The sequence below is a fragment of the Rhinoderma darwinii genome, chromosome 12, assembly GCF_050947455.1.
Source record: "Rhinoderma darwinii isolate aRhiDar2 chromosome 12, aRhiDar2.hap1, whole genome shotgun sequence".
Lineage (NCBI taxonomy): Eukaryota > Metazoa > Chordata > Amphibia > Anura > Rhinodermatidae > Rhinoderma > Rhinoderma darwinii.
Window position 1 is genome coordinate 23,818,146 of NC_134698.1, and position 288,358 is coordinate 24,106,503.

The following is a 288,358-nucleotide window of genomic DNA, read 5'->3' on the forward strand; positions in this document are numbered from 1 at the left end:
CCTCTGCAGCCAATCACAGGCTGCCGCGTCAGAAAAGAAGGTCGGACTGGAGGAAGAAGAGGGACTCGTCACCAAGACAACGACCGGGTACGTATGAAATTCTTTTTATTTTATTTTTAATCAGCAGCCTCTTTTCTCTATCAGTGATTGATAGAGATAAGTGGCTGCCGATTTGTATAATATTTTTGACCGGGTTCGGTCAAAACGGGTTCGGCCAAACCCGGTGAAGTTCGGATTCGCTGCAAACCGAACTTTTCCGGATGATCGGACCGAAACCGGGTTCGGTTGTCCCGGTTCGCTCATCTCTAGTTCCTACACACTACCCAATCATACAAACAAAGTGAAAAATAACCAAACATACAAAAATATTCCCCCACCAACCATGGGTATATGTACATAAAGAGATTCATGCTCAAACAGCATCTCACACTACTCCTCCATAAACACGTGCAAGGTACACATGTAAATGGTGTGACTGCAGGCTGTAAATATATGCCCGCCTCCATGTACATACTCACTCCCCGTGGGACGGGCATGTCCTCACTGAGTATGCCTATGTTGCGGACACATATCAACACCTAGAATGTCTATATGTACACCTTGAAAATTTTGTACGACCCATTGATTAAGATGTACACTTTACAAATATATATACACATACAATAATTAAAATTTCTGGGTCGCAGGACTGTATCACTATGTCCTTAGACCCCGTCTACGAATGTATTCGTGGCTTTCTGCTTGACCTCGTTGTATTTGGTCAACCAGTCCTTTCATTCGTCGGTACATGCAGAACAGTCCAACGTACATAATCGCCACAAGAGTGAGAAGGATTATCACTGGGTGGATGAGCAAGTTGAAGAAGGAAGTGGCCTTGGGACTATATCCGAACAAGCTCTCCCACCAAGACACTTCCGCGTCCATCAAAATGAATAGTGGCTTGGTGTTGGGAATCTTTCAGTTTCTCCACGACATCCTCTTCCTCATTAAAGTCTAGCAGGAGATTTGTTAGTTCGATGCCAAACCCAAGAGGAATCGTCTGGAGTCTCACAGGGGTGTCTGGACGGATGTTGAGCCTTTTTTCAGGTGTCACCGGAGTTCTTCCCTTCTGATCTGACACATCAACGCCTAATACGGGATTAAGGGTACAGTATGCTTCTGGGAGGAGTATGCCTCTTTCAGAGCAGTTAGTTGCGTGGCATTCTGCATTAGATACCAGCACCAATATCCTTGACCCATGTCTTGAGGAGGGCATTGGATTAGTCTTCATATCACAGGACCCCTCGGTATCCCAACACTGGTGTAGGTCAGGATATCCGAGGGGAGCTGTGGATGAAGCACTGTTTTTGTGGTTTTTCAAAATTCTCAGGTTTGTGGAGCTATATCCCTGTCTTACCAAACCCATTATCTTAAAATCAAGATATGGGTGTAATGCCAGGGTTACCTCCCCCTGTCCAAAGTTTCCTAAATCCAGTTAAACACAAAAGAATCAGCCATACTGTTATTCGCTGTATTTAATTGCACTCGCATTAGGCCTCAGATGAAGTTGTGTTACCTGTCTGAACCCCCCCAGGTCTAGGTGCACAGAATAACATAAAACACTACACCGTGAACTTATGTTACCTGTTTGCACCGCCCAACCTGAGTTCACAGTATAATAACAACTTCAACGTTATCCTAATAGAGAGCAATTAACCCTTTCAAGACCGAGCTCATTTTGACCTTCATGACCAGCCCCATTTTCTCAAATCTGACATGTGTCAATTTATGTGTTAATAACTCTGGAATGCTTTTGCCTATCCAAGCGATTCTGAGATTGTTTTCTCGTGACATATTGTACTTTATGTTAGTGGAAAAATTTGGTCAATAAATGCATTGCTTATTTGTGAAAAACACCAAAATTTAGAGAAAATTTGCAAAAATTATGATTTTTCTCATTTTAAATGTATCTGCTTGTAAAACAGATAGTAATACCACACAAAATAGTTACTATTTTATATATTCCATATGTCTACTTTATATTTGCATAGTTTTTTGAACATTATTTTATTTTTCTAGCACGTTACAACGTTTAGAACTTTAGCAGCAATTTCTCACATTTTCAAGAAAATTTCAAAAGGCTATTTTTACAGGGACCAGTTCAGTTCTGAAGTGACTTTGAGGGCCTTATTTACTAGATAGACCCCATACATCAACCCATATTAAAAACTGCACCCCTCAAAGTATTAAAAATAGCATTCAGAAAGTTTCTTAACCCATTAGGCGCTTCACAGGAATTAAAGCAAAGTAGAGGTGAAATTTACAAATTTTATTTTTTTTGCTGAAATTCATTTGTAATAAAAAAAAATCTGTAACACAGAAGGTTTTACCCGAGAAATGCAACTCAATATTTATTGCCCAGATTCTGCAGTTTTTAAAAATATCCCACACGTGGCTCTAGTGTGATAATGGACTGAAACACAGGCCTCAGAAGCAAAGGAGCACCTAGTGGATTTTGGGGCATCCTTTTTTTAGAATATATTTTAGGCACCATGTCAGGTTTGAAGAGGTCTTGTGGTACCAAAACAGTGGAAATCCCCCAAAAAGTGAGACGGTTTTGGAAACTACACACCTCAAGGAATTTATCTAGGGGTATAGTTAGCATCTTGACCCCACAGGTCTTCTGCTATATTTATTGGAGTTTGTCTGTGAAAGTAAAAATCTACTTTTTTTCTGAAAAAATATTTTAAAAAAATAATCTTTGCAAGGAATAAAGATTAAAAAGCACCCCAGAACTTGTAAAGCTACTTCTCCTGATTACGCCAATACCCCATATGTGGTACTAAACTGCTGTTTGGACCCACAGCAGAGCTCAGAAGGGAAGGAGCGCCATTTGGATTTTGAAGTGCAGATTTTGCTGGATTGGTTTTCAGTGCCATGTCGCGTTTGCAACGCCCTGGAGTAAGCAAAACAGTGGAATCCCCCCAAAACGGACCCCATTTTGAAGACTACATCCCTCAAGGAATTGTTCTAGGGGTATAGTTAGCATTTTGACCCCACAGTTTTTTTGCTGAATTTAGTGGAATTAGGCCGTGAAAATGAAAATCTACTTTTTTCTGAAAAAACATAGAGATGTTTAATTTTTACAATGAATAAAGGAGAAAAATTACCCCAAAATTTGTAAAGCAATTTGTCCTGATTACAGCAATACGCCATATGTGGTAATAAACTGCTGTTTGGACCCACGGCAGGACTCAGGAGGGAAGGAACAATATTTGGCTTTTGGAGCTCAAATTTAGCTGGACTGGTTTTCGGGTGTCATGTCGCATATGCAAAGCCCCTGAGGTACCAAAACAGTGGGAACCTCCCAAAAGTCCCTTTAGGGGACTCGAACGAGCGATCATTAGGTCGCTGGTACAATACACTACAGTACTAATGTATTGCAGTATAATATCATTTTACAGGCTCCTGTAACAGCGCGATCGCTGTTCCTGTCCGTTAGTCCCGGGTGTCAGCTGTAATACACAGCTGACAGCTGCAGAATATGGAGCGTGAGCCCGCTCCATATATAACCCCTCGCACCATGACATTCTATTAAGTCGTGGTGCGCCAAGGCGTTAATGCGCAGCGGATGGTGCAAAGTGAAAATTAAAATTTTCCACTGATATGCCATTTCAATGCACAATACGTTGTGCCCAGTTTGTGCCACTGAAGACAAATACCTCATACAATGTTGAGCGGCTTCTCCCGGATATAAAATGTCATATGTGTGGACGTAAGCTGGTGTTTGGGCACGCTGTGGGTCTCAGAAGGAAGGGAACACCATTTGGCTTTTGGAGCGCAGATTTTGCTTGGTAACTGTTCTGTTTGGGGTTTTGCTGGTATTTCAGTTTATGATGTGGTGGCATATGTAACCTGTGCGGGGTACATCAGGGCATAATAAGAGAGTATAATAATGGGGTACATAAATAATAATTCGCAGATATGTGGCCGGTGTCACACTGATAAATGGCGCCTGATCCTATCCGCTTTTGGAACACTCTGCACATTTTGCATCGCCATATTCTGAGAGCCAGAACTTTTTTATTTTTTCTCCAACGGAGCCGTGTGAGGGCTTATTTTTTGCGAGACAATCTGTACTTTTCATTAGTATCATTTTAGGGTACATGTGATTTTTTTTTTATCACTTTTTATTAGATTTTTTTGGAAGCAAAGTGACAAAGAAACATAAATTCTGACAATGTTTTTTGTATTTTTTTTTTTTACACTTTTCACCGTGCGGTATAAATGACATTTTACTTTATTCTGCGGGTCGGTACGATTACGGCGATACCATATGTATATAGGTTTTTTATGTTTTGTGGCGATTGCGCAATAAAATCACTTTGATAAAATTATTTATTTTCTGTGTCACCGTATTCTGAGAGCCATAATTTTATATTTTTCCGTCAAAAAAGCGGTGTAAGGGCTTGTTTTTTGCGGGACGGGTTGTAGTTTTTATTGGTACTATTTTGGGGTACATGCGACTTTTTGATCACTTTTTATTCTATATTTTGGGAGGGTTGATGACCAAAAAAAAGTGATTCTGACATTGTTTTTCAATCTCTTAAAGTTCTGCATGGCCAGGGACGCACTTCTAAATATCGTATGCTTACATCTGCGTAACACTTTCGTAACAATGTTACCTTCAGGATTCCGGATGGGATCACGATTTGTGACATCTGATCCATCACTCTTACTACTCCCCCCTTTTTGTCCTGTAGAGGGCAAACTTACAGCAGAATCAGGCCTTGAAAAAGACAAGGCCGGTAACATTTTTGAGAAATCTTTTATGATGTTTTGCATACTGGCAACCAATTGTGACCTAGTAGCAAGCTCATCATTCAACTTGGCAATGATGGCATCCGTAGATGCTGCCTTAACCTTAAATGCATTGATCACAGCATAAGACCCAGTCAGCTGTGCATCAATATCATCACCATGATTTCTCAAACCTATCACCTGCGATTCCAGCATGCAAATTTGCTGATCTCTACATTGGGCATTCTCTGCCAGTTGTGTCTGCAAATCACAAACCTGCTTCACATTGTTGGCACAACACTGGCAGTGAAGATTTGGGGAATCACACTTAATTTCTGAGTGATCAGGCTTACACATCTCCTCATACACACAGATTAATTTAGTGAGCATGTGGAGACGTTTGGAGGCTTTGTTAAGAACACTCCTCTTGCTAATACACAACTTATCATGTGTATAAGCCTCGTCCAGCAGAGTGGACCACAGCATTCCTGCTGACTTGTATGTCGTGGGTGTTACTGGATTAAATTTACTGTTTTTGGCGAGGTGTTTAAGTGTGGAGAAGTCCATACTCACTGTTCCAGAAGTCATCTCCGTCTGTGTTGTCCTCCTTGTCACCCGCTGTTTTGAAAAAGGTCCTTTTCTTCCGGAACGCCTTTTCCCGATCAGCTGGACTTCACCGGAAGAACACCAACGTTGATACTTCTGCAAACTCTTTTGTATAAGATGCTCGCTCGCCCGACGATTCGTCGCCGTAGAGCAGCATGCCGCAAAGCAAAATAAAAGACGTTAATACCTCAGAAAATAAAACAAAAAACAATAGGTTCGCTGATCAATTGTATCCTGTATCAAGCCTTAAATAAAATTGTGTTACTCATCTGAACTTCAAAAAGGTCTAGGCGCACAGTATAACTCAACACTACACCGTGTATGTACGTTAACTGTCCACGCCTCTCCGCCTATCTTCAGTTCACGTTTTAACACAATTTTATTGTACAAAAATACAGAAATAATACAAACATAGTGTCATAATGATGGCGGCTGCGCGGAAAGCACGCAGCCACGCATCATACGCAGCTGCCACACGGAGCTGTTATGGACCTTTTGCATGCGCAAAACGCCATGTTTTTGCGCTCGCAAAAAGCACACGCTCGTGTAAATCCGGCCTTAGGGTAGGAACACACTAGGCATGAACACTGCGGATTTTATGCAACACATTTTATTGTGGAAAATCCGCAGCGTATTACAGTCGCAGCAGAGTGGATGAGATTTGAACAAATCTCATTCACACGCTGAAAAAAAATGGACCTGCAGTGTGGCTTTTGGCTTTTTAAGCCGCAGAATGTCAATGTATTCTGCAGAATCGCTGCTCCTCTGTTGCGGAAATTCTGCGGTTCTGCTGCAAAAATCACAAATGAGAAAAAAAAAGGTACTTTTTTAAATTGATAAAAAAGTTTAGACTTGCCCCGGCCGTAGTCCTGGTGACGCGATCCTCTATTCTTAGCGCAGCCCTGCCTCCTGTCATGACGTTTCATCCCTTGTTACTGCTGCAGCAGTCACATGGTCTACAGCGTCATCCCAGGAGGCGGGTCTACGTTCAGAAGAGAGAGACGCGTCACCTAAACTACGGCCGGGGCAAGTCTAAACTTTTTTTTCCCTGCAGGATTCCCGCAGCGGACATCCTCACGAAACCTGCGCCACTATTTGGTGCGGTTTTGCTGGCGGAATTCCCTGCGGCTACCGGGGCGGATAAGCTGTGTAGTTTTACTCAGCATATCCGCCTAGTGTGTCCCTTATGATGTCGCTCCTGGAGCTGGAGCTGCTGCCGGTCTCTAAATAGGCAGTTGGTCCAGTAGAATTTGGAATTATTTTTTTTTGTGAACCAGCTTAAAAAAATACAAAACATTTGTGTTAGGGCCTGTTCACATCACCGTTCGCTTCCGTTCCGGGGTTCCGTCTGAGGTTTCCGTCGGGTGAACCCTGCAACGGAAAGTGAAAGTGACAGCACAGCTTCCGTTTACGTTGCGGATTTTCCACAATAAAATGTGTTGTATAAAATCTGCAGTGTTCATGCCTAGTGTGTTCCTACCCTAAGGCCGGATTTACACAAGCGTGTGCTTTTTGTGCGCGCAAAAAACGTGGCGTTTTGCGCATGCAAAAGGTCCATAACAGCTCCGTGTGACAGCTGCGTATGATGCGCGGCTACGTGATTTTCGCGCAGCCGCCATCATTATGACACTCTGTTTGTATGTTTGTAGCACGTGGTGCATTTCTGTTTTCATGACTTGCCTAAGTAGAGTCGTGTGTTATTGAACATTCTACTTATCCCTTCTTTTCCCACCCCTACCTCTGAGAAAAAGACACGTGACAACCAAGGTTGGATGTGAAATGGCCACAGCAGCCGTTTATTAATTCACATAGTTTTATAAAATGCAATTTTGTCTCGAAACATTCGGATAACTAATTAGGAATCCAACCAGAGAATTCCTCCTATAATTCACATGACCCAACATGGGTCAGAATCATAAATAACAATTAACATTAACATTAATCCGAGCAGGGGAAGTCCTTGAAGCCATTTTTAGATATGCTTTACCTCGAGTTAGCCATCTGCAACCACCACCAACAAATTACCTCCAGCCGTAAACCAGCTCGGAGGCACCGCTCACCTCTGCAGATGGCTCCAACCACCAGAAGACCACTTCAAAGGGATAACACCCTATGAAGTCTTCAAACCATGTACCTTTTTTTGGGGACGCATACCCCCGATGCGACCCCCCCACCATTTCGTACTGACCGACCTCAAGGACTCCCCCCGCCACAGCGAAACAGGCCTTGACCACCTTAAGCCTGTGAGTTCCGCCACACCAGCACCGCCCTTTCAATTCCTTCTGCTAGCGCCAGGCTCCACAAATCAATCCCAACCTCGGTCAGATGCACCCCATCACTCCTCCAGTAATTCCCTACTCCTGACTCCAAATCCCTGTGCCGCACACAAATGCAACCATTCTTGGCCACAAAACAGGACACCGCCCGATTTACTTTAATGCGAGCCTTATTGACCCTCTCCACCGACCTAGCCAGACGCCAATGCATCCTTGGAACAATGTCAGTCCAAACAATCACTAATCCGGGATAAGAAACCCACAAACACAACATATCATGTTTGATATCCCGCACCAACTCCTGAAAGGGGCGAACCCCCAAATCATTTCCCCCCACGTGCAATACCAGGACTTCCGGAACCCTATCCAGCCGAGAGTATGTCTGAAACTCTGCTAACACCCGGCTCCTCAACATACCTCTAAATCCCAGCCAATGCAAAACCGCGTCCTGCCGCGGAATGCGCAGCTGGCGGCAGTCAGGGCGGACGTCCACCCTCAAAGCCCCCCAATGCACGTAAGAGTGGCCCAACAACCACACAAGACACGGGAGCTGATCTGAAACGGAAAAGAAAATGAAATACAAGCACACACACTTTTAACACCCAATTACAACATGACTCATAACAAATGAGGGCGCACGTAGGACCTAAACCTGTTGGACTCCCAATGGCCAATGCGCCGCACCCCCTCGTCGTCCAACCCCCAGCGCCCCACCTCAGTTGCAGCGCCAATCCTAAAGGAGTGAGATGAGTAAGGGCCCGCAGCGACACCGACCGCCGCCAAGCATTTTTTAAATACTGCGCCAAATTGATATCTGGACAAAAATTACCCATCCTCGTGACGTAGCAACGGCAACTCGGACGACCCCACCTGTGGTTTAAAAGCACGCATACAAGCGACCGGACACATCGCCGATCCCGGGAGGGCAAACAAAACTATGCGCTTTCCTTTGCCCATTTGATCAGTTTTTGACCGCCGCAACCATACCTCGAGTCTATCCCCATATAGACCCACCTCCTCCAGTCTCAACCCCCCTGCCCGCTTGGTACTAGGTGAAACCAGCTCGCCAATTCTAAGCGCACCAAAAAACGCTAAGGAAAATGCTAACTGAAATAACTCAACCTCGGACGAAGAACGACAGACAGACACTAGCGATACGACCAAAGAAAGGAGGAGAGCAAAAGACACGGGCAGTCTACAATCTGCGTCGACCCTGCCTCGACGCAGACCCTTTAAAGCTTGTCCTACTAAAAATTCCTTAGACACATCCCGAAAGCCCCGCAACTTAAAACCAAAAGCCAACGCAGAAACGAAACGATTGACCTTCGCCAATGAAAACCCCGCCTCCCAGGTGTCCCCCAACCAATACAAAAGTGCCACCAACCTGTCTTGATCCGTACTGACGTTACCCAACTCTCTTACCCACTCCTCCCACTGCTTCCAACAAGCAGAATAAGCACTCCATGTCGTACGTGCCAAAGACCTTTCCACCAATCACTCTACGGGACCGAAACCAGATCCCAGAGATGTTCCAGACAAGCCAAACCGAGAAGCTCCGCTCCTGGTGCCAATTGACGAAATCGATCCCACTGCGAGCGAGAAAGAGCATCAGCGATACTATTCCATACCCCCTGCACATGCACCGCCACCACCCACGCGTTCATAGACAAACACACCAAAACTAAATGTCGCAACAACTGAACTACCAGAGCAGAGGATGCAGTGATGTTATTAATGGCCAGCACCACCCCCATGTTGTCGCAGTAAAAACGGACCTTCTTATCCCTGAGCCTGTCCCCCCAAATGTTTGCCGCAACCACGATAGGGAACAGCTCAAGCAGGGCCAGATTCTGCGTGAGTCCACTGGACACCCAGCTAGCCGGCCAGTTACCTGCACACCAAGGACCACCCCCATACGCACCAAACCCACCTGCCCCAGCCGCATCCGTAAAAAATGTTAAGTCACTCGTATCATGCGCTGGAGCCATCCATAGAGAGCGACCATTATACTGACCAAGAAAATCATCCCAAACCTACAGATCAGCCCGATGCTCTTCCCTGAGCCGCACAAAGTGATGTGGCGCACGAACCCTCGCCGTCGCTGCCGCTAAACATCTACTAAAAACCCTCCCCATCGGCATAATCCGGCAAGCGAAATTCAACTTCCCCAGCAGTTGGGCCAAGAAAGAGCGGCACAGGTTATTGAACGTGCTCATCACGCGTTGTGACCTAAACCGGCACGGAATGGGCCTCCCAGGGATGTCATATGTGACCTGCTTAATTACTTTGATTTGGCCGCCATCTTAACAGCCGCGAGAGCGATTCCAGACCTGAAGTTTGAGGACAGCAGGATTATGGTTTTCAAGATCTGGCGGCTAGCACTCTAGCCAAACGACGGATGCTGAAGCCCCCTGACTGAGGCCCTGCGAGCAAGGAAAATACCCATACGTTGGTTGTTTCCATTTTGCTTGGCCATGCTAAAAGAGGGTCGGCAGATAACCATCAGAACACCGGAGGATCTTTCTAAGGCCTGGTCGAAACTGGGTTTTGAGAAAATTGACTTGCCGGACTGGATGCCGATACTAAAGGATACTCTTCCGCCGGGGATTTCTGATCCTCATGCTTGGCAAGGATCCCAGGGATTCAAAGCGCTGCGCAGCAGGAAAAGACCGGACCACCAGTCGGATGCTTAAATGAGTTTTTTCTGTGTTCCCTAGATTGGGATTATTACAATGTTTATTCTTCTAGGTGGTGATAGCGTGTGCTTGCTGTAATTGTCATTTGTAGTTGTTACCCTTACTTTAGAGGTTTCATGTGCTTTCTTGGATGTAATTACTAGTGCTCCTAGACTGGTGGGTGCCAGTTGTTACATGCTAGCCACTAAGGCCCTTATTCACTATTTATTTGTTTAGTGTAGGGTACTACCAGGACCATATTCTCTCTACCCTCCTGCATATTCTTAATAACATAAGCACTATAAGAAGTGTGTGTTCTCTAGATTTGTTTCATGAGGCTGGTTTCCTCATCTCATCGTCCCCTCCTCCCCCAATCATACATTCTGGCTACTGCATACTTGTCTGTGGGGCTCTCTCTGTGGGATAGGAGACGCCTTCTTAATATTACATCTTTCACGGTATGTCGATGCATTTCTTTTTCTTATTTCCTATTTGGTTTCAACTGTATTTTTATTGAACATTTTTTCAAAATATACACATGACATTAGGACGCATGGGTAGGCCATACAATCCATTTGACATAGCAGTAAATTCCAAAAGACAAAACAAGACACCGGGGAAAAGACAAAAAGGGGGAAGGGGGGAGGGATAGTCAGAGATCAATCTACGGCCTAATCCCGAGATATCTGTAGCCAATACTTATCCCACGGATCCCACACCACTTTGAACCTGTCCAGCTCATTGTCAATAGAGGCCATCATATGCTCCATAGTGCGAATTTCCCTAATTCTAGTCAGTAAGTCGATGTGTTATTGAATGATACTTCCACATCTGGTTGAATACCCCCATACTGTTACTGAATAATACCCCCACACTGTTACTGAGGCCCCGCTGCACAACTGAGCAACAAGACAAGTACATTAGAGTCTCTAGTTTGAGAAATAGACTCCTCACAGGTCCTCAACTGGCAGCTTCATTAAATAGTACCCGCAAAACGCCAGTGTCAACGTCTACAGTGAAGAGGCGACTCCGGGATGCTGGCCTTCAGGACAGAGTGGCAAAGAAAAAGCCATATCTGAGACTGGCTAATAAAAGGAAAAGATTAATATGGGCAAAAGCACACAGACATTGGACAGAGGAAGATTGGAAAAAAGTGTTATGGACAGACGAATCAACGTTTGAGGTGTTTGGATCACACAGAAGAACATTTGTGAGATGCAGAACAACTGAAAATATGCTGGAAGAGTGCCTGACGCCCTCTGTCAAGCATGGTGGAGGTAATGTGATGGTCTGGGGTTGCTTTGGTGCTGGTAAAGTGGGAGATTTGTACAAGGTAAAAGGGGTTTTGAATATGGAAGGCTATCACTCCATTTTGCAACGCCATGCCATACCCCGTGGACAGCGCTTGATTGGAGCCAATTTCATCCTACAACAGGACAATGACCCAAAGCACACCTCCAAATTATACAAGAACTATTTAGGGAAGAAGCAGGCAGCTGGTATTCTATCTGAATGGAGTGACCAGCGCAGTCACCAGATCTCAACCCGATAGAGCTGTTGTGGGAGCAGCTTGACCGTATTGTATGCAAGAAGTGCCCATCAAGCCAATCCAACTTGTGGGAGGGGCTTCTGCAAGCATAGGGTGAAATTTCTCCCGATTACCTCAGCAAATTAACAGCTAGAATGCCAAAGGTCTGCAATGCTGTAATTGCTGCAAATGGAGAATTCTTTGACGAAAGCAAAGTTTGAAGGAGAAAATTATTATTTCAAATAAAAATCATTATTTCTAACCTTGTCAATGTCTTGACTATATTTTCTAGTCATTTTGCAACTCATTTGATAAATATAAGTGTGAGTTTTCATGGAAAACACAAAATTGTCTGGGTGACCCCAAACTTTTGAACGGTAGTGTATTACCACCACACAGCTACTGAATAATACCACCATACTGTTACTGAATAAAAACCACTATAGAGATACTAATCTAACGACCATATAGTGGTAGATACCAGTACTACACAGGCTCTGCAGACCATATAAGTGAGTCCAGTACAGTGATATGCATGGACTTCTCTGCTTGGATTCGTTCACTTTGCCTTTTCTTCTTTGCCTGGCCAAGCACACCATGTCGACTTCTTCTGGCCACAACTTGTCTGCAAAATTTGACCCACAGACATCTTTGACTTCTTGTTTGTCCTGCACACTACCATCTTCTTCCCGAACGCTACACAAACTCCCCACCCATAGTGCCACCACACTAATTGAATCCCTTTGTGCCATTTATAGGCCCAATAAAGTTCCACATTTAGTTCCCTCACACAGTAAGGCCGGATTCCCACGGGTCGGATACGTAGCATAAAACTATGCAGTGTATCCCACCAAGAAGCCGCAGCACATTGTGTCCGAAAAACCGCCGTTTTCGGGCAGAAAAAGCACTTGAAAAAATACAAATGTTATACTTACCCCGGGCCGTAGTCTGTGCAGTCCGGCCTCCTGGGATGACACTGAAGCCCGTGTGACTGCTGCAGCCTGTGATTGGCTGCAGCAGTCACATGGGATGAAACTTCATCCCAGAAGGCCGCCCTAGAAGAACAGAATAATTTTTCACTATGGCCATGCCTGGGTGGGTAGTATAAGCTTCTTTTCTTAATTTCAAAGCAAAAAAAGTTGCAATCTTTGTGGCGGAATCGCAGCATTTCTGCAGCAAAATTCGCAACACTTGGCTATTTTTTGCAGGTTGTACATGCCTAATTTACATTGAATTCAACGGGGAAACCCCGCAACAAAAAAGCAATGAAAATTGACATGCTGCGGATTGAAAATTTCAAAAGCTTTTACGCTACGTGGAAACTTTGCCAAATAGTGTCCCCTTTAGATCCCACCTAGTGATGGTACTGCTTTTAGTGTCCCCACACAGTAATAGTTGGCCATTATAATATTCCACTCTGTAATAATGCCCCCTCTTATGCCCCTACTAAGAAATAATGCTCCCTTTGATGACCCACTCAGTAATAATGCTCCATTTTATGATCCCACTCAGTACTTTTATGCCCCCCATCCTAACCCCATTTGGCCATACCCATAATTTTTTGGGGCTTTTTCTCTGTGTGTTCAGCGTCTAAGCGCAGGCGGTAGGATGCAATTATATCACTGCACTGGGCCGATGACGTCATCTGTTTGTTTCCGGTGTCTCGTATACCGTAGGCCACAACCAGCCTGTGGGCTTCGAGAGTAAATCGTGGGGTAAGGAGCCAATTGCTCTCTGCTTTGCCATAGTCTTCTTTTCAAAGGAGACTCCCTATCCCGCTACACCCGGCCGTATTAGCAAGTAAAAAAAACCCCACCATCCGAGCCCTGTGCCCTGGATGGTCGCCATAGTACAGGTGCAAAAATGTGCCCGTTCCACGCTCATTTAGAGCTGGGTAAATATGACCTAAATAAAATCACAATTAATTGAACATGTAACCTCGCTTACGATTAATGATGATTATTTAGGTCATGCCTCCTTTTGCATACTACACCCATAATTACATGCAATGCCCCCTATTAGTATGCCACACCATTGAATTAATATATATCCCCCTGAGCCTGCTGTATAATACTGCATATAATATACCACTTGACACTGCCCCCTCACACCGTATAATGCCCCATAGCTGCCTCCCCACCGTATAATGCCACCATAGCTGCCTCGCCACAGTATGATGCACCATTAGTGTCCCCCCCACAGTATAATGCTCGTATAGTGTCTCCCCACAGTGTAAGTCCCCCATAGCTGCCCCTCCCACAATATAATGCCCCCATAGCTACCTCCATACAATATAATGCCCCCATAGTGCCTTATAAAAATAATCAAATAAATACTCCCCTAACCACGTTCCCACAATGAGTGTAGGAGATCCCTCTGCTCTTCCGGTCTGTGCTCTGTGTGGCTCGGCACAGCCAGGTGTGAAGACTTCACTACAACCCGCCTGTCGGCGCGAGGCTGCTCTTGGTCTGCGTTACATAGTTAATACTGAATTCAACTGTATCTGCATCCTGAGGATGCAGATAAAGTTGAACCTGGGACATAACCGAACTATGAAAACTAGATGAGCAAGATTATCTTGGTTATCGGTGCTAAATTTTTAGGTTGTTTTTTCTTCAGTTTATTGCCCAGCCCTACGCTCATTTGAAACTGGCCTAAATCTTAGATTTCTGCAGCCAGGGAACCATTGGAATATGCCAAATTTGCCCCCCAGCTGCATCCTGCTAACCACAGGTGGGTGTCTCATGGTTTGAAAAGCAATGTATAAGGGGGGGGGGTACACAGTTTTTATCAGGTTTTTTAAGCATAGTCCAAACCAGGCTTGGATCACAAAGGGAGAGAAAGTATAAGCGACAGACACTTCTTCTCTTTTCTCTACGCCTTTCTCCCACACATCTACCCGGGCACATTTATAGGTTACACTTACCCAGAGTTCCCCATGCACAGAATAGAGGTAGGTAGTGAGTATGAACGTTTTCTTTTTTCAGTGTGGCATTCCGCAATAGAAAATCCGCCCAAAAAAACGCACTTCAATGTGGTGCGTTTTTTTTTGTATAAACTCTTTTTATTGAAGTAGCTGAGAAGACAATCGCAAACATATACAATCATAATAGAGGCATCAATTATGCATGGTATATTAACACTGTAATCCAGAGAGCACTGACATCTCATCACAACATGAAAATTCTTATTTACAAGACTAGGAAGAATTGAAAGCTGTGTCAATAATGAAAAAGTATTAGTATGTAGGTGTAATGCCGATGAGGTTTGGTAGACTCTGATCAATCCCCTAGTCATATTACTCATCACTAAGGATCTAGAAGGTGTTTGCTCCCCCACCCATAAATAAGAAGCAAGACTACTTCCCAGTAAATAATGTTCTATATCAACACGAGGAAGAGAAATATTGCCATTAGCTAATTGTGTCCACCTCCTCAATTGTGTTGTTTTATAATAAGTGTGAAGATCAGGCAACGACAACCCTCCAGCACCTTTTTTCCGTATGAGTTGCGCATATGTGATTCCAGGACGGTTTTAATTCCATTAAAAAGTCCACTAATAAGCGTCGAAACCGTGAAAAATAATATGTGGGTATGTCAATGGGCAATGACTGTAACATATATAAAACCTGGGGGAGAACAAATTTGGTGAGATTCTTGCGGCCTATCCATGACATATGCGGAACTTTAAGCTTTAACAAGAAATCCTTAATTTTATAGTACAATGGGTTAATTCCAATCGAAAAGCATTTTAGGTTCTGATGTAATTTTCAAACCCAAATATTGCAATTCAGACTTCGGCCGCTTAAAAGATGACTGTGAACTAATGGTCAAACGTATTTTGAGAGTTATGTTCAGCGCTTTCGACTTTTCATAATTAATCTTGAAATTAGAGACCCAACCAAAGTCCTCAAAAATATGTAGAAGTCGTGGGAGAGAAACCAAGGGGTTAGTTATATATACCAACAGATAATCCGCTTATGCTGCAGTTTTATGTTCAAAATCTCCCACTTGTAAGGCCTTTAATAGTGGGAGTTTGTCTTCTCTTTAGCAGCAATGTTTCCATTGCAAGTATAAACAAAGTGGGAGATAAAGGGCATCCCTGACGCGTGCCATTCAGGATGGGGATGGATTCTAAAAAGGTGCCGTTCACTTGAATTCTTGCTGTGGGAGTCTTATATAATGAAAAAATCACATCTATGAATTGTTGTGGGAAACCAAATTTAGTAAGGGCTGCTTTTAAGAATTTCCAATCAATGCGATCAAAAGCTTTTTCTGCGTCTGTACCAAGTAGTATCAAGGGTATTTTGTTTTGCTTAGCATAATATATTGCATGTATGGTTCTTGTAGTATTAAACTTTCCCTCCATCCCTGGGACAAATCCTACTTGTTCCACTCCAACCAACTTGGAGAGATAATCATTAATGCGTGTAGGTAATATTTTAGCCCACCATTTTATATCTGAATTTAAGAGGGAAATAGGCCTGTAACTGCTACACCTGTTAGGGAGCCCATCAGGACCGGGGCTTTTCCCATTCGGTATCGACATCCAAAATTTTTCCAGTTCAGATAAAGTGAACGGTACCACCAAAGAGGATTGCTCTTCTTCTGTCAAGGAAGGGGCTTCAATGGAACATAAATATTTTTGTATGGCTTCAACATGCGATATATTATTAATCTGAGTAGAATCTTTTTTTTTTAATATCGTATAAATCATAGTAGTATTTCCGAAATTCTTAAGCTATTTGATCAGTATCAGTAATTTTTATACCCAACGTACCCTTTATGGAGGAAATGAATGTTTTTCCTCGTCGTTTAATGAGTCGACATTATTTTATTTCCCTTGTCCCCGTGTGTGTATGCTTTATATTTTAGTAGGTTGAAGGGATTTAGCAGAGCGTACATTAAGGATGTTTTTAAGTTTCTGTCTCAGGTTTTGTACTTCTGTTTGAACGGAGTCCAGCTGCGAACGCTTGTGTATGTTTTCTAAGGAAGATATTTGGCTCAACAGTGTTTATAAGCTGTGACCTCTCTCTACCCGTGACCCCAAAGCAATAAGTTCCCCCCTCACGAAGGCTTTGTGCGTCTCCCAAAGGATAGGTTGTGAAATAAGAGGGTCATCGTTAAGTGTAAAAAATTCCATCAATTTATTCTCTAAGGTGTGTACATATTTTTGAATTTTCAAGTAGAGTATCATTAAGTCTCCAATTCCAACCGCGAACAGGTAGCTCTTTTAATGTAAACATAAGAGATTGGAGCATGGTCAGAAATGGTTGTTTGCTATCGAAGAGGAGTGAACATGGGGCAGATACCTCTGACAGAAATATATAGATCTAAATACGATCTGAGATCCAAAGATAAACATTAGAACTTCAAGGCTAGAAATGATGTTTCCTTTCTAGAAAAAATATAAAGAGAGGGGGGGGGGGTGAATATAGCGCCATAGAAAAAGGATTCAACCCCCACAAACTATATCATCTAATTGAACGTATAAGGCAATAGTAATAAGTATCGCCAATATCATTGCCATTGTGTGTGTAAGCAAACCAAGATCACATTCACCTCTAGAAACCTTATAACATGTTACATAAGAGAGAGAAACGTAAATGTTAATTAAGCTAGAGATAGTACATAATAGTAACATTTTATACAGATTATCAAACCTCAAGGTGATAGTGGAATGAAATCAAATAAAACAGGACAAATGGAAGAAAAACAAGATAAAGAAAATGCAAAAGGAGTTGCATAGAGACAAAGTTACATCGGATATTCACTCACGCATTCCTCCTAACCCACAGCAAGCTGCAAAAAATTAAGAACAAGTCCTATCATCCAGGACGGACACCTCGGTTAGCCAAGTTGGTCTCGTGATCGTTCTTGTATCGTGGAGATTTCAGCCTTGAAGCCATCTGCCATTCCTTTGGTGAAGGTAATTGCGGAAAGTCGTGATCTGTTTGCGCACGCAGCCAAGATAGGACGTCTATAGGTGATATACCAGTCTTTTCCCAAAATTTAGGGAGGTCATCTGGAGAGCGGATGGTAAGTTGACGTCCATCTTAACGGTCGCTAAACCAAACGGGAATAACAATCTCACCTGTAATTTTTCACCTCTGAGAGTGTCCGTTATGGGCTTCAAAATTCTCGGTACTTGGAGCTAAATCTTGAAAGAATAATCGATTCGTACCTTCATATTGAAAGTCCACTTGTTCTCTCGTCGCTTTCAGCAGACTTGATGTGTCCACGAAGCTCATTAAGCCGCAAATAACATCTCTCAGTGGCACGCTCAAAAGCAGGTTTCGGCCTGAGTGCCCTGTGAACTCAACTCTATCACCATTTTGTCAGCTCTCTCTTGGCCTACCAGATCAGCAAAATTTTGAGTAATCACTTGCGGTAAAGTGTCTCCTGTTATCGATTCAGGAAGACCCCGAAGTCTGATGTTCCGTCTGTGACTACGGTTCTCCTGATCTTCAATCATCTGGTGGGTGTTGATATGGTTCTGGTGTGCAGTAAGTGTGGTACAAACCGCTTCGCTGTGCCTCAAAATGGGAGTCTGTGCTTCCTCAGAGTCCACCCTATGTCCGATCTGTCTGATCTCTCCTTTGATATATGCCAGCTCCTGCATTATCCGAGAAATAGCTTGTGTCGGGACCTTCTTAAAATATGAACGAGACAACGTCTCTCTGCCCCTTGCGGTTTCTGAGTATGCAGTTGAGCTGTCTCATTCAGAATCCTCTTCTCTGACGTCGTCTGCTTGTCGCTCCAGCGCCATTTTGGAAGTAGAGGAACGTTTTCTTTCTGAGAAATTTGTCCATTTCGGACTGATTCTTCCTCATTTTTGCAGGGCAGGTAGAATCCTTGCATTTATCTTTAGAGGTTTTCACCATTTTATCTCGAAGTTCTGCCTTAGAAGCTGTAGTTTCTGGAAGTGAAGTGAAGAGCTCCGAAGTTAAGCTTCCATCACAATGTGGTGCAGTTTGATGGACGGCATTTCCTCCATTGTTCTGGGCTGATACACTGTGCAGCTTTATGCAGCGTATCCACCCTGAACACGCTGTGTGTACCCTTAAAATAAAAAAATTGCATAAATTTAGTAATGACCTATAAATATCCCAAATTTGTGGCGAAAAACTGCAAATCATTCTGCTGAAAACAAGTTCTCATCCAAGTACATCAAAGTACAGATAAAAAGATTATAACTTCGGGATTGTGGGGCGGAAAATCCTCTGCTGATTTAGGGGTTAGAGAAAATTCTGTTTTTGCTTCTTAATGTAATAAAGAATTTTCATCTTGCAGGGATCTTCCTATCTTCATGTGCTCAAGAATGAGTATTATATCTCCCAGTGATGGTAAGAATTCCTCCTCATCTTCTCCCTTCTTCCAACAATCTTATTCCTGTATGTGGTAAATAATCCTACAACATTTGTACAATTCACAATCATACCAATGTCCTGATACGGAATAGATGGAATGGGAAATGGCGCTGTAATGAAAGAAGTAAATACATCTGTACGTGACCGGAAACAAGATGCTTAATTTCTTCCACAAAGTGAATAAACTCAGAATTAGCCAAAGCAGCCAGGAATTATTATTCTAGTTCTGGATGCACTAGATCATGAATTACAGCAGTGACCAGAGAGCAGGGTAACGGAAAAACATAGTGTCCCCTCTGGAAGGAATGGATCACCTAAACTACATACTTAAACAGATTATAAAAATATATATATATTTAATTCCTTATTGTATTTTATTTATTTTTTTACATTTTCCAGTCCTCTGAAAAACCTTTAGGGTAGGAACACACTAGGCGGATACACTGCGTAAAACTACAGTGTATCTGCCCTGGAATCCGCAGGGGATTCCGTCTGAAAAACTTTTCCCGGCGAGTTGTCTGGTGTGGAAATCTTGCAGGAAAAAAAAAGTTTATACTTACCCTGGCTGTAGCCATGGTGACACGTCCCTCTGTTCTGCGCATAGCCCAGCCTCCTGAGATGACACTAGTCTATGTGACCGCTGCAGCAGTCTCATGGGATAAAACGTCATCCCAGGAGGCTGGGCTGCGCTCAGAACAGAGGATCGCGTCGCTAGGACGACTGCTGGGTATAAACTTTTTTTTTTATTATCCATTTTAACTAAAAATAAAAGCTTGATTTAATATTTCTTTTTTTAAATCTTTGATTTTTGCAGGAGAGTTGCAGCATTTGCATTGCAAAAGTCATCACACATAGCTCTTTGTTGCAGGATTTTTATCCCCATTGAATTTAGTGGGGAAAATTCACAACAAAAGAGCAGCGATTCCGCAGCATAAATTGACATGCTGCGGCTTAAAAAAAAAGCATCGTAGGTCAATTTATGAACGTTTTTTTTCAGTGGATTTATTCCACAGCGTGTGGATGAGATTTGTTCAAATCGTATCCACTCTACTGCTAATGTATTACGTTGCGTATTTACCACAATTAAATCTATTGCGGAAATCCACAGTGTTTACACCTAGTGTGTTCCTACCCTTATGGCTGCCAGAGCCAAAACTCATACCTGGGGTCTGCTGTACTCTCTTCTTTAGGGTATGTTCACACGCTGTGTTTTCAGGCGTAATGTGAGCATAAATGCCCCAAAATACGCCTGAAAAAATTGTCGCTAAATGCCTAAAAAAATCTGCCCATTGAATTCAATGGGAAAAACGGCGTTTCATTCAGACAGGGCGTTTTTTTATGCCACTGTTTTTTAAAAAAAAATATCGCTTCTGGAGCTGTTTTTCATTATTTCAATGGAATTACAGCTCCAAAAACCTCTAGAAAAAACAGATCTATAAACTTGTTCTATAAACTTTCTTAATTTCCTAGATGATGGGACCCGGCTGTTTTACCAGCAGCTTTGTCAGTATGAAGATCATGCACTGAGGATGATACATGAATATTTCCAAGATGATCTGCTCCACATTGTGGAGAACTTGAACACTAATTCTCTCTTGGATCAACTGAACTCCAGAAATATCCCTGATATTGAGGTGAGAGAACTTACTCTACTGGTGAAATGTCAGCGTTGTATACTAGTGTGACATTGTGTTATTATGTGTCATGTTGTGTATGGATAAAATACAACACATATTCTAATCGATTTGGCTGAAGATTATGTGGAGCTGCTCCACCCAGAAGATAAGGATGGTACTGTGGCTGGATCTATCACTTCTGCGTTAACATAAAAACACCCCACTCCTTTCCTTCCATTATAACCTCCAACACATTGGAAACCAAGAGAGAATTTATTGGGCACACAGAAATTAGGGGTAACTCCATTCTATGTTATAGAAAATGAAATAATTATCACTTGAGGATTTCACAATATATTCAGTCACCCAATGTAAATCCCAAATCTACCTCTGATCACCATGTTATACTTTACATAAAGACATAATCTACATAAACCGTTGAGTTACTCCATATGAACGGAGCGGTAGTGCATATTCTCGGCCACCACTCCGTTAATTTCTATGGGGCTGCTGAAGATAGTGCTTGGCAGACCCATAGAAGTGAATGGAGTGGTTGTCGAGCATGGGCACTACCACTGCATTACTATGGGGCTCCCAGGAACAGGCAAAGTAAGTTCTTGTGATCGGTATCGGTCCCAGTGCTCAGACCCCCATCAAACAGATATTTATCACCTATCCTGTGTATAGGTGATAAATAATGATTAGGAGAGAACCCCTTTAATTACCAGGGAACCTAATTAGGGGAAGTTCTGTCTAGTTTAAGCTGTATTGAAGGCTCTACTATGGGCCTCTCTTACAGATTCTGATGAAAATACCAGAAACAATAGCACAACATGCTAGCTATTGTTTCCGTTAAAACCACGGACAACCGGACTGAAAACCGACAAACCCATTAAAGTCAATGGGTTCTGTCGGCCGCTTGTGGTGTAATGGAACTGGCACTTCCGTTGATTACCTTGTTCTGCTCCTGTGACGGAGCAGAACAACTGAATACTGAAGGCAGATTTCGAATATAGGCCTATCTGAAAAATCCAATGGTAAAGGGGATATCCGGTAAAATAAACGGAAAAAATAAATATATCTAAATAATCTAATATATAAAAAAAAATATTCATAAACACCATAATTTTATCCATAGATGCTCATTTAGTCAAGGGGTAAACATTGTTCATTACTAAAATGGCCCCTGTCACATAATTGTGTTTGAGACCCGTCTTAGAATGCATTGGGTCAGGTTGCGTTAAGGTAAGTGCTCTAGCCCAGCGTAACTGCTTCTTCCTGCTCAGGCTGACTGGCAGCTTCGACGTGATAGCCCATACCTGACCATGTGCGTTCTGCTCAGTCAGCCTGACCATTACGTGATGGCGGCCATTTTAATGATAAAATATGTTTACCCCTGGACTAAACAAGCTACTTTGGATAAAAATAAGGAATTTCGGAATATTGTCATTATGAAATATTATTTTTTTTTTTAGTTTCTTTTCCCGGAGATCCCCTTTAACCCCTTCCCACTCAGAACAGTACTATTAAGTCGCGCTGAGCACATAGTTTGCGCTCAGCTCAGTAAATGTACTGACCTGAGTAAACATGGCACCATTTAATCCCGGTGCGTGTTTGAGCTGTGATACCTGCTGTTTCCGACAGCAGGCTATCACAGCTCAATACTCCGGGACCAATTGCAGTGGTCCCACCCTGGCGATCGCTTCTATTGGTTAGTCAGTGACTACTAACCAATAGCAGCGATCATATACATAATTTACTGCCCCAGACCCCACATCCGGCCGCACCCGCCCTGAACTTCTCTGTTGGCGTTGGAGAGTTGTTCAGAGCGGTTTTGTTGGAGAATTGTGCTGAAAAAACTTGAAAAAAAACTTACTAAAAGTTACTTTTTTGTACTTCTCACTTGCTCCATCCACTTCCCACTCCTGTCTTCCTCCTCCTCCTTGTGTTCCCCTTGTCACCCCCATTTTTGGTCAGTGATCTCCCATCACTGACCACTTCTTAGTCTTCAGGGCCACATTTTCTTGGTCCCTGTGGATTATTTATTTATTTTTCTTTCTTTATAAAATACAAAAAATATAAAAATGTATTAAAATTAGAAAAAAAGTTAGTTTAGCAAATGATCATCTAGCTAGTTTTGTATTGGGGTTCGTTAGTGTCAGGGACCATCAAAAAGCGTAGTGAGGTTTAATGTCAGGGAATTTAGCGTCAGGAATCCGTCACCGTAGTTAGTTTTAGCGTTAGGGATCTATCACTAGTTAGCTTTAGTGTCAGGGAAGCTCGGAATAATCTAGTTAGGTTTAGTGTCAGGCACCTGTCACCGTAGTTAGGCTTAGCGTTAGGGATGCTAAAAAAAATCTAGTTAGGTTTAGTGTTAGGAACCCTCGCCCTAGTTAGCTTTAGTGTCAGTGAAGTCCACTTCTCTAAAAAAAAAAAAAACAACAAAATAAATAACGTTTTGGGTAGCATCCTACTGCTTTTAGTTAGGTTTTTTTTATTTTAATTTGTCAACCTCCTCTAGTGATGAAGAGGAGGGACCATCTAGAAGACGTCCCAGGACCACCACCACAGTTGAAACCCCCGAGAGAAGTGACCCCGTCACAGTTGAAGCCCCCGAGCGAAGTGACCCCATATGGACCCCCACAACCGACAATTATGAGCCTCAAATCCCCGAGTATATGGGCAGTCTGGGGATCAAATTTAATACGGCAGGGCTCAGTGAGAAGGACTTTTTTTCAAGTTCTTTTTCACTGATGACTTTATAGAGCTTAATGGTCTCCCAGACAAATTTATATGCCCAACAATATATTACTAAGAACTCCACATCATTTTATGCCCAATCCCACAGGTGGACCCCTCTAGACGCAGCAGAGTTGGGCAAGTTCTGGGGACTTCACTTGAACATGAGGCTTCTGAAAAAGCCATCCATTAGGACCTACTGGAGCATAGAAATCTTATACCACACCCCGATGTACCGTATGGCCATGTCCAGGATGCGTTATGATGCAATACTTCGCTTCTTACATTATGCGGATACTGAGGAGTGCCCACCCTGCAATCACCCCAGTTTTGACCGTTTGTATAAACTGAGACCCCTATTAGACCATTTCAGTGCCTGGTTTTCCCAAGCATACACCCCCGAGAAGTGTATTTCTATTGATGAGTCCTTGGTACATTTTAAAGGGAGGCTTCAATTCCACCAGTACCTGCCGGGTAAGAGGGCAAGGTATGGCGTTAAGATGTATAAGCTGTGAGAGTGCATCACGGTATACCTACAAATTTAGGATATATGAAGGAAAGGACACCAGTATTCAGCTCCCAGAATGCCCCCCCTTACTGGGAGTTAATGCAAAAATTGTGTGGGATTTGGTGCACCCACTGCTGGACCAGGGTTACCACCTCTACCTGGATAATTTTTATACCAGCGTCCCACTATTCAAATGCCTCGCTTCCAGAAGTACTGCGGCATGCGGCACTGCTAGAAGAAATCTGAGAGGCCTCCCTAAGACTCTGCTTTGGCAAACACTCAGAAGGGGTGAGAGCAGGACACATTCTAGCACCAACATATTGTGTGTCAAGTACAAGAACAAGAGAGATGTCCTTGTATTGACAACAATACATGCCCACACCAGTACCCATGTACCACTACAGAGACTCCCAAACCAGATTGCATCCTGGACTACAATAGGTACATGGGAGGGGTGGACTTGTCAGATCAAGTCCTGAAACCCTATAGCGCCGTGCGGAAAATGAGGGTGTGGTGTAAGAAGCTGGCCGTGCACATCATGGCATTGTACAATGTGTACGTGGCACCCAGTACTTCTGGAAACGAGGCCACACGCATCGTACCAGGGCAACACTTTCCAGGAGAAGTTCCCCAAACTGGCAAGAAGGGAAAGAATCAAAAGAGGTGCAGAGTCTGCTCAAAGAGGGGGATAAGGAAGGACACAATATACCAATGTGACCCGTGTCCCGAAAAGCCAGGGCTCTGTATGAAAGGGTTTTAAAATTTATCATACATCCCTTGGTTTTTTAATTTACTCCAGGTTTATTTACCCTGATGCACTCCGCACAGCTTATCCCCCTCATCTCTCCCTTCTGAGCCCTGTCATGTGCCCAGGCAGCTGATAACAGCCACATGTAGGGTATTGGCGTTCCCAGGAGAACCCACATTAAAGTTTATGGGGTGTATGTCTCCGGTGGCGCATGCTGGGCACAATATATTGGACACTGAAATGGCATCTATGTATAGAAAATTTAAAATCTCACTCTGCACCAACTGCTGTGCAATACCTTTTACACAATACCTGTGGGGTCAAAATGCTCACTACACCTCTAGATGAATGCCTTAAGGGGTGTAGTTTCCAAAATGGGGTCAGTTCTGGTGGGTTTCCAGTGCTTTGATACCTCTGGGGCTCTGCAAATGTGACATGGCACCCGAAAACCAATCCAGAAAAATCGGGATTCCAAAGAACACATAGCGCCCCTTTCCTTCTGAGCCCTCCCATTGGCCCAAACGGCAGTTTATCACCACAAATGGGGTATTGTCGCACTCAGGACAAATTGGGCAACAAAATGGGGTGTTTTATTCCTTGTGAAAATAAGGAATTTTGAGCCCAAACTATATATTATTGGAAAAAATTACATTTTTTTTAAAATTCACAGCCAAATTCAAATAAATTATTTTAAAAAATTGTGGGGTCAAAATGGTAACAACAACCATAAATTAATTCCTTGAGGGGTGCAGTTTCCAAAATGGGGTCACTATTGGGGGATTCCTACGGTTTTGGCACCTCAACACCTCTTCAAACCTGGCATGCTACCTAAAATATATTCTAATAAACAAAGAGGCCTCAAAATGCACTAGGTGCTTCTTTGCTTCTAGGGCTTGTGTTTTATTCCAGGAGCGCACTAGAGACACATGTGGGACATTTCTAAAAACTGCAGAATTTGGACAATATATATTTAGTAGTGTTTTTCTGGTAAAATCTTCTGTGTTACAGATTTTTTTTTTATAAAATTGAAATTCAGCAAGAAAAATTTAATTTGCAAATTTCACCTCCACTTTGCTTTAATTCCTGTGAATTGCCTGAAGGGTTAAAAAAAACTTTCTAAATTCTGTTTTGAATACTTTGAGGGGTCTAGTTTATAAAATGGCGTGTTTTATGCGGGTTTAGGCCCAATTTAGAACTGAACTGGTGCCTTAAAAAAAAGGCTTTTGAAATTTTCTTAAATATGAGAAATTGCTGTTTGTTCTAAGCCTTGTAACATCCAAGAAAAATAAGAGTGTTCAAAAAACGATGCCAATCTAAAGTAGACATATGGGAAATGTGAACTAGTAACTATTTTGGGTGGTATAACCGTCTGTTTTACAAGCCGATGCATTTAAATTCAGAAAAATGCTATTTTTTAAAAAAAAAATGTCTACATTTTGCAATTTTTCACAAATAAACACTGAATATATCGACCAAATTTGACCCCTAACATGAAGCCCAATGTCTCACGAGAAAACATTCTCCGAATCGCTTGGATAGGTTTAAGTATTCCGACGTTATTACCACATAAAGTGAAATATGTCAGATTTCAAAAATGGGCTCTGAGCTTTAAGACCAAAACTAGGCTTCGTCCTTAACCCCTTCAGGACTGAGCCTGTTTTGGCCTTCAGGACAAAGCCGATTTTTCAAATCTGACATGTAAGACAGATAGTAATACCACACAAAATACTTACTAGTTTATATTAACCATAGGTCTACTTTATGTTTGCATTGTTTTTTGAACATTCTTTTATTTTTCTAGGACGTTACGAGGCTTAGAACTTTAGTAGCAATTGCTCATATTTTCAAGAAAATTTCAAAAGCCTATTTTTTCAGGGACCAGTTCAGTTCTGCAGTCGCTTTGAGGGCCTTATATATTAAAAAGTCACCATAAATTCCCCCATTTTGAAAACTGCACCCCTCAAAGTATTCAAAACAGCATTCTGGACTGAAACACCGAACTCAGAAGCAAAGGAGCACCTTGTGGATTTTGGGGCCTCCTTTTTTTAGAATATATTTTAGGCACCATGTCAGGTTTGAATAGGTCTTGTGGTAGCAAAACAGTAAAGACTCCCCAAAAGTGACCCCATTTTGAAGACTATACCCCTCAAGGAATTTATCTATGGGTATAGTTAGCATTTTGAACGCAACAGTTTTTTTGCTAAATTTATTTGAATTAGTATGTGAAGAAAATCTACTTTTTTTTTGTGAAAAAATGTAGAAATGTTACATTTTTACAAGGAATAAAGTAGAAAAAACACCCCAACATATGTAAAGCAATTTCTCCCGATTATAGCAATACCCCATATGTGGTAATAAACTGCTGTTTGGACCCACAGCAGGCCTCAGAAGAGAAGGAGCACCATTTGGATTTCTGATTTTGCTGGAAAAGTTTTCAGTGCCGTGTCGCGTTTGCAATGCACTGGAGGGATGAAAACCGTGGAAACCCCCTAATAGTGACCCCATTTTGGAAACTACACCCCTCAAGGAATTTTTCTAGGGGTAAAGTTAGCATTTTGACCCCACAGTTGTTTTGCTGAATACATTGGAATTAGTCTGTAAAGGTAAAAATCTACTTTTTTTCTGTAAGAACTTAACCATTTGTAATTTTTACAAGGAAAAAAAGAAGAATAAGCACCCCAACATTTGTAAAAAATTTCTCCTGATTACGTAATAAACTGCTGTTTGGACCCACACCGGGGCTTACAATGGAAGGAGCGCTATTTGGCTTTTGGAGCTCAAATTTAGCTGGAATAGATTTTGGGTGTCATGTCGAATTTGCAAAGCCACTGAGAGACCGAAACAGTGGAAGCCCCCCAAAAGTAACCCCATTTGGAAAACTACACCACTTAAGGAATCTATCTAGGGGTATAGTGAGCATTTAGGCCCCACACGTCTTTTGCAGAATTTATTAGAATTAGGCCGTGAAAATTAATATCAACATTACTTCCACTAAAATGTTGATTTTTTCAATTTCACATAGGATAAAGGAGAAAATGCACCCCAACATTTGTAAAGCAATTTCTCCCGAGTACGGCTATACCCCACATGTGGTCATAAATGTTTTTTCATTAGAAAGTAATTAACCCTTTCCGAACTGATCCATGTTTTGCTTTTTCTTTTTCCTCCCCGCTTTCCGAGAGCCACAACTTTTTCATTTTTCACTCAATAGAGTGGTGTGAGGGCTTATTTTTTGCGGGATGAGCTGTAGTTTTTATTGGTACCATTTTTTGGTACATAAGACTTTTTGAGCACTTTTTTTATTACATTTTTTTGGTAGAGCGAAGGTGAACAAAAAATTGCAATTTTGAAGTTTAAAATTCTTTATTTTTCACAGCGTTCACCGTGCGAGTTCAAAAATGGTATATTGCAATAGCTTGGACTTTTACAGATGCAGCGATACCAATTTTGTGTATTTTCTTATTTTTTTTACATTACTTTAGAGAAAATATGTGAAAAGGGTTTCTTTTTGGACTTTAAATATTTATTTAATTTTTTCCACTAATAATAATTATTTACTTTTGTTTTTACATATTTTATTAGTCCCCCTAGGAGACTTGAACCAGCAATCGTTAGATCACTGGTAAAATACACTGCAATACTAATGTATTGCAGTATATTGTGATTTTTACAGGCTCCTGTAACAGCGATCGCTGTTTCTGTCCGTTAGTCCCGGGTATCAGCTGTAATACACAGCGGACACCCACAGTGTATGGCGCGGGCTCAGCGTGTGAGACGCACCATATATCACCCCCCACACCACGACATGCTATTAAGTCATGGTGCGCGAAGGGTTTAATGCGCAGCGGATGGTGCAGAGTGAAAATTAAAATTTTCCACTGATGTGCCATTTTAGTGCACTATATGTTGTGCCTAGTTTGTGCCACAAATACCTCACAAAATATTAACCGGGTTCTCCCGGGTATGGCGATGCCATATCGGTGGACGTAAACGGTTGTTTGGGCACGCTGTAGGGCTCAGAATGGAGGGAGCGCCATTTGGCTTTTGAAGCGCAGATTTTGCTTGGTAGTAGCTCTGGCGTTTTGCTGGTATTTCAGTTTATAATGTGGGGGCTTATGTAGGCTGGGCAGAGTACATCAGGGCATAATAAGAGGGTATAATAATGGGGTAAATAAAAAATAATCCGCAGATATGTGGCCAGTGTCACACTTATAAATGGCACCCGATCCTATCCACTTTTGGACCGCTCTGAACATTTTGCATCGCCATAATCTGGGAGCCGGAACTTTTTTTATTTTTCCATTACCGGAGCTGCGTGAGGGCTTATTTGTTGCGGGGCAATCTGTAATTTTCATTGGTACCATTTTGGGGTACATGCGATTTTGTTGATCACTTTTTATTCCATTTTTCGGCAAGCCAGGTGACCAAAAACCATAAATTCTGACAATGATTTTTATTTATTTTTTATGGCGTTTACCCTGGGCTATAAATGACCATTATATTGTATTCTGTGGGTCGGTACGATTACGGCGATACCATATGTATATAGGTTTTTTATGTTTTGCAGCGTTTGCGCAACAAAATAACTTATTTCGAAAATAAATTATTCTTTGTGTCACCGTATTCTGGGAGCCATAAGTTTTTTATTTTTCAGTGAGAAAAGCTGTGTAAGGGCTTGTTTTTTGCGGGACGGGTTGTAGTTTGTATCGGTACTATTTTGGCGTACAGGCGACTTTTTGATCACTTTTTATTGTATATTTTGGGAGGGGTGGTGACCAAAAAAAGTGATTCTGGCATTGTTTTTCGTTTATTTTTTTTGCGGTGTTTACCGTGCGGGAAAAATAATATTATAGTTTTATAGTTGGGGTCGTTACAAACGCGGTGATACCAAATATGTGTACTTTTTTTTTACGTGTTCATTTTTTTCCTGTAATAAAACTTATTAAAGGAAAAAAAAAGCAGGTCTTGTTTATGTCACTTATAACTTTTATTTTTACACTTTTTTTAAAACATTTTTATTCTTTTTTTTACTTTTTTCACTTGTCCCACTAGGGGACACTTAGACTTGCAGCTCTTATCGCTGCTGGAATACACTACCTATGTAGTGTAATGCATTCCAACTGTCATTGTAACATGAACGAGGGAAGGGTAGATCCAGCGCTGATGAAAATATAAAAGGAAACTTTTTCCAAGTTTTAATTCGGTTGATTAAAATAAGGATCCATAGAAAAAATATAGAAGAAATGGTGTCCTGTGTTACCAAGATGATAGGAAAAATGGATGGCCTACGCGTTTCGAACGCTGCTTGCGTTCTTAATCATGGCTTGTGGATACTGACTGCGAAAGTGGAATTTATATATCCGGGGTGACATCTGTTTATATTGATTGCGTTTCAGAAGGATTCCCCCATTGGAACGCAAGCATTAGTTCGTTGGTGCCCGCCTTCATTTAATCAAGGAGTCAAGATTCAAATAGTTGGTAAATATTATGATCCTTTATTTTCAATAATGTTGTTGGTCAACATTGTATTTGTCTGAAGTTTCTTGATTTGAATAACAGCTCGTTCTTGTGTGTGCATAACATGTATAGAAACTGATGGTGAATTGTGAATGAGAGTGACATCTGTTTACTTGATTGCGTTTCAGGGGATTTCCTCTATTGAAACGCACACGTCAGTACATTGCTGCCTATCTTCATTCAATCCTGGGCTCGGGATTCATCTGGTTGGTAAGTATTATGGTCTTTTATTTACCATGTTGCTGATAATCGTTATTGTATTTGTAAATATTTCTAGATTTGAATACCGGCTACTTCGTATGTTTGCAAATACACATATAGCTGATAATGGGAGCCATTCGCGGGGAAAAAAGCGGAATGTGCTTTCTTGCCACGGTTCCGCCTCTGACTTCCCATTGAAATCAATGGGAGGAAAAAATAGCGCTTTTCACAGCATTTTTTGCCCGCGGCCCTCAAAGGCCACGGGCGAAAAACTCGGCAAGAAAGTGTAGGCAGGTCAAAATCTGCCTTAAAATTCCTGAAGGTATTTTGAGGCAGATTTTTTTTCTGCCTGCAAAATAATCTGTGTGAATGTACTTAATTAGCACTTTCAGACACTTTACTTACTGTGTCAGAAGAGCTGCTGGCTCCCACTCCAGTCCTTGTTCTCCCAGGTCTTCCAGGTCCAGTCCTCCACCTCCAGAATATAGCGGGTATTGGAAAACGCCCGCCGCTGCGCTATAACTTGACTCCTCCTCCTCCTCTCCTTACGCAGTTACGCACTTACGTTGAGGAGGAGGTTAGTAAAAAAAATGAGGGGGGACCTACTCTCAGCTAGGTTTGTTCTGATCCCCGTACAGCAGTACCTCTAGTACTGCCCTGATGGCGGCCATGAAAGGAACACCAGGTGTAAGGAAATGAAAATCATAATCTAGATGGTCAGTGAGAGGGGCAGCATCGTGATTCTGAAATAAGGAGTTTTCTCCCTTCACCTGACTGAGATGTGTTGGGGATCACCATAAACTGCTTATCTTGTCGTCATGTATACAGGAGGGGGCAAAAACATTTGTTTTCTTTAATCTTTTACTCCTAGCGCAGTATCGATCTTATTTGTTGAGACAGTTTTATCAGACACAAGATCTGCAAGAAATAAAACCCTGTATGAACCTGGTATTCTTACCCTGTGGTTTCTGAAAGAGTCCACGTTTTAATTTGATTTCATGAAATTATAAAAAATACCCTAATATATAGGATAAAGTTTCCTGTAACAATGAAAATAATGCAGTTGATGTTTCCAGCTGATATCATAGCAGTGTGTTGACGCAATCATGGCCCAAAAATTTGTAATGCGTATTTCAACTGAGACCCGCCCAATGAATTTATCCAGATCCCAGTCATAGGTTATATCGATATATCGGAGAGAAGGAAGACACAGAGACCGTGCTTGTATACTCAAATATCCTTCTCTGACGTTTATTCATCAAACAATTACAATAATATCTTTCGAAAAAGGAGCAGCTTAATTCCAGCCAATCATTTACAATGAGACGTTAATTTGAATTTGATTTAGCTAATTGCAAATAATGACTATGTTTTTGTCCTGAACCAATCATAGGCTTAGAAGACATTTTAAATGTAAAATCATAAGTTCCCAAAATATACCACGTCATAGATGCTAAGAGTTGGAATGACCCCTCCCTTATAGTTAACAAAACCATTCTTTAGACACTCAAGGATGAGAGGCTCCTTTTCACACAAACTGGTAAATATTTATATTCTCCATAGCAAGAAAGACTGAATATAAGGCCTCATGCACACGACCATAAAAACTCCCGTTATTACGGGTCGTAATTACGACCCGTAATAACGGGCTCATAGACTTCTATTGGCGACGGGTGCCTTCCCGTTTTCTCACGGGAAGGTGCCCGTGCCGTTGAAAAAAATAGAACATGTCCTATTTCAGGCCGTAATAACGGCACGGACAGTCCATAGAAGTCTATGGAGCTCTCGTAATGACGGGTGGCTACATGTGTGCACCCGTCATTACGGCAGCGTTGCTAAGCGACGTCAGTAAATAGTCACTGTCCAGGGAGCTGAAAGAGTTAACTGATCGGCAGTAACTCTTTCAGCACCCTGGACAGTGACTACCGATCAGTATAAACCTGTAAAAAATAAAAATAAAAGACGTTCATACTTACCGAGAACTTCCTGCTTCCTCCAGTCCGGTCTCCCGCCCGTTGCCTTGGTGACTCGTCCCTCTCGACATCCGGCCCGACGTCCTGGATGACGTTTCAGGCCATGTGACCGCTGCAGCCAATCACAGGTCAATCACAGGCTGCAGCGGTCACATGGACTGCCGCGTCATCCAGGGATGTCGGGCTGGATGTGAAGAGAGGGACGCGTCACCAAGACAACGGCCGGGTAAGTATGAATTTCTTTAACTTTTATTACAGAAAGGGCTGTCCCTTCTCTCTATCCTGCACTGATAGAAAGAAGGGGCTGCCGATTAGTGCAGTGCTATTTTGCCGCCAAAAACGTGCCCATAAATACGGGTGGAATACGGGTGACACCGGACCCATATTTTCGGGCACGGGTTCGTAAATACTGGTGCAAAACGGGTCGAATACGTGTGACACACGTATTTTCGCCAGTATTTACGGGTGGGAAAAAATACGGTCGTGTGCATGAGGCCTAAACCTGCAGCTCAAGAACAAATAACAGAATTGTTTCAGACAATGCAGACACAGATGTATTCGCTTTAAAGCAACATGATTTATTAATCTCAAAATGGATTCTTCAAGACCAAATGGATTCCACATATTCAAGATGGAGTAAACCTCTTTAATCACTTTCACACAGTGAGATCAGGCAGAGAAGAGGCGGTGGTTATGGTATATGGTTGTACATACTATACATGGCTAAGATTTACCTACGGCTGCTCATGAAGTACCAATTTCTCAGCGCTAGAATAGTGACATCATCAGTGTAGTGACATCATCATCATCATCGTAGTAGTGGACTGTAGACACTTCCCTCCCATACAGCAGCCAGGAGGAGGAGATGTGTTCCTATTAGAGGTGGAGGAAGGTGAGTGATAAAGTGTAACTTCTACCCACCATAAATTCTCTTTCCTTTAGTCCAAGCAGCAGCACCAATGGGGATTGTATCCTCCTGGAAAATAGGACAGACAGTATCAATTAACTAATTATTTAATTAGATAAAAAGATAGATATCAGCAGCACATCCAGCTATCAAACCGTACGGAGTACAAATGAATCCCAGCTTCAGGGGGGTGCACGCAGCGAGGTGTGGACTGCATCGGCCGTCCTGTGTCACCAGGTGCGGAATCAGGGCTAGTTTCCAGAAGTCTCCCGTGCTCATGGTCATCAATTGAGCTACCAGGCGCTCTTCGGCTAGTAGGGGCATATGGCAATTACGGAGACTTGTACCCGTCTGATCTTTTGAAAGAACTTTAGGATCATAGGAACTGGTGGAAATACATAAGCAAGGTGAAACTCCCAAGGTATGGAGAGGGCATCCAGAACCCATGATTTGTCATTCCTGAATAGGGAACAAAACAGAGTCAGCTTTGCATTGTGCGGTGTGGCCATTAGGTCCACTTGAGGCTGACGCCAGCGTGCTGTGATCCCCTCGAAGGTCATTGGATCCAGAGATCACTCTTTTGGTAAAGGAAGATCGCAACTCAATCTGTCCGCTGTGGTGGTGTTGGTCCATTTGATATGGACAGCTGAGATTTGCCGCTCATGGGTCTCCACACAAATCCTGATCGGTTCCACTTCTACGAGAAGGGCTATGTATCGTGTTCCTCCCTGGTCGTTTATATAGAAGACTGTCGTGACATTGTCAGACTTTATCCTGATTGCTCTCCCCTGGATGATATGGTGAAAGTGTATCAGGGCTGTCTGAACTGCTGTCAACTCCTTGAGATTTGAGGACAAGCGTCTCTCTGTTGGAGACCAGAACCCTTTCACCATCTGACCTTGTATGTAAGCCCCCCATCCTGTGAGGGACGCGTCTGTCGAGATATCGACTCATACTGGGGGAACAAAGGACCCTCCATTGTTCAGGCGGTGCCACCACCTCAGGGAATCTCTCTTATCTCTGGTGACGATGACCAGTTTGTCTAGAGATATGTCTCGATCCCATACGCGCAGGATTTCCTGTTGCAAGGGATGCATGTGCCACTTTGCCCATTCTATTGCGTCGCTGGCCGCTGTCATAAAGCCCAAGACCTTCATCATGACATGGATAGATCCCCGTTAGGGCTGACTGAGATTTTTGGCAGCATCCTGGATCTTTCTCAGTCTGTCTGGAGGAAGAGATATCACCATCGAGTCTGTGTCCAAGATAAAACCGAGAAACTGTTTTTTCTGCAAGGGAAGAATATGCGATTTCTCCCCACTTACGAGCCACACTAGAGACTGGATGAAGGTAAATATGGTGTGCAGATGTGTTTTCAAAATCTCTGCAGATCTGGCCTTCACTAGCCAGTCGTCTAGGTAGGGAACAATCGTGATCCCTTTTTCTCTCAGACAAGCTACTATTGCGACAACAATGTTTGTGAAGGTGTGCGGAGCTGATGAAATTTCTGAACGGAAGCGAGATGAACTGGAGAGGACGTAGCACCCCTTTTATCCACACAGCAAGAAAACTTATGTGGTCTAGATGCATAGGAACGTGCAGATATGCATCCTTCAAGTCTGTGATGGCAAGGAATCTCTCTCGTCCAGAAGTACTTGGGCAGACCAAATTGTCCCCAACGGTTGTCTGTCGTGGGCACAAGAAACACCCGCGAGTAAACACCCCTTCCTATGTCTGGAGATGATGCTTCTTCTAAGACCCTCATCTCTATGAAGTATTGAATTGACCTTTCTAGGAGGACTTGTTTTTTGGGGAAGAATTTGGGAGTGGAGAGAGAACCTGTCTGGAGGAAAATTCTATCCAATAGCCCCATCTTTGGTGTTCAGCACCCAAAGATCCTTTATTGATGACAACCATTGGGGGTAGAAGGATACTCTCCCTCCCACAGGACTCTTCTTGGCGTCAGAAGTCCATATTCCTAGAAGACGGGTAGCCCTTTCCCCGACCTCCAGAACGTCTGTAGCCTGATCTTTTGACACCAGAAGATGAACTACCTCCGCCTACCTTGTTTACTGGATATAAAATTCCTAGATGAGCCACGAAAACTAGATCTCCCCTTACGTTTGCCTGTCTGTGGAAGGGATTTCCCCTTTTTGTCCGACAGGTTCTCCATCAAGGAGTCTAACTCTGGCCAAAAAAGCCTATTAGGCTTATACTCCATGGCGCAGAGTGAATTCTTTGAGTGAGCATCTGCCCCCGCACGGTTTAATCCAAAGAGTTCTTCTCCGAGTGGCGGAGAGAGCCATTGTAATGTCGGGGTAGGGAGACAGACAAGTGAGCCCTAATCTACCCGCCACTCAGTCCCTGCCTACTTGCAACGACCCGCTCTAGGCGACGGGGTACAACTGGGCGACGGTCCCTACACTCAATAGGTGCACGACAGACAAACAGACAAGGGTACAAAGAAGCCAAGCAAATGGGGACGTTGCCCACGGGAACCGTGAGCAACAAGCGAAGTGAACGAGCCGAGTCAAACCAGGAGATGAGCGAGGTACAAAAACGCAGAGCAGAAGAGTGGTCAGTAAAGCCAAGGTCAAACACAAGCAGAGGATCAGTAGTTCAAGAAGCTGCAGCAGGACCAGGAAACCAGCAGAGAAGAATCACAAGCAAAGGAGGAACAGGAAAGGCAGGTATAAATAGACAGAGGGCGGGAGCTAGCTCCGTCTGGCCAGGCTGTGATAGGCTATCCCACTCCTAAGCCTGCCATCCTGGGTGGTGGAAGATGGAGTCAGTCTCACAGACATAGAAGCAGGTGCAGACTGATTACCTATGGGCGTCGACACAGAAGTTGTGTCTGGCAGATCCTTTACAGCCATAGCACGAAATGCAAATCTCACCTGCTGGATTTCTGCATCACATGAGAAATCAGATGCTAAAGAGACCTGCCTAAAAGATTTAAGAATGTAATCTCTGGACACCCTATTGTCGATGACTTCCTCCATCTGTAGTCATGACCGCAGGTTTTTAGCAACGATTGATGAGGATAGGGCTACCCCGGCTTAGGCAGAAGCCGAAAGGTACCCTCGTCTGAATGCATTATCAATGTGCCGATCCATGGGGTAATGGAAGTTTGACCCAGTCTCACTCGGAAACCACTGTGCGCTTCAGGAGTATTGTAGTGGCTACGTCCACTTTGGGGGGCTCATCACACTCTTGCACCTCATCAATGACAAACCTGGTCTTAAATCTCTTATTTAAAATAGGACCCTTGTAAGATGATTTCCATTCATTGGACATTAGGTTCTTTACTACGGAGTCCACCTTGAAAGTTCTGACTTCTCTCGGGAAGAACATCATCCCCCACAGTCTCCAGTCTGAACCCACTCATCCGATCTAATCGCCTTAGACAGACGAGACATCTTCTCCAAAGGAAAGCGACTAATCTCCAGGTCATCATCCGACTCTGAGGTAGAGGTATTAACCTCGTCAATTTTGTATTCTTCCCAAAACAATAATTCCTGAGAAGTGGATCTCGTATCGAAAGGATAAGACTGCTATGAGAGCAATGTCAGAATAAATAAACATTAAAGTACTCATAACATCCCCTTTATTAATACTTCTATTAGTAACTGGCACTAACCAGTAGGCTACAGAAAAAACATGCTTTTAAAGCGGTTCTGTCACCAGATTAGAAGTGCCCTAGCTCTAACGTAATCTGATTGGCGCTGTAATGTAGATAACAGTGGTTGTTATTTTTAAAAACGATCATTGTAGACGGAGTTATGAACAATTTTAATTTATGCAAATTAGTTTCTTAATAGACAACTGGGCGTGTTTTTACTTTTTACCAACTGGGCGTTGTGAAGAGACGTGTATGACATTGATCAATCAGCGTCATACACTTCTCATCGTTCCAGCCCAGCTTCTTTCATTGCGAGATCACGCTGTGTTGTCACATACTCCCACAGAATAGTTACCGAAGTGCCTTGAGAGTGAATAGACATGGTCTCCAACCAGGACGCGATGTCTATTCACACTCCAGACACTTCTGTAATGTTTCTGTGGGACTTACAGCACAGCGTGATCTCGCGAGATCATGCTGTGCTGTCATTCGTGTTCAGCTGTACTCAGCACAGCGTGATCTCGCGAGATCATGCTGTGCAGTGAAAGAAACTGCGCTGGAACGATGAAGTGTATGATGCTGATTGGTGAGCGTCATACACTTCTCTTCACAATGCCCAGTTGGTAAAAGTAAAAACACGCCCAGTTGTCTATTAAGAAATGAATTAGCATAAATTTAAAATTTTCATAACTCCGTCAAAAATGATAGTTTTTAAAAATAAAAACCACTGTGATCTACATTACAGCACCGATCAGATTATGTTAGCGATAGGGCACTTATAATCTCAATTATATCCCTATTAGTAAAATGATATGATATCTCTGTACTCATAAGCTAACTGCTATCACTATATATGTCCATTTGTCTCTTGTCTAATGACTCCCAATCCTAGTGTCAAACAGGCTGTCTGGTGGAATACAATGAATCTAATACATCATTCTACAGCAGCATCTGTGCACCATCGGAGCGTCTATGGGGATACTATTAACCCCAAGAGTCGCGCTGTCTACCGAAACTCCAGGGTCCTTTTTTTGCACCTGCCGGGATGGCACTTTGACCTCCACCAGGCATTTGTCTCTCTCGGCATCCATATATATATATATGCACATGGCCGGCCTTAGCTATGTGCGACACGTGCGGTCGCACAGGGTGCCGGCCGCCATGCTGCTAGGGGGGCGCCAGTGGGTACGAGCAGAAGAGAGGAGAAATGTTCCTCCCTCTGCACTGCTGCGTGAAGTGAGCGCTGATTGGAGGAGCAGCAGCAGGTGCTTCTGTCTGCTCCTCCAATCGGCATAGCCTGTACTGCAGTGTCACAGACACTCAGCACCTGCAGCTCCTTCCTGCTGTGCTGCTGCCCCAGTGAAGACTCCTCCACGGAGCTCCAGAGTCAGGTAAGAAGAGCAGCAGCTTTAGATTAATCTATGTCTATTTATGTGCAGTGTGAGGGAGGGGGAGAGAGGGGGCTTTATGTGATGTGTAACAGGATGTTTTTTTTTTTTTTTTAAAGATCGATTTTGTGGGGGAGGGGAGGCTAGGTTAGAGGTACTTTGTCTGTGTGTGTCTGTGTGTGTGTGTGTGTGTGTGTGTGTGTGTTTTTTTACAGATGGATTTTGTGGGGGAGGGGAGAAAGGATTCTTTAGGGTACGGCCACACGGAGCGGCCCTCACACTGTCGCAACGCGGCCAACACCCGCGCTTGGCACTATGTAGGAGCGGCTGTCCAATACCTCGTTAAGGGGTATTCCGGTTACATTCGCATGCGCACTGCCGCTCCATTCATTCTCTATGGGAGCGCCGGAGATAGCGGAGTGCAGTGTTCTGCTTTTTCCGGCGCTCCCATAGAGAATGGATAGGAGGTAAGTTGTTATAATTTGCAAAATCGTGCGTCCATAAATGGTGTATTAATTCATGGCCGCACGTTAACGCGGGTAAACCGTCCCTTTATCTGCAAAATCGTGCGGCCATGAATTAATACACCCTTTATGGACGCACGATTTTGCAAATTACAACAACTTACCCCCTATTCATTCTCTATGGGAGCGCCGGAAAAAGCAGAACACTGCACTCCGCTATCTCCGGCGCTCACATAGAGAATGAATGGAGCGGCAGTGCGCGTGTAACCGGAATACGTGCGGCCATTAACAGGCTGTTTGACAGCCAAACTGAACATGGTGGCGGCGTGGTTGTTAGCTGCGTTGCGACCTTGTCAGGGCCGCTCCGTGTGGCCTTACCCTTAGGCTGGATTCACACGAGCGCGTGCCTTTTGCGCACGCAAAAAACACGGCGTTTTGCCTGCGCAAAATGCATTTGACAGCTCCGTGCAGCAGCAGCATATGATGCGCGGCTGTGTGCTTTTCGCGCAGCCGCCATCATTATGACACTCCATTTGGATGTTTGTAAACAAAAAAGCACGTGGTGCTTTTCTGTTTTCATTCATCCTTTTGACAGCTGTTGCGCGAATCACGCTGGTCGCACGGAAGTGCTTCCGTGTGACATGCGTGGTTTTCATGCACCCATTGACTTCAATGGGTGCGTGATGCGCAAAAAACGCTCAAAGAACGGACATGTCATAACTTTTACGCAGCGGACTCACACAGCATAAAAATCACACACATGTCTGCACGGCCCCATAGACTAATATAGGTCCGTGCCACGCGTGTGAAAATCACTTGCGTTGCACGGACGTATATCCCGTTCGTCTGAATAAGCCATTAGAGATAATATTTGTGGGGAGAGCAACTTGATTATAAGGGGAGGAACACACAGGGCGGATACGTAAAACCACGCAGTGTATACATCCTGAGAACCGCAGGGAATTTCACATGAAAAACAGCACCAAATTTTGGTGCAGTTTTTTTGGCAGAAAGACTTCAGAAATAAATTTTAAAAAAACTTCTTTCACTTATTAATGTGAGGCACGAGGTGTGATGCTGAATTTAACCTCCATGTGCCTCACATTAATAGTAATTAACCCCATCATGTACCTTACACATTAACCCATTATGACTGAGAAACATGATGGGGTTAATTACTATTAATGTGAGGCACATGGAGGTTAAATTCAGCATCACACCTCGCGCCTCACATCAGAAAATGGAAGAACTGTTTTTTATTACTGTTGGCAAAGTATCGTTTTGGTATCGAAATTGCAATACTACACGAAGTATCGGTATCGAAGTCCAAATTCAGGTGTCGTGACATCCCTACTACCTACAAAGGGGCTATGTGGCATGACCTACAAGGGGGCTGTGTGGCATGACCTACAAGGGGGCTGTGTGGCATGACCTACAAGGGGGCTGTGTGGCATGACCTACAAGGGGGCTGTGTGGCATGACCTACAAGGGGGCTGTGTGGCATGACCTACAAGGGGGCTGTGTGGCATGACCTACAAGGGGGCTGTGTGGCATGACCTACAAGGGGGCTGTGTGGCATGACCTACAAGGGGGCTGTGTGGCACGAAACTACAAGGGGGCTGTGTGGCACGAAACTACAAGGGGGCTGTGTGGCACGAAACTACAAGGGGGCTGTGTGGCACGAACCACAAGGGGGCTGTGTGGCACTACCTACAAGGGGGCTGTGTGGCACTACCTACAAGGGGGCTGTGTGGCACTACCTACAAGAGGGCTGTGTGGCACTACCTACAAGAGGGCTGTGTGGCACTACCTACAAGGGGGCTGTGTGGCACGACCTACAAGGGGGCTGTGTGGCACTACCTACAAGAGGGCTGTGTGGCACTACCTACAAGAGGGCTGTGTGGCACGAACTACAAGAGGGCTGTGTGGCACTACCTACAAGAGGGCTGTGTGGCACTACCTACAAGGGGGCTGTGTGGCACGACCTACAAGGGGCTGTGTGGTACTATCTACAGGGGGCATCTGTGAGTGGTGGGCTGATGGTCATTTTACTGTGAGTGGGAGGGCTGATGGTCGTTTTACTGTGAGTGGGGGCTGATGGTCATTACTGTGAGTGGGGGCTGATGGTAGTTTTACTGTGAGTGGGGGGCTGATGGTCGTTTTACTGTGAGTGGGGGGCTGATGGTCGTTTTACTGTGAGTGGGGGGCTGATGGTCGTTTTACTGTGAGTGGGGGGCTTATGGTCGTTTTACTGTGAGTGGGGGGCTGATGGTCGTTTTACTGTGAGTGGGGGCTGATGGTCATTACTGTGAGTGGGGGGCTGATGGTCGTTTTACTGTGAGTGGGGGCTGATGGTCATTACTGTGAGTGGGGGGCTTATGGTCGTTTTACTGTGAGTGGGGGGCTGATGGTCGTTTTACTGTGAGTGGGGGCTGATGGTCATTACTGTGAGTGGGGGGCTGATGGTCGTTTTACTGTGAGTGGGGGCTGATGGTCATTACTGTGAGTGGGGGGCTGATGGTCATTTTACTGTGAGTGGGGGCTGATGGTAGTTTTACTGTGAGTGGGGGGCTGATGGTCGTTTTACTGTGAGTGGGGGGCTTATGGTCATTACTGTGAGTGGGGGGCTGATGGTCGTTTTACTGTGAGTGGGGGCTGATGGTCATTACTGTGAGTGGGGGGCTGATGGTCGTTTTACTGTGAGTGGGGGCTGATGGTCATTACTGTGAGTGGGGGCTGATGGTCATTACTGTGAGTGGGGGGCTGATGGTCGTTTTACTGTGAGTGGGGGCTGATGGTCATTACTGTGAGTGGGGGGCTTATGGTCGTTTTACTGTGAGTGGCGGGCTGATGGTAGTTTTACTGTGAGTGGGGGGCTGATGGTCATTTTACTGTGAGTGGGGGGCTGATGGTAGTTTTACTGTGAGTGGGGGGCTGATGGTCGTTTTACTGTGAGTGGGGGCTGATGGTCATTACTGTGAGTGGGGGGCTGATGGTCATTTTACTGTGAGTGGGGGCTGATGGTAGTTTTACTGTGAGTGGGGGGCTGATGGTCATTTTACTGTGAGTGGGGGGCTGATGGTAGTTTTACTGTGAGTGGGGGGCTGATGGTCGTTTTACTGTGAGTGGGGGGCTGATGGTCGTTTTACTGTGAGTGGGGGCTGATGGTAGTTTTACTGTGAGTGGGGGGCTGATGGTCATTTTAGGGTATGTTCACACGGCAGCGTCCATTACGGCTGAAATTACGGAGCTGTTTTTCTATGGAGTCAAGGGAAAATTACGTCTCAAGAAGTGACAGGCTTTTCTTTGACGCGGGTGTCTCTTTTACGTGCCGTCTTTTGACAGCGGCGCGTAAAAAAAATGACCGTCGGCACAGAATATCGTAAGACCCATTCAAATGAATGGGCAGATCTTTGCCGACGCTTTTGAGCCGCATTTTCGGACGTAATTTGGGGCTAAAACACCCGAATTACGTCCGTAAATAGTGTGTGTGAACCCAGCCTTACTGTGAGTGGGGGGCTGATGGTCATTTTACTGTGAGTGGGGGGGGGGGGGGGGGGCTGATGGTCTTCAAGTGGTTTCCACCTCTGACCTCCAATTGAAATTAATAGTAGGAAGAAAATAGCTTTGGCGCTCTTTTGGAGCTTTTTTTGCTGCGTCTTTTGCATTCGCTTCAACGGCTTAAAAAAAAAACGCTAAAAAAACCCCATCAAATAACGCTGTCAATTCAAAAGCAGATTTTTTCTGCCTTACAAAAAAACGCTGTGTGAACATACCCTAAGAATGTCGTGCTTATTTTTAGCTATTTTCTGTCTTTCTCTAAACAATTTTTGGTAGGGGGGCCCTGAGGATTTATTTATTTTCCAGGGGTGGCTCAAGTCCGAAAAGGTTGGGAAACTCTGTAACAGGCTACAGAGGCGCCTGCAGCCTATGAGGCGCAGGGACATGATCCCTGCGCAGTCGGCGTGATGACATCTCTGGATCAAGCCGGCCTACGCAAGGATCCTGTCAGGTGGAGGTGGGGGGCAGTATGGCACTGTCTACAAGGGGGAGGTGGGGGCTGTATGTCACTTTCTACAATGGGGAGGTAGGTGCTGTATGACACTGTTTACAAGGGGGCGGTGGGGGGCACTGTGTACAAGAGGGAGGTGGGGCTGTATGACACTACAAGGGGCAGATGGGGGCTGTATGACACTACAAGGGGCAGATGGGGGCTGTATGGCACTGTCTACAAGGAGGAGGTGGGGGATTATGGCACTGTCTACAGGGAGGCTGTACGGCACAATCTACAGGGGGCACTTTCTACTAGGGGGGCTGTGGGGGCATTATACTCTGTGGAGGACATCATACTGTGTAGGGGCACTACAGGGGACAATATAATGTGTGTGGCACTTAGGGGGCATAACACTGTGTGGGCACAATTAGAGGACAAAATACTGTGTCCTTGAAGGCGTTATAATATATTTTAACCCTTTGTGTTCATCGTGTGTCCCTTCATGGACATCTTAATAGCAAAACAATAAAAGTTATATTTTATTATCATTATTTAGTTAGTAGTTGGGAAACTGGGTTTCAGTGTGCCTCAGGCACATTTGTCTTTTTCTGTATTAACCATATACCTGCCAACTACTAGGGTCTCCCCAGCATTCAATGAATGGAGAGGAGTGCATGACTCTGATTGGTCAGCGTCATACACTCCTCTGTACAACGCCCACTTGGTCGAAAGTAAAAACACGCCCACTTGGGCATTAAGAAACTCATTAGCATAAACCAAAATCGCTAATAAAGTGGTGAAAATAGATCGTTTTTTAAAATAAAAAGCATTACTGTCACCTACATTATAGCGCCGATCTCCTTATATAGGAGATAGGGCACTTATAATGTGGTGACAGCCTCTTTAAGTACTTATACACATGCACTAAAGGGTTGAAACACAGTGATACTCCTATTAAGAAACCCTCGTCCCCCTCCTCCTCCTTCTCCCCGATAGTCCACAGAGCAGGAGAATAAAAGACAGCAACCATACCATACTGCTGCAACTATAAGGCTGGGTTCACACGACCTATTTTCAGACGTAAATGAGGCATATTATGCCTCGTCTTACGTCTGAAAATAAGGCTACAATACGTCGGCAAACATCTGCCCATTCATTTGAATGGGTTTGCCGACGTACTGTGCAGACGACATGTAATTTACGCGTCGTCGTTTGACAGCTGTCAAACAACGACGCATAAAATGACTGCCTCGTCAAAAGAAGTGCAGGACACTTCTTTGGACGTTTTTGGAGCCGTTTTCTCATAGACTCCAATGAAAACCGCTACAAAAACGGACGTAAAATACTCCGCGAAAAACGCGAGTTGCTCAAGAAACGTCTGAAAATCAGGGGCTGTTTTCCCTTGAAATCAGCTCCGTATTTTCAGACGTTTTTGGTCACTACGTGTGCACATACCCTTATAGTAGAAACAGCCTGGCCAGTGGGGAAGGTGGGTACCACAGAGGGCTTTTAAATACTGGCACCTACTCGTAGGATGCCAGAGACTCCAGGGAGTGTCAGGAGGGGCAGAAAAGACTCCTAGAGCCATGACAGATTCTGGCAACCAGAATGTAGAGATAGGCGCAATAAGAATGAAAGACAACAACCTGTTAGAGTTGAAAATTGTATAAATTTATTGGTATACAAAATCACTATAAAAAATAGTGCAAAAGTGTAAAAAAGAAGTCACCCCATGTGGAGAAGTCCTTTCAATCAGATAGGCTGGTGAGATGTCTTATACACGCCCAGTGAAGCATCTCAGTGGCACATAACACCCCTATGTATCATAAGGTCTATTCATTTGTATACAGATTCTGGTAACCAAAATGTCAAGGAGACCCGGATTTCCTACATATGTGTGCCTAAAATAAACACCATTGCAGCTACTGTGGGGTTGTCACCCAGCTTTCCCAGACTCCTGCACAATTCTGCAGTTATGCTTCCATATTGCTCTCTAACTAGGCCAGGGAGGTGGATACTGTAGGAAGGAGGGGGGGGGGGGGATGAGAACTCAAATTATAAAAAACACAAGAAAAGTAATGACACTGTCACACAAAATAATCAGGAAGTAAGAGATCTTTGTATTGCACTTTTAGGTAACAAACTGGTGGAGCAAATCCTGCTGGATGAACATGGACACCAACTACCCCCAGAACTGAAAGACGCGTGTTTAAGTGGTATGTATGTGTGTGTATTTAGGTGTATGCATGTATGTATACTCACATATATTGTGAACAAATGTAATTAATAAAAAAACAATGGTTAACCCCTTCCTGCTGCAGCCACTTTTGACCTTCCTGACAGAGCCTTATTTTTCAAATTTGACATGTCCGTTTATGTGGTAATAATTTTGGAATGATTTTACTTATCCAAGCGATTCTGAGATTGTTTTCTGGTGATACATTGTACTTTATGTTAGTGGTAAAGTTTGGTCGATTACATTCACTATTTAATTCTGAAAAATACCAACATTAAGTGTAAAATTGCAAACATTTTCATTTTTATAAATTTAAATGTATCTGGTTGTAAGACGGATAGTAATACCACACAAATTAGTTGCTAAATAATATTTTTCATGTCTACTTTAGATTGGTATAGTTTTTTACATTTTTTTAGGACGTTACAAGACTTAACTTTAGCAGCAATTTCCCACATTTCCAATAAAATTTCAATTGACTGTTTTTTTAGGGACCAGTTCAGTTGAGAAGTGGTTTTGAGGGGCCCATACATTACAAACCCTCATAAATCACCCCATTTTAAAAACTTCACCCCTCACAGTATTAAAAACAGCATTTAGAAAGTTTCTTAACCCTTTAGGCGTTTCACAGAAATTAATGCAATGTCGATGTGAAACGTACAAATTGAATTTTTTTTTTTTATTTTTTTAAGAAATTCATTTTTAATTCATCTTTTTGTAACACAAAGTTTTACCAGAGAAACACAACTCAATATTTATTGCCCAGATTCTGCAGTTTTTAGAAATATCCCACATGTGGCATTAGTCCGGTAATGTACAGAAAAACCGGCCTCAAAAGCAAAGGAGCACATAGAGGATTTTGGGGCCTAATTCTTTTTATTAGATGTTATTATAGGCACCATGTCAGTTTTGAAGAAGTCTTGTGGTACCAAAACAGTGGAAACCCCCAAAAAATACCCCATTATCGAAACTACACCCACAAGGTGTTATCTAGGGATGTAGTGAGCATTTTGACCCCACAGGTGTTTCATTGATTTTATTGGAATTGGGCCGTGAAAATGAAAAATATTTTTTTTTCTAATTAAACAAAAAATGTTTTCATTTCTTCAAGCACTAAAGGAGAAAAACCACCCCAATATTTGTAAACCATTTTCTCCCGAGTACAGCAATACCCCATATGTGGTCATAAAGTGCTGTTTGGACCCACAGCAGGGCTCCGAAAGGAAAGAGCGCCATTTGGCTTTTGGAGCTCAAATTTTGCTGGAATGGTTTATGGAGGCCATGTCGCATTTGCAAAGCCCCTGAGGGGCCAAAACAGTGGAATCCCTCAAGAGCGACCCCATTTGGGAGACTACACCCTCAAGCAATTTATCTAGGGGTATAGTGAAAGTTTTTTGCATACATTTTTGGAATTTGGCCGTGAAAATAAAAACCTATTTTTTTTTTCCAATAAAGTCTTGGTTTAGCTTAATTTTTTTTTTCCCACAAGGACTAAAGGAGAAACCACACCCCAACATTTGATCAGCAACTGTTTAGTGCCTTGCTCTCTCCCTTTCATAGCGGTTGCTCAATCAGTTTTACAGAGGCCTCTCTGGGTTTTGTGCACGGTGCCACATGCTGCATTACTTCTGGTGGAAAGGCAGTTAAATAGTGTGATGCTGGCATAGAAGTTATCCATGTAATGGTGATAATCCTGGTCCAGCAGTGGGTGCATTAAATCCCACGCCATTTTCCCACTAACTCCCTGGATGGGGGGGGGGGCATTCTGGGGGTTATATCCTTGTCTCCTTCCCTTTCTAAACCTTAAACCTGTAGGTGTACCCTGAGCTACTCTCGCACAGCTTGTACATTTTAATACCATACCTCGATCTCTTACTGGCGGAATTTTAGTGTCCCCTTAAAATGTACAAGGAACTAGTCTATTGCAATGTTCTTTTCAGGGGTGCATGATTGTTAAAATCTGGTGCAAAAATGATCAATGACTGGCCTGATTTTGAATAGGCGGTCGTATGTGGGGTCATCACGGAGCGAGCGCTGTGCATTATCATTATAATGCAAAAATTTCAGAATTATTTCAAAATGTTTCTGTGGCATTGCCATGTGGTAAAATGGGGTGCTGTATGAAAGAACCGTACTCCAGTCTTGCCTAATCTCTGGATTTTTACTAGCCCCATATGTAGCACAAGGCCCCAAAATATCATCTCCGCTGAATTTGTGGGCGTCCACCTACCAAATGGTGATGTGGGGTTTTGGGCTAAAAATTGCTGTGCGTATAAATTTGTCTGGGCCACCATTAAATTGACAAAATCCTTAGAGAAAGAGACCTTGAAAAAGTTGATTTCTGTGAGGCCTGCAGCCTCAAACCGAACTCCTGAGCTGCCTATAAATTCTGGAATGTGAGGCTCATAATTCAATTCTCAGGGTGCCTGTTACACATGGTATCACTCATTTGGGGGCTTTCCTCAGCTGGTGTCCTAGGGCGACTTTGCAGGGTGTCCTCATCACTTAATGAGGAGGAAGACCAGAAGAATTCCTCTTCTCCCTCGCTGGCCATATCCATGTTAGAGGCAAGGATGGCATATGCCTCTTCGGCTGAATAGACCCTTTGGGATGATTTATTAGGGGGGTGTGTAGTGCAGGTGTAATACTAAATTAATTTTTACACAGGTGGTTGTGTGTGTTGTGCTTTATACACGTATATATGAAGTTTCAAAGGAAAAAGGAAGAGAAGAAAAATTAGAAAATTATTTTCAGGAGTGAAATTTTTTACTGAACAAATGTCCAACATAAAACTGTAAAAACTTCCTGACTACTAACTAATTAACCCTAAGGCTGGGTTCGCACGACCTATTTTCAGCTGTAAACGAGGCGTATTATGCCTTGATTTACGCCTGAAAATACGGCTCCAATACGTCGGCAAACATCTGCCCATTCATTTGAATGGGTTCGTGGACGTACTGTGCCGACGACCTGTAATTTACGCGTCGTCGTTTGACAGCAGGACACTTCTTTGGACGTAATTTGAGCCATTTTTCATTGATTCCAATGAAGAACAGCTCACAATTACAGCCGTCAAAGACGCCTCGCAAAATGCGAGTACGAGCAATTACGTCTCAAATGACGGAGCTGTTTTCTCCTGAAAACCGCTCCGTAATTTCAGACGTAAATGCAGTTAGGGTATGTGCACACGCTAACACTGGAAAAACCTGTAGTATAAAAAAAAATGACAACACTAAATTTGAGGTACAACTGTAGAAAAAAAAATGTCAAACATTAGCGAACGAACTTCAGTTAAAAAAAACTGAACGTCAGTCACTAACGGAAACGCAGTAAATTTACACTAAAACTGTAGAAAAAATGTATAGCTAAAACTACTGCTATATAAATTTTTTAACAAGATGGACGTCCGTAAGCATCCACTACCCGAACGCCCTACCTGATCAGCTACTAGCTACACCTAATCAGCTCCCGTAAATCTTCGCTACTCTAAAGCTCTACCTATACAAGTACTAGCTACACCTAACTATATTTAGTTTTTTAATTTTTAATTTTTTTTTGCAGTTTTATATAAAAAAAAATTAACCCAAATAAACCTGCTGTAATGGCAGGGGGTAGGGAGACGGACAAGTGAGCCCTAATCTACCCGCCACTCTGTCCCTGCCTACTTACAACGACCCGCCCTAGGCGACGGGGTACAACTGGGCGGTGGTCCCTGCGCTCAGTAAGTGCACGACAAACACGACAAACATACAAAGGAACACAAGCAAGGAAAAGGGGCCATTGCCCACGGCAACACCGTGAGCAACCAGAGTGGTGAACGAGCCGAGTCAAGCCAGGAGTGTGCGAGGTACAAAACGAAAAGCAGAAGAGTAGTCGGTAAGCCAGGGTCTGTATGGAGCAGGATCAAAAATAGCAGGAGCTGTAGCTGGGCCAGGAAACCACAAGGAAAAAAATCACAAGCACCGAGGGACAGGAAGTGCAGGCTTAAATAGACCGAGGGTGGGAGCTAGCTGAGTCTGGCCAGGTTACGATAGGCTCTCCCACTCCTAAGCCTGCCAGCCTGAATGGTGGAAGCAGGAGTCAGTCTCAGGGATGTATTCTCAGGTGCTGACTGATTAGTTCTGGGAGTTAACCCCGAAGCTGTGCCTGGCAGATCCTTTACAGTACCCCCCCTTTTATGAGGGGCCACCGGACCCTTTCTAAGTGGACCTGGCTTACTGGGGAAACGCAGGTGGAACCTCCTGACCAATACCCCAGCGTGAACATCCCGGGCGGGTACCCAAGTCCTCTCCTCGGGCCCGTATCCTCTTCAATGGACCAGGTACTGGAGGGAGCCTTGGACCATCTTGCTGTCCACAATCCTGGCCACCTCGAATTCCACCCCCTCAGGGGTGAGGATGGGAACAGGAGGTCTCCTCGAGGGAGCCAAGGACGGGGAGCAGCGTTTGAGGAGGGAGGCATGAAACATGTCGTGTATCCGAAAAGACCGGGGTAACTCCAGCCGGAAGGAGACAGGATTGAGGACCTCAATGACCTTATACGGCCCAATAAACCAGGGAGCAAACTTCTTGGACGGAACCTTGAGACGCAAGTTCCTAGACGACAACCACACCAGATCCCCGACCATAAACAGGGGGTTATCAGAACGTTTTTTTTTATCAGCCTGAGTTTTTTGTACGCTCTGGGACACCTCTAGGTTTTTCTGAATCTGGGACCAGACTGTGCACAGTTCCCGATGGCAGAAGAGTAGTCGGTAAGCCAGGGTCTGTATGGAGCAGGATCAAAAATAGCAGGAGCTGTAGCTGAGCCAGGAAACCACAAGGAAAGAATCACAAGCACCGAGGGACAGGAAGTGCAGGCTTAAATAGACCGAGGGCGGGAGCTAGCTGAGTCTGGCCAGGTTACGATAGGCTCTCCCACTCCTAAGCCTGCCAGCCTGAATGGTGGAAGCAGGAGTCAGTCTCAGGGATGTATTCTCAGGTGCTGACTGATTAGTTCTGGGAGTTAACCCCGAAGCTGTGCCTGGCAGATCCTTTACACCTGCCTCAACAAATTGCCACGAAGGCTGATTATAGACCCAGTGTGCAAAAATTAGGCACAGATGCCGATCAGTGATGGCAGTCACTGATAAGTGCTCATCAGCACACAGGGAGATGGTGCAGAAAAGAAAACAAAAATGTCCTGTGCCAAAAATTGAGTACAGACGTAGATAAAGTGATGGCAGTCACTGATCAGCACTCAGCGGCTGCAGGACGTACACAAGGGGGTGGGGGAGTACAGACAGAAAAATGGGGGACTGGGACAGGAAAATGTAAGAACATATCTAGTGCTGCTGCTGAAAAAAAAATAGTAATAAATCAGCAGCACAGTTGATTATCGCAATGAGTGATCGAACAGCAGGATGCAGAAGAGGATCGCAAGACCAGAAGGCCCCATTAAGGGTCAGTATGGCACTGAGAGTGTCACACACAAGCTCTGCTCACCGTTCCTAACCGGAATGAGACAAGCAAAGCTGGTGCAGGGTGTTTGAAACACCCGTCATTGCTGCTATTGGTCGGTCTATGTAGACAGACCAATCGTAGCAATCGGGGAGGTGGCACCACCGTCCCATTAATACATGGAAGGGAATGGTGCTGTCCTATGCAGCACCAATCGCCACCATATCACTGTGGCATTAAAACCGCAAAAAGCCACAATTAGCCAGTGTTGTGTGGCACTATCTATAGGGCGGGACTGTGTGGCACTATAGGGAGGGCTGTGTGGCACTGTGGCAATATCTACAGTGTGTGGCACCATCTACTAGGGGGAAGTATGGGGCACCATCTAAAAGTTTAACCCCTTAATGACCGCCGATACGTCTTTTTACGGCGGTCATTAGTGGGCTTTATTCTAGAGCGCCGCCAAACTACGTCGCTGCATTAGAATAAAGTAAACAGAGCAGGGAGCCGTGAAATCTCCCTGCTCTCAGCTGCCAGAAGCAGCTGAGGGCTGGGGGCGTCCCTGCTCTGCCGGGTGAGATCGATATTAGTATCGATCTCACCTGTTTAACCCTTCAGATGCGGTGCACAATAGCGAGCACCGCATCTGAATGGTTTTGGAGAGAGGGAGGGAGCTCCCTCTCATCTCACTGACACCCGGCGATAAAATCGCCGAGTGTCTGTGTCTTCTATGGCAGCCGGGGGTCTAATAAAGACCCCCAGGTCTGCCTGCAGCGAATGCCTGCTAGATCATGCCGCAGGCATGACCTAGCAGATGCCTGTCCGTTTTAAACGGACAGGCAGTAATACACTGCAATACAAAAGTATTGCAGTGTATTATAATAGCGATCGGAGGATAGGGAAGTCCCCTAGTGGGACTAGTAAAAAAGTAAAAGAAGTTTAATAAAGTTAATTTAAAAAAAAAGTGAAAAAAAAAATGAAAAACCCAGCTTTTCCCTTACAAAATGCTTTACTATTAAAAAAAACTACAAGAAAGCAAAAAAGTTACACATATTTGGTATCGCCGCGTCCGTAACGACCCCGACTATAAAGCTGTTACATTATTTAACCCGCACTGTGAACGCCGTAAAAAATAAAATAAAAAACAATGGAAAAATTGCTGTTTTCTGTTAATCCTGACTTTAAAAAAATGTGATAGAAAGTGATCAAAAAGTCGCATCTACTCTCAAATGGTACCAATAAAAACTGCAAGTCTTCCCGCAAAAAACAAGACCTTATACAGCTATGCCGACGCAAAAATAAAAAAGTTACAGCTCTTCGAATGTGACAATGGAAAAATCTAAAAAATGGCTTGGACATTAGGGCCCAGAATGCCAGCAGGGGGAAGGGGTTAAAACTGGTTTTACGCTACTAGTAAACAACCGGATAACCAGAGAGAGAGATACCGTCCACCATAGTAGTTGTCAGCCAAACTAGTACAGAAATGTTTGTTTATATGTATGCAGAAATTCTTTGAAGAAACTCACGCCCCACCCACCAGATAAGCCACGCCTCCATAAGACATTTACCGAAAACCCACACCCTAAGTGTCCCTGGAAAAAAAATTCAAATGTTGGCAACTATGCTATACCTTGTCAAGATCATTGATGTTTTGGGTAAAATGTACACCAAACGAAATGTCTATGGGACCGAAATCATATCCGCCACCAGAGAACGTCCTTGTAAAGGGAGAAAAATCCTGAGGAAGATTTTCTAGTTCAATGGAGACTCCTCTAGAGCCTTAAAGAGGTTCTGTCACCACATTATAAGTGGCCTATCTTCTACATAATGTGATCGGCGCTGTAATGTAGATTACAGCAGTGTTTTTTTATTTAGAAAAACTATCTATTTCCACCAAGTTATGACCTATTTTAGCTTTATTCTAAGGACTTTCTTAATAGACAACTGGGCGTGTTACTTTTTGAACAAGTCTGTGTTGTGGAGAGAAGTGTATGACACTGTCCAATCAGTGACCAATCAGCGTCATACACTTCTCTCCATTCATTTACTCTGCACATAGCGATCCTTCGTTGCTCACTATGTGCAGCCACATACAGCCACATTAACGTTACTGAAGTGTCTTGACAGTAAATAGACATCGCGTCCAACCAGGATGGGATGTCTATTCATAATCCCGACACTTCGGTAACGTTTGTGTGTGACTTACTCACACAGCAAGCGTAATCTCGCTGTAAATGACAGTTTACAGCGTGATCTCGCGAGATTACGCTCGCTGTGCTGTAAATCACACACAAACGTTACCGAAGTGTCGGGATTGTGAATGGACATCCCGTCCTGGTTGGATAGGCCACCTGTAAAATAAGCAACTTATAATGTGGTGAGAGAGTCTCTTTAAGCCTCTGTTTAATCTGTTGGCTGGATATTGAGGGCTCATTGACTGTACACAGCTAAAAGATGCCCAAAATGTTTCTCTGACAATTAATCAGTTTGCCTCCTAAAATAGTGACATCAACCCTGTACCAGCTTGATGGTTTATGCAAGAGGCTCTGGTCATGTAGTTGGTACACACATTTATCATGTCTGTCCCTTCAATTATTGGAAGAATAGGAAAGAGACTGCCCTTGTATTTTGAGGTTAGAAGATATCTCTGGTTCTTGGAATGATCAGGAACCTAGAACTGTAATGGATAATATAAGCTCTCCAGCCTAACTACGAGTTATCTGTTATACATCTATTGTATAAGGGAGAAGGATCATCTGTTCTGTGCATTTCCCCACCAGGTTAAGGACCTTCTCATTTAGGACCTTAGTGATCTTGTCCCATTTGGATAGGATTCTGATTGAACGTTCGATGCGCCCAAAAAAATCACCTCTATGGCAAGACTCATGATACCTAGCATCCTGTATACTGACCTTAAGGCCTTGTTCACATGGAGTATTTTGCAGGTGACCAAATCTGCCTCAAAATTCCTTAAGGGATTTTGAGGCAGATTTTGACCTGCCTGCACTTTCTTGCTGCGGTTTTCGCTAAGTTTTTTGCCTTCGGCCTTTGAGCTCGGTGGGCAAAAAACGCAGCGAAAAACACTTTTTCTGCCTCCCATTGATTTCAATGGGAGGTCAGACGTGAAGCACGGCAAGAAAAAAAATGCCTCTGATTTCAATGGGAGGCGGTTTCTGCAGTTTTTTGGCGCTGATTCCGCGAAAAACTAAGTGTGAACTTGGCCTAAGGGTGCTTTACTGACGGGCTGCAGGAATGTGGCCCTTGAAAAATTTGGATGGTTGTGGAAATAGTTTGATTTCTCCCAGTTTGAGTCAGCCTGGTTCTCTGAGGAGGCTCAGGGTCTGATGTAGAAGAATCTGGATGATATTTTCTGACTTTCCAGAGCTTTCAGAAGACCACAGTAATAATGTTCCTTACTTTATGGAGGCTACCACAGGAGGATATCACCTTTATTAATACGAAGTGGAGGGCAAGATGCCAAATTCTGGATGGCCGAAGTGAAGGTGTGTTACAGCTGAATGAAAAAAATGGCTGCCCGCAGGTACCTTTTAGTATATGCAGAAGTCCTATAAAGACCATCATGTCTCCCACATAAAGGAAATGGACAGAAAGAAAACCTTGGATTCCCTCCTAAAACTTGAATGATATACACTATACGGACAAAAGTTTTGGGACACTTTTTCTTTTATCATCTCCTTCAGGTGTTTCATTCTGTCCCATTGCAACAGGTGTATAAAATACAGCAGTCAGCCATGCAGTCGCCTTAACAAACATTTGCGAAATAAAGGGTCGTTGTAAAGAAAAAAAATCTTCCCTTCTAGATATTCCACGATCAACTATTATTGCAAAGGGGAAGGAATCACAGCAACTCAGCCACTAAGTGGCAGGCCATGCAAATTTGCAGAGCGGGGTTGCAAAGTGCATAAAAGTCCCCAACGCTCTGCTGACTCAATTACTGCAGAGTTGCAAACCTCCGCTGGCACTAACATCCGCACGAAAACTGTGCCCCGGGAGCTTCATGACAGGGGTTTCCATGGCTAACCAGCTATATGCCAGCCTTACATCACCAAGCACAATGCCAAATGTCGGATGGAGCGGCGTAAATTACACCGCCACTGGACAACGAAGCAGTGGGAACGTGTTCTGTGGAGTGTTTCTTCTCTATCTCGTTGTGTCTGATGGACAAGTCTGGGTTTGGCGAATGCCATGAGAACATTACCTGCCTGACTGCATTGTGTCAACTCTAAAGTTTGGTGGAGGGGGTATAATGCTATGGGGTTGTTTATCATGTGTCGGCCTAGGCCCTTTAGTCCCAGTGAAGGAAAACTTTAATGCCTCAGCAATTATGGACAATTGTGGCTTCCAACTTTGTAGGAACAGTTTGGGGTTCAGCCATGTTCTGCTCCAGCATGACTGTGCCCCAGTGCACAAAGCAAGGTCCATAAAGGCATGGTTGTGTGTGTTTCGTGTGGAAGAACATGACTGGCCGCACAGTCCTTACCTCAACCCCATCCAACACCTTTGGAATGAACTAGAACGGAGAGCCAGGGCCTTTTGGCCAGCATAAATGTCTGACCTCACAAACGCTCTTCTGGATGAATGGGCTAAAATTCCCACAGACACCCCAAAATCTTGTAGGAAGCCCCCAGTAGAGTGGATTCTGTTTTACTGCAAGGGGGGGGGGGGAACTCCATATTAATGCCTATGGATGTAGAATGGTATGTTATAAAAGCTCCTGTAGGTGTAACGTGTAAGTGTCCAAATACTTTTGTCCATATAGAGTATCGGTTGAAGTAACGGAGCCCTCATTTACCAGATGCTTGGAGCTCCAGGAAGACCCTTGAGTATGTGTCTTGGCTTTTTTCCTAGGCAGCAGCTTTTATGAACACCTTCATTTCTATGAATTTCAGAAGGGAAGATGCTAGAACTGACGGCCTTTCTGAGAGTTTCATGGTGATCAGATCTTGCTGTACTGGTGTTTTTTTGTTTTACATTATGAAACCACCTGACTTCTAGCTCCTCTCTGGGAGTATTGTAGATGTATAGTGTCATGAAAGTCCATATTATGCCCCAAATTTATTACACAATCTATGCCAACATGTTATTAAAAAATCGACCTTGTGATCTTAATACAAAATAAATGTGCCCGGCAGTTTACACGTATGACTAACTTCATCTAAGGCTGGGTTCACACACCCTATTTACGTCCGAAATTACGGCTCCAAAGCGTCGGCAAACATCTGCACATTCATTTGAATGGGTTTTACGTTGTACTGTGCCACTGTCAAAAGACTGCGCGTAAAAGACGCCCGCGTCAAAGAAGTGCATGTCACTTCTTGAGACGTAAATGGAGCCGTTTTCCATTGACTCCATGGAAAAACAGCTCCAATTACGTCCGTAATGGACGCAGCGAAAAACGCCTGCACATGCCATTACGTCTGAAATTCCGGAGCTGTTTTCTCCTGAAGACAGCTCAGTAATTTGAGCCATAACGGACGTGCAAGTGTGAACCCAGCCTAACAGTGAATATCAGAAAAAAAATGCACGAAAAAAACTTTGCAACTTAAATGTTTAGTCTGTGGTGAACCCTCATAAAATGCTCCAGACTATATGCAAATATATTCATAGCCTTAAATGGACCCGACGTATGGCAAAAAAGTGTCCTTTAGGTATATGTCTGGGCTTTATGCATCTGTATTATCTTTTTTATTTTTTTATTGTACACAACCGTGTAGTCGAATGTCTTTAAGTAAAGTTGTCATCGTGCTAAAAACTATCCACGTGGTATATATTTATTCACAATTAGATTCAATGGTCGTTATATTCAGTTGTACATCATAAAGTTCCATATGTCAGGGCTAAACATTCAATGTATAATTTGGGAGTAGTATAATAACAAGTGTGAACAGAGCCGTATTCAGGCAGATCCCTTATGCAAATAAACCATCTTGTAAGATGTGAGGAGTTCCAGATATTTTTACATTCACCTGTGCAGGAAAAATAGCAAATCAGCAGATAAGCAAGAAATTATTTTTGCATACAAACTCAATGAAGGGATAATATGGATTATAAATATTTCTCATTCCTTATACGATCTATAGATTATTATTGTTTATGGGGCAGTGAGTATATATTTAAGGTGCACTGTGGGTTGCACATTCTTAATAGGGGCACAGTGTGTGGCACTATGATCAGCCACACACTGTGGCATGAATATATTCAGAGGGCACAGTGCTTGGCACTATTATCAGGGGCACAGTGTGCCGTTATTGTATTTAGGGGCACAGTGTATGGCACTATTATATATTTAGAGTCACTGTGTGAGGCACTATGAGGAGTTTGTGTTAGTAGAGAGGCTGTAGCGGTGTAACTAAGGGAAAGAGAATGACTCCAATCAGGGCGTCCGTGCATTTTGTAGTTGCTAATTCTGCTTGCGACTGTATTGGATCAGTACTATATTCACTGTATGGCTTGCAGCGTCATGTATGTACTATTTTTGTGAAACAACTCCCGGCATACCCTTACTATTGTTTAGGTCATGCTGGGAGCTGGCGTTTCACATGGTACACACTACATATAACAGGGGTTAACCGTTTCACTCTTTGGCCACTTTTGACCTTCCTGACAGAGCCTCATTTTTCAAATCTGACATGTTTCACTTTATGTGGTAATAACTTCGGAATGCTTTCACCTATTCATTATGAGACTGTTTTCTCGTGACACATTGGACTTTATGTGACTGGCAAAATTTGCTCAATATGTTCAGTATAGTTATACCACACAAAATTGTTGCTAACGAACATCCCCCATATGTCTACTTTAGATTGGCATCGTTTTTTGAACATCCTTTTATTTTTCTAGGACGTCACAAGGCTTTGAACTTAGCAGCAATTTCTCACATTTTCAAGAAAATTTCAAAAGGCTATTTTTACAGGGGCCAGTTCAGTTGTGAAGTGGCTTTGAGGGCCTTATATATTAGAAACCCCCAAAAAGTCACCCCATTTTAAAAACTTCACCCCTCAAAGTATTCAAAACAGCATTTAGAAAATTTCTAAACTCTTTAGACGTTTCACAGGAATTAAAGCAATGTGGAGGTGAAATTTACAAATTTCATATTTTTTTGCAGAAATAAATTTTGAATCCAATTTTTTTTATAACACAAAGTTTTACCAGAGAAATGCAACTCAATATTTATTGCCCAGGTTCTGCAGTTTTAGGAAATATCCCACATGTGGCCCTAGTGCGCTACTGGACTGAAGCACCAGCCTCAGAAGCAAAGGCGCACCTATTGGATTTTGAGGCCTTATTTTTATTAGAATATATTTTAGGCACCATGTCGGGTTTGAAGGGCTCTTGCGGTGCCAAAACAGTGGAAATCCCCCAAAAGTGACACCATTTGGGAAACTACACACGTCAAGGAAATTATCTAGGGGTAAAGTGAGCATTTTGACCGCACAGGTTTTTTACAGAAATTATTGGAAGTAGGCCGTGAAAACTAAAATCTACATTTTTTCAAAGAAAATGTAGGTTTAGCTATTTTTTTCTCATTTCCACAAGGACTGAAGGAGAAAAAGCACCACAAAATTTGTAAAGCAATTTCTCCCGAGTAAAACAATACCCCACTTGTGGTCATAGACGGCTGTTTGGACACACGGCAGAGCTCAGAAGGGAAAGCGCACCATTTGGCTTTTGGAGATTACATTTAGCAGGAATGATTTGCGGAGGCCGTGACACATTTGCAGAGCCCCTGAGGGGACAAAACAATGAAAACGCCCAAAAAGTGACTCTATTTAGGAAACTACACCCCTTGAGGAATTCATCTAGGGTTGTAGTGAGTATTTTGACCCCTACAGATGTTTCATAGAATTTATTAGAATTGGGCAGTGAAAATAAAAACAATCCTTTTTCTTCAATAAGAAGTAGCTTTAGCGCAAAATTTTTCATTTTCTCAACAAATAAAGGAAAAAAAAGTACCCAACATTTGTAAAGCAATTTTCTCCCGAGTACGGTAATACCCCATGTGTGGTCATAAACTGCTGTTTGGGCACACGGCAGGGCTCAGAAGGGAAGGAGCGCTATTTGAGTGCAGATTTTGCTGGATTGGTTTCTGGGCGCCTGTGGGACCAAAACAGTGGAAACCCCCCAGAAGTGACCACATTTTGGAAACTACACCCCTCAATACATTCACCTAGGGGTGTAGTGAGCATGTTAACCCCGCAGGTGTTTTGTACAAATTAGTGTGCACTCGATGTTGCAGAGTGAAAATGGGATTTTTTCGATATATATGCCAATATGTGGTGCCCAGCTTGTGCCTCCATAACAAGACAGCTCTGTAATTATTATTCTGTGTTTCCCGGTTTTAGAAACAACCTACATGTGGCCCTAATCTTTTGCCTGGACATTCGAGCAGGCTCAGGAGTGAGACCGTACCATGTAAAATTGAGACCTAATTTGGCGATTTACAAAGTATTGGTTCACAATTGCAGAGGTTCAGATGTGAAATAATAAAAAGAAACCCCTGAGAAGTGACCCCATTTGGAAACTGCACCCCTCAAGGCTTTTATTAAGGGGTGTAGTGAGCATTTTCACCCCACAGGTCTTTTCCATAAATGAATGTGCTGCGGATGGTGCAAATTAAAAATTTATATTTTTCCCTAGATGTGCCATTTCAGTGTTAAATATGTCATGCCCAGCTTATGCCACTGGAGACACACACCCCAAAAATTGTTAAAAGGGTTCTCCCGGGTATGACGATGCCATATATGTGGAAGGAAACTGCTGTTTGGGCACACTATAGGGTTCAGAGCGGAGGGAGCGCCATTTGGCGAGTGGATTTTGCTTGGTAGTAGATTTGTTTGAGTATTGCTGGTGTTTCCATTTATAATGTGGGGGTACGTGTAAGCTGGGCAGAGTATATCAGGGGCATAGTCCGGTGGTATAATAATGGGTTAAAAAAAACAATAAAATGATCCATAGATGTGTGTTACGCTGTGACACAATCCTTTCTGCACAGGCCGGTGTCTCACTGATATATGGCGTCCTTTCTTATCCCCCTTTTGGGCCACACTCCGCACCTTTGCAGTTTGAGAAATTTTGCTGGGAAAGTGTTGTCCTGGTATAATATGGGCACCCTCGCTTCCAGCAGATATGTTTGGGCCCCCCCTTCCTGGCTCCCTAATTTTAGGTCCTTGATAAATCGCCTCTTGAAACAGAAGAAATGTTTCCCTCGGGCTGCACGACTCTATATTTTTTATTTCCTGACTTATTAGAGCCATAAATATTTTTATTTTTTCATAGATGTAGTGGTATGAGGGCTTTTATTTTGTGGGACGAGCTGTAGTTTTTATTGGTACCATTTTGGGGTACTTGCGACTTTTTGATCACCTTCTATCCTATTTTTTGGGAGGCCAGGTAACCAAAAATAACGCAATTTTGGCATAGTTTTTTTAGTTTTTTTTATACAGCGTTCACCATGCGTTATAAACTACATGTTAACTTTATTCTGCGGGTCAGTCCGATTCCGTCGATACATATTTTATAGCACTTTTTTATGTTTTACAACTTTTTGCACAATAAAATTATTTTGTAAAAAAAGTGTGAGAACCATAACTTTTTAACTTCTTTGTCGACGGAGTTGTATGAGGGCTTGTTTTTTGCGAGACGAGCTATAGTTTTTATAGGTACCATTTTTGGATACGTGCGACTTTTTGATCACTTTTTATTCCAAAGTTTGTAGGGCAAAGTGACCAAAAAACAAACTCTGGTATAGTTTTTTTACGTTTTTTTTTTATGCTGTTCACTGCATGTAATAAATAATATAATATTTTGATACCTCAGGTCGTTACGGTTGCGGCAATACCAAATACGTATGGTTTATTATTATTTTTTTAATAATAAAGGACTTGATAAGGGAACAGGGCGATTGTGTTTTATTTTATTACTTGAACTTTTATTATGTTTTCAAACTTTTCTTTTATACTTATTTTACACTTTTTCTCAAGTCCCCTAGGGGACTTGAAGGTCCAACTATCAGTTTTTTTTTTTCTAATACATTGTACTACCTACGTAGTGCAATGTATTAGATCTGTCAGTTATCTACTGACAGCAAGCCGATTAGGCTTCGCCTCCCGGCGGGGCCTAATCAGCTTCCGTAATGGCAGAGCAGGAGGCCATTGTGTCTCCTGTTGCCATAGCAGCAGTCACCAGTCCTGATTGTCTGTCAGGGCTGGCGATCTGCTAGCAACCGCTAAGATGCAGCAATCGCTTTAGACTGCATCGAAGGGGTTATTGGCAGGGATCGGAGCTAGCTCCGTTTCCTGCCGTTACCGGTGGATGTCAGCTGTAAAGTACGGTTGCCGTTGCAGCCACCGGAACCCCGGCAATTTCATTGCTAGGGTTCCGATGAGCTACAAACACCTTAAATGTAGCGATCGCGTTTGAACGCTGCATTGAAGGGGTTAATGGCGGGGATCGAAGCTAATTTCAGTCCCCGCCATTACAGCCGGATGCCAGCTGTAAGATACCGCTGAGATCCGGCGATGATGGCACCGGCTCAGCTTCTGAGCTGGTGCCAAACATTTGGCGTATGGATACGGCAAATTGCGGGAAGCACTAGCTTTCCATGGCGTACCCATACGGCAAATGTCAGGAAGGGGTTAAAGATGCTTGGCAATTGATTTCTTTATTAAGCTTGTTCTGGTGCTGTATATATGTACTCAGCTTGGTTTTGGTGCTGTATATATGAATGAGCTTAGTTCTGGTGCTGTATTAATGTACTGAGCTTGTTTCTGGTGCAGTATATATGTACTGCGCTTGGTTCTAGTGCTGTATATATGTACTGAGGTTGGTTCTGGTGCTGTATATATGTACTGAGCTTTGTTCTGGTCCTGTATATATGTATTGAGCTTGGTTATGGCGCTGTATATATGTATTGAGCTTGGTTCCGGTGCTGTATTTATATATTGAGCTTGGTTATGTTGCTGTATATATGTACTGAGCTTTGTAATGGTGCTGTATATATGTACTTAGCTTGGTAATGGCGCTGTATATATGTACTGAGCTTGGTAATGGTGCTTTATATATATGTACTGAGCTTCGTAATGGTGCTGTGTGTGTGTATATATATATATATATATATATGTACTGAGCTTGGTAATGGTGCTGTATATATGTACTGAGCATGGTAATGGTGCTGTATATATGTACCGAGCTTGGTTCTGCTGCTGTGTATGTACTGAGCTTGGCTCTGGAACTGTATATATGTTCTGAGGCTTGGTTCTAGTGCAGTATCTGTACGTACAGTGTGAATGTAATACTGTATCCGTACACTAAACTTCTGTATTTAGGAGATGTGATAAATAAGTGGGACATTTACCAGAGTGCAGGACTTTACCCCCTTTTCTCTCCCAACACTACACGTAAGATGTATATCACCATTTTCCAGCATCTATGAAGCGCCAGTCTGAATAAGTTTCCCCCATAGTTTGTGTACAGTTATATCCATGTAGGGATGATGGGGATAATATACAGAAATTCGATATAGGGATGATGGCGGGCTGGTATATACAGGGATGCGGGTTACATACAGGGATGATGGTATTATACAGAGATGATCGGGGTTAAATATAGGGATAATGGCTGTCTGGTATATACAGGAAGGATGGGGTTATATACAGTGATGATGGGGTAATGTACAGGGATGATGAGGGTTATATACAGGGATGTTGGGGATATTATACAAGGATAAAGGGGGCAGGAATTATTAGGTTTATATACAGGGATGATGGGGTAACATACAGGGATAATGGGCAGGGACAATGTGAGTTTTATACAAGAATTATGCGGTTTATATACAGTGATGATCGCTGGCTGGTATATACAGGGATGATCAGGGTTATATACAGGGATGATGGCTTGTGTATACAGGGATGATGACTGGTATATACGGGGATGATCAGGGTTATATACAGGGATGATCGGAGTTATATACAGGGATGAAGGGGGTTATATATAGGGATGGTGGCTGTCTGGTAAATACAGGGCTGATTGGGGTAATATACAGGGATGATGGGGATAATATACAGGGAATATATTTAGGGATGATGGTGGGCTGGTATATACCGGGTTGATGAGGGTTATATACAGGGATGATGGGGTTATTATACAGGGATGATCAGGATTATTTATAGGGATGATGGCTGTCTGGTATATACAGGGATGGTGAGGGTATTATACAGGAATGATTGGGGTTATATACAGGAATTATGGTGGTTTCTATACAGGGAAGATGGGGATTATAGGGTTATATACACGGATGCTGGGTGGTATATACAGGGATGATGGGGGCAGGAATTATGAGGTTTATATACAGGGATTGATTAGTTAACATACATGGATGATGGGCAGGGATAATGTTGGTTTTATACAGGGATTATATACAGGGATGATCGGCGTTATATACAGGGAAGATCGGCGTAATATACAGGGATAATCGAGGTTATATACAGGGATAATCGGGGTTATTTACAGGGATAATCGTGGTTATATACAGGGATAATCGGGGTTATTTACAGAGATGATGGGGGTTATATACAGGTATGATGAGGGTTATATACAGGGATAATGGAGGTTATATACAGGGATCAGAGTTATATACAGAGATGATGGCCATATTCCACTTAATGAAATTAATAATTTTTATAACTATAAATAGGTTATAAATGTATTTGTTATGGAGATTGGAGAAGTTGCTTGTTTTGTTTCATCTTCTCATCTTTACATTTATTGTCTTATTTTTTCCACAGACGTCCAGAACTGTCACAAGAAACATTTATATGAAAAAACTGAGAATCTTCTAGAGAACAAACCTCCAGGATGTAACCAGGGAGAGGAACGTTTTCCATTTTCTACACGTTATGTGAACCTCATCATTGTCTCCACTGATCACTTTAGAGAACGCTCTGAGAATGAGCTCATAAGGACCGGGGTAAAACATGAGGAATATTTAATGAAAAAACAAAATGAATTACAACGCATTTACCCCAACAAGATGTTCCGTTGGTGCCACCGCTCTAGACTCGTGCCACATATGGTAATGGTGAGCGGAGTGCCAGGTGTAGGGAAGACCACACTGATGCAGAAGTTTGTCTGTGACTGGGTGAAGGGGGATCTCTATCAAAGATTCTCTTTTGTCTTTTTCTTCAAATTCCGGGAGCTGAACAGACTGGATAAGGTTAGTCTGGAGACCATGATCCTTCATCAATACTCACATCTGCAGGAGCAGCTCGGGATCATCTTACAAGATCCAGAGAAACTTCTCTTTATATTCGATGGTTTAGATGAAACCATTCATAAAGTGGATTTTTCATCACGTCCCTTGTGCTTTAATCCTAAACAGCCGGAGCATTGCGGTCAGATTGTCGTTAGTTTGGTGAGAAAGTCTCTTCTTAATGGTTGTTCTGTCCTAATGACCAGTCGCCCGACCAAACTGGCATCAATTAATTGTGAAGTTTTCCAGCAAATAGTAGAAATCACTGGATTTTTTCCAGAAGAACGACGGATGTACTTTGAAATTTTTTTTCCCAACCAAGAACTGTCAGAAAAGGCTTTTAATTATGTGAAGCAGCACGACACATTGTACACGTTCTGTTACCTCCCGTCCTACTGCTGGATCATCTGTACAGTCTTATCCAAGAGCTTCCAACTAACAAGTAGTGATCAGCAGGTGTCATTATTACCCAAAACGGTAACTCAGCTTTTTGCGATATTTGTCGCCAACATTTTGTCCAATCACAGCCTGCACAAAAGTGACGCTCAGAAGCTCCTGCAGTCCATCGGATGGATGGCAGAACATGGAGTAATGAATCACATGATTATTTTTGATGAACGAGATCTGGATTCTTTCGATGTGGACAATAAGTCAAAGCTCCTATCAAGTTTTCTTATGGAATCGGGGGGACCTGTGACCTATTCCTTCTTACATCTTACTGTTCAGGAGTTCTTCTCTGCCTTGGTGCATTATACTGATTATTCTCCTGAGAAGTTACAGAAATCACTGAAAGAAGCCAAATCCTATTCTGATGGACGTGGTGAAATATTCCTCCGCTTCCTGTGTGGTCTATCAGACGGCTCCACCAGATCAATACTAGCTGGATACCTGGAGAAACAAGCAGCTCAGGCTTCCAGAGATGTTATCACTTGGCTGAAGAACTTCATTCTAGAAGAACAGAGTCTGGTGGAAAGTGAAGACAAGAAGCGACGTCTTCTCAGGACATTCTTCTATCTGTATGAAACCCGGAATAAGGCTCTAGTGCAGGAATCATTGAAATCACACACAAGTTTGGACCTTTCTGGTGTTCACATGTCGGCGCTAGACTGCGCAGTGTTAGCATTTATTCTGGAAACCTGCACAAATATAGAAGAACTCAATCTACATGGATGTTCCTTACAGACTGAAGGATTAGGAAGACTTGCACCAGTGTTACATAACCTGCAGAATCTGAGGTAAAATATGCAAATTTAATATCATTTTATTTTTATTTTAAGTTACTTATTTATATTAATTTTTGTGGTGTTTTTTTTTTTTCCTTTCACAAGTTGGGGCAGTATTAAAAATTAAATAATTGACTTGTTTTCGTATGTTGGCCACCAGAGAGAGCACCTCCCATAATTACAGAAAAGTGAATCAGGCAAAGCAACCGGACTCTCAGCTGCTGTACATGCGAGAGGAACGCGCTCTATTAGCGACCACATCATCCCTCTCTATTTTTGGCTACAAAACTCAGGAGGGGGTGTCATAGGTTTCATAGATTTTATTAGAATTGCGCAGTGAATATAAAAATAATTTTTTTTTCCAATATGCCGTAGCTTCAGCTCAAAGTTTTGCATTTTCTCAACAAACAAAGGAGAAAAAGCACCTCGACATTTGTAAAGCAATTTCTCCCGAGTACGGCAATACCCCATGTGTGGTCATAAACTGCTGTTTGGGCACACGGCACGGCTCAGAAGGGAAGGAGCGCTATTTGGCTTTTGGAGTGTAGATTTTGCTGGATTGGTTTCTGGGCGCTAAGTCACATTTGCAAAGCTCCTGTGGGACCAAAACAGTGGAAACTCCCCAGAAGTGACCCCATTTTGGAAACTACAACCTTCAAGGTGTTCACCTAGGGGTGTAGTGCGCATGTTAACCCCGAAGGTGTTTTCCAGAAATTAGTGTGCAATTGATGTTGCAGAGTGAAAATGGCAATTTTGCCAATATGTGGTGCCCAGCTTGTACCTCCATGAAAAGACTCATCTGTAATTTATTATGCTGTGTTTCCAGATTTTTGAAACATCCTACATGTGGCACTAATCTTTTGCCTGGACATTCGACCACTCTCAGAAAGGAAAGCGTACCTTGCGAAATTGAGGTCTAATTATGCGACTTACAATGTATTAGTTCACAATTGCAGATGTGAAATAATAAAAAAAAAACCTGAGAAGTGACCCTATTTTGGCAATTATATCCGTCAAGGCATTTATTAAGGGGTGTAGTGAGCATTTTCACCCCACAAGTCTTTTCTATAAATGATTGCGCTGCGGATGGTGCAAAGTAAAAATTGCCATTTTTCCCTAGATATGTCAATTCAGCTTTAAATATGTGGTGCCCAGCTTATGACATTTGAGACACACGCCCACAAAATTGTTAAAAGGATTTTCCCGGGTATGGCCGATGCCATATATGTGGAAGTAAACTGCTGTTTCGGCACAGTGTAGGGTTTAGAGGGGAGGGAGCGCCTTTTGGTTTTTGGAGCGTGGATTTAGCTTTGTAGTAGTTTTGTTTGAGTATTGCTGGTATTTTCCATTATGTGGGGGTACATGTAAGCTGGGCAGAGTGCATCAGGGGCATAGTCAGGTGGTATAATAATGGGGTAAAAAAAACAATAAAATAATCCACAGATGTGTGTTACGCTGTGTTTTTGCACAGGCCGGTGTCGCACTGATAAATGTCCTTTCTTATCCCCCTTTTGGTCCACACTCCACACCTTTGCAGATTGGGGAATTTTGCTAGGAAGTGTTGTGCTGGTATAATACGGGCGCCCTCGCTTCCAGCAGACATGTTTGGGTCCTCCCCTTCCTGGTATAATACGGGCGCCCTCGCTTCCAGCAGATATGTTTGGGACCTCCACTTCCTGGTATAATACGGGCACCCTCGCTTCCAGCAGATATGTTTGGGTCCTCCCCTTACTGGTACAATTCGGGCACCCTCGCTTCCAGCAGATATGTTTGTGTCCTGCCCTTCCTGGTTCCCTAATTTTAGGGCCTTGATAAATCCCCTTTTGAAACAGAAGAAATGTTCCCCTCAGACCTGCACAGCTGCATATTTTTTTTTATTTCCTGACTTATTGGAGCCTTAACAAATTTTATTTTTTCATAGACGTAGTGGTATGCGGGCTGTTTTTTGCGGGAAGAGCTGCCATTATTATTGGTACCATTTTGGGGCACATGCGACTTTCTGATCACTTTTAATCCTAGTTTTTGAGATGCAAGGTGACCAAAAATACAGCAATTCTGGCAAAGTTTTTTTTTTTTTTATATATACAGCGTTCATTAGCATAAATTTAAAATCGCTAATAAAGTGGTGAAAATAGATCGTTTTCTTAAATAAAAAGCATTACTGTCACCTACATTATAGCGCCGATCTCCTTATGTTAGCGATAGGGCACTTATAATGTGGTGACAGAGCCTCTTTAACAACTTTTTGCACAATAAAATTACTTTTGTAAAAAGAATGTCTTTTTTTCTGTCACAATGTTGTGAAAACCATAACTTTTTTAATTTTTTCGTCGGAGCTGTTTGAGGGCTTGTTGTTTGCGAGACGAACTATAGGTTTTATAGGTACCATTTTGGTCACTTGTTGTTCCAATTTTTGTAGGGCAAAGTGACCATAAAACTGAAATTCTGGCTTTGTTCTTTTATTTTTATTTTTATTTTTTTACGACGTTCACCGTGTGGAATAAATAACATAGTATTTTTTTAGTTCAGGCCGTTACGGTCGTGACGATACCAAATATGTATGGTTTATTTATTTTTTTCAACAATAAAGTACTTGATAAGTGAAAAAGGGCAATTGTTTTATTTTATTACTTGAAACTTTTTTTTTTTTAGTCCCACTAGGGGACTTCGCGGTACAACAGTCTGACAGATCTAATATATTGCACTACATAGGTAGTGCAATATATTAGAAAATAAATCAGCTTCCGTAATGGCAGACCAGGCGGCCATTGTTAGGCTTCCTGTTGCCATCGTGGAGGTCGGCAGCCCTTCGATCGCATGCAGGGCTGCTGATTTGCTACCAACCGCTATGATGCAGCAATCACTTTCATTCGCTGCATCTAAGGGGTTAATGGCCGGGATCAGAGCTAGCTCTAATCCCTGCTGTTACAGGAGGGTGTCAGCTGTAACATACAGCTGACACCCGTCGCTGATGACACGGGCTCAGTATCGGAAGCCTTTTTTTGGCCCCTCCTCCAGGCAGGTTCTGGAAGGCTTCCATACTAGGCCTCCTGTTCCCATTGCAGCCACCGGCACCCCAGCGATTTTGACCGCTGCATTTAAGGGGTTAATGGCTGGGATCAAAGCTAACTTTGGTTCCCACCATTACAGCAGGGTGTCAACTGTAACCTACAACTGACATCCGGGGATGAAGGCACTGATCCAGCTTCTGAGACGCTGTTCACCATTTGTTGTATGGAGACGGGAAATTGCAGGAAGCACTGGCATTCCATGACGTATCTATACGACAAATTTCAAGGAGGGGTTAAAACTACGTGTGGTTCCCCCCCATTTTTATAACCAGCCAGATACAATAAAGCAACCACAGACTAGCATTACCAGCGGGTGGGCCTCAGAGGCGTAGCTAGGTTCTCCAGCACCCGGGGCAAAGATTCAGTTTGGCGCCCCCCCCCAACCTCTTTCCCGACATCTCCTTCCCCCTCGCCGTGTTTGTTTTCTCTACCAATCGACGTGTCATTTCTTTTTATGTAACGCGAGCATAAAATTATTTGTACATTTCTCAAGCAATATGGTTCTATACACAACACCAGAACCAAGCTCGGTACATATATACAGCCCCAGAACAAATACAGCTCAATTTAGTGCAACCCCTGCCGTATAGGTGTGTACGGCGTAAAACTACAGCTCCCAGCATGGCCCGAACAATGGTGAGGATATGCTGGGAGATGCCGTTTCACAAAAAATAAATAAATCCTATCATAGTCATACCACCCATCATCTCGCTGCAGATCATACAGTGACTACAGTGCTGATTAGATGCAGAGTGAACATTTACATTAAGTGACTCACCGGTGACGTCTCAGATTCCAGTTCTTTCTCTCCATCCGGTCCAGACCTCTATGATGAATTCTCCCGGTCACAGCCCATTTCTGCAGTTTGCCGCTCACATGTCTTCAGCTTCACACTTTTCCAACATTTCTGCACCTATAAATAAATATAAAGTTATCATTATACCACACACTACACCCCTAAATATAATAGCGCCAAACACTGCACCTCTAATTATAATAACACCATACACCGTGTCCCACACACACACACACACACACACACACACACACACACACACACACACACACACACACACACACACACTGTGCCCCATGTAGATAGTGCCTGCCATAGAGCCCCTGTAGATAGTGCCCCCATATAGACCACCCCTGTATATAGTGTCCCACAAATAACTCCCCCTATAGTGCTCTACAGATAGCCCACCCCTGTATATAGCCCCCTGTAGATATAGCCCACCCCTGTATATAGAGCTCTACAGATAGCCCAACCATGTATGTAGCCCCCATGTAGATATAGCCCACCCCTGTATATAGTGCTCAACATATAGTCCACCCCTGTATATAGTGCTCCACAGATAGCCCACCCCTGTATATACTATATACAAGGGTGGGCTATCTGTGGAGCACTATATACAGGGGTGGACTATATGTACAAGGGGGCTATATACAGGGGTGGGCTTTCTGTGGAGAACTATAGGGGGAGCTATTTGTGGGATACTATATACAGGGGTGGGCTATATCTACAGAGGGACTATATCTACAGGGGGACTATACCTACAGGGGGACTATACCTACAGGGGTGGGCTATCTACAGGGGTGGGCTATCTACAGGGGTGGGCTATCTACAGGGGGACCATATCTACAGGGGGACCATATCTACAGTGGGACCATATCTACAGGGCTGGGCTATATCTACAGGGCTGGGATATACACAGGGGGCTATATCTACAGGGGTGGGCTATACACAGGGGGGCTATATCTACAGGGGTGGGCTATATACAGGGGGAATATATCTACAGGGCTGGGCTATATCTACAGGGCTGGGCTATATCTACAGGGCTGGGCTATCTATGGAGCACCATATACAGGGGTGGGCTATATCTACAGGGGGCTATATACTATATAGCCCACCCCTGTATATGGTGCTCTATAGACAGCCCACTCCAGTATATAGCCCCCCTGTAGATATAGTCCCCCTGTATATAGCCCCCTGTAGATATAGTCCCCCTGTAGATATAGTCCCCCTGTATATAGCCCAGAAGATATAGTCCCCCTGTATATAGCCCAGCCCTGTAGATATAGTCCCCCTGTATATAGCCCCCTGTAGATTTAGTACCCCTGTATATAGCCCAGCCCTGTAGATATAGTCCCCCTGTATATAGCCCAGTCCTGTAGATATAGTCCCCCTGTAGATAGACACCCCCCGTAGATAAAGTCCCCCCTGCAGATACAGCCACACTTCTATTACAATTAAAAAAAAAAAATAAAAAAAAAATGTCAAACTCACCTTAATCCCGCTCCCACGCAGTCCGGCAGCCATGGAGACCTGCTCTCTTCTGCGCAGGTCTCCAGGGGGTTGAACACAGCATCTATGAAAGGCGCTGATTGGCTGGGCAGGATGACTTTCCCTGTCAGTCAGTCAGCGCCTTTCATCGACGGAAGCGTCGCTGGTACAAAAGGTACCAGTCGCTTCATTCATGGAAAGGCACTGAATGGCCGGGCACGGAACGTGCCCGGTCATTCATTGCTTCTAATTGTACCTGTGTCCTTGCGACACAGGTACAATTATAGTGCAGGAGGAGGTGGCGCTGGCGCCCCCCTCTGAACTGCGCCCGGGGCACATGCCCCGCTTGCCCCCCCTAGCTACGCCCCTGCCAGCCTGCAGCTGCCCCAGTGCCCAACCATCACTCCAGATGGTCGGTTATTGGATTTTACCCAGCACCTCTGATGGCGGTGGGTACCAAGGTAATGATGCAGGGTTGGTGCTAGCCTTTTTACTGAGTAATGGACGCTATCAAACAACCAGCTGCCATTACTAAGGCTCTAATAAAGTATTAAAACAATTATTTAAAAAATTAAACAAAACGTAGATCATCGAAATAGTCCAACAAATCTACAACGTAGTGCAAACGGTCCAGAGGAACCTGCAAAACCAAAAAACAAAGTTAGTTGTATGAAAAATAAATGTATACTCCCCTATAGCAGTCTTCTCCCCTGCGTCACAATAAAAGCTGGAGGTCAATGAACTGTTTCTATTGTGGCTCTTGGGACCAAGACATGCGCCAGAATTATTAACTGGTATTAATATTTCTGGCACATCTTGGAGGTCCCATGCACCAAACAAGCAAATGCAGTGACTCCTAGAGTGACAGTCCCTGTTTTGGCTTTGTGACTAGGGATACATATATTGAGCTGTCGATTCATAAGAAATTGATCACCTATCGTCAGGATAAGCCATTAATACCTGATCGATGGAGGTCCGATTCTCGGCACCCCCACCAATCAGCTGTTTGAAAGGGACCGCAGCGCTCGTATGAGGGCTGATGCCTCTTCATGCTCTGCTCGTACTGTGAATTGCTGACATGCTTGTAGCGGTGGTTCAATTCAAGTGACTAGGACAAGGCTGTAATACTGTGAACTGCCACTACAAGCGTGTCGGCAAATCACAGTACAAGGAGATCGGCCCCTTCAAGACAGCTGATTGGTGGGTGGGCCGAGAATTGGACCTCCACCGATCAGATATTGATGGCCTATCCTGAGGAGACACATACATAAATGCTAATAAAGATGGCTGCCACCACAAAAGTAAAAAAACACATAAATGAAGTTACATTAGGGAACACATTAAAATAACTAAAAAAAAAATAGGCCCTAATTTAAAACACTTGCGAATTGATAAAAATAAATAATTTCGGACACCTTTCCCTCAAAGTTCTGACAATATCTGACTTATTGGGAATATATCAATGGGTATATGCTAGTTTTGAAGCGTAAAAACATGCTAATTTTGGCACACACCATTGGTGCACTAGAATTTGGGACTTTTTACTTTTCTTTACACTTTTTTAAAAGTGGTGAGAAAAGGGTGCGAGGAATAGCTGAAGGTGGCAGGGCCTCCACCAGAACGAAAAATGTAACATTTTTGCCAGAACTTGGCGCAAGTTATGATGCAATCTACGCCTGCTCGTAGCATTTGTAGATTTGCATATCTGTCGCACAGACAGCCGAAGATGCGCACCTCTTAATATATTGGGTGCATTTTCCACCTAAGTAAATCATTTTCAGAATAGCCTTTGACACACCAGTCTTAACCCCTTAAGGACGCAGCCACTTTTGGACCATATGACACAGCCTCATTATTTAAATCTGACGTGTCACTTTATGTGGTAATAACTCCGGAATGCTTTTACCTATCCGAGCGATTCTGAGAATGTTTTCTTGTGACATATTGTACTTTATGTTAGTGAAAAATTTTGGTCGATAAATTCAATATTTATTTGTGAAAAAATAAAATTTAGAGAAAATTTCCAAAAATTAGCATTTTTCTAATTCAAATGTATCTGATTGTAAAACAGATAGCAATACCACACAAAATAGTTACTAGTTTATATTTCCCATATGTCTACTTTATGTTTGCATCATTTTTTGAACATCCTTTTATTTTTATAGGTCGTTACAAGCAGGGGCGTTTCTAGGAAAGACTGGGCCCCATAGCAAACTTTTGACTGGGGCCCCCCCTCCCCTGGGTGTCACACAACCCCCCCCCCCCTTGTAGATAGTGCCTTTTTTACAAACCCCCCCCCTTTGATAACGCCATACAGCCCCCCAGTAGATAACGCCATACAGCCCCCTTTGTAGATATCTACAGAGGGGGCTGTATGGCGTTATCTACGGGGGGACGGTATGGCGTTCCCTACAGGGGGGTGTATGGCATTCCCTACAGGGGGGACTGTATGGCAATCCCTACAGGGGGGGACTGTATGGCGTTCCCTACAGGGGGGACTGTATGGCACTATCTACAGGGGGGGCTGTATGGCGCTATCTACAGTGGGACTGTATGGCGCTATGTACAGAGGGCTGTATGGCGCAATCTACAGGGGGGCTGTATGGCGTTGTCTACAGGGGGACTGTATGGCGTTATCTACAGGGGGACTGTATGGCGCTATCTACAGGGGGGACTGTATGGCGCTATCTACAGAGGCGGCTGTATGGCGTTATCTAGAGGGGGGACTGTATGGCGTTATCTACGGGGGGGCTGTATGGCGTTCCCTACAGGGGGGGTCTGTATGGCGTTATCTACAGGGGGGACTGTATGGTGCTATCTAAAGAGGGGGCTGTATGGCGTTACCTACAGGGAGTCTGTATGGCGTTCCCTACAGGGGAGTCTAAAGGGAACGCCATACAGCCCCCCCCTGTAGGGAACACCATACAGCCCCCCCCTGTAGGGAACGCCATACAGCCCCCCTGTAGGGAACGCTATACAGCCCCCCCCTGTAGGGAACGCCATACATCCCCCCCTTGTAGGGAACGCCATACAGCGTCCCTCCCTGTAGGGAACGCCATACAGCGTCCCCCCTGTAGGGAACGCCATACAGCGTCGTCCCCCCTGTAGGGAACGCCATACAGTGCCCCCCCTGTAGGGAACGCCATACAGCGTCATCGTCCCTGTAGGGAACGCCATACAGCATCCCCCCCCCTGTAGGGAACGCCATACAGCGTCCCCCCTGTAGGGAACGCCATACAGCGTCGTCGTCCCTGTAGGGAACGCCTTACAGCGTCCACCCCCTGTAGGGAACACCATACAGCCCCCCCCCTGTGGGGAACGTCATACAGCGTCCCCCCTCCCAAAAAAATGCGACCTACAGTGTGTCCTAATAAAAGACATGTATCCCCTTTCCACAGGATACATGTGTGATCGCTGGCAGCGATAGGGAGAACGGGGGACCGAAAGTCCCCTGAAGTTCTCCATGACTAACCTCTGACTTCCGGCGTCTGCGCAGCTCACTAAAAATAAAAGGAGCGCTGGTCACGCATGCGCACAAGCACGACCGGCGCTCCATTCATTTCTCCAGAGCTGACCGGACCCCGGAAGTCCGAGGTTTGTGATGGAGAACTTCAGGGGACTTTTCCGTTCTCCTTATCGCTGCCAGCGATCACACATGTATCCCCTATCCTGTGGATAGGGGATACATGTCTTTTGTTTAATGGCAGAGCGGGGAGATACCTCACTGCTCTGCCGTAGTGTTCAGTGGCGTCGCGCTGTAGCAGCCATAGCGGCTGCTAGTGGAGCCTCCGGCCATGGTGGGGGCCCGTGCCGGCGGGCGACACGGGCCCCCTCATGCCGCGGGCCCCGTAGCAGCCGCTATGGCTGCTACGGTGGTAGTTACGCCACTGGTTACAAGGCTTAGACCTTTAGCAGCAATTTCTCACATTTTCTGAAGAGGCTTTGAGGGCCTTATATATTAGGAACCCCGACAAATCACCCCTTTTTAAAAACTGCACCCCTTAAAGTATTCAAAACAGCATTTAGAAAGTTTCTTAACCCTTAATACGTGTCACAGGAATTAAAGCAAAGTGGAAGGGAAATTTGCACATTTCATTTTTTTTGCAGAAATTCCATTTTAATCCATTATTCCTGTAATACTGAAGGTTTTTACAAATGAAACACAACGGAATATTTATTGCCCTGATTCTGCAGTTTTTAGAAATATACCACATGTGGCCCTAGTGCGCTATGGGCCTGAAACAAAGTCCCCAGAATCAAAGGAGCACCTAGTGGATTTTTGGGCCTTCCTTTTCTTAAATTATATTTCAGGCACCATGTCAGGTTAGAAGAGGTCTTGTGGTGCAAAAACAAAGGAAACCCCCCAAAAGTGACTCCATTTGGGAAATTGAGGAATTCATCTAGGGGTGTAGTGATTATTTTGACCACACAGGTATTTAATAGATTTCATTAGAATTGGGCAGTGAAAATGAAAAATTACATTATTTTTCAATAAGATGTAGCATTACCTCAGAATTTTTTAATTTTTTCTACAAATAAATGAGGAAAAGCACCCCAACATTTGTAAAGCCACTTCTCCAGAGTACGGAAATACTCCATATGTGGTCATAAACCACTGTATTAATACACATCAGGGCTCAGAAGGGAAGGCACGCTATTTAGCCTTTGGAGTACAGATTTTGCTGGATAAATTTCTCGGCACCATGTCTCATTTGTAAAGCTCCTAAGGTACCAGTACAGTGGTAACCCCCCAAAAGTGACTCCATTTAGGAAACTACACCCCTAGAGGAATTCAACTAGGGTGTAGTGAGTATGAGTGTAGTGAGTGTAGTGAGTATTTTGACCCCCCAGGTGTTTCATAGATTTCATTAGAATTATGTAGTAAAAATTAAAAATTTAATTTTTTTCCACTAAGATGTAGGTCAAAATGTTTCATTTTCTCATCAAATAAAAGAGAAATAGCACCGTAACATTTGCAAAGCAACTTTTCCAGAGTACGGAAATACCCCACATGAGGTCATAAACCACTATGAATACACATCAGGGTTCAGAAGGGAAGGAGCGCCATTTGGCTTTTGGAGAGCAGATTTTGCTGGATTGGTTTTTCTGCACCATGTCGCTTTTGCAAAGCCCCTTAGGTACCAGTACAGTGGAAACTCCCAAAAAGTGACTCCATTTGGCAAACTACTCCCCTTGAGGTATTAATCTAGGGGGGTAGTGAGCATTTTGACCTCACAGGTTTTATTATAAATGGGCAGTGAAAATGAAAAATTACATTATTTTCCAATAACCCGTAGCATTAGTTCTAAATGTTTCATTTTCTTAACAAATAAAAGAGAAAAAACACCATAACATTTATAAAGCATTCTCTCCAGAGTAGGGAAATACCCCACATGTGGTCATAAACTGTGATTTGGACACACAGCAACGCTCTAAATGGAAGGAGCGCCATTTAGTATTTGGAGTGGAGATTTTACAAGATTCGTTTTTTGACACCATGTTGCATTGAGCTATAGTATCAGTACAGTGGTACCCCCGAAAAATTACCCCATTTTGGAAACTAGATCCCTCATAGAATTTAGCTAGGGGTGTAGTGAGCATTTTGACAGCACAAGTGTTTTGCAAAAATGAGTAAACAATAGATGTTGCAGATTGAAAATTGCTGTTTTCCACAGATATGCCATTTCAGTGCCCAATGTGCTGTGCCCAGCTTGTATCACCGTAGACACACATCCCATAAATTGTTAAGCGGATTCTCCAGAATACAGTAATACCCCATATGTGGTCATAAATTGCGGTTTTGGCACACTGCCAGGCTCAGTTGGACCACCATTTGGCTTTTGAAGCACAGATTTTGCTTGGTGTATTAGTGGTACTTCAGTTTATAATGTGGGGGAATATGTAAGCTGGGCGGAGTACATCATGGTATATGTAAGCTCTGCGTAGTACATCAGGGCATATATAAACTGTGCGTAGTACATCAGGGCATATGTAAGCTGGGCGGAGTACATCAGGGTATATGTAAACTGTGCGTAGTACATCAGGGCATATGTAAACTGTGCGTAGTACATCAGGGTATATGTAAGCTGGGCGGAGTACATCAGGGTATATGTAAACTGTGCGTAGTACATCAGGGTATATGTAAGCTGGGCGTAGTACATCAGGGTATATGTAATCTGTGCGGAGTACATCAGGGTATATGTAATCTGTGCGGAGAACATCAGGGTATATGTAATCTGTGCAGAGTATATCAGGGTATATGTAAACTGGGCGGAGTACATCAGGGTATATGTAAACTGGGTGGAGTACATCAGGGTATATGTAAACTGGGTGGAGTACATCAGGGTATATGTAAACTGGGCGGAGTACATCAGGGTATATGTAAACTGGGTGGAGTACATCAGGGTATATGTAAGCTGGGCGTAGTACATCAGGGTATATGTAATCTGTGCGGAGTACATCAGGGTATATGTAATCTGTGCGGAGTACATCAGGGTATATGTAATCTGTGCGGAGTACATCAGGGTATATGTAATCTGTGCGGAGTATATCAGGGTATATGTAATCTGTGCGGAGTACATCAGGGTATATGTAATCTGTGAGGAGTACATCAGGGTATATGTAATATGTGAGGAGTACATCAGGGTATATGTAAACTGGGTGGAGTACATCAGGGTATATGTAAACTGGGTGGAGTGCAACAGGTCATAATAGGATGATGTAATAATGAGGTGAATGAATAATCCATGGATTGGTGTGGTCGCTTTGAACCAATCCTTTATACACAGGCCGGGATTATTGGGTATTATACAAAATATCTGCGCTCCAGTATTGCCTAATCTTTGACTTCTTCACTAGCCCTATAAGCCGCACAAGGCCCTAAAGTTTCCTCATCTCCGCTGCATCTACAGGGTCCACCTGTGGGGTCCAGCAAATGACGATGTGGGGTATTTAGTGAAATTCTACTGGACCTAAAAAATGAGTCTGGGCCATCATTTAGCATCATTGCGTTTTGAGAGTCATAACGTGTTATTTTTCCGGTGACGGAGCTGTGTGAGGGCGTGTTTTTTGTGGAACAAGCTGTAATTTTTATTGATTCCATTTTGGGGTACATGCGATTTTTATTTTTATCACTATTTATTCCATTTTTTTTTTTATATATTTTTTTCAAATATATTTTTATTCAAAGTCAGAACACATACAGGTGCAAAATGTGTGCAACACATACATTACAATGAATATTAAATAACAGTGTGTTCCAACTCCAAAATTATTTTACATTTTACTTGTAATCAGCAAGTCATAAGACAATGAATAAATCAGAACAAAGCCCAAACTCCTCCATCTCGGTGGTCAGTCTCCTAACTAGCCTGTAACATGCCTAGAGTGCCCCGGACACTCTGCAGATTATACCATGAAGTATATTGAAATGTACACATGAAAACACTAATCTCATCTGTAGAATAATGCTTTTCAATAAATGTACGCCAAGTTTTAAAGAATTGTTCCGTAGACTTTTCTTTGTGTCGTTCTAGGTCCAATTTATCACATACTAATAAAGTTTTGAGAGTAGTCAATACCTCCGCAATTTCCGGAACCGAAGCCTGTAACCAGTGTCGCAGGATGCACTTCTTAATAGCCAACTAAGCACCATGAATCACCTTCTTAGCCAATAAAGGTGGTCCCCCCCATCAAGATCTAAAGGTATATAATGAAACAGCACCGCCTGTGGACTTGCGGGCACCTCCTCATCCCAAGTGTCTTTAATAAATTGTAGAGCAATGTCCCAAAAGGTCCTTATTTGTGGGCAAAGCCACATTCCATGATACAGATCAGCTTTGTAGAGGTCACATTTAGGACAATTACGCAAATAGTGTGCTGGAGCGTCCCTATAAGATAGATTAAAGGCGTATGTTGCTCTATGCATAAGTCGAAAGTGCATCTCCCGCCACTGCTCATTTACCATGACCTTCCTCACTTTCTCCCACCCTTCCAGAATTTTACTGGAGAGTTCTGGGTCATCGAGTTCCACCTCCCAAGTCCTAAAACAAGAAGTACTAAAGGAATTGAGATGAGCATTTCTGAGCTTGCCATATAGACTTGCTAGATTTCTTCTCATAGCGCCCTGGGGCACCGTCCCATCAAATGCTCCCCGTATCTCCACCGCATCAATGTTGCAGACTTTGGTTTTGCAGAACTCTGTAACTTGAGCATACTGCAAATACTGGTTATCACCTAAATTATATTTACTTGAGAACTCCTGCCATGTAAGCCATCTCCCCTCCTCAACATTCATGAGTTGACCCAGAGCAGTGATCCCCTCAGATCTCCATTGAGAAAATAATTTATTCTGACTTCCCTGTGGAAACATAGTATTATCCCACAGCGGCCAAAATTTAGAAAGACCATAAGGAAGACCATATAGCTTCCGTATCGCCTTCCACGCACTTATTGTATCTCTAAGCAGTAAACTGGACTTAACAGTACTAGGAAGCTGAGCATAGGACAGGTGCAATAAGGCTGACAAAGGAACCGATCCTGCCAGATTCTGTTCCAACTGAACATTAGAGTGCAAATTAGTATTATGCAGCCAATAACTTATGTGTCTACAGGGTGCTGCTAGGTTATAATACCGGATAAGTGGTAACTGTATACCACCGTCACACTTGGGCAGTGCCAATTTTTTATATGCAATCCTTAGTCTTTTCTTCTGCCACAAGAATTGTAAAAAAGCAGACTGTAACTTTTGGCTATCTAAATGTTTGATCAATATGGGTATAGTTTGCATGGGATACAGAAGGCGAGCAAAACTTATCATTTTTAAAAGGGCTTCCCTCCCAAACAATGACAACGGTAGTGACGACCATCTCTGCAACTCCTTATTAATTTTTTCAAACAAGGGTAAATAATCGCGTTTATACAATGAAGAGGGAACTTTGCCTATTTTAATCCCCAAGTATGTTATATAGGACCTGGCTATGTCCACTGTCACGTGTAAGGGTGGTCTCGCTCTTGATTCCGTCAAGTAAAGTAGTTGACTCTTTTGCGCATTGACTTTATAGCCTGAGAACGATCCAAAATAATGTAGCTTCTCCAGCACCCCCCCCCCCCCCAAATGATCCCCAGGTGACCCCAAAAATAACAAAAGATCATCAGCAAAGCATGTCAATTTTATCTCCTGACTACCAACCATTATCCCCTCAAAATCATCGGAGGACAGAAAATGTCTTGCCAATGGTTCCAAGGCCAAGTCGAACAACAATGGAGAAAGGGGACAACCCTGCCTCATGCCCTTCTGCAAGTGAATCGGTGCCGAAAGAAAACCTGTGGTAAACACCCTGGCTTGCGTGTCTAAATATAGCGCTTCTAGATAATTCCGAAACAATCCCTGAATCCCAAAACGATCTAAAACTAGACCCAGACAATCCCAGTGCACATTATCAAAGGCCTTTTCGGCATCTAACGTCAAAAGTGCTGGCAAATCATATCCCGCAATGTTAGTAGACTTTAATGCATCTTGTACCGCCAGCACCGTGCGTATGTTTTTGACCGCTGATCTGCCTTTAATAAAACCCACTTGGTGTGGTCCAATCAGATCTGGAAGAAACTGAGCCAAGCTATCGGCCAATATTTTCGACAATATTTTAACATCCTGATTTATCAAAGATATTGGGCGATACGATCCCGGGTCAGTCGGATCTTTTCCTTCCTTATACAAAACCTTAATATATGCTACATTGCGCGATTTCAGGAATTCCTTATTTAGGAGCATATGATTAAAAACCGGCAACAAAATGGGCGTGACTTCCTCCCTCATAATCTTGTAAAAGTCGCTGGATAATCCATCTGGCCCTGGCGCTTTGTTATTCGACAATGATTTAATGGTTGATAATATCTCTTGTTCCGTGATCAAAGCATTTAACGACCCCCTATCGGAGTCCGAGAGTGAAGGCAATGTTAAAGAGTCCAAAAACGTCCTACCCTCCTCCCATATTTGAAGTTTCTCGTGCATATAAAGCAGTGTAATAATCACTCAGGATATCATTGACTAGCTTTGGAGCCTTCTGCAAATCACCTTTCCCATCTCTCAAACCCCCTATATGAGTCGGTCGAAATTGTCCTTTCGCCAATCTGGCCAACAGTGAACCCGTTTTATTGCCATATCTAAAAAAATGTGCAGTTGTTTGTTCTCTCTGAAATCTTTCCTTTCTATCTAGCCACATTTCAAAGTCCGCTTTGGCTGTAAGCCATTCCGCTCTAAGAGCTAAAGTGGGGTTTGCCATGCATGCTGTATATTTCATACGAAGAGTATTACTAGAGTCGTTATAAAACTTATTGGTCTTGCGTTTAAGCGACGCCACAAAGGAGATAATCCTCCCCCTCAACACTGCCTTAGCAGCATCCCAAAACAAATGACTGTCATCTTTATGAGCCTGATTCTCCTGGATATATTCCAAAAACCATCCCTTCAAACGCGATTGAAAGGATTCATCATTTGCCAAGAAAAAAGGAAATCTCCACAAAATGTCCGATCCCCGTTTAAATGTGTCAGCCAAGATCAGAGAGACCGGCGCATGATCTGAAATCGCCAAATCCTCTATCCGAGCACTAAGGATCCTAGGGAGAAGCCACAAAATAGTCAATACGAGACCATGCAGAATGGTCTTTTCATGTGAAAAATTTGTTTATTCTCTACCCAAAGGAAATTGTGTTCTCCATACATCCACCATACCCGTAGAAGACAGTAATGGAGCCAGAACCTTATCATGCGATCTTTCAGCTAGTACCCTACAATCTCCCATTCGTCTGTCCTCCGTTGTGCATAAAACTGAGATAAGGTCCCCCCCCAAAAGCATCTGAGGCTCCTTGTCCGCTAAAAGTTTACCTTCCATAAATTGAAAAAAGGCCTGGTTATTGTCATTCGGTGCATATATACCGTACAAGCTCAATCTGCCCATTGTGCCGTCCACAATTACATGTAAAGATCTGCCCCCTGCATCCTGCTCAGAGAAAATCACAGAACAATCCAGTTTTTTGTGTATTAGAAGTAAGACGCCTGCCTGGCCATTAACTGCTGGAGAACCCAATACCGTACCCACTCATAATTTTCGCATTCTCTTGACTGGCCTAAGTAGAGTCCTGTGCTGATTGACCCTGTTAACCTTTTATTCCCCTTTCCCTTCCCATAAAGACACGTGACAACCGAGGTTGGATGTGAAATGTCCACAGCAGCCGTTTATTAATTGACATTATTTTTAATGCAATTTAATCCGAAACATTCGGATAACTCCCTTAGGAATTCGACCAGAGAATTCCTCCTATAATTCCATGACCCAACATGGGTCAGAATCATAAATAACAATCAACATTATTAACACTTAACAGAGCAGGGGAAGTCCTTGAAGCCCTTTTAACACCGGATTTCCTTTAAGTTAGCCATCTGCAAACCACCACCAACTCTTTACCTCCAGCCGTAAACCAGCTCGGAGGCACCGCTCACCTCTGCAGATGGCTCCAACCACCAGAAGACCACTTCAAAGGGAAAACACCCGATGAAGTCTTCAAATGATATACCTTCCACGAGAAGACCACTTCAAAGGGATAACACCCGATGAAGCCTTCAAGTGATATACCTTCCACCAGAAGACCACTTCAAAGGGATAACACCCTATGAAGTCTTCAAATGATCTACCATTTTGGGGGACGCATAGCCCCGATGCGACCCCCCCACCATTTTGTACTGACCAACCTCAAGGCCCCCCCCCCGCCACAGCGAAACAGGCCTTGACCACCTTAAGCCTGTGAGTCCCTCCAAACCACCACCGCCCACTCAATTCCGTCTGCTAAGGCCAGGATCAATTCCAACCTCGGTCAAATGTACCCCCTCAACCCTCCAATAATTCCCGACTCCTGGTCCATGTGACAAACACAAATGTCCCCGTTCTTGGCAACAAAACGTGACACCGCCCGGTTCACCTTACTGCGGGCTTTGTTCACCTTCTTGGCTGATCTCGCTAAACGCCAAATCTTCCTTGGAACTATGTCCGACCACACAATCACTAGGTGAGGATAAGATGCCCATAAACACAATAAATTGCGCTTAATCTCCCGCACCCACTCCCGAAACGGGCGCACCCCTCATATGAAAACAATCAAACACCATTACCCACACCCAACAAATGAGGGCGCACGTAAGACCGAAACCTATCGGACTCCCATCGGCTACTGCGACGAACACCCTCATCCTCCAACCCCCAACGCCCCGCTTCAGTAGCAGCGCAGATCCTGAATGAGTGGGACGGGTAATACCCCTGCCCCACGCCAACCTCAGCCAAGCATTTTTAACATCTAGCACCAACTTGATACTCGGACAAAACCGAGCCATTCTCATGACGGAGTAATGGCGACTCCGGCACCCCACCGCATGGCTGAAAGCAACCGTAAAAGCAACCGGACACATCGCCGACCCCGGAAGGGCAAAACACTACCGACCCACTTGATCAGTCTTGGACCGCCGCAAAACAACTCCAGTCTATCCCCCCACAGACCCACATCTGGGTCACATCTTGGACACCTCCTGGAAACATCCTGGAAACCCCGTGATTTAAATCAAAACGCCCCCCCAGCAACAAACTACTCACTTTGGCCAGGGAACGACTTTTTAGATATGCTTTACCTCGAGTTAGCCATCTGCAACCACCACCAACACCTTACCTCCAGCCGTGAACCAGCTCGGAGGCCCCACTCACCTCTGCAGATGGCTCCAACCACCAGAAGACCACTTCAAAGGGATAACACCCTATGAAGTCTTCAAACCATGTACCTTTTTTGGGGGACGCATACCCCCGATGCGACCCCCCCACCACCTCCCCAACATCCCCCAGTACAACCATGCTACCAACCGGTCCTTTTCCGTACTGATGTTACCCCAAACTCTCACCCGCTCCTCCCACTGCTGCCAACAAGCCGAACAAGTGCTACAAGTCACCCTAGCCAGCGACCGCCCCATCAACCGTTCCCCGGTACCGAAAACCCGATCCCAGAGATGCTCCGGGCAAACCAAACCGAACAGCTCCACTGCCGGTGCCAATTAGCGAAATCGATCCCCCTGCGAGCGAGAAAGAGCATCAGCAACACAATTGGAAACCCCTGGTACATGCAGCGCAACAACCCGCGTGTTTAAGACATGCCACCAAAACTAGATGACACAAAACTGAAACCACAGGTGGAGAAGAATCTGATAAGTTGTTAATTGCTAACCCACCCCCATATCATTGCAGTGGAACCGAACCTTTTATCCCTGGGCCTATCCCCCCCCAAATGGTCACCACAACCACCCTGGGGAGAGCTCAAGACGGGCCAGATTCCGCGTAAGACCCTGGTCACCCAGCTATCCGGCCCGTTCCCCGCACACCATTGACCTCCTGCCTATGCGCCAAAGCCACCGGCCCCGCCGCATCAGTCAACAGCTCCAACTTGCCTATATCATGTACCGGTGACATCCACAGCGATCTATCGTTATATTGCCCTAGGAACGCATCCCCGACCTGCAGATTAGCCTTGTGATCCAAACCAATCCTCCCAAAAAATAGCGGGATGCCCGGATACCCGCCGTTGCTGCCGCCAATCGCCTACTAAAATTCTACCCCTTGGCATAATCCGACAGGCAAATTTAAACTTCCCCAGCAGCTACTGGAGATCGCGCAAAATGATCTTCTTCAATCGTCAAGCCCGCCTCACCTCCTGCCGCAATGGAAGTAATTTTTTCCTTCAGGAAGCCTACACTAAATTGCGACTGAATGCATTTCGATCCCTTAAAACAAATGGTAGAAACCGGGCCCCCGGTTGTACCAGGCGCCAGAGGGATTCCAAAATCCGTCGCAACCTTCTGCGATGAATACAATACGTTACCGCAAACAGGGGAACCGCTAGAGCCGACGCACGAACTCATCAAGCTAATGTATTAATAAATCCACCCCAGCTACGCCCTTAGTTACCCATTCCACGAAACTACTAACTGCTTCAAAGCATGCGCCAGACCGAGAGCATCCCATCGGAAGCCACCTATCGACATGAAACCCCCCGTTCCAGAAGCAACCCAACAGCCGTTGGCTTTCTGGATGTACAGGCAGCAACCGGAAAGCTGCCTATAGGTCAGTTTTTTCCACCACCGACCCGGGCCCCGCCTACCGCACTAATGCACCGCCGTGTCGAATAACCCGTAAACAATCCGAGCATAAGTCGTTATCTATCCCCTCATTCACGTACGATCCCCTGGGAAAGCAAATGCTGAATCAGCCGGAATTTATGAGGCCCCGCTTTGGCCCAAAACCCTAAGGGGAATACCACTAGATTCTCTATCGGCGGATCGGCAACCGGCCCGCGACCCAACGACACTTCCTTCCAAAGTTCACCCGAGCCGACCGCCGAGTGCAAATAAGCCGATTCAAGGATGCGACGGGTAACCGGAACCTCGTGTGGAGGAGGAGGGATAACAAAAATCACACAAAAACCCTTCGTAAATTATCCTAGCTGCACCTCTATCCGGACCCTCACTTAGATACCGGGCCATCCTTTTCACCCTCACCGGCGACCGCCCCTGGACCAAAGGCAGGAGACTGAGGGCCCGGCCGCCTACCTTTCCGCATGCCTTTTCCGGCCCAATGCCAGTACCCATTGCGCTCCCCACAGACACGCTCACATCTACACGTGGCACCAAACTTACATCGGCCATCGCGGAATTGCCATCAGAACCCCAACTTTTGACCCAGAGACCTGTCCGGACTGACTAGACTGACCACCTTTCCCACGCTCCCGGGAAAGGACTGCTTAACCGGGCCGTAGCTCGTAACCACCGCGCAATATCCTTTTTGATCCCCTGATCGCCGGCCGGGCCGCAACCAAGCCTGACAAAAGAGGATAGAGGCCAGTCAACTTCTAGAACAAAAAGACAACACCGAGAAGTGGAGACTGCCATGTTTTGGTAGCTACGTACACCGTACAATGCCCCTGAACAATCTCCCTTCCCCCCGTACGCCCGATAGGCCAATCCGATGGCATACCCATAAAAAACAACGCCGAGAAATTTTTCGGCACCTTTTCTCCGCTCACGCTTGCCAAATAGCAAAACTTGGGACCAATTGACGAACGTCTGCGGGATAAGCCTACACCGCCGACGTTCCTCTTCCCCCTTCTTACTCTCATCCCGCCTGCCATTCCAACTTGACTTAAGCAAGCGGCAGAAAAGAAAATTACTACGTACATTGTCCTCCAAATCCGGTCACGGACCTCCCCCCGAGGACCCCGCTGGAACTACAGGCGCCGCTGCCCTATCCAATCGCCCGACCAACTCGCGCAAACAACCCACTAAAACTGGTATGCATCGCGCCACCGACCGCCGATACTTCCGCGCTCGCTGCCCCCACCCCCAACACCCGACATGAAAATTGCTGAATACGGTAGAGTTATACACTCACCAGGCTGCCCAGGCGCTGTATTCCCGCCAGCCGGAAAATTCTGACCGCGTTGCGACTCATCCAGCTCCCCCATCTTCCAGATCCTCTCTTGCTGCCGATTGGTACTCGCACCGACATCTCCGACACAGGGATCCAGGCACGCTGGCAGAGGGGCCGACAACCTGCCGCCCGACCTCATGGACCCAGATTCCCGACCGAACCTGTAGCCGCGTCGTCGTCGCCGATCTTGACGTCCTCACCGATGCTCTTGAGGAAGCCTGCCCCCTGGCCGGAACATCACCATGCGGGGCGGCCGTGGACTGCATGCCGAAAACTGCCTCTGATTGTGGAAGTGTGACAGGGAGCCCGGCCTGCGACTCCCTGTTAACCGCCGAGCTCCGTCGCGGCCGGCGATTCCTGCCAGGACGCAGGCCCTGGGAGGAGGCGCCCGTTCATGCAGCCTGGCCTACAGCGTCCCTAAGGGTGTCCGTTGCGACGCGGGCCCGCGGGGGGCCACATCCGGACTCACCCGATCAGGTGGCGGGACCTCCGGGAGCGGCGGGGTGACCTAGCCTAAGCTACCGCCGCTCCCCTGACACCCCCTGCTTTATTGGAGCAGGGGCAGTGATCCTCACCTCTCCCCCCACAGCCCTGTGACCAGCGTCTGAGACAGGGGCGGGGGAGGGGAGCGCATCCCTGCGGGCCGCCGACACAGAGCGCCGGGCTCGGCGCGAAGACGGGCCCGCCTGAAGGATCCGGGCCAGCGTCGCCCCTGATTCCTCCAGCCAGCCCGGATCGTGATCCACTGCTGCTGCTCGCCTATCAGGTAAGCCGGAGCAGGGGAGCTGATTATTTTACTTGCTGCTCCTCCCGCTGCTTCCGGCTCAATGCCGAAAACAGCGGGAAGAACAGAAACACCCCCAGCTCCTCCCCGCTCCATCTCCTCCCTCTCCCTGCCTCAACTAACCCTCTCTTCCCCTATTGGCTGTCCCTCCTATGGCAGTCATGGAGGCTTCCCGTTAAGCCCTCCGTGCTGCCGTCCAGCCTCTTCTGGAAATCACCCCCTAGTAGATGAGTTTCCTGTAAAATCGCTATATCAGCTTTCAGTTTTTTCAGATGATGAAGAACTATAATGCGTTTATGCGGGGACTGCAACCCCTTCACATTCCACGTTATTACTTTCATGTAATGTCAGTTAAATCCCAAAAAGGACCTAATTGGCATCCCACAGAAATGGCAAAGCAGACCTCAACCACAGAGACAATTCCCCCACCCCTCCCCCCTCAATGAACATAAAACAAGACTGAAACCCTAACAGCAGATCATTACTAGTTACAGACTTCACTTTTTTCGCACATATAAGCGTGGAATCTCTGCACATTCCATCACTATAACTGTAAAGGATCTGCCAGGCACTACGTCTGTGGATACTCCCAGGATTAATCAGTCGACACCTGAGGCCAGACCTCTTAGACTGACACCGGCTCCCACCAATCAGGGTGGCAGGCTCAGGAGTGGGAGAGCCTATCGCGGCCTGGTCAGTCGGAGTTAGCTCCGCCCCCTGTCCATTTATACCTGCCGTTTTCTCTTCCTCATTGCTTGTGATTATTCTTGGATTCCTGGCGCCACTGCTGCCTTGCTCCAGCCTGCTTCTGCCGTGCTTCTGCCTTGCTTCAGTTCCCGCTTATCCTGCTTCGCTCTGCCCCTGGCTTGCTTCCTGCTCCGTGCTCTACGTTTGTATACTCCACTACATCCTGATCCTGACTGGCTCTTTCACCACTCCGTTTCCTCACGGTGTTCCGTGGGCTACTGCCCCTTCCCTTGCTTGTTCCCTGTTTGTATCCCCTTGCACTTAGTCAGCGTAGGGACCGCCGCCAAGTTGTACCCCGTTGCCTAGGGTGGGTCGTTGCAAGTAGGCAGGGACAGGGCGGTGGGTAGATTAGGGCTCACCTGTTCCCTTCACCTCCTTCCTGCCACAACAATAACACCTTCGGTAGAACATGAACTTCCTGTATACCTTAGAAGTAACGACAATTCAGTATACAGCCACCCGACTCTATGCCGAAATTCCCTCATAGCCCTCAATAAATGTTGAATCTCCTACACATATATCCAGTAAACATTATCAACAAAAACACAGGTAAGTAGGACAATTTTGAAGCAAACATTGTGAAACTGGAAATAGTCCCCCTCCGTCACCGTCTGGACATCTCCCTTCAGTCCGGGGAAGAAGAAGTAAGGCCCCTCCTGGAACTCCTGTGTCTGGAACGACCCCTGAGAGGCAGTCCATCTCTGTGTGACTGAAGATCGCCATTATTGGCTGGGGGCAAACTGTCCACAAATTTAGCCGCCTCCCCCGGAGAAGAAAACTAATCCACCCCACCACCTGGTTCAAAAACCTTGAGAATGGCAGGGAACATTAAAGAAAAACAAATGCATTTCTGGACCAAGAGAGAATAGACCGTGCTAAAAGCACGCCGCTTGCATGTAACATCAGCAGAGTAATCCCCAAATATTAAGATTCTATGGCCTCGTATTCTCACTTGTGCCGAGGATCGTCGATAGGCCTGTAACACATTTGTTTTATCCACATAGTCCAGGTACTTTACAATAACAGGCCGCGGTCTTGCAGGGGCGCCATCTTGTGTAGAACCCCTCATCGGTCCCACTCTATGAGCTCTCTCCGGTCTCAGCGGGGAAGGCAATCCCAGCGCCTGAGGTAATTCCACCGCACACAACTTTAGAAACTGGCCTGCAGGTATAGATTCTGGGAGACCAATAATGCGTAGATTGCTCCTTCTCGAGCGATTCTTCAGGTCATCCACAAGCTGGAGATTAGAGGCAAGCACCCTCTGCACCTCCGCCTGCGTTCCCGCCAACTCATCTTCCATTAAACTGAGACGTTGTTCCAAATCTGTAATACGTTCCGTATGAACTGAGACATGAGACTGCAATTCATGTAATAACTTCGACACTGTCGCTTCCAAAGAAGCTGTAATATCTGGGGCTATGAGTTTAGCCACTTCCATGGCCAAGGTTTTGCATGAAATGTCCATGTTATGAAGGCGAGTGTCAGGCTCACCTTCTTCCCCGGCTGGTTGCACCAGAGGAGGTTGCGATGCTGAGCGCGAGCTCGTGCTCCTCGTGTTCCTGGCTGGCTCAGGCGCCATTTTTCCCAACGGCAGCGTGTCTTCAGTCTGCAGGGCCTGCGAAGTGATGCCTGGGGTCCCGGTTTTCACCAGGAATCTATCCATACGCCGGAGAGAAGCCGGTAAGTAAGATTATCGGTCCGTAGCCTGTGAACTGAAGTCAGATCCTTGAGACCCCGGTTTGTTGAGTCGGGTAAGCGGAGCTCTCTCTACCCGCGTCTGGTCATGCGTGCGCCGGAACCGAAAGTCCTCTTTATTCCATTTTTTGGGAGATGAGGAAACCAAAAAACAGCCATTCTAGTAAATTTTTTTTGTTTTTGTTTTTTTTTTACAGTGTACACCGTGCAGTATAAACAACATGTTAACTTTTATTCTGCGGGGCGATACGATTACAGCGACACCAAATTTATATTGTTTTTTTACGTTTCACTACGTTCCCACAATAAAAATACTCTTTTCTAAAAAAAATCATGTTTTAGTGTCGACATGTCGGCTTGTTTTATGCGTGACGAGCTGTAGTTTCTATTGGTACCATTTTGCGTTACTTGCAACTTTTTGATCACTTTTTATTACATTTTTGTGAGACAAGATGACCAAAAAATAAAATACTGTCATTGTTTTTTATTAAAAAAATTTACGGTGTTCACCGTGCGGTAAAAATAATGAGATATTTTTATAGATCAGGCCGTTCTGAACGTGGCGATATCTATTATGTATAGTTTTTTTTCATGTTTTCATTTTTTTTCTAATAATAATAGAGTTGATCAGGGAAACAGGGCAATTATTGTTTTTATTAGTCAAAACTTTTATTTATTTATTTTTCTTTCACATTTTTTGTTACTTTTTTTTCACTTTTTTTCTTTTACACTGACCTGGGGACTTGAAGATCTGGTCTTCTGATCCCCGGTACAATACACTGCACTACTTACACTACCGTTCAAAAGTTTGGGGTCACCCAGACAATTTTGTGTTTTCCATGAAAACTCACACTTCTATTTATCAAATGAGTTGCAAAATGACTAGAAAATATAGTCAAGACATTGACAAGGTTAGAAATAATGATTTTTATTTGAAATAATAATTTTCTCCTTCAAACTTTGGTTTCGTCAAAGAATGCTACATTTGCAGCAATTCCAGCATTGCAGACCTTTGGCATTCTAGCTGTTAATTTGCTGAGGTAATCGGGAGAAATTTCACCCCATGCTTCCAGAAGCCCCTCCCACAAGTTGGATTGGCTTGATGGGCACTTCTTGCGTACCATACGGTCAAGCTGCTCCCACAACAGCTCTATGGGGTTGAGATCTGGTGACTGCGCTGGCCACTCCATTACAGATAGAATACCAGTACCAATACCGCCTGCTTCTTCCCTAACTAGTTCTTGCATAATTTGGAGGTGTGCTTTGGGTCATTGTCCTGTTGTAGGATGAAATTGGCTCCAATTAAGCGCTGTCCACAGGGTATGGCATGGCGTTGCAAAATGGAGTGATAGCCTTCCTTATTCAAAATCCCTTTTACCTTGTACAAATCTCCCACTTTACCAGCACCAAAGCAACCCCAGACCATCACATTACCTCCACCATGCTTGACAGATGGCGTCAGGCACTCTTCCAGCATCTTTTCAGTTGTTCTGCGTCTCACAAATGTCCTTCTGTGTGATCCAAACACCTCAAACTTCAATTCGTCTGTCCATAACACTTTTTTCCAATCTTCCTCTGTCCAATGTCTGTGTGCGTTTGCCCATATTAATCTTTTCCTTTTATTAGCCAGTCTCAGATATGGCTTTTTCTTTGCCACTCTGCCCTGAAGGCCAGCATCCCGGAGTCGCCTCTTCACTGTAGACATTGACACTGGCGTTTTGCGGGTACTATTTAATGAAGCTGCCAGTTGAGGACCTGTGAGGCATCTATTTCTCAAACTAGAGACTCTAATGTACTTGTCTTGTTGCTCAGTTGTGCAGCGGGGCCTCCCACTTCTCTTTCTACTCTGGTTAGAGCCTGTTTGTGCTGTCCTCTGAAGGGAGTAGTACACACCGTTGTAGGAAATGTTCAGTTTCTTGGCAATTTCTCGCATGGAATAGCCTTCATTTCTAAGAACAAGAATAGACTGTCGAGTTTCCCATGAAAGCTCTCTTTTTCTAGCCATTTGGAGAGTTTAATCGAACCCACAAATGTAATGTTCCATATTCTCAACTAGCTCAAAGGAAGGTCAGTTTTATAGCTCCTCTAAACAGCAAAACTGTTTACAGCGGTGCTAACATAATTGCGCAAGGGTTTTCAAGTGTTTTCTAATCATCCATTAGCCTTCTAACACAGTTAGCAAACACAATGTACCATTAGAACACTGGAGTGATGGTTGCTGGAAATGGGCCTCTATACACCTATGTAGATATTGCATTAAAAACCAGACGTTTGCAGCTAGAATAGTCATTTAGCACATTAACAATGTATAGATTGTATTTCTGATTAATGTAATGTTATCTTCATTGAAAAAAACGGTGCTTTTCTTTCAAAAATAAGGAAATTTCTAAGTGACCCTAAACTTTTGAATGGTAGTGCATGTATGTACTTATGTAGTGCAGTGTATTGTAACTTTCATTCATCATCTGACAGTTAGCCTATTAGGTCCTGCCTCGGGCAGGACCTAATAGGCTTCCGTACCTGGTCAAACAGGAAGCCTAGCAACGGCTTCCTGGTTGCCATAGCAACCATCGCCACCCGCGATCCATTGCGGGGGGGCCCGGGGGGTACAGAGGGAGCTCCCTCCCTCTGACAACCACTTCAATGCGGCGGACGCCATTGACAGCCGCATTGAAGGGGTTAAATGGCTGCGATCGGCGGTAACAGCCATCGCAGACATTGCAGCGGGATGTCAGCTGTGTATGACAGCTGACAGCCGCTGAAGATAAAGTGCGCACAGCTCCTGTGCTCGCTTTATCTACAGGGCGTGACTGTACGCCCGTGTGCGGGAACACACTTTGTATCTGGACGTACAGTCACGCCCAAAAGTGGGAAGGGGTTAATATATTTCTCTCTTTGCGTTTATGCTTTGTCTGTTAGTATGGATCCTATTATGAAGATGAAGGGGGGTCCAGTACCACATTACCAATTCAATAATGGAAATAATCCCAGCAGCAGCAGCAGGAGAAGAGTGTGCGGAGCTTGTCACCCATATGGTTAGGTTAGTGAGCAGGGGGCCGAGGAATAGACGGTGGGTCTTGTCTTATAAATGCAGATAAGCAGCAATGGTGGATGTCTCTTTATATGAATACCTGGTTACTTTTCTTTTTTTATATAATGTTAGAGGATACCTACAAGAAGAAATGTAGAAAAGGCCACCTTCCCTTACATCCTACAGCAGCACAATAATGGGGTATTTCTGCCCCTGTGTACCAGTAGATAACCTACAAAATACCTCTTAACAAAAACCAATAAATAGCAAGTAGACAACCTATACGCAAACACAAAAAAACACACAAAAGCCCAAAAATAGCAAAAGCAGTAAATCTTTAATAATAGTCAAAATACAGTACATAATAATAAAGCTGTTAAAAAAAGGACCATAATTAGATCGATACAGCAAGGGCAAGATGAAAAACATGCTATGTGATATACAACACAACCACCCACAGACACAGCAAAGGCATTATAATCAAAAACAAAAACCCAAATATATAATGCAAATATAGAATATTACATAAACACCCTCATATTCAAGAATAATAAATAAATGTGTGGGCTATGGATGGAAAAATGATGTACACGGCAGGTAACATACAGGGCATAAATACAAAAGTCATATGAGTGCTGACCAGTGAATGTAAAATCCCTAGCACAAGATTGAGATGGGACAAAGATAGCAAATGAAGCAAAAAGACTTAGGGTATGTTCACACGAGGTCATTACGTCCGTAATTGACGGACGTATTTCGGCCGCAAGTACCGGACCGAACACAGTGCAGGGCTCCTAGCATCATAGTTATGTATGACGCTAGGAATCCCTGCCTCGCTGCAGGACAACTGTCCCGTACTGTAATCATATTTTCAGTACGGGACAGTTGTCCTGCAGCGAGGCAGGGACTCCTAGCGTCGTACATAACTATGATGCTAGGAGCCCGGCTCCCTGCACTGTGTTCGGTCCGGTACTTGCGGCCGAAATACGTCCGTCAATTACGGACGTAATGACCTCGTGTGAACATACCCTTAGGGCCTGTTCACATCACCGTTCGCTTTCCGTTCCGGGGTTCCGTCTGAGGTTACCATCGGGTGAACCCCGCAACAGAAAGTGAAAGTGAAACCACAGCTTCCGTTTCAGTCACCATTGATATCAATGGTGACGGAGACATCACTAATGGTTTCCGTTCGTCACCATTCCGGCAGGTTTACGGTTTTCCAACGGAATCAATAGCGCAGTCTACTCCGCTATTGATTCCGTCATTAAGGAGGCTAAATTCTATTAAAACCCAAGGGGTTTTATAGAGAAAATAATAACTAAAGAAGTTTTCTTCACTTGTGCATAATGACATATCGGACCGAAACCAGTATGATGCACGAGCCACATCCATGGAGCGCCGCACGGCCACGTACTGATGTCATAAAGAGTGACGTCGATGCAGACGCAAGGCGGCACCCGAGGATCAAGCGCATACAGCGCATGCAAAGGATCACGTTTGTGTCTGATTCACGGGACAGGCGCCTTATACTAGGGAATTAGAGGGAAATTATGCCTAAATAACAGATAATGAGGAATATATGAGCCTCTAGAAGTACATATATGACGGAGATGTATATGACAATTACCATGATAGTACAAAACAGAATAAAAAAATTGTATAAAAATATATACATTATAATGCACACCTGTATACAGAAAATCTAATATTATAGTGCACAGACATATAAAAGTCACATAACATACAATATATTGACTATACGCCCAACAATATATGGCCAAACTAACTGTAATGCCTATATTGACATACATACTATTCCTAAAGGAGAAAAGGGGCCAAATGTAAGCAGCGAAAAAAGACTAGACTAGTATAAGAGGAGACATAAGGAAAAATATATACATAGATGAAATATGGCACGGTATACATAAGCAGATAACAAATATACAAAGTGGTCATAAAATAACATATAATAATATTATAATCTATATAAGTCACATAAATGTGATAAATGAAAATGGGAATAAATATAAAGAACAATGAATGAAAATAAAAGTCAAGAACAAAGTGGCTTGTCGATATACATATAAAGGGTGACAATAGTCACAATAAGGTAGGACAGATGGAAATTTTAATTTATTCAAATTAAACACTTACCAGAGTCTCCTTCCTACATAAGGATATCCAGCTCCTCCCATCATGTGTTTTTATTTTCTGTCCTGTGGACTTGGACAAGATGGGTTGCACCGCTTGCTTGCTTTTCATTGTGTTACTGTTTTAATTTTTTATGCACACATGCTGAGCACACACATGTACAGACGTTCTCATCATGTAATATATGTACACGTGCTGAGCACACACATGTACAGACGTTCTCATCATGTAATATATGTACACGTGCTGAGCACACACATGTACAGACGTTCTCATCATGTAATATATGTACAGGTGCTGAGCACACACATGTACAGACGTTCTCATCATGTAATATATGTACAGGTGCTCAGCACACACATGTACAGACGTTCTCATCATGTAATATATGTACACGTGCTGAGCACACACATGTACAGACGTTCTCATCATGTAATATATGTACACGTGCTGAGCACACACATGTACGGACGTTCTCATCATGTAATATATGTACAGGTGCTGAGCACACACATGTACAGACGTTCTCATCATGTAATATATGTACAGGTGCTCAGCACACACATGTACAGACGTTCTCATCATGTAATATATGTACACGTGCTGAGCACACACATGTACAGACGTTCTCATCATGTAATATATGTACACGTGCTGAGCACACACATGTACGGACGTTCTCATCATGTAATATATGTACAGGTGCTGAGCACACACATGTACAGACGTTCTCATCATGTAATATATGTACACGTGCTGAGCACACACATGTACAGACGTTCTCATCATGTAATATATGTACACGTGCTGAGCACACACATGTACAGACGTTCTCATCATGTAATATATGTACACGTGCTGAGCACACACATGTACAGACGTTCTCATCATGTAATATATGTACACGTGCTGAGCACACACATGTACAGACGTTCTCATCATGTAATATATGTACAGGTGCTGAGCACACACATGTACGGACGTTCTCATCATGTAATATATGTACAGGTGCTGAGCACACACATGTACAGACGTTCTCATCATGTAATATATGTACAGGTGCTCAGCACACACATGTACGGACGTTCTCATCATGTAATATATGTACAGGTGCTGAGCACACACATGTACAGACGTTCTCATCATGTAATATATGTACACGTGCTGAGCACACACATGTACGGACGTTCTCATCATGTAATATATGTACAGGTGCTGAGCACACACATGTACAGACGTTCTCATCATGTAATATATGTACAGGTGCTCAGCACACACATGTACGGACGTTCTCATCATGTAATATATGTACACGGGTGCTCAGCACACACATGTACAGACGTTCTCATCATGTAATATATGTACAGGTGCTGAGCACACACATGTACGGACGTTCTCATCATGTAATATATGTACAGGTGCTGAGCACACACATGTACGGACGTTCTCATCATGTAATATATGTACAGGTGCTGAGCACACACATGTACAGACGTTCTCATCATGTAATATATGTACAGGTGCTGAGCACACACATGTACAGACGTTCTCATCATGTAATATATGTACACGTGCTGAGCACACACATGTACAGACGTTCTCATCATGTAATATATGTACACGTGCTGAGCACACACATGTACAGACGTTCTCATCATGTAATATATGTACACGTGCTGAGCACACACATGTACAGACGTTCTCATCATGTAATATATGTACACGTGCTGAGCACACACATGTACAGACGTTCTCATCATGTAATATATGTACACGTGCTGAGCACACACATGTACAGACGTTCTCATCATGTAATATATGTACACGTGCTGAGCACACACAAGTACAGACGTTCTCATCATGTAATATATGTATACCTGCTGAGCACACACATGTACGGACGTTCTCATCATGTAATATATGTACACGTGCTGAGCACACACATGTACAGACGTTCTCATCATGTAATATATGTACACGTGCTGAGCACACACATGTACAGACGTTCTCATCATGTAATATATGTACACGTGCTGAGCACACACATGTACAGACGTTCTCATCATGTAATATATGTACACGGGTGCTCAGCACACACATGTACAGACGTTCTCATCATGTAATATATGTACACGTGCTGAGCACACACATGTACAGACGTTCTCATCATGTAATATATGTACAGGTGCTGAGCACACACATGTACGGACGTTCTCATCATGTAATATATGTACACGTGCTGAGCACACACATGTACGGACGTTCTCATCATGTAATATATGTACACGTGCTGAGCGCACACATGTACGGACGTTCTTATCATGTAATATATGTACACGTGCTGAGCACACACATGTACGGATGTTATCATCATGTAATATATGTACACGTGCTGAGCACACACACATGTACGGACGTTCTCATCATGTAATATATGTACACGTGCTGAGCACACATGTACAGACGTTATCATCATGTAATATATGTACACGTGCTGAGCGCACACATGTACAGATGTTCTCATCATGTAATATTTGTACACGTGCTGAGCGCACACATGTACGGACGTTCCCATCATGTAATATATGTATACGTGCTGAGCGCACACATGTACGGACGTTCTCATCATGTAATATATGTACAGGTGCTGAGCACACACATGTACGGACGTTCTCATCATGTAATATATGTACACGTGCTGAGCGCACACATGTACGGACGTTATCATCATGTAATATATGTACACGTGCTGAGCACACACATGTACAGATGTTCTCATCATGTAATATATGTACACGTGCTGAGCGCACACATGTACAGACGTTCTCATCATGTAATATATGTACACGTGCTGAGCACACACATGTACAGACGTTCTCATCATGTAATATATGTACACGTGCTGAGCACACACATGTACAGACGTTCTCATCATGTAATATATGTACACGTGCTGAGCGCACACATGTACGGACGTTCCCATCATGTAATATATGTACACGTGCTGAGCGCACACATGTACGGACGTTCTAATCATGTAATATATGTACACGTGCTGAGCACACATGTACGGACGTTATCATCATGTAATATATGTACACGTGCTGAGCACACACATATACAGACGTTCTCATCATGGAATATATGTACACGTGCTGAGCACACACATGTACAGACGTTCTCATCATGTAATATATGTACACGTGCTGAGCACACACATGTACAGACGTTCTCATCATGTAATATATGTACACGTGCTGAGCACACACATGTACGGACGTTCTCATCATGTAATATATGTACAGGTGCTGAGCACACACATGTACAGACGTTCTCATCATGTAATATATGTACAGGTGCTCAGCACACACATGTACAGACGTTCTCATCATGTAATATATGTACACGTGCTGAGCACACACATGTACAGACGTTCTCATCATGTAATATATGTACACGTGCTGAGCACACACATGTACGGACGTTCTCATCATGTAATATATGTACAGGTGCTGAGCACACACATGTACAGACGTTCTCATCATGTAATATATGTACACGTGCTGAGCACACACATGTACAGACGTTCTCATCATGTAATATATGTACACGTGCTGAGCACACACATGTACAGACGTTCTCATCATGTAATATATGTACACGTGCTGAGCACACACATGTACAGACGTTCTCATCATGTAATATATGTACACGTGCTGAGCACACACATGTACAGACGTTCTCATCATGTAATATATGTACAGGTGCTGAGCACACACATGTACGGACGTTCTCATCATGTAATATATGTACAGGTGCTGAGCACACACATGTACAGACGTTCTCATCATGTAATATATGTACAGGTGCTCAGCACACACATGTACGGACGTTCTCATCATGTAATATATGTACAGGTGCTGAGCACACACATGTACAGACGTTCTCATCATGTAATATATGTACACGTGCTGAGCACACACATGTACGGACGTTCTCATCATGTAATATATGTACAGGTGCTGAGCACACACATGTACAGACGTTCTCATCATGTAATATATGTACAGGTGCTCAGCACACACATGTACGGACGTTCTCATCATGTAATATATGTACACGGGTGCTCAGCACACACATGTACAGACGTTCTCATCATGTAATATATGTACAGGTGCTGAGCACACACATGTACGGACGTTCTCATCATGTAATATATGTACAGGTGCTGAGCACACACATGTACGGACGTTCTCATCATGTAATATATGTACAGGTGCTGAGCACACACATGTACAGACGTTCTCATCATGTAATATATGTACAGGTGCTGAGCACACACATGTACAGACGTTCTCATCATGTAATATATGTACACGTGCTGAGCACACACATGTACAGACGTTCTCATCATGTAATATATGTACACGTGCTGAGCACACACATGTACAGACGTTCTCATCATGTAATATATGTACACGTGCTGAGCACACACATGTACAGACGTTCTCATCATGTAATATATGTACACGTGCTGAGCACACACATGTACAGACGTTCTCATCATGTAATATATGTACACGTGCTGAGCACACACATGTACAGACGTTCTCATCATGTAATATATGTACACGTGCTGAGCACACACAAGTACAGACGTTCTCATCATGTAATATATGTATACCTGCTGAGCACACACATGTACGGACGTTCTCATCATGTAATATATGTACACGTGCTGAGCACACACATGTACAGACGTTCTCATCATGTAATATATGTACACGTGCTGAGCACACACATGTACAGACGTTCTCATCATGTAATATATGTACACGTGCTGAGCACACACATGTACAGACGTTCTCATCATGTAATATATGTACACGGGTGCTCAGCACACACATGTACAGACGTTCTCATCATGTAATATATGTACACGTGCTGAGCACACACATGTACAGACGTTCTCATCATGTAATATATGTACAGGTGCTGAGCACACACATGTACGGACGTTCTCATCATGTAATATATGTACACGTGCTGAGCACACACATGTACGGACGTTCTCATCATGTAATATATGTACACGTGCTGAGCGCACACATGTACGGACGTTCTTATCATGTAATATATGTACACGTGCTGAGCACACACATGTACGGATGTTATCATCATGTAATATATGTACACGTGCTGAGCACACACACATGTACGGACGTTCTCATCATGTAATATATGTACACGTGCTGAGCACACATGTACAGACGTTATCATCATGTAATATATGTACACGTGCTGAGCGCACACATGTACAGATGTTCTCATCATGTAATATTTGTACACGTGCTGAGCGCACACATGTACGGACGTTCCCATCATGTAATATATGTATACGTGCTGAGCGCACACATGTACGGACGTTCTCATCATGTAATATATGTACAGGTGCTGAGCACACACATGTACGGACGTTCTCATCATGTAATATATGTACACGTGCTGAGCGCACACATGTACGGACGTTATCATCATGTAATATATGTACACGTGCTGAGCACACACATGTACAGATGTTCTCATCATGTAATATATGTACACGTGCTGAGCGCACACATGTACAGACGTTCTCATCATGTAATATATGTACACGTGCTGAGCACACACATGTACAGACGTTCTCATCATGTAATATATGTACACGTGCTGAGCACACACATGTACAGACGTTCTCATCATGTAATATATGTACACGTGCTGAGCGCACACATGTACGGACGTTCCCATCATGTAATATATGTACACGTGCTGAGCGCACACATGTACGGACGTTCTAATCATGTAATATATGTACACGTGCTGAGCACACATGTACGGACGTTATCATCATGTAATATATGTACACGTGCTGAGCACACACATATACAGACGTTCTCATCATGGAATATATGTACACGGGTGCTCAGCACACACATGTACAGACGTTCTCATCATGTAATATATGTACACGTGCTGAGCACACACATATACAGACGTTCTCATCATGGAATATATGTACACGGGTGCTGAGCACACACATGTACGGACGTTATCATCATGTAATATATGTACACGTGCTGAGCGCACACATGTACGGACGTTCCCATTATGTAATATATGTACACGTGCTGAGCACACACATGTACGGACGTTCTCATCATGTAATATTTGTACACGTGCTGAGCACACACATGTATGGACGTTCTCATCATGTAATATATGTACACGTGCTGAGCACACATGTACGGACGTCTCATCATGTAATATATGTACACGTGCTGAGCACACACATGTACGGACGTTCTCATCATGTATGGGAATATCAGTAAAAGTCAAACATCCACTCCCAACTATCATAACTCCAACATCTGCTGCCACTTGTGGGCATCATGTGTCAGATACCACAGTCCATCCACAAGTGCAGATCCTACATGTTTTATATTATCACTATCTCAAGGTCATCATAGTGCTTACAGCAGCACAGAATGTTTAACCCCTTAGTGACCATTCTAGTCTAGGCCTTAATGACCAAGCTATATTTTTACGTTTTTCCATCGTCACATTCATAGAGCTATAACTTTTTTATTTTTCTGTCATTGTAGCTGTATAAGGTCTTGTTTTTTGCAGGACAAGTATTTTTTATTAGCACCATTTTGACGTACACATAATTTATTGATTAACTTTTCTGAACTTTTTTTTTAGGGAGAAATAGTAATCAGTAATTTCGCCATTGGTTTTTGTCTTAAATTTCTGCCGTTTTCCGTGGTATAAATAACAATTGTATTCAGCGTTGCGTTAGAATTGTGGCGATACCAAATTTATATGGTTTTTCTGTTTTATGACTTTTACACAGTAAAAATATTTTTCTAACTTATCTGTTTTTGTGTTGCCAAATTTTAAGAGCCATAACTAGTTTATTTTTCCGCCGATGCAGCTGTATGAGGGCTTTTTTTTGCCGGACAACTTTTAGTTTTTATTGGTACCATTTTTGAGTACATGCAACTTTTTATCACCGTTATTTTGAAGGCAGGATAAACAGAAAACAGCAATTCTGGCATTTTTTTTACATTTTATTTTTTATGGCATGCACGGTGCGGGTTAACCCCTTAAGGATCTGGTTTATTTCGGCCTTAAGGACCAAGCATTCTTTTTAGGTTTTTTTTCCTCCCTGCCTCCCAAGAGTTATAACTTTTTTACTCTATCGCCTCATTCACACGACAGGGTCCGAGTGTCGGCCGATAAAATCGGCCCTTTTGGGCCGTTTTGCATCCGTTTTGCATCCGTTCCGATTCTGTGCCGGGCCGTGTTGCCGTTTTTAACGGCCGATTTTGACCCGTTTTGCATCCGTTTTTTTCCCTGTCCGTTTTAAAATCGGATGAATTTCATTTAAATTTTATTGCCACACACAGCCCCCTGTAAGAAATGCCACCCAGCCCCCTGTAGGTAATGCCACCCAGCCCCTGCAGGTAATGCCACCCAGCCCCCTGCAGGTAATGCCACCCAGCCCCCTGCAGGTAATGCCACCCAGCCCCCTATAGGTAATGCCACCCTGCCCCCTATAGGTAATGCCACCATGCCCCTTGTAGGTAATGCCACCCTGCCCCTTGTAGGTAATGCCACCCAGCTCCCTGTTTGTAATGCCACCCAGCTCCCTGTTGGTAATGCCACCCAGCTCCCTGTTGGTAATACCACCCAGCCCCCTGCAGGTAATGCCACCCAGCACCATGCAGGTAATGCCACCCTGCCCCTTGTAGGTAATGCCACCCAGCTCCCTGTTGGTAATGCCACCCTGCCCCCTGCAGGTAATGCCACCCTGCCCCTTGTAGGTAATGCCACCCTGCCCCTTGTAGGTGATGCCACCCTGCCCCTTGTAGGTGATGCCACCCTGCCTCTTGTAGGTGATGCCACCCTGCCCCTTGTAGGTGATGCCACCCAGCCCCCTGTAGGTGATGCCACCCTGCCCCTTGTAGGTGATGCCACCCAGCCCCCTGTAGGTGATGCCACCCAGCCCCTTGTAGGTGATGCCACCAAGTCCCCTGTAGGTGATGCCACCAAGTCCCCTGTAGGTGATGCCACACAGCCCCCTGTAGGTTGCACCCATCCTCCCCCCCACATTCCAGGAGAAGTCACTGACTTCAATGTCCATATATGGACAGTGTAGTCACTAACTTCTCCTGGAGAGGAATTCCCTGCCACAGGTCGGGAATTCCGCTTCAGAAGTGAGTGATGTCACTGTGTCCATATATGGACAGTGTAGTCACTCACTTCTCCTGTAGCAGAATCCCCGGCCATAGAGTCGGGGATTCCGCTGCAGAAGTGAGTGACATCGCTGTGTCCATATATGGACAGTGTAGTCACTCACTTCTCCTGTAGCGGAATCCCCGGCCATAGAGTCGGGGATTCTGCTGCAGAAGTGAGTGACATCGCTGTGTCCATATATGGACAGTGTAGTCACTCACTTCTCCTGTAGCGGAATCCCCGGCCATAGAGTCGGGGTTTCCGCTGCAGAAGTGAGTGACATCGCTGTGTCCATATATGGACAGTGTAGTCACTCACTTTTCCTGTAGCGGAATCCCCGGCCATAAAGTCGGGGATTCCGCTGCAGAAGTAAGTGACATCGCTGTGTCCATATATGGACAGTGTAGTCACTCACTTCTCCTGTAGCGGAATCCCCGGCCATAGAGTCGGGGATTCTGCTGCAGAAGTGAGTGACATCGCTGTGTCCATATATGGACAGTGTAGTCACTCACTTCTCCTGTAGCGGAATCCCCAATCCCCGGCCGGGGATTGGGGATTCAGACTCCTACAGGGAGCAAAAAAAGACCCTCCTCCTCCTCACATGCACTCTGCACTGTGAGGAGGAAGAGAGAGAGCGCGAGCGACGGAATACATGGACGTCACTCGGGACACATTCTGGTGATGGCCGTGTATTACCCGGCCCCATAGACTTCTATGGGAGCCGGGCGGCCAGGTAAACGGCCAAAAATAGGGCAGGTCCCATTTTTTGACGGCCAGGTTTCCCGGGCCGTCAAAAAATCGGTCGTGTGAATAGCCCCATTATGGGTCTATTGTTCCTAATGCAGCCGGGTGACGGCCGATTTATGAACGGCCGTCACCCGGCCGGGAAAGCCTGTCGTGTGAATAAGGGCTTAGGGTACGGCCACACGGAGCGGCCCTGACACGCTCGTTAAGAGGTATTCCTGTTACATGCGTATCCGCACTGCCGCTCCATTCTCTATGGGAGCGCCACAGATAGCCGAGTGCAGTATTCAGCTTTTTCCGGCGCTGCCATAGGAATGAATAGGTGGTAAGTTGCTGTAATTTGCAAAATCGTGCGGCCATAGAGGGTGTATTAATTCATGGCCGCACGATCTTGCAAATAAAGTGACGGTTTACAAGCGTTAACATGTGGCCACTAACAGGCTGCTTGACATGGTGCCGGTGCAGTTGTTGGCCGCGTTTCGACAGTGTCAGGGCCCCTCCGTGTGGCCCTACCCTTATGTCAAGATAGCCATATGAGGGCTTGTTTTTTTGCGGGACAAGTTGTATTTTTCAATTGCACAATGTTCGGATGTAGATATTATATTGCTTATCTTTTATTCGTTTTTTTAGGGAAGGAATTAAAAAAAAACAGCTATTCCAGCATTGTTTATCACGTTTTAATTTTACGCATGTTAACTTTATTCTATGGGTCAGTACAATTACAGACATACCACATATGTTAAAACATATTAAAACACTTTTAAACAAAAATTGTTTGTTTTGCATCGCCGCTTTTCAAGATCTGTAAAAAAAATTGTCAATCGATGTCACTATATGAGGACTTATTTTTCGCGGGACGTGATGTGGTTTTCATTTGTATCATTTTGGGGTACATGCGACTTATTGATTACATTTTATTACATTTTTTGTTGGCTGGAATGGAAATGGCAGTTTAATTAGTTAACTTTATTACTTGGGTCGTTACGATTGCGGTGATACCATATACGTGTTTGTTTTGTGTTTTATTACACTTCTAGTAAATAAGTTCTTACTGTAATATTTTTTTTTTTTAATATACTTTATTTAAATGTTTTAATTTTTTTTTTCTTAGTCCCAATAGGGGACTTTACCATGCGATCTTCTGATCGCTCATATAATGCTTTGGTATACTCAGTATACCAAAGCATTATTGCCTGTCTGTGTAAAGGTATGTTTCTGCGAAAAAGACGTGCAGGTCACTTCGTAGGAAGTTTTTGGAGCCGTTTTCCATTGACTGTATCGAAAAAAGCTCCAAAAACGGCTCCTTGAAAACAGCTCCGTATTTTGAGAAGTTTTTGAGTTTGTGTGAACATACCCTTAAAATGACAAGCATCTAATAGGCCATGCCTCTGGCACGGCCTGATAGGCATACAGCCAGGGCAGGCCTGGGAGCCTTTGTTAGGCCCCCGGCAGCCATGGCAACCCGTCAGTGGTAGGCGACTGCATTCGTGGGCTGCCGATCGGTGACAGAGGAAGCTCCCCCCCTCTGTCAAACAACTTAAATGTTGCGGCATTTAAGGTGTTAAACGGCCAGGAGTTGAGGTTTCTCCAATCCTAGCTGTTGCAGCGGGAGCCCGGCTGTCAGTCACATCCGGGCTCCCTCAGCGATTGTGCGGTCATAGCCTCTGTGCCCGCATGGGCTCCTATACTTACATGTACGGTGGAATGTGTTAACGGCTGGATTCTATGCCGTGCATGTATGTGATTCTGTGGAAAGTGGTTAAATAATGTAATAGCTTCATAGTTGGGTTGTTACGGATGCGGCGATTCTAAATATGTGTCATTTTATTTTTTTCATAATTAAGAATTTTGTAAGGGGGAAAAAGTGGGTTTTTCATTTTTTTTTACTTGAGATTTTTATTTATTATAAACTTTATTAAACATTTTTTAAACTATATTATTAGTCCCACTAGGGGACTTTACTATGCGATCATCAGTATTGCATTGTATTAAGCCTGTCAGTGTAAAACTGACAGCCACCCGTTAGGCCATGCCACTAAAGGCAGAGCTGGGGGCCTTTGTTAGGCCCCCGGCTGCCATCCAAGCCATCAGCACCCCGCAATCGCATCGCGTGGGGTGAGAGAGGGAGTCCCCTCCAAAACCACTTACATGCAGCCAGGGGCGTAACTAGGAAAGACTGGGCCCCATAGCAAACTTTTGACTGGGGCCCCCCTCCCCTGGGAGTCACACAACCCCCCCCCCCCCTTGTAGATAGTGCCTTTTTTACAGCCCCCCCTGTAGATAACGCCATACAGCCCCCTGTAGATAACGCCATACAGCCCCCCCCTGTAGATAACGCCATACAGCCCCCTTTGTAGATACCTACAGAGGGGGACTGTATGGCGTTATCTACAGGGGGGACTGTGTGGCGTTATCTACAAGGGGGACTGTGTGGCGTTATCTACAGGGGGACTGTGTGGCGTTATCTACAGGGGGGACTGTGTGGCGTTATCTACAGGGGGGACTGTGTGACATTATCTACAGGGGGACTGTATGGCGTTATCTACAGGGGGGACTGTGTGGCGTTATCTACAGGGGGGACTGTGTGGCGTTATCTACAGGGGGGAATGTGTGTCGTTATCTACAGGGGGGACTGTATGGCGTTATCTACAGGTGGGACTGTATGGCATTATCTACAAGGGGGACTGTGCGGCGTTATCTACAGGGGGGACTGTGTGGCGTTATCTACAGGGGGACTGTATGGCGTTATCTACAGGGGGGACTGTGTGGCGTTATCTACAGGGGGACTATATGGCGTTATCTACAGGGGGGACTGTGTGGCGTTATCTACAGGGGGGACTGTGTGGCGTTATCTACAGGGGGGACTGTGTGGCGTTATCTACAGGGGGACTGTATGGCGTTATCTACAGGGGGGACTGTATGGCGTTATCTACAGGGGGACTGTGCGGCGTTATCTACAGGGGGGACTGTGCGGCGTTATCTACAGGGGGGACTGTGTGGCGTTATCTACAGGGGGGACTGTGTGGCGTTATCTACAGGGGGACTTTATGGCGTTATCTACAGGGGGACTGTGTGGCGTTATCTACAAGGGGGACTGTATGGCGTTATCTACAGGGGGGACTGTATGGCGTTATCTACAAGGGGGACTGTGTGGCGTTATCTACAGGGGGGACTGTGTGGCGTTCTCTACAGAGGGGGCTGTATGGCGCTAACGCCATACAGCCCCCACTGTAGAGAACGCCATACAGCCCCCACTGTAGAGAACGCCATACAGTGCCCCCCCCCCTGCAGGGAACGCCATACAGCGCCCCCCCCCTCAAGGGAACGCCATACAGCGCCCCTCCTGCAGGGAACACCATACAGCGACCCCAACCCCCCAAAAAAATGCGACCTACAGTGTTGTTGTGTCCTACAAATAACATGCATCCCATATCCACAGGATAGGGGATACATGTGCGATCGCTGGCATTGATAGGGAGAACGGGGGACTGAAAGTCCCCCCAAGTTCTCCATGACTAACCTCTGACTTCCGGCGTCTGTGTCGGCAGTTCAATAAAAATGAAAGGAGCGCTGGTCACGCATGCGCACAAGCGCGACCGGCGCTCCATTCATTTCAACGGAGCTGCCGACACAGACCCCGGAAGTCCGAGGTTTGTGATGGAGAACTTCAGGGGACTTTCAGTCCCCCGTTCTCCCTATCAATGCCAGCGATCACACATGTATCCCCTATCCTGTGGATATGGGATACATGCCTTTTGTGTAATGGCAGAGCGGGGAGATACCTCCCTGCTCTGCCGTAGTGATCAGTGGCGTCCCGCTGTAGCAGCCATAGCGGCTGCTAGCGGAGCCTCCGGCCATGGTGGGGGCCCGTGCCGGCGGGCCACACGGGCCCCCTCATGCCGCGGGCCCCGCGGTAGTTACGCCACTGCATGCAGCGCTCGCTATTGAGTGCCACATCTAAGGGGTTAAACGGGCGGATTTCGATCTGCCCGCTCGAGCAGCGCTGCTCCAAGCACTCAGCTACCTCCGGTAACTGAGAGCAGGGTTCTTTTACTGCTCCCGGCGGCGCGGTTTTATTATGATGCAGCGCCGTGAAAAGGTGTATGCATCAAAATAAAGCCTGTTAGTGGCCGCCGTGAAAAGATGTATTGGCAGGCATTAACAGGCTAAGATGTCCTGATCTTGTAAACGGCTGTGACCTGTACAACTCCGTGAAGCAGAACCACATGTGACCTGTAATAATGTGAAGACAGGAGGGGAATGGAGGACACAGGGGCCACAGACTGAGATCTACAATAGATGGTGGAGGAAGGAGAGTTCTCAGCGACTGGTGACACAAGTTCCTCCATCCAGCTTTATGACTATTCTATATTCCACGTGCTGCAATAATCACCGATTTATGACATGCCATAAAGTGAGGACAATAGTCAGGAATTCTGTATTTCTAGAACATGGGTTTGGTGTCAGTGGACATATCATCATATAGCTGCCGGCATTCCTGACACCCACCACACACTAGAGGTGTATGACATTGTCTAGAGATGACACTTATGGATTTTACTAACAGCCGGGGACATTTTCTCTCCACATTCATAATCTACAGATTTTATAGTAACGCTCTGTGGACAAGTCACTCACATCTCATCTTCTTATTCTTGCAGATTGGGTAATAATCATTTACCAGACACTTCCTGCATCCAGTTGGCATCTGTAATAAGGAATAACCGGTCCCTGAAGAAACTTTTCCTGCCTGGTAACAGTCTGTCTGGTCCTCACCTCAGGGACTTAATGGAAGATCTGTCCAGTCCAGACTGCGGGATAGAGGAATTACAGTGAGTATAAGAGATGTGTACAGGACCGAGACATGGGGGGGCACAAGTTATACATGGATTTTATTATATTTTATACTCCGCGCTATTGTTATGTCTATGAGATAATCTGCTGACTGCTCCTTTATATGTGACATCTCTACCAATTTCTGACTGTCTCGTCTCCTCTCTATGTCATGAATTGTCATCTAACACTATTATTATTACTATTCCACTATTTAGGGCTGGCAAATATAGCCTAAAATTTAATTCTCTATTTATTTTTAGCCATATGGTCGGTATTTGATTTTAGTCTCAATTTTTAATGTTTTGTGATAAACAAACGTAAAAAAAAATACCAAGACTGTACAATTAAGTATTTTCTTATATACGGTTTTACCTTGGCGCTTTTAGCTCCTAAGTGTAAAAAGTATACTACCGTTCAAAAGTTTGGGGTCACCCAGCCAATTTTGTGTTTTCCATGAAAACTCACACTTATATTTATCAAATGAGTTGCAAAATGACTAGAAAATATAGTCAAGACATTGACAAGGTTATAAATAATGATTTTTATTTGAAATAATAATTTTCTCCTTCAAACTTTGCTTTGGTCTTGGAATGCTCCATTTGCAGCAATTACAGCATTGCAGACCTTTGGCATTCTAGCTGTTAATTTGCTGAGGTAATCGGGAGAAATTTCACCCCATGCTTCCAGAAGCCCCTCCCACAAGTTGGATTGGCTTGATGGGCACTTCTTGCGTACCATACGGTCAAGCTGCTCCCACAACAGCTCTATGGGGTTGAGATCTGGTGACTGCGCTGGCCACTCCATTACAGATAGAATACCAGCTGCCTGCTTCTTCCCTAAATAGTTCTTGCATAATTTGGAGGTGTGCTTTGGGTCATTGTCCTGTTGTAGGATGAAATTGGCTCCAATCAAGCGCTGTCCACAGGGCATGGCATGGCGTTGCAAAACGGAGTGATAGCCTTCCTTATTCAAAATCCCTTTTACCTTGTACAAATCTCCCACTTTACCAGCACCAAAGCAACCCCAGACCATCACATTACCTCCACCATGCTTGACAGATGGCGTCAGGCACTCTTCCAGCATCTTTTCAGTTGTTCTGCGTCTCACAAATGTTCTTCTGTGTGATCCAAACACCTCAAACTTCGATTCGTCTGTCCATAACACTTTTTTCCAATCTTCATCTGTCCAATGTCTGTGTGTTTTTGACCGTATTAATCGTTTCCTTTTATTAGCCAGTCTCAGATATGGCTTTTTCTTTGCCACTCTGCCCTGAAGGCCAGCATCCCGGAGTCGCCAGTTCACTGTAGACGTTGACACTGGCGTTTTGCGGGTACTATTTAATGAAGCTGCCAGTTTAGGACCTGTGAGGCGTCTATTTCTCAAACTAGAGACTCTAATGTACTTGTCTTGTTGCTCAGTTGTGCAGCGGGCCTCCCTCTTCTCTTTCTACTCTGGTTAGAGCCTGTTTGTGCTGTCCTCTGAAGGGAGTAGTACACACCGTTGTAGGAAATCTTCAGTTTCTTGGCAATTTCTCGCATGGAATAGCCTTAATTTCTAAGAACAAGAATAGACTGTCGAGTTTCACATGAAAGCTCTCTTTTCTAGCCATTTTGAGAGTTTAATCGAACCCACAAATGTAATGCTCCATATTCTCAACTAGCCCAAAGGAAGGTCAGTTTTATAGCTCCTCTAAACAGCAAAATAGTTTACAGCGGTGCTAACATAATTGTACAAGGGTTTTCAAGTGTTTTCTAATCATCCATTAGCCTTCTAACATAGTTAGCAAACACAATGTACCATTAGAACACTGGAGTGATGGTTGCTGGAAATGGGCCTCTATACACCTATGTAGATATTGCATTAAAAAACAGACATTTGCAGCTAGAATAGTCATTTAGCACATTAACAATGTATAGAGTGTATTCCTGATTAATTTAATGTTATCTTCATTGAAAAAAACTGCTTTTCTTTCAAAAATAAGGAAATTTCTAAGTGACCCTAAACTTTTGAACGGTAGTGTATATACATAGACTAATGGCTGGGCCATTCCAAAACTTTGATCTTATTCTGGTGAAGCCATTCTTATGTTGATTTGGAGTCGTTGCTTTGGGTCGTTTTCGTGCTGAAAGAAGACATTTCTCCATCTTTTTAACAGAGGCCTGCAGGTTCTGTGCCAATATTGACTGATATTTGGACTTGTTCATAATTCCCTCCACCTTGACTAAACCCCAGTTCCAGCTGCAGAAAAACAGCCCCAAAGCATAATGCTGCCTCCATCGTGCTCTGTAATGCTGCCTCCGCCGTGCTCCGTAATGCTGCCTCCGCCGTGCTCCGTAACGCTGCCTCCACCGTGCTCCGTAACACTGCCTCCATCCTGCTCCGTAACGCTGCCTCCGCCCTGCTCCGTAACGCTGCCTCCGCCCTGCTCTGTAACGCTGCCTCCGCCCTGCTCCGTAACGCTGCCTCCGCCGTGCTCCATTACGCTGCTTCCGCCGTGCTCCATAACGCTGCCTCCGCCGTGCTCCATAAAGCTGCCTCCGCCGTGCTCCATAACGCTGCCTCCGCCGTGCTCCACAACGCTGCCTCCGCCGTGCTCCATAACGCTGCCTCCGCCGTGCTCCATAACGCTGCCTCCGCCGTGCTCCATAACGCCGCCCCCACCATGCTTCACTGTGGGGATGGTGTTCTTTTGGTGATGTGCAGTGTTGGCTTTGTGCCAAAAATACCTTTTGGAATTATGGCCAAAAAGTTCAACCTTGGTCTCATCAGACCAGAACACATTTGCCCTCATGCTTTTGGCAGACTTGTTGTAGGTCTTTGCAAAACATAGCCAGGCTTGGATGTTTTTCTTTGTTAGAAAAGGTATCCGTCTTGCCACCCTACCCCAAAGCCCAGACTTATGAGGAATACGGGAGGTGCATGGGGGAGGATCCATTGAGTGAACAAGACTATCGAGGTGGTCCCACAGATGCTCAATTGGGTTCAAGTCAGGGGAATTAGGGGGCAAGGGAAGTACTTGCAAGTCTTGGTCGTGCTCTTCCAACCTCTGTCAGACATTTCTAGCTGTGTGACATGTCACATTGTCTTTCTGGAAGACTCAATCTGCCCCAGAGAAGACAATCAGCATGTGTGGGGGGACGTGATCTGTAACGATGGATTAATCACGGTTCAGAGCGCCTTCCACATGGATGAGTGGGCCCAGAGAATGCCATTAAAAAAAATTCCCAAGACCATAACGCTGCCACCAGGTTGTGTACTTCCAGCAATGGTTGCTGGGTGTTTGTTCTCTGATGGTTCTCGCCTGACACGCCAACATCCATCCATGACTCATGCTGAAAACGTGACTCATCAGAGAAGACAACCCTTTGCCATTCATCGGTGGTCCAAATCCGATACTACCATGCAAATGGTAGCCTTTTTTGCTAATGTACCATTGTTAGCATAGGAGCAGTGACCATATGTCTGCTTTGGAGCCTCATACGCAGTAGGATTTGCTGAACTGTTTTAGACACACGTCCTGTAGCCCCCTAGTTGATTTTCACGGTGAGGTGCTCCAGTGTCGTTCGGCCCTCGCGGACCTTGGTAGCAGACGTTCACCTCTCACACCTTCAGAGTCGACGTTCACCACTCACATCAATGGCACGTGGTGCTCTGCAGTTTCCACGTCTGTTATTCAGTGTAATGTCCGTGGCTGCGGGCTGTCAGCTCCAACCTTCCCCTGACAGCCGCAGCCACGAGTCGGCAAGCGCTGGCCCCAGCCTCCTCCTCAGGAGACGCCAGCGCTCCCATCCACTCACCTCAGCCGGATCCCATAGGGTGTGTGCGCACGCTCGTGCCATCTCTTAAAGGGACAGCGCGCGCACCGGACCTCGTGGATGAACTTTGACCCGTGAGTACCCTGCACTATAGGAGGGGTCCAGCCCCCTAGTTCTATGCATGAGCATTGTTGTGTTCCCTAGTTTGTCTATATGATGGCCTCCTAGTGTGTTCCAGTCCCTGTCCCTGTACCTATACCTGTTTCCAGTTCCTGTTCCTAGCAATCCATTAAATCCTGGTCTAGCAATGAGATGTGCCAAAGTCGTGTCGTTCTGTATCCACGTCTGACCTGCTTCACCTCGCCTGACGTCCGCCTGCTACATAGTCCCAGACGAGCCTGCCCTGCTGCTGTCTGAGCTGCCACAGGTACCTATAGAACTATAGACAGTCACCTGCTCCCCGTTGGCCAGCTGCCTTACCGCCAAGGCGGTACGGCCCAGTGGGTCCACAGACCCTTTGTGACATTGATTGGTGCCATTTGTCCACACACGATACACTTTCACCACAGCAGCACGAGAACAGTTCACAAGCTGCGCTGTTTGAGAAATACTGTGACCCTTGGCCCGAAAGCCAATAATCATACCTTTTTTCACTTCTGATCGCCTCTTTTATTCTTGGCAACACAGAGTAATATATGATCAGACCGCTTATCGCACACCTTTATATACCCACCAAGTTCTCCCTGTGGACTGTCTCAAATACCAGTCAAGTGTGAACTATCAAGTATAAATACCAGTCAAAAATCAAAAAAGGCCAAATAGAACATTAAAGAGGCTTCATCTGAACTTCAATAACCTGGATCAATGCTTCGTTAGAATAGATCGAGTTAATCGGCTATTCGTACCCACAAAAATTTTACTTTGCCCAGATATCAGTAGGCCACGGTTCTTAAATTTAATTTGTCAAATCTCAGGGGGATACTAAAGAGTAAAGTTCTTGAATTGAGGACAGTCACTGCATAAATTTCATATTAAATCTGGTCACGGAAGAACTTGAGTTTCTTGCATTCTGTCATCCGAGTGGCAGCTCAGAGCCTGGACCTAAGGATTAAGCAAATTTCTTATCCAGTTGCACTTTGCTGGATATAGCCTATAGACTGCTCTAGCTAATTCATTCCATGACATTTCAAGGCTTGGCAGCGATAACAACATGAGAAAACGGCACCTTCATCTGAGCTGGTGAGTTATATTCCTATAAAGCCACATAAACAGCTGGAAGATCAACTAAGTGTTCTCATATTCAACTGAACCGCTTCTCAATCCTCTGCAAAGAAGAGGTAGAATAGAGCTAATATCATATAGGCAGTCAGCTCAAAGATATTTCAAGCGGATATTACTCTCTTCCCCACAAACAATCTTTGCATTAATAAGTATGGTTTTAGACAAATCGTTGTAATACAGCTTAGATCTCACCCATTCCTGTGTCTGAGTGGCAGCTCCGCTACTGGGACTCTGACCAACTTGCTGCTTGATGCGTTCCTGCAGTATTCATGCTTTCCTTTCAGCTATTGCAAGGTCTCATAGAAGCTTATTGGCTGTTATTCATTGCGCTGTGTGCAATCAAAAACGCGGCCCCGTCTTGGCGACTTCCTTCTCCTCCACCTTTCCAGCCTTGGGGTGTTGTCTGCCGGAAGTAAGGGTGACTATTGCTGTGACGGTCCGTGTTAGCTGGGGCCGTGCAGACTGTCAGTGATTTTCACGCGCCTCGCACGGACCTAAGTTACTCTACGGGGCCGTGCGGACTGTCAGTGATTTTCACGCGCCTCGCATGGACCTATGTTACTCTACGGGGCCGTGCAGACTTTCAGTGATTTTCACGCAGCGTGTGTCCGCTGCGTAAAACTCACGACATGTCCGATATTTGTGCATTGTTCGCGCATCACGCACCCATTGAAGTCAATGGGTGCGTGAAAATCACTCCCAGCACTTCCGCAGCAGTATAAACTATGAATGAAAACAGAAAAACACCACGAGCTACAAACATACAAACAGAGTGTCATAATGATGGCGGCTGCGCGAAAATCACGCAGCCACGCATCATACGCTGCTGCCACACGGAGCTGTTATGGACCTTTTGCATGCGCAAAACGCCACGTTTTTGCGCACGCAAACAGCACACGCTCGTGTAAATCCGGCCTTAGGGTAGGAACACACTAGGCATGAACGCTGCGGATTTTATGCAACACATTTTATTGTGGAAAATCCGCAGCGTATCACAGTCGCAGCAGAGTGGATGAGGTTTAAACAAATCTCATTCGCACGCTGCAAAAATAATGGACCTGCAGTGTGGCTTTTGGCTTTTTAGCCGCAGCATGTCAATGTATTCTGTGGAATCGCTGCTCCTCTGTTGCGGAAATGCTGCGGTTCTGCCGCAAAAATCACACATGAGAAAAAAAAAGGCACTTTTTTAAATTTATAAAAAAGTTTAGACTTACCTCGGCCGTAGACCTGGTGACGCGATCCTCTATTCTTAGCGCAGCCCGGCCTTCTGTCATGACGTTTCATCCCATGTGACTGCTGCAGCGGTCACATGGTCTACAGCGTCATCCCGGGAGGCGGGTCTACGTTCAGAAGAGAGAGATTCATCACCTAAACTACGGCCGGGGCAAGTCTAAACTTTTTTTTCCCTGCAGGATTCCCGCAGCGGACATGCCTCACGAAACCTGCGCCACTATTTGGTGCAGTTTTGCTGTCGGAATTCCCTGCGGCTACCGGGGCAGATAAGCTGTGTAGTTTTACTCAGCATATCCGCCTAGTGTGTTCCTTATGATGTCGCTCCAGAAGAGGCTGGACGCAGCCTGCAGGGCTTAAGGGGAAGCCTCCATGACCTCCCTGGTAGGGAAAGGGTTAATAGGTAAGGGAGAGTTGGAGGGAGAGTGAGGAGGAGGGATAAGGAGGAGTCAGGGGGCCGTTGCTGGGCTTCCCGCTGTTTTTCGGCATTGAGCCGGAAGCAGCGGGAGAAGTAACACAGGGAGAGACAAGCTCCCCGTTGCCGCGCTCACTCAGTATGGCAGAGGCAGGGTTGTTAGAGCAGCTGCGTGCTGCTGCTGTGCACCACGGTCCCGGATGGCTGGAGGAGACCGTGGCTGCATTAGCAAGGATCCCGGACGCCGTGTTGCCACGTCAGGCACGGCGTTCGGGGTCTGTTGCAGGAGACAGGCTCCCCTCCCCCGGCCCCCTTCCTAGCATGGCGGCGGGGGGGGAGTCGACAACAACTGCTCCTGTCCGGAGCAGGCAGAGAGCGTTGCCGGGGGTGACGGCGATGCAGGCCGGGTCGACTCGTCCCTCCCGGCGGTCTCGACCTCCAGAGCGCCTCAGTCCTGAGGCGGTCCCGCGGACACGGCGTCGCAGAGGGAGCCCGATCACGGACGCTGCAGGCCAGGCAGCTGGGAGGACCGCCTCTTCCCAGGCCCTGCGTCCTGGCAGGAATCCCAAGCCGCGACGGGGTCCGGCGGTATGCAGGGAGTCGCAGGCCGGGCTCCCTGTCACCCCTCCCCCATCGGATGGAAGATTCGGAGGACAAGGTACGGCCGCCCCGCCTGGTGATGTTCCGGCCAGGGGGCAGGCTTCTTCAGGATCATTGAGACGGACGCCTAGATCTACAGCGACGTCGAGGCAGCAGGTCCGGTCGGAAGTCTGGGTTCCAGCGGTCGGGCGGCAGGTTGCCGGCCCATCGGTCAGCGCTTCATCATCTCCGTTCCGAAGATGTCGGTGGGATGGCCAGTCGTCTGCGAGAGAGGAGCTGGAGGAAGGTGAACTGGACGCGTATCGTCGAGGTCAGGATGGTCCGGCTGACGGGAACACAGCGCCTGTGCAGCCCGGTGAGTGTATAACTCCATCATTGTCATATCCAGCGATTTTTATGTCGGGTGTCGGCGGGGGGGTTGCTAGCGTCGCATCGGTGGCCGGTAGTGGCGCGGGCGGGCGTGATGGCGCGGGTCTGGGAGATTTAGTGGGTTGCTTGAGAGAGCTGGTCGGGCGCCTAGATAGGGCGGTGGCGCCGGTAGTCACGGAAGTGTCCCCGGCGGTAGTTTGGGAGGGTCCCAGGGACGTGGGATTGTTACAAGCGCGGCCCGTGACGGCGGTTTGAGAGGCGGTCGCAGTGTCGGTACAGACCGAGGCGCAAAAAGATGGCGATCGGGTGCGTATTGATGATCGTGCTCGTGGGGAGGTGTATGTTTGTTTCGAAGGTCCGTTGGGGGCGCATTTAAAGCAGGAGGTGCGGGAGCGGATCTGGAAGGACGAATATGTTGAGATTTTTTCTCTCTTGCCGCTCGCTAAATTTAATTTAGATAAGAGCAAGCGGGACGAGAGTAAAAAGGACGAGGAGGAACGGCGGCGGTATAGGCTTATCCCGCAGACGTTCGTCAATTGGTCGCAGGCGTTCGCCATATTAGCCAGTGTGATAGGGGAAAAGGCGCCGGAAAATTGTTCGGCGTTGTTTTGTTATTTTGATGCCATTGGGGAGGCTCATAGGGCGTATGGGGGTCAGGCGTGGCTGCGATATGATGAGCAATTCCGTCAGCGGAAAGCGGTTCGGCCGGCGATTCGGTGGGACCAGAAGGATATTGCTCTCTGGTTACGGGTTACGGCTCCGGTTAGGCAGTCCTTTCCCGTGGGCGCCGGCCAAGGAGGCCAGTCTAGTCAGGTTGGACAAGGCGGCGGGGGAAAGGCGGGGTTTTGCTGGCAATTTAATGAAGGCCAGTGTAAGTTCGGGGCCACGTGCAAGTTCAAGCACGTGTGTTCCGAGTGTAATGGTGCATCACACGGGGCGGCAAAATGTATGCGTAAAAAGAGGTCAGGGAACCAGTCCTCCGCGGCTGGTCAAGGGGGTGTCACCGGTGAGGGTGGAAAAGATGCCCCTTATCTAAATGAGTATCCGGATAGGGCGGCAGCTAAATTGCTTTACGAGGGGTTTTTGTGTGGGTTTTGTTATTCCTCCGCCTCCTTATGAGGTACCGGTTACGCGGAGGAATTTAAAATCGGCTTACTTGCATGCCAAGGTCGTGTCGGACAAATTGTTAAAAGAAGTTTCGTTGGGTCGCATGTCGGGGCCTTTTGTTGATCCGCCAGTAAAAGATTTAGTTGTGTCCCCGTTGGGTATTGTTCCTAAGCGCGAGCCCGGAAAATTTCGTTTAATTCAACACTTATCGTATCCCAAGGGTTCGTCGGTAAGGACGGGATAGATCACGAGTTGTGCTCCGTAGTTTATACCTCTTTCGATAAGGCGGTGGGTTTAGTGCGGGCTGCGGGTCCGGGCGCGCTGCTAGCAAAACCGACATCGAGGCGGCGTTCAGGTTGTTGCCAGTTCATTCAGAAAGCCAACGGCTGTTGGGCTGTTTTTGGGAATGGGGCTTTTTACGTGGATCGGTGCCTTCCGATGGGGTGTTCCCTTTCTTGTGCATACTTCGAGGCGTTTAGTAGCTTCGTGGAGTGGGTAACGAGGGGAGTATCCGGGGTCGACTCGTTGATCCATTACTTAGATGATTTCTTGTGCGTGGGGCCGGGGGGTTCGCCGGTTTGCGGTAATTTGCTTTATGCACTACAGAAGGTGGCAAGGGATTTTGGGATCCCTTTGGCGCCAGAAAAAACGGAGGGCCCAGTAGCGACGATTTGTTTTTTGGGAATTGAAATAGATTCGGTGGCAATGGAGTGTCGTCTCCCTGCGGAGAAGCTGGGTGCGTTGAGGCTGGAGGTACGGCGGGCTTGTAGACCGAAGAAATTGACGCTGCGGGAGCTTCAGTCGCTGCTGGGGAAGTTGAATTTCGCCTGCCGGATTATGCCAATGGGGAGGGTGTTTGGTAGACGGTTGGCGGCGGCAACGGCGGGAGTGCGTGCGCCGCATCATTTTGTGCGGCTCAAGGAGGAGCACCGATCTGATCTTCAGGTTTGGGATGACTTCTTGGGCCAGTACAATGGTCGCTCGCTGTGGATGGCCCCAGCGCAGGATACGAGTGATTTGTATAATTTTACGGATGCGGCTGGGGCGGGCGGTTTTGGGGGCTTACGGCGGAGGTCCGTGGTGCGCAGGTCAATGGCCGGCTAGTTGGGTGTCCAGTGGACTCACGCAGAATCTGGCCCTGCTCGAGCTGTTCCCCATCGTGGTGGCGGCGACCATTTGGGGGGACAGGCTCAGGGATAAGAAGGTTCGTTTTTACTGCGACAACATGGGGGTGGTGCTGGCCATTAATAACATCACGGCGTCCTCTCCTCCGGTAGTTCAATTGTTGCGACATTTAGTGTTGGTGTATTTGTCGTTGAACGCGTGGGTGGTGGCGGTGCATGTGCCGGGAGTACGGAATTGTATCGCTGATGCTCTTTCTAGCTCGCGGTGGAACCGGTTTTGGCAATTGGCACCGGGAGCGGAACGGCTCGGTTTGGCTTGTCCGGAACATCTTTGGGATCTGGTCTCGGTCCCGTAGAACAACTGGTAAAAAGGTCTTTGGCGCGCACGACGTGGAGTGCTTATTCTGCTTGTTGGAGGCAGTGGGAGGAGTGGGTAAGAGAGTTGGGTGACGTCAATACGGATAGAGACAGGTTGGTGGCACTTTTGTACTGGTTAGGGGACGCCTGGGAGGCGGGGTTTTTTCTCAAAAACTGACCAATTGGGGAAGGGTAAGCTGATAGTTTTGTTCGCCCTTCCGGGGTCGGTTATGTGCCCAGTAGAGTGCATGCAGGGTTTTTAAGCCGCGAGCGGGGCCTCCAGATTTGCCTTTGTTACGTCATGTGGACGGGTCGTTTTTGTCCAGGTTTCAGTTTGGAGCTGTATTTAAAAAATGTTTGACGGCGGTTGGTGTCGCGGCGGGCTCATATTCATCTCATTCCTTCAGGATTGGCGCAGCAACTGAAGCGGGGCGCTGGGGGTTGGATGATGAAGGGGTTCGGCGCATTGGTCGTTGGGAGTCCAACAGATTTAAGTCCTATGTCCGCCCTCATTTGTTATGAGGTTTGTTGTTAACGCTTAAAGAAATGTTTTATATGGTGGTGTCTAATTGTTTTCTGTTTCAGATTCGCCTCCGTGTTTGGTGTGGTTGCTGGGTCATTCTTACGTGCACTGGGGGGCTTTGAGGGCGGACGTCCGCCCGGACGGTCGCCAATTGCGCATTCCGCGACAGGATGCGGTTGTGCATTGGCTGGGATTTAGAGGTATGTCATGGAGCAGGGTGTTGGCGGAATTCCAGATATATGCCCGGCTTGATAGGGTTCCGGAGGTCTTAGTGTTGCACGTGGGTGGGAATGACTTAGGAGTCCGCCCCTTTCGTGAGTTGGTGCGGGACATCAAACACGATATGTTGTGTTTGTGGGTTTCTTATCCCAAGTTGGTGATAGTGTGGTCGGACATAGTCCCGAGGAAACATTGGCGGTTGGCTAGGTCAGTGGAGAGAGTCAATAAGGCTTGCATTAAAGTTAATCGGGCGGTGTCCCGTTTTGTAGCAAAAAACGGGGGCATTTGCGTGCGGCACAGGGATTTGGAGTCAGGAGTGGGGAACTTCTGGAGGAGTGATGGGGTTCATCTGACCGAGGTTGGCATTGATCTTTGGAGCTTGGCGATAGCAGAAGGAATAGAAAGGGCGGTGGTGGTGTGGCGGAACTCACAGGCTTAAGGTGGTCAAGGCCTGTTTCGCTGTGGCGGGGGGAGTCCTTGAGGCCAGTCAGTACAAAATGGTGGGGGGGTCGCATCGGGGGTATGCGTCCCCCAAAAAAGGTACATGGTTGAAGACTTCATCGGGTGTTATCCCTTTGAAGTGGTCTTCTGGTGGAAGGTATATCACTTGAAGGCTTCATCGGGTGTTATCCCTTTGAAGTGGACTTCTAGTGGTCGGTATATCACTTGAGGGCTTCATCGGGTGTTATCCCTTTGAAGTGGACTTCTAGTGGTTGGAGCCATCTGCAGAGGTGAACGGTGCTTCCGAGCTGGTTTACGGCTGGAGGTAATTACTGGTTTGCAGATGGCTAACTCGGTGTGTTCTTAAAAAAGGAATATCTGAAAGGGCTTCAAGGACTTCCTCTGCTCGGGTTAATGTTAACGTTAAAATTGTTATTTACGATTCTGACCCATGTTGGGTCATGTGAATTATTAGGAGGAATTCTCTGGTGGATTCCTAACTAGTTATCCGAATGTTTCGGATTTAAATTGTTTTTATAAAACTGTGAAATTAATAAACGGCTGCTGTGGCCATTTCACATCCAACCTCGGTGTCACGTGTCTTTCCTAAAGGTGGGGGTGGAGGGATAGGATGGGTAAGGGAAGGTTCATTAACACACGACTCTACTTAGGCAGGTCAAGAAGAGGCTGGACGCAGCCTGCAGGGCTTAAGGGGAAGCCTCCATGACCTCCCTGGTAGGGAAAGGGTTAATAGGTAAGGGAGAGTTGGAGGGAGAGTGAGGAGGAGGGATAAGGAGGAGTCAGGGGGCCGTTGCTGGGCTTCCCGCTGTTTTTCGGCATTGAGCCGGAAGCAGCGGGAGAAGTAACACAGGGAGAGACAAGCTCCCACCCTCCCGCCCTTGATTTGTTACCCCTGTGGGTCTTTATGTACGTCTGTCTATGAGTGTTGTGTTTGACTTGTGTGCTTATTTAACATGTTTTTTCCTTTTTCCGGAGTAGGTTCTGTTGTCATGGCAGCTGGCGGGGGGAGTCCTTGAGGCCAGTCAGTACAAAATGGTGGGGGGGTCGCATCGGGGGTATGCGTCCCCCAAAAAAGGTACATGGTTGAAGACTTCATCGGGTGTTATCCCTTTGAAGTGGTCTTCTGGTGCAAGGTATATCACTTGAAGGCTTCATCGGGTGTTATCCCTTTGAAGTGGACTTCTAGTGGTCGGTATATCACTTGAGGGCTTCATCGGGTGTTATCCCTTTGAAGTGGACTTCTAGTGGTTGGAGCCATCTGCAGAGGTGAACGGTGCTTCCGAGCTGGTTTACGGCTGGAGGTAATTACTGGTTTGCAGATGGCTAACTCGGTGTGTTCTTAAAAAAGGAATATCTGAAAGGGCTTCAAGGACTTCCTCTGCTCGGGTTAATGTTAACGTTAAAATTGTTATTTACGATTCTGACCCATGTTGGGTCATGTGAATTATTAGGAGGAATTCTCTGGTGGATTCCTAACTAGTTATCCGAATGTTTCGGATTTAAATTGTTTTTATAAAACTGTGAAATTAATAAACGGCTGCTGTGGCCATTTCACATCCAACCTCGGTGTCACGTGTCTTTCCTAAAGGTGGGGGTGGAGGGATAGGATGGGTAAGGGAAGGTTCATTAACACACGACTCTACTTAGGCAGGTCATGGAGCTGCTGCCTGTCTCTAAATAGGCAGTTGGTCCAGTAGAATTTGGAATTATTTTTTTTTGTGAACCAGCTTAAAAAAATACAAAACTTTTGTGTTAGGGCCTGTTCACATCACCGTTCGCTTCCGTTCCGGGGTTCCGTCTGAGGTTTCCGTCGGGTGAACCCCGAAACGGAAAGTGAAAGTGACAGCACGGCTTCCGTTTCCGTCACCATTAGCGCAGTCGACTACGCTATTGATTCCGTCCGAAAACCTGCCAGAACGGTGACGAACGGAAACCATTAACGATGTTTCCGTCACCATTGAGATCAATGGTGACTGAAACGGAAGCTGTGCTGTAACTTTCACTTTCCGTTGCGGGGTTCACCCGACAGAAACCTCCGACGGAACCCCGGAGCGGAAGCGAACGGTGATGTGAACAGGCCCTAACACAAAAGTTTTGTATTTTTTTAAGCTGGTTCACAAAAAAAAATAATTTCAAATTCTACTGGACCAACTGACTATTTAGAGACCGGCAGCAGCTCCAGGAGCGACATCATAAGGGACACACTAGGCGGATATGCTGAGTAAAACTACACAGCTACACAGCTACACAGCTTATCCGTAGCCGCAGGGAATTCTGCCAGCAAAACCGCACCAAATAGTGGCGCAGGTTTCGTGAGGCGTGTCCGCTGCGGGAATCCTGTAGGGAAAAAAAAGTTTAGACTTAGGGCAGATTCAGATGAACGTCGCGTTTTTGCGCGCGCAAACAACTCGGCGTTTTGCCCACGCAAAAAACACTTGACAGCTGCGTGTGTCATCCGTGTATGATGCGCGGCTGCGTGATTTTCGCGCAGCCACCATCATAGAGATCAGGCTAGTCGACACCCGTCACTGTCCAAGGTGCTGAAAGAGCTAACTGATCGGCAGTAACTCTTTCAGCACCCTCGACAGTGAATGCCGAACACAATATCGAGAAACCTGTTAAAAAAAAAAAAAAAGTTCGTACTTACCGAGAACTTCCCTCCCGGCAGTTGCCTTGGTGACGCGTCCTTGGTGACGCGCCTCTCTTGACATCGGGCCCCACCTCCCTGGATGACGCGGCAGTCCATGTGACCGCTGCAGCCTGTGCTGGCCTGTGATTGGCTGGAGCTGTCACTTGGACTGAATTGTCATCCCGGGAGGTCAGACTGGAGGAAGAAGCAGGGAGTTATCGGTAAGTCAGAACTTCGTTTTTTTTTACAGGTTCATGTATATTGGGATCGGAAGTCACTGTCCATGGTTCTGAAACAGTTTAACTCTTTCAGCACCCTGGACAGTGACTATCTCCTGACGTCGCGTACCGGAAATTTTTTTGCCGGGTTCGGCCAAAACGAGTTCGGCCGAACCCGGTGAAGTTCGGTTCGGTTGTCCGGGTTCGCTCATCTCAAAGACACTCCGTTTGGATGTTTGGAAACAGAAAAGCACGTGGTGCTTTTCTGTTTACATTCATCCTTTTGACAGCTGGTGTGCTGTTTCAGTCGGTTCGCACGGAAGTGCTTCCGTGCGACCTGCGTGGTTTTAACGCACCCATTGACTTCAATGGGTGCGTGATGCGCGAACAATGCACAAATATCGGACATGTCGTGAGTTTTACGCAGCGGACCCACGGACACACGCTGCATGAAAATCACTGACAGTCTGCACGGCCCCATAGAGTAACATAGGTCCGTGCGAGGCGCGTGAAAATCACGCGCGTTGCACGGACGTATTACACGTTCGTCTGAAAAAGCCCTAACAATAAGGCCCAGTTCACAGAGTTTTTGGGCCTTGATATTGACTCGGACACTGCGTCAGAATCAGCACCAAACAACTTCCAAAACCGCCTCCCATTGATTTAATCTGAAATCAATGGGAGCCAGTCGCGGAAAAAAGAAAAAGCAGCACGTCCTTTCTTGCCGCGGTTCCGCCTCTGACCTCCCATCTAAATCAATGGGAGGCAGAAAATGCATTTTTCGCTGCGTTTTTTGTCTGCTGTCCTCAATCGCAGCGGGCAAAAAACGCAGCAAAAAACGCGGCAAGATAGTGTGGGCAGGTCAAAATCTGCCTCAAAATTCTTTAAGGAATTTTGAGGCTGATTTTTTCGGCCTGCAAAAAACTCTGTATGAACAGGGCCATACATAAACAGCACTTTGAGACACTTTACTCACCGTGCCAGAAGAGCTGCTCCCACTCCAGTCCTCTTCAGGCGATGTCTTCGGTCCAGACGTCCAGTCCTTCACCTCCAGGCTCCAGAAAATGGCGGGGATCGTAGAACTCCTGCCGCCGCGCAACAACTAGACTCCTCCCCCTCTCCTTACGCAGCTACGCTCTGGAGAAAAAGGAGGAGGCAGAGTCGGAGGCGGAGTCGGACGAGGAGGTGGAGTCGGAGGCGGGCCAGCAGGTAAGTAAACTGTGTGGCTGTCCTTCCTCGTAGATCGGACTTGTGTTGCGGGCGCACCGCCTCCCTCTCGGCGGCGCGCCTGGTCGTTCGCGCGTGGGCGCGCGCTTGCGGTCATGCGCGCGCGGGTGCGCGCTTGCGGTCGTTCGCGCGAGCAAGCAGTGTTTCGCGGCGGTGATGAGAGGGGGGCCCGCAGCTCACGGTGGTGTTTGACGAGAGGGGGGCCCGCAGCTCACGACATTGTTTTGGTGAAAAGAACAGGCCCCATTGCAGGGGCCTGTTTTTTTCTACCAAAGGCAAATCGCGGCAGTTGCGGGGCCCCCCTTTCAATTAAGTTTGGCCGGGCCCCCTACAGTAGTACCCCTAATACCCCCCTGATGGCGGCCCTGTTCCCAAGCCACTTGCTGTCTTCAAGCCGGTGTTCTCTCCGTGGGGCCACTGCTGCTGCCTGTTAAGGCAAACGCCGTAGCACAGACCAGTTTGACTCCCAGGCATCACATGTCCAGGCTCGTAGGTAACGGGGCAGGGTGGAGCTACGTCACGTTCCTACATGCTCCACCTCCCAAGTTTGATTTGATCAAACTTCAGGTTAGATCAGCGTTCAGGAGATCACAGGAGCCGCTGGAGACCGAGCCCGTCTGTCAGATTTCATAGTGAACAGCATTCGACGGCCTGATCTGTATTGGAAAAATATGCAGGCTACAGAACGAAAACGTCTCAGAATTTTTAATAAAAACCGATTCGAAATTTTTATATCTGAAAATCAATTTTGTATCACTAAGTGCATAAAAAAAATAAAAAAAATAAAAGGTTTTGCCCCATAGCCCTTAAGTATACGTCAAATGTCGGCAAAGGGTTATGTCGCAGCCGGCAAGGGAAAGCATGGAGCAGGCTAACGGGCTGAGCCCGCTCCATACTAAGCGGGTGTCAGTTGTATGAAACAGCCGACACTTCACTGCAACGAGTGGAATCCCGCTAGTTCAACCGCTTAGATGCCACAGTCAATAGCAACCTTGGCATCTAAACCGATAGAAAGAGGGGGTGGCCCCCCCTCACATCCCATCGCCCACCCCTAATGAAGGCCCTCAGGCCTGCCATCTTTGTGCTCCTGTTTAAACCCTGCCAGGGTCCGTCAAAAACACGATATACCTCTATACATTACTATTGCATTAGTATTGCAATATGTCGAGCAAGCAATCCAACAATCCCTGGTTCATATTGCGGTGTATCGTGCATAGGTGAATGCAGTAAACTATAATTTAAACCCCCAGAATCTGTTTTTTTTGTCACCTAATGTCCCACAAAAAGTGGAATAAAAAGTGATTTGTCTTATGTACCCCAAAATGGTACCAATAGAAACTACAGCTCACCCCACAATTAATAATCCCTTATACTGCTCAATTATCCGAACAATAAAAAAGTTCTGGCTCTGAGAATATGGCGACACAAAAGTAATTTTTATTTTTCCGTTTTTCCCTTGTAAAAGTAGTTAAACATAATATAAACTTTATACATTTGGTATCGCTGTAATCGTGTTCATTGGCAAAATAACATTAACATGTCTTTTATTTTCACTGTGAATACTGCAAAAACTAAACCCAAAAAAGACCATGAACAAATCAGTTTTTTCCCCAGTACATTATAAGGTACAATAAATGGTGCCATGAAAAACTACAACACGTCCCGCAAAAAACAAGCCCTCATACGCCAATATCTATGGAAAACGAATAGTTATGGCTTTTGGAAGGTGAGGTGGAAAAAGCAAAAATAAAAATCTGAAAAATAGCTACAGCGGGAAGGGGTTAATTTCTATTTGTGAATAGTTTTCCACATTCTTGTCTATAGAGATTAACCACAGCAAATCCATGACAGACAGGGGGCGCTACATGTACAAAAACCAGGAGGAGATTATCCAGTGTGCAACCGGAGGTTTTATAATCACATTCACTACAATTACACATCTGTCTGCAGTGGCGGACACAGACTGCAAAAGGCCCCTGTGTAGATAATGTGCCAGGGCCCCCCCGCCCCCCCCCCCAATACCGACAAAGTTACCTAAACATATATATGCATATAAAAATAAACCTTACTAATAAAAATTATGAAGGAAGATTTATATTGTACATTTTATTACCAGTTTAGAACACAAGTAACACATTTTTTTCCGGGTTAAATTCTTATCTAAACTAAGTCCCTAAATGTGGGCAAAGAAAATGAAAAACCTATACTCACCTCCTCCGGCGCCTCCGTTCCCCCTCCGCAGCCCCTATCCCTTTCTGTGTTTACAAAGCTGCTGTGGTGACGCGCGGTCGATGGCACATGACCGCTGCAGCCAATCAATGCCCTCAACAGCGATTTGCTGTGGAACTACTGTCCTCAGCAGCACACCAATGAGGAGTTATTGGCAGCAGCGGTCACGTGCCATCGGCAGCGCGTCACCAGTGCAGCCTTGTACACTTGTAACACAGACCGAGACAGGAGGATGGGGGCTGCGGCGAGAGGGGGCTGTATGGCGTTATCTACAGGGGGGACTGTATGGCGCTATCAACAGAGGGGGCTGTATGGCGTTATCTACAGGGGGGACTGTATGGCGCTATCTACAGAGGGGTCTGTATGGCGCTATCTACAGGGGGGTCTGTATGGCGCTATCTACAGGGGGGACTGTATGGCGCTATCTACAGGGGGGACTGTATGGCGCTATCTACAGGGGGGACTGTATGGCGCTATCTACAGGGGGGACTGTATGGCGCTATCTACAGGGGGGACTGTATGGCGCTATCTACAGGGGGGACTGTATGGCGCTATCTACAGGGGGGACTGTATGGCGCTATCTACAGAGGGGGCTGTATGGCGTTATCTACAGGGGGGCTGTATGGCGTTATCTACAGGGGGCTGTATGGTGTTATCTACAGGGGGGACTTTATGGCGTTATCTACAGTGGGGTCTGTATGGCGTTATCTACAGGGGTTCTGTATGGCGTTCCCTACAGGGGGGGTCTGTAGGGAAAGTCATACAGCCCCCCCCCTGTAGGGAACGCCATACAGACCCCCCTTTAGGGAACGCCATACAGACCCCCCTGTAGGGAACGCTATACAGCCCCCCCTGTAGGGAACGCTATACAGCCCCCCCTGTAGGGAACGCCTTACAGCCCCCCCCTGTAGGGAACGCTATACAGCCCCCCCCCTGTAGGGAACGCCATACACCCCCAATCACTCAAAAAAATGCGACCTACAGTGTGAAAAGACAAAAGACATGTATCCCCTATCCACAGGATAGGGGATACATGTGTGATCGCTGGCATTGATAGGGAGAGCGGGGGACCGAAAATCCCCCGAAGTTCTCCATCACTCACCTCTGACTTCCGGTGTCTGCGCAGCTCAAGTGTGACCGGCGCTCCATTCATTTCTACGGAGCTGCCGACACAGACCCCGGAAGTCCGAGGTTTGTGATGGAGAACTTCAGGGGACTTTCGGTCCCCCGTTCTCCCTATCAATGCCAGCGATCACACACGTATCCCCTATCCTGTGGATAGGGGATACATGTCTTATGTTTAATGGCAGAGCGGGGAGATACTCCCTGCTCTGCCGTAGTGTTCCGTGGCATCGCGCTGTAGCAGCCATAGCGGCAGCTAGCGGAGATTCCGGCCAAGGTGGGGGCCCGTGCCGGCAGGTGACGCGGGCCCCCTCATGCCGCGGCCCCGTAGCAGCCGCTACGGCTGCTATAGCAGTAGTTACGCCCCTGTGTTAGGGGGAGTTCACACTGAGGTTTTTTTCGCGAAAAACGTCAGAAAGTGCCTCCCATTGAAATCCATGAAATTTTTCCTGCGAGCAGTAAAAACCGCATGCGGGAAAAAGAAGCGCAATGCCCTTTCTTCGGGCGTTTCTGTCTCTGACTTCCCATTGACAACAATGGCAGGCAGAAAATGCGTTTTTTGCTGCGTTTCCCTGCCCACGGCCCGATGGCCGAAAAACGCCACAAAAAAACGCAATGAAAAACGCGGGAAGTGTTCTACCGGCAGGTCAAAATATGCCTCAAAATTCCGGAAGGAATTATGAGGCAGATTTTTCTACATAAAAACTTCTCCCTTCTGACATGAACTTTTTAACTTCATCTACCTGTCCTCTGCAGTCTGCACGTCCTCCACTCGTCCTGTGTCTGTCCTCCGCTCATCCTATGAGTTCTCCGGCAGTCCTGACTGTACTGTCCAGCCGCCCGAAGTCTTACGTCGCACCGCCCCCTGTCCTCTCCCCTGCCTGAGCGCTCCTCCTACCACCAGCATCGCCGTCCTGTCCTATTCATCTGTGCCAGATTGGCAGTGCAGTGTAGCGGCTATCACCGGGCCCGGGCACCCGCCCCCTCCCTCCCGATTGGTAGTGCAGTGTGGCGGCTATCACCGGGCCCCCGCCCCCTCCCTCCCCTCATGCCTAGTGTTGTGATGCTACTAGGCATGAGGGGGCCCGTGCCGCCAGGCCTGGTACATAAAATGTAATGTGCCTGTCAGGGCGACACGGGCCCCCCCATGCCGCGGGCCCCGTAGCAGCTGCTACGGCTGCTACTGTGGTAGTTACGCCACTGAACGGGCCCCCTTCCCACGCGGGGCCCTTGTGCAGCTGCACCGGCTGCACATGCGGTATGTCCGCCCCTGTCTGTCTGCTGAGATCAACTATAAGAACAGCAAAACTGCTCCAGAATGTTCAATGTGAATGTCCCCTAATCTGCCGCCTGATATAATAATGGAGCTGACAGGCGCCGGCATTATTAACCGGACCCCCGCGGTTCTTTGATAATCTAAGTTCGGGCCACAATAATAGCGTTGGGACTGGGTTTTGTGGCCGTAATAATGTGGATCTTAAAATGCGGTTATGTAGTGATGACATTTATGGATTTTACTAACTGCCGGGGACATTTTCTCTCCACATTCACAATCTACAGATTTTATAGTAACGCTCTGTGGACGCGTCACTCATATCTCATCTTCTTCTTCTTGCAGTTTGGGTGCTAATGAACTACTAGACACTTCCTGCATCCAGTTGGCATCTGTAATAAGGAATAACCGGTCCCTGAAGATACTTGACCTGTCTCGTAACAGTCTGTCTGGTCCTCACCTCAGGGACTTGATGGAAGCTCTGTCCAGTCCAGACTGCGGGATAGAGGAATTACAGTGAGTATAAGAGATGTGTACAGGACCGAGACATGGGGTGGGGGGGGCACACGTTATACATGGATTTTATTCTATTTTATGCTCCGCACCATTATTATGTCTGAGATAAACTGCTGACTGCTCAGGGGCGTGTCCTACCAGAAGCCGTGGCCTACCATGTGGGCGTGTCTTTCTCACTGAGATTTTACATACAAATAAACAATGTTGGTAAATCTCCGTCACAGGTCCATCAAGTCCAACCTTTCTCAATCATTTACACTTTTTCATTGCTTCATTAGTTATAACCCTCAATGCCATTCATCAATAAATATTAACCCCTTCAGGACTGAGCCTGTTTTGGCCTTCAGGACACAGGCAATTTTTTTCAAATCTGACGTGTCACTTTACGTGGTAATAACTTGGGAATGCTTTTACCTATCCAAGCGATTCTGAGACTGTTTTCTCGTGACATGTTGTACTTTATGTTAGTGAAAAAATTTGGTCGATAATTTCGGAATTTATTTCTGAAAAACACCAAAATTTAGAAAAAATTTGCAAAAATTAGCATTTTTCTAAATTTAAATGTATCTGCTTGTAAAACAGATAGTAATACCACGCAAAATAGTTACTATTTAACATACCCCATATGTCTACTTTATATTTTGCATCGTTTTTTGAACATGCTTTTATTTTTCTAGGACGTTACAAGGCTTAAAACATTTGCAGCAATTTCTCATGTTTTCATGAAAATTTGTGGATTTGAGAGCCTTATATATTAGAAATGCCCACAAGTCACCCTATTTTGAAAACTGCACCCCTCAAGGTATTCAAACCAGCATTCACAAAGTGTTTTAACCCTTTAGGCGTTTCACAGGAATTGAAGCAAAGTAGAGGTGAAATTTACAAATTTTATTTTTTTTGCCGAAATTCATTTCTAATACATTTTTTTTTTTGTAACACAGAAGGTTTTACTTGAGAAATGCAACTCAATATTTTATTGCCCAGATTCTGCAGTTTTTAGAAATATCCCACATGTGGCCCTAGTGCGGTAATGGACTGAAGCACCGGCCTCCGAAGCAAAGGAGTACCTAGTGGATTTTGGGCCTCCTTTTTTTTAGCATATATTTTAGGCACCTTGTGAGGTTTGAAGAGGTCTTGTGGTACCAGAACAGTGGAAACACCCCAAAGGTGACCCCATTTTGGAAACTAGACCCCTCAAGGAATTTATCTAGATGTATAGTTAGCATTTGACCACACAGATTTTTCGCTAAATATATTGGAATTAGTCTGTAAAAATGAAAATCTACTGTTCTTCTGAAACAACATAGACATTTTTAATATTTACAAGGAATAATGAAGAAAATGCACCCCAACATATGTAAAGTAATATCTCCTGATTACGGCAATACCCCATATGTGGTAATAAACTGCTGATTGGATCCACAGCAGGGCTCAGAAGGGAAGGAGCGCCATTTGGATTTTGGAGCACAGATTTTGCTGGAATGGTTTTCGGTGCCATGTCGCGTTTGCAACGCCCTGGAGGGACGAAAACAATGGAAACCCCCAAAGTTACCCCATTTTGGAAACACCCCTCAAGGAATTTTTCTAGGGGTATAGTGAACATTTAGACGCCACGGGTCTTTTGCAGAATTTTTTACAATTAGGCCGCGAAAATAAATATCAAATTTTTTTTTTCACTAAAATGTTGAATTTTCACAAGGGATAAAGGAGAAAAAAACAACCAATTTTTGTAAAACAATTTCTCCCGAGTACGGAAATACCCCACATGTGGTCATACATTTTTTTCATTAGAAATGAATTAACCCTTTCAGGACTGATCCATGTTTTGCTTTCTTATTTTACTTTTTCACTCCCCACGTTCTTAGAGCCATAACTTTTTTATTTCTCACTACTAATAACTTTAATTCTTCTACACATTTTATTAGTCCCCTTAGGGGACTTGAACCAGCGATCATTGGATCGCTGGTACAATATACTGCAATACTAATGTATTGCAGTATATTGTTCGTTTTTACAGGCTTCTGTAATCGCACGATCGCTGTTCCTGTCCGTTAGTCCTGGGTGTCCGCTGTAATACACAGCTGACACCTGCAGCGTAAGGCACAGGCTCAGCACGTGAGCCCGCTCCATACATCAACCCCCGCACCATGACGTGCTATTAAGTCATAGTGCGCAAAGGGGTTAATGCACAGCGGATGGTTCAAAGTGAATATTGCAATTTTCCACTGATATGCCATTTTAGTGCATAATATGTCGTGCCCAGTTTGTGCCACTGAAGACAAATACCTCATAAACTGTTAAGCGGGTTCTCCCGGGTATGTTGATGCCATATCTGTGGGCGTAAACTGCTGTTTGGGCACGCTGCAGGGCTCAGAAGGGATTGACGCCATTTTGCTTGGTAGTTTTTCTGTTTGGGGTTTTACTGGTATTTAAGTTTATAATGTGGGGGCATGTGTAATCTGGCACCCGATCTTATCCGCTTTTGGAACACTCTGCACATTTTGCATCGCTATATTCGGAGAGACAGAACTTTTTTATTTTTTCACCACCGGAGCTGTGTGAGGGCTTATTTGTTGCGGGACAATCTGCAGTTTTTATTGGTACCATTTTGGGGTACATGCGATTTTTTTTTGATCACTTTTTATTCAATTTTTTTGCAGATTACGTCGATACCATATGTATATAGGTTTCATTATGTTTTGCAGCGTTTGCGCAATAAAATCACTTTTTTATAAAATAATTTATTTTCTGTGTCACCATATTCTGATAGCCGTAACTTTTTTATTTTTTAGTCAAAAAAGGTGTGTAAGGTCTTGTTTTTTGCGGGACGGGTTGTAGTTTTTATCGGTACTATTTTCGGATACATGCAACTTTTTGATCACTTTTTATTCTCTATTTGGGGATGGGTGGTGACCAAAAAATAGCGATTCTGGAGGAAAAAATAACTTTATGGTTTTATAGTTTGGGTCGTTACGAACGCGGTGATACCAAGTATGTGTACTTTTTTTATTGTGTTCATTTTTTTCCTATAATGAAGGTCTTATTATAGGAAAAAAAACATATTTTTTGTTTACATAACTTCTAACTTTTGTTTTTACACTTTTTTAAAAACATTTTTATTACTTTTTTTACTTGTCCCACTAGGGGACATTTAGACTTGCAGCTTTACCTACGTAGTGTAATGCATTCCAGCTGTCATTGTGACGTGACAGTTAGGGTATGTTCACACGCAATCATAAAATACATCTGAAATTACGGCACAGTTTTCAGGCGAAAACAGCTCCTGAATTTCAGAAGTTTTTGCATGTGCAGGTGTTTTTCGCTGCGTCCATTACGGACGTAATTGGAGCTGTTTTTCAATTTAGTCAATGAAAAACGGCTCCACCTACGTCCCAAGAAATGACATGCACTTCTTTGACACGACCGTCTTTTTACGTGCCGTCTTTTGACAGTGGCGCGTAAAAAAAAAGCCCGTCTGCACAGAACACCGTAAGACCCATTGAATTCAATGGGCCGATGTTTGCCGACGCTTTGGAAAAGTTTTTTCGGCCGTAATGCCGGGCAAAAAATGCCTGAATTACGTCCGTAAATAAGGAGTGTGAACATACCCTTACACTGACAGGAAGCTTCGGAGGACCGACCGGAGGCAGGACGTACAGTTGCGGCGCAGCGCGTGAAGAGGTTAATCTAGTCCTATTTTAAATTTTGACATGGTCCCTGCCAACGTCTTCCACACGCAATGAATGTTCCCTGGTCCATTGTAGAGTCCTTGGAAGGAACAGATTATGTGCTAATTCTTTGTATTGGCCACACATATATTTATACATGTTAATAAGAACCTCTAAAGGGTCTTTGTCCAAGCTGAACCTGTCACCCGCCTTTGAGTCCTCTCCAGTTCTCCTGTATCCTTTTTACAATGTGGAGCCCAACATTTAACTCCATATTCAAGATGTGGCCTTACAAGGGAATTATAGAGGAGTCAAATTACATTTGTATCACAGGTTTATATCTCTTTTTATACACCCTAAAATCCTCGTTGCAGCTGCTGCCTGACATTGAGTGCTGCTGCTTATCTTATTTGTAACCAAAATACCCAGGTCCCTCTCTAGAAGAGGCTGGACGCAGCTGCAGGCTTAAGGGAAGCCGACATGACCGTCCTGGTAGGGAAAGGGTTAATGTTATGAGGTGAGGGAAAGTTGAAGGAGCTGAAGGAGGGACGGGGAGGAGTTAAGGGGGACGGGGGGGCCGTTACTGCGCTTCCCGCTGTTTCTCGGCATTGAGCCGGAAGCAGCGGGAGGAGTAACACACACTAAGCAAAGCTCCCCGTTGCCCGGTTTTTTAGTAATGGCAGAGGCCCTGATTTTAGAGCGGCTGCGTGCCGCTGCTGTGCACCACGGTCCCGGATGGCTGGAGGAGACCGTGGCTGCATTAACGCGGATCCCGGACGCCGTTTCGCCACGCCGGGCACGGCGTTCGGGGTCTGTTGTAAGGGACAGGCTCCCCTCCCCCGGCCCCCTTACGAGCATGGCTATGGCGGCGGGGGGGGAGTCGGCAACAACCGCTCCTGCGCTGGGCAGGCAGAGAGCGGTGCCAGGGGTGACGGCGATGCAGGCTGTGTCGACCCGTCCCTCTCGGCGGTCCCGACCTCCAGAGCGCCTTAGTCCGGAGGTAGTCCCGCGGACACGGCGTCGCAGAGGGAGCCCGATCCCGGACGCTGCAGGCCAGGCAGCTGGGAGGACCGCCCCTTCCCAGGCCCTGCGTCCTGGCAGGAATCCCAGGCCGCGACGGGGTCCGGCGGTAAGCAGGGAGTCGCAGGCTGGGCTCCCTGTCACCCCTCCCCCATCAGATGGAAGATGTCGAGAGCAAGGTACGGCCGCCCCGCATGGTGATGTTCCGGCCAGGGGGCAGGCTTCGTCAGGATCGTCTAGACGGGCGACTAGATCTGCAGCGACGTCGAGGCAACAGGTCCGGTCGGAAGTCTGGGTCCCGGCGGTCGGGCGGCAGGTTGCCGGCCCATCGGTCAGCGCGTCCTCATCCCCTTTCCGAAGATGTCGTTGGGAGGGACAGTCGTCGGCGAGAGAAGAATTGGAGGAAGGTGAACTGGACGTGTATCGTCGAGGTCAGGATGGTCCGGCTGACGGGAACACAGCGCCTGTGCAGCCCGGTGAGTGTATAACTCCATTATTGTCTTATCCAGCGATTTTTATGTCGGGTGTCGGCGGGGGGGCTGCTAGCATAGCATCGGGGGCCGGTAGTGGCGCGGGCGGACGCGACGGAGCGGGTTTGGCAGATTTAGTGGGTTGCTTACGGGAGCTGGTGGGGCGCCTGGATAGGGCCGCGGCGCCGGTAGTAACGGAAGTGTCCCCTGCGGTAGTTTGGGAAGGCCCCAGGGACGTGGGATCGTTGCAGGCGCGTCCTGTGGTGGCGGTTAGAGAGGCGGTCGCGGTGTCGGTACAGACTGAGGCACAGAAGGACGGCGATCGAGTGCGCATGGATGATCGTGCTCGGGGGGAGGTGTATGTTTGTTTTGAGGGTCCGTTGGGGGCGCATTTAAAGCAGGAGGTGCGTGATCGGATCTGGAAAGATGAATATGTTGAAATTTTTTCTCTCTTGCCGCTGGCTAAATTTAATTTGGATAAGAGCAAGCGGGATGAGAGTAAAAAGGACGAGGAGGAACGGCGGCGGTATAGGCTTATCCCGCAGACGTTCGTTAATTGGTCGCAGGCGTTCGCCATATTGGCTAGTGTGATAGGGGAAAAGGCGCCGGAAAATTGTTCGGCGTTATTTTGTTATTTTGATGCCATTGGGGAGGCTCATAGGGCGTATGGGGGTCAGGCGTGGCTGCGATATGATGAGCAATTCCGTCAGCGGAAGGCGGTTCGGCCGGCGATTCGGTGGGACCAGAAGGATATTGCTCTCTGGTTACGGGTTACGGCTCCGGTTAGGCAGCCCTTTCCCGGGAGCGGTGGCCAGGGAGGCCAGTCTAGTCAGAGTGGACAAAGCGGCGGGGGAAAGGCGGGGTTTTGCTGGCAATTCAATGAAGGCCAGTGCAAGTTCGGGGCCACGTGCAAGTTCAAGCACGTGTGCTCCGAGTGTAATGGTGCATCACACGGGGCGGCAAAATGTCTGCGAAAAAAGAGGTCAGGGAACCAGCACGGGGCTGGTCAAGGGGGTGTCGCCGGTGAGGGTGGAAAGGATGGCCCCTTATCTAAGTGAGTATCCGGATAGGGCGGCAGCTAAGTTGCTTTATGAAGGGTTTAGTGTTGGTTTTGTTATTCCTCCGCCTCCTTATGAGGTTCCGGTTACGCGGAGAAATTTAAAATCGGCTTACTTGCAGGCGGAAGTCGTGTCGGAAAAGTTGTTAAAAGAAGTTTCGTTGGGGCGCATGTCGGGGCCATTTGGGGAGGCGCCGGTGAAAGATTTAGTTGTGTCCCCTTTGGGTATTGTCCCTAAACGCGAGCCCGGAAAGTTTCGTTTGATTCAACATTTATCGTATCCCAAAGGTTCGTCGGTAAATGACGGGATTGATCACGAGTTGTGTTCCGTAGTTTATACCTCATTCGATAAGGCGGTGGGGTTAGTGCGGGCTGCGGGTCCGGGGGCGCTGCTAGCAAAAACCGACATCGAGGCGGCGTTCAGGTTGTTGCCGGTCCATCCAGAAAGCCAACGGCTGTTGGGTTGTTTTTGGAATGGGGCCTTTTACGTGGATCGGTGCCTTCCGATGGGGTGTTCTCTTTCTTGTGCATACTTCGAGGCGTTTAGTAGCTTCGTGGAGTGGGTTACGAGGGGAGTATCCGGGGTCGATTCGTTGATCCATTACTTAGATGATTTTTTGTGCGTTGGCCCGGGGGGTTCGCCGGTTTGCGGTAACTTGCTTCATGCCCTGCAGAAGGTGGCGAGGGATTTTGGGATCCCTTTGGCGCCGGAAAAAACGGAGGGCCCGGTAGCGACGATTTGTTTCTTGGGAATCGAAATTGACTCGGTGGCAATGGAGTGTCGGCTCCCGGCGGATAAGTTGGGTGCTTTGAGGCTGGAGGTGCGACGGGCTTGTAGAAGGAAGAAAATGTCGCTGCGGGAGCTTCAGTCGCTGCTGGGGAAGTTGAATTTCGCATGCCGGATTATGCCGATGGGGAGGGTGTTTGGTAGAAGGTTGGCGGCGGCAACGGCGGGAGTGCGGGCGCCGCATCATTTTGTGCGGCTCAAGGAGGAGCACCGAGCTGATCTTCAGGTTTGGGATGACTTCTTGGGCCAGTACAATGGTCGCTCGCTATGGATGGCCCCAGCGCAGGATACGAGTGATCTGAATATTTTCACGGATGCGGCTGGGGCGGGTGGCTTTGGAGCTTACGGGGGAGGTCCGTGGTGCGCAGGTCAATGGCCGGCTAGCTGGGTGTCCAGTGGATTGACGCGGAATCTGGCCCTGCTCGAGCTGTTTCCCATCGTGGTGGCGGCTACCATTTGGGGGGACAGGCTCAGGGATAAGAAGGTCCGTTTTTACTGCGACAACATGGGGGTGGTGCTTGCCATTAATAACATCACGGCGTCCTCTCCTCCGGTAGTTCAATTGTTGCGACATTTAGTGTTGGTGTGTTTGTCGTTGAACGCGTGGGTGGTGGCGGTGCATGTCCCGGGTGTACGGAATTGTGTTGCTGATGCTCTTTCTCGCTCGCAGTGGGACCGGTTTCGGCAATTGGCCCCGGGAGCGGAACGTCTCGGTTTGGCTTGTCCGGATCATCTATGGGATCTGGTATCGGTCCCGTAGAGCAGCTGTTACAAAGGTCTTTGGCGCGCACGACGTGGAGTGCTTATGCTGCTTGTTGGAGGCAGTGGGAGGAGTGGGTAAGAGAGTTGGGTGATGTCAATACGGATAGAGACAGGTTGGTGGCACTTTTGTATTGGTTAGGGGATGCCTGGGAGGTGGGGTTTTCAGTAGCGAAGGTGAACCGGTTCATATCCGCGGTGGCGTTTGGGCTTAAGTTGCGGGGCTTGCGGGATGTATCGAAGGAATTTCTGGTATCGCAGGCTTTGAAGGGGTTGCGCAGAGGTAGGTTGGAGGCGGATAGTAGAAGGCCGGTGTCGTTTGCTTTGCTTGGCTTGTTGGGCGGTTCATTAGCATCGGTATGTCGTTCTTCAGATGAAAGGGATTTGTTTCGGTTGGCTTTTTCGTTGGCGTTCTTCGGAGCATTTAGAATAGGTGAGTTGGTGTCGCCAAGTACTAAACAGGCAGGGGGGCTGAGATCTGGGGAGGTGAGCCTTTTTGCAGATCGGCTGGAGGTATGGTTGCGTAGATCAAAAACTGACCAATTAGGGAAGGGAAAACTGATAGTTTTGTTCGCTCTCCCGGGGTCGGTCATGTGCCCAGTAGAGTGCATGCGGGGTTTTACAAAAAACAGGGGGTCTCCAGATTTGCCTTTGTTACGTCATGTGGACGGGTCGTTCTTGTCCAGGTTTCAGTTTGGAGCTGTTTTTAAAAAATGTTTGACGGCGGTGGGGGTTGCGGCAGGCTCATATTCATCTCATTCCTTCCGGATTGGCGCAGCAACGGAAGCAGGGCGCTGGGGGTTGGATGATGAGGGGGTGAGGCGTATTGGTCGTTGGGAGTCTAAAAGGTTTAAGTCCTATGTCCGCCCCCATATGTTGTAATTTTGTTGTTTATGCTTGCGAATGTTATATGGTGGTGCCTAACTGTGTTTTCCGTTTCAGATTCGCCTCCTTGTCTGGTGTGGTTGATGGGTCATTCGTACGTGCACTGGGGGGCTTTGAGGGCGGACGTCCGCCCGGATGGTCGCCAGTTGCGCATTCCGCGACAGGATGCGGTTGTGCATTGGCTGGGGTTTAGAGGTATGTCGTGGAACAGGGTGTTGGCGGAATTCCAGACATATGTGCGGCTTGATAGGGTTCCGGAGGTTTTAGTGTTGCACGTGGGTGGGAATGACTTAGGAGTCCGCCCTTTTCGTGAGTTGGTGCGGGATATCAAACATGATTTGTTGTGTTTGTGGGTATCTTATCCCAAGTTGGTGGTAGTGTGGTCGGACATAGTCCCAAGGAAGCATTGGCGGTTAGCTAGATCGGTGGAGAGAGTCAATAAGGCTCGGATAAAAGTTAACCGGGCGGTGTCCCGTTTTGTGGCGAAGAACGGGGGCATTTGCGTGAGGCATAGGGATTTGGAGTCAGGATTGGGGAATTTCTGGAGAAGTGACGGGGTTCATCTGACCGAGGTTGGCATTGATATTTGGAGCTTGGCTATAGCAGAAGGCATAGAAAGGGCGGTGGTGGTGTGGAGGAACTCACAGGCTTAAGGTGGTCAAGGCCTGTTTCGCGGTGGCGGGGGGAGTCCTTGAGGCCAGTCAGTACAAAATGGTGGGGGGGTCGCATCGGGGGTATGCGTCCCCCAAAAAAGGTACATGGTTGAAGACTTCATCGGGTGTTATCCCTTTGAAGTGGTCTTCTGGTAGAAGGTATGTCACTTGAAGGCTTCATCGGGTGTTATCCCTTTGAAGTGGACTTCTAGTGGTCGGTATATCACTTGAGGGCTTCATCGGGTGTTATCCCCTTGAAGTGGACTTCTAGTGGTTGGAGCCATCTGCAGAGGTGAACGGTGCTTCCGAGCTGGTTTACGGCTGGAGGTAATTAGTGGTTTGCAGATGGCTAATTCGGTGTGTTCTTGAAAGGAACATCTGAAGGGGCTTCAAGGACTTCCTCTGCTCGGGTTAATGTTAACGTTTAATTGTTATTTATGATTCTGACCCATGTTGGGTCATGTGAATTATTAGGAGGAATTCTCGGGTGGATTCCTAACTAGTTATCCGAATGTTTCGGATTTAAATTGTTTTTATAAAACTGTGAAATTAATAAACGGCTGCTGTGGCCATTTCACATCCAACCTCGGTGTCATGTGTCGTTACTAAATGGGGGTGGGGGATAGTATGGTCTAAGGTTAACACACGACTCTACCTAGGCAGGTCAAGAAGAGGCTGGACGCAGCTGCAGGCTTAAGGGAAGCCGACATGACCGTCCTGGTAGGGAAAGGGTTAATGTTATGAGGTGAGGGAAAGTTGAAGGAGCTGAAGGAGGGACGGGGAGGAGTTAAGGGGGACGGGGGGGCCGTTACTGCGCTTCCCGCTGTTTCTCGGCATTGAGCCGGAAGCAGCGGGAGGAGTAACACACACTAAGCAAAGCTCCCACCCTCCCACCCTTGTTTTGTTACTCCTTAGGTCTTATGTACGTCCGTCTATGAGCGTTGTGTGTTATTTTGTGTGCTTATTTAACATGTTTTTCTTTTTTCCGGAGTAGGTTCTGTTGTCATGGCAGCTGGCGGGGGGAGTCCTTGAGGCCAGTCAGTACAAAATGGTGGGGGGGTCGCATCGGGGGTATGCGTCCCCCAAAAAAGGTACATGGTTGAAGACTTCATCGGGTGTTATCCCTTTGAAGTGGTCTTCTGGTAGAAGGTATGTCACTTGAAGGCTTCATCGGGTGTTATCCCTTTGAAGTGGACTTCTAGTGGTCGGTATATCACTTGAGGGCTTCATCGGGTGTTATCCCCTTGAAGTGGACTTCTAGTGGTTGGAGCCATCTGCAGAGGTGAACGGTGCTTCCGAGCTGGTTTACGGCTGGAGGTAATTAGTGGTTTGCAGATGGCTAATTCGGTGTGTTCTTGAAAGGAACATCTGAAGGGGCTTCAAGGACTTCCTCTGCTCGGGTTAATGTTAACGTTTAATTGTTATTTATGATTCTGACCCATGTTGGGTCATGTGAATTATTAGGAGGAATTCTCGGGTGGATTCCTAACTAGTTATCCGAATGTTTCGGATTTAAATTGTTTTTATAAAACTGTGAAATTAATAAACGGCTGCTGTGGCCATTTCACATCCAACCTCGGTGTCATGTGTCGTTACTAAATGGGGGTGGGGGATAGTATGGTCTAAGGTTAACACACGACTCTACCTAGGCAGGTCATGTTCCATTATCCCCAGTTTTATTGCATTTAATGTATATGAATGAATACTATTATTGCGGCCCAGGTATATTACTTTACATTTACCAACATTACATTTCACACCACATCTCATCTTCTTCTTCTTACAGTTTGGGTGGTAATGATCTACCAGACACTTCCTGCATCCAGTTGGCATATGGAATAAGGAATAACCTGTCCCTGAAGAAACTTGTCCTGTCTGGTAACCGTCTGTCTGGTCCTAACCTCAGTGACTTGATGGAAGCTCTGTCCAGTCCAGACTGCGGGATAGAGGAATTACAGTGAGTATAAGAGAAGTGTACAAGACTGAGACATGGGGTGGGGGGGGCACACGTTATACATGGATTTTATTCTATTTTATGCTCCGCACCATTGTTATGTCTATGAGATAAACTGCTGACTGCGGGACACTTTGATGATCCAGACGAATTGTGCCGTGTCCTACTGAGGGGTGTGTCCAACCAAAACCCATGTCCTACTAAGGGGCGTATCCTGAAATGTGGGCGTAGCTCTCTTTAAATTTATGCATACAAATACACAATGTTGGTAAATATCAGTCACTATTTAGTGTATACTGATCAGTTAGATCTAAGGGATTGATATAAAATAACAGGTCAGGCCAGGGGCGTAGCTAAAGGCTCATGGACCCCGATGCAAAAGTTCTTATTGGGTCCCCCCCCCCGCAAACTCCTCATGGCCGACAGTCCGCAGCTTTCAGCTGCATCGCTGGGTCTCCTAAGTGACCCAACAATGCAGCACTAGCACCGGGGCGTCACTAAGGCTGGGTTCACACACCCTATTTACGGACGTAATTCGGGCGGTTTAGCATTGAATCACCGCCTTAGTAATGGCTGCCGGCTAATTCACAACCTCCATTACTAAGGCGGGGCTTAATGTTAGCCGGTGCAGAGGCTAACACTAACCCCCATTATTACCCCGGTACCCACCGCCACCACGGATGCTGAGAAGAGCCGGGTACGAACCAGTACCCGTCCATCTGTAGTGACGGGCAGGCACCCTGGTAATGCTGCCTGCTGCTGCTGTGTTGTATCTGGCTGGTTATGAAAATTGGGGAGGACCCCACATCGTTCTTTCCAATTATTTTTTATTTTTTTAAATGACGTGGGGTCCCCCCCATTTTTCATAACCAGCCAGATACAATAAAGCAGCAGCAGCCTAGCATTACCAGGGTGGAAAGGGCCACTGTATCTGGCCTTTCCCCTCCTGATAATACCAGCCTGCGGCCACCCCAGTGGCCGACCATCACTACAGATGGTCAGGTACTGGATCGTACCCGGCTCTTCCCAGCACCCCTGGTGGCGGTGGGTACCGGGGTAATAAAGGGGGTTAGTGTTAGCCTCTGCACCGGCTAACACTAAGCCCCGCCTTAGCAATGGATACTGTCAATCAGCCGGCGGCCATTACTAAGGCGGTAGTAATATAGTTTAAAAAAAAAAACAAAGACATAGAAAAAATATTTTATTGAAATAAAAAAACACACAACCCTCATTAACCATTTTATTGATAATAAAAAAAAATCCGTCATCGAAGTAGTCCTGGAATCCGACGTAGTCCAACGACCGAACCTGTAAGAAAACACACAAGAAAAACGATTAGTAACACATGTGTTAGGCTTAGATAAAGGGCCCATGTGTGATACTGTCTGTGGGACCCTGTATCTAAGCCTACCACAACGTAGGCTTAGATACAGGGTCCAGCAGAAAGTAATCTTATACAGTATAAGATTACTGTGTGCTGGGGCCCTGTATCTAAACCTTCAGTGTGGTAGGCTTAGATACAGGGCCCAGCAGACAGGATCATGAATGGGCCATGTATCTAAGCCTACCATGTGATTGGCTTAGATACAGGGCCCAGCAGACAGGATCACACATAGGCCATGTATCTAAGCCTACCATGTGATTGGCTTAGATACAGGGCCCAGCAGACAAGATCACACAATCTGTGATCCTGTCTCATGGGCCCCCTAAGCCTGCTATATCGTAGGCTTAGGGGTTGTGCAGTCCCTAAACATTGATGGCCTATACTCAGGATAGGCCATCAATAGCTGATGTGTCTCCAGGGACCCGCCAATCAGCTGTTTTGAAGGGGCCGCAGCACTCGTACGAGAGCTGCTTCCCCTTCATTTCACTACTCGCTCACACTGTGAATCGCCGACACCGATTCACAGTGTGACCGGAATGAAGTGACCGGAATGAAGGGGAGCAGCTCTCGTACGAGTGCTGCGGCCCCTTCAAAACAGCTGATTGGCGGGTCCCGGGAGTCGGACCCCGCCAGTCAGGGCTAATCATACCTTCCTCTTCAGCCGTGGCGGAGGTTCTGTCCTCTCGATGCTGTGCGCGGCGCATAGCGCTGTGACGTCATGCGCTGCGCACAGCGCTTGACGTCAGGACCTCCGCTGCGATCCGGAACCAGGAAGGTAAGTACAGTCTGTTACTATAGTAACAGGGGCCCGCGGCCCGAGTTACTATAGTAACTTTTTATTGTTGTGGTGAGGGGGGCTGTGGGCCCCCCTGGCTTCGGGGCCCGGTCGCAATTGCGACCACTGCGACCCATATAGCTACGCCAGTGGGTCAGGCTAAATAAAGACCCACCACACCTGAGAGTGATGAGACCACAGCCCTGTATAAGCACTGCGGCCCCCCAGCTACATGCAGCACAGACATATTCACTTGTTTGGACCCCCACCAATGAGAAATTTAAAAAAACTGTTCTCTGTGAAGTTTTACAATTTCTATAACACATTGGGGAGGGGAATAAGGAAAACCTTTCCAAATGGGTGATATGAAAATGATGTATAAGATTAGAAAAACATAGCTGCTTTCTTCCTAAAACAGCGCCACACCTGTCAACAGGTTATGTGTTGTATTGCAGCACAGCTCCATTAACCCCTTCCCTCTTTGGCCACTTTTGACCTTCCTGACGGAGCCACATTTTTCAAATCTGACATGTTTCACTTTATGTGGTAATAACTTCGGAATGCTTTCACCTATCCAAGCGATTCTGAGATTATTTTCTCGTGACACATTGGACTTTATGTTACTGGCAAAATTTGCTCAGTACATTTAGTATTTAATTGTGAAAAACGGCAACATTTAAAAAAAAATTAGCATCTTTCTAAATTTAAATGTATTTGCTTGTAAAACAAATAGTAATAGCACACAAAATAGTCACTAGTTCACATTTTCCATATGTCTACTTTATGTTTGCATCGTTTTTTTGAACATTCTTTTATTTTTCTAGGACGTTACAAGGCTTAGAACTTTAGCAGCAATTTCTCACATTTTCAAATTTACAAAGAAATTTTCAAAAGGCTATTTTTACAGGAGCCAGTTCAGTTGTGAAGTGGCTTTTAGGGCTGTATTTATTAGAAACCCCAAAAAAGGCACCCCACTTTAAAAACATCACCCCTCAAAGTATTCAAAACAGCATTTAGAAAGTTTCAAAGTAGAGGTAAAATTTACACATTTCTGTGTATTTTTTTGCAGAAATTAATTTTTAATCCATTGGTTTTTTTTGTAACACAAAGTTTTACCAGAGAAATGCAACTCAATATTTATTGCCCAGATTCTGCAGTTTCAGGAAATATCCCATATGTGGCCTCAGAAACAAAGAAGCACATAGAGGATTTTGGGGCCTTATTTTTATTAGAATATATTTTAGGCACCATGTCAGGTTTGAAGGGCTCTTCAGGGGACAAAACAGTGGAACTCCCCCAAAAGTGACCCCATTTGTAAAACTACACACTGTAACGTCTATGGCCGGGGGTCGTCATTTAGACTTACGCCTTGACGATCCCGGCCATGGACATCTCTCTTCACGGCGTCAGCTCCCTCCTGGGAGACGCCGGCACTGTCTTCAGGGTCCTCGGACTGATTCCCGCAGGGCACGCGCGCCCGCACGGCCTTATCGGGCCAGTACGCGTCCAGCTGTCACCCATCAGTTATCCGCCCAAATGGCTGCTGGACTATAATAAGGGGCTCTGCCCACTGGTTCCTTGCTTGAGCGTTTTTGTATACCCAAGTTTGTCTTGCAAATGGTCTCCCAGTGTTTTCCAGTTCCCAGTGTTACCCGTTCCTGCTGCCTGTACCCTGTATCCCGTGCTATCGTATCTACAAGAGAAAGTCAAGTCGTGTCTTCCCGCTGCATCTGCGGTGTTACCTGCTGTGAAAGTCAAGTCGTGCTCCCGCTACTGTCTACATTGCCTCAGGTACCCGTTCTGAACTATAGACATTGTTTTGTACCTTGTTGGCCAGCTGCTACTCCGCTACGCGGTACGGCCCAGTGGGTCCACACCCCGCTCCGTGACAGTACGCTCAGGCAATGGACCCCGCTGGCCAAGTCAAGAGCCTGTCATCCTCCCAAGCCATTCAGGCAGACCTGCAGAATCTGAAAGCACGACAGGATCAACTCTTTGTGGCAGTAGACTCCATGGCACAGCATCTAGGTGCGCTAGTTACTTCCGTCACCACTCCTATTCAAGCGCCTCCAATCGACCCTCCTGCTGCACCTCCTGGCAGCCACTGTTCGGACTCTCGGTTCTCACTGCCATTGCCACCTCGGTTTCATGGAGACGCAAGTTCGTGCAGGGAGTTTCTGAATCAATGCCAAATCCACTTCACTCTGCACGCCCGAGCATTTCCTTCAGACGGAGCCAGGATCGCCTTCATTATATCCCTACTCGCCAGCAAGGCCCTGGCGTGGGCGAATCCAATCTGGGAACGACAGGGACCCGAGACTTCCAGGTGTTTGTGCGGTTTTTCCGTTCCATATTTGACGAGCCTCATCAGCAGCCGCTGCTGTCTTTAACCTGCGTCAGGAGGACGCCTCTGTGGGCGATAACACCATCCAGTTCCGGACTCTGGCAGGAGAATTGTCCTGGAACAATGAGGCCTTGGTAGCATACTTCTGTCATGGCCCATTGCCTGTGATCAAAGACGAACTGGCTGCTCGAGATCTCCCAGCTGCCCTGGATGACTTGATTCTACTGGCTACCCGTGTGGACATAAGGCTCAGAGAGAGATCCCTGGCGCCCCCAACTTCCAGCAACCCCTCTTGCCTTGTTCTTCTGCTGCACCCGAGGTTCCGATGCAGGTGGATCGGCTTAAACTGTCCGATCAAGAAAAAACGCGCAGGCGCACCTTTGGACTCTGCCTGTATTGCGGCCTCGCTGGCCATGTCGTGCGTTTGTGTTCCCAGAGGCCAAAGAAACCCCAATACCTGGGATTGGTTGAAGAGACCACCCTGGGCGCTACTGCACTTAAAAGAGAACTCTCTTCCAAGCTGTTTATGCCTGCCTGTGACCATCGTCGCTGGCGAGAGACCTCATCCAGTCTCTGCCTACCTGGACTCTGGCTTCGCAGCCAATTTCATCTGTCAAGACCTTGTGGATGTTCTTCAATTGCCTACTGTTTTGCTGGAGAGACCATTGATCGTTGCCTCGGTAGATGGACTGCCTTTGCCTGACCCAGTATTGTCTGTGACCAAACCTTTGAGACTCCAAGTGGGAGCTCTTCATTCTGGGCTCATCTCCCTGTATGTCCTGTTCAAGACCGTCAACCCTGTGCTGCTGGGTTTGCCTTGGCTCCGTCTTCACGCCCCAGTCCTGGATTGGAACTCCGGAGAGGTTCTCCAGTGGGGCCCCAAGCGTCTAGACCGCTGCCTGGGTCATGTCCATCCATCCCAGCCTTCTCCGCATCAGTCATTGACAGGGTTGCCTCCTTGTTATTCTCAGTTCGCTGATGTCTTCGACAAAAAAGAGGCGGAGATATTGCCACCGCATCGAGAATACGATTGTCCTATGGACTCGGTTCCTGATTCGTCCCCTCCTCGCGGTAGAGTATACCCGCTCTCCTTACCAGAGACCCAGTCTATGTCGGCCTACATTAAAGAGAATCTGGAGAGGGGCTTCATACGAAAGTCTTCATCCCCGGCCGGAGCCGGGTTTTTCTTTGTCAAAATTAAGGATGGATCCCTTCGACCCTGCATTGACTACCGAGGCCTCAATCAGATCACGGTGAAGAACAGGTACCATTTGCCGTTTATTTCAGAGCTCTTTGATTGTATACGGGGGCGAAAAAAAATTCCAAGCTTGACCTGCGGGGGGCTTACAATCTAATCCGGATCCGTCAGGGAGACGAGTGGAAGACTGCATTTAACACACGTGATGGACACTACGAATATTTGGTCATGCCCTTCGGCCTGTGTAACGCTCCCGCAGTATTTCAAGAATTTGTGAATGACATTTTGTGATCTCCTCTATGTCTGTGTTGTGGTGTATCTCGATGATATCTTGAATTTTTTCCCCAGATCTTGTGACTCATCAGGGCCATGTCCGCCACAGGTGTTGCTTAGATTAAGGGAGAATCATCTTAACGCCAAGTTGGAGAAGTGCGTTTTCCAAGAGAAGTCTCTACCCTTCCTGGGCTATATCATCTCTGATCAGGGTCTCAAGATGGACCCTGTAAAGGTCAAGGATGTCCTGGAGTGGCCACAAGGCTTAAGGGCCATACAACGCTTCCTGGGATTCGCCAACTTCTACAGACTGTTAATTTTCAACTTCTCTTCTTTGACAGCCCCCCATCTCCACCCTCACTAAGAAGGGTATGAATGCCAAGGTATGGACTCCAGAGGCGAAAATCGCATTTGAAACCTTAAAAAAGGCCGTCACTTCAGCCTCTATACTTCACCACCCTTATTTATCCAATAAAAACTACGTCGCGCAAAAAAAAAATCCCTCATACAACTGCATCGGCGGAAAAATAAACAAACTTCTGGCTCTTCAAATATGGAGACAAAAAAACAAAGAATTTAAAAAAAAAAAAAAAGTGTTTTCACTGTGTAAAAGTAGTAAAACACAGACTGCATGTATACCATATCCCTTAGATAACATAGCTAGGGATAGCCTAATAGTAAATTGACACAGGACAACATGAACGTTCCTTTAACGTGGGTTGACTCGGGGTCGGCCACAGCTTTTATTATAAATATAACAAATATAATTTAATTTTTTTTAAGGTAAACACCCGTATGCCGGCCTACCGACATAGGTGGGCATGTAGGTATTCACCTTACCAAACCGCCAGCTGCGACAAAACAACATTTCACCCATGAACAGAACATAAATGAATAAACACAAGAAAAGTGCAAAATACCACCCAATACAATTGTAGAAAACCCCCCGCTCTGAAGGCAGTGCCATCTGCCACTTTGAAGTATTGCTAACCGCAAGGCAAACCAGCTATCCTGCACCTACGAATGCCTGTGCTGGTACAAATTATTTTTAATTTTTTTAATTTATTAATTTATTTATTATTTTATTCTTTTTTTTCAATTTTTTTTTTTTTTTATATAACACCGAACATTAATTTTCAAAAGGGGCGGGAGGGAGGGAGATTGCAATGTAACGGCCAAAAGAGGCAGAGACCCAGGAGACAGCTCCTTAAATCCACTAGGAAGGAGGGAGAAAGGAGAAGGACCATAACCCCTCCCCCCGGATGGAGGGGGCAAAGAGCAGCAGCCAGAGGTAATAAACTTATTAACCCCTACCCTTGCTGGGCATACAACAAATACCCGAATCCCTAGCTGGGGCCCTATTAGTTTTTCACCCACATTACCTGCAGTCAAAGACCCAGACACCTATGGGTCTACTAAGAAATCAATATATATTTGGCATCGTTGCAATCGTAACTACCCGCTGAATAAAGTTATTGTTATTTATACCATACAGTAAACGGCGTAGATTTGGGACGCAAAAAAGTGTGGCAAAATTGCTGTTTTTTTCTATTGCCCCCCCAAAAAAGGTAATAAGTTAATTAATAAATTATATGTACCCTAACATGGTTCTATTAAAAAATACAACTTTTCCCGCAAAAAAACAAGTTTCTTATACAGCTATGTCAATGCAAAAATAAAAAAGTTATAGCTCTTTGAATGAGACGATGGAAAAACGTAACCCCTTCACGACATTTGACGTAAATGTACGTCATGGAAAGCATTGACTTCCCGCAAAATCCCATACATTTACGTCAAATGTTTGGCACCGGCTCAGAAGCTGAGTCGGTGCCATCATCGTCGGATCTCAGCTGTATCTTACAGCTGACATCCGACTGTAACAGCGGGGACCGAAATTAGCTTCAATCCCCGCCATTAACCCCTTAAGTGCAGCGCTCAAACGCGATCGCTGCACTTAAGGTGTTTGCAGCTCATCGGAGCCCCAGCAATGAAATTGCCGGGGTTCCGGTGGCTGCAATGGCAACCGGAGGCCTGATACTGGCCTCCCGGTCTGCCTAGCACCGAAGCCGGTCAAGATCCGCCCGGCGGCGGAGCCTGATCGGCTTCCGTAGCTGCCGGCAAGATGGTGCCGGGTCAGGAGCTGATCCGGCGTCATCAGCGGTGGAAGTCAGCTGTACTGTACAGCTGACATCAACCTGTAACGGCAGGAACCGGAGCTAGCAATCGAAAGCGATTGCTGCATCGTAGCGGTTACTAGCAGATCGCCAGCCCTGAGAGGCAATCGGGACTGGCGACTGCTGTTAAAAAAAAAAAAATCTGACCGTAGGACCTTCAAGTCCCCTAGTATAAAGTATAAAAAAGTGTAAAAAAAAGTGCAAAAAATAAAAGTTTGAAAACAATAAAAGTTTCAAGTAATCAAATAAAACACAATCCCCCTTTTACTCTTATCAAGTCCTTTATTATTGAAAAATAATAATAAACCATATGTATTTGGTATCGCCACGACCGTAACGACCTGAGGTATCAAAATATTATATTATTTATTGCACGCGGTGAACAGCGTAAAAAAAAAGCTTAAAAAACTTTACCAGAGTTTCTGTTTTTTGGTCACTTTGCCCTACAAATATTAGAATAAAGTGATCAAAAAGTCGCACGTATCCAAAAATGGTACCTATAAAAACTATAGCTCGTCCCGCAAAAAACAAGCCCTCATACACCTCCGTCGACAAAAAAATTAAAAAGTTATGGTTCTCACAACTTGGCGACAGAAAAAATACATTCTTTTTACAAAAGTAATTTTATTGTGCAAAAAGTTGTAAAACATAAAAAAGTGCTATAAATTAGGTATCGCCAGAATCGTACTGACCCACAGAATAAAGTTAACATGTAATTTATAACGCATGGTGAACGCTGTATAAAAAAAATGAAAAAAGCTGTGCCAGAATTGCGTTTTTTTGCTTACCTGGCATCCCAAAAAATAGGATAAAAGGTGATCAAAAAGTCACATGTACCCCAAAATGGTACCAATAATAACTACAGCTCGTCCCGCAACAAACCAGCCCTCATACCGCTACGTCTATGAAAAATAAAATTAGTTATGGCTCCAATAAGTCAGGAAATAAAAAAATATGCAGTTGTGCCCGAGGGGAATATTTCTTCTGTTTCAAGAGGCGATTTATCAAGGACCTAAAATTAGGGAACCAGGAAGGGGAGAGCCCAAACATATCCGCTGGAGGCGACGGTGCCCGTATTATACCAGGACAACACTTCCCAGCAAAATTCCCCAAACTACAAAAGGTGCGGAGTGTGGACCAAAAGGGGGATAAGAAATGACACCATTTATCAGTGCGACACCGGCCTGTGCAGAAAGGATTGCTTCACAGCGTAACACACATCTATGGATTATTTTTTATACCACCTGACTATGCCCCTTATATACTCCGCCCCGCTTACATGTACCCCCACATTATAAAACACCAGCAATACTCAAACAAATATAGTACCAAGCAAAATCCGCTCTCCAAAAGCCAAATGGTGCTCCCTCGGCTCTGAACCCTACAGCGTCCCCAAACAGCAGTTTCCTTCAACATATATGGCATCGTCATACCCGGGAGAACCCTTTTAACAATTTTTAGGGTGTGTGTCTCCAGCGTCATAAGCTGGGCATGACATATTTGCCACTGAATGGCATGTCTAGGGAAAAATATAAATTTTTAATTTGCACCATCCGCAGCGCATTCATTTATGGAAAAGACCTGTGGGGTGAAAATGCTCACTACACCCCTTAATAAATGCCTTGAGGGGTGCAGTTTCCATAGTGGGGGTCACTTATTAGGGGTTTCTTTTTATTATTTCACATCTGAGCCTCTGCAGTTGTGAACCAATACTTTGTAAATCGCCAAATTAGGCCTCCACTCCGCATGGTACTCTTCACTTCTGAGCCCTGTCATATGTCCAGACAAAAGATTAGGGCCACATGTAGGGTGTTTCTAAAACCGGGAAACACTGCATAATAATTAGAGAGCTGTCCTTTTATGGTGGCACAAGCCGGGCACCACATATTGGCATATCTATGGAAAAAAATCCCATTTTCACTCTGCAACATCGAGTGAACACTAATTTCTACAAAACACCTGCAGGGTTAAAATGCTTACTACACCCCTTGGTAAATGCATTGAGGGGTGTAGTTTCCAAAATGGGGTCACTTCTCGAGGGGTTTCCACTGTTTTGGGCCCACAGGCGCCCATAAACCAATCCAGCAACATCTGCACTCCAAATGGCGGTCCTTCCCTTCTGAGCCCTGCCGTTTGCCCAAACAGCAGTTTATGACCACATATGGGGTATTGCCGTACTCGGGAGAAATTGCTTTACAAATGTTGGGTTCTTTTTTTCCTTTATTTGTTGAGAAAATGAAAAAATTTGCGCTAAAGCTACGTCTTATTGAAGAAAAAGGACTGTTTTTATTTTCACTGCCTAATCCTAATAAATTCTATGAAACATCTGTGGGGTCAAAATGCTCACTACACCCCTAGATGAATTCCTCAAGAGGTGTAGTTTCCTAAATGGAGTCCCTTTTTGGGCGTTTTCATTGTTTTGTCCCCTCAGGGGCTTTGCAAATGTGACCTGGCCTCCGCAAATCATTCCTGCTAAATGTGATCTCAAAAAGCCAAATAGTGCTCTTTCCCTTCTAAGCCCTGCCGTGTGTCCAAACAGCCGTTTATTACCACATGTGGGGTGTTGTTTTACTCGGGAGAAATTGCTTTACAAATTTTGTCGTGCTTTTTCTCCTTCAGTCCTTCTGGAAATGAGAAAAAATTAGCTAAACCTAGATTTTTTTTAAAAAAATGTAGATTATTATTTTCAGGGCCTACTTCCAATAATTTCTGCAAATAAATTGTGGGGTCAAATCGCTCACTATACCCCTAGATAATTTCCTCAATGGGTGTAGTCTCCAAAATGGGATCACTTTTGGGGGGTTTCCACTGTTTTGTCCCCTCAGGGGCTTTGTAAATGTGACATGGCCTCCGCAAACCATTCCTGCTAAATGTGAACTCCAAAAGCCAAATAGCGCTCTTTTCCTTCTCAGCCACGCCGTGTCTCCAAACAACCGTTTATTAACACATGTGGGGTATTGTTTTACTCGGGAGAAATTGCTTTACAAATTTTGTGGCGCTTTTTCTCCTTCAGTCCTTGTGGAAATTATAAAAAATTAGCTAAACCTACATTTTCTTTGAAAAAATTTAGATTGTAATTTTCAGGGCCTACTTCCAATAATTTATGCAAAAAACCTGTTGTGTCAAAACGCTCACTATACCCCTAGATAATTTCCTCAATGGGTGTAGTTTCCAAAATGGGGTCACTTGTGGGGGGTTTCCACTGTTTTATCCCCTCAGGGGCTTTGTAAATGTGACATGGCCTCCGCAAACCATTCCTGCTAAATTTGAGTTCCAAAAGCCAAATGGCGCTCTTTCCCTTCTCAGCCTCGCCGTGTGTCCAAACAGCCGTTTATTACCACATGTGGGGTATTGTTTTACTCGGGAGAAATTTCTTTACAAATTTTATGGTGCTTTTTCTCCTTTAGTCCTTGTGGAAATGAAAAAAAAATTAGCTAAACCTACATTTTATTTGAAAAAATGTAGATTTTTATTTTCACAGCCTACTTGCAAAAAAAACCTGTGGGGTCAAAATGCTCACTATACCCCTAGATAATTTCCTCAAGGGGTATAGTTTCCAAAATGGGGTCACTTGTTGGGGGTTTCCACTGTTTTGTCACCTCAGGGGCTTTGTAAATGTGACATGGCCTCCGCAAACCATTCCTGCTAAATGTGAACTCCAAAAGCCAAATAGCGCTCTTTCCCTTCTCAGCCACGCCGTGTCTCCAAACAACCGTTTATTATTACATGTGAGGTATTGTTTTACTCGGGAGAAATTGCTTTACAAATTTTGCGGTGCTTTTTCTCCTTTAGTCCTTGTGGAAATGAGAAAAAAAATCGCTAAACCTACATTTTCTTTGAAGAAATGTTGATTTTAATTTTCACGGCCTACTTACAATAATTTCTGTAAAAAACCTGTGCGGTCAAAATGCTCACTACACCCCTAGATAATTTCCTTGATGTGTCTAGTTTCCCAGATGGGGTCACTTTTGGGGGATTTTTACTGTTTTGTCACTGCAAGAGCCCTTCAAACCTGACATGGTGCCTAAAATATATTCTAACAAAAATAAGGCCCCAAAATCCCCTAGGTGTTCCTTTGCTTCTGAGACCGGTGCTTCATTCCAGTAGCACGCTACGGCCACATGTGGGATATTTCCTAAAACTGCAGAAAATGGGCAACAAATATTGAGTTGCATTTCTCTGGTAAAACCTTCTGTGTTATAAAAAAAATTGTATAAAAAATTTATTTCTGCAAAAAAATATGAAATTTGTAAATTTCACCTCTACTTTGTTTTAATTCCTGTGAAATGTGTAAAGGGTTAAGACATTTTCTAAATGCTGTTTTGAATACTTTGAGGGGTGAAGTTTTTTAAATGGGGTGACTTTTTGGTCGTTTCTAATATATAAGGCCCTCAAAACCACTTCACAACTGAACTGGCCCCTGTAAAAATAGCCTTTTGAAATTTTCTTGAAAATGTGAGAAATTGCTGCTAAAGTTCTAAGCCTTGTGAGGTCATAGAAAAATAAAAGGATGTTCAAAAAACGATGCCAATCTAAAGTAGACATATGGGTGATGTTAATTAGCAACAATTTTGTGTGGTATAACTGCCTGTCTTACAAGCAGATACATTTAAATTGAGAAAAATGCTAATTTTTGCAATTTTTCGCTAATTTTTGGTGTTTTTCACAATTAAATACTGAACATATCGAGCAAATTTTGCCAGTAACATAAAGTCCAATGTGTTACGAGAAAACAATCTCAGAATCGCTTGGATAGGTGAAAGCATTCCGGAGTTATTACCACACAAAGTGAAACATGTCAGATTTGAAAAATGAGGCTCTGTCAGGAAGGTCAAAAGTGGCTAAAGAGGGAAGGGGTTAAAGAATAGCTCGGTCATTAACCCCTAGGCGAACCATGACGCAACTGTACGTCCATGTGGCCAGTGTCTTAGCGCACGGGGACGTACAGTTACTGCGCAGTTCCCGGTGCACACTGTCGGTGATAGTTTGCACCGGGAACCTGACAGCTGACACTCCACTGTATGCCGATCAGCGGCTTATTTCCGCTGATTTCGGCAATTAACCCCTTAATTGCGGTGATCAATAGCAATTGCCGCAACTTAGGGGTTTCTAGCAAATTGGCAGACCTCACAATGAGATCGTGAGGTTTGCAGATGGCTAGCATGGTGACCGGAGGCCAAGTAATGGCCTCCGTGTCTGCCATGTACGGAAGCCTATCAGGACCAGCCTCCTGATAGACTTCTTGTCAGAGTCACAGGACGTCACTGCCGTTCGCGATGCACACTGTCGGTGACAGTGGGCATCGGGAACCGGGACGTAAGCTGTCCCTGACAGCTGACACTCCACTGTTGCCGATCAGCGGCTCATTGCCGCTGATTTCGGCAATTAACCCGTTAAATGCGGAGCTCGATTGCGATCTCCGCATGTAAGGGGTTTGTAGCACATCAGCTGCCCCCATACAATGGTGGGGGCTGCTGATGCTTGTGATGGCACCCGGGGGCCAGACAACAGCCTCCGGGTCTGCCATGTACGGAAGCCTTAGGACCAGCTTCTAGCAGAGGCCGCACTGCCGCCTAAAAGACAGTAAGGGGAGGCCTCCATGACAGGCTTAGGAGAGTGTAGGTCAGAAGTTCAGCGTGGGGTTCATAGAGAGTTTAAATGGAGGGGGTCAGTATTATGGTTAGAGGAAGGGTGGAGCATGGGGGTGCTACGTTAGGTCTGTTGCCTTCTTCCTGCTTTTCTCATTCTGAGGGAAGCAGGGAAAAGAGCAACATCAAAAAACAAGTAAAAGTTAACAAGAAAGACAAGTGACAGTTAACTTACCTGGACTAATGGAGTCGGACGATTGCGTGTTGGAGCAGCTGCGTGCTTATGCTGCGGTACGGGATCCTGGCTGGCTGGAGGAGACGGTAAGAGCTCTCACAAGTATGTCATCAAGGTACACTACAAGAAATACCCCCAGGTAATCTCTTAAAATCTCATTTATGAAATTATGGAAGACCACGGGAGCATTACACAACCCAAAGGGCATGACTAGGTATTCGAAATTACCTTCGGGCGTGTTAAACGCAGTCTTCCACTCATCCCCCTCTTTGATGCGGATAAGGTTATATGCCCCCCGTAGATCAAATTTAGAGAACCATTGGGCCCCCTGAACCTGATTAAAGAGATCAGGAATCAAAGGAAGTCAATGTATGGCCTAAGACCACCATCCTTCTTCCCTACGAAGAAGAAGCCAGCACCTACCGGAGAAGTAGAGGGGCGAATGTAACCCTTGGCCAGGCATTCCTGGATATACTCTCTCATGGCTTCACGTTCGGGACAAGAGAGATTAAATATCCTACCCTTAGGGAGCTCAGCTCCTGGTACCAAATCGATAGCGCAATCGTATTCTCTATGAGGGGGTAACACTTTGGAGGCCTCCTTAGAGAAAACATCAGCGAAGTCCTGAACAAACTCAGGTAGCGTGTTCACCTCCTCAGGGGGAGAAATAGAATTAACAGAAAAACATGACGTCAAGCATTCATTACCCCATTTGGTAAGCTCCCCAGCATTCCAGTTAAACGTGGGATTATGCAACTGCAACCAGGGAAGGCCTAAAACCAAATCGGGCGATAATCCCTGCATCACCAGTACAGAGCACTGCTCCAAATGCATGGAGCTAACAAGGAGTTCAAAAACAGGGGTATGCTGTGTAAAATAACCATTAGTAAGAGGGGTGGAGTCGATACCCACTACCGGGACAAGTTTAGGCAAATCAATCAGAGGCATAGCTAGAGACATAGCAAATTCCACAGACATGATATTAGCAGAAGACCCTGTATCCACGAAGGCGCTGCCGGTAGCAGACCTACCACCAAAAGAGACCTGAAAGGGAAGCAAGATCTTATTACGTTTCATATTTACGGGAAATACCTGTGCGCCCAAGTGGCCTCCCCGATGATCACTTAGGTGCAGAAGTTTTCCGGCTGCTTATTCTTACGCCTAGGACAGGTGTTCACTTGATGCTTGTCATCCCCACAATAGAAGCAGAGACCATTCTTCCTGCGGAACTCTCTACGTTGTCGGGGGGACACGGAGGCCCCGAGTTGCATAGGTACCTCCGAGTCTTCCGTGGAAGAGCGAAGCAACGGGACCTCGGGAGGCATCATGGGGGAGTCAGAGGGGAAAACACAAAAACATTCAAGTTGTCGTTCCCTGAGACATCGGTCAAGTCGTACCGCTAAAGCCATAACCTGGTCTAGGGAGTCAGAAGCAAAGGTGACCCAGGATATCAGCTAAGGTAACCCCCCAGATAAGTGATCTTGTGTGGAGCCTCAGATCCCTGAATTCATAGGCAGCTCAGGAACTCATTTTGAGACTGAAGGCCTCCCAGAATTAGATTTTGTAAAGGGAAGTGTTTTATATATTTATATCTATGTACATGTGAGTGTAGATATATATATTTGTCCCTCCAGAAAGGTGTATCTCTAGCTTCCGGGGGAGGGGGTAGAAGACAGTCAGATTTCACAGTGAACGGCATCCTTCAGGCTGATTTGTATTGGAATATATGCAGGCTGCAGAAAGAATTGACAAGTTTTTATAGAGACCAATTACAAAGATTACAAAAAATAAAAATATTTGGGACCCAATGGTGTCCAAAGCCTTTAACCCCTTAAGGACACGGCCAATTTTAGCCTTGAGGAACAGAGCAATTTTTTTTACATTTCCCTCTTTGCATCCCGACGCTCATAACACTTTTATTTTTTGTACGACGTAGTTGTATGAGACTTTGTTTTTTGCGGGACGAGTTGTACTTTATGTAGGTACCATTTTTCGTACAAATACATTATCGTTTAATTTCTATACATTTTTAATTAGATTAAAATGCAGAAAAAAAGCAGTTGTGCAGCAGTTTTAATATTATTTTTTTTACACCATACACCGATCATAATAAATAATGTTATACATTTGTAGTACAGGTTGTTACGGTCATGGCGATACCAAATATGTCTATATTATTTCATGTTTTGGGACTTATATTTTAAAAAGTTGATTTATTATAAAAAAAGGTGTATTTCTGTGTATTTTATTTACTTTTTATTTGTTTATCATTATTTTTTTTTTTTTACATTCATTTAACTTTTTATTTTAATCCCATAAAGGGATTTATCATTTTGATTTTGATTTTGTAACTGTAATGTACTGGCATAGATCTATATGCCAGTACATTAGCCTGTTACAGATCGTGCACAGGCAGTATGCCCTAACAACAGGAAATATGTTCAGACAGCCCTGGGGTCCTTCACTGGACCCTGGGCTGTCTGGCCATACGAGTTGTTGGCTTTGATCGCGTCACAGTTATTTTCTGTGACGCGATCAATGTGCAGTCCCCTCTCCTTGAACGCCGCGATCAGCTGTCATCGTGGCGTTCAAAGGGTTAACAGCGGAGAGAAGATGTTTCTCTCCTCTCCGCTGTCAGAGCGGGGCCGTGGCTGTGTATTACAGCCGTTGCCCCGCTCTCGATCGCGCGCACAGACGCGCGCAGGGACGGCTGTCACACAGGACGAGTATGCTCGTCCTAATGCGCGAAGTGCTCGCCGCTCAGGACGAGCATACTCGTCCTGTGTCGGCAACAAGTTAATACAGTTTCCCCCATTAATATAAATAGAGAATAACCACAGCAAATCCGTGGCAGACAGACAGGGGGCGCTACATGTACAGAAAACAGGAGGAGATGATCCACATTCTGTGACCGGAGGTTTTATAATCACATTCTCTACAATTACACATCTGTCTGCTGAGATCAACTATAAGAACAGCAAAACTGCTCCAGAATGTTCAATGTGAATGTCCCCTAATCTGCCGCCTGATATAATAATGGAGCTGACAGGCGCCGGCATTATTAACCGGACCCCTCGGTTCTATGGTGATGTAAGTTCGGGTCACAAGAACAGCGTTGGGACTGGGTCATGTGACCGTAAAAATGTGGATGCTAAAATGCGGCCACATTATGTCTGTCTGAATGAGGCCTAAAGGAAATGTCCCAATTATCTCCGATTTTACTAACAGCCGGGGACATTTTCTCTCCACAGTCACAATCCACTATTTTATAGTAACGCTCTGTGGACACGTCACTCACATCTCATCTTCTTCTTCTTGCAGATTGGGTGATAATGATCTACCAGACACTTCCTGCATCCAGTTGGCATCTGTAATAAGGAATAACCGGTCCCTGAAGATACTTGACCTGTATAGTAACCGTCTGTCTGGTCCTCACCTCAGGGACTTGATGGAAGCTCTGTCCAGTCCAGACTGCGGGATAGAGGAATTATAGTGAGTATAAGAGATGTGTACAGGACCGAGACATGGGGTGGGGGGGGCACACGTTATACATGGATTTTATTATATTTTATACTCCCCACCATTGTTATGTCTATGAGATAAACGGCGGACTGCTCCTTCATAGTTGCCGTGGGGAAAATTTGATGATCCAGACAAATTGTGCGGTGTCCTACTGAGGGGTGTGTCCAACCAAAAGCCATGTCCTACTAAGGGGCGTATCCTACCATGTGGGCGTGTCTCTCCCTGAGATTTTACATACAAATAAACAATGTTGGTAAATCTCAGTCACTATTTAGCGATTACTGATCAGTCAGATCTAAGGGATTGATATAAAATAACAGGTCGGGCTAAATAAAGGGTCCTACGACCCACCACACATAAGAATGAAGCAACCACAGCCCTGTATGAGCACTGCGGCCCCCCAGCTACCTGCTGCACAGACCTATTCACTTGTCAGGACCCCCACCAATGAGAAACTAAAACAAACTGTTTTGTGCAAAGTTTTACAATTTCTCGAACACGTTGGGGAGCGGAATAAGGAAAACATTTCCAAATAGGTGATATTAAAATGATGTAAAGGACTAGAAAAACATAGCTGCTTTCTTCCTAAAACAGCGCCACACCTGTCAACAGGTTATGTGTTGTATTGCAGCGCAGTTCCATTAAAGTAATGGACATTACCACACCCAACCTGTTGAATAATGTGGCGCGGTTGGTGGAAGAAAGCTGCAAATATCTGTTCTGGTTGATGAATGGAAGCAGATATCAACTAACCTGTAATAGAGAAAATCCGACCTGGTAAATGACACAACATCACAATGTGCACAGAGGACAGCGCTGCACTTACCGCTGGTGCTTGGGGTGGCATGTGATCAGGACTGGTCAGAATTAGAGGATGGCGCTAATGTTACCAACCTAGAGGAAAGACCAAAGCAACGTTCTATGTAAAAGGCATCACAGTTACCCCTCTGCCTTCAGGCTCTACAGCAAGGCACTAGTTGAAGATTTGTGAGGGTGACCCCATGCTATACATTGTATTTATTAATTTCATGAACATATTTCATGATATGCTTAGATACAGGGCCCATCAGACCGTATACCACATGCTAGGCTTAGATACAGGGCCCCATCAGAACGTATCCAACATGATATGCTTAGATACAGGGCCCATCAGACCGTATACCATATGCTAGGCTTAGATACAGGGCCCCATCAGAACATATCCCACATGCTAGGCTTAGATACAGGGCCCATCAGAACGTATCCCACATGCTAGGCTTAGATACAGGGCCCCATCATACAGTATCCCACATGCTAGGTTTAGATACAGGGCCCTATCAGACAGTATCCCACAAGCTGGGCTTAGATACAGGGCCCCAGCAGACAGTATCCCACATGCTAGGCTTAGATACAGGCTCCAGTAGACAGTATCACACATGATAGGATTAGATACAGGCTCCAGTAGACAGTATCACACATGATAGGATTAGATACACAGCTCAGCAGACAGTATCACACATGATAGGATTAGATACAGGCTCCAGTAGACAGTATCACACATGATAGGATTAGATACACAGCTCAGCAGACAGTTTCACACATGATAGGATTAGATACAGGCTCCAGTAGACAGTATCACACATGATAGGATTAGATACACAGCTCAGCAGACAGTATCACGCATGATAGGATTAGATACAGGCTCCAGTAGACAGTATCACACATGATAGGATTAGATACAGGCTCCAGTAGACAGTATCACACATGATAGGATTAGATACAGGCTCCAGTAGACAGTATCACACATGATAGGATTAGATACACAGCTCAGCAGACAGTTTCACACATGATAGGATTAGATACAGGCTCCAGTAGACAGTATCACACATGATAGGATTAGATACACAGCTCAGCAGACAGTATCACGCATGATAGGATTAGATACAGGCTCCAGTAGACAGTATCACACATGATAGGATTAGATACAGGCTCCAGTAGACAGTATCACACATGATAGGATTATATACACAGCTCAGCAGACAGTATCACACATGATAGGATTAGATACACAGCTCAGCAGACAGTATCACACATGATAGGATTAGATACATCGCTCAGCATACAGTATCACACATGATAGGATTAGATACACAGCTCAGCAGACAGTATCACACATGACAGGACTAGATACGCAGCTCAGCAGGCAGTATCACATATGATAGGATTAGATACACAGCTCAGCAGACAGTATCACATATGATAGGATTATATACACAGCTCAGCAGACAGTATCACACATGATAGGATTAGATACAGGCTCCTGTAGACAGTATCACACATGATAGGATTAGATACAGGCTCCAGTAGACAGTATCACACATGATAGGATTAGATACACAGCTCAGCAGACAGTATCACACATGATAGGATTAGATACACAGCTCAGCAGACAGTATCACACTTGATAGGATTAGATACACAGCTCAGCAGACAGTATCACACATGATAGGATTAGATACAGGCTCCAGTAGACAGTATCACACATGATAGGATTAGATACACAGCTCAGCAGACAGTATCACACATGATAGGATTAGATACACAGCTCAGCAGACAGTATCACACTTGATAGGATTAGATACACAGCTCAGCAGACAGTATCACACTTGATAGGATTAGATACACAGCTCAGCAGACAGTATAACACATGATAGGATTATATACATCGCTCAGCATACAGTATCACACATGATAGGATTAGATACACAGCTCAGCAGGCAGTATCACACGTGATAGAATTAGATACAGGGTCCAGTAGACAGTATTCCAGAAAGTAATAATTACCGTCCTTGTTCCTTTTCCGGTCCTCTTCAGTGAAGCGTTCTGGTGCTATTCAGTGTCAGGATGTTACACATTCCGCACATATGACGTCCTGATGCTGAATGGTATCAGGACCCAGTGCTGCGCCCAAGGTGAAGTCGACCGGACTCCGGAACGGGGGGGGAGGGGAGTATATGAACATGTTACTTCAGCGAGCGGTGGCGTTAGAGGGCGTAGTTACCAGGACATGCCCGGGAAAATATTTGCCGGGATTGTCTCTGAATATTCTCCTCAATTGACAAGTATGGCTTGCTATGTGACGTCACTACTAATGTCTGACCATCTGGTTTCCTCATATCACGTCTCCTCTATGTCATGAGCTCAGGAACACGTCTTCACACAGTTATGGCTGACCGCACTCCTGTCATATTCAGCATTGTTTTTATAACATATTAATTTGTGTTGTGATACTGAAAAATTAAATATTTTAACCCCTTCCCGTCATTTGTCGTATGGATACGTCATGGAAAGCTAGTGCTTCCCGCATTTTGCCGTATCCATAGGACAAATGGTGGACACGGGCTCAGAAGCTGAGCCGGTGCAGTCATCGCCGGATGTCAGCGGTATATTACAGGTGATGTCCGGCTGTAATAGCGGTGACCGAAATTATCTTAGATCCCCGCCATTAACCCCTTAAATGCAGCGCTCAAAAGCAATCGCTGCATTTAAGTTATCTGCAGCTCATCGGCACCCCAGCAATCAAATTGCAGGGGTTTCCGGTAGCTGCAATGGCAACCGGAGGCCTAATACTGGCCTCCCGGTCTGCCTAGCACGGAAGCAGTTCAGGCCCCGCCCGTAGTCTACCGTAGCCGACGGCAAGATGGCGCTGGCTCAGGAGCTGAGGTCATCAGCGGTGGATGTCAGCTGTATGTCACCTGTAACGGCAGGAACCGGAGCTAGCTCCGATTCCTGCCATTAACCCCTTAGATAAAGCGATCACTGCATCTTACAGGTTGCTAGCAGATCGACTATAATATAATAAAAGTTTCAAGTAATAAAAAAAAACACAATTGCTTTTTTCCCTTATCCAGTCCTTTATTATTAAAAAAATAAATAATAATATTACATATTTGTTATCGCCGCGACCGTAACGGCCTGAGCTATAAAAATATGATGTTATTTATTCCAGGCGGTGAACAGCGTAAACAAGAACGTAAAAAACAATACGAGAATTTCTGTTTTATGGTCACTTTGCCATACAAATATTGGAATCAAAAGTGATCAAAAAGTCACATGTATACAAAAATGGTACCGATAATAACTACAGCTCGTCTCGCAAAAAAACAAGCCGTCATTCAGCTCTGTTGACGAAAAAATTAAAACGTTATGGTTCTCACAACTTGGCGACAGAAAAAATACATTCTTTTTACAAAAGTAATTTTATTGTACAAAAAGTTGTAAAAGATAAAAAAGTGTTATAAGTTAGGTATCGCCGGAATCGTACTGGCCCGCAGAATAAAGGTAACATGTAATGTATAAAAAAGAACGAAAGAAAAAACTATACCAGCATTGCAGTTTTTTTGGTCACCTGGCCTCCCAAACAATAGGATAAAAGGTGATCAAAAAGTCGCATGTACCCCAAAATGGTACCAATAAAAACTAAAACTCGTCCCGCAAAAAAACAGCCCTCATACCACTAAGTCTATGAAAAAATAAAATTGGCTAAGGCTCCAATAAGTCAGGAAACAAAAAAATATGCAGTTGTGCCCGAGGGGAACATTTCTTCTGTTTCAAGAGGGGAATTATCAAGGCCCTAAAATTAGGGAACCAGGAAGGGGGGGGCAAACATATCCGCTGGAAGCGAGGGTGCCCGTATTATACCAGGAAGGGGAGGACCCAAACATATCCGCTGGAAGCGAGGGCACCCGTATTATACCAGGATAACACTTTCCCAGCAAAATTCCCCAAACTGCAAAGGTGCCAAGTGTGGACCACAAGGGGGATAAGTAAAGACGTTTATCAGTGCGACACCGGCCTGTGCAGAAAGGATTGTCACAGCGTAACACACATCTATGGATTATTTTACCCCATTATTATACCACCTGACTATGCCCCGGAACGCTACAGCGTGCCGAAACAGCAGTTTCCTTCCAAATATATGACATCGCCATACCCAGGAGAACCTTTTTAACAATTTTTGGGGTGTGTGTCTCGAGTGGCATAAGCTGGGCACCACATATTGGCATATCTATGGAAAAAAATATAATTTTCACTCTGCAACATCGAGTGCACACTAATTTCTGCAAAACACCTGCGGGATTAACATAATAATAATAATAATAATCATTATTTATATAGCGCCAACATCTTACGCAACATTTTACAATTTAGAGGGAAACAAACAATATCAGACATTACATAGTGACAAAGTTAATTTACAATTCAAACCTGAGGAGTGAGGACCCTGCTCGCAAGAGCTTACAATCTATGAGGAAATAAAGGAGACACAACGTTTAACAGTTTGTTCTGTACAATAGTCCGGCCATTTTTATACACATGGGGTGGTAACATAAAGCTGCATGAGCCGGTCACCAGCCAGTCTCCGTGTATGACGGACATGAAGAGAAGGAGTGTGAGGGAATCTTATTCTGATGACTAATCTAAAAGGAGGGCCATGGAAAGGAGTCAGATTAGGGAATGTTATCGGCCTGTCTAAATAGATGTGTTTTCAGGTCACGTTTAAAACTGTGGATATTGAGAATTAATCTGATTGTCTGGGGTAGCGCATTCCAGAGGACGGGTGCAGCACGAGAAAAATCCTGGAGACGGGAGTGGGAGGTTCGGATTATGGAGGACTTTAATCATAGGTCGTTGGCAGAACGTAGAGCCCGAGTAGGGTGGTAGACAGAGATGAGGGAGGAGATGTATGGAGGTGCAGCACTGTGGAGAGCTTTATGGATGAGAGTAATAAGTTTGAATTTTATTCGGAAGGGGATGGGCAACCAGTGCAGTGACTGGCACAGATTAGAGGGGTTGGTGTAGCGGTTGGTCATAAAGATGAGCCTGGCTGCTGTATTGAGGATAGATTGGAGAGGGGAGAGTTTAGTGAGGGGAAGACCGACTAGTAATGAGTTACAGTAGTCAAGACGAGAGTGAATCAGAGCGACAATGAGAGTTTTGGCGGTTTCCTCCATAAGAAAAGAGCGGATTCTGGAGATATTTTTGAGGTGAAAATGACAGGAGCGTGAAAGTGATTGAATGTGTGGAGTAAAGGAAAGATCTGAGTCAAAAATAACCCTGAGACAGCGGGCGTGCTGCTTAGGAGTTATGATAGTGCCACACACAGAGATGGAGACATCAGGTTTAGGGAGGTTAGTAGATGGTGGGAACACAAGGAGCTCAGTTTTAGAAAGATTCCGTTTTAGATAGAGAGAGGACATGATGTTAGAGACAGCGGACAGACAATCACTGGTGTTCTGTATTAGAGCAGGGGTGATGTCACGGGAAGAGGTATATAATTGGGTGTCATCAGCGTAGAGATTGTATTGGAAGCCAAATCTGCTGATGGTTTGTCCAATAGGTGCGGTGTAGAGAGAAAAGAGAAGCGGACCTAGGACTGATCCCTGAGGAACACCGACAGCAAGGGGAAGAGGAGAAGAAGTGGAACCAGCAAATGACACACTGAACGAGCGTTCAGAGAGACAGGAGGAAAACCAAGAGAGAGCCGCGTCCTTGCGGCCAATAGAGTGGAGCATGTTAAGTAGGAGTTTGTGGTCTACAGTGTCAAAGGCAGCAGAGAGATCCAGAAGAATCAGTAGAGAGTATTTGCCGTTAGATTTAGCCGCCAAGAGATCATTTGAGACTTTAGTAAGGGCAGTTTCTGTGGAGTGTAGAGTGCGGAAACCAGATTGTAAGGGGTCTAGAATGGAGTTAACAGAGAGATAGCGGATAAGGCGAGAGTAGACCAAGCGTTCCAGGAGTTTGGAGATGAAGGGCAGATTAGAGACTGGTCGGTAGTTAGCAGCGCTGGATGGGTTAAGAGTTGTTTTTTTCAGTAATGGGTTTATAATGGCATGTTTAAAAGCGGAGGGAAAGATACCAGAGGAAAGAGAGAGGTTAAATATTTTAGTTAGGTGACCAGTGACAGCTGGGGAGAGGGACTGGAGGAGGTGTGAGGGAATAGGGTCACTAGGGCAGGTAGTAGGACGAGAAGAAGAGAGGAGCCTAGAGACTTCTTCTTCTGTTATTGGGTCAAATGATGAGAGTGAAGAAGAGGGAGTGCGGGAGGGAAGGGGATCGATGTTACTGGGGACTGGGAGATAATATCATGGCGGATGTTGTCAATTTTAACTTTAAAATAAATGGCCAGGTCTTCAGCACTGAGAACTAAGGAGGGAGTGAAAAGTATCAAAGAGGCGTTTTGGATTATTAGATAGTTGGGAGATGAGAGAGGTGAAATAGACTTGTTTGGCTCGGTGAAGGGCAGAGTTGTAAGTTCTCAGCATAAATTTGTAATGGAGGAAATCTGCATCCAAATGCGATTTTCTCCACAGTCGCTCAGCACATCTCAAGCACCGCTGAAGAAAGCAGGATTGAGGCGTGTGCCAGGGTTGTCGTCGTCTTTTTTGTCGGGTGGTTCGGAGTGTAGGGGGGGCTGCTTCGTCCAATGTATTCTTGAGAGTGTTATTGTAAAGTTTGGCAGCCAGATTGGGACAGGAGAGGGAAGAGATAAGGGACAATGAGGACTGTAGACTGTCTATGAGTTTCTGAGGGTTAATGGCATGTAGATTTCTGTATGTCTGATACGTAGGGATGACCTGAGAAGGCAGAAAATATTTGATAGTAAAGGAGAGAAGGTTGAGGTCAGAAAGCGAGAGAGGAGAGTTAATAAAGTCAGAAACTGAGCAGAGCCGGAAGAAGACCAGGTCAAGCGAATGCCCGTCTTCATGTGTAGGAGAGTTAGTAAGTTGTGACAGACCGAGGGACGAGGTTAAAGACAGAAACTGGGAGGCAGATGGGGAGATTGGGTTATCAATGGGGATGTTGAAGTCACCCATGATGAGAGTGGGTGTTTCAGAGGATAGAAATTGTGGAAGCCAGGCAGCAAAATGATCCAGGAATTGGCGGGGTGAGCCCGGGGGCGGTAGACAACTGCCACTCGGAGGGAGAATGGGTGAAAGAGTCTTAGGGTGTGGACTTCAAAAAAGGGAAATGTGAGTGAGGGGACCGGGGGAATGACCTGGAAAGTGCAGTGTGAGGAAATAAGTATACCTACTCCTCCACCCTGCCTGTTCTCAGGTCTGGGGCCATGAGAAAACTGGAGACGACCATAAGATAGAGCAGCAGGGGAAGCAGTGTCAGCCAGGTGTAGCCATGTTTCCATAAGAGCCAGTAGGTTGAGAGAGTTAGAAAGGAATAAGTCATGAATAAAGGTGAGTTTGTTGCACACGGACCGAGAATTCCAGAGAGCACAGTTGACATACAAGGAATGGAAGATTTGCAAGGTTTCTATGTGTGGCAGGTAAGTGGTTGAGCTTGGCAGAAGAGAAGGGCGGACCAGGGTTGGGAGAGATGTCCCCTGCAGCTAATAGCAGGAGAATGGAGAGAGACAGCAGATGGTTCTGTGATTTATGAGAGGTTTTTTTATGTTGGGCAGTGGGATGAGATGGGTTAAGTTGACTGAGGAAAGTGAATAGTGCATGGGAGCTGTACATGGGCGAGGCAAGGAGAGAGGGACTGATGTGGACTGTTTTATGCCAAGGCCTAAATGGGCGATAGGATTGTAAACAAAGAGCAGCTATAATGGTGAGCGCGGTAGTGAACATGTTTGTTTGTAATCAGATAGAATATGGAATCTAATAATTAGAGTGTGTGCTTGTTTGTTAGGCTTTCAGCTTACCTGTCACTTTTCCTGTCTATCTGCCATGTATAACTGCCAGGACACTTTGACAGTATGACACTTAGACAGAGATGACTTCTGCCTTTGTGCACGAGTGCCTTCCCCATATACTGCATCTAAATTTATAGGGGAGTAGATGCTCAGATCTAGGCCTAATTAAGCTCGTTCAGCTATTAATCAAATCAACTAGACACATGAGGTGAACAGCTATGCAGAGATAAACAAACAGACTATCTGGTCTGGATGATCATAAAACTTAACGATGATCAAATACTTTGACAAAAGTTAGAGATAACATTAGACTATATAGGAAGACAGGAAAGCAGAGTACCATAAAATAAAAGTTTCAGCTTTTTGAAGCAGGTACAGCAGGGATGAGGTTCATGCAGGAATGAAATGGATTATATACCTGTATGAAGAGAAGAGAGATGGATGTTAGATCTGTGCCATGTATAACTGCCAGGACACTTTGACAGTATGACACTTAGACAGAGATGACTTCTGCCTTCGTGCCGCCCTGCACACTACACCACTAGGTGAATACCTTGATGGATGTAGTTTCCAAAATGGGGTCACTTCTGGGGAGTTTCCACTGTTTTGGTCCCTCAATGGCTTTGCAAATGTGACTTGGCGCCCAGAAACCAATCCAGCAAAATCTGCACTCCAAAAGCCAAATGGCGCTCCTTCCCTTCTGATTCTTGCCGTGTGCCCAAACAGCAGTTTATGACCACATATGGGGTATTGCCGTACTCAGGAGAAGTTGCTTTACCATGTTGGGTTCTTTTTTTTCTTTCTTTGTTGAGAAAATGAAACATTTTAAGCTAAAGCTACGTCTTATTGAAGAAAAAGATTTTTTTTATTTTCACTATCCAATTCTAATAAAATCTATGAAACATTTGTGGGGTCAAAATGCTCACTACACCCCTAGATGAATTCCTCAAGGGGCGTAGTTTCCCAAACGAGGTCCCTTTTGGGGGGATTTCCACTGTTTTGGTACCACAAGACCTCTGCAAACCGGACATGGTGCCTAAAATATATTCTAATAAAAAGGAGGCCCCAAAATCCACTAGGCGCTCCTTTGCTTCGGAGGCCGGTGCTCCAGCCCATTACCGCACTAGAGCCACATGTGGGATATTTCTTAAAACTGCAGAATCTGGGCAATGAATATGGAGTTGTATTTCTCTGGTAAAATCTTCTGTGTTACCAAAAAAATGGATTAAAAAATGAATTTCTGCAAAAATAATAATACATTTAGTAAAATTCCTGTGAAACGTCTAAAGGGTTAAGAAACGTTCTGAATGCTGTTTTGAATACTTTGAGGGGTGATGTTTTTAAAGTGGGGTGACATATTGGGGGTTTCTAATATATAAGGCCCTCAAAAACACTTCACAACTGAACTGGTCCCTGTAAAAAATGGCCTTTTGAAATTTTATTGAAAATGTGAGAAATTGCTGCTAAAGTTTAAAGCCTTGTAGCGTCCTAGAAAAATAAAAGGATGTTCAAAAAATGATGCAAACATAAAGCAGACATATAAGGGATGTTAATTAGCAAAAATGTTGTGTGGTATGCCTGGTGTGGTATGCATGTTTTACAAGCAGATACATTTAAATTTAGACAATTTGCAAATTTTGGTGTTTTTCCCACAAATAAATACTGAATGTATCGAGCAAATTTTGCCATTAACATAAAATCCAATGTGTCACGAGAAAACAATCTCAGAATCTCTTGGATAGGTGAAAGCTTTCCGAAGTTCTTACCACATAAAGTGAAACATGTCCGATTTGAAAAATGAGGCTCCGTCAGGAAGGTCAAAAGTGGCCAAAGAGGGAAGGGGTTAAAGTTGGTTCAAATAAATGTTACTCTTTGTGTCATCTCTCCAAAACATGTGGTTGGAGGATAAATCCCCATATGTATGATCTGCTGTGTTTCACGTTCAGGGAAGTGTTGTTTGTGCCAAAAAAACACAAAAAATTATACGCAACATATACGTTAAGTATCGAAAGTAAACGGGTCGTGTCATGTCGGCCTCTATGCGCAGCAGTTTTACTTCTGTAATTTAATATCGATTCTGGAAATATAACAGACATTAAAACATAAGAAAGCATCACAGCTATGAAATAAAATATTACTTACCGCAGCTGTACCTCACATAATGGGAAGAGGGAAAGACAAGAATGCTCGTCTTCTGGCCTGAACCTGGATCATAGGTATTACCAGGGTCTGAGACTTACCGTACCCCTTCCAAGATGTTAGCCACTGAGTGGGAGATCTCTGAATTTCATGGATATGTGGTGGCAAGTCCTGTCTCCCCCCCAGGATAAACTTCCCCTCACTGCACTGGACTCTGCTGCACCTGAAGATGGCAGCACCTAAACCTCCACATGTCCCCATAACTACATATATAAATGTGATTCAATACTATAACACTATTATGTAAGCAGCGTTGTCATGTGACCAATAATATTATGTGGACAATACATAACATTGTGTGAACTCATTCAGTTTTTCGTAGCAAAGCTATAAAGCAATCTGGTCCTGGTCATGTGTTATTGCTGGATGTACTGACCTCTAGTGGCCAATGTAAAAGCTGCAATTATGATTATAAGTTTACAATCGATTTTTAGATGTATTCTTGTGACAGACTCCAGAGGGAAAAATAAGAGCTTATTACAAACTATGGTAAAATAAAGATCAGATTCTGATAATTCCCTTTTAAGATCCAGAGCTACACCCAGATTTTTTTGTTGCGCTATTGATTGATTTTAACTCTTGAGTGACAGCTGCAGCCTTGGCCTAATACATCAATTAGACACCATGAAAACACAATCAATAATCCCATTAACCCCTTAATGACCGGGCCTGAAAAGACCTGAATGACCAGCTCAATTTTTCTGTTTTTGCCTCTCTGCGTTTCAGCAGCCATAACTTTTTTATTTTTTCACTGACGTGGCTGTATGAGGCCTTGTTTTATGCAAGAGAAATAGTTTTTCTTTTTCTCCCACAGTTTGGGGGTAAAAAATATTTTTTTACAGCGTGAATATAGGAAAAAGCGATCCTCGGAATAGTTTTTTTTGTTTATTTTTTATCCCGTTCACGTTTCACGCTAAATAACCCATTAGATTAATTCTTCAGGTTATTACAGTTGTGTAGATACCTATTATGCGTAGGTTTTTTGTTTTTATTTAGTGTAGGGGCAATAAAATGTATTTAATGCAAAATAAAGACTCTTTTTGGGACTTTTTTCATTTATTTATTTGTTTTATTTATTTATTTATTTTAATCCCATCAAGGGATAACTTTATTTGTAACTTTATTTTTTACTTGTAATGTATTAGCATACTTCTGTACGCTAATACATTACACTGTGTCACTATGACACAGGCTGCTGATCGGGCAGCACATAGTGTGCCCGAACAGCAGGCACACGGAACAGACAGCCCTGGGGTCCTTTGTAGGTCCCCAGGGCTGACTGCAGAGGGATTCCCCAGTGTTTGATCGCATCACTGGAATCCCGGTGATGCAATCAAAGAGGGGAATTCCCTTTGATCATGCCGCGGTCACAGACCGCGGTAATCAAAGGGTTAAACAGCTGGGGTCCGAATGTTTTCCGACCCCAGCTGTGTACAGGAGGCTGCTCTAAGATCAGGAGCTGTTAGTTACAGCTCCTGCATAGAGGACGAGCGCTCATCAGCCTGATCTGCAGCGACGCCAAAAGACGTCTCTGTAGATTAAGCACCCGCACCGCCTGACGTCAAAAGACAGTGGGCGGTCGGGAAGGTGTTAATTTCAGAACATCAGTGCTATCAGTAAAATCTGTAACACAAAGCTGTGTAACAAATTAGACCAGTGACGTGTATCTCCTTCCCCGGATAAAAAAACGCAGATAAATGTTCTAGGATTGATTCTGATCAAAAACTGCAATGTGATTCCTGGGAAATCTGTGATCTTGGTTCTTATAGGGATGCACGATGCATCGAAACTTCGATACTGTTTCGATACGAGCATCCTCAAACGGTTAGATACAGTTATTTCATGTATTTCGATACTAAGCTGTGCGGCCGTAACACATGAATGTATGACAGCGGGGCTTTGGCTGTGTGATACATGTATAATATACAGCCAGTGCCCCGCTCCTGAGTCCTGAGGAGAGTGCGCGCGGTCAGCATGAGATGATGCGACCAGCGCTGCACTAATGAGCGCCGGGACTGAAGACAGAACATGGTGGGCGCACTGCAAAACACCCCCATGTTCTGTCTTCAGTGCCTGCGCCGCCGCTCATTAGAGCAGCGCCAGCCGCATCAACTCATGCTGACCGGGCACTCACTTATTGTTAGGAGCGGGGAAATGGCTTAAATAGCCTCAGCCCCGCTCTAACGGCGGAGATCAGACAAACCTAATCTCCGCCGCTATTTCCCTGAATGCTGCAGTCAAAGCTGAGTGCAGCATTCATGGGAAAATGAGAAGGGGGGATGCCCTTTGGTTCGCATCACAGGGAATTCCTGTGACTCGATCGAGGGCCATACCATATATGGGTAGACAGCCCAGGGTCAATTGAAGGACCCCAGGGCTGTCTGACCAGATTTCCTGCTGTTAGGGCCTACTGAAGTATGTCCTAACTACTGCCTGTGTACTATGAGTATATAGATATATGCCTGTACATTGAAGTTTACAAATAAAATAAAAAATAAAGTAATGTTACATTTTTTTTTAAAAACAACACACACACACACACACTAAAATAAGTCTCAATACATAAAATATACACATTCTGTATCGCCGAAACCGTAATAACACATTTATTGGAAAACTTTTAATACAATACAGTGAAATCCAGTGACTCACAGGTGACGTCTTCTCAGATTGGAGTCACTCACTTTTCCTTTTCTTCTTCATTCGGCCCAGATTGCCCTGACACCTTGTCTTGACTATGAATCGCCTCTGCAGAATTTGCAACACAAACATCTTTAGCTTCTCGCTTTTCTAGCACCTCCCCACTCTCTACAAAAACCACCATTCATAGTGCCCCAAATGGAAATAATGTCCCCTTGGTGCCACACACTATAATAGTACCCCATACAGTAGTGCCACCCACACAGCCCCCCAGTAGATAGTGCCACTCAGCCCCCCCAGTAGATAGTGCCACACAGCCCCCCCTCCCTAGTAGATAGCGCCTCACAGCCAGCCCCCAAATTTTTTTTGACTCACCTAGCCGCATTCCCACAACAGACGGAGTGCTCCACTGTCTCAGATGGGACCCTTGCGTAGGCCAGCGTGCTGCAATGACATGATCATTCCGGGCTGTTCAGGGACTCAGTATCTTACAGGCTGCACGCCTAATGTGGCCTGCAGCCTATATTATTCAATTATATCAGCGTCCTGAGGACGCAGACACAATTGAATGTGGCAGTCGCTAACGCCGGCCCTGCCTACAAGAGTAAGCAGCGGGGCAGGGAGACAGCATCTCCCTGCTCCTCTGCTGGATAAAAGCAGCTTGCTGCCTGGGCCCACCAGAGAATGCTCCAGTTCTCCGGTGGGCCATTCCAACGGTGATCACAATCATGTTTAGTGTAGAGGTCCGTATGCTTTAATTATTACTGATGACCCCCCCCCCCCCCCAGTTGTAAATTACCCAGAATGGTGGCGATGACTGCTTATTATCAATAAGTACTAATCAATAACAGCAGAATCGAACGAAAACCCTGAATGTAGATTAATTTCTATTAATAATCCATTACCCCAAATAACTGCACCTGTAGAAATCATTGACTGAACGAGGACAGAGCAACATGTGACCTGTAATAATGTGAAGACAGGAGGGGAATGGAGGACACAGGGGCCACAGACTGAGATCTACAATAGATGGTGGAGGAAGGAGAGTTCTCAGCTACTGGTGACACAAGTTCCTCCATCCAGCTTTATGACTATTCTATATTCCACGTGCTGCAATAATCACCAATTTATGACATTCCATAAAGTGAGGACAATAGTCAGGAATTCTGTATTTCTAGAACATGGGTTTGGTGTCAGTGGACATGTAAAGGGAAGTGTCCCTATGTGTGTGTGTCCCTATGTGTGTGTGTGTGTGTGTGTATATATATATATATATATATATATATATAATACATATAATGTCTCATGAGCCAGGGCTGTAGAAACACACCCCTGGTCATGAATACGGTTGTAAACAAAGCAGGACAATTAGCATTGCCCTGCTTTTGGAAACCATGGAGACGAGATGATTTAATCTCCAGTCTCCATTTCAAATCCACTATCACCACGCCGACACATGCTAGCCGGGGGCAAGCACCACTTGTCCCCCGCTGCGAGCGTACCAGCAGGGTTAAATAGCCCTGCCTCAGTACACTCAGCAGCTGAAGACCACCTCACCAACGAGGAGCAGCTGGTTCCTGCCTGCCTCCCACACCACCACGGACCGGCTCACCTCTCCTGTCCTGCCTCTCTCCACCAACGACCTGCTCCTGTCGCCTGCTTCTGCTCCACCAAGGAGACACGCTAAGTATCAAGTGTAGCAACAGCTACACTTAACCCTCTCTCTCCCTGTCTCCTCCTGCTGTACTGTCGTCTAAGTTAACCCTTGCTTCCCTGAGTAACCCCTTGGTGCCCCTGAGTCCCTGTTAACCCTTGCTGCCCTCAGTCCCTGTTGACCCTTGCTGCCCTGAGTTAACCGTTGCTGTCCCTGTTTACCCTTGCTGTCCCTGTTTACCCTTGCTGCCCTGAAGTTAACCCTTGCTGTCGCTGAAGTTAACCCTTGCTGTCGCTGAAGTTAACCCTTGCTGTCCCTGAAGTTAACCCTTGCTGTCCCTGAAGTTAACCCTTGCTGTCCCTGAAGTTAACTCATTGCTGCCCTGAGTTAACCCTTACTACCCCTTGCAGTCCCTGAGTTACCTGTTTAACCTTTAGTGTACAGGGACAGTTATATTAGGAGGGAGTGGGACAGAGATAGTGAGCGTGTGAGAATTACAAGTAACTTCTGTGTATGTTTAGGTAAGTGGGTGGCGGTATAATTAGGATTGTTATACCGTGTTTATACTGTACTGTGATTAGTTACTGTATTTTATATATGAGCGTGATTACTGTATGTAAATAAATATCACCTTTATTTACTATACGGTCTTATTCTCTTGAGTAGCAGCAAAAGCAATTCGATCGACGTTAGTATAAGGCAAAGGTAGGGGAACTAGGCATAACCCTAGTGACCCTAGTAATAAAGGAGGTAGTAATAGTGGGTGACACTATCCAGTGAACCCCAATGTTACCCCACCCCCTTTAACAGGACATATCCTCATATAGCTGTCGGCATTCCTGACACCCACCACACGTAAGAGGCGTATGACATTGTCTAGTGATGACATTTATGGATTTTACTAACAGCCGGGGACATTTTCTCTCCACATTCACAACCTACAGATTTTATAATAACGGTCTGTGGATGCGTCACTCACATCTCATCTTCTTCTTCTTACAGTTTGGGTGGTAATGACCTACCAGACACTTCCTGCATCCAGTTGGCATCTGGAATAAGGAATAATCGGTCCCTGAAGAGACTTGACCTGTATAATAACCGTCTGTCTGGTCCTCACCTCAGTGACTTGATGGAAGCTCTGTCCAGTCCTGACTGCGGGATGGAGGAATTACAGTGAGTATAAGAGATGTGTACAGGACCGAGACATGGGGGGGGGCACAAGTTATATATGGATATTATACTATTTTATGCTCCGCACCATTGTTATGTCTACGAGATAAACTTCTGATTGCACCTTTATATGTGACGTCTCTAGTAACGTCTGACTGTCTTGCCTCCTCATATCCCTACTCCGCTCTGACATGCAATGCAGGTTGTAAGAAATGTCGTCTACCACTATTATCATTACTATTCGCCTATTGTATATGATGTTTTATCAGAGACGGGGGAGAGGCTGCATCACATGGAACCACATTGGGGACAAGTGACATGAGACATATTGATGGAGGACGTGCATCATTTATAATCCTGCTATGTGACATGTATAACAGATCAGGGGTGTGGCTAAACCGCTCACAATGGTGACATCACATGTATTATGGACTGGCACAATAATTTCCTGTATGTGTATGATAGCCATGAGCTTGTGTAAGAAAGAGAAGTGTCTCCTGTGCCATGAGTTGTGCCAAATACATTATACAACATGCGCCATCCAGATGAATTTGTCTCAATCCGCAGTAAATTTATCATCTCGCTCTCCCTTTGTGAAGTGACGTCTTATGACATTAGTGATAAATCTTCTCCATTCTATTGGCCAGTAAAGTCTATGGACTCGTGTCTGTGTATATGTTGGGAGAGTTTCCTGGGGTACAGAACATAACATACAGGGTGCGAATCAAGTAAGGCCCATAGGCAGAGCCTGAAAGGCTTCCGTAGCCGACGGCAAGATGGCGCTGGCTCAGGAGCTGAGGTCCTCAGCGGTGTATGTAAGCTGTATGTTATGTTGAGCTAGCTCCGATTGTTGCCATTAACCCCTTAGATGCAGCGATCGATGCGTCTGAGGTTGCTAGCAGATTGGCTGCTGTGGCAACAGGAAGCCGAACAATGGCCTCCTGCTCTGCCATTACTAAAGCCGATTAGGCCCCATCGGGAGGCAAAGCATAATCGGCCTGCTGTCAGTGAATGACTGACAGATCTAATACATTGCACTACATAGGTAGTGCAATGTATTAGAAAAAAAACAATCTGACAGTTGGACCTACAATATAATAAAAGTTTCAAGTAATAAAAAAAAAACACAATCGCTTTTTTTCCCTTATCCAGTCCTTTATTATTAAAAAAATAATAATAATATTACATTACATTATATTTGGTATCGACGCGACCGTAACGGCCTGAGCAATAAAAATATTATGTTATTTATTCCACGTGGTGAACAGCGTAAACCAGAACGTAAAAACAATGCCAGAATTTCTGTTTTATGGTCACTTTGCCCTATAAATATTGGAATAAAAAGTGATGAAAAAGTCGCACGTATCCAAAAATGGTACCGATGAAACTATAGTTCGTCTCGCAAAAAACAAGTCCTCATACAGCTCCGCTGATGAAAAAATTAAAACTTTATGGTTCTCGCAACATGGCGACAGAAAAAATACATTATTTTACAAAAGTAATTTTATTGTGCAAAAAGTTGTAAAACAAAGTGCTATAAATTAGGTATCGCCGGAATCGTACCGACCTGCAGAATAAGGGCTTATTCAGATGAACGGGATATACGTCCGTGCAACGCGCGCGATTTTCACGCGCCTCGCACGGACCTATATTAGTCTATGGGGCCGTGCAGACATGTGCGTGGTTTTTACGCAGCGTTAGCTCGCTGCGTCAAAGTCACGACATGTCCGTTCTTTGAGCGTTTTTCGCGCATCACGTACCCATTGGAGTCAATGGGTGAGTGAAAACCACGCATGCCACACGGAAGCACTTTCGTGCGAACTGTGTGATTCGGGCAACAGCTGTGAAAAGGATGAATGAAAACAGAAAAGCACCACGTGCTTTTCTGTTTACAAACATCCAAACGGAGTGTCATAATGATGGCGGCCGCGTAAAAAGCACGCAGCCGCGCATCATACGGGCTGACTCACGGAGCTGTCAAGTGCCTGATGCGCGTGCAAAAGCCGCGTTTTTTGCGCACGCAAAACGCATACGCTTGTGTGAATCCGGCCTAAAGGTAACATGTCATGCATAACGCATGGTGAAGGCTGTATAAAAAAAACTATGCCAGAATTGCGTTTTTTTGGGTTACCTGGCTTCCCAAAAAATAAGATAAAAAGTCGCATGTGCCCCAAAATGGTTCCAATAATAACTACAGCTCGTCCCGCAAAATAACACCCCTCATACCACTACGTCTATGAAAAAAATAAAATTGGTTAAGGCTCCAATAAGTCAGGAAATAAAACATATGCAGTTGTGCCGGCAAAACAAAACACCTGCGGGGTTAACATGCGCACTACACCCCTAGGTGAATACCTTGAGGGGTGTAGTTTCCAAAATGGAGTCACTTCTAGGGAGTTTCCACTGTTTTGGTCCCACAGGCACCCAGAAACCATTCCAGCAAAATCTGCACTCCAAAAGCCAAATGGCGCTCCTTCCCTTCTGAGCCCTGCCGTGTGCCCAAACAGCAGTTTATGACCACATATAGGGTATTGCCGTACTCGGGAGAAGTTGCTTTACAAATGTTTGGGTTCTTTTTTTCCTTTATTTGTTGAGAAAATGAAATTTTTTTAGCTAAAGCTGCGTCTCATTGAAGAAAAAGGATTTTATTTATTTTTTTCAATACCCAACTCTAATAAAATCTATGAAACATTTGTGGGGTCAAAATGCTCACTACACCCCTAGATGAATTCCTCAAGGGGTGTAGTTTCCACATGGGGTCACTTGTGGGGGTTTCCACTGTAAATGTGATATGGCCTCCCCAAACCATTCCTGCTAAATTTGAGCTCCAAAAGCCAAATAGCGCTCCTTCCCTTCTAAGCCCTGCCGTGTGTCCAAACAGCCGTTTATGACCACACGTGAGGTATTGTTTTACTCGGGAGAAATTGCTTTGCAAATGTTGTGGTGCTTTTTCTCCTTTAGTCTTTGTGGAAATGAGAAAAAAAAATAGCTAAATCTACATTTTCTTTGAAAGAATGTAGATTTTCATAGCCTACTTCCAATAATTTCAACAAAAAACCTGTGGGGTCAAAAGGCTCACTATACCCCTAGAAAATTTCCTTAAGGGGTGTAGTTTCCAAAATGGTGTCACTTTTGAGGGATTTCCACTGTTTTGGTACTACAAGACCTCTTCAAACCGGACATCGTGCCTAAAATATATTCAAACAAATATAAGGTCCCAAAATCCACTCTGTGCTCCTTTGCTTCTGAGGCTGGTGCTCCAGCCCATTACCGCACTAGGGCCACATGTGGGATATTTCTAAAAACTGCAGAACCTGGGCAATAAATACTGAGTTGTATTTCTCTGGTAAAACCTTCTGTGTTACCCCAAAAAATTGATTAAAAATGAATTTCTGCAAAAAAAAATTACATTTGTAAAATTAATTCCTGAAACTTTCTGAATGCTGTTTTGAATACTTTGAGGGGTGAAGTTTTTAAAGTGGGGTGACATATTGGGGGTTTCTAATATATACGGCCCTCAAAGCCACTGCACAACTGAACTGGAGAAATTGCTCTTAAGTTTAAAGCCTTGTAACGTCCTAGAAAAATAGAAGAATGTTCAAAAAACGATGCAAATATAAAGTGGACATATATATATGGTTGTGACAGACTCCAGAGGGAAAAATAAAAGCTTATTACAAAATATTCAGCTCAGAATTGTAACACATGAATGTATGACAGCGGGGGTTTGGCTGTGTAATACAGCCATTGCCCCGCTCCTGAGTCCTGAGGAGAGTACGCGCGGTCAGCATGAGATGATGCGACTGGCGCTGCACTAATGAGTGCCGGCACTGGAGACAGAACATGGCGGACGCACTGCAAAGCACCCCCTTGTTTTGTCTTCAGCATCCGTGCCGCCACTCATTAGAGCAGAGCCAGCCGCATCGCCTCATGCTGACCGGGCACTCACTTATTGTTAGGAGCGGGGCAATGGCTTACACAGCCACAGCCCCGCTCTAATGGCGGAGATCAGAGAAACCTCTCATCTCTGCCGCTATTTCCCTGAATGCTGCGATCAAAGCTGACTGCAGCATTCAGTTGAGAATGAGAAGGGGGGATGCCCTTTGGATCGCGCCACAGGGAATTCCTGTGACGCGATCGAGGGCCATACCATATATGGGCAGACAGCCCAGGGTCAATTGAAGGACCCCAGGGCTGTATGACCATATTTCCTGTTGTTAGGGCCTACTGAAGTATGTCAGATAGATATATGCCTGTGTACTTTGAGTATATAAATATATGCCAGTACATTGAAGTTTAAAAATAAAAGAAAAAATAAAGTAATGTTAAATTTAAAAAACACACACACACACACACACACACACACACACACACACACACACACACACACACACACACACTAAAATAAGTCTCAATACATAAAATATACACATTCTGTATTGCCGCAACCGTAATAAAACATTTATAGCGTTATTCATGTTGCTGGGCTCTGTGCAGCGCCAATGTGAATTCACGGTGGGTGTTAAAAGCGCGATCCGGGTGTCTAAGAGTAGCGCTGACACCCGGATCGCGCTGTTATCCCCCGCCTCTGGTCCCGGAGACATGATCGGGACCTAATTGGTTCAGATCCCGATCATGTGATCGCAGGGAAAGTTTGTTGTAGCAACGAACTGGAAAGTTTGTTTCTACAACAAACTGGAAAGTTTGTTGCTACACCAAACTTTCCCGGGGACCGATTGCGGGTGCTGCAGTCGGTTATAAGGCAAAACCGGAGGCTATACAACAGCCCCCGGGTCTGCCATGCACGGCAGCCAATGAGAACCAGCTGGAGGCCGGTCCCCATAAGCTTCCTGTCAGTGTAACTCTCAGCTTCACACTGACAGTTTATAATACATTACACTACCTAGGTAGTGTAATGTATTATAGCAGAGATCAGTGCTGCAGGTCTTCAAGTAAAAAAAAAAAAATTTAATAAAAATGTTTTATAAAAGTGTAAAAACAAGTTATAAGTTACAAAAACAAAAAATGCTTTTTTTCCTATAATAAGTTCTTTATTGTAGGGAAAAAATGAAAACGTTAAAAAAAGTACACATATTTGGTAGCACCGCGTTCATAATGACCCAAACTATAAAACTATAATATTATTTTTCCCCCACGGTGAGCACTGCAAAAAAAATAATTAAAAAACAATGTCAGAATCACTATTTTTGTGGTCCTCAACCCTCACAAAATATAGAATAAAAAGTGATCAAAAAGTCGCATGTACCCCAAATAGTACCAATAGAAACGACAACCCGTCCCGCAAAAAACAAGCCCTTACACAGCTTTTTGGACTGAAAAAGAAAAAAGTTATGGCTCTCAGAATATGGTAACACAGAAAATAAATAATTTTATCGAAAAGTGATTGTATCGCCGTAATCGTATCGAGCCGCAGAATAAAGTAAAATGTCATTTATAGCACATGGTGAACACTGTAAAGAAAAAAACAGACAAAAAACATTGTCAGAATTTGTTTTTTTGTCACTTTGCTTGCGAAAAAAATCGAATGAAAAGTGATTTAAACAAATCACATGTACCCTAAAATGGTACCAATGAAAACTACAAATTGTTCCGCAACAAATAAGCCCTCAAACAGCTCCGGTGAAGAAAAAATAAAAAAAGTTCTGGCTCTCAGAATATAGCGACAGAAATTGTGCAGTGTCCAAAAGCGGATAAGATCGGGCGCCATTTATCAGTGCGACATCGGCTACATATCTACGGATTATTATTTATTTACCGAATTATTATACCCTCTTATTATGTCCTGATGTACTCTGCCCAGCCTACATATACCCCCACGTCATAAACTGAAATACCAGCAAAACTCCAGACAGAACAGTTCCAAGCAAAATCTGCGCTCCAAAAGCCAAATGGCGCTCCCTCCCTTCTGAGCCGCACAGCGTGCCCAAACACCAGCTTACGTTCACATATATGATATTTTATATCCCAGAGAACCCGCTCAACATTGTATGAGGTATTTGTCTTCAGTGGCACAAACTGGGCACAACATATTGTGCATTAAAATGGCATATCAGTGGAAAATTTAAATTTTCACTTTGCACCATCCGCTGCGCATTAACGCCTTCGCGCACCGGGGACTAACACACAGGAACAGCGATCGCGCTGTTACAGGAACCTGTAAAAATGACATTATACTGCAATACATTAGTATTGCAGTGTATTTTACCTAATGATCGCTCGTTCTAGTCCCCTTAAGGGACTTTTGGGCGGTTTCCACTGTTTTGGTTCCTCAGGGGCTTTGCAAATGCAACATGATACCCGAAAACCATTCTAGCTAAATTTGAGCTCCAAAAGCCAAATATTGTTCCTTCCCTTCTGAGTCCTGCCGTGGGTCCAAACAGCAGTTTATTACCACATATGGCATATTGCTGTAATCAGGACAAATTGCTTTACAAATTTTGGTGTGCTTTTTCTCCTTTATTCATTGTAAAAATTAAACATTTCTGTGTTTTTTCAGAAAAAGTAGATTTTCATTTCCACTAATTTCAGCAAAAAAACTGTGGGGTCAAAATGCTAACTATACCCCTAGAAAAATTCCTTGAGGGGTGTAGTCTTCAAAATGGGGTCACTTTTGGGGAGTTTCCACTGTTTTGCTCCCTCCAAGGCGTTGCAAACGCGACATGGCACTGAAAACCAATCCAGCAAAATCTGCGCTTCAAAATCCAAATGGCGCTCCTTCCCTTCTGAGCTCTGCCGTGGGTCCAAACAGCAGTTTAGTACCATATATGGGGTATTGCCGTAATCGGGAGAAGTAGCTTTACAAGTTTTGGGGTGCTTTTTATTCTTTATTCCTTGCAAATATTTTTTTTAAAATATTTTTTCAGAAAAAAAATAGATTTTCACTTTCACAGGCAAACTCCAATAAATATAGCAAAAGACCTGTGGGGTCAAGATGCTAGCTGTACCCCTAGATAAATTGCTTGAGGGGTGTAGTTTCCAAAACCGTGTCACTTTTGGGGGATTTCCACTGTTTTGGCACTACAAGACCTCTTCAAACCTGACAAGGGGCCTAAAATATATTCTAAAAAAAGGAGGCCCCAAAATCCACTAGGTGATCCTTTGCTTCTGAGGCCAGTATTTCAGTCCATTATCACACTAGAGCCACATGTGGGATATTTCTAAAAATTGCAGAATCTTAGCAATAAATATTGAGATGCATTTCTCTGGTAAAACCTTCTGTGTTACAGAATTTTTTTTATTACAAATGAAATTAAAAAATAAAATTTGTCAATTTCCCCTCTACTTCGCCTTAATTCCTGTGAAGCGCTTAAAGGGTTAAGAAACTTTCTGTATGCTGTTTTGAATACTTTGAAGGGTGCAGTTTTTAATATGGGGTGATTTATGTAATCTATCTAGTACATAAGGCCCTCAAAGCCGCTTTAGAACTGAACTGGTCCCTGTAAAAATAGCCTTTTGAAATTGTATTGAAAATGTGAGAAATTGCTGCTAAAGTTCTAAGCCTTGTAACGTCCTAGAAAAATTAAATAATTTTCAAAAAACAATGCAAATATAAAGTAGACATATGGAATATGTGAAATAGTAACTATTTTGTGTGGTATTACTATCTGTTTTACAAGCAGATACATTTAAAATTCGAAAAATCATAATTTTTGCAAATTTTCTCTAAATTTTGGTGTTTTTCACAAATAAGCAATGAATTTATTGACCAAATTTTTCCACTAACATAAAGTACAATATGTCACGAGAAAACAATCTCAGAATCGCTTGGATAGGCAAAAGCATTCCGGAGTTATTACCACATTAAGTAACACATGTCAGATTTGAAAAAATGGGGCTGGTCCTGAAGGCCAAAATGAGCTCGATCCTGAAAGGGTTAATATGAGGCACTTGGAGGTTCAAAATGTATTATTATTGTTGGCAAAAGTATCGTTTTGGTATCGAGTATCTCAATACTACACGAAGTATCGGTATCGAAGTCCAAATTCTGGTATCGTGACATCCCTAGTTCTTATAATATTCCAGTTACATCCATTACACTCAATGAGGAAAAACCAGGGAAAGACCACAGGAAATGCCATAAACGTCTGATAGATGCGGGTCCCATCACTTATATCTAGAACTGACCGCAGGATCCAGGCGGAGACCGGTGGTGAGAGGGTCGCTGGTGAACGCAGTTCTCTCCATTCTGTTCAATGGGAGTTACAGAAACAGTCGAGCAAGAGCTGCTGGGCTGATTCCATTACAACCATACAACAGAATAGAGATATCTACACGAGACCCTCTCTCCACCTGGATTCTGCAATCAGTTCTAGATACAGGTGCGGGTCCCAGAGTTGGGACCCGCATCGAGCAGACATTTTTTAAATTTCCTGGGGATACGTAATAAATGTCTAAGATGGGAAAACTCCTTTAATACAATACAGTGAAATCCAGTGACTCACAGGTGACGTCTTCTCAGATTGGAGTCGCTCACTTTTCCTTTTCTTCTTCATACGGCCCAGATTGCCCTGACGCCTTCTCTGGACTAAGAATCGCCTCTGCAGAATTTGCAACACAAACATCTTTAGCTTCTCGCTTTTCTAGCACCTCTCCACCCTCTGCAAAAAACACTATTCATCACTCCGTCCCAGCGTCTTATAGGCTGCAGGCCTAACGTGGCCTGCAGCCTATACTATTCAATTATATATGCGTCCTGAGGATGCAGATACAAGTGAATGTCGCAGTCGCTAGCACCAGGGCCCCCTCCCCAGGGGCGTAGCTAGAGGCTCATGGGCCCCGATGCAATAATTCTTACTGGGCCCCCCCCCCCCGCAAACTTCTCATGGCCGACGGTCCGCTTTCAGCTGCATCGCTGAGTCTCCTAAGTGACCCAACAATGCAGCACTAGCAGCCGCGGCGTCACTAAGGCTGGGTTCACACACACTATTTACGGACGTAATTCAGGCGTTTTAGCATTGAATTACGTCCGAAAATGCGGCTCAAAAGCGTCGGCACACATCTGCCCATTCATTTGAATGGGTCTTACGATGTTCTGTGCCGACGGTCATTTTTTTTTACGCGCCGCTGTCAAAAGGCGGCACGTAAAAAAGTGCCTGTCACTTCTTCAGACGTAAATGGAGCCGTTTTCCATGGACTCCATGGAAAACCAGCTTCAATTACTTCCGTAATGGACGCAGCAAAAGACGCCTGCACATGCCATTACGGCTGAAATTACGGTGCTGTTTTCTCCTGAAAACAGCACAGTAATTTCAGCCGTAACGGACGCTGCCGTGTGAACATACCCTCCGGGCTTAAAATGTCCGGGAAATAGCCCCAATACATATGTGTCCGCCCAAAAAAAAGTGTGTATAGGAGACAGCATAGCATATCTATAGCACTACGACCCTATAAACTATGGATAGGATTAGATACAGTGGCTCAGCATACAGTATCACACATGATAGGATTAGATACAGTGGCTCAGAAGGCAGTATCACACATGATAGGATTAGATACACAGCTCAGCATTCAGTATCACACATGATAGGATTAGATACAGTGGCCCAGCAGACAGTATCACACATGATAGGATTAGATACAGTGGCTCAGCAGACAGTACCACACATGATAGGATTAGATACAGTGGCTCAGCAGACAGTACCACACATGATAGGATTAGATACAGTGGCTCAGCAGACAGTATCACACATGATAGGATTAGATACAGTGGCTCAGCAGACAGTACCACACATGATAGGATTAGATACAGTGGCTCAGCAGACAGTATCACACATGATAGGATTAGATACAGTGGCTCAGCAGACAGTATCACACATGATCGGATTAGATATAGGGCCCAGCAGGCAGTATCATACATGATTGGATTAGATACACAGCTCAGCAGACTGTATCACACCTGATAGGATTAGATACAGCGCCCAGCTCGCTGACATTGCGGCTCCAGCGCTGGACCCAGGATAGGTAAGAATAATAATTTTGCTTCTTTATGTGTTACTGATTATTTTTGTGTGTTTGTGTTTTTTTTACAGGTTCGGTTGTTGGACTTCGGATACGAGGACTTCAATGACGGCGTTTTTTTTATTCTCAATAAAATGGTTAATGAGGGTTGTGTTTTTTTATTTCAATAAAATATTTTTTCTATGTGCTTGTATCTTTTTAAACTTTATTATCACCGCCTTAGTAATGGCCGCTGGCTGATTGACAACCTCCATTACTAAAGCGGGGCTTAATGTTAGCCGTGCAGAGGCTACACTAACCCCCATTATTACCCCGGTACCCACCGCCACCAGGGGTACTGGGAAGAGCCGGGTACAAACCAGTACCCGACCATCTGTAGTGACGGGCAGGCACCGGGGTGGCCGCAGGCTGGTAGTATTAGGCTGTGGAAGGCCAAAAACAGTGGCCCTTCCCACCCTTGTAATGCTGCCTGCTGCTGCTGTGTTGTATCTGGCTGGTTATGAAAATTGGGAGGGACCCGACATCGTTCTTTCCAATAATTTATTTTATTTTTTTTAAATGACGTGGGGTCCCCCCCATTTTCATAACCAGCCAGATACAATAAAGCAGCAGCAGGCAGCATTACCAGGATGGGAAGGGCCACTGTTTTTGGCCTTTCCCCTCCTGATAATACCAGCCTGCGGCCACCCCAGTGGCCGACCATCACTACAGATGGTCAGGTACTGGATCGTACCCGGCTCTTCCCAGCACCCCTGGTGGTGGTGGGTACCGGGGTAATAAAGGGGGTTAGTGTTAGCCTCTGCACCGGCTAACACTAAGCCCCGCCTTAGCAATGGATGCTGTCAATCAGCCGGCGGCCATTACTAAGGCGGTAGTAATATAGTTTAACAAAAAAACACAAAGACATAGAAAAAATATTTTATTGAAATAAAAAAAAAAACACACAGCCCTCATTAACCATTTTATTAATAAAAAAAAAGCTGTCATCGAAGTAGTCCTGGAATCCGCCGTAGTCCAACGACCGAACCTGTAAGAAAACACACAAAAAATGATTAGTAACACATGTGTTAGGGTATGTGCACACACACTAATTACGTCCGTAATTGACGTATGTATTTCGGCCGCAAGTACCGGACCGAACACAGTGCAGGGAGCCGGGCTCCTAGCATCATACTTATGTACGACGCTAGGAGTCCCTGCCTCGCTGCCGGACAACTGTCCCGTACTGAAAACATGTTTACAGTATGGGACAGCTGTCCTGCAGCGAGCCAGGGACTCCTAGCATCGTACATAACTATAATGCTAGGAGCCCGGCTCCCTGCACTGTGTTCGGTCCGGTACTTGCGGCCGAAATACGTCCGTCAATTACGGACGTAATTAGTGTCTGTGCACATACCCTAAGGCTTAGATACAGGGCCCATGTGTGATACTGTCTGTGGGACCCTGTATATCTAAGCCTACCACAAGGTAGGCTTAGATACAGATTCCAGCAGACAGTAATCTTATACAGTATAAGATTACTGTGTGCTGGGGCCCTGTATCTAAACCTACAGTGTGGTAGGCTTAGATACAGGGCCCAGCAGACAGGATCACGCATGGGCCATGTATCTAAGCCTACCACGTAATTGGCTTAGATACAGGGCCCAACAGACAGGATCACGCATGGGCCATGTATCTAAGCCTACCATGTGATTGGCTTAGATACAGGGCCCAGCAGACAGGATCACGCATGGGCCATGTATCTAAGCCTACCATGTGATTGGCTTAGATACAGGGCCCAGCAGACAGGATCACACAATCTGTGATCCTGTCTCATGGGCCCCCTAAGCCTGCTACATCGTAGGCTTAGGGGTTGCACAGTCCCTAAACATTGATGGCCTATCCACAGGATAGGCCATCAATAGCTGATGTGTCGCCCGGGACCCGCAAATCAGCTGTTTTGAAGGGGCCGCAGCACTCGTACGAGAGCTGCTTCCCCTTAATTTCACTACTCGCCCACACTGTGAATCGCCGACACCGATTCACAGTGTGACCGGAATGAAGTGACAGGAATGAAGGGGAGCAGCTCTCGTACGAGTGCTGCGGCCCCTTCAAAACAGCTGATTGGCGGGTCCCGGGAGTCAGACCCCGCCAGTCAGGGCTAACCTTACCTTCCTCTTCGGCCGCGGCGGGAGTTCTGTAGTCTCGATGCTGTGCGCGGCGGCATAGCGCCGTGACGTCATGCGCTGCGCACAGCGCTTGACGTCAGGACCTCCGCTGCGATCCGGAACCAGGAAGGTAAGTAAAGTATGTTACTATAGTAACAGGGGCCCGCGGCCCGAGTTACTATAGTAACTTTTTATTGATGTGGTGCGGGGGGCCGTGGGCCCCCCTGGCTTCGGGGCCCGGTCGCAATTGCGACCGCTGCGACCCCTATAGCTACGCCAGTGCCCCTCCCCCTCTAACATTTATGTGCCGGGCGGCATGCGCCTTCTCATGCCGTGGGCCCGTAGCAGCCACTATGGCTGCTATAGTCAGCAGGGGGTCCTGAAAGGATGGGGCCCTGGGCAATTTCCCAGTTTCCCAGTTTCCCCCCCCCCCCCGTAACGCCGGCCTGGCCTACAAGAGTAAGCAACGGGGCAGGGAGACAGCAGCTCTCTCCTCCTCTGCTGGATAAAAGCAGCTTGCTGCCTGGGCCCACCAGAGAATGCTCCAGTTCTCCGGTGGGCCAGTCTAACGGTGATCACAATCATGTGTAGCGTAGAGGTCCGTATGCTTTAATTATTACTGATGACCCCCCCCAGCTGTAAATTACTCAGAATGGTGGCGATGACTGCTCATTATCAATAAGTACTAATCAATAACCGCAGAATCCAAAAGAAAACCCTGAATGTAGATTAATTTTTATTAATAATCCATTACACCAAATAACTGCACCTGTAGAAGTCATTGACTGTACGAGGACAGAGCAAAATGTGACCTGTAATAATGTGAAGACAGGAGGGGAATGGAGGACACAGGGGCCACAGACTCAGATCTACAATAGATGGTGGAGGAAGGAGAGTTCTCAGCGACTGGTGACACAAGTTCCTCCATCCAGCTTTATGACTATTCTATATTCCAGTGCTGCAACAATCACCGACTTATGACATGCCATAAAGTGAGGACAATAGTCAGGAATTCTGTATTTCTAGAACATGGGTTTAGTGTCAGTGGACATATCATCATATAGCTGCCGGCATTCCTGACACCCACCACACACTAGAGGTGTATGACATTGTCTAGAGATAACTCTTATGTATTTTACTAACAGCCGGGGACAATTTCTCTCCACATTCACAATCTACTATTTTATAGTAACGCTCTGTGAACACGTCACTCACATCTCATCTTCTTATTCTTCCAGTTTGGGTGGTAATGAACTACTAGACACTTCCTGCATCCAGTTGGCATCTGGAATAAGGAATAACCGGTCCCTGAAGATACTTGACCTGACTGGTAACAGTCTTTCTGGTCCTCACCTCAGTGACTTGATGGAAGCTCTGTCCAGTCCAGACTGCGGGATAGAGGAATTACAGTGAGTATAAGAGATGTGTACAGGACCGAGACATGGGGGGGCACAAGTTATACATGGATTTTATTATATTTTATACTCCCCACCATTGTTATGTCTATGAGATAAACTTCTGATTGCACCTTCATATGTGACGTCTCTACTAGCGCCCAACTGTCTCGCCTCCTCATATCCCTTCTCTGACATAAAATGCATGTTGTAATGTCATCTACCACTATTATCATTACTATTCCCCTATTTTATATGACGTTTTATCAGATGGGGGAGGGGCTGAATCACATGGAACCACATTGGGGACAAGTGACATGAGACATATTGATGGAGGACGTTCATAATTTATAATCCTGCTCTGTGACATGTATAACAGATCATGGGGCGTGGCTAAAACACTCACAATGGTGACATCACATGTATTATGGACTGGCACAATAATTTCCTGTATGTGTATGATAGCCATGAGCTTGTGTAAGGTAGAGAAGTGTCTCCTGTGCCATGAGTTGCGCCAAATACATTATACAACATGCGCCATCCAGATGAATTTGTCTATGGACACGTGTCTGTGTATATGTTGGGAAAGTTTCCTGGCGTACAGAACATCACATACAGGGTGGGAATCGAGTCTAATGGCCTTTTTACACTGGCCAATTATCGGGCAAACAAGTGTTCAAAGAACGCTCGTTCCCGATAATTGCCCTGTGTAAACAGGGCAGCGATCAGCAGATAAAGCAACTCGTTCATCTGCTGATCGTATTAAAAGTGGAAAATATTATCGTTGTCGGCAGCACATCTCCGTGTGTAAACAGGGAATTGTGCTGCCGACATGATGATAATGTATGAGGACGAGTAATCGGAGTAACGAGCGCTCATCCCCATACTAGCTCCTTGTGAAAGGAGCAAACGAGCGCCGATCAGCCAGCGGTCTCGTTGATCAGGACAAGCCGTGTAAGAGGAGCTTTAGTCTGTGTTTTGTGAACACAATTGTTATACAGAATTGCTGTAATAAACTGACAGATCTGCCTAATAAAGTGGATGTGTCTGCAGCAATACAGTGGACTCATACGGATTATTCCTTGTCCTCCTCAGTCCTGAGTGCCGGCTGTCTCACAATACACACTAGTACAGAGCCCGGTAGGCGGGGGTATGATTTACAAGACTCCTGATTAAAGGGGTTTTCCCACGAGAGACATTTGACATATCCACAGGATATGTCATAAACATCAGATAGATGCGGGTCCCACCTCTGAATGGAAGTTATGGAAACAGGGAAGCTCGCATGCTACGCTGCTTCCGTAACTACCATTCACTACTATGGGGCTTGCGGAAACAGCGTAGCTCAGAGACCATATAACCTTTTTCATGGACGGAATTCACCTCATTCAGCCGCAACACAGAGCGGCTGGACGGGGTTTAGGGGGCCCCGTTCTGGAGATAGGTGCGGGTCCCACCTCCGGCACCTGCCGTTTGACATATCCTGTGGATACGTCATAAATGTCTCTCGTGGGAAAACCCCTTTAACTGCTCCAATTCTCTGTTCACCACCTGGAACCCCCATAAACTTCTATTTTGACCAAATCTCCTGAACGGCTCAATTTAATCTTAATATCCGACTTCTGTCTAGTCTGCAGCAGTGTTTATACACATCGTCACTCTGGTCAGGGAGATCGCTGGTTCCCATCAAGTAAAGAAATGTGTTTGTCGGTGACTGCAGCTGTGTGTGTGTGTGTGTGTGTGTGTGTGTGTGTGTCTGATGGCCGAGCACTGCGATAGATGAAAGAAAATCTATGATCAGACAATCTCCTATTGTAGAAATAATGATTGTACATGATATATATGGCAGCACATTAGCCTGTGTAGTAGTAAGGAATTGTTCATACCACATATGTTCAGGCTGAAAAATACCAGGCGGACTTCAGGAAAAAACAGCTTCTAAAATTCCGGCGTTTATTGGGCTGATTTTTAAACTGTTTTTATTTTTGCAAAAGTTTTGAACGCGTCAATGACAAATGGGGAAAAACAGCTTGTAAAATGCTTCAAGAAGGGACATGTCACTTCTTTAAGTCCTTGAATTCCAAGCCATTTTTTATTTTCGTTTTACACCTTCTATAAGCCACAACTTTTTTTTATTTTTCCTTAAATGAAGTGGTGTGAAGGCTTGTTTTTTGTAAATTCTTTATTTTGAGACGTTTTTAAGGTTTGGTGACAACAACAAACAATAAACAAGCAGTTCATTATACATACAATCACTTCCGTAATACAGAATTGCAATATGGCAAATCAAGCATAATAGAAGTCCATTAGTATGAGTCCGCTCGAAAGTGACCACTGCCAAAGAACTAGTCATATAAACATACAATCAGACATTAAATCATAAATTAAAACATAAAATAAGAAAAACATAATAGGTCGTATCTCTATCTCAGGAACATTGAGATATATTGTATGACAGCCAAGGCAAAAAAATAACACAAATAAGATACATATACCTCGAAGACAAATGCAATCTCTCAGATGTGGTCAATAATTAGGTGAAATCAGTAAAGTCAATTATAAGTGCTGTTTAAAGGGACTAAGTAGAGGAAACATAAGTACATGAACACCACCCAAATGGACATCTCAGAATGAGACCTCCCCAGAGCCCGTTAATCAGATAAGTATACCAGGTGCAAAGATCCAAGTCACATCCCAGTTCTCGCCCTACTATGAAAATCTCTCCATAGCTTCCAAACTTTCAGGAACAAGTCCCTTGAGAAGGTGTGCCAACCCAACAGTTCTTCCAATGATTGGAGCTGGTGAACCTTAGACCACATGTCCATCGAAGGAGGGTCCTTACTGCGCCACTTCAATAGTATCAACAGTTTAGCCGCCGAGATCATTAAGGTGGACAAGTCCCTTCGTACAGGGGTAAAGTCTCCCCAAGGAAGCCATAAAAATATCAGTTCAGGTGTTAATGTTAAAGAGCGACCCACAATATCATTAATAACTCTTTCCACCTGAACCCAAAAAGGTCTGATTTTGGGACAAAACCACCAGATATGCGACAGGGATCCAGGAGGTAACCCGCATCTCCAACAAACATTTGAAGAGATGAGACGTATCTTATATAGATATGCAGGAGTATGATACCAGCGAGTTCGCAGTTTGTAAGAATTCTCCTGATGTCTTACACAACACGAGAACCCATGAGATCGAGACAAAATAAAGGAGACTTCCTTTTGCGAAAGAACAATATTGAATTATTTTTCCCACACCATTAAGAAACAGGGTTTGGATGGGGCCAAATCTAAAAGAAGGTTGGTATAAATTTTGGACAAGGATCTAGCTGGAGACTGTGGCATAAGGGTATAATTCTCCATCCAAGTAGGATCTGGATATGGAGAAGGAGCTATAGCCAAAAACTTGCAGCACGCTGATTCAAAGTCATACCGATGAAGAAATGTCACATTAGCAGCAGAGGTAGATCCACCTGTCCCATATGATTGAGCCAACAGTGCATTCAGGTCAGGAGTAACCCTACCTATAATCACCTCACTGACCCTAAAAGAACCCAGTAGAGGCCATAATGACGACCCAAGAGAGGTTATCCTATGCGTAAAATAAGGAAGGACCCCCAGTGGAGCTATTGGAGAGAGGCAACACCTAGCCATATTCAACACCTTAGACCTCTGACAGACTTTAAGAATACCACGCGTCATATCACTAACTAAAATTGTTTTTGGTGGCAATGGTAATTTAACCCAAAGCAAGGGTAGGCATTCCTCCGAGAGAACCAGTCTCTACAGATCCAAGTAGCTATGGGTTAGGGAGGTGTTAGCAAATTGCAACCAATGAAGCAATTGAATTGCTTCATAATATAACCCTATATCTGGTAAAGATGAACCCCCGTGTTTCTTTTTTTAAATAAGTAGTCTATGGGCCAATCTGGGACATTTCCCCCTCCATAAAATATTAATAAAAAGACTTCTGAATCTATTAAAGTAACTAGCTGGAAGGTCTATGGGGATGCTTTGCAGTGGGTACAGGATCTGAGGAAGCACATAGGTGGACAATAAGTTTTTTCTACCAGTCCACGAAAGAAAGGGTATATTTATTTTAGACAGAAATTTTTGGATTTTCGGGACAAGAGGAGCAAAGTTCAAGGAAAATAGTTGTCTGGGATCTGCTGGAATTTTAATGCCCAAGTATTGGATAACCAAAGGCTGCCATTTAAACGAAGATATGGACTTTAAATGTACTAACTGATCATGCGGTATAGAGATACCCAAGGCCTCAGACTTCCCATAATTCATTTTAAAATTAGAGATGTCTCCGAATTGAGCGAAGACATTTCGTAACTAACAGCAGCAGATCACCTGCAAAAGCCGCCGTCTTATGAATGCATCCCCCAACCCGGAGACCTTGAATGCCATCAGTTTGTCGAAATTTCACAAGAAGGGGCTATAACATAATAACAAAAAGGGATGGTGACAAGGGACACCCCTGCCGTGTTCCATTCAAAATTGAAAAGGAATCAGACAAGGACCCATTAATTTGAATCCTAGCAGAGGGTTCTCGATAAAGGGAAAATATAGCATCTATAAATGTGGATGGAAAATGAAATATAGAGCTCTCCTCATGTACTCCCAAAAAGACCCTGTCGAAAGCCTTTTCGGCGTCAGTACCTAGCAAAACCATAGAGCCTTTTAATTGACGAACATGTAGAATAGCATGCAGAACTCTACTCACATTATGTTTACCCTCCCGTCCCTTCACAAACCCCACCTGCTCATTGTTAGGGATCTGCCAGGTACTACGTCTAGGTATACTCCTGGGATTAATCAATCCACACCTGAGGCCAGACCTGTTCGACTGACACCATCTCCCACCAACCAGGGTGGCAGGCTCAGGAGTGGGAGAGCCTATCGCGGCCTGGTCAGTCGGAGTTAGCTCCGCCCCCTGTCCTTTATTACCTGCCGTGCGCTCTTCCTCAGTGCTTGTAATTCTTCTGGATTCCTGGCCCCACTGCTGCTTGCTCCAGCCTGCTTCTGCCGTGCTTCTGCCTTGCTGCAGTTCCGCTTAACCTGCTTTGCTTTGCCCCTGGCTTGCTTCCTTCTCCGTGCTCACTTTGGTATACTCCACTTCATCCTGGTCCTGACTACTCATTCACCGCTCCGTTTCCTCGCTGCGTTCCGTGGCTACTGCCCCTTCGCTTGCGTGTTCCCTGTTTGTTCTCCCGTGCACTTAGACAGCGTAGGGACCGCCGCCCAGTTGTACCCCGTCGCCTAGGGCGGGTTGTTGCAAGTAGGCAGGGACAGGGCGGTGGGTAGATTAGGGCTCACTTTCCCTTCACCTCCTTCCTGCCATTACATAATTACAAGCCCTTACCTAGTCTACCATTTCTCCTACGCTGACGCTATCATGGACCCCCTTGAGACCCTGACCCAGCAGATGCAGGGCCTCTCCCTACAGGTCCAGGCCCTGGCCCAGAGGGTCAACCAGGGTGACGCTGCCTTAGTAGTACCCCTCACCTCACCTCTAGAACCCGACCTCAAGTTACCTGACCGGTTCTCAGGGGACCGTAAGACGTTTCTCTCCTTCCGGGAGAGTTGCAGACTGTATTTCCGCCTAAAACCCCACTCCTCAGGTTCCGAGAACCAGCGGGTGGGTATCATCATATCCCGACTCCAGGAAGGGCCCCAAGAGTGGGCCTTCTCCTTGGCTCCTGACGCCCCTGAACTTTCCTCTGTTGATCGTTTTTTCTCTGCCCTCGGACTCATTTACGACGAGACTGACAGGACTGCTTTAGCCGAGAGTCAGCTGGTGACTTTACGTCAGGGTAGGAGACCTGTTGAGGAATACTGTTCTGATTTTAGAAAGTGGTGCGTAGCTTCTCGGTGGAACGACCCGGCCCTAAGGTGCCAGTTTAGGTTAGGATTATCTGACGCCCTGAAGGATCTGCTGGTTAGCTACCCCTCTTCTGACTCCCTTGACCAGGTTATGGCCCTAGCAGTACGACTTGACCAACGTCTCAGGGAACGTCAGCTTGAACGCTTCAATGTGCTCCCCTCTGACTTTTCTGCGATCCCCCCCGAGGTCCCGTCTCCTCGCCCCTCCACGGAGGACTCGGAGGTACCTATGCAACTCGGGGCCTCCATGTCCCCTCGACAACGTAGGGAGTTTCGCAGAATGAATGGTCTCTGCTTCTACTGTGGGGACGACAAGCATCTACTGAACACCTGTCCCAGGCGCAAGAATAAGAAGCCGGAAAACTTCCGCGCCTAAGTGATCATCGGGGAGGTCACTTGGGCGCACAGGTATTTCCCGTTAATGTGAAACACAATAAAATTTTGCTTCCCTTTCAGGTCTCGTTTGCTGGCCGGTCTGCCACGGGCAGTGCTTTCGTGGATTCTGGCTCATCTGCTAATATCATGTCTGTGGAATTTGCTATGTCTCTAAAGATGCCTTTTATTGATTTACCTTATCCTATCCCTGTAGTAGGTATCGACTCAACCCCCTTGCTAATGGTTATTTTACTCAGCATACTCCTGTTTTTGAACTCCTTGTTGGCTCCATGCATTTGGAGCAGTGCTCTGTACTGGTGATGCAGGGATTATCGTCTGATCTGGTATTAGGTCTTCCCTGGTTGCAGTTGCATAATCCCACGTTTGATCGGAATACTGGGGATCTCACCAAATGGGGTAGTGAATGTCTTATGTCATGTCTTTCTGTTAACTCTATTTCTCCCCGGGAGGAGGTAAACACGCTTCCTGAGTTTGTTCAGGACTTCGCCGATGTGTTTTCTAAGGAGGCCTCCGAGGTGTTGCCCCTCCATAGAGATTACGATTGCGCCATCGATTTGGTGCCTGGTGCCAAGCTTCCTAAGGGTAGGCTATTTAATCTTTCATGTCCTGAACGTGAAGCTATGAGGGTGTATATCCAAGAATGCCTGGCCAAGGGTTTCATTCGCCCCTCGACTTCTCCTGTAGGTGCTGGCTTCTTCTTCGTGGGGAAGAAGGATGGTGGTCTTAGGCCGTGCATTGATTATCGTAACCTGAATAAGGTCACCGTAAGGAACCAGTATCCCCTTCCTTTGATTCCGGATCTTTTTAATCAGGTTCAGGGAGCCCAATGGTTCTCTAAGTTCGATCTACGGGGTGCATATAACCTTATCCGCATCAAAGAGGGGGATGAGTGGAAAACTGCGTTCAACACACCCGAGGGTCATTTCGAATACCTGGTCATGCCCTTTGGGTTGTGTAATGCCCCTGCTGTCTTCCAGAATTTTATTAATGAAATCCTGAGAGATTACCTGGGTAATTTTCTTGTTGTGTACCTTGATGACATACTGGTGTTTTCCAAGGACTGGTCCTCCCACGTGGAGCATGTCAGGAAGGTGCTCCAGGTCCTTCGGGAGAATAATCTGTTTGCTAAGACTGAAAAATGTGTCTTTGGGGTACAGGAGATACCATTTTTAGGGCAAATCCTCACTCCTCATGAATTCCGCATGGACCCTGCCAAGGTTCAGGCTGTGGCGGAATGGGTCCAACCTGCCTCCCTTAAGGCGTTACAGTGTTTTTTAGGGTTCGCCAACTATTACAGGAGATTTATTGCCAACTTCTCGGTCGTCGCTAAGCCTCTTACGGACCTTACTCGCAAGGGTGCTGATGTCCTCCATTGGCCCCTTGAGGCCGTCCAGGCCTTTGAGACCCTCAAGAAGTGCTTTATCTCGGCCCCCGTGCTGATTCAGCCCAACCAAGAGGAGCCATTTATTGTGGAGGTTGACGCATCCGAGGTGGGAGTGGGGGCCGTCTTGTCCCAGGGTACCAGCTCCCTCACCCATCTCCGCCCCTGTGCTTACTTCTCTAGGAAGTTTTCGCCCACGGAGAGTAACTATGATATTGGCAACCGCGAACTTCTAGCCATTAAATGGGCTTTTGAAGAGTGGCGGCACTTCCTGGAGGGGGCCAGACACCAGGTAACGGTCCTTACGGATCACAAGAATCTGGTTTTCCTAGAATCGGCCCGGAGGCTTAATCCTAGACAAGCTCGGTGGGCACTATTCTTTACCAGATTTAATTTCTTGGTTACCTATAGGGCTGGGTCCAAGAATATTAAGGCTGATGCTCTGTCACGTAGTTTCATGGCCAATCCTCCTTCCGAGAAGGATCCTGCTTGTATTTTACCCCCTGGTATAATCGTTTCTGCCACGGATTCTGATTTAGCTTCTGATATCGCGGCTGATCAGGGTGCAGCTCCCGGAAACGTCCCTGGGGACAAACTGTTTGTTCCCCTGCAATACCGGCTAAGGGCACTCAGGGAAAACCATGACTCCGCTCTATCTGGTCATCCTGGCATCTTGGGCACCAAACACCTCATTACCAGAAACTATTGGTGGCCTGGGTTGCCTAAAGACGTTAGGGCTTACGTCGCCGCTTGTGAGGTTTGCGCTAGGTCCAAAACCCCTAGGTCCCGACCTGCGGGCCTACTACGTTCCTTGCCCATTCCCCAGAGACCTTGGACCCATATCTCCATGGATTTTATCACCGATTTGCCTCCATCTCAGGGCAAGTCGGTGGTGTGGGTGGTAGTAGACCGCTTCAGCAAGATGTGCCACTTTGTGCCCCTTAAGAAGCTACCTAACGCCAAGATGTTAGCTTCTTTGTTTGTGAAACACATCCTGCTTCTCCATGGGGCCCCTGTCAATATCGTTTCTGACAGAGGGGTACAATTTGTTTCCTTATTTTGGAGAGCTTTTTGTAAAAAGTTGGAGATTGATCTGTCCTTCTCCTCCGCCTTCCATCCCGAAACTAATGGCCAAACGGAAAGGACTAACCAATCCCTGGAACAATATTTAAGGTGTTTCATCTCTGACTGTCAATTCGATTGGGTCTCATTCCTTCCCCTTGCTGAATTTTCCCTGAATAACCGGGTCAGTAACTCGTCAGGGGTCTCCCCGTTTTTCTGTAATTTCGGGTTTAACCCAAGGTTCTCCTCCGTTTCCCCTGGTTGTTCCAATAATCCTGAGGTAGAGGATGTTCATCGGGAACTGTGCACTGTCTGGGCCCAGGTTCAGAAGAACCTAGAGGCGTCCCAGAGCGCACAAAAGATTCAGGCGGATAGTAGACGTTCTGCTAACCCCCGGTTTGTCGTCTGGGATTTGGTCTGGTTGTCGTCCAGGAACTTGCGCCTTAAGGTCCCGTCCAGGAAGTTTGCTCCCCGATTTATTGGACCTTATAAGATCATTGAAGTCCTCAACCCTGTATCCTTCCGTCTGGAGCTGCCCCCATCCTTTCGCATACATGACGTCTTCCATGCCTCCCTCCTTAAACGCTGCTCCCCGTCCTGGTCCCCCTCGAGGAAACCTCCTGTTCCCGTTCTCACCCCTGAGGGGGTGGAATTTGAGGTGGCCAAGATTATGGACAGTAGGATGGTCCAGGGCTCCCTCCAGTACCTGGTCCATTGGAGAGGATACGGGCCGGAGGAGAGGACTTGGGTACCTGCCCGTGATGTTCACGCTGGGGTATTGATCAGGAGGTTCCACCTTCTCTTCCCTACTAAACCGGGTCCTCTTAGTAAGGGTCCGGTGGCCCCTCATAAAAGGGGGAGTACTGTTAGGGATCTGCCAGGTACTACGTCTAGGTATACTCCTGGGATTAATCAATCCACACCTGAGGCCAGACCTGTTCGACTGACACCATCTCCCACCAACCAGGGTGGCAGGCTCAGGAGTGGGAGAGCCTATCGCGGCCTGGTCAGTCGGAGTTAGCTCCGCCCCCTGTCCTTTATTACCTGCCGTGCTCTCTTCCTCAGTGCTTGTAATTCTTCTGGATTCCTGGCCCCACTGCTGCTTGCTCCAGCCTGCTTCTGCCGTGCTTCTGCCTTGCTGCAGTTCCGCTTAACCTGCTTTGCTTTGCCCCTGGCTTGCTTCCTTCTCCGTGCTCACTTTGGTATACTCCACTTCATCCTGGTCCTGACTACTCATTCACCGCTCCGTTTCCTCGCGGCGTTCCGTGGCTACTGCCCCTTCCCTTGCGTGTTCCCTGTTTGTTCTCCCGTGCACTTAGACAGCGTAGGGACCGCCGCCCAGTTGTACCCCGTCGCCTAGGGCGGGTCGTTGCAAGTAGGCAGGGACAGGGCGGTGGGTAGATTAGGGCTCACTTTCCCTTCATCTCCTTCCTGCCATTACACTCATCTCCAACAATTAAGGGCAAGAGTGGCTGCATACGCCGTGCCAAAATTTTCGCCCACCATTTGACGTCGCAGTTTAAGAGCGAGATGGGTCTATAGCTTCCACACTGCTCGGGATCCTTCCCCTCCTTAGGAAGAATAGTAACAAACGCTTCCAAAGACTGTTTAGGAAGAGAGGAGCCCTGCAGTAAAGAATTGCAGACCTCCGTTAATTTAGGAATTAGCTGTGTCCGAAATTTTTTATAAAAGGAAATAGGCAAGCCATCCGGGCCTGGACTTTTTCCTGACGGAATGGAGTCCAAAGTCTTTCCCACCTCCTCCTCCGTAATTGGCGCTAAAAGCACTTCACATTGTACATCGGAAAGGTGGGGAGCTGATAAAGCTGACAAAAATGCAGTTATGCATTCTTTCCGGTCTGACATAGGAAGAGGAGTCCCCACGGAGGAATCATTCAAATTATACTTGGAATAAAAAGTCTGAAGGCCTTGGCTATATGTGGTGTTGATGTCACTCTCTCTCCCTGATCATTTTTAACAGCATCTATAAACACCTTGGATTGCCTTTGCTTAATTAACCTAGTCATCAATTTAGAGCCCTTATCCCCATGCATATATGTCTGACTACAAGCTGCCCGATACGCCTTGGTGGCTTTTTAATTAAGAAGGTCTCGAGGGTTCTTGGCGTAATGAACAAAGCGATCTATAGTCTAGAAGGGAACTCGTCCGTTTATGCACCCCTTCAGTATTGGAAATCTGTGACTATAATCTTACAATGTGTTTTGATCTTTGTTTCTTAAGGTAAGAAGCTAAGGCAATAAGCTCCCCCCTCATATAGGCTTTATGTGTCTCCCATAGTATGGTCCTGGAGACTTGTGGGAAGTCATTAAATTGAAAAAATTCCTTTAACTTGGAGGCAAGAGACTCACTATTCTCAGCGTGTTCTATGATTGTGTCATTCAGGGCCGCCATCAGGGGGGTATTAGGAGTAGTGGTGTGAGGGGCCCGGCCAAACCTAATTGAAAGGGGGGCCCGGCCACTGCTGCGACTTGTCTTTGGTAGAAAAAAACGGGCCCCTGCAAAGGGGCCCGTTTTTTTCACCAAATGAATGTCGTGAGCTGCGGGCCCCCCCTCTCATGGGGGCCGTCAAACACCGCCGACCGATCACGCGCACCCGCAAACTCGCGACCGTCCGAGCACGCACCCGGCAAAAGCGCGCAACCGCGACAGCACGGGCGCTCGCAGAAGCAACAGCACGCACGCAGCCTCGACAGCACGCGCGCACCCGCGATCGCGAACGAAGCGCGCGCAACCGCGGACACACATGGACCCAACTTACCTGGAGCCTGGCTGGAGGTGAAGGACTGGACGTCTGGACCGAAGACCTCGCCTGGAAGACCTCGCCTGAAGGACCTCGCCTGAAGAGGACTGGAGTGGGAGCAGCAGCTCTTCTGACACGGTGAGTAAAGTGTGTCAAAGTGCTGTTTATGTATGGCCCTGTTCACACAAAGTATTTTGCAGGCAGAAAAAAAATCTGCCTCAAAATTCCTTAAAGAATTTTGAGGCAGATTTTGACCTGCCCACACTATCTTGCCGCGTTTTTTTGCTGCGTTTTTTGCCCGCGGCGATTGAGGACAGCAGGCAAAAAAACGCTGCGAAAAATGCATTTTCTGCCTCCCATTGATTTCGATGGGAGGTCAGAGGCGGAACCGCGGCAAGAAAGGACGTGCTGCTTTTTCTTTTTTCCGCGACTGGCTCCCATTGATTTCAGATTAAATCAATGGGAGGCGGTTTTGGAAGTTGTTTGGTGCTGATTCTGACGCAGTGTCCGAGTCAATATCAAGGCCCAAATACTCTGTGAACTGGGCCTTATTGTTAGGGCTTATTCAGACGAACGTGTAATACATCCGTGCAACGTTCGTGATTTTCACGCGCCTCGCACGGACCTATGTTACTCTATGGGGTCGTGCAGACGGTCAGTGATTTTCATGCAGCGTGTGTCCGTGTGTCCGCTGCGTAAAACTCACGACATGTCCGATATTTGTGCATTTTTCGCGCATCACGCACCCATTGAAGTCAATGGGTGCGTGAAAATCCCGCCCAGCACTTCCGCAGCAGTATAAACTATGAATGAAAACAGAAAAGCACCACGTGCTACAAACATACAAACAGTGTCATAATGATGGCGGCTGCGCGAAAATCACGCAACCGCGCATCATACACTGCTGACACACGGAGCTGTTATGGATCTTTTGCATGCGAAAAAATGCCACGTTTTTTGCGCGCGCAAAAAGCACACGCTTTTGTAAATCCGGCCTTAGGGTAGGAACACACTAGGCATGAACACTGCGGATTTTATGCAACACATTTTATTGTGGATAATCCGCAGCGTATCACAGTCGCAGCAGAGGGGATGAGATGTGAACAAATCTCATCCACACGCTGCATAAAAAAATGGACCTGCAGTGTGGCTTTTGGCTTTTTAAGCCGCAGCGTGTCAATGTACTCTGTGGGATCGCTGCTCCTCTGTTGCGGAAATGCTGCGGTTCTGCCGCAAAAATCACAAATGAGAAAAAAAAAAGAAGGTACTTTTTTAAATTGATAAAGTTTAGACTTACCCCGGCCGTAGTCCTGGTGACGCGATCCTCTATTCTTAGCGCAGCCCCGCCTCCTGTCATGACGTTTCATCCCATGTGACTGCTGCAGCGGTCACATGGTCTACAGCGTCATCCCAGGAGGCGGTGCTACGTTCAGAAGAGAGAGATGCGTCACCTAAACTACGGCCGGGGCAAGTCTAAACTTTTTTTTCCCTGCAGGATTCCCGCAGCGGACATGCCTCACGAAACCTGCGCCACTATTTGGTGCGGTTTTGCTGGCAGAATTCCCTGCGGCTACCGGGGCGGATAAGCTGTGTCGTTTTACTCAGCATATCCGCCTAGTGTGTCCCTTATGATGTCGCTCCTGGAGCTGCTGCCGGTCTATATGTAATATGACTTTAAGGACAATAATTACTGACACCGGGATTATATTCGTTTTGTCTTTACTGAACATGCAGAAAATATGACAACAGTCAAAAACTTGAGCTCTAGGCAAAATATAACTGGTGCTCGGTAAACAATACAGTCTCTGCTTTTATCCGGCACTTCAATATAACACAGTCTCTTATAATCCGTAATGATTAAAATATGTTCTCTTTATCCGGTGCCTTAGGATAATAAAGTCTCTTAGCTTCCAGGTTTAGTGTAATGTGATCTTTGAGGTCCGGCAATGTAATACAATGCACTCTCTGATGATCCGGCAGTTAATGGCTCTATGTTACCTTATGCTCAAAATGGCGTCTTCAGCTTCTTGCTCTAAACACTCTCTTCTTAACTTCAGCCGGATCTCCTTAACTTGGAACTCCAGTAAATGCGTGTCTGATACTTCACATTACTTATGCTCTGCTGCTGGCCAGAATGCTCTTTATCTTTTACAGTTATCTGAGTCACAATGTCTTCCTTACTTGCTACAGCTCTCTCAGTCCAGTCTCTGTCTCTTCCTGTCCAGCGCTTCTCAGACCTCTCTCCAGACACTTCCTCACTAGACCTCTCTTGTATATCACTCCACACACTAAACACTGTCGATGTACTAACCTCACAGCGCCCTCTAGTGGCCGGCCACAACCTCCCATTTCTCAATGCCATACAATCCTTTTGCTGGGTTACATATAAATAGGCGGTTGGTCCAGTAGAATTTGGAATTATTTTTTTTTGTGAACCAGCTTAAAAAAATACAAAACTTTTGTGTTAGGGCCTGTTCACATCACCGTTCGCTTCCGTTCCGGGGTTCCGTCTGAGGTTTCCGTCGGTGAAGCCCGCAACGGAAAGTGACAGCACAGCTTCCGTTTCAGTCACCATTGATCTCAATGGTGACGGAAACATCGCTAATGGTTTCCGTTCGTCACCATTCTGGCTGGTTTTCGGACGGAATCAATAGCGTAGTCGACTGCGCTAATGGTGACGGAAGCTGTGCTGTCACTTTCACTTTCCGTTGCAGGGGTTCACCCGACGGAAACCTCAGACGGAAACCCGGAGCGGAAGTGAACGGTGATGTGAACAGGCCCTAACACAAAAGTTTTGTATTTTTTTAAGCTGGTTCACAAAAAAAAATAATTCCAAATTCTACTGGACCAACTGCCTATTTAGAGACCGGCAGCAGCTCCAGGAGCGGCATCATAAGGGACACACTAGGCGGATATGCTGAGTAAAACTACACAGCTTATCCACCCCGGTAGCCGCAGGGAATTCTGCCAGCAAAACCGCACCAAATAGTGGCGCAGGTTTGGTGAGGCGTGTCCGCTGCGGGAATCCTGCAGGGAAAAAAAAGTTTAGACTTGCCCCGGCCATAGTCCTGGTGACGCATCTCCCTCTTCTGAACGTAGCCCCGCCTCCTGGGATGACGCTGTAGACCATGTGACCGCTGCAGCAGTCACATGGGATGAAACGTCATGACAGGAGGCCGGGCTGCGCTAAGAATAGAGGATCGCGTCACCAGGACTACGGCCGGGGCAAGTCTAAACTTTATCAATTTAAAAAAGTACATTTTTTTTTTCTCATGTGTGATTTTTGCGGCAGAACCGCGGCATTTCCGCAACAGAGGAGCAGCGATTCCACAGAATACATTGACACGCTGCTGCTTAAAAAGCCAAAAGCCACACTGCAGGTCCATTATTTTTGCAGCGTGTGGATGACATTTGTTCATATCTGACCCACTCTGCTGCGACTGTAATACGCTGCGGATTATCCACAATAAAATGTGCTGCATAAAATCTGCAGTGTTCATGCCTGGTGTGTTCCTACCCTAAGGCCGGATTTACACGAGCGTGTGCTATTTGCGCGCGCAAAAACGTGGCGTTTTGCGCATGCAAAAGATCCATAACAGCTCCGTGTGTCAGCAGCGTATGATGCGTGGCTGCGTGATTTTCGTGCAGCCGCCATCATTATGACACTCTGTTTGTATGTTTGTAGCACGTGGTGCTTTTCTGTTTTCATTCATAGTTTATACTGCTGCGGAAGTGCTGGCCGTGATTTTCACGCACCCATTGACTTCAATGGGTGCGTGATGCTCGAACAATGCACAAATATAGGACATGTCGTGAGTTTTACGCAGCGGACACACGGACACACGCTGCGTGAAAATCACTGACAGTCTGAACGGCCCCTTAGAGTAACATAGGTCCGTGCGAGGCGCGTGAAAATCACGCACGTTGCACGGATGTATTACACGTTCGTCTGAATAAGCCCTAACAATAAGGCCCAGTTCACAGAGTTTTTGGGCCTTGATATTGACTCGGACACTGCGTCAGAATCAGCACCAAACAACTTCCAAAACTGCCTCCCATTGATTTAATCTGAAATCAATGGGAGCCAGTCGCGGAAAAAAGAAAAAGAAAAAGCAGCACGTCCTTTCTTGCCGCGATTCTGCCTCTGACCTCCCATCGAAATCAATGGGAGGCAGAAAATGCATTTTTCCCTGCGTTTTTTGTCTGCTGTCCTCAATCGCCGCGGGCAAAAAACGCGGCAAGATAGTGTGGGCAGGTCAAAATCTGCCTCAAAATTCGGTGCGCGGTTCCAGGCGGTCGTGGGTGCGCATGCGCGGGAGTTTGCGGGTGCGCGCGATCGGTCGCACGGGCGGCGGTCTTTGACGGCCCCCATGACGACCCCCATGCTACCCAGGGCCGCCATCAGGGGGGGTATTAGGGGTACTGATGTGAGAGGCCCGGCCAAACCTAATTGAAAGGGGGGCACGCAGCTCACGACATTCTTTTGGTGAAAAAAATGGGCCCCATTGCAGGGGCCTGTTTTTTTTCTACCAAAGGCAAGTCGCGGCAGTTTGCCGGGCCCCCCTTTCAATTAGGTTTGGCCGGGCCTCTCACATCAGTACCCCTAATACCCCCCCTGATGGCGGCCCTGGGTACCATGATATAGTTCTGGACGGAGTACCGTTAACAGGCGGTGCCACGGTAGGGGGGCCCAGAAAATTTAGCTGTAGGGGGCCCTGAAATTCCTGATGGCGGCCCTGGTGTCATTCAGTCTCCAGACCCAATCCCGTTGAGGAACACACCCCAATTGCAAAGTAATACACACCGGTGCATGATCCGAAACCATAAGACTCCCTATATCAGCGCGCTGCAAGTTTGGCAACAAAGATAAAGGAAGGAAAAAATAGTCTATTCTATGATAAGTACCATGGGGAGCAGAATAGAATGTATAATCTTTAACCGATGGGTTACCAACCCGCCAAGCATCAACCCTTTCCCAATCTAGACATAAGAAATTTGAGCTTACGAAGTATCGAGGGGGATAGAGTCTGAACCAAGGAGGTTGAGTCGATTGGTAAATCAAAAGAGACATTAAAGTCTCCCCCCCAAAATAAGTTGACCCTCCGAAAAGGACTTAAGGGACAAGAGGGTAGACCGCAGCCATCTATATTGACCAACATTAGGAGCGTATAGGTTAGCTAACGTAATCTTCATACCAAATACTTGTCCTTCCAAAAAAATATATCGTCCCCCCTCATCCATCATGGATGCCTCTACTTGAAAAGGGACATTCTTGTGAATAGCGATAGAAACCCCCCTTGACTTAGATGAGTAAGTACTGTGAAACCATTGCGAGTAAGTACTAACGGGTAGCGTAGGAATGTGATCAGGCCTAAAATGTGTTTCCTGCAGAAATAAAATTTCAGGAACATGAAGCCATAAAGAACTAAAGAACCTGGACCTCTTCTGAGGGGAATTCAAGCCCTTCACGTTAAAAGAGCAAAATTTTAACTTCTCCTTCTATGTCTCTGACCAATAAGCATTATAGCAAGCGACCAAAGAGTAGACCATCATCCGAGAGATACAATGCCACAAACATACATAAGAGATCAAATAAAAATAATAATGAGCATAATAAAGAAAATAAAAAATAAAATACATTAAATCAAATGAAATCCTCGGAATTAGGAGGTGCAGTAACCCAAGACAGAGGCATCATAAACAGCCCCTGCCTGAGGGGTGGAGAGAAAAAGCCCACCATGAGATGAACAACACTACATCAAAACTAAGATGCATAAGACTTATCAGTTACACATAAACACCAAAGTGCATATAAAAAGAATGTATTATTTCAGAATATATGAAACCTATTGTCCAGTTAGAACTTAGTACCTAAGGAGCATAAGGATTAAAACAGATTCAATTTGTCTGAAGCTAGCCGTCAGAATAAAAAGAAGAAGGGGAGTACAAGAAAGGTGGAAGAGAAAAAGAGGAGGGGAAAGGGAGGAAGGGGGAAAAGAAAAGATAAGTTGGGTTGGAGATGGATGCGAGAGGAAAGAAAAGAAGGGGGGGTAAGGAGGGGAAGAAGGGGAGGGGAGGGGTGGAAGAAAAAAGGGGGCGGGAGGAAAAGTGAATAAAAGGATAGGGAAACAAAAAAAGGGGGGAGAGGGTAGGGGAAGGAAGGAAAAATAGAAGAAAGGCTAAAGTAAGTGGACACACAATCACATAGGTAGAACCATCTTAACCTAAAATAACTCCACCGAATGCCCAATCAAATCATCACATAAGAAATGTTAAATTCCCACGGCAACTCCGAGACCACAATGAGCAGTAGCCAACACAAAGTTCCATCACGAAATCAGGTGTTAGCTACAGAGGCGAGACGCTTCTTCGTCTTGGGCGACTTAGGATTCACCATGGGTTGCCATGGCTGGCATGATTTAGGTAGCGAGAGATCCATTGCCACCGGAATCCAGGAAGGGACAGCTATAGGACTCAAGTCCAACGTTTGCCACGCTCGCTCTTGGTCTTCAGGCGTGCGAATCGTTCTCTGTCTCCCCGCTTTTATAGTCGCCAGCCCAAACGGAAAAAGCCATCTTATCGGCAAATTATGAGCCCGTAGAGCATCCGTGACGGGCTTTAAGATGCGGCGCATCGCCAACGTACTAGCTGCAAGATCCTGAAATAGCGCAAGTTTAGTTCATACAAACATTATCTCCGGAGCATCCCTAGCAGCCTTCAAAATTGCCTCCGTGTGCACAAAGCTGAGAATTCCACATATAACATCCCGTGGAGGCTCCGTGGCAGCGGGTTTAGGCCTGAGCGCCCTATGAATCTTCTCAATGATCGACGATGCCACCCGATCCACTCCTATCAAGGAGGTAAAAATCTATAAGACAGTACCTGGTAATGAATCCATAGCGACCGACTCTGGGATACCTTGTAGCCTGACATTCTTCCTCCTACTACGATTCTCCTGATCCTCCAGGTGCAAATATAAGCCATTCAAGTGTGCAGTATGATCCGTCACAGTTCTGTGATTCATAACAGAAGCCTGCGCCTCCTCCAAAGCCTGCGTCTCCTCCAAAGCCAGGACCCGATGTCCAATTTGATGCATGTCTGTTTTTTCTCCATGAGATTGTTCATCACCGGAGTAAGGGCCTGCAGCAGGGTCTCTTTAAGGTAAGCCCTGGAAATAGGTTCGGCATCCGCGTTCCCCACACAGTCAGAAGGGGCATAAGAGTTGTCCGAGTCATCTGCACGTTGTTCCTCTTGCGAGAGGACCGGCACCACTTTGGATTTCCCCGCCGGCGAGGCGCCTTTCTTCCGAAATAATTTATTCATCTCAGGTAAGGATTTAGGGTGCCAAGGGGTACCTTGGGTATCCTTGTTCCTGTCTTTCCCCTTTTTTCACCATCTCTGAAAGGTAGCAGTCGGTGTGATTAGCTAGTTTTGACGAGTGTGAGGTAGAGCTCCGGGATCACTCTACCATCACTCAGCACAGCAAGCTCCGCCCCCCGTGAAGGCTTGTTTTTTGAGGGATGACTTGTAGTTTCTATTGGAACTATTTAAATTACCATATAATGTACTGGGAATCTGAAGAAAAAAAATCTATTTGGGGTGGAATTGGAAAAAAACTGCCATTCCTCCGTATGTTTTTTTTTGGGGGTTTCATTTTTTTACATCTTTCACCGTGTGGTAAAAACGACGAATTGACTTTATTCTGCTAGTCAATACCATTACGACGATACCAAATTTATATAGTTTTTTAACTCCTTTTACAAAGAAAAAACTATTCTGAAAGCCATAACTTTTTCATTTTTTCGTCGATTGAGCGGTGTAAGGGGTTATTTTTTGCGGCACGAACTGTGGTTTATATTGGTAGTTTTTTGGTACATACGTCTTTTTGATCACTTTTTATTACATTCTTTTTTATCGCTAAATTGACCAAAAAACAGCAATTCTGGCGTTTAAATTTTTCTTTTTACAGCATTCACCGTGCGCGTTAAATAACGGTATATTGTAATAGTTCGGACTTTTATGGACACAGCGTTACCAATTTTGTTTATTTTTTACTTTAGAGGAAATTGGAAAGATTTTTTTTTACTTTTTAATTATTTTTTTTTTTTCACTACTGAAAACTTTGTTCAACTTTTTTTTTACACTTTTTATTAATCCCCCTAGGGGACTTGAAATCTCAGTCACTATTTAGCGTATACTGATCAGTTAGATCTAAGGGATTGATATAAAATAACAGGTCGGGCTAAATAAAGGGTTATACGACCCACCACACCTAAGAATGAAGAGACCACAGCCCTGTATAAGCACTGATGCCCTCCCAGCTATGTGCAGCACAGACCTATTCACTTGTCAGGACCCCCACCAATTAGAACGTAATAAAAACTGTTCTGTGTGAAGTTTTACAACTTCTATAACACATTGGGGAGGGGAATAAGGAAAACCTTTCCAAATGGGTGATATTAAGAGGATGTAGAAGGTTAGAAAAACATCTCCGCTTTTCTTCTAAAACAGCGCCACATCTGTCAATGGGTTATATGTTGTATTGCAACTCCGCTCCATTGAAGGGAATGGACAATATCACAGCCGACCCGTGGACAGATGTGGCGCTGTTTGTGGAAGAAAGCTGCAAATATCTGTTCTGGTTAAACAAGGGAACCAGATATCAACTAACCGGTTATGGAGAAAATCCAGCCTGGTAAATGACACAACATCACAATGGATGGCGCTGTACTTACCACTGGTGGTTGGGGTGGCATGTGATCAGGACTGGTCAGAATTAGAGGATGGCACTAATGTTACCAACCTAGAGGAAAGACAAAAGCAATGGACAAGGCATCGCAGTTACCCCTCTCCAGCCAGACCTGTCCCCAGCACAATTTATCCCTCTCCTGCCAGACCTGTCCCCAGCACAATTAACCCCTCTCCTGCCATACCTGTCCCCAGCACAATTATCCCCTCTCCTGCCAGACTTGTTCCCAGCACAATTATCCCCTCTCCAGCCAGACCTGTCCCCATCACAATTAACCCCTCTTCGGCCAAACCTGTACCTATCATAGTTAACCCCTCTGCCCCAGGTTGCCTGGCAAAGATTTGCGGGGGGGTGACATACAGAATATATAGTATTAAACATGATATGGCTTAGATACAGTAACCAGCATGTTAGGGTTGGGCCTCATGCACACAACCGTATTTTTGATCTGCATTTATGGACTGTAATTGCCAATCAAAGTAGCGACCCATTCATTTCTATTGGCCACGGACACCTTCCTGTATATTTAGGGGAAGGTGTCCGAAACGCTTCCGTAAAAAATAGGACATGTCCTATTTTTTGATTTTACGGACCATGCTCCCATACTTAATAATGGGAGCACGGCCCGTAAATGTGGAGATCAACTGTAAGAACAGCAAAACTGCTCCAGAATGTTCAATGTGAATGTCCCCTAATCCTACTTCTTTATAGATTTTTTCTTCTTCATAATTAGTTTATTCTGAATGCCCTTGTATATTTTAAAAGATTACTACTCCTATGACTATTTATATCGTCATATGCCACCTCCAATATGGCTGACGTAGTATAAAACCCGGGCTTGGACGTAGTCTCCTCTCAATATGGTAATTATCTCTCTTTGATCTTCTCCCTAGCTTCCGCGGGATGATTGGCGTCGCAGTTGGCAGGCTCTTTTTCCTTTCTTCTGTGACCTATGTTGCTGCACACACCGGCTCCTATTACTTCCGGAGCAGCTGTGCATCTACAGGGGTCCACCTGTGGTATTGGGCTTAAAATGATGTGGGGTTCTTCGTTATATACTGTTGGGCATATAAATTTGTCTATAAATAAGCTCTATCAAGTCATCATCTCACCGAGTACTGCCGTATTAAATTTGATCCCAGGACTACCCGTATACTCGGGAATTTGGGGTTCATAATTGTCTGGTGTGGGGGTCCATATGGGGGTCACTTTGCTCGGGGGTTTCAACTGCGACGGGGGTCACTTTTCTCTCGGGGGTTTCAACTGTGGTGGTGGTCCCTCCTCTTCATCACTAGATGAGTTTGTTGACACATAAAAAAAAGTCTCATCACCAGTCTGTGTCGGAGGCAAGAAATGCATAGGCCTCTTCAGCAGAAAATTACCTTTGGGACATCTTTATTATTTGTGTGACACGTGTAAATTGTGTGCTTAGACACGTGTAAATTGTGTGCTTAGACACGTGTATTGTGAATACAGCAAAAAAAAAAAGAAAAAAAACTTTAGAAAAACAGAAAATAAAAATATAATTCCCTAACTAAAAGCAATAGGATGCTACACAAAACTTTTTTTTTTTTTATAGAATGAGTGGACTTCCCTACACTAAAACTAACATGGGCAAGGTTTCCGAACACTAAACCGAACTAGGTTTTTCCCAACTTCCCTGACACTAAGCCTAACTACGGTGACGAATCCCTGACCTAAATCTAACTAGAGTATTCTGAGCTTCCCTGGCGCTAAACCTAACTAGATTATTCCGAGCTTCCCTGGCGCTAAATCTAACACGATTATTCCGAGCTTCCCTGACACAACCTAACTACAGTGATGGATCCCTAACGCTAAGGCCTGGTTTAGACGAGCGTGTGCGTTTTGCGCACGCAAAAAATGTGGCGTTTTGCGTGCGCAAAAGGCACTTAACAGCTCCATGTGTCATCAGCGTATGATGCGCGGCTACGTGATTTTCGTGCAGCCGCCATCATTATGACACTCCGTTTGGATGTTTGTAAACAGAAAAGCACGTGGTGCTTTTCTGTTTACAATCAGAGTTTGACAGCTGTTGCGCGAATCACGCTCGTCCCACGGAAGTGCTTCCGTGTGACATGCATGGTTTTCACACACCCATTGACTTATAGGACACGAACGAATATAGGACATGTCGTGAGTTTTACGCAACGCACTCACGCTGCGCAAAAATCACGGACTGTCTGCACTGCCCCATAGACTTACATAGGTGCGTACGACACACGTGAAAAGCACGCGCGTCGCAGGCACGTAAATCACGATCGTGTAAATGAGGCCTTAAACTAACTACGGTGACCGATTCTGGACGCTAAATTCCCTGACACTAAACCTAACTACACTTTTTGACGCTCCCCTGACACTATCTAATACTAAACTAGCTAGATGATAACTTTCTAAACTAACTTTTTTTTCATTTTAATAATTTTTATATATTTTTTTGTATTTTATAAAGAAAAAAAATAATCCACAGAGAAAAAGAAATGTGGCCCTGGAGACTAAGAAGTGGTCAGTGATCGGAGATTACTGACCAAAACCGGGGATGACAAGGGGAACACGAGGAGGAGGACAGGAGTGGGAAGTGGATGGAGCAGATGGGAAGTGCAAAAAAGTAACTTTTTCAAGTTTTTCTGCACAATTCTCTTGACACAACCGCTCTGAACTACTCTCTAACGCCAACAGAAGTTCAGGTCGGGTGCGGGAAGATGTGAGGTCTAGGGCAGGAAATTATGTATGCGATCGCTGCTATTGGTTAGTAGTCACTGACTAACCAATAGCCTCGATCGCCAGGGCGGGACCACCGCAATTGGTCCTGAAGTATTGAGCTGTGATAGCCGGCTGTAGGAAACAGCAGGTATCACAGTTCAAACACGTGCCGGGATTAAATGGCGCCGTGTTTATTCAGGTCAGTACATTTACGGAGCTGAGTGCAAACGATGCGCTCAGCTCGAGGTAATAGTGCTGAGCGGGAAGGAGTTAAGGGGGTGTAGTTTTCAAAATTGGGTCATTTATGGGGGTTTCCATCATTCAGCCTCTGAAAACTTGGCTTGAAGCAGGAAGATAAAATTTATAAAATTATTATTAAATGTTTGTTATTGTTTTTTCAAAAGTGCTGCCAAAATAGAGTAAAGAGGGATAGAGATAGATATATCTAAGTGTACAGTAAGTATGTACATGTGACATTATTGCCGTCCAAAATAGGGAAAGATTTTATATTTTAACAAAATTTCATACATTTTGGTATTTAATTAATTTTACACAAATCGTATCAGTCTACTTTTACCACTAAAATAAAGTACAACATTTGACAAAAACCAATGTCAGAATTACTTGGATATGCAAAACTATTGCAGAATTACTCTCTGATAAAGTCAGACATACCAGATTTGAGATCAGATTTGAAAAATCTGGCGTGTTCATTAAGGTCCACACGAGCTTGGTAATTAAGGGGTTAATTTTTTTAAAAAAAAATGCTTTTATTGATCAATAGTAAAACAAAGACAATTTGGTATTGCTGTAATCATTGCGACCTGCAGAATGACGTTATGTCATTTATACCTCATCGCAAACGGCATCAATTTAAGACTTAGAAAAGAATGATTAAAATAATATTTTCAGAAGGATGTATTTACGCGGCAAAAATAAAAACCCTTTATGTATATACACCGTTAAACATGCGTTTATTGTGCAAAAGTTCTAAAAGATAAAACCTATACAATAACTAATACAGAGAATAAAATGTTAATTTTATATATACTGCACCGTAAACAGCGCAAAAACAATCACAAAACAAATACTTTTTCTATCCCCCATGGGGGGGGGGGATGGTTTGTTTGATTTTATATATATACACACTACCGTTCAAAAGTTTGGGGTCACCCAGACAATTTTGTCTTTTGAAAACTCACACTTCTATTTATCAAATGAGTTGCAAAATGACTAGAAAATATAGTCAAGACATTGACAAGGTTAGAAATAATGGTTTTTATTTGAAATAATAATTTTCTCCTTCAAACTTTGCTTTGGTCTTTGAATGCTCCATTTGCAGCAATTCCAGCATTGCAGACCTTTGGCATTCTAGCTGTTAATTTGCTGAGGTAATCGGGAGAAATTTCACCCCATGCTTCCAGAAGCCCCTCCCACAAGTTGGATTGGCTTGATGGGCACTTCTTGCGTACCATACGGTCAAGCTGCTCCCACAACAGCTCTATGGGGTTGAGATCTGGTGACTGCGCTGGCCACTCCATTACAGATAGAATACCAGCTGCCTGCTTCTTCCATAAATAGTTCTTGCATAATTTGGAGGTGTGCTTTGGGTCATTGTCCTGTTGTAGGATGAAATTGGCTCCAATCAAGCGCTGTCCACAGGGTATGGCATGGCGTTGCAAAATGGAGTGATAGCCTTCCTTATTCAAAATCCCTTTTACCTTGTACAAATCTCCCACTTTACCAGCACCAAAGCAACCCCAGACCATCACATCACCGTCAGGCACTCTTCCAGCATCTTTTCAGTTGTTCTGCATCTCACAAATGTTCTTCTGTGTGATCCAAACACCTCAAACTTCGATTCGTCTGTCTATAACACTTTTTTCCAATCTTCCTCTGTCCAATGTCTGTGTGCTTTTGCCCATATTAATCTTTTCCTTTTATTAGCCAGTCTCAGATATGGCTTTTTCTTTGCCACTCTGCCCTGAAGGCCAGCATCCCGGAGTCGCCTCTTCACTGTAGACATTGACACTGGCGTTTTGCGGGTACTATTTAATGAAGCTGCCAGTTGAGGACATGTGAGGCGTCTATTTCTCAAACTAGAGACTCTAATGTACTTGTCTTGTTGCTCAGTTGTGCAGCGGGGCCTCCCACTTCTCTTTCTACTCTGGTTAGAGCCTGTGTGTGCTGTCCTCTGAAGGGAGTAGTACACACCGTTGTAGGAAATCTTCAGTTTCTTGCCAATTTCTCGCATGGAATAGCCTTCATTTCTAAGAACAAGAATAGACTGTCGAGTTTCACATGAAAGATCTCTTTTTCTAGCCATTTGGAGAGTTTAATCGAACCCACAAATGTAATGCTCAAGATTCTAAACTAGCTCAAAGGAAGGTCAGTTTTATAGCTCCTCTAAACAGCAAAACTGTTTACAGCGGTGCTAACATAATTGCACAAGGGTTTTCAAGTGTTTTCTAATCATCCATTAGCCTTCTAACACAGTTAGCAAACACAATGTACCATTAGAACACTGGAGTGATGGTTGCTGGAAATGGGCCTCTATACACCTATGTAGATATTGCATTAAAAACCAGATGTTTGCAGCTAGAATAGTCATTTAACACATTAACAATGTATAGAGTGTATTTCTGATTAATTTAATGTTATCTTCATTGAAAAAAACTGTGCTTTTCTTTCAAAAATAAGGAAATTTCTAAGTGACCCTAAACTTTTGAACGGTAGTGTATATATATATATATATATAGCAGATATAAAAAATGGCGACAGCACCCTGCAACACTAATGCCACCTAAACCACTAAATATAAATAGATATGCACTAAAGCTAAATCTACCTACGAATCGGGAGGTTCTTAGTGCACATTTTGATCAAAAAGTGTTAGCCCACCTGCCACGACAAGGCGACCTCTGTAAGGTGGGAACCTACGCTGCACATACACCCAGAACTGGGACTAAGCCTACATATATACCTGGGGATGGTAGGATACAGCATTGAACTGATTAAAATCACCCAGGGCAGAATGGGAGGAGTGCAAGAACAACAAGTGGAGGCAGTCACTAACCCCACATATATGGATCCCATAAACACAACAAAAATTGAACAGCAAATTCCAACTAAATGATACAAAATACGCAGGTGCAAGAACACCTATGACTGCAGATATACAGCAGATATAAAAAAATGGCGACAGCACCCTGCAACACTAATGCCACCTAAACCACTAAATATAAATAGATATGCCCTAAAGCTAAATCTACCTACAAATAGGGAGGTTCTTAGTGCACATTTTGATCAAAAAGTGTTAGCCCACCTGCCACGACAAGGCGACCTCTGTAAGGTGGGAACCTACGCTGCACATACACCCAGAACTGGGACTAAGCCTACATATATACCTGGGGATGGTAGGATACAGCATTGAACTGATTAAAATCACCCAGGGCAGAATGGGAGGAGTGCAAGAACAACAAGTGGAGGCAGTCACTAACCCCACATATATGGATCCCATAAACACAACAAAAATTGAACAGCACATTCCAACTAAATGATACAAAATACGCAGGTGCAAGAACACCTATGACTGCAGATATACAGCAGATATAAAAAATGGCGACAGCACCCTGCAACACTAATGCCACCTAAACCACTAAATATAAATAGATATGCCCTAAAGCTAAATCTACCTACAAATAGGGAGGTTCTTAGTGCACATTTTGAACAAAAAGTGTTAGCCCACCTGCCACGACAAGGCGACCTCTGTAAGGTGGGAACCTACGCTGCACATACACCCAGAACTGGGACTAAGCCTACATATATACCTGGGGATGGTAGGATCCAGCAGTTTCTTGGCAATTTCTCACATGGAATAGCCTTCATTTCTAAGAACAAGAATAGACTGTCGAGTTTCACATGAAAGATCTCTTTTTCTAGCCATTTGGAGAGTTTAATCGAACACACAAATGTAATTCTCCAGATTCTCAACTAGCTCAAAGGAAGGTCAGTTTTATAGCTCCTCTAAACAGCAAAACTGTTTACAGCGGTGCTAACATAATAGCACAAGGGTTTTCAAGTGTTTTCTAATCATCCATTAGCCTTCTAACACAGTTAGCAAACACAATGTACCATTAGAACACTGGAGTGATGGTTGCGAAATGGGCCTCTATACACCTATGTAGATATTGCATGAGAAACCAGACGTTTGCAGCTAGAATAGTCATTTACCACATTAACAATGTATAGAGTGTATTTCTGATTAATTTAATGTTATCTTCATTGAAAAAAACTGTGCTTTTCTTTCAAAAATAAGGAAATTTCTAAGTGACCCTAAACTTTTGAACGGTAGTGTATATATATATATATATATATATATATATATATATATGTGCCATTGAAAAATGCAACTGAAAAAAAACAAGAATTAAAATACATACGTGAATAGGAAAAAAAAAACGATGCCTCTTGAGATGCGGCGAGAAAATAATAAATAAAAATTGCTGCGTCCTAAGAGCGTAAAATAAGCTGCATCCTTAAGACTTTCTTCACACACTTTTGTGGCAATTTTTTGGGCTTGTAAAAAACGCCATGAAAGCCATAACTAGAAGCTGCTGCATTTTGAAAAAGAAAAACAAACCTAAGGTGGAAAAAGACAGCACAAGAAAAATGCACTTTTTGTAGTGAGTTTCATATTTGCCTATTAACGTATAGCCGAAACATTAGAAAAAAGAGAAAAAAATGCTGTGTTTTTCCTAAAATGCTATGTGTGGAGGGGTTTTCTGATAATTAAAAATTGAAATTCCATCTTCAGGCTGATCAAAGACTAATCTGAGGTCATGTGAAATCCTTACAATATAAAGTCACTAACACTAGCGGATTCTGTTTTTTGTTCTAGTATGAGTTGCAATGGATTATCTAAAGAGGAGGAAGCCTTAAGAAACCTGGAACGACACAAACCAAATTTGAAGATGATTTACTGAACAAACAAGAACCTGGATTTCCATCTGTGATGAGCAGACAACCGGTCAATACTTCTGCAGAGGTCCAGTATTAAGTGTTTCCTGGTGCTTTATGGGTAATATCTCTGATCTGCAGATGAGGAGGAAACCTCTTATATTATAACGAAGGTGACGTCCTACAGGAATTCTCTTTTCCAGTGCCCTCAACGGGGACAAGTCCTACATATTAAATAACAGATGGATTGTACAACTGTGAGATACGCTCAGAACCTTCATATCTACAATGTATTTGTGGACAGTCTGTGGTTAGGATATCAATGTACGAATCATAGACTGAAGTGTGGAAAGTCTCTAGATCCTCCAGCCGCCATCTATGTAATAAGCTCCGTGTTTTATCCTGTAAAATCCATACATAGATTAAGACAAACTGTGGGCCAACCCTGAGATCAGATCATCTGTGTCATGTTATCAGCTCCAGGACAGACTGACAGACTGTCCAACACAAGGACAGCTCATTTTAAACTATTTATTAAAAAGCAAATCCACTGAAAAAGAAAACAAGACTGACAGAATACAAAGAAAGTAACAGAAACACAGCATCTGTATGGCATGGGGATAGTAGGTGTATGGCATAGGGAATTGCCAGCTATTAAGTGACTGAGGATAATCATGTTCTCCTCCTATACCATGCTATTGTATATAGATTTCCTGGGCCAGCAGCAGCAGAATATAGGACATAGGTAGTAAGGCTACGCTGAACCACCAACTTGTGAGTTAGCGGATGTTTCCTGTATATAGGACATAATATAGGTAACACGTTGTTCTGGTAGATGCTCCTATATCTTAGTGATGATTAATCCATGTACCTCTGTATAAATATTCTCTTCTAACAATGAGCTCTGCCGCTAGTTGTGTGCCCTGAAGTCTTGCTGGAGGTTAAGTCACATGTGAAATAAACATCTTTTACCATTGTAATTGTTTGTGTCCTGTGACCTGTTATGTTACATAATTCTATCACATATGTGCAGGTAAGTAGTCACACACTGACAGACGTCAATACAACTTTTCCATGGGGAGCCGTGTAGATTTAATATTTCTGCTTTGGAGATGGTACAAGAGTATGGGAAGGAAAGAGATAAGGGGGAGGGGGTTACACGAAACATCCCAGAATTTGTGGAGTTTGTTGACACCGGCGCTGTGATATCTATTCATATGGGATAATAGAGTTAACCCTTTAATGACGCAGCCTAGTTTGGGCCTTAAGGCTCAGGGCCCATATTTCAAATCTGGCATGTCATTTTATGTGGTAATTAATGCTTACACCTATCCATGCGATTCTGAGATTGTTTTCTCGTGACACATTGGACTTTATGTTAGTGGTAAAATTTGGTCGATATATTCAGTGTTTGTGTGTGTGAAAAATAGCAACATTTGGAGAAAATGTTGAAAAAAAAAATAGCATTTTTCCAAATTTAATTTATCTGCTTGTAAGGCCGGATTCACACAAGCGTGTGCGTTTTGCGCGCGCAAAAACACAGCATTTTGATTGCGTTGCACTTCCGTGTTTCTTCGGTGAATGGTGCGCGGCTGCGTGATTTTCACGCATATGCCATCCTTATGACACGCGGTTTTGATGTTTAGAAACAGAAATGCAGGGGCTTTTATTTTTTCCTTCATTTCTTTATCTACTGTTGCCCGAATCACGCGCGACACACGGAAGTGATTCCGTGTGCTGCGCGTGATTTTCACGCACCCATTGACTTCAATGGGTGCGTGATGCGCGAAAAAGGCCCAAGTATAGGACATGTGAGTTTTACGCAGCGGACACATGCTGCGTGAAAATCACGGAATGTCTGAACGGCCCCGTTCACTAACATAGGTTCGTGCGATGCGCGTTATACCACTCATAATTTTTTGAACGTCCTTTTATTTTCTAGGAAGTTACAAGGCTTAGAACATAAGCAGAAATTTCTCATATTTTGAAGAAAATGTAAAAAATTAGACCTCTCAAAGTATTCAATACAGCATTTAGAAAGTTTTTCTTAACCCTTTAGGAGTTTCACAAGAATTTAAGTAAAGGTGAAATCTACAAATTTAATTTTTGTTGCAGAAGATCCATTTTTTTCCAGTAAAACCAAAAGGTTTTACCAGGGAAACGCAAATAGATATTTATTGCCCAGATTCTGCAGTATTTAGAAATATCCCACATGTGGCCCTAGTGCGCTGCTGGACTGAAGTACCAACCTCACAAGTAAAGGAGCACCTAGAGTATTTGGGCCTCCTTTTTATTAATTATATTTTAGGAACCATGTCCTGGTTGAAACCCCCCAAAAAGTGGCCCCATTTGGCAAACTACACTCCTCAAGGAATTTATAGAGGGGTATAGTGAGCATTTAGACCCCACAGGTTTTTTGCTGCATTTTGTAGAATTAGGCTGTGAAATTGAAAATCAAATTTTTCAGATAAAAAAGTACGAATTTTTAGGTTTTACAAGGATTACAGTAGAAAAAGCCCCCCAACGTTTGAAAAGCAATTTCTCTAAATTACGGCATTATCCCATATGTGGTAATAAACTGCTGGTTGGGCAAACGGCAGGACTCAGAGAGGCAGGAGCGCTATTTGGCATGTAGATTGTGCTAGATTCGCTTCTGGGTGCCATGTCGCATTTGCTTCTACCCCTTATACCCCTTAAAAGTGACCCTATTTTGGAACTAGACCCCTTGAGGAATTCATTGTAGTTTTAATGGGGTGCATGCCACTTTTTGATCAGTTTTTAGTCTACATTTTAAGAGGCGTGGTGAAAAACAGCAATTCTACTATTGTTTTTTTATTCCCTTTTTTTTTTTTGTACAGCGTTCACCGTGCGCTATGAATGACTTTATTCTGCGTGGCGATACAATTATGGCGATACCATATGTATATATTATTTTTATGTCTTATGGCGTTTGCACAATAACTTTTTTTTATTTTTTATTAACCATTTACTTTTTGTGTTGCCATATTCTGAGAGCCGTAACTTCATCTTTCCATCAAGAAAGCGGAGTGAGGACTTTTTTTTTTGCGTAACGAACTGTAGTTTCGATCAGTACCATTTGAGTACAAATGCGACTTTTTGATCTTTTTATTCCATTTTTTGGGAGGTCAAGTGACCAAACAAATTGTGATTCTTGTATGGTTTATTATTATTCTCTTTTACAGTGTTCACCGCGCAGGATAAATAAAATATTTTAGTTCAGGCCGTTGCGGACGCGGCGATACCAATTCTGTATAGTTTATTTTAATTATATTTTTAATAAAAAGGACTGATAAGGAAAAAGGGGGATTTTTACTTTTATTACGTTTTAACTTTAAAACTGATTTTTATCCAATTTTTTATTTTTTTTTTATTTATTTTTTTGTCCCACTAGGGGATTTTAAGGCAGGAGGCCCTGATCACGATTCTAATGCGCTGCACTACATGCATAATGCATGTAGTGCAGCGCATTAGAATTGTGATCAGGGCCTCCTGCCTTAAAATCCCCTAGTGGGACAAAAAAAAAAAAAAAAGTTGTATAAAAATCCATGTATTAGAGCTGTCAGCTACTCACTGACAGCAAGCATAGTGGGTCCTGACTTTGTCAGGACCTACTAGGCTTCCGTAGATGGAGGCCATTGTTAGGGTATGTTCACAAGCTAAACTAAAAATGGATGTAAAATACGGAGTTATTTTCAAGGGAAATCAGCCGCTGATTTTTAGCCATTTTTTAAGCATTAAGCGTTTTTTTACACCCGTTTTTGGAGCGTTTTTTTCTATTGAGACAATGAAAAACTGCTCCAATAAAAAGTCTCAAGAAGTGACATGCACTTTTTTTACAGGGTGTTTTCATTATGCGCCGTTTTTACAAACGACCGTGTGAAAAACCGTCCCGTGTGAACGAAACGCTGTTGTTCCCATTGAAATCAACGGGCAGATGTTATGCCGTATTTTTAGACGTTTTTGGGGGTGTATACAGCCCAAAAAACAGCTGAAAATAGGCCGTGTCAACATACCCTTACGCCTCCGGTTGCCATAGCGCACACGATCATGTCGCGGAACGTCAATGGTGCTTTAACCCCTAAGAAGCCGCAATCGCTATTGAATGCAACTTCTATTTGGTTAATCAACGGAGACAACGAGATCGGTCCCTGGGGAAGGAGCTGCGGCAACTGCTGTACGAGACAGCAGTTGTCACAGCTCATAAAAGTGCCGGGGGGGGGGGGGCGGGATGGCGGTTACGCGGTTATTCCCATGACCTACGATTAGGTCACGCAGCACAAATGTTATACTTAGTGTGACCAAGGGGTGTAGCTAAAGGCTCATGGGCCCCAACGCCCCCCCAAAACAAACTTCTCATGGCTGACAGCCCGCAGCTGCATCGCTGGGTCTCCTAAGTGACTGAACGATGCAGCACTAGCAACCAGGGGCGTCACTAAAGGTCTTAAAACGTATGGGGAAATAGCCCCAATACATATACCCCCCAAAAAAAATGTGTGTGCGTGTATGTATGTGTATATAAGAGACCGCATACCTATAGCACTACGACCCTATAGTTATGGGTAGGATTAGATACAGCGGCTCAGCAGACAGTATCACACATGATAGGATTAGATACACAGCTCAGCAGACAGTATCACACATGATAGGATTAGATACACAGCTCAGCAGACAGTATCACACATGATAGGATTAGATACACAGCTCAGCAGACAGTATCACACATTATAGGATTAGAGAAAGCGAAACACGGCGCCACATGGTGCAGATTACCCAAGTGGGAATGGATAATTTGAGAAGAGTGATGCTTACCTTGAAGCAATGAAAATCGAGCGATGGAGAGAAAGGTGCTGCTGCTGCCAGGACTCGAGGCCGGTGATTCAAGATGAACGACCGCAGATACTATGCTGGGTGAGCTGGAGAAAAGGAGTCTGCAAGGGCGCTGCTGCACACGGATGAGACCGAAGTGAAAACTTCGGAATGATGATAATAATATTCGATGAAAATATTCAATGATATTCAATGATAATTGAAGGTAATAAATAAAAAATTTAATGGTAATATGACTACGCGTTTCAATGCCGTACCGGCATCTTCATCAGGTCATGAAAAAAGAACACAGACATCTCAGTTTAAATAGAATCTCAAAGTTCGAAAAAACCCGCCAATGTGAACAAGGGCAGGGCGTTCAAGTGACGTCAGAGTTCAGAGGTTAAAAAATGACAGATAACGATGACCGGCACATAAAAAATGATCAAAAAATAAAATGTTAAACAAGGAAAGATAAAGTCCATGTGCTGGGAAACAATATAGGAACAATGAAACAAATGGTACAGAATGAATCGCAGGGGATGCAGAACAAAAACAAAACAAAACAAAATAAGGGGTAATCCGTGAAATAAACGGATAAATAGGTGATGGTGTCAATATAAGATATAAAACAATTATGAACAGTATAAGAACATAATAAAATATGTAAAATAAATAAACAACAAAGTCAGAAAGACAAATGGACATTAATCCTTACACATTCAAAAGAATGGAGTCGGCACCTGCCGTTAAAACATTAATAAATAGCGGCTCAACGAATGTAGAGAGAAACGATGACATATGTATAAATTTAGAATGCCAAAACATAAATGTGAGCATTGGTGAGAGAATAGGGGTATCAATACTGCATATGAATAATTTATATGAAAAATGTGAACAGTTGAAACTGGTAAGGTATAATAATAAGCTATAAAGCCGATACTTGAGCCGGCAGCCGGTAAATGCCGGTAAAACAGAAATAGCGGCTCAACGAATGTAGAAAAAAGGGATGTCAATTGTATAAATTTAGAATACAAAAACATAAATGTGAGCCTTAATTAGAGAATAGGGGTACCACTACTGTATATCAATAATTTATATGAAATTTATGAACAAATGAATCTGGTACGGTATAGTGATATGCTATAAAGCCGATATTTAAGCCGGCAGCCGATAAATAATAATAGGTGAAGAACGAAATAATAAAGATGAAAAATGATGTAGAGACAAGAGGTTGAATAATGAAATGTACAATTGTAAAGGACAATAAGTGATAATAAGCAGTATGTACTATCAATACTAATGATGGCAAAGGGCATATGTCCTAAATATATTCCAAAGAACCCAAGGATCTGTCTATAACGGAAAGAACCACTGATAATGCAAGGGAAACTTAAAATAAGCAACAATGAAGATAAAGCATTAATGGTACATAACATAAAATTGCACAAATATATTTAAAACGACAATACGGGTCAAAAAACAGTATAGCCATGAATATATAATGATGTAATATCATGAACTGAAACATAAAGCAATAAATGAAAAGAATAAGAAATATACTGTATTAGTAATTAAGCCAATTATTAATCTAAAGTGGACTCAGAGATATCATTAAGGCCATCAGGTTGAAGAGTTTTCATTTTAAAAATCCAGTAGTTTTCGCGCTGTTTCAGTTTGCTAAATCGATTAGTGATATTATGCGGAATTTGCTCTATAGGTGTAATGAGCAAACTACTAAACTGACTATTATGTGTAGTGGAGAAGTGTCGAGAGACACTGTGTTTTAAAAAACCAGTATTTATGTTGAATCTGTGGCTATTGATTCTGGTCCGTAAACATTGCGTAGTACGGCCAATGTACTGGAGATGACACGGGCATTCCAACAAATAAATAACGAAAGAGCTTCCACAGTTCAGAAAGCTATTGATCTTAAAGGATTCTTTAGTCATTGTGGATGTGTAAATGGAGGTCTTGTGAGTGATATTGGTGCAGCACATACATCGCTGCCGGCCACATTTGAAAGAGCCTAAAATTCTAGGAAGCAAAATAGAATCAGGTACCATGGGATTTTTTAGTTTACTGGGTGCTAAAATATTTTTTAGAGATTTTGATCGTCGATAGGTAATGGTGGGTCTATCCGGTAATTCAGTTTTTAAAAAAGGATCATTTCTTAAAATGTGCCAATGTTTATCAAGGACCTCTCTGATTTTTTTGTTTCCACTATTAAAAGTTGTGATAAAATTATTACTAAAGTTCTGTTTGTTTTTGATTGCCCTATCTTGCTTAATGCACGAAAATTGTGATAGTAGGGAAGCTTTCTGACGTGCCCCTTTGATCAAACTTAAAGGAAAATGTTTTTCCCTAAACCTTTTTTCCAAAAGGTTACATTCCTCTGTGAAATCAGAGTCGGTTGTGCAATTTTTTCTAACTCTTCTAAACTGTCCAAAGGGAACATTTTTAATCCATGGGGGGTAGTGGGCACTGTTGAAATTTAAGTAGCTATTTACATCAACAGATTTGAAATGTGTCTTTGTTAAAAATTTGTTAATTCTGGTGTCAAATGAAATAGTCAGGTCTAAAAAGTCGATAGACAGAGTGGAAAAAGTGTATGTAAAAGACAGTCCTAAGTTATTCGAATTTAGATGCTCAATGAAAGATGAAGCTTCGGTCTCATTGCCCAACCAAACGAAGAGGAGGTCGTCGATATAACGTTTATAAAATAGAATTTTACTTTTGAATGGGTGATCATGGTAAATATATTGATCTTCAAATTGTCCCATGTATAAATTAGCGTAGGACGGTGCGAACCTTGAGCCCATGGCGCATCCTTTGATTTGGTTGTAGAATTGATTATCAAAAGTAAAAGAATTATGATTTAAAATAAAGTCAACACATTTGTTTAAAAATGCAATTTGATTCTCAGGCATACATGTTTTAGTAGATAATGCAGAGCTAATGACCTTTAGGCCTTTGGAGTGGGGAATATTGCTATAGAGGGCAGTTACATCGGCTGTGAGGAAATTGATGGGGTACATAGAATTGGTGATGTTAAGTGAGTGAAGTTCTCTGATTACTTGGGTCGAGTCCCTAAGGTATGATGGAAGGCTGGCTACTAAAGGTTGAAGGTGAGTATCAATGAAATGAGAGAGGTTGCTAGTGAGGGACCCGATCCCTGATATGATCGGACGACCTGGGGGGTTAGTTATGGATTTGTGCACCTTTGGGAGATGGTATAAAAAGGGAATGCTTGGGAAGGGCATATTGAGAAAGCCTCTTTCTTTTTTGGTGATGATCCCTTCATGGAAAGCTGTATCTATAAGAAGGGCGTATTTAGGTATATGAATGGGTAACGGGTTTATAGCTAATTTAACATAGAAACTGCTGTCGTCCAAAATTCTGTAAGATTCATCCAAATATTTATCCTTGTCCATAATAACAATCCCACCGCCCTTGTCAGCAGAACGGATCACAATGGTATTATTTTTGGCCAATGATTTCAGGGCAATTCTCTCCTGGTAAGTGAGATTATGAGGAGTATTAATGGGTTTATCGAGAGATCTGAGTTCATTACCTACTAAAGCAGAAAAGGTTTCTATAAAAGAACCTTGGTGGTGCAAAGGGTAAAAGTTTGATTTAGGCTTCAAATTAGTGGCAATAATTACTTGGGGATTAACTGAAGTGGATGGTTCAGAAATCGCAGTCGGTAATGGAATGGTGGGGGTCATTTTGGACATAGAGAAATGCCTAGTAAGGGTAAGTTTGCGGATGAAACGATTAAGGTCCATGAAGAGATCAAAAGTATTGGGTGGGGAGACAGGGCAAAAAGAGAGACCTTTGCTGAGGAGACTAATCTCATGTGTATTAAATTCATAAGAGGATAAATTGAAAAGTTTGATTTTTAATAAATGGTTCGATGTTTCTTCAGATTGGTTGGTGAGGTTCTCTTTGTTTGCATTTCGTTTACGGCCTCCTCTTCTTCCTCTATATCTAATTTTCTTTTTGTCTATATTTTTTGAACTAAGGGAAAAAAATGTGTAATTGTTTGAATTTTTGGACTTATGAGGTAAGTGATGAGGTGGTCGTTGCTGTTGATGGTCGGCGTGACAGGTGGCATTGTGAGTTGGGAAGGAAGTCCTAAAAAAGAAGTGGTAGTGTCTAGAAAGGATACAGGCGCTGAGGCTGCTGCTTCAGATGTAACAAAAATTGCATCATTGGGCAATGATGCAAAGGCGCCATTCTCTGTACAGGTGGGTAGAGACAATTCAAAAGGACTAGCAGAGGTATTATGAATAGACAATTGTAAGAGGGAGGGGGATATGCCATGGTCAGAGGATAGAATGGACTCATTGGGAGATAGGGATATTGGGATGGGATTGGAGGACACTTCAATGGTGGATTGGAATTGTAATAGACGGAATTCCAATTCCGAAGCCTTAAAAGCATTGATGGGTACTTTAGTAAGGTAATTACTGGGTGGTGCCGAGATAGTATCCATAGGGACATTATTGTGCTTAGTTACAGTCGGAACGGCAGTAGAGACTGGTGCTGAAACCATAGTGCGTTTAACTGTTGGTGAAAAAAGGTGAGAAGAATCTACAATAGGTTTTGAAGGATTATTACTCCTCAGACTGTTCTTAAAAAATCTATTACGGGGAGAAAAACTACGTTGTTCACCCCTATTAAAACTGTTAATATGGGGATATTTGTTAGAAGCCGCTCTTAGTGGGAGATGTAAACCTTCACGACGGGAGTTAACCGTATTCTCAATGCAGTTGTCAGAAGTTTCATTGTTAGAACTGGAGAAATTTTCATAGTCAAGACGATCTCTTTTGAACTTATTCGTTTTTTTGAGAATTAAATCTTTTTCATAGATATTCAGACGTTTGTTAATGGATGTCTCTATTTGTAAAAAATCGGGATGTTCGGAGAATCTGAGAAGATTCCCCTTGATTGTATTAGCCTCTAATTCAAGTGTATCGCTGATGGCTGTCCTTTTTGTGAGAAGGACATTGAGGATACCTGAGTGACAATCATCCAAAACCTTTTTCCAAATTATACTGAAGGAAATATCAGCAGGATAGGGGTTGCTCAGCTCAACCCTCAAACCCCTGGGGGTAATCTTTTCAGAGATATAAGTACGTAGAAACAGGCAGTCAATATTTTGTTTGGCTTCATCCATGAGACAATTTTCTAATGTTAGGAATGTATCAGTCATAATCTTCGTGAGTTCGGGAGTAAATTGATTACTCACCACGTCTGCTGGATCCATGTTGTCCATGATCCCTAAAGATTGTAGAATCCATTGTTCACGGAAGTGCCTCCTGTCGTTGATAAAATCCGTCATGTTGAAGAACGTAATAGATTTTTTAAGAACAGTCTGAGGAGTAATAATCCTTCAAAACCTATTGTAGATTCTTCTCACCTTTTTTCACCAACAGTTAAACGCACTATGGTTTCAGCACCAGTCTCTACTGCCGTTCCGACTGTAACTAAGCACAATAATGTCCCTATGGATACTATCTCGGCACCACCCAGTAATTACCTTACTAAAGTACCCATCAATGCTTTTAAGGCTTCGGAATTGGAATTCCGTCTATTACAATTCCAATCCACCATTGAAGTGTCCTCCAATCCCATCCCAATATCCCTATCTCCCAATGAGTCCATTCTATCCTCTGACCATGGCATATCCCCCTCCCTCTTACAATTGTCTATTCATAATACCTCTGCTAGTCCTTTTGAATTGTCTCTACCCACCTGTACAGAGAATGGCGCCTTTGCATCATTGCCCAATGATGCAATTTTTGTTACATCTGAAGCAGCAGCCTCAGCGCCTGTATCCTTTCTAGACACTACCACTTCTTTTTTAGGACTTCCTTCCCAACTCACAATGCCACCTGTCACGCCGACCATCAACAGCAACGACCACCTCATCACTTACCTCATAAGTCCAAAAATTCAAACAATTACACATTTTTTTCCCTTAGTTCAAAAAATATCGACAAAAAGAAAATTAGATATAGAGGAAGAAGAGGAGGCCGTAAACGAAATGCAAACAAAGAGAACCTCACCAACCAATCTGAAGAAACATCGAACCATTTATTAAAAATCAAACTTTTCAATTTATCCTCTTATGAATTTAATACACATGAGATTAGTCTCCTCAGCAAAGGTCTCTCTTTTTGCCCTGTCTCCCCACCCAATACTTTTGATCTCTTCATGGACCTTAATCGTTTCATCCGCAAACTTACCCTTACTAGGCATTTCTCTATGTCCAAAATGACCCCCACCATTCCATTACCGACTGCGATTTCTGAACCATCCACTTCAGTTAATCCCCAAGTAATTATTGCCACTAATTTGAAGCCTAAATCAAACTTTTACCCTTTGCACCACCAAGGTTCTTTTATAGAAACCTTTTCTGCTTTAGTAGGTAATGAACTCAGATCTCTCGATAAACCCATTAATACTCCTCATAATCTCACTTACCAGGAGAGAATTGCCCTGAAATCATTGGCCAAAAATAATACCATTGTGATCCGTTCTGCTGACAAGGGCGGTGGGATTGTTATTATGGACAAGGATAAATATTTGGATGAATCTTACAGAATTTTGGACGACAGCAGTTTCTATGTTAAATTAGCTATAAACCCGTTACCCATTCATATACCTAAATACGCCCTTCTTATAGATACAGCTTTCCATGAAGGGATCATCACCAAAAAAGAAAGAGGCTTTCTCAATATGCCCTTCCCAAGCATTCCCTTTTTATACCATCTCCCAAAGGTGCACAAATCCATAACTAACCCCCCAGGTCGTCCGATCATATCAGGGATCGGGTCCCTCACTAGCAACCTCTCTCATTTCATTGATACTCACCTTCAACCTTTAGTAGCCAGCCTTCCATCATACCTTAGGGACTCGACCCAAGTAATCAGAGAACTTCACTCACTTAACATCACCAATTCTATGTACCCCATCAATTTCCTCACAGCCGATGTAACTGCCCTCTATAGCAATATTCCCCACTCCAAAGGCCTAAAGGTCATTAGCTCTGCATTATCTACTAAAACATGTATGCCTGAGAATCAAATTGCATTTTTAAACAAATGTGTTGACTTTATTTTAAATCATAATTCTTTTACTTTTGATAATCAATTCTACAACCAAATCAAAGGATGCGCCATGGGCTCAAGGTTCGCACCGTCCTACGCTAATTTATACATGGGACAATTTGAAGATCAATATATTTACCATGATCACCCATTCAAAAGTAAAATTCTATTTTATAAACGTTATATCGACGACCTCCTCTTCGTTTGGTTGGGCAATGAGACCGAAGCTTCATCTTTCATTGAGCATCTAAATTCGAATAACTTAGGACTGTCTTTTACATACACTTTTTCCACTCTGTCTATCGACTTTTTAGACCTGACTATTTCATTTGACACCAGAATTAACAAATTTTTAACAAAGACACATTTCAAATCTGTTGATGTAAATAGCTACTTAAATTTCAACAGTGCCCACTACCCCCCATGGATTAAAAATGTTCCCTTTGGACAGTTTAGAAGAGTTAGAAAAAATTGCACAACCGACTCTGATTTCACAGAGGAATGTAACCTTTTGGAAAAAAGGTTTAGGGAAAAACATTTTCCTTTAAGTTTGATCAAAGGGGCACGTCAGAAAGCTTCCCTACTATCACAATTTTCGTGCATTAAGCAAGATAGGGCAATCAAAAACAAACAGAACTTTAGTAATAATTTTATCACAACTTTTAATAGTGGAAACAAAAAAATCAGAGAGGTCCTTGATAAACATTGGCACATTTTAAGAAATGATCCTTTTTTAAAAACTGAATTACCGGATAGACCCACCATTACCTATCGACGATCAAAATCTCTAAAAAATATTTTAGCACCCAGTAAACTAAAAAATCCCATGGTACCTGATTCTATTTTGCTTCCTAGAATTTTAGGCTCTTTCAAATGTGGCCGGCAGCGATGTATGTGCTGCACCAATATCACTCACAAGACCTCCATTTACACATCCACAATGACTAAAGAATCCTTTAAGATCAATAGCTTTCTGAACTGTGGAAGCTCTTTCGTTATTTATTTGTTGGAATGCCCGTGTCATCTCCAGTACATTGGCCGTACTACGCAATGTTTACGGACCAGAATCAATAGCCACAGATTCAACATAAATACTGGTTTTTTAAAACACAGTGTCTCTCGACACTTCTCCACTACACATAATAGTCAGTTTAGTAGTTTGCTCATTACACCTATAGAGCAAATTCCGCATAATATCACTAATCGATTTAGCAAACTGAAACAGCGCGAAAACTACTGGATTTTTAAAATGAAAACTCTTCAACCTGATGGCCTTAATGATATCTCTGAGTCCACTTTAGATTAATAATTGGCTTAATTACTAATACAGTATATTTCTTATTCTTTTCATTTATTGCTTTATGTTTCAGTTCATGATATTACATCATTATATATTCATGGCTATACTGTTTTTTGACCCGTATTGTCGTTTTAAATATATTTGTGCAATTTTATGTTATGTACCATTAATGCTTTATCTTCATTGTTGCTTATTTTAAGTTTCCCTTGCATTATCAGTGGTTCTTTCCGTTATAGACAGATCCTTGGGTTCTTTGGAATATATTTAGGACATATGCCCTTTGCCATCATTAGTATTGATAGTACATACTGCTTATTATCACTTATTGTCCTTTACAATTGTACATTTCATTATTCAACCTCTTGTCTCTACATCATTTTTCATCTTTATTATTTCGTTCTTCACCTATTATTATTTATCGGCTGCCGGCTTAAATATCGGCTTTATAGCATATCACTATACCGTACCAGATTCATTTGTTCATAAATTTCATATAAATTATTGATATACAGTAGTGGTACCCCTATTCTCTAATTAAGGCTCACATTTATGTTTTTGTATTCTAAATTTATACAATTGACATCCCTTTTTTCTACATTCGTTGAGCCGCTATTTCTGTTTTACCGGCATTTACCGGCTGCCGGCTCAAGTATCGGCTTTATAGCTTATTATTATACCTTACCAGTTTCAACTGTTCACATTTTTCATATAAATTATTCATATGCAGTATTGATACCCCTATTCTCTCACCAATGCTCACATTTATGTTTTGGCATTCTAAATTTATACATATGTCATCGTTTCTCTCTACATTCGTTGAGCCGCTATTTATTAATGTTTTAACGGCAGGTGCCGACTCCATTCTTTTGAATGTGTAAGGATTAATGTCCATTTGTCTTTCTGACTTTGTTGTTTATTTATTTTACATATTTTATTATGTTCTTATACTGTTCATAATTGTTTTATATCTTATATTGACACCATCACCTATTTATCCGTTTATTTCACGGATTACCCCTTATTTTGTTTTGTTTTGTTTTTGTTCTGCATCCCCTGCGATTCATTCTGTACCATTTGTTTCATTGTTCCTATATTGTTTCCCAGCACATGGACTTTATCTTTCCTTGTTTAACATTTTATTTTTTGATCATTTTTTATGTGCCGGTCATCGTTATCTGTCATTTTTTAACCTCTGAACTCTGACGTCACTTGAACGCCCTGCCCTTGTTCACATTGGCGGGTTTTTTCGAACTTTGAGATTCTATTTAAACTGAGATGTCTGTGTTCTTTTTTCATGACCTGATGAAGATGCCGGTACGGCATTGAAACGCGTAGTCATATTACCATTAAATTTTTTATTTATTACCTTCAATTATCATTGAATATCATTGAATATTTTCATCGAATATTATTATCATCATTCCGAAGTTTTCACTTCGGTCTCATCCGTGTGCAGCAGCGCCCTTGCAGACTCCTTTTCTCCAGCTCACCCAGCATAGTATCTGCGGTCGTTCATCTTGAATCACCGGCCTCGAGTCCTGGCAGCAGCAGCACCTTTCTCTCCATCGCTCGATTTTCATTGCTTCAAGGTAAGCATCACTCTTCTCAAATTATCCATTCCCACTTGGGTAATCTGCACCATGTGGCGCCGTGTTTCGCTTTCTCTCACCAGTTGAGTCCTGGACTTTCTCCTCCTCTGAGTTGTCGTCCTGGAGTGAAGTTATTTCGCTGCGGTTTTGGTCTCCTCGTGTGAACAGCGCCTCAGCGGTCTCTTCTTTTTTACACTGGCTGCCACTCCAATTGTTCAGAAGCAAGTTTCTTCTCATTTCCATTGAGATTTCTCTATCATCTAAGTCTTTATCATCTGGATCTCGGACTATTGTAACATTCCATATCTACCTTCTTCAACATGACGGATTTTATCAACGACAGGAGGCACTTCCGTGAACAATGGATTCTACAATCTTTAGGGATCATGGACAACATGGATCCAGCAGACGTGGTGAGTAATCAATTTACTCCCGAACTCACGAAGATTATGACTGATACATTCCTAACATTAGAAAATTGTCTCATGGATGAAGCCAAACAAAATATTGACTGCCTGTTTCTACGTACTTATATCTCTGAAAAGATTACCCCCAGGGGTTTGAGGGTTGAGCTGAGCAACCCCTATCCTGCTGATATTTCCTTCAGTATAATTTGGAAAAAGGTTTTGGATGATTGTCACTCAGGTATCCTCAATGTCCTTCTCACAAAAAGGACAGCCATCAGCGATACACTTGAATTAGAGGCTAATACAATCAAGGGGAATCTTCTCAGATTCTCCGAACATCCCGATTTTTTACAAATAGAGACATCCATTAACAAACGTCTGAATATCTATGAAAAAGATTTAATTCTCAAAAAAACGAATAAGTTCAAAAGAGATCGTCTTGACTATGAAAATTTCTCCAGTTCTAACAATGAAACTTCTGACAACTGCATTGAGAATACGGTTAACTCCCGTCGTGAAGGTTTACATCTCCCACTAAGAGCGGCTTCTAACAAATATCCCCATATTAACAGTTTTAATAGGGGTGAACAACGTAGTTTTTCTCCCCGTAATAGATTTTTTAAGAACAGTCTGAGGAGTAATAATCCTTCAAAACCTATTGTAGATTCTTCTCACCTTTTTTCACCAACAGTTAAACGCACTATGGTTTCAGCACCAGTCTCTACTGCCGTTCCGACTGTAACTAAGCACAATAATGTCCCTATGGATACTATCTCGGCACCACCCAGTAATTACCTTACTAAAGTACCCATCAATGCTTTTAAGGCTTCGGAATTGGAATTCCGTCTATTACAATTCCAATCCACCATTGAAGTGTCCTCCAATCCCATCCCAATATCCCTATCTCCCAATGAGTCCATTCTATCCTCTGACCATGGCATATCCCCCTCCCTCTTACAATTGTCTATTCATAATACCTCTGCTAGTCCTTTTGAATTGTCTCTACCCACCTGTACAGAGAATGGCGCCTTTGCATCATTGCCCAATGATGCAATTTTTGTTACATCTGAAGCAGCAGCCTCAGCGCCTGTATCCTTTCTAGACACTACCACTTCTTTTTTAGGACTTCCTTCCCAACTCACAATGCCACCTGTCACGCCGACCATCAACAGCAACGACCACCTCATCACTTACCTCATAAGTCCAAAAATTCAAACAATTACACATTTTTTTCCCTTAGTTCAAAAAATATCGACAAAAAGAAAATTAGATATAGAGGAAGAAGAGGAGGCCGTAAACGAAATGCAAACAAAGAGAACCTCACCAACCAATCTGAAGAAACATCGAACCATTTATTAAAAATCAAACTTTTCAATTTATCCTCTTATGAATTTAATACACATGAGATTAGTCTCCTCAGCAAAGGTCTCTCTTTTTGCCCTGTCTCCCCACCCAATACTTTTGATCTCTTCATGGACCTTAATCGTTTCATCCGCAAACTTACCCTTACTAGGCATTTCTCTATGTCCAAAATGACCCCCACCATTCCATTACCGACTGCGATTTCTGAACCATCCACTTCAGTTAATCCCCAAGTAATTATTGCCACTAATTTGAAGCCTAAATCAAACTTTTACCCTTTGCACCACCAAGGTTCTTTTATAGAAACCTTTTCTGCTTTAGTAGGTAATGAACTCAGATCTCTCGATAAACCCATTAATACTCCTCATAATCTCACTTACCAGGAGAGAATTGCCCTGAAATCATTGGCCAAAAATAATACCATTGTGATCCGTTCTGCTGACAAGGGCGGTGGGATTGTTATTATGGACAAGGATAAATATTTGGATGAATCTTACAGAATTTTGGACGACAGCAGTTTCTATGTTAAATTAGCTATAAACCCGTTACCCATTCATATACCTAAATACGCCCTTCTTATAGATACAGCTTTCCATGAAGGGATCATCACCAAAAAAGAAAGAGGCTTTCTCAATATGCCCTTCCCAAGCATTCCCTTTTTATACCATCTCCCAAAGGTGCACAAATCCATAACTAACCCCCCAGGTCGTCCGATCATATCAGGGATCGGGTCCCTCACTAGCAACCTCTCTCATTTCATTGATACTCACCTTCAACCTTTAGTAGCCAGCCTTCCATCATACCTTAGGGACTCGACCCAAGTAATCAGAGAACTTCACTCACTTAACATCACCAATTCTATGTACCCCATCAATTTCCTCACAGCCGATGTAACTGCCCTCTATAGCAATATTCCCCACTCCAAAGGCCTAAAGGTCATTAGCTCTGCATTATCTACTAAAACATGTATGCCTGAGAATCAAATTGCATTTTTAAACAAATGTGTTGACTTTATTTTAAATCATAATTCTTTTACTTTTGATAATCAATTCTACAACCAAATCAAAGGATGCGCCATGGGCTCAAGGTTCGCACCGTCCTACGCTAATTTATACATGGGACAATTTGAAGATCAATATATTTACCATGATCACCCATTCAAAAGTAAAATTCTATTTTATAAACGTTATATCGACGACCTCCTCTTCGTTTGGTTGGGCAATGAGACCGAAGCTTCATCTTTCATTGAGCATCTAAATTCGAATAACTTAGGACTGTCTTTTACATACACTTTTTCCACTCTGTCTATCGACTTTTTAGACCTGACTATTTCATTTGACACCAGAATTAACAAATTTTTAACAAAGACACATTTCAAATCTGTTGATGTAAATAGCTACTTAAATTTCAACAGTGCCCACTACCCCCCATGGATTAAAAATGTTCCCTTTGGACAGTTTAGAAGAGTTAGAAAAAATTGCACAACCGACTCTGATTTCACAGAGGAATGTAACCTTTTGGAAAAAAGGTTTAGGGAAAAATATTTTCCTTTAAGTTTGATCAAAGGGGCACGTCAGAAAGCTTCCCTACTATCACAATTTTCGTGCATTAAGCAAGATAGGGCAATCAAAAACAAACAGAACTTTAGTAATAATTTTATCACAACTTTTAATAGTGGAAACAAAAAAATCAGAGAGGTCCTTGATAAACATTGGCACATTTTAAGAAATGATCCTTTTTTAAAAACTGAATTACCGGATAGACCCACCATTACCTATCGACGATCAAAATCTCTAAAAAATATTTTAGCACCCAGTAAACTAAAAAATCCCATGGTACCTGATTCTATTTTGCTTCCTAGAATTTTAGGCTCTTTCAAATGTGGCCGGCAGCGATGTATGTGCTGCACCAATATCACTCACAAGACCTCCATTTACACATCCACAATGACTAAAGAATCCTTTAAGATCAATAGCTTTCTGAACTGTGGAAGCTCTTTCGTTATTTATTTGTTGGAATGCCCGTGTCATCTCCAGTACATTGGCCGTACTACGCAATGTTTACGGACCAGAATCAATAGCCACAGATTCAACATAAATACTGGTTTTTTAAAACACAGTGTCTCTCGACACTTCTCCACTACACATAATAGTCAGTTTAGTAGTTTGCTCATTACACCTATAGAGCAAATTCCGCATAATATCACTAATCGATTTAGCAAACTGAAACAGCGCGAAAACTACTGGATTTTTAAAATGAAAACTCTTCAACCTGATGGCCTTAATGATATCTCTGAGTCCACTTTAGATTAATAATTGGCTTAATTACTAATACAGTATATTTCTTATTCTTTTCATTTATTGCTTTATGTTTCAGTTCATGATATTACATCATTATATATTCATGGCTATACTGTTTTTTGACCCGTATTGTCGTTTTAAATATATTTGTGCAATTTTATGTTATGTACCATTAATGCTTTATCTTCATTGTTGCTTATTTTAAGTTTCCCTTGCATTATCAGTGGTTCTTTCCGTTATAGACAGATCCTTGGGTTCTTTGGAATATATTTAGGACATATGCCCTTTGCCATCATTAGTATTGATAGTACATACTGCTTATTATCACTTATTGTCCTTTACAATTGTACATTTCATTATTCAACCTCTTGTCTCTACATCATTTTTCATCTTTATTATTTCGTTCTTCACCTATTATTATTTATCGGCTGCCGGCTTAAATATCGGCTTTATAGCATATCACTATACCGTACCAGATTCATTTGTTCATAAATTTCATATAAATTATTGATATACAGTAGTGGTACCCCTATTCTCTAATTAAGGCTCACATTTATGTTTTTGTATTCTAAATTTATACAATTGACATCCCTTTTTTCTACATTCGTTGAGCCGCTATTTCTGTTTTACCGGCATTTACCGGCTGCCGGCTCAAATATCGGCTTTATAGCTTATTATTATACCTTACCAGTTTCAACTGTTCACATTTTTCATATAAATTATTCATATGCAGTATTGATACCCCTATTCTCTCACCAATGCTCACATTTATGTTTTGGCATTCTAAATTTATACATATGTCATCGTTTCTCTCTACATTCGTTGAGCCGCTATTTATTAATGTTTTAACGGCAAGTGCCGACTCCATTCTTTTGAATGTGTAAGGATTAATGTCCATTTGTCTTTCTGACTTTGTTGTTTATTTATTTTACATATTTTATTATGTTCTTATACTGTTCATAATTGTTTTATATCTTATATTGACACCATCACCTATTTATCCGTTTATTTCACGGATTACCCCTTATTTTGTTTTGTTTTGTTTTTGTTCTGCATCCCCTGCGATTCATTCTGTACCATTTGTTTCATTGTTCCTATATTGTTTCCCAGCACATGGACTTTATCTTTCCTTGTTTAACATTTTATTTTTTGATCATTTTTTATGTGCCGGTCATCGTTATCTGTCATTTTTTAACCTCTGAACTCTGACGTCACTTGAACGCCCTGCCCTTGTTCACATTGGCGGGTTTTTTCGAACTTTGAGATTCTATTTAAACTGAGATGTCTGTGTTCTTTTTTCATGACCTGATGAAGATGCCGGTACGGCATTGAAACGCGTAGTCATATTACCATTAAATTTTTTATTTATTACCTTCAATTATCATTGAATATCATTGAATATTTTCATCGAATATTATTATCATCATTCCGAAGTTTTCACTTCGGTCTCATCCGTGTGCAGCAGCGCCCTTGCAGACTCCTTTTCTCCAGCTCACCCAGCACATTATAGGATTAGATACACAGCTCAGCAGAGGGTATCACACGATAGGATTAGATACAGTGGCTCAGCAGACAGTATCACACATGAAAGGATTAGATATAGGGTGCAGCTCGCTGACATTGCGGCTCCAGCGCTGGACCCAGGAAAGATGAGTATTGTTTTGCTTTTTTTGTGTTACCAATTATTTGTGTGTGTGTGTGTGTGTGTGTGTGTGTGTGTGTTTTGTTACAAGTTCGGTTGTTGGACTACTTCAGATTCGAGGACTACTTCGATAACGGCATTTTTTTAAAATTTTCAATAAAATGGATAACGGGAGCTGTGTGTGGGATTATTATTTCAATAAAATATTGTTCCTAAGTCTTTGTATTTTTTTAAATCTTTATTACTACCACCTTAGTAATGGCCGCTGGCTGATTAACATTAAAGGCCTTTGTAATGGATGTTGTCAGACATGAAGAGGCTACCACTAACCCCCATTATTACCGCGGTACCCACCGCCACCAGGGGTACCGGGAAGAGCCGGGTACAATGCAGTATCCGACCATCTGTATTGATGGATGGGCACTGGCACGGCTGCAGGCTGATATTATTAGGCTGGGAAACCCCGAAAACAGTGGGTCATCTCACCCTGGTAATGCTGCCTGCTGCTATGTTGTATGCTATGTTACAATATAGAAGGGGTAAGGTGCTCCTCATTGCCAGTGTGAAACTAAGTTTAGTCAGACAATTCCTAATACGTGAGACTTTCAATAACTTAGGCGCAAGTATCGCCAACTACCGTGTCCAATTTTATTGGCGCAAAATGGGCTATTAATGAATGTGGGCCACTGTCTGGATTCTGAAGATGTACAGAGAAATGTACAGACCGTCAGTGACTGCTGCATCACACTGGAAAATCCCATACATTGCTGACAGTATAAACTCAAATTTAATAGTCTTGTTTTCTAGTTATTAGGGCTATGTCATATAAACGCTGCTATAACTATCAATCAGCTAACCCGCGGTAAAAACGGTTTTAAGAATAATTGTGATTTTAGTAAGTGGCTTGCTCACCCAAATAGAAACCTTAAAGTAGTCGTTTAGAATTAGAAAAACATGGCTGCTTTCTTCCAAAAACCACACCGCACCTGTCCACAGGTTGTATGTGATATTGCGACCCAGACTTACTCGTTTCAAAAGAGCCAAGCTGCAATACCACACCTAACCCATGGACAGGTGTGGCGCTGTTTCTGGAAGAAAACGGCCATGTTATTTAAATCCTGGGCAACCAATTATTATTGCAGGTATCCTGGTGCTTGCTCCCATCATGAGTGGTGGGGAAACAGCGGAGAGGATGAGAGAACAAGATCCTGGTCCATAGCATGAGCTGTGAATAAAGACTTAGGCCTCATGCACACGAACGTATTTTTGTCCTCCCGTAAATACTGGCGTAAATATGGGTCCTTGGTCACACGTATTCGACCCGTATTGCACGAGTATTTACGGACCGGTGCCCGTAAATACGGGTTCGATGTCACCCGTATTCCACCCGTATTTACGGGCACGTTTTCGCTGCAAAATTACACTGCAGTAATCAGCAGCCCTTCTCTCTATCAGTGCAGGATAGAGGGAAGGGACAGCCCTTTCCACAGAAAAAGTAAAAGAAATTCATACTTACCCGGCCGTTGTCTTGGTGACGCGTCCCTCTCTTGACATCCAGTCCGACCTCCGTGGATGACGCGGCAGTCCATGTGACCGCTGCAGCCTGTGATTGCCTGCAGTGGCCACATGGGCTGAAACGTCATCCCAGGAGGCCGGACTGAAGGAAGAAGCAGGGAGTTCTGGGTAAGTATGAACGTCTTTTTTTTTTTTTTTACAGGTTGCTCTATATTGTGATCGGAAGTCACTGTCCAGGGTGCTGAAACAGTTACTGCCGATCGTTTAACTCTTTCAGCACCCTGGACAGTGACTATTTACGGACATCGCCTAGCAACGCTCCCGTAATTACGGGTGCACACACGTAGTCACCTGTAATTACGGGAGCCCCATTGACTTCTATGGGCTGCCCGTGCCGTAATTACGGCCTGAAATAGGACATGTTCTATATTTTTCAACGGCGCGGGCACCTTCCCGTAAGCATACGGGGAGGTACTCATGGCCAATAGAAGTCCATGGGCCTGTAATTACAGGCATTTTTACGTTTGTATGCATGGGCCTAACAGCGTACCTCCTGCGTACTATGTCACAATAAGTTTTAGTTCCATATGGGGTTCTGGTAAGTCACCAAATAAATCAGAAAAGTAGCCTGTGATGACCCTTAGGGTATGTTCACACGGCCAAATTTCAGACGTATACGAGGCGTATTATGCCTCGTTTTACGTCTGAAAATAGGGCTGAAATACGTCGGCAAACATCTGCCCATTCATTTGAATGGGTTTGCCGACGTACTGTGCAGACGACCTGTTATTTACGAGTCGTCGTTTGACAGCTGTCAAACGACGACCCGTAAATTTACTGCCTCGGCAAAGAAGTGCAGGGCACTTCTTTGCCACGTAATTTGAGCCGTTCTTCATTGAAATCAATGAAGCACGGCTCAAGGTTTACGAGTGTCTCAGACGCCTCGTAAATTACGAGGAGGAGCTTTTACGTGTGAAACGAGGCAGCTGTTAACAGTCTGTCTTTTCACACGTAACTGCCTCTCAGCGTGTGAACATACCCTAACTGGGTTGTTGTCCAGAGTACCCAGAGAAAACCCACACCAACAAGGGGTTATATTTGAACTTCAGACATTTTGCTTGAGGATGCAACAAAGGTTCTCAATAGGGTTGAGGTCAGGGGAACATGGGGGCCACACCATGAGTTTCTCTCCTTTTATGCCCATAGCAGCCAATGACAGAGGTTTTCTTTGCAGCATGAGATGGTGCATTGTCATGCATGAAGATAATTTTGCTACGGAAAGCACGGTTCTTCTTTTTGTACCACGGAAGAAAGTGGTCAGTCCTAAACTCTATGTACTTTGCAGAGGTCATTTTCACACCGTCAGGGACCTTAAAGGGGCCTACCAGCTCTCTCCCCATGATTCCAGCCCAAAACATGACTCCGCCACCTCCTTGCTGACGTCGCAGCCTTGTTGGGACATGGTGGCCATTCACCAACCATCCACTACTTCATCCATCTGGACCATCCAGGGTTGCACGGCACTCATCAGTAAACAACACGGTTTGAAAATTAGTCTTCATGTATTTCTGAGCCCACTGCAACCGTTTCTGCTTGTGAGAATTGTTCAGGGGTGGCCGAATAATAGCTTTATGCACACTTGCAAACCTCTGGAGGATCCTGCACCTTGAGGTTCGTGGGACTCCAGAGAGATCCTTTTTCTTTCCCATATTGCTTGAAACCTGTGGCCTGCTTAATAATGTGGAACTTCCTTCTTAAGTAGTTTTCCTCTGATTGGGCACACCTGGCAAACTAATTATCACAGGTTTCTGGGATTGGTTACAATTATCCAAAGAGCCCCAAGACACAATACCATCCATGAGTTTCATTGAAAAACTAATAATTAAATGTTTATGACACTTAAATCCAATGTGCATAATAATTAGGAACACGGTGTAGACATAGAACCTATCCACAGGGTATACACATATACCATTCTATATATTAAATCCCCCACGTGACACGTCTGTACTCCTTACATATATATTACCAAGAAAAGAGACCAGAGTCTAAGTAAAAAATAAAAGATCATACATGAAATATTAAAAATTAATCTCCACAGATGACAAAAAGAGCGCCAAACAAGAAAGATATATTGCACTAAAGTTCAAAATATCAGATATGTGAACCTTTATGGAACACAATAAGAAAGTGCATAGTGCAAAGTATTCCTGATCTTGGTAATAATTATAATCAAAGTGATCCTTCTATATACAGACAGGAAAGATATCATATAACCATGGGTAATAAGACTAGTGAACCCTGGTGTCTTTTCCATAATTCCCTAAGGTTTGTGGAACTAGTAGATATGATGGTACATCATAGGAGAGGCACCTTTAAGCTTCCAAATGATATCTATGTATTGTGTGGTCATAATGCATATAAATGGATACCTATAGGAGCAGAAAGAACCTGCATATTAGCTAGACTCCAGCCAGCCACATGGGTATGGGAGGCTAATGATTTTCCTTACATTAACATAAGTCATATGTTGTTCAAACCAACCCAAATAAGGCTAAATCCCTAGTACATGTTCCCTGGCAAAAAGATTTTGGCCTATCACTCACACTAGTAGGCACATAATATTGAAAAGCTTGCTGACTTATTTGACAATATTACAGAATATGTTTTTGATGCTTTAAAGAGGCTCTGTCACCACATTATAAGTGGCCTATATTGTACATGATGTGATCGGCGCTGTAATGTAGATTACAGCAGTGTTTTCTATTTAGAAAAATTATCATTTTTGACAGTTATGACGTATATTAGCTTTATGCTAATGAGTTTCTTAATGAACAACTGGGCGTGTTTTACTTTTTGGCCAAGTGGGCGTTGGAGAGAAGTGTATGACGCTGATCAATCAGTGACCAATCAGCGTCATAGACTTCTCTCCATTCATTTACACAGCATATAGCTATATCGCTATGTGCAGCCACATACACACACTATAACGCTACTGCAGTGTCCTGACAATGAATATACATTACCTCCAGCCACTAGGTGATGTGTATTCATAATCTTGATACTTCTGTAGCGTCTGTGATATTTACAGCAAGGTAAGCGTAATCTCGTGAGATTATGGTGTAACCTGTCATTTCAAACGAGATCGTTTTTCGAAATAAAAAACACTGCTGTAATCTACATTACAGCGCCGATCACATTATGTACAATATAGGCCACTTATAATGTGGTGACAGAGACTCTTTAAATATAACTAGCACACTTACCAGTCATCTTATTTTAGTAACTAACCAGCATGCTATAGTCCTAGACTATCTCATATCATCCCAAGGTGGTATGTGTCAGATAGTAGGCCCTTCCTGCTGCCATTATATAGAACCTTCTGGCCTGTTGCAAGTCAAGTATGATATTGAGTAGGCTAAGTAGGTAAAGAGTTCAGGAAAGTTAATAACTCTCGGGATGACTGGAATTCAGATTTGCTTAGTTGGCTAAACCCAGCTGACTGGTTTAAGGGAATAGGTGGTTCCGTTTTACAGAATATTACATGTAGCTTTGTAGGTATTTATTATAGGAATACTGATTTATCTGATTGTCAAACTAATTTTTTATGATGACGAAGTGTTGTAATGGTTATAAAAACCCAACGCAGATTAAAGTTCTGTGTGTAGAAAAAGGAGACACATTGGGACATAAAATAATTTCTACATCCTTTCTTCCAGTAACAGTTCCCACGCCTCAATTCATCAAGGATGATGGATGATATGCGCCTGCTGTGATGGATGAAACCCCTCTCAAGTTGACATGTGTCCATCGTGGTGGTGTCAAATAATTAGGGAAAGATTTGTGTGGCAGGAACACCCCACTCTTAGGTAAATGATTTATAGATGATCTGTGGGAAAAGGATCTCAAGGCAAGTTTGATGATCCCACTGTTTACATGGCTACCTGTGGAAACCGTGATATACCACAGTTTCGGCTGTAACCCACGATAGGTAGATTCCCCATTCTAATAGCCACTATATTAGTGGGAAAGATGGTTTATTTGCTTATATTCTCTGAATGAAATTACATTATGAATTATCAAGCAGGAGGCCGAATTACTAAGATATGTATTATGTGAAAGTGATTATAATAATGTTTAAATGATTTAGTTTCGTGCAGCAGCCATTTTGTCTGGAGTTCCCATTTTGGTTTTATTGTAGTGAATAGGAAAGTCATTGTTCCTTTAACGCAAGTAATGTTGATTTCGTATGTTTTATCTTTGACCTTGGCTCCCATACAAAGCTTGCAGAGAAGGCACAGGGAGTTAGATGAGAGAGTGGCAAATATGCTTGTGGGAATGCCTCCCCCATCTTACAGGAACATTCTGCCCAAGAGAGATAAGGCCACCTGCAAACCTGATGTGTGAAGATATATACTGATGTATCTGGAATGTATCTTATGGTCTGCTATTGGCTGAATAACAATTATTGTCACATTGACTCTGATTGGTTAACCTCAAGCCTACACCCCTTCTGAATGATAGTATTATAGTTTGAGTTTGGAAATAAACCTCCAGAGGAGTATTTTGAGCATATCAGCAGCGTCTGTGTGTTTTCTTCTCCTCTCTCGATATATATCGGTATGAAATATCCTTATTAGGATGCTAGATAAAGTTCCTCGCCTGAGTCTGTTGGACTCGTCTAAATTTCAGTCTAATATATTTTGAGCCATTGACTTCCACGACACTAGTTTAACAAGGGAATAGAAAGAAGGTTGGATCTTTTTAAGGCGCTGCTGCGTGGTATCGAAGAAATGGCAAACAGATTGTTTGAAGATAGAATCTGTTTTTATTAAAGAAATAAGTGGCTACGCGCTTCGACGCTGCACTAGCGTCTTCCTCAGGCCATGTACACACTGTAGTTCTGATCCTTAAATACTATGGTAGAAGTCTATGGGTCATTTCTTATGATATGCCAATGTTTGCGTAAGATGGCCCTAATTGCTTTATTCCCATTGTTGAAGGTAGTAATGAAGTTAGTATTATATTTGATAAGTTCTGGTTTCTTGTGTGTTTGGTTTATACAAGAGTTCTGAGATAACTCGGTTGCCTTGCGGCGTGCACCTTTAATAAGGTTCAGAGGGAAATTTTTATCCTCGATTCTTTTTTCTAAAATGTTACACTCTTTATTGAAATTGTCATCTGTACTACAATTTTTTCTGACCCTTCTAAACTGCCCAAAGGGTACGTTTTTTAACCAGGGACGGTAATGTGCACTCTTAAAATCAATGTAGCTGTTGACGTCTACTGATAAGAAATGACCCATATTTGAAGGACACACTACCGGCTGAACCGAGTATCACCTTTAGACGTTCTCAAACTCTAAAAAACATTCTGGCGCCTAGCAGAGTCCGAAAACCGAAACCATCCTCTATAAGTTTCCTTTCTAACCTTAATGGTTCTTATAAGTGTGGTCATTCACGTTGCCTTTGCTGCAATAATATTACACATAAGAAGAAAACAGCTGCGTCGTTTCAGAAGGGAAGGAGCGCTGTGTGTTCTTTGGAGTGCAGATTTTGCTGGTTTGGTTTTCGGGTGCCATGTCACATTTGCAGAGCCCCAGAGGTATCAAAGCAATGGAAACCCACCAGAAGTGACCCCATTTTGGAAACTACACCCCTCAAGGAATTCATTTATGGGTAATGTGACCATTTAGACCCCATAGTTTCTTCACAGAACTTATTTGAATTGGGCTGGGACTGAAAACAAAATTATTTTTTTCAAATAATATGTAGTTTTGGCTGAAAATTTCTTATTTTCACAAGAAACAAAATACCCCATTCTGTTGCGCAATTTGTTCTGAGTGCCGCAATACCCCATTTGTGGTGATAAACTGCCGTTTAGGCCCATGGGGGGGGCTCAGAAGGAAAGGACCACCATTTGGCCTACTGGGGATTTTCTAGTGCGAAGTCATGTATGCAGAAGCCCCTTAGGTACCAGTACAGTTGAAAGCCGCAAGAAGTGACCCCGTTTTAAAAACTACACCCTTAAGGCATTCATCTAGAGGTGTAGTGAGCATTTTGACCGGAGACCTACACCCCATAAACTGTAATGTGGGTTTTCCCGGGTATGGCAATACCCTACATGTGGCTGTTATCAGCTGCCTGGGCACAGAGCAGGGCTCAGAGGGGAAAGACGAGGGGGGATAAGCTGTGCGGAGTGCATCAGGGTAAGTAAAATTGGGGTAAATTATAAACCAAGGGATGTATGATAAATTTTAAAACACTCTTTCATACAGAGCTCTGGTTATTCGGGACACGTGTCACATTAATATATTGTGTCATCCCTTATCGCCCTCTTATAGCAGACTTTGCACCTCTTTTGACTTTTTCCCTTCTTGCCAGTTTGGGGAACTTCTCCTGGAAAGTGTTGCCGCCCTGGTACGATGTGTGTGGCCCCGCTTCCAGAAGTACTGGGTGCCCCCCCTTCTTGGTCCCTAAAGATTAGGCTCTTGATAATCACCTCTTGAAATTCCAGGAAAGTTCCCGTCTGGCCTGCACATCGACGTAGCACGTACGCATTGTACAAAGCCATCTGTATGATGTGCCCGGCCAGCTTCTTATACCACACCGCATGGCGCTGTAGGGCTTCAGGATTTGATCTGACAAGTCCATCCCTCCCATGTACCTATTGTAGTCCAGGATGCAGTCTGGTTTGGGGGTGGCCTTTCCTTCATATATACTAAACCTGTAGGTATACCCTGATGCACTCTCGCAGCTTAGACATCTTCACGCCATACCTTGCTCTCTTACCCGGCAGGTACTCCCGGAATTGAACCCTCCCTTTAAACTGTACCAGGGACTCATCAATAGAAATACACTTCTTGGGGGTGAATGCTTTGGAAAACCGGGCACTGAAACGGTCTAATAGGGGTCTCCGTTTATACAAACGGTCAAAACTGGGGTCATCTCGGGGTGGGCACGGCTCATTATCAGTATAATGTAAGAAGCGAAGTATTGCCTCATTTATTTATTTTTTTAGGTTCCAGTTCAGTTCTGAAGTTGCTGAGGGGCCCATATATTAGAAACCCCTATCAAACACCCCATTTTAGAAACTAGACCCCTCAAAGTATTCACAACAGCATTTAGAAAGTTTATGAACCCTTTAGGTGTTTCACAGAAATTTAGAGCAAAGTAGAGGTGAAGTTTAAATATTTTTTTTGTCAGAAAATCCTCTTTAGTCCATTTTTTTTACAACACAAAAGGATTTATCAGAGAAACGCAACTTAATACGTATCGCCCAGATTCTGCAGTTTTGAGAAATATCCCACATGTGGCCCTCGGGCGGTAATGGACTGAAGCGCCGGCCTCCGAAGCAAAGGAGCACCTAGTGGATTATGAGGCCTCCTTTTTATTAGGCACCATGTCCGGTTTGAAGAGGTCTTGTGGTGCCAAAACATTGGGAACCCCCCAAAAGTGACCCCAATTTGGAAACTAGACCCCTTGAGGAATGCATTGTAGTTTTCTTGGGGTGCATGCGGCTTTTTGATCAGTTTTTATTCTATTTTTAGGTGGCGTGGTGACTAAAAAACAGCAATTCTACTATTGTTTTTTTATTCTATTTTTTTGACAGCGTTCACCGTGCGCTATAAATGACATATTCACTTTATTCTGCGGGGCGATACGATTACGGCGATACCAGATGTTTATAGTTTTTTTTATGTCTTATGGCGTTTGCACAATAAAATAAGTTTGGTAAAAAATCATTCACTTTTTGTGTTACCTTATTCTAAGAGCCAGAACGTTTTTATTTTTCAATCAATAAAGCCGTGCGAGGACTTATTTTTTGCGTAACGAACTGTAGTTTCGATCAGTACCATTTTTAGGTACAGGCGACTTTTTGATCTCTTTTTATTCCATTTTTTGGGAGGTCTAGTGACCAAACAATTGTGATTGTGGTACGGTTTATTATTATTTTATTTTACGGCGTTCACCGCGCGGGATAAATAACTAAATAATTTTGTAGTTCAGGCCGTTACAGACGCGGCGATACCAATTATGTATAGTTTATTTGTTTGTTTATATATTTTTATTAATAATAAATGACTGATAAGGGAAAAAGGAGGATTTTTACTTTTAAAACTTTTATTTTCTTATTTTTACACATCTTTTTTTTACTGTATTACTTTGTCCCACTAGGGGACTTGAGGGCAGGAGGCCCTCATCGCTATTCTACTACACTGCACTACATGCGTAGTGCAGTGTATTAGAACTGTCAGCTACTCACTGACAGCAAGCATAGTGGGTCCTGACGTTGTCAGGACCCACTAGGCTTCCGTCTATGACATAGCCGGACGCCATTGTTTGGTGTCCGGTTGCCATAGTCACCATCGCCGGCCGCTATCGCGTAGCAGGCCGGCGATGGCAGCTTAACCCCTAAAATGCCGCGATCTCTATAGAACGCGGCTTTTAAGGGGTTAATCAGCGGGGACACAGCGATCGGTCCCCGCTGTAGGAGCTGTGACAGCTGCTGAACAAGACAGCAGCGTCACAGCTCCTGTATGTGTCGGGAGGACGGCCGAAACGGCCGTTACTCCCGAGACGTACTATTAGGTCATGGAGCGCGAACGCTATAGTTACCATGACCTAATAGTACGTCCAGGAGCGGGAAGGGATTAAGGAAAAAGCACCCCAAAAAAAAAAAAATTCCCAGTACACCCCTAGATGAAAACCTTGGGGGATGTAGTTTTCAAAATGAGGTGACCATAGGGTAATACATGGTTCCCCCAGCTCAAATCCCTCGCAGGCGAGGTGTGGAGCTATAAGTCATTCAAGCGAAAACCAGAGGGGTTCCTTTCATTTTGGGCCCCACCATGTGGCCAGGGAATGGATTACATCTTAACTGGGTTTATTTTTGAAATATGAAGCAGCGCAATAAATGTTGGATTGCATCTCCTCAGTTTCATGCACAGTGTACAAAAAAATAGGTCCTATAAATGACGCATTCATGAAAAAAAAATAAAAAAAAAAAATTACATTTTTTACACCGTCTTTGAATTAATTTTTGCAAAAAATAACTCTGGGCTCAAAATACTTACTACACCCCGCGTTGAAAACCTTGAAGGGTGGGGTGTAGTTTTCGTTTTTTTAAATATGTTTAAAAATCGAATATTTTAAAATACATTGCTGTCAAAATAAAGTGGACATATGGAAATATAAATGTCAAAACACATTAGTACGGTACATACATATATTTGTGAAGTATTACTTAGAATATGAAAAGGCCATTATTTTTTTCCTTCAAAAGTTATTACATTGTGTTTTTAATTTTTAAAAAAGCAATCACAGCAGCTTATTTTTACCACTAGTATAAAGTAAAATGTGTGACGGAAAAAACCCCAAAAAAACGCACCCCAACCCCCTTACACACGTCGGTTTGAATAAATACAGGTGCCCCCCGTGTCCCTGTCTCTTTTGGCTCCAACCCCGATAAAACTGTTTGACTGTTAATCGCTCAGAATATGTTTTTACTTTATTGCGACATTTATTAACCCTTTCATGACCAAGGGTCATTGGCGCCCGTGTCCAGGTCAAATTTCCCATTTTTGAAATGCACTTCTTTAAACGATAATATTTTGTAACCGCTTTGAATATCACAACTATATTTACTTTGTTTTTTTTATAAGACTTGTGAGGCTTTCATTTTCTAGATTAGTTTAATTAATTCAGTTTTTAATTTTTATTATGAGCAGTCAAATCACAAAAAAAAAACACTTTTATATCTATTCATCTATATATATTTATCTACAGTAGAGCTCTGTAACAATTAGTCTTATACCTTCGTCACCCTGGATCGCTGTGAAGGGAGAGTGAAGAGCACTATATACACACGACGTGAAAAATATGGCAGTCAACAAAGAATCAACGGTCAGTTTTTCATGTCTGTTTTGCATCAACGTGTCTCAAAATTTTAATTCATTTCTTGGCCGTCTGACCGTTTTTAACCGTCATTTGCCATCCGTGTTTCATGGATGTTAAAAAAAAAAAAAAAAAAAGGATCAATTTTATTCGTTAGGGTTTTTTGTCCCAACCCCTTGAAAACACCACAGGACCCATGTCGATAGTGACGCAATACCACTGTAGATAGTGCCACATTGCACACATAGATAGTGCCAGTGTCCACATAGTGCCCACTGTAAATAGTGCTACAGTGCCCAAATAGTGCCATAGTTCCTGTAGATAATGCCCACATAGTGCCCATGTAGATAGCACCATAACATCCCCCTAGTATTTGGCAATATCCCCGCTGCAGATAGTGCCCCCCCCCCGTAAATGGAAACCCCCTCCCTGTAAATAGCACCACTGTAGCTCCCTGTAGGAGCGGAATCCCTCTGGCCAAAGATTCCGCTCCTACAGGAACCCCTCATGTCTCTGTCCATATATGCAAAGCAGAAAATTACCACAGCACTGGACCACAAGTGGGTGCACGCCTCAATAGGACCGGATCCGCGGTCCCCAATATCAGATAGACAAAATAGACGAGGAGACAGCACTTCCAACATATGTCAGCTTTTTAATCACCCATGCAACGTTTCAGTCCAGCAGGACCTTTCACAAGCATTGATAAAGGTCCTGCTGGACTGAAACGTCGCACGGGTGATTAAAAAGCTGACATATGTTGGAAGTGCTGTCTCCTCGTCTATTTTGCCTATCTGTCCATATATGGACAGTGACGTCAGGGGTCAACTCTAAAAGCGGAATCCCCTACCAGTGCGGGGATTCCGCTTCAGGAGTAGCCCCTGACGTCATTGTCCATATATGGATAGTGACACCAGGGGCTTCTCCAGTAGCTGAATCCCCGGAAGATTCCGCTCCTAGAAAGAGCCACTAACGGTGGCACTTTCTATAGCAGGGATGGAGACAGCAGAGCGCTGGCCGGGAATTCCAATGCTGGAGGGAGCTTAGGTGGCGCTATCTAGAGGGTTTTGCGATGCCTACAGGGTGTTGTGGGTGGTACTATCTACAGTGAGGGGGTGTATTCCAGGGCTCTCAAAGCCCTGGCCAACATGAAAGTGCAGGGTTGCTCACACTAAAGCAGCAATGAACACATTAAACCCATTCCAGGCTGTCGACGTTTATACACATGCTAATTGAATCGGGCATCGGCAGTTAGAACATATATAGCCGTATGGCTGCCATGAAGGGGTTAAAAACAGTTTGTATTAAGTTTTTTGTTTTTTTTTCATTTGTGCAATATTAGAGGATAGGTTTAATTTCTATTGACTTTTATAAAGAAGTGGGATGTAACGGATATCACCATGAGTTATGGCAAATGGCAAACTCAACTATTCTGCATCTTTATGTAACACCATGAGATGTAAAATATTCCTCTAGTTTGGCTTTATTTTATTTACTTTTACTAGTGATCCTGGATCCTTATCACAACCTAGTGTCACAGAAATGACTAATACAGATGTGACAGTGTAGTCCAAATAGGATTTCAATTTTAGATGTAAAATTATGTAAACAAATGTACCTGTTTTCCTGCGCTCAGTCGCCTCCGCTGTATTTGAAAAGTCAAGTCAAATTACAGGCACACGGATGGAATAATGTTAATGTAACATACAAGGAAATAAGAGTCAAGTTTTTCTTATATAGCAATATATTCCACAGTACTGTTACATTTTCCTCACAGACACAAACATTAGGGCCACATTCACAGTACAGCTGGTATGACACGGCCCGACCTGGGCCGTACAAACGAGCGCCGATCAACGAAACAGCTCATTGACAAGGAGCTAGTATGGGAACCAGCGCTCATTACTGATTGCTCGTCCCCATACATTTTAATCATGTAGGCAGCAGGGAAATGTGCTGCCGACAATGATAAAAGTTTCTGCATTTAAAACAATGCAATCAGCTGATGAACGAGCGTTTGCTGGATAATTGGCCAGTGTAAAAGTCGACTGCGCTATTTATTCAGTCGGAAAACCGGAAGCCTGCCGAAATGGTGATGAACGGAAACCATTAGCAATGTTTCCGTCACCATTCATATTGCGGGGTTCACCCGACGGAAACCTCAGAAGGAATGGAAAGCCAACAGCTGCAGGAACAGGGCTAGGTCCGAGGATACATGTCCTTGTTGCTCCAAGATTGGGTTCGCCCATGCGAGGGCCTTGCCAGTGAGGAGGGAGATAATAAACGCCACTTTGGCCTTCTTGGAGGGGAAGAGATGAGGCCTTAGCCTAAAATGAACCGTGTATTGATTAAGAAATCCTCTACTTGTTCTGGGATCACCGTCATAGCGAGGAGGAAGAGGCAGAGGAACTGTGGATCTGGAACAAACAGGAGGAGCAACGGGCAGTGTCACAGTAACAGTCTCAGGAGGAAGAATCGGGGGTGGAACAGTGCGTAGATCCAGGCGGACCAGGATAGAATTCACAGGCTCAAGGAGTTGATCCTGACGTGTGCGTAGGTCATGCATCTCCGTCTGTAGCTTCTGGACTGCGGTCTTGGGCTGGCCAGCGGGTTCCATGGCCTGAGCGTACTGTCACGGTCACAGGGTATGTGGACGCACTAGGCTGCTCCGCCGTAGCGGGGAGGCAGCTGACCAGTCACAGTCTACACGAAAGTCAATAGCAGATAGCAACGCTTGGGTACCTGAACTAGTCCAGACGGTGGCTGTGGTTTCAGCACGGATGGAGGCCGATGCGGCAGGTAGCACCAGACGTGGCGGGCAGTATCCGATGTGGCAGAAGACACTGGACGTGGCAAACGACACTGGACGTGGCAAACGACACTGGACGTGGCAAACGACACTGGACGTGGCAAACGACAGTAGGTGCAGTAGACGCTACAGGCTTGAAGCCGCTGGTGGTCCTGGGCTGCCCTGGGCTGAGCTCCACTTCAGGGTTATCTGATACACATGGGGAAAATGAAGGAATGGGGAATGATTATCCTCTGTTCTGTTGCTGGAGCTGTGGGAAGAGAAAACTGCAAAGCATCTAGCACTTCAGCAAAACAATTTCTTAAGACATTCATGCCTAACACCACAGTAGCAAAACCTGGATCATCTACATCTGTTACAATGACACCCTGACGAGAAAATTTACCAATCCGAATATTGGGCTCCCAGTAGCCTTGGTGGGAGATGGGCTGACAATTGCTAGTAACAACATTTAACCAAATATCAGGGGGTTTAATAAAGTCACATAAGTTCCAATGTTCGAGATAAGCCCGTTTTTGTAGGGTTGTTACTTGAGAACCAGTGTCCACAAGAGCTTCAAATGGGACACCGTTCAGCCAAACGGTTATGTATGGGCAGGGCGAGATGTACCTTGGCACCCACATTGATGACTTGTTTGGACCTGCTTCTTTTCCTCCCGAGGGGCGGCCCTCTGCCTCGGGGGTAGCCCGTTTAACTGATAGCACTGGGCCTTGATATGTCCATATTTACGGCAGTGCTGACAGATGGGTCTCTCATGGCGGGCAGCTCTGTCCGGAGGTGTCCGTCCAGGACCTGGACAGTTAGGACAAGGTTCAGGTGAGAGATCCCTGCTCCGTGATGGTTTGCTGGGAGGTGGCGACTGGGCAGTCAGGTCCTTGAGCTGTTGACACACCTGGTCCAGGCTCCGTGTTAGGCTGTCGACTCGATTCTCCAGCTGGGTCACTGCATCTGGGGTTAGAGCCTGAGCCGCTTAGGTGACTGGTGGCGTACCCAGTGATGGCATTACCAGAGTTGAAGGGGTACCACCAGCAGGTTCTGGAAGGAGGCTGTAGGGGTAAGTGCCCCCTGGTGACTGATCTGTGCCCAGGACTTGGATGGCTAAGGTCTTGAAGTCAGGAATTGTGATGCCAGGATGTTGGGCTGCAAGCATGCGGAGCTGAGTCTGTAGGGACCCTGCGCCCTCTATGAAGCGTTCACAAAGGATTTTATCAGCTTTCGCGGCATCATGCGGGTCCACTTGCAGCACAGCTTTGAAAGTCTCCTGGAGGGCTAAGGCATAGTCCCTGAGAGTCTCACCTGACTTTTGTCGCCTTGCAAAGAATCTGATCTTGACCGCGGTGATGGACTGGGTCTCAAAGTCGTTCTGCAACTTGTCTAGGATCTGGTCGACAGTCTTTTTGTCAGATGGGGGCAAGGACTGGGATTCCCTGGCAGCAGCACCCTCAAGTTGGCCCAGGAGCAATTGCACCTGCTGTTCTGCAGAGAGGATAAAACTTGAATAAAGCAGTAATTTTCTCCCTAAAGTCCCTGAGGGTGTGCGGCTCCCCTTTGTAGCGTGGTAACCATGGTGATCCCAGATAAAACGGCATACTGAAGGGCATGGCACAGGCTGTGGGTGGTGGAATAGCGCTGGCGCCAGGCTGGTCACTGTTGCTAGGGTCAAACATGTTGTTGAGCACCACTGTGAAGATAAGTGACACTGTCCCTTTAACCCCTTAGTGACCAGCCCATTTTAGGCCCTAATGACCAAGATATTTTATTTGTTTTTCTATAGTCGCATTCAAAAAGCTATAACTTTTTTATTTTTTCGTCTACATAGCTGTATGAGGACTTGTTTTTTGCGGGATTAGTTGTACTTTTTAATAGCACCATTTTTGGGTACATATAATTTTTTTATTAACTTTTATTAACTTTTTTTGGGGGGGGATTATAAAAAAACCCTGAAATTCTGCCATTGTTCTATGCGTTTTTAAATTGACGCCGTTCACTATGCGACGTAAATAACATGTTACCTTTATTCTATGGGTCGGTACGATTAAGGCGATACCACATATGTAGAGGTTTTTTATGTTTTACGACTTTTGCACAATGACCAAATGGCGCAGAAAAGATGTTGCAGGTTGTGTGAAACAGGCAGACAGCCTGACAGTAGCAATGCACAGCACACACAGAGTCAGCAGCAGCCAAACACAGTAAAAAGTTCAATCCAGATATTACTGGCAAATAAAGGGTTAATGACACTTGCAAAAGTCTATGTAGCAGGCACACTGAGGTGCATCCTGTTCGTGACGCCAGAAATCGACTTGTGGTATCCCAGAGGATGCAGATGTTATGAGAGGACCTGATGGGGGTAGTAGTCCCCCTAATGGCTGGTTTATTAGTGATGTCACGGTCGCGGCAGTGGGGTCCTACCCATGGCACCTCTCTTAGGACGCACACACCAAGTCAATTGTCAAAAATGGAAAGCAAAATCAGACACAGTTCTCTGCTAACCAAAAGTCTCTCTACTGAGGAGAACTTCCATAAAGTGCAGCAATAATTCACAGCAATGCAGTCTCTCATTACCAGTATAGTGGAGTGTGCATGTGAGGAGGACCCCTTGTGAGCTGACTTGCAGGGATATGCTTGTGAGGGGTGATGCTGACACAGTACTATCCTCAGATTATGCAGTTTATGGTTTTGGGGGAGACACAGTCCTTATTACGGCTACAGAGGGGATCTGCACCGGTTGGCTCCCGGCGGGTGACTAACTTGAGGGAAATTTAGTTACTCATGGTTACTGGGCTGCGGTATCCGACAGTCGGACGCGGACCTAAGACACGTGGCTTGGAAACCACGGAGCACTGGATTGACCGGAGGCCTACTTTAAGGTCCAGGATTGCAGAAAGGCTCCTCTTGAAACTGCTCCTTTCTGGCAGATAGATTCTCTCCTTCTCGGAGGTGGTAGAAATGTATATGTTATCCCCTCTGTATGGACTGGTGAAGGGTCCTAGGAATATCTGTACTTTGCATGGGCCGTGAGATTCACAATGCAGCTCCTAGGCGTGGCAGGTAGGTAGCTGTAGATTCCCTGCCATCTCTTGCACAGCATGGGTTGCTGGCACCTCACACTAGACTCCCCAGAACTCGTCTGCACTGGTTTTCCTGCCCTCTGCTAAGATGTAGGCTGGGCTAAAGTCTCCACCCACAGAATACTAGAAGTTTCTGGAGGGAAAACTGGGTATGACTCAGCAGTGATTGAAATCCTACACTCACATGCACTTACAATGGGTCAACCATAGATGGCAGCAAATGATAATATACACAGTGTATGCACAGGAAATACATGATATACAGAGGCATACTGACACACAGTACTACTACATTGTGACAAACCTACTACCATACGACAACTACTCCTATTATGGAAGTAGGGAGTGTACTGAGATACTACACAGAAGTGCCCATCATGCGGCACGTCTGCTATGTGTGTCTGCATGGCCCCTCCCCCGGTCCAGTCCGTCCCTGGCTGAAAATGCCGCCCCCCATTTTCGGGTAGGTGGTGCCGCCTGAGGCTGTCGGCTCACCTCACCTCATGGCAGGTGTGGCACTGGGTAGAGGAGCAATATTCTGCAGATCCCTAGAGAGGTCAGTGATGTAATAATCTGCAGAATATATCACTATGTATCTGTCAGGAGGTAGAGGAGCAATGTTCTGCAGGTCTGTAGAGAGGTCAGTGGTGTAATAATCTGCAGGATATATCACTGTGTATCTGTCAGGAGGTAGAGGAGCAATGTTCTGCAGATCTCCAGAGAGGTCAGTGGTGTAATAATCTGCAGAATATATCACTATGTATCTGTCAGGGGGTAGAGAGGACATTGCAATTTTCTGCAGATCTCTAGAGAGATCAGTGGTATAATAATCTGCAGAATATATCACCTTGTATCTGTCAGGAAGTAGAAGAGCAATGTTCTGCAGATCTCCAGAGAGGTCAGTGGTGTAATAATCTGCAGAATATATCACTATGTATCTGTCAGGCGGTAGAGAGGAGAGAGCAATGTTCTGCAGATCTCTATTTCAGTGGGAGGCGGATGCTTCTTTTTACCCCTAGCTGATTTTTTCAACTAGCGGACAAAAGAAGCGTCCTGCCCGATCTGAAGTGAATGGGAGTAGGAATCTTTTGGCTGATGGCAGGAATAATTCTGCGGCCGATTTTGCAGCGGGACCCACCAAGCAAAATCCACCGTGTGAACATGGTCTTAGTGACGACTTTACGGTGCAACTTACTCGGCGGCAGCGGCAGTAAAAGGGAAGAAACTAGACACCAAAAATAAAAAGTTAGGCCCCTGTGTTTTACCATAGATAAGTTAGGCCCCCCTGTGTTTTACCATAGATAAGTTAGGTCCCCTGTGTTTTACCATAGATAAGTTAGGCCCCCTGTGTTTTACCATAGATAAGTTAGGCCCCTGTTTTTTACCATAGATAAGTTAGGCCCCTGTGTTTTACCATAGCTAAGTTAGGCCCCCTGTGTTTTACCATAGATAAGTTAGGCCCCCTTGTGTTTTACCATAGATAAGTTAGGCCCCTGTGTTTTACCATAGATGAGTTAGGTCCCCTGTGTTTTACCATAGATAAGTTAGGCCCCCTGTGTTTTACCATAGATAAGTTAGGCCCCTGTGTTTTACCATAGATCAGTTAGGCCCCCTGTGTTTTACCATAGATAAGTTAGGCCCCTGTGTTTTACCATAGATAAGTTAGGCCCCCTGTGTTTTACCATAGATAAGTTAGGCCCCTGTGTTTTACCATAGATCAGTTAGGCCCCCTGTGTTTTACCATAGATAAGTTAGGCCCCCTGTGCACCAATAAAAAAAAACTCACCTTACCCATTCCCACGATGGCCTGATGGATCCTGTCACAGATTTTTAGCCTCTAAATGACCGAACAATGAAACACAAAGTATATTAGAAAGTCTTAGAAATCTTTACTGTATACTGAATAAACTTTAACCCCTTAAGGACACAGCCAATTTGAGTTTTTTCATTTTAGCCTTTTCCTTCCCATCTTCCAAAAGCCATAACTTTTTTTGTATTTTTTCGTCGACGTAGCCATATGAGGGCTTGTGTTTTGCGGGACAAGTTGTCGTTTTTCATGGCACCATTTATTCTACAGCATCATATACTGGGAAGCTGAATCCAAAATTATTTGTGATGTGAAATAGGCAAAAAAAAACAGCAATTACGCAATTTTTTGCGTGTTTTTGTTTTAACGTCGTCCATCAGGCGGTAAAAAAACAACATGTTTACCTTATTCTTCAGGTTGATACGATTACGGTGATACCACATTGTTATTTTATGTTTTATGTTTTACCACTTTTAGAAAAAATAAAACTATTTGCTAAAGAATAATAATATTTTGTGTCCCCTTATTCTGAGAGCCATAACTTTTTTTTATTTTTCCGTCACTATACCGGTGTGAGGGCTTACGTTTTGTGGGGCGAGCTGTAGTTTCCACTGATTCCATTTTGGGGTGCAAGCGACTTTTTGATCACTTTTTATTCTATTTGTTTGGAGCGCTAAGGTGACCAAAAAACAGCAATTTGCTTTTTGTATTTTATATATATATTTTTTTTTGTTACGGCTTTCACCAAGCGAGTTAAATAACGCTATATTATGATAGTTCAGACTTTTATGGACGCGGCGACACTAGTTATGTTAACTTTATTTTTTTTTTAACATTGCTTCATGGAAAAAAATGGGAAATAGGGGGTGTTTGAACTTTTAACATTTTTTTTTGGAACATTAGGAAAAACTTTTTTTTTCTTTTTTTGTGACGTTTCGACTGTATTACACAGCCTTCACCTGTTAAGTATAGAGCGCGTTCAGCCCGTGAGCCCGCTCCATACTTCCCTTTAACGGCTGTTACGTACATGTACGTGGCATGTCATTAAGGGGTTATTTATTTAAATCCGAGGAAAACCACTTTAATACCCAAAAATTGTGTTTAGTGTTGAAATTACTTGTTTTTTCATCTACAAAAATGTAAAATTCTGATTTAGATGGTCACTGTAGTATGAACAATGTTTGCATAAATCAATAGTACAAGCAAATATTAGAGACTTTGTAATATGTCTTATTAGGGAAAACTGCCTCTTTCTGCACTTATGAGCCACTTTTACCCTCCCCTGTTTTATTCACAGTTACACTGCTCATTACTGCTGTATGATGTTGTCTGTGCTGCTTCTGTGGGTATGCTACAGAAACAAACAAAACGGCTCAAGAAGTGACATACACTTCTTTTTACAGGGCGTCTTTTTACGCGCCGTTATTTTAAAATGAGGTGTAAAATCCAGAGACAACCCATTTAACCCCCACTGAGTTTGTATGTTCTTCCCTTTTTATATAGATTTCCTTTCTAGTGTCTGCTTTTCCTCATTGCAAAAAAATTATATTATGTAAAATTTTATGAAATTCTGTCAATTTCAGAAATTAGTTGTTAACACACCTTGTGTAAGAGACTAAAAGGTTAAGCAATTAAAAATTTGCTGATATGAGCCCTGTGATAACTGCCATCAGTAGTCCATTTTTTTTCCAGAATAATATTGCAAAATACTTATTTTTTTTGTTAAATTGCGAAATGTAAAAATTGTCTTACATCAAAGTAATTTTTTTTTATTTTGGCTGCTATAAAATCTATCATTTTCTTTTTATATATATTTTGCATGTCTGAATACGAGGGCTGTTATTTAGTCAAAACTTGTGAGCGGTACTGAGTGAATTTCCCGTATCGAACCGGCCGTCAGATTCGATTAGATCAAAATAAATGTCTCCAATCGATTGTGCCACGATTTCTCTGAAAGGTCAATTAGGATCATATCCAACCCCTTTTGAGCTGTTCATTGCCAAGACAGCATTAGTGACATCAATGTGACAGCAACACACAGTATATGACTATGGGTAAATGACTGGTAGCCGGTGGCAACAACAGCCTGTTTTACAACACTGTACTGTCATATATTTTATGGTTTTTAAACTTAAATAAAACGGTCCAAAAATGATCCCTTTTTGGCGGCGATGCCTGACGGTGTTTATACACACACGATAGTATCGGAAAAAGCAATGGCTTTTTAACAAGCGGTCCATGATGTCTATTTTAGAAGGCAGTGGCACGCTATCAGCACCAGGATAATACATAGATGTGTGGTACGCTATGACGGAATCCTTTATGGACAGGTCGGGTATTTTCGGGCAGGTGTCTCACTGATAGATGGTGTCCTTTCTTATCCCTCTTTTAGGACACGCTCTGCACCTTTTTAGGTCCTTTCCTTCTTTACAGTTTGGAAAACTTTGCTAGGAAATTATTCTTCTGGTATAATATCGGAGGATGTGGTCGGGCCCTCCCCTACCTGGTTCCCAAATATTAGGACCTTGATAACCACCTCAAGAAACAAATGGAATGTTCCCATCTGGCCTGCCAGGGGTGAGCTGGGCTGGGCCGGTCCCCCAGCAGATTTTTAGGACCCCATCTGTCATGAACAAATACATAGTAAACATTGAAGTCCCAAACCTCTGTCCCTACCTCCTTGTATGACCAGAACTAAACGACGGCACACAACTGGGCGGCGTTCCCTATACTGGTAAAAGTGAAACTGACAAACAGATAATACAGAGACAGTACGTAATAACAAAGGGTCACCTGGGAAGTACACATGGGGAGATGCAAGGCAGGCAGGGTCAAACCGGGAAAGTACGGAAAAACAAAAGTCAGAAGCCAAAGAAAATTCAGGAGTCCAAACGAGGTCAGGTCACAAAAAGCAAGTCGTTTAGGGGAGTCTGAAAACAAGGGAAAGCACCAGGCAAGGAAACTCTAATTACAGACAAAGGCCAACAATCCCAGGCTGAGCTAAATAAGGAGAGGGCGGGAGCTCAGGAACATCAGCCAGGCTTTGGTTGGCCTGACAGTCCTGAGCTCCTATTGGCTGCAGACTGCCTCAGTATGCCAGAGTGGGCGACGCCCGAGCGAGTAACTCTCGATGTCCTGGAGACCGAAGCAGCCGCAGGCAGAGAGTACGTGACAACATCATTCCCATTGACCACCCCCGTGACCTCGCTACACCTGTGATGTCTGTTAGAACACTTTTCTATAGGGCTGGTGTTAGGAGGGGGGGTCAAACTGGGCAACTGCCCAGGGCCACCATCCCCACAGGGTCTCCTGTCTGAGGATAAAAATATCAGCCCACTGTTATCAGTGGGTCCCTCTCCCATCTGGGTCAGGTAGTAACCACTACGATCACAACTGGGCCTGGAAGAGAAGGAGGCCTGTTAATGGCAGCATTACTATATGGGGGCATAAACGGGGCACTATTATTGTGTGGGGCATCAAGTGGGTGGCATTATTACTATCTGGGGCACTGTGGATGACAAGTTTGTTTAGAGGATGGGGTATAGGTGGGATGAATGCAAGAAAAGCAGGAAACCAACTTGTAGGTATTTTAAATTCTGCAGAGGGGATTCATTGGTAGAAGAAGTCGTCTTAGGTTTCTGGGAAGGATGGAGAAGAAAAGGGAAAGTAAACAAATCTAATCTGAGAAGACGTCACCTGTGAGTCACTGGATGTCACTGTGCTGTAAATGGTCTACAACCCTCCTGTATAGGACCAGTATTTACCACTATATGGTCAATGGATGTCATTGTACAGTAATCACTTATATGGTCTGTAGAGTTCCTGTGTAGGACCGGTATCTACCACTATATGGTCACTGGATGTCACTGTACTGTAATCACTTATATGGTCTGTAGAGCCCCTGTTTAGGATCGGCATCTATGACTATATGGTCACTATAAGGTGGTGATATAGGTTTTTGTTCAGTGGTTTTGATTCAGTAACAGTATGGTAATATTATTCAGTCACTATGTGGTCATTGTGTAGCGGAAGTATTGAGTAACTATGCAGGTAAGAGCCTATTCACATCTGCGTTGGAGGCTCTGTGACATATCTGGATGAAAATACCGGAAACCATAGCGTATAACCACGGACACCATGACGGAAACAAGACGGTAATTTTGTGGTTCTAGTCCTCAGCATAAACACTGACGCAGGTGTCAACAGGCCCGAAGCGGGATTAGTTTGCGTGTACGATCCCAACCTGAAAACACAACCAGCTGCCGTCTTTTAACAATTTAAAGCCCACTTACCTCTGCCGCCTTTATAGCGTAGGTGGAGGTAAACAGGTTAAGGACGGGCCGCCACTCTTGGTCCAGTGCTGTTTGCTTGCCCCCCTAAGCTAAAATTTGTGGCCTGCAAATCAGGATATTTTTTTATTCAATTTCTTGGGATGAGAGGTGATCATAAAACAGCCATTTTTTTTAAAGCGTTCATGGCATAGACAACCTGTTAACTTTATTCGGCGGATAACTACGATTACGGCCATACCAAATTTATATTGTTTTTTTTTATGTTTTACTTCTTTTTCACAATAAAAACAATTACATAAAGTCGCCTTATTCTGAGAGCCATAACTTTTTATTTTTCCATCTGCAGAGCTGTGAGGGTGCGTTTTTTGCGGGACATGCTGTAGTTTTTATTGGTACCATCTTAGGGTACAGCGTTTACCGCGCAGGATAAATGATGTGATTATTTTTGTGTCTTTATGGATATGGCAATACCAGTTGTGTATAGGTTTATATATTTTTCTAATAATGACTTTCTAAAGAGAGAGTGGCAATTTTAATTTTTTATTTTTCCAAAGCATTTTTTTTAACTTTTCTAGTCCACTAGGGTACTTGAGGATCCTATCACCTCTTAGCTGGTATAATACACTGCATTCTGGCAGGGCCGAATAGGCTTCTGTACATGGCAGGCCAGGAGGCCATTGTTAGGCCAGAGGTTGCCATAGCAACCATTGGCACCCCCGCAATCGCCTGCTATTGTACAGAAGAAGCCCCCCACCATGCTGTTTAAATAATGTGTTAACTTTATTGCTCTGGTCGTTACGATCGTGGCAATACCATATATGTGTATTTTTTTTCCCACTTGTACAAAATAAAACCCACTTTTTATGAAAAAAATGGTTTTGTTTAATTTTTACTGTATATGTAAATGCCCGTGTTGTACGTTTTATGCGTGCGATTACGTTTTAGAAACCCAGTGGAATTGACCACATTGATTTGAGAATTCTTTGAGGTGATAGAAACTTCCCCAGAGGGTGTAGTGAGACCCTACTGTATGTATTCTTGTACCATATTACGTTTTCTTTGGCCACCGGTTCACTGAGATACGCTTTTTGTGATGTCATCTAGAACGTGGGCAGATTCTATTTCTCTACACTTTTTAATCTGGATGTGTAAACATCTTATGACATCATCAAGTCTATAAATTGGGGTCACACATTGACCACGGTGTCGGTTTCTCTTGCTGGCTCTCATCATGAAGGTGTCTTTGAAGAAGAGGAGGATAGTGAAGACATTTTTCAAGATGAGGATTGTAGAGAAAATGGAGGTTGGCGGACGTCAATTTCCCGATGATATAGAGATGGAGGACGTGGAGGAGGACGAGAAAATGGAGGTTGGCGGACGCCAGTTTCCTGATGATATAGAGATGGAGGATATGGAGGATGAGAAAGACAAAAAGGAAGTTGGCGGACGCCAACTTCCAGAGGATATGGAAATGGAGGACCTTTCAGGGGTTACTGTTACCACCAGGGCCTCAAACCCCCGGAAGAGAAAGTGGCCATTTTAATTCCGTCTGCCACTCGGGGCCCATTTACCATCAGGGCCCCAAACCCCCGGGAGAGAAAGAGGCCTGTTCAGTTCCATCTGCCACTCGGGGCCATTTACCATCAGGGCCCCAAACCCCCGGGAGAGAAAGAGGCCTGTTCAGTTCCATCTGTCGCTCGGGGCCCAATTACCATCTTTTGTCACCCCAACATAGTAGTCTTTACCACCTAGAGCATCTGAAATTTTCCATGAAGACTCCCCCAGCGCTTAGAGCCAGTGACGCGCAGAACAGAAGCGGGATCCGGTAAGTCTCTGTCTTCTGCTCTGTCTTCATCTCCTTGTGGCGAAGGTTTTGTGAATTTATGGGCTAATTCACATTGTTTCAAATTGAAAAAATGTTTTACGCTCTCTTATGATCCAGGACTGAGCTGTGTAAGGGTGGACTGGCGGCCATATCCACGTGTGAAGAAGGACCCTCCTCTTCTTCATGTCACAGATCATCACATGTTAAAGGGCCAAAGAAAACCGCACAGCAATTCTACTGGATTCTGGAATAAACATATATTTTCTTTACAATTTTTAGTGTTTTCATATATATATTGGGGAATTTATCCAGGGAGCCTTTTATCTACAGGGATCATAAGGGTGTGGAAAAGTCATAGGTGTAATAATCTGCAGAATATATCAATAAGTATCTATCAGCAGGTAGAGAGGACAGAGCAATATTCTGCAGATCTCCAGAGAGGTCAGTGGTGTAATAATCTGCAGAATATATCACTATGTATATGTCAGGAGGTAGAGGAGCAATGTTCTGCAGATCTCTAGAGAGGTTAATGGTGTAATAATCTGCAGAATATATCACTATGTATCTGTCAGGGGGTAGAGGAGCAATGTTCTGCAGATCTCTAGAGAGGTTAGTGGTGTAATAATCTGCAGAATATATCACTATATATCTGTCAGGAGGTAGAGGAGCAATGTTCTGCAGATCTCTTGAGAGGTCAGTGGTGTAATAATCTGCAGAATATATCAATAAGTATCTATCAGCAGGTAGAGAGGACAGAGCAATATTCTGCAGATCTCCAGAGAGGTCAGTGGTGTAATAATCTGCAGAATATATATCTATGTATATGTCACGAGGTAGAGGAGCAATGTTCTGCAGATCTCTAGAGAGTTCAGTGGTGTAAAAATCTGCAGAATATAGCAATATGTATCTGTCAGGAGGTAGAGGAGCAATGTTCCGCAGATCTCTAGAGAGGTCAGTGGTGTAATAATCTGCAGAATATATCAATATGAATCTGTCAGGAGGTAGAGAGGACAGAGCAATGTTCTGGAGATCTCCAGAGAGGTCAATGGTGTAATAATCTGCAGAATATATCACTATGTATCTGTCAAGAGGTAGAGGAGCAATGTTCTGCAGATCGCTAGAGAGGTCAGTGGTGTAATAATCTGCAGAATATATCACTATGTATCTGTCAGCAGGTAGAGAGGAGAAAGCAATGTTCTGCAGATCTCTAGAGAAGTCAGTTGTGTAATAATCTGCAGAATATATCACTATGTATCTGTCAGGAGGTAGAGGAGTAATGTTCTGCAGATCTCCATAGAGGTCAGTGGTGAAGTAATCTGCAGAATATATCACTATGTATCTGTCAGGCGGTAGAGGAGCAATGTTCTGCAGATCTCTAGAGAGGTCAGTGGTGTAATAATCTGCTGAATATATCACTATGTATCTGTCAGGAGGTAGAGGAGCAATGTTCTGCAGATCTCCAGAGAGGTCAGTGTTTTAATAATCTGCAGAATATATCACTTTGTGTCTGTCAGGCGGTAGAGGAGCAATGTTCTGCAGCTCTCCAGAGAGGTCAGTGGTGTAATAATCTGCAGAATATATCACTATGTATCTGTCAGGAGGTAGAAAAGACAGAGCAATGATCTGCAGATCTCTAGAGAGATCAGTGGTATAATAATCTGCAGAATATATCACTATGTATCTGTCAGGCGTTAGAGAGGAGAGAGCAATGTTCTGCAGATCTCTATTTCAGTGGGAGGCGGATGCTTCTTTTTACCGCTAGCTGATTTTTTCAGCTAGCGGATAAAAGAAGCGTCCTGCCCGATCTGAAGTGAATGGGAGTAGGAATCTTTTGGCTGACGGCAGGAATAATTCTGCGGCCGATTTTGCAGCGGGACCCACCAAGCAAAATCCACCGTGTGAACATGGTCTTAGTGACGACTTTACGGTGCAACTTACTCGGCGGCAGCGGCAGTAAAAGGGAAGAAACTAGACACCAAAAATAAAAAGTTAGGCCCCTGTGTTTTACCATAGATAAGTTAGGCCCCCTGTGTTTTACCATAGATAAGTTAGGCCCCTGTTTTTTACCATAGATAAGTTAGGCCCCTGTTTTTTACCATAGATAAGTTAGGCCCCTGTGTTTTACCATAGCTAAGTTAGGCCCCCTGTGTTTTACCATAGATAAGTTAGGCCACCTGTGTTTTACCATAGATAAGTTAGGCCCCTGTGTTTTACCATAGATAAGTTAGGCCCCCTGTGTTTTACCATAGATCAGTTAGGCCCCCTGTGTTTTACCATAGATAAGTTAGGCCCCCTGTTTTTTACCATAGATAAGTTAGACCCCCTTTGTTTTACCATAGATATGTTCGGCCCCCTGTGTTTTACCATAGATAAGTTAGGCCCCCTGTGTTTTACCATAGATAACTTAGGCCCCCTGCGTTTTATCATAGATAAGTTAGGCACCCTGTGTTTTACCATAGGTAAGTTAGGCCCATGGCCGACCTTAGATACGTTTGACCAGTGTGGTCGCACAGGGCGCAAGCCACCAAACTGCAAGAGGGGCGCCAGCGGGTGTGTGTATCCCCGCGCCGTTTCAACTAGCAGCGGGGATACACACACTAACTACAGTCTCCTTTCCACCCGGGCGCTTCTTCACTTAGTGGCCGTCGCTACCGCTGTATCAGCCATAGCGGCTGCTAGCGGTGACACCGGGCATGAGGGCGGTGGCGCTGCTAGCAGCTGCTGCGGCTGCTATAGCGGTAGCGACGGCACTATAGCAGAGCAGGGAGGTATCTCCCTGCTCTGATATCTACTAGCGCCACTGTAACTCACTGAAGGAGAGGAATCCCCGTGTGGCCGGGGATTCCGCTCCTGGAGCTCTGCTTGATGTCTCTGTCCAGTGGCGTAACTACCGCCGTAGCAGCAGTAGCGGCTGCTACGGGGCCCGCGGCATGAGGGGGCCCGTGTCGCCCGCCGGCACGGGCCCCCACCATGGCCGGAGGCTCCGCTAGCAGCCGCTATGGCTGCTACAGCGGGACGCCACTGAACACTACGGCAGAGCAGGGAGGTATCTCCCCGCTCTGCCATTAACTGGTTCCCGACCGCTGGCTGAATTTTTACGGCCAGCGGTCAGGGTCCTTAAAACCCGAGCCATAGACTTTCTACGGCTCGGGTTTTAACTTGCTGCCCGCGCGATCGGGCAGCTGAATGTCGGGTCTCCGGCAGTCAGTGACTGCCGGGGACCCTGAGGAGAGGATAGAAGCAGCTTTCGCTGCTTCTGTCTTCTCCGATCACTTGTACACAGCGTTCAATGAACGCTGTGTATAGGAATAGAGACAGCAGCAGCGGCGCTGTCTCTATTCCTCCCGGTGATCATATGACTGGTCACATGATCGCCGAGTGCCGTTAGTGGCAGGCTGCTGCTGGGTCTAACTAGACCCAGCACAGCCCAGTTAGTGACAATCGTCACTATGAGAGGGCTGATTTCCCCTGTAACTGGGGCTGCTGTGCAGCTCCAATTACAGTGGAAAGACATGGTGTGAAAGAAAGAAAAAAAATATATAAAGTTCCCCAAAGGTCTTCTTTGACCTTTGAGGGACAGACCATAGTAATAAAAAAATAATAAAGTAAAGTGCAAAAAAAATGTAAATAATAAATACACATAAAATACCCACCCCAAAAAAAAACGTTCCCCCCCCCCGCCAATCATTGTTGTAATGCTAGCGCTGACCCAATTACCCTAATATAGACATGTAATATATAAAAATTTACGGTAGACAATGGCGATCACAAATAAAAGGTCTATTTTAGGGTAAAACTATGTTATTACCAAAAAAAAAATTGCTGAAATGTAAAAAAGCTTATTTTTTTACTATTATTTTCAAAGTTTATGAATAAAAATTCTAAAATAGCAAAAAAGGTGTGTATAAAAACGATAAAAAATGAAACCTGCATTGTCTACGGAAAAGACGTCGCAAAAATCACGTCATTAGCCCAACAAATAAAAAAGTTATAGCCATTTAACTAACATGTGCTAAAAATGGCTAAACGGTGTCTGGTCCTGAAGGCGCAAAATAGAACAAAATACATGTATCCCCTCTCCACAGGATATCCACAGGACAGGGGATACCTGTGTGATCGCTGGCAGTGATAAGGAGAACGGGGGACTGAAAGTCCCCTGAAGTTCTCCATCACAAACCTCGGACTTCCGGGGTCTGTGTCGGCAGCTCCGTAGAAATGAATGGAGCGCCGGTCGTGCTTGTGCGCTTGTGTGACCAGCGCTCCTTTCATTTTTATTGAGCTGCGCAGACGCCGGAAGTCAGAGGTTTGTGATGGAGAAGTTCAGGGGACTTTCAGTCCCCCGTTCTCCCTATCGCTGCCAGCGATCACACATGTATCCCCTATCCTGTGGAGATCCTGTGGATAGGGGATACATGTATCTTGTACGGCACACTGTAGGTCGCATTTTTTTGGGAGGGGGGACGCTGTATGGCGTTCCCTACAGGGGGGAACGTTGTATGGCGTTCCCTACAGGGGGGGGTGACTGTATGGCATTCCCTACAGGGGGGGAGCTGTATGGCGTTCCCTACAGGGGGGGGGCTGTATGGCGTTCTCTACAGGGGGGGGGCTGTATGGCGTTCCCTACAGGGGGAGCTGTATGGTGTTCTCTACAGGGGGGGCTGTATGGTGTTCTCTACAGGGGGGGGCTGTATGGTGTTCTCTGCAGGGGGGCTGTATGGCGTTATCTGCAGGGGGCTGTATGGCGCTATCTACAGAGGGGGGGCTGTATGGCGTTATCTACATGGGGGGCTGTAAAAAAGGCACTATCTACAAGGGGGGGGGGGGTTGTGTGACACCCAGGGGAGGGGGGGCCCCAGTCAAAAGTTTGCTATGGGGCCCAGTCTTTCCTAGTTACGCCCCTGTCTCTGTCCATATATGGACAGTGACATCAGGGGTAACTCCTGAAGCAGAATCCCCGGTCACAGCGTTGCAGACGATATGACCAGTTATTCCACTCCAGGAGAAGCCAATGACGTCATGGACACAGACGACAGGAGCTTCTCCTGGAGTGGAATCGATGGTCACAGCGTCAGCAACTCTGTGACCGGGGATTCCTCTTCAGGAGTTTCCCCTGATGTCACTGTCCATATATGGACAGAGGCATCAAGCAGCGCTCCAGGAGCGGAATCCCCAGCCACACGGGGATTCCGCTCCTTCAGGGAGCTACTGTGGTGCTATCTATACTGGAAAGGGGGGGGGGTTGCTATCTACAGGGGGGCTGTGTGGCACTACCTACAAAAAAGGACAAAATACCCAGCTTTCCCGGCTATCAAATAAATGTGTGGAAATAAACTAAGATATAACTATTATTTAATCTAGCTAAAAGGATTAATCCTTTAGCTAGACTAAATAAAAGTTATATCTTCTTTTATTTCCACACATTTATTTGATAGCTGGGAAAGCTGGGTATTTTGTGTGCTCCTGTACAGTTGTCCTTTTTTGAATGTCTATTGCCCGCCAGCTTTCAGGGTCATTTTGTAGTCCTTGCACTACATACAGGGGGGCTGTGGGCAGTGTGGCACTACCTACCTGGGGGCTGTGCGGCACTCCCTAGCAGGGGGCTGTGCGGCACTCCCTAGCAGGGGGCTGTGCGGCACTTCCTAGCAGGGGGGCTGTGCGGCACTCCTTAGCAGGGGGGCTGTGCGGCACTTCCTAGCAGGGGGCTGTGCAGCACTTCCTACCAGGGGGCTGTGCGGCACTCCCTACAGGGGGCTGTGTGGCACTCCCTACAGGGGGCTGTGTAGCGCTATGTACAAGGGGGCTGTGTGGCTCTATCTATAAGGAGCTGTCTGGTACTACCCACAAGGGGGCTGTGTGGCACTACCCACAAGGGGATGTGTGGTGCTACCCACAAGGGGCTGTGTGGCACTACCCACAAGGGGGCTGTGTGGCGCTACCCACAAGGGGCTGTGTGGCGCTACCCACAAGGGGCTGTGTGGCGCTACCCACAAGGGGCTGTGTGGCGCTACCCACAAGGGGCTGTGTGGCGCTACCCACAAGGGGGCTGTGTGGTGCTACCCACAAGGGGGCTGTGTGGTGCTACCCACAAGGGGGCTGTGTGGTGCTACCTACAAGGGGCTGTGTGGTGCTACCCACAAGGGGCTGTGTGGCGCTACCCACAAGGGGCTGTGTGGCGCTACCTACAAGGGGCTGTGTGGCGCTACCTACAGGGGGAATCTGTGAGTGGGGGGGCTGATGGTCATTTTACTGTGAGTGGGGGGCTGATGGTCTTCAAGTGGTTTCCGCCTCTGACCTCCAATTGAAATTAATAGGAGGCAGAAAATACCTTCGGAGCCCGTTTGGAGCTTTTTTTTCTGCGTCATTTGCATTCGCTTCAACAGCTTAAGAAAAAACACAAAAAAAGGTCAAACAACGCTGTCAGTTACTGAAGGAATTTTGAGGCAGTTTTTTTGCCTTACAAAAAACGTGTGTGAACAAACCCTACGAGTGTAGTGCTTGTTCTTAGCCTTGTTTCTGTCTTTCTCAAAACAATTTTTGGTAGGGGGGCCCTGAGGAAATTAAATTTTTCCAGTGCTGCCTCGAGTCCGAAAAGGTTGGGAAACTCTGTACTAGGCCACAGGATCCCATCGTGGAGCAGCTCAGTACATCATGGGAACGGGGCCTAGGTGAGTACAATTTTTGTTTTTGTTTGGGGACACGGTCTACAAGGGGGAGGTGGGGGACTGTATGGCACTGTCTACAAGGGGGAGGTGGGGGGCTGTATGGCACGATCTACAAAAAGGCGGTGGGGGATTATAGCACTGTCTAGAGGGAGGCTATATGGCAAAATCTACAGGGGGGGCACTATACTGTGTGGGGGCCACTAAGCGGACATTATACTGTGTAGAGGTACTACAGGGGGCATAATACTGTGGGCACAATTAGAGGACAAAATACTGTGTCCTTGAAGGGGTTGTAATATATTATATTGTTAAATATTATTATTATTATACTGTCTGGGGGCACTAAAGGGGCATTATAATTTTTTTATGGGGCATTTTTTTAATTATGGGGTGGGGCGCCGAAAGATCATTTTGCAAAGGGCGCCATCTATCCTAGGGCCGGCCCTGGTTAGGCCCCCTGTGTTTTACCATAGATAAGTTAGGCCCCCCTGTGTTTTACCATAGATAAGTTAGGCCCCTGTGTTTTACCATAGATAAGTTAGGCCCCCTGTGTTTTACCATAGATAAGTTAGGCCCCCTGTGTTTTACCATAGATAAGAAAGGCCCCCCTGTGTTTTACCATAGATACGTTAGGCCCCTGTGTTTTACCATAGATAAGTTAGGCCCCCCTGTGTTTTACCATAGATACGTTTTAGTTTTTTCATTTTAGCCTTTTCCTTCCCGCCTTCCAAAAGCCATAACTTTTTTGGTATTTTTTCGTCTATGTAGCCATATGAGGGCTTGTGTTTTGCGGGACAAGTTGTAGTTTTTCATGGCACCATTTATTCTACAGCATAATATACTGGGAAGCTGAATCAAAAATTATTTGTGATGTGAATGCAAAAAACAGCAATTACGCCATTTTTGGGGGGGGTCTTGTTTTAACGGCATCCATCAGGCGGTAAAAAACTACATGTTTACCTTATTCTACAGGTTGATACGATTACGGCCACATTGTTATGTTTTGTTTTATGTTTTACCACTTTTAGAAAAAATAAAACTATTTGCTAAAGAAAAATAATGTTTTGTGTCACCTTATTCTGAGAGCCATAACTTTTTTTATTTTTCCGTCACTATACCGGTGTGAGGGCTTACATTTTGTGGGGCGAGCTGTAGTTTTCACCTAAACCATTTTGGGGTGCAAGCGACTTTTTGATCACTTTTTATTCTATTTGTTTGGAGCGCTAAGGTGACCAAAAAACAGCAATTTGCTTTATATATATGTATATATATAGCAGATATAAAAAAATGGCGACAGCACCCTGCAACACTAATGCCACCTAAACCACTAAATATAAATAGATATGCACTAAAGCTCAATCTACCTACAAATAGGAAGGTTCTTAGTGCACATTTTGATCAAAAAGTGTTAGCCCACCTGCCACGACAAGGCGACCTCTGTAAGGTGGGAACCTACGCTGCACATACACCCAGAACTGGGACTAAGCCTACATATATACCTGGGGATGGTAGGATACAGCATTGAACTGATTAAAATCACCCAGGGCAGAGTGGGAGGAGTGCAAGAACAACAAGTGGAGGCAGCCACTAACCCCACATATATGGATCCCATAAACACAACAAAAATTGAACAGCACATTCCAACTAAATGATACAAAATACGCAGGTGCAAGAACACCTATGACTGCAGATATACAGCAGATATAAAAAAATGGCGACAGCACCCTGCAACACTAATGCCACCTAAACCCCTAAATATAAATAGATATGCACTAAAGCTAAATCTACCTACAAATAGGGAGGTTCTTAGTGCAAGGTGGGAACCTACGCTGCACGATAGGTGCACGAATAGGGTCCCAACCCAATTACGTAGTAAAGAAATATTCGGCACACAAGGTGATGATTTTAGCAAATCTTTCGGTTTTATCTGATCAAATCTTGATGCCAGAGGTTTAGTGTGACGTTTCGGTTGTATATTAGACCTTCATCAGGCCGTTGTACCTCCTGGTGTCTGGTTCATCCAGTCGTTGGCGCTGCGTATATTAGTAGAGCCATAAGAAAGCAGTAAACTGCTACTAATATACGCAGCGCCAACGACTGGATGAACCAGACACCAGGAAGTACAAGTGCCTCAAGAAGGTCTAATATACGACCGAAACGCCGCACTAAACCTCTGTCATAAATTTTTGATAAAATAAAACCAAAAGATTTGCTAAAATCATCACATTGTGTGCCGAATATTTATTTACTGCTATATTAGACTTTTTACGGACGCGGCAACACTAGTTATGTTAATTTTTTTTAACATTGCATTATGGAAAAAAATGTGAAAAAGGGAGTGTTTAAACATTAAAAAAATTTTTTTTGGAACATTAAGAAAAACTTTAATAGTTTTTTTACTTTTTTTATTAGTCCCCCTAGAGGACTTGAACCAGCAATCATTGGATCGCTTGCATGATATACTGCAATACTAATGTATTGCAGTATATCGCTATACTGACAGTCTCCTTTAAAGCCCTGCAAGAGGCAGGGCTTCAAAGGAGTAAAAAGATGGCAGACCAGGGGGCCCCCAGACTGCCATAACATGCATCATGCGGGGGGCGAGGGGGGGATGATGGCATGTTGGAGGGAGACGCCCCCGTGAATCTATCTATTTAAATGCTGCGGTTGCGTTTGACAGTGGCACATAAGATGTTAAACGGGCCAAATCATAGTGATCTTTGACTCCGCCCGTTGCAGTGAAATTTCTGCTGTATTACACAGCCTTCACCTGTTAAGTATAGAGCGCGTTCAGCGCGTGAGCCCGCTCCATACTTCCCTTTAACGGCTGTCACGTACATGTATGTGGCATGTCATTAAGGGGTTATTTATTTAAATGCGAGGAAAACCACTTTAATTCCCAAAAATTGTGTTTAGTGTTGAAATTACTTGTTTTTTCATCTACAAAAATGTAAAATTATGATTTAGATGGTCACTGTAGTATGAACAATGTTTGCATAAATCAATAGTACAAGCAAATATTAGAGACTTTGTAATATGTCTTATTAGGGAAAACTGCCTCTTTCTTTCTTTATGAGCCACTTTTACCCTCCCCCTGTTTCATTCACAGATACACTGCTCATTACTGCTGTATGATGTCTGTGCTGCTTCTGTGGGTATGCTACAGAAACAAACAAACAAAACGGCTCAAGAAGTGACATACACTTCTTTTTACGGGGCTTCTTTTTACGCGCCGTTATTTGAAAATGAGGCGTAAAATCCAGAGACAACCCATTTAATCCCCACTGAGTTTGTATGTTCTTCCCTTTTTATATAGATTTCCTTTCTAGTGTCTGCTTTTCCTCATTGCAAAAAATTTAGATGATGTAAAATTTTATGAAATTCTGTAGATTTTAGAGATGAATTGTTAACAAACCTTGTGTAAGAGACTAAAAGGTTAAGCAATTAAAAATTTGCTGATATGAGCCTTGTGACAACTGCCATCAGTAGTCCATTTTTTTTCCAGAATAAAATTGCAAAATACTCTTTTTTTTTGTTTGTTAAATTGCGAAATTTAAAAATTGTCTTACATCAAAGTAAATTTTTTTGATTTTGGCTGCTATAAAATCTATAATTTTCTCTTATATATATTTTGCATGTCTGCATACGAGGGCTGTTATTTAGTCAAAACTTGTGAGCGGTAATGAGTGAATTTCCCGTATCAAACTGGCCGTCAGATTCGATTAGCTCAGAATAAATTTGTCTCAAATCGATTGTGCCACGATTTCTCTGAAAGGTCAATTAGGATCATATCCAACCTCTATCGAGCTGTTCAATGCCAAGGCAGCATTAGTGACATCAATGTGACAGCAACACACAGTATATGGCTATGGGTAAATGACTGGTAGCCGGTGGGAACAACAGCCTGTTTAAAAACACTGTACTGTCATATATTTTATGGTTTTTAACTTAGATAAAACGGTCCAAAAATGATCCCTTTTTGGCGGCGATGCCGGACGGTGTTTATACACACACACGATAGTATCGGAAAAAGCAATGGTTTTTAACAAGCGGTCCATGATGTCTATTTTAGAAGGCAGTGGCACGCTATCAGCACCAGGATAATACATAGATGTGTGGTACGCTATGACGGAATCCTTTATGAACAGGTCAGGTATTTTCGGGCAGGTGTCTCACTGATAGATGGTGTCCTTTCTTATCCCTCTTTTGGGACACGCTCTGCACCTTTTTAGGTCTTTTCCTTCTTTACAGTTTGGAAAACTTTGCTAGAAAATTATTCTTCTGGTATAATATGGGCGGATGTGGTTGGGCCCTCCCCTACCTGGTTCCCAAATATTAGGACCTTGAAAATCACCTCAAGAAACTAATGGAATGTTCCCCTCTGGCCTGCCAGGAGTTAACTGGGCTGGGCTGGTCCCCCAGTAGATTTTAAGGACCCCATCTTTCATGAACAAATACACAGTAAACAGTGAGGTCCCTGTTCTTCCCAAACCTTTGTCTCTACCTACTTGTACGACCCGACCTAAACGACGGCGCACAACTGGGCGGCGTTCCTAATACTGGTAAAAGTGAAACTGACAAACAGATAAGACAGAGACATTATGAAAAAACAAAGGGTCACCTGGGAAGTATACGGAGAGAGGCAGGGCAATTGCGCCGCGGACAAGTCCGGGTGCAAAAGGCAGAGTCAAGCAGGCAGGGTCAAACCGGTAGAGTGCGGAAAAACAAAAGTCAGAAGGCAAAGAAAAGTCAGGAGTCCAGCCGAGGTCAGGCCACAAGAAGTCAAAAAGCAAGGCGCGCAGGGGAGTCTGAAAACAAGAGAAAGCACCAAGCAAGGAAACTCTAATTACAGACAAAGGCCAACTATCCCAGGCTGAACTAAATAAGGAGAGGGCGGGAGCTCAGGAACATCAGCCAGGCTTTGTTTGGCCTGACGCTCCTGAGCTCCTATTGGCTGCAGACTGCCTCAGTCTGCCAGACTGGGCGACGCCGGAGCGAGTAACTCTCGATGTCCTGGAGGGAGGGAGCCGCAGGCAGAGAGTACGTGACAGTACCCCCCCTTTTTACGGGGGGGGGGGGGGGCCACTGGACCCTTAACCCCCGAACCAGGTTTATTCTGAACCTTTTTATGAAAGTTTTTTATAAGGGTACGAGCGTCGATATCTCGGACTGGGACCCAAGTCCTCTCCTCTGGACCATATCCTTTCCAATGGACCAGCTACTGGATAGACCCCTTAACCTTTCTACTGTCCAGCAACCTGGCCACCTCGAACTCCTGTCCCTCGGGTGTCGATACTGGGATGGGGGGTTTCCCTATGGGAAGGATGGGGGAACAAATCTTTTCAGATGGGAGGAATGAAACACATCGTGGATGCGGAAGGAGGGTGGTAATTTTAAGCGGAAGGAGACCGGGTTGATCCTCTCCATGACTTCATAAGGACCGATGTACCTGGGGGCGAACTTTCTGGAGGGTACCCTCAGGTGGAGGTTCTTGGAGGATAACCAAACCCGATCTGCCACCAAGAAATCAGGATTAGCCGAACACCTTTTATTGGCTTTGTCACAGTCACAGGGTACGTGGACCCATTAGGCCGCTCCGCCATAGTGGGGAGGCAGCTGACCATGTCACAGTCTACACGAAAGTCAATAGCAGATAGCAACGTTTGGGTACCTGAACTATTTCAGACGGTGGCTGTGGTTTCAGTACGGATGGAGGCCTGTGCGGCAGGTAGAGCCAGACGTGGCGGGCAGTATTCGATGTGGCAGAAGACACTGGACGTGGCAGAAGACACTGGACATGGCAGAAGACACTGGACATGGCAGAAGACACTGGACGTTGCAAACGACACTGAACGTGGCAAACGACACTGGATGTGGCAAACGACAGTAGGTGCAGTAGACACGACTCCAACACTGGTAGGCACAGGAACAGGAACAATACGGGATACAGGAACGGGGTACGGGTAACAACTGGAACAGGGAAACACTAAGGGATCATTTGTAAGACAGACTGGGATATACCAACAAAGCTCAGGCAAGGATCAGAAGGCCTGGGGCCTTCTTATAGACCAGGAAATCATGGCCGTTGATGATGAAGACGATTTCCTTTGTGTGTCCTACGGGACACAGCAGAACGGAGCGGAAGTGTGCGCTGGCGTCTCCTAGGAAGGAGTTGGGAACCAGCGCTCACGGATCCATGGCTGCGGGTATCGGGAGGTGAGTAAACCCGACGGCCCGCGGCCATGGACGCTACAGGCTTGAAACCGCTGGTGGTCCTGGGCTGCCCTGAGATTACTCTGGACCTGGTCCCAGATGACCCCCAAATTCCCAATGAGAAGCTCCACTTCAGGGTTATCTGATACACATGGGGAAAATGAAAAAAACCGGGGATTAAAACCATAATTAGCAAAAAATGGAGAAACTCCTGACGATGTGCTGATGTGATTATTGATTGAAAATTCCGCAAGCGCCAAAAACCTGAACCATTTATCCTGAGCGTCGGCCTCGAAACATCTGAGATACTGTTCCAAAGACTGATTAGTCCTCTCAGTCTGGCCATTAGTTTCTGTATGGAAGGCCAATGAAAAGGACAAGTCTAGTCCTAACTGCTTGCAGAACGCCCTCCAAAACAATGATACAAATTGGACCCCCCTGTCAGAGACGATGTTAACAGGTACCCCGTGCAAACATAAAATATGTTTAATAAAGAGGTTAACTAGCTCTTTAGCATTGGGCAATATCTTCAGGGGAATGAAATGGGCCATTTTACTAAATCGGTCTACCACTACCCAGATCACCGACCTGCCCTGGGACGAAGGGATATCGGTGATAAAATCCATGGCTAGATGGGTTCAGGGTCCTTGGGGTACCGGCAAAGGACACAGCAAGCCTGCAGGTCGGGATCTGGGAGTTTTAGAGCGGGCGCAGGTCTCACGAGACCACGTAGGCTTGGACATCCCGTAGAAGCCCTGGCCACCAGAATCATGGATGACAAGGTCCCTGGTGCCTGGGTGACCTGACAGGACTGAGTCATGACACTCCTGGAGGAGCCTCAGCCGGAGGTGTAGGGGTACAAACAATTTGCCCTCTGGAAGGGGCAGAGTCCTGACTGGCCGTGATCTCTGTGGTCAGGTCAGATTCTATGGTAGCCACTACCGCACCAGGAGGCAATACTCCTTTGGGTTCGGTCTCAGGTGGAGGGGTGGCCAGAAAACTACAGAACAAAGCATCCGCTTTAAAATTCTTTGAACCAGGCCTGTAGGTAACAACAAAATTGAACCTGGTAAAAAATAGAGCCCATCTAGCCTGTGTAGGGTTGAGTCTCTTGGCTGAATCTAGAAAGACTAAATTTTTATGGTCAGTGAGGACCGTGACCTGATGTCTTGCCCCTTCGAGAAAATGGCGCCATTCCTCCAAAAGCCTATTTGATGGCCAGCAGTTCCCGATTACCCACATCGTTATTTTATTTAGTGGGAGAGAACTTATAGGAAAAGAAGGCACAGGGTCGGAGGTGAGTGTGAGAAGTAGGACCCTGAGAAAATACTGCTCCTAAACCAACCTCGGAAGCATCCACCTCCACAATAAAGGGTTGAGTTTGATCCGGTTGGATTAGTACTGGGGTGGAGGAAAAGCACCTCTTAAGGAGCTCGAAGGCTCGGACCACCTCCAGAGACCAGTGGAGTAGATCCGCACTTTTACGGGTGAGGTCAGTAAGGGGTTTGGCAATTACTGGAAAATTTTGGATAAAACGTCTGTAATAGCGAACCCTAAAAACCTTTGGAGGGCTTTCAGGGAAGCAGGCCGAACCCAGTCAGATACCGCCTGGACCCTGGCAGGATCCATGCAGAAATCCTCAGGGGTAAGGATGTGTCCCAAGAAAGGCATCTCTTGAATACCAAAAATCCATTTTTCAAATTTAGCGAACAAATTATTCTCCCTGAGAATGTGGAGGACAGTCCTGACATGTTTGACGTGCGAGTCCCAGTATTTGGTAAATACCAAAGTGTCATCTAAGTATACCACCAAGGAGAGCCCCAGATAGTCTCTAAAAATATAATTTACGAAAGTCTGGAACACAGCTGGCGCATTACACAGACCGAAGGGCATCACCAGGTACTCAAAGTGCCCTTCGGGGGTGTTAAAGGCAATCTTCCACTTATCGCTCTTACGAACTCTAATCAGGTTATAAGCCCCCCCCCCCCGCAGGTCAAACTTAGAGAAACATTGGGCCCCCTGAACCTGATTAAAGAGATCGGGGATGAGCGGAAGTGTGTGTTGGTTCTTTATGGTAATATTGTTAAGCTGACGGTAGTCGATACAGGGTCAGAGCCCCTCGTCTTTCTTCCCCACAAAGAAGAAACCAGCACCTACAGGTGATGAGGAGGGGCGGATGAACCCCTTGGCCAGCCTATCCTGGAAATACTCGCTCATTGCTTCACGCTTAGGACAAGATAGAGTAAAGATTCTACCTTTGGGGAGCTTGGATCCAGGTGCCAGGTCAATTGTGCAATCATGTACTCGATGAAGAGGTAACTCTTCAGAGGCTTTTTTTGAAAAGACGTCACTGAAGTCCTGAATAAATTCAGGAAGAGTGTTCCCCTCCTCAATGAGATTGACCCTTAAGGTGGACATACAAGATGACAAACACTTCTTACCCCAAGTAACAAGTTCCCCCATCACCCAATCTGAGATGGGGTTATGCTTGCGTAACCAGGGGAGACCTAATAAAATCTAGGTGGATAGCCCCTTAAGGACAAACATAGTATATTCCTCCAAGTGAATTGAACCAATCTTTAAACAAAACACAGGGGTAGACTAGAAAACGTGCCCGCAAGCTAACGGGGAGGAGTCTACCCCTACCAGGGGAATAGGAACAGACAAATCAATAAGGGGAAAACCAATCGACAAAGCAAAACTGTGGGAAATAAAATTGGCAACGGACCCTGAGTCCACAAACGCAGAACCTATCCCAGTCTTGCCCAAAAATGACACCTGGGCTGGCAACAAGACCTTATTAAAATGAATGGGAGATACCTGTGCGCCCAAGTGACCTCCCTGATGACCACTTAGGCGCGGTAGTTTTCCGGAGTCTTCTTTTTTGCATTTAGCACAGGCCCTGAGTAGATGGTCCGCGTCTCCACAGTAGAAGCATAAGGCATTTTTGCGGCGGAACTCCCTGCAAACTTTCGGCTCTCCTGTGATCCCTATCTCCATCTGTTCCTCCTGGTAGTCAGCTGAAGAAGATGGCACTTGGACAGCTCGAGACCTAGGAGGATCGACTGGAGTAGGAGGACCGGACCGTTCCTACCGACGCTCCCGGATGCGTAGTTCGAGACGGACAGCGAGATTCATGAGCTGATCTAGGGAGTCGGGGGGGGGGGGTAACCTACTAGCAGGTCTTTCAGGGCTTCAGTCAGCCCTAGCCCGAAGTGGTACTTCAGGGCTGAGTCACCCCGGGTAGATTCCACAGACCACTTCCTAAACTCAGAGCAATGATAAAGAGAAAAAACACGGCGCCACCTTGTGCAGATTAGTTGGTACAGGTGAGACAATAGAGCAAGAAATGTGCTCACCTGGATACGAAGTTTTTAGGGCATGTATAATAGAAACCACAGTGCTGCTGCCAGATCCGAGTCGGTAACCAGATGGGACCGCTTAGGTACAGATAGTTGCAGGAGAAAAAGATGGATCTTTCCAGGGGCGCTGCTGTGTGGTGGAAATTATAGGAGCGAAATCCAGAGATATTGATAATAAGTTCAATTTATTTGAGTGAGTGGCTACGCGTTTCAACGATGAACAATCGTCTTCCTCAGGCCATGTACACATTACAATGGGCATAACTTATATAGCATCTAGGTTCAATTTACCATGAGTGAAAAAACCGCCAAATCTGTAAAGGTCAAGGTGCGATCGTGACGTAACTCCCGGTTTTTTTCCCCTTATTCCCACCGCGAGGCAGTGAGTACATAATATATTTAGTATACAAGCCAAATAGTTATTTATAAACAGTTATACAAACAAAGGGGCAATAAAATGAAAAGAATGATAATAATTAAATGAATGAATAAAATGTGTGAAATATAATTACAAACGTCTGTGTCATTAATATACGAATATAGAAACATACATTAGTCAGTTAACATAATATGGTAAGAACAATAGGATGAGTATATGAAATAGTAAAAAATCATTTAGACATTAGGGCTACAGTAGAAGCCAATGTGTTGCTGGGTTACAGTGAGAGACGCCGGGACGCGGCTTCGTTACCAGGACAACCGAGCAGAGAGCGAAGCGACAGAACCAATGGAGAGATCTGCGCTTGCTATAGGTAAGTTATTGAAAGCTTAAAAATGGTTAAAATATGCATTGTAAGATTAGAGAATGTACATAAATACTGTATTGGTTGTAAACATTCTTTTGTAGCTACAAGGATAAAACAAGGTTGCTAGGTTGACAGTGTCGGACGACGGGACCGGAGGATCTAAAGACAGTCGGGAATAAGACGGGCAGAGCATGTTGCAGGTAAGTCGATGACAAAAAAAAAAAAAAACGAAAAAAAAAATAATTATTAATCATGTTTAAAATGATTGGATGTTTATTATTTCATATTTAGTATTTACACTAAAGAAAGAAAGACACGGCATGAATGACCTTTGTGGATAGTAAGGTTTACGTAGTAGAAAGAGAACGCATAATGTATCAGTAAATTTGTCATTCAAATTTAACAAATGTTTGTTGTTATGTAATGATTATATTTAGTATTAGTTTGCGAATTTACGGATACTGAAGGTGTGGGTTAATCCAATGATGATTCAGAGATATCATTTAGACCCCCTGGGTGCAATGTCTGTAATTTAAAGATCCAATAGTTTTCCCTCTGTTTAAGCTTATTGAATCTATTGGGAACATCATGTTGTATGTCTTCAATGGGTGTAACTGTGATTTGGTTAAATTGGTATTTATGTACATGTGTGAAATGGCGAGACACACTATGTTTCAAAAAGCCTGTGTTCACATTGAATCTGTGTTTATTTATTCTGGCTCTCAGACACTGTGTTGTTCTCCCTACGTATTGGAGTTGGCATGTACATTCCATTAAATAGATTACATAGGCACTGCTGCAACTTAGGGGTGACTTGATTGAGAAAGACTCTTTCGTAACTGTTGATGTGTATGTGTATTTTTTGTTGTTGATGCTATTGCAGCATAGACATCGTGAGTGGCCACATTTGTAAGATCCATTTGGTCTAGATAGAAAAGTGGTTGATATTGTTTTCGGTTTGCGGATTCTGCTGGGGGCCAGAATATTTTTCAAAGTCAACGACCGTCGGAAAGTGATGCTTGGATGAGCAGGAATCGCATCTTTAAGGTAAGGGTCACTTTTTATAATGTGCCAATATTTGTGTAAAACTGATCTAACTGTTTTGTTACCTAGATTGAAAGTTGTAATAAAATTGGTGTTGTATTTATTTGGTTCTGATTTTTTCTGTACAGGGATTAGGCAGGAATCCTGAGATAATAATGAGGCTTTACGTCTTGCATCTTTGATTAGTTTTAGAGGGAAGTTTTTGTCTCTGAATCTTCTCTCTAAAGTGCTGCATTCTGATTTAAAATTTCCGTTGGTACTACAATTTTTACGTACTCTTCTAAATTGGCCGAAGGGTACATTTGTCAGCCAAGGGCGGTAGTGAGCACTTTTGAAGTCAATGTAGCTGTTCACATCGACAGATTTAAAGTGAGTTTTTGTGACAAAGTGCTCAGTCATGGTGTCATAGCTGATGGTTAGGTCCAGATAATCGATTGAGATTTCGGAAAAAGTGTGCGTGAAAGAAATATCATAGCTGTTGATGTTTAGATACTTGATAAAACTAGAAGCTTCATTTTCTGATCCTGTCCACACGAAAAACAGGTCATCGATATAACGCCTATATAAAAGGATATTATTTTTGAATAAATGTTCCCCAAGAATGTATTCCTCTTCGAATGCCCCCATGTACAGATTTGCGTAGGCTGGTGCGAATCTGGTGCCCATCGCACAGCCTGTAGTTTGATTATAGAAGCTGTGATTGAAAGTGAATGCATTGTGATGAAGAATAAAATCGATGCAATCAGTTAGAAAGGAGACTTGGTTATCGGGGATTAAGGTGTTAGATGATAGAAATGATTTGGTTACCTGCATGCCTTTTTTATGTGGGATGTTACTGTACAAAGCGGTTACATCTGCTGTAAGGAAGTGTATATCGGATGTGGTTGTATCGATTTTGAGATTGAATAAGTCTTTGATTAGTTGGGTAGAGTCTTTGAGATAGGATGGTAACGTGAGCACAAACGGTTGAAGGTGTAAATCTACGAAGTGAGAAAGGTTACTTGTTAATGAGCCGATTCCTGAAATGATTGGGCGTCCGGGGGGTCCGTGTGTGTTTTGTGGATTTTGGGGAGATGATAGATGAAAGGTACGCTTGGGAATGGTACATGTAAGAAACGTTTTTCTTTTTTCGTGAGTAAGCCCTCCTGGAAAGCTTTCTCTATCATGGATGTATATTTGAGTATGTAAGTGGGAAGGGGGTTTGAAGTTAATTTGCAGTAAAAAGTATTGTCGTTTAGAATCCTCATAGTTTCTCCGAGATAATTGTCTCTATTCTGAATCACTATGCCTCCCCCTTTATCGGCAGGACGAATGACTATGTCTCCGTTGTTTTGCAGGGATTTGATAGCCCTTCTTTCATGTGAGGTTAGATTGTCTTGATAGGGATAAGGGTTCTCTAACGACCTGAATTCATTACTCACTAATGTTGAGAAAGTTTCAATGAGGGGACCCTGGTGATGGATATGATAGAATTCAGATTTGGAGTGGACTTCGACTGGAATGGCTTTGATATTTGGATGCAGTAGCTGTGGATCCTCTATAATGACGGATGGTGTAATGGGTTTCTGTAAGGCAAAGTGTCTGATTAGGGTAAGTTTTCTAATAAAGCGGTTGAGGTCCATGAATAAATCAAAGTCATTAGATAGAGATGTAGGACAAAAAGACAGTCCTTTGTTAAGTAGATTCGTCTCATGAGTGTTTAATAAATAGGATGACAAATTGAATATTTTTATTGCTTTGTTCGATTTTTCTTTGGGTTCAATCTCGGACAGTGGCTTATTACGGTTCTTGCCTCCTCTCCGTCCTCTATGTCTGTATTGAGTTTTCTTTTTATGGAGATTTTCTGAATTTTCGGAAAGAAGTTGGTGATGGTTTGTGCTTTGGGGCTCATTATGAAGGGTAGGAGAATGTCGTTGCTGGTGACTGTAGGTGTTAATGGGGGTCTGGTGAGTTGTGAGGGAAGGCCTAAAAAAGAGGTTGCTGCATATGTGATGTCTAGTGGTGATGTGACTAACTCAATTTTGGAATGGTTGTCTTTGAATGGTAAGGATGTGGAGAGGCTCCTAAGGGGATTTTCTTGTATGTCAAGAAGGGAGGACTGGGGGGTACTGTGCACTGATAGTTGGAGTAGGGATACCAAGCGATCTTCGATGGAGTCGTTGAGTGAGGAAGAAGGGGAATTAGGTATAGTAAGGACTTCCATTGGCTCGGGTATAGGAAAGAACTTGGAGAGGTGAAGCTCCAAATCAGATGCCCTGAAAGCATTCAAAGGTACTTCAGTAATTGTTACTTTGCTAGGTAAGGAAATGGCTTGTGTAGAATTGCATTCCTGCTCTAATGGCTTCATTGATGCTAAGGAGATGCGTGTGAGGTGTTTCTCAGCTAAAACACTTTTGGGTTTTCTTGTTGAGGGGCTGTCGTTATTTGGTCTATGATGGAGTCTTAGACTGTTTTTGAAGGACCTACTGAAGGTGTTCCCTTCAGCAGTGGGAGCCGGAAAGTTGGGGGGGGGGGCCTGGACCTTGAGGAGACATCCAAAGATGCTAAGTGGATTTGACGTGGAGTGTTATATTTGGTTGTGACAATGTCTGTTTTAGATATATGTGGTATTGATGATCTCCAATCACCTAAATCATTAAGGGTATAATCATCGCGGTCCCTCTTAAGTTTCTTGACCTTTTTCAAAATGATGTCTTTTTCATATATGTTTAGTCTGTTACTAGTAGAAGTCTCTAATTTCAGAAAATCACGGTGGTCAGTAAATTTAAGGAGTTTTTCGCAAACTAATACTTGAAGTTAAATAATCTGGATAAATATAATCATTACATAACAACAAACATTTGTTAAATTTGAATGACAAATTTACTGATACATTATGCGTTCTCTTTCTACTACGTAAACCTTACTATCCACAAAGGTCATTCATGCCGTGTCTTTCTTTCTTTAGTGTAAATACTAAATATGAAATAATAAACATCCAATCATTTTAAACATGATGAATAATTTATTTATTTTTTTTGTCATCGACATACTTGCAACATGCTCTGCCCGTCTTATTCCCGACTGTCTTTAGATCCTCCGGTCCCGTCGTCCGACACTGTCAACCTAGCAATATAATTGCAAATTTTAACCTTGTTTAAAACTATTAACCTTATTTTAAAATTTAATATTCCTCTTATAGAATTACACACTAGAGCTAAAAATACACTGTGTATTTCCACTTAAAATAGGACTGCTCAGTTTTGAGAATTGTGTAAATTCCAATTCTCTTACTTTTGTTTTATCCTTGTAGCTACAAAAGAATGTTTACGACCAATACAGTATTTATGTACATTCTCTAACCTTACAATGCATATTTTAACCATTTTTAAGCTTTCAATAACTTACCTATAGCAAGCGCAGATCTCTCCATTGGTTCTGTCGCTTCGCTCTCTGCTCGGTTGTCCTGGTAACGAAGCCGCGTCCCGGCGTCTCTCACTGTAACCCAGCAACACATTGGCTTCTACTGTAGCCCTAATGTCTAAATTATTTTTTACTATTTCATATACTCATCCTATTGTTCTTACCATATTATGTTAACTGACTAATGTATGTTTCTATATTCGTATATTAATGACACTGAGACGTTTGTGAATATTTCACATATTTTATTCATTCATTTATTTATTATCATTTTTTTCATTTTATTGCCCCTTTGTTTGTATAACTGTTTATAAATAACTATTTGGCTTGTATACTAAATATATTATGTACTCACTGCCTCGCGGTGGGAATAAGGGGAAAAAAACCGGGAGTTACGTCACGATCGCACCTTGACCTTTACAGATTTGGCGGTTTTTTCACTCATGGTAAATTGAACCTAGATGCTATATAAGTTATGCCCATTGTAATGTGTACATGGCCTGAGGAAGACGATTGTTCATCGTTGAAACGCGTAGCCACTCACTCAAATAAATTGAACTTATCAATATCTCTGGATTTCACTCCTATCATTTCCACCACACAGCAGCGCCCCTGGAAAGATCCATCTTTTTCTCCTGCAACTATCTAAACTCAGAGCAGTACTCCTCTACCGGCCTCATACCGTGATGAAGTCCCCCTAACTGAGTTTCAGCAAACGCTGTCCTGTCAGGTTCGACATAGAGATGTCCCAGGGCGGAAAAGAAGGCGTCGACAGAGGAGCGTTGGGGACTAGTGGAAGATAAGGAAATTGCCCAATCCTTGGGGTCCCCCAGTAGACAGGATATGTTGATCCCCACACGTTGAGACTCAGAGCCAAAAGAATGGAGCCGTAACTGAATATAAAGCATGCAGCTCTCAGGAAAAGATGCAAAAAAACTTATATCGCCAGAGAAACGATCGAGTAACTGGATTTGGAGTTTCAGCACTGGTGCAGGAGGGTAGACTTCCACGGGTAACACAGGGGTGGCCACCTGCGGGGAATGCTCCTGCTGGTAGACTCTCTGGGCCAAATCTGGAACCAATTGGGTGAAAAACTGCATTTGCTCTGTTAACACTACCAAAGGGTCCATGGTAAACAAAGCCAGACAAAAGGGAAGAGCAGGTAAAAGGTCTGTAATTCTGTCATGAACAAATACACAGTAAACAGTGAGGTCCGTGTTCTTCCAAAACCTCTGTCCCGACCTACTTGTACGACCCGACCTAAACGACAGCGCACAACTGGGCGGCGTTCCTTATACTGGTAAAAGTGAAACTGACAAACCGATAAGACAGAGACAGTGCGAAATAACAAAGGGTCACCTGGGAAGTACACGGAGGGAGAGGCAGGGCAATTGAACCGCGGACAAGTCTGGGCACAAAAGGCGGAGTCAGGCAGGCAGGGTCAAACCGGGAAAGAACGGAAAAACAAAAGTCAGAAGGCAAAGATAAGTCAGGAGTCCAGCCGAGGTCAGGTCACAAAAAGTCAAAAGGCAAGTCACTCAGGGGAGTCTGAAAACAAGGGAAAGCACCAGGCAAGGAAACTAATTACAGACAAAGGCCAACTATCCCAGGCTGAACTAAATAAGGAGAGGGCGAGAGCTCAGGAACATCAGCCAGGCTTTGATTGGCCTGACGCTCCTGAGCTCCTATTACCAGGTTGGGCGACGCCCGAGCAAGTAACTCTCGATGTCCTGGAGACCGAGGGTACCGCAGGCAGAGAGTACGTGACACCATCATTCCCATGGCCGCACTACAACTGTGACATCTGTTAGAACACTTTTCTACAGGGCTGGTGTTAGGAGGGGGGTCAAACTGGGCAAATGCTCAGGGCCACCATCCCCACAGGGTCTCCTTTCTGGGAATAAAAATATCAGCCCACTGTTATTAGTGGGTCCCCTTCCCATCTGGGTCAGGTAGCAACCACTACAATTACAATTGGGCCTGGAAGAGAAGGGGGCCTGTTAATGGAAGCATTACTATATGGGGTATAAAGGGGGCACTATTACTGTATGGGTGCACAAAGGGGGCCCTATTATTGTGTGGGGCACCAAGTGGGTGGCATTACTACTATCTGGGGCAATGTGGATGACGAGTTTGTTTAGAGGATGGGGTATAGGTGGGATGAATGCAAGAAAAGAGGAAACTAACTTGTCTGTATTTTAAATTCTGCAGAGGGGATTCATGGGTAGAAGAAGTCATCTTAGGTTTCTGGGCAGAATGGAGACGAAAAGGGAAAGTGATCAAATCTAATCTGAAAAGACGCCACCTGTGAGTCACTGGATGTCACTGTGCTGTATATGGTCTACAACCCTCCTGTGTAGGACCGGTATTTACCACTATATTGTCACTTGATGTCACTGTACTGTAATCACTTATATGGTCTGTAGAGCCCCTGTTTAGGACCGGCATCTATGACTATATGGTCACTATAAGGTGGGGTTATTGGCTTTAGTTCAGTGGTTTTGATTCAGTAACAGTATGGTAATATTATTCAGTCACTATGTGGTCATTGTGTGGCGGAAGTATTGAGTAACTATGCAGGTAAGAGCCTATTCACATCTGCGTTGGAGACTCTGTGACAGATCTGGACGAAAATACCGGAAACCATAGCGCAATTTTGTGGTACTAGTTCTCAACATAAACACTGACGCAGGTGTGAACAGGCCTGAAGCGGGATTAGTTTGCGTGTACGATCCCAACCTGAAAACACAACCAGCTGCCGTCTTTTAACAATTTAAAGCCCTGTTACCTCTGCTGCCTTTATAGCGCAGGTGGAGGTAAACAGGTTAAGGATGGGCCACTACTCTTGGTCCAGTGCTGTGTGCTTGCCCCCCTAAGCTAAAATGTGGCCTGCACCTACCATCTTGGGGTACATTTTTTGGTAGCTTTATATTCCAATGTTTTGAAGAAGATGTGACCAAAAAACAGAATATCTGTATTTTTTAAAAATATTTTTCTTACAAAGTTTACCGCGCAGGATAAATTATGTGATTATTTTTCTGTATTTATGGATGTGGCAATACCAGTTGTGTATAGGTTTATATATTTTTTTAATAATGACTTTATAAATTGAGAGTGGCAATTTTTGTTTTTTTATCTTTCTTAAGCATTTTTTTTAGTTTTTTGTCCCACTAGGGGACTTGAGGATCCGATCACCTCTTAGCTGGTATAATACAATGCATTCTGGCAGGGCCTAATAGGCTTCTGTACATGGCAGGCCAGGAGGCCATTGTTAGGCCTCCAGTTGCAATAGCAACCATTGGCACCCCCGCGATCGCCTGCTATTGTACAGAAGATGCCCCCTCCTTCTGTCAACCACTTAGATGCTGCACTCGCTATTGACTTTGTCGACTTAGGGGTAATACGGCCTATCAGGAGGCGGATCTAGTTGAAATCTATGACAGAGACCCCTGCCGTTCTCTGTTTTGTAGGATACAGACTTTCAATCACTGTATCACGCCGCCGCTCCTGCCCGTTAATCTTAAAGGCTAAAAGAGGCCTCATCTGCTCTGCTTGTTGTGCAATTCACCGGGTTGGGTGAATATAAATTTTAGTTGCACATTAAAAATATTTTTAAACAAAAATAATTTGTTTTTGCATCTCCGCTTTCCAAGAGCCGTAATTTTTTGTATTGTTCCGTCAATATCGCTGTATAAGGGCTTTTTTTTTTTGCCAGACGAGTTATTTTCTTTAATGGCACCATTTTCGGGTACATATGATATATTGATTAACTTTTGTTATATTTCTTGTTGGGGGTAAAAAAAAAACTCTTTTGCCATGTTTTTTTTATTTTTCCTTTTCTTTTTACGGTCTTCACCATGCTGTTTAAATACTATGTTAACTTTATTGCTCGGGTCGTTACGATCGTGGTGATAACATATATGTGTATTTTTTTTCCCACTTGTACAAAATAAAACCCACTTTTTATGAAAAAAATGGTTTTGTTTAATTTTTACTGTATATGTAAATGCCCGTGTTGTACGTTTTATGGGTGCGATTACGTTTAAGAAAGCCAGTGGAATTGACCAGATTGATTTGAGAATTCTTTGAGGTGATAGAAACTTCCCCAGAGGGTGTAGTGTGACCCTACTGTCTGTATTCTTGTACCATATTACGTTTTATATGGCCACCGGATCACTGAGATACGCTTCTTGTGATGTCATCTAGAATGTGGGCAGATTCTATTTCTCTACACTTCTTAATCTGGATGTGTAAACATCTTATGACATCATCAAGTCTATAAATTGGGGTCACACATTGACCACGGTGTCGGTTTCTCTTGCTGGCTCTCATCATGAAGGTGTCTTTGAAGAAGAGGAGGATAGTGAAGACTTTTTTCAAGATGAGGATTGTAGAGAAAATGGAGGTTGGCGGACGTCAATTTCCTGATGATGTAGAGATGGAGGACGTGGAGGAGGACGAGAAAATGGAGGTTGGCGGACGCCAGTTTCCTGATGATATAGAGATGGAGGATATGGAGGATGAGAAAGACAAAAAGGAAGTTCGCGGACGCAAACTTCCAGAGGATGTGGAGATGGAGGACCTTTCGGGGGTTACCGTTACCACCAGGGCCTCAAACCCCCGGAAGAGAAAGTGGGCATTTTAATTCCATCTGCCACTCGGGGCCCATTTACCATCAGGGTCCCGAAACCCCGGGAAAGAAAGAGGCCTGTTCAGTTCCATCTGTCGCTCAGGGCCCATTCACCATCTTTTGCCACCCCAACATGGTGGTCTTTACCACCTAAACCATCTGAATTTGCCATGAAGACTCCCCCAGCGCTGAGAACCAGTGACGTGCAGAACAGAAGCGAGATCCGGTAAGTCCGACGTCTTCTGCTCCGTCTTCATCTCCTTGTGGTGAAGGTTTTGTGAATTTTTGCACTAATTCAGTTTTTTTTTCTTTTCTTGGATACAACTGTGAAAAAATGGAAAAAATGTTTTATGCTCTCTTATGATCCAGGACTGAGCTGTGTACGGGTGGACTGGCGGCCATATTCACGTGTGAAGAAGGACCCTCCTCTTCTTCATGTCACAGATCATCACATGTTAAAGGGCCGGAGAAAACCGCACAGCAATTCTACTGGATTCTGGAATAAACATATATTTTCTTTACAATTTTCAGTGTTTTCATATATATATTGGGGAATTTATCCAGGGAGCCTTTTATCTACAGGGATCATAAGGGTGTGGAAAAGTCATAGGTGCAATAATCTGCAGAATATATCAATAAGTATCTATCAGGAGGTAGAGAGGACAGAGCAATATTCTGCAGATCTCCAGAGAGGTCAGTGGTGTAATAATCTTCAGAATATCACTATGTATCTGTCAGGAGGTAGAGGAGCAATGTTCTGCAGATCTCCAGAGAGGTCAGTGGTGTAATAAATTGCAGAATATATCACTATATATCTGTCAGGAGGTAGAATAGCAATGTTCTGCAGATCTCTAGAGAGGTCATTGGTGTAATAATCTGCAGAATATATCACTATGTATCTATCAGGAGGTAGAGAGAACAGAGCAATGTTCTGCAGATCTCTAGAGAGGTCAGTGGTGAAATAATCTGCAGACTATATCACTATGTATCTGTCAGGAGGTAGAGGAGTAATGTTCTGCAGATCTCTAGAGAAGTCAGTGGTGTAATAATCTGCAGAATATATCACTATGTATCTGTCAGAAGGTAGAGGAGCAATGTTCTGCAGATCTCTAGAGAGGTCAGTGGTGTAAAA

At 44.5% G+C, this 288,358-nt stretch overlaps 1 protein-coding gene across 1 annotated transcript; it reads left to right on the plus strand.

Annotated features, from left to right (window-relative positions):
* Nucleotides 1-19,161: 19,161 nt before the first annotated feature.
* LOC142664427 (NACHT, LRR and PYD domains-containing protein 12-like) lies at nt 19,162-216,354 on the plus strand. The gene is made up of 11 exons (XM_075843495.1): nt 19,162-19,209; nt 20,704-20,895; nt 45,046-45,126; nt 63,388-65,086; nt 108,038-108,208; nt 128,698-128,868; nt 139,954-140,124; nt 157,414-157,584; nt 173,799-173,969; nt 187,330-187,500; nt 215,349-216,354. The coding sequence occupies exons 1-11, from the start codon at nt 19,173-19,175 to the stop codon at nt 215,431-215,433; spliced, it is 3,120 nt and encodes a 1,039-aa protein (XP_075699610.1). The 5' UTR covers nt 19,162-19,172; the 3' UTR covers nt 215,434-216,354.
* The last annotated feature ends 72,004 nt before the right edge of the window (nt 216,355-288,358 follow it).

Coding starts and splice junctions, on each gene's coding strand:
- LOC142664427 (XM_075843495.1), top strand. CDS start 19,173: ATGTGCTCAAGAATGAGTATTATATCTCCCAGTGATG. Junction 65,087..108,037: donor CATAACCTGCAGAATCTGAG/GTAAAATATGCA, acceptor TTATTCTTGCAG/ATTGGGTAATAATCATTTAC. Junction 108,209..128,697: donor TGCGGGATAGAGGAATTACA/GTGAGTATAAGA, acceptor TTCTTCTTGCAG/TTTGGGTGCTAATGAACTAC.